At 37.2% G+C, this 262732-nt stretch overlaps 5 protein-coding genes across 6 annotated transcripts; 1 reads left to right on the forward strand and 4 right to left on the reverse strand.

The window, feature by feature from the left end:
• Positions 1 to 5057: 5057 nt before the first annotated feature.
• On the reverse strand, positions 5058 to 17132 carry LOC105386447. The gene is made up of 14 exons (XM_038111540.2): positions 16949 to 17132; positions 14804 to 14987; positions 14530 to 14692; positions 13598 to 13687; positions 13271 to 13447; positions 12918 to 13129; positions 10202 to 10424; positions 9043 to 9338; positions 8571 to 8702; positions 8164 to 8260; positions 7449 to 7616; positions 6827 to 6927; positions 6217 to 6281; positions 5058 to 5456 (listed from the first exon to the last, which is right to left on the reverse strand). Exons 1-14 carry the CDS (start codon positions 17095 to 17097, stop codon positions 5288 to 5290), a joined length of 2226 nt encoding a protein of 741 aa, XP_037967468.2. The 5' UTR covers positions 17098 to 17132; the 3' UTR covers positions 5058 to 5287.
• A 4457-nt stretch (positions 17133 to 21589) lies between these two features.
• LOC105386446 (octopamine receptor Oamb) lies at positions 21590 to 133897 on the reverse strand. Its single transcript, XM_048630516.1, has 11 exons — positions 133615 to 133897; positions 52276 to 52471; positions 31694 to 31836; positions 27546 to 27782; positions 27034 to 27250; positions 25783 to 25942; positions 23465 to 23635; positions 23170 to 23281; positions 22700 to 22917; positions 22430 to 22582; positions 21590 to 22097 (listed from the first exon to the last, which is right to left on the reverse strand). Exons 2-11 carry the CDS (start codon positions 52391 to 52393, stop codon positions 22094 to 22096), a joined length of 1533 nt encoding a protein of 510 aa, XP_048486473.1. The 5' UTR covers positions 52394 to 52471; positions 133615 to 133897; the 3' UTR covers positions 21590 to 22093.
• A 13937-nt stretch (positions 133898 to 147834) lies between these two features.
• LOC125490628 lies at positions 147835 to 153462 on the forward strand. The gene is made up of 2 exons (XM_048630456.1): positions 147835 to 148806; positions 149890 to 153462. Exons 1-2 carry the CDS (start codon positions 147835 to 147837, stop codon positions 153460 to 153462), a joined length of 4545 nt encoding a protein of 1514 aa, XP_048486413.1.
• Positions 153463 to 175989: 22527 nt separating this feature from the next.
• Positions 175990 to 176569, reverse strand: LOC119693386. The gene is made up of 2 exons (XM_038116715.2): positions 176472 to 176569; positions 175990 to 176373 (listed from the first exon to the last, which is right to left on the reverse strand). Exons 1-2 carry the CDS (start codon positions 176481 to 176483, stop codon positions 176005 to 176007), a joined length of 381 nt encoding a protein of 126 aa, XP_037972643.2. The 5' UTR covers positions 176484 to 176569; the 3' UTR covers positions 175990 to 176004.
• Positions 176570 to 215841: 39272 nt separating this feature from the next.
• Positions 215842 to 241164, reverse strand: LOC105387716 (facilitated trehalose transporter Tret1). Of its 2 annotated transcripts, XM_048630618.1 has the most exons (8): positions 241013 to 241164; positions 238206 to 238249; positions 237750 to 237855; positions 235481 to 235560; positions 220038 to 220094; positions 218678 to 218838; positions 218055 to 218230; positions 215842 to 217032 (listed from the first exon to the last, which is right to left on the reverse strand). In XM_048630618.1, coding segments are annotated over exons 1-8 (1560 nt in total). In that variant the 5' UTR covers positions 241014 to 241164; the 3' UTR covers positions 215842 to 216097. The 2 variants fall into 2 exon arrangements, with proteins under 2 accessions (XP_048486575.1, XP_048486574.1); XM_048630617.1 differs by lacking the exon at positions 237750 to 237855 and having other exon boundaries at positions 238100 to 238249.
• Between the last annotated feature and the right edge of the window lie 21568 nt (positions 241165 to 262732).

Consider the following 262732-nt stretch of genomic DNA (forward strand, 5'->3'; position numbering starts at 1 on the left):
AACGATTTTTTTTTTCGCGAATTTCCAAAACTCGTAAAACAAAAGTTGTTCAGAATGACCCCCTGAGTAGTGACACCATGTATACTGACCAAAAGCGAACGAACGAGAGCTGTCGTGCAATCGGCACGTTGAAAACAACGAGATAGAGTCGTGGCTCACGCAGCAACTTCGTTTTTCGTCGTATAAGTGACCCACCAAGTTTAACGTGGCTTAACGTAGTTTAGGGTTGAGGGTATGTAATGTATCGAAGTTAGGGTGCTGATGATTGGTGTGGTGATTAGAGAATGAGAGATGTTTTAAAGAACCAGTTCGCGTATTTCTTTAACATTCCATAAAAAATTTAGATTTAATAAAGCTTTGGACAAGTGTAGTTTCTGCTGAACTATCTTATTTTGGTAAAACATTCTCGATAGCGAGATTTCATTGATAGGCGAGTTGAGTGTTCTTGCTATGAAAATAATTTTATAAAGCTCTATAATAAACCAAACCATTAAAACGCTCAACGTGTTTTTGATGTCAAAAACAATAAAATATACGTAAAAACGTAAGAAGCATTTGATCCTACATCACACACCCTTTATTATACATATTTATGTATCACCTAACAGTACCTTACCTACCTTCCTATGTTTATGTGTTTTTCGTTTCGTAATTCGGTAAGCCACTATAAGTATTTATTAACTTTACGAGGTAATTTATTCCGAGGTGTAATTTTGTTCACTTGCTTCTCGGAACTTCACTCGGAATCTAATTGCGTTTAAAATTGTTTCCGGCTAAATTGTTTCGATTCATTTTCCGGCTTGATTACTAACCTGAGGCCCTGTCCGCACAGCGAATATTTCGCGGAGCGAATTATACTCGGCGCTTAAAATTCACCTGTTCACACCGCGAATAAAAAAATTCGCGAATTTTGCATTATGCAGATCCCGGCTGAGAAAATCCGCAAGTGCGGATACTCCTATAGTCACTATAGTATTCAATGTGTTACAGAATTGCGAAAAAATATTCGCGCGGCGAAATATTCGCGGTGCGGACACGGCCTGAGTACCTGGAGGGTCACTCCATGCTGACGAATAACGAACTAATGTAAGCTGTCGTGCAGTCGGCACGTTTAATACAACTAGATAGAGTCGTGGTTCGCGCAGCAGCGCTTCGAAACTTCGTTTTTCGACAGAGTGACCCCCGGAGCCACCGTCCTAATGAAAATTGAGGAGAAAAAGCTCTGTAAAGTGAAGGTGAAAACAAATTAGTTACCTACAACAGTTTCATTCAAAAATTAAAAAACTGGTTTAAATTACGTAACTACTATGAACTTAACTGACTTCACACATTTTCAAAATACATAAATTAGGTAGGTACTTACATCGTTTTTAACGGTTTCGTTGTTTGATGTACCTAGGTACTTATCTCAATAGTTAAAATAAGGACCTTCTTATATAGGAATACTTTGTTGTTCTTAGATTCGGTCCGCCTCGTCTGCCTGTTTGTCAAGACGCCTTATTTGAACCTTGTATCCATTGCTTGTGAAACTTAGAATATTTCTTTTCGGGAAATAAAATTCAAAGAACCTTTTAAGTTACGCATTGATTTAAGTCAAGCCGCCGACGTAGGAAAGGCGGAAAACGACAAATGGACTTTTAAATAATTAAAACGGAAATGAATCGTATTACAGACACCATGTATTATTGTTGTATTACTTACATTTATCATGAAGGCAGGTACACAGCCATTGGTGTAGAAATATATTTTGACGACCGAATATTTTGACGAACGAAGTACTGGTTAGTAACAGTGACTGCTACACCGAAGGTCCCGGGTTCGATTCCCAGCCGAGGCAGATATTTGTTTAGAAAACATATAGGTATTTGTACTCAGGTCTTGGATATTAATATGCACATGTAGGTATGTATGATATCTAACACCTTTGAAATACCCTTTACAATAAAAAGGGAGTTGGTATAATGTATATTATTTTAACTATGTACTGTAGGTATAGCCGGTAAGAAATTCGAGAATATTTTGCACCTGCTACAGCTTTTAGCAACAAGCTCTTAGCGGATAATACCAACATCGTTCATAATAACAGTTACTTCCCTATTCAAGGTAGGTATAGATATAGATAGCGTTCCAAAGCTACATTAAGTAAGTTTAATCATAGAACATCATGAAATAGATAGATAGAGCTATTCTTTATGTGTTACACACAAATTAATGGACATCTTAATCGTGTTTTGGAGTGTATCCACTCCAAAACGACGATTTGTCGAACGTAGTGTAGGACACCCTGCGCCTATATGGGGTGAAGACTTGCGAAAGGTGCTTGGTAATGATTGATCGCATCCAGTGGCGTGCTTTGGGACTTGGGAGAGACCTGCGTCCAGCAGTGGACTCTACAGGCTGATGATGATTATATTTTTTGATGAAAAATTCTTTCAGAAATGATGAGATGTTTTTAATATGAAGTACTAGCTTAAGACTTACCTTGCTGCTATGTACACTGCCTAATATTGTTCAATTTGTCTGTTATAGGTAAGTATAAAGTGTAGATTTTTTCTGTAAGCTTAGCCTTTCAGGCACACTATGCAAAGTATCATTTTATTTCATTACTTACTTCTTTATAAAAAAAATAAAAAAACACGCACTCACGCCTTGTACTAATGTACTCCCTTGCGGGGTAGGCGAAAAGTGGGTGCAGCATATCTTTATAGTAATAACAAATAACGGGAATAATAAAATTTCAAACTCTAAAGCCAAGATGAAAAGTGAAGCTTTGGATTCCCGTTTCATCGAAGTTTTATTATACTCCTAAAATGTTTAAGTCAGCTAATCCATGGGAGCACTAGAACCTAATGTCTAAGCCAGAAGTCCTAAGTGTTCTAGAGATTAACGAGTCTTGGATTTAGGTCATCAAGTCTTTGGTGGTTCAACATTAGCCCAGTCTCTGAGCTAGACTACCGAGGAATAATAGCCACTTACCTACTGTATTGTATTTCAGATATTACGAGTACTTACTCGGTACATTTTGTATGATTTAAAGTCATCTAAAAATGTATCTAGGTAACTAAACGAAGATTATTATTGGACTAGGTATAAAAGGTACCTACAATGTTCTGTCCGAACACAATTATGATGCTAATGAAATAGCAATGGAGTTTAATGAATATTTAGTATTTAGCCGATATTCCGCGTGCATTGTTACTTGGTTAGCTACCAGTAGTTTTACGATTAACCCCCGACAAAAAGAGGGGTGTTATAAGTTTAACGTGGGTTCTTACTTTTCCGCGTGTACCTACTTATATAAAAAAAAATACAATTTGTCCCAGGTTAAAGTACACATCCTAAAGATATTGACACAAACTAGTCATTCTTAAAAAATTATCTACGACTTTTAAAAAATCGTGAAAAAATATCTACTCCCCATAGCGAAAAATCATGTGACCGACCTTGGTAGGTACTTGTACCTAAGTAAAAAAATGCAATTAAGTAATCCAAAAGTTTTGAAGGGTTATTCGTCAACTGGCTACTGTGAAACAGGCGCGCCGCGCGCCAGTTGGCACCTTCCGTATTTACCTACTTTTTTGTCGTCAAGTCGACTGTGAAAATATGTAGAGTCAGCCGCAAAACACTAAAACGACACTAAGGGCGTCTTGCACAACAAAGTTAAACAAAATTATATCTATGACCTCTTGCTCTGACATTATACTGTCAGAGCAAGAGACAAACTATTTAATTTTATTTAACTTTGTTGTGCAAGACGCCCTAAGGTACATTCTGGGGGAATAAAACCTGACCGATCAATGCAAATCAACACACTAGTTACTAGGGCAATGGGTTATAATTATGTAATAGCTAAGTACCTACCTAAGTAGTAAATGTCATGGAAATGATAAAACCTTAATAGTATTTACAGTAACAGTTTATTTTACATTTACAACATTCTCTTAAACAAAGTACATTATTTATTACAAAAATAATAGTTCTATCAAGGCATTGCAAATACTTACCTATTATTTAATTTAAAATTTACAATATTAGATTCGTTTAAAATACCTAAATATGGACCAAAATATCGTTAAGAAACCTGTAAAACATAAAAATATGAAAGAGCGATTTAATAGTAAGTACAAATAAATACATAATTAAATAAGCAGGTAAGTACGTCATTTATTTTGTTATAAATTCACAACATTAGCTAAGGCAATTTATTGGCATTTCATTCTATTAAGAATAAGCACCTATTATTTTAATGCTTACCTACATCTTAGATAAACAATATACGAACAAGATGATGTGTCATATACAAAACCAAAGGAAAACCCGTTTTAAGTTCAACCTAATGACAACCAATGTATGAAGTTACAGATCTTCTAATCGAACTAATCCAAATAAGAGTTTAGTAGTAGAAGTGGGGTGTTATTTGTAAAGACATTCGTTATGCACTGACACTCCGTCTAGTACGTATTAATATTTTCCACTGCTGGACATAGGCCTCTCCCAAGGAGTGCCACAACACTCGGTCCTCGGCCTTCCTCATCGAAACACTACCGGCCACCCGCCTAAGGTCGTCAGTCCAGCGGGCAGGAGGGCGTCCCACGCTGCGTTTGTTCATGGTCTCCACTCAAGAATTCCATCGTCATACTTTATCGTTGACCTACATACAATATTACAAGTAAACAATGCATAATCTTCTGACTTCTCCCATGACTTTCATGGCTTTATCCATCGCTTGACACAAATCCCTATCGTATCACAAAACAATACTATAATATTTCACAAATTATATAATGTAAAGGTTCCTCAGGCGGTCACTTTTAGAACTAAATATTTAATACACGTTTGTCGTTAGTCCAATGTTTTTTATCGATTCATTGCATAGAAAGTGGCGCCCTTGGCCTACCATAAACTACAAAAAAGCAATTGATTGTTTATAAGTACGTAGCATTAGTCTATCTATCCTGCAATCTCAACATGCAAAAAATCATATTATTACACAGCAGTCCACGCCACGTGACCAATTGCGACGCATTATTCTCAATAGCAGCAACTGAGCAACTTAGTGAGTGTTACAGTCCACGTTAAGGTCTAAACTTCATTTTGAAATACTTTTTTCCCAAAACTGCCACGCCGTATTCAAGCTAATTACAATTTTTAGAACCTACCTCCCAATCTCCCAATACCCAGAACCTAGAATATGGAAACTAATCCGCCAGAAACTGCATTTTTTAACTTAATCTAGCTATTGGGTATTGGAACATGGTCGTAACGCCACTATACAATTGAACAACATCTAAGTGTGCACTTCAGGGGTGATAACCAGAGTGGTCCTAACTCGGCCCCGCAGTATCTCTAACTTCAAACTACCCGCAGTTTTCTCTAGCACTGCATATATGTCGGTGGCGGAGCGCGCCGGCTGACCGTTGATGCTGATCACGATGTCACCCGGCTGGAGACCGCCGCTGGAAATTTACAAAATAGCAACATTATAATACAAAACAATACAATAATGGACTTTATTTAAGAAAAAAAATCACAACATAATTATTACATTACAATGTAACAGTACGCTCAAAAGGCGGCCGTGAATGAAAGACTTATGGAATAAATGAGGATGGCGCACACGGATTGCATATAAATAAACATTAATAAACTTCAAAGTTTATTGGACTGTACCAGTGATGCTCTAATAAAAAACCTTGTGACAGTAATAAATTGGGAAATCTTTTCATTACGGTGAAAAACGTGTGTGTATCACCGAAATGCTAAGGGGAAGGTGTTAAATGAAAGGTTACTTAGATATACCTTTATTTATATAAATATCTATTACCACAAAATAGTTAATGGCATAGAAGTAGAAAAAAAGACGGAAGGAATCTCGCTAACTAAAAAGTGAAGCACCCAAAGTAAGTCGATTTCATTGTTGCGACGAGCCCGACACACACACATTCACGCTCAAAGTAAGTCAGTTTGCCGCCGCGCGCCAAACGCCAATCACGTCGCACCTACGCACCCACACACTCTCATGTCGCCGCCATTGCTGTGCTTCATTTTTTAGTTTGCGAGATTCCTTCCGTCTTTTTTTATACTTCCATGGTTAATGGCATAAATTCATTGTCAGCGCTAAATATTATGTTTAACACGTGTCTAGTTTAAGTGCCAACTTCATTAGGCATTTGTTTAATTTCAATATAAATATGTTTTTTATAACTAGGTACTTACTTGTAAGCCGGTGAGCCGACGATGACTTTCCACACCAGGATGCCGTGTTGAATGTCTGTGGGCAACTGAAAACAAATATAAATTAAGTTCTCCGTTTGCGTTTCATAAATGTAAATTTTTCAAGTGGAGGGGTGGAGACTACGTGGGACGTGATTTAGCTTACTGGAACTTTGATTTACAATACATACATACATGTCAATTACCAATTCGCAACATACACTTGTCCCTTGCGAATGATTTGTTTAACGGTCGGCGAGAAACTTTATTATCTATCTATGTGGATACCACTATTACATATCGATACCACTGTCCCCTGCCTAGCTTATAATAATATGTATTCTAGCTGTTCCCGCGAGCTCCGCTTCGCCTTAAAAATATTTCCCGTGGGAATTCCGCGATGAAAAGAAGCCTATGTGTTAATACAGGGTGTCGGCAAACTCCATACCAAATTTTATTTAAATCGGTTCAGCTATTTTACGTGAAGAAGTAACAAACATACACACATACTCACAAACTTTCGCCTTTATAATATTAGTAGGATAGGATTATAGAGCCTGCCTATCAGATGGCCGTGTGTCAGATGTCCCCACATATTATTATTATTAGTTACCTCCGGGTTCCGCATCCGCAGCTCCATGAGGATGGTGGGCGTCAGCGACAGCATGGTGATGCCGAGGTAGCGCTTCGACACTTCTGGTGGCTTCGTCTTACCTGGGAAACGTATGAATAAGACGTTACGATAGTTTTGTTATGTTTTTGGAGTGAGGAACTGTTGGCAGTTATCTACAGTCAAGTTAATATTTTAAAATACTATGGACTGCACTTTGAACAGTCGAGTTTAGGCTGCTCGAATGACTCGTGGACAGTCAGTGACATAACTAATCTGACTTAATAATCTTTTCACCACTATGATAAACCCTAGTCCAGCTTATAGTGTTGTTACCGAAACACTAAGGGCCAGTTTTTTGATCCCTAGTTAACTCAACCATTGGTCAAAACTGGCAACCATTAGTTATAAACCATCAAAATTCGTATGCAGCTGTCATGCTTGACACGTCCTTTAACTAATGGTTAAAGTTGACCACGGATCAAAAAACTGGCCCCCTAAGAACAATAACCACCATGATACTAGCTTATTAACACTAGTTTGATGTAAATAGAAAAAAAAACGCTAAGAACAATATAGTGGCCAGGGCATGACATTCCTCTTCATTAAAGCATCCTTTACTCACGTTTCTCCAGAAACTCCTTGACATAGTCAATCGGTATGGCGAAGGAGATGCCCGAGTCGAGCTTCATGCTGTTGATGCCGATGGCCTCCCCGTCCAAGTTCACGAGCGGGCCGCCGCTGTTGCCGAACGTGATGGGCGCGTCCGTCTGGATGTACACCATGTCTTTACCTGCAAGGGTAGGCAAGAGATGTAAATCATGTCTTTACCTGCAAGGGTAGGCAGATTTGAGAGAGTTGTAAGGAAAAAAAAACAACATGAGTGTAGCACAGCACAGGACCGTGCGACTTGGCATAACACGGACGAGGCCTATACCCTGCAGTGGTTTGACATAGGCTGATGATGATGATGATGATAATGACTTCAAAAATCTCTAAAAGTCCTGAGGTAAACCTGAGTGGTATACATCAAAAAAATAATTATGAAAATCGGTCCATAATTGGAGGAGTAATTGTACATTTTGTATTGAAACGTTTTGAAGCGGCAAGATGCCTGCGCTGCACCTTCGCCTTATGCCTTTTCTGTGTAGTTAAGTAAAACTCTTTATTTTAGGATCACACACAAGTTATTATCGAAAGTATAGGAAGTCTTATATGGTGGTCAGGAAACACAACCATACCGCGATGTAGAAATATTACACCAGCGCCATCTAGTGAGAATCACGGTAAACAAATTCTTTAAACACTGTGTGTTTCGCGCCTAAGGCAGCGCAGCATACCTGTCAGGCCAAGCTCCCTGCTGCCTCGTTGCGTGGTGCTCACCACCCCGGCGGTCACCGTGTTGCTGAGCGACAGTGGACTGCCCATGGCCACCACCTGGAATGTAGAAATGTTACAAATGTATTGTTAGGGACTTAATGTTATTGGATGTAAATAATGATTGGTAGGTTAGGTAAAGTGTTATTACCTGTAAGTAACTAACATAGAATAAGCAACATTCAAATATTGTTACTAAGCGGCAGGTATAGTGGATGATTAAACTAAGAAAGCTATTTTACTTGCTGCATGCAGCCTTGATTTGTATCATTAGATAATATCACTGATATTAGGTTCCATCAGAGCAAATGTAAATGGTCATCAATTCTGAGCACTAAAATGTGAGTATATAATAATTACAACTACAAACCCACTCTCCAGATCTGATATCGGAGGAGGTGCCAAGCTTCATGACGGGCAGCCCGGTGACGGGGATGCGCAGCGTGGCCAGGTCCGACCGCATGTCCACATCCTCCACAAAGCCCTGGTGGATGCTGCCATCCTGATGAGGTAAGATAATTCATGGTAAATAGGGTTAATTTATGTTACACCGCAATACAAGGCAGCTGGCATGTAGAAATATCCACTAGCTGCTCAAACAACAATGAAAGTCAGGTAAATGTGTGAATCACAAATATTGTTTACTTGAGTCCATAGGTTCCTAATTTGATTGCTTGTATGACATCTTCATCAGTGCCTCTGTTGGTAATGTTAGAAACTAATAAAACGCATAGATACTCCAGTGGGCTGACAAAGCCTTTCGAATGAATATCGACTCGAGTCTACAATATTCACACAAGGATCAACCTATGATAGTTACAGATAATGATACAGACACTCACCATCAACTTGACGTGGACTATCGAGTGCGGCTTGTTCACCACGACGTGGGCGTTGGTCAGTATCAACCCATCCTCCTTCACTATGAACCCTGAGCCATTAGACAGTGTCACTGGCTGTCCTGTAAACAGATCCAACCTCCTCGAGTCTTTGATCTCTATAAACACCACGGCCGGCGCCGACACCGCCACCACGTCGGCTATAAAGTTGTACTTCTGCCGTCTTCCCTTGAGACTATCAACCGTGGCTGTCGCGGCCGACACTCTTTCTCGTAAACTAACATAACCTATAACCCCCGCTGCGACAGCCAAAACACTAGGAACTAGGTAACTCCTGCCATGATCTGTTTGTCCAGTGTAGTTGTTGCTTGCGGCTAAACGACAAGAACATCTGTAATTTATATTTAGGGCAGTCCTTAGATTTACAAAACGGGAAAGTAATGTTTTTGTTGCTGACATCGCTGCGAATTGAGTGAATGAAAATGCTACTGAACTGAACGAACGAAATAATACGTCAATATGACGGGAGTAGTGATGGATTATAGCAATGATAAAGAAGTACCGTTTCTGGCAACGTTACTAACGCTACATAGCAGTTAAACTTATCGCAACCTTCAGAATCCTATCATTCTTATTTTAAAAATACCTTCGTTAATTAATTCACTCTGTGCTTCGTTATTCTATTATGGTTTTGTATAGGTAGGTGTATAACTTTTTTATTCATTTTTCATTTAACTTGCCTTTGTGCTGTTTTTAAGTGGACTCGGGATGTCCAAAAAATAGAAAAAAAAAATCTAATGTTTAAAAAAAATAGCCAATTTATTATAAAAATAGTTTATTCATTTATTTTTCTTTACATAGGTAATATATTTTTGTTAGATTTTAATATTAATCACTTATGATTATTATTTAAATGTGTGTGTATAAGTAACTAGTATAAAATATAATATTTAACGAGGAACTATTTACAAAAAAACTTAAATGAAAGTAGGTACATAACATTCATGTAGGTTACTTTAAAATCAGATCTTGTCCATTAATAATTTACAAATCTGCACCATATTTGATTCATCTACAATTAATTGACTCTGTAGTTACGATGTATTCATATTCATTTATGCCAACGTAACTCAGAGTATGATGTTATAACATTTGCATCAACTGGTACCATTTTTGATTCCCTCTCCGGCACCATTGGCTACGCCATTGTGTGGTTTGTGATCTCCGTTGCGTAGACTGTTCTCCTCCGGATGATATGTGTAGAATATGTCGCAGTACGCGGAGTCGTCGTGAGGCAGCTCGTAGTTGACCTCCTTGGCCGCCAGCCACGCGGCGCCGAGAGCGCTGGATACTCGTAGCCGAACCAGCTCTAGCTCCGCTTTTACCTTGAACGTGAAAAAGTGTTTATTAAATAAAAGCATGACTGTAAATTTACGCTTTTTTTTTAATTGGGATCAGCTGTCTTATTACCACGGTCACATTAGAAATCAAAAATCCCAGTGGAGTGCTCAGCTTTGACAAATCAGCAATCAGTTGATTGCTAAATTTGAGGCGATGAGCGCCAAAGTGGCCTATATTTTTGGAGGCGTTTTTTTAAATATGCATCAGCTGTACTGTTACCATGGACACATTAGAAATAAAAAATCCCATTGGGGTGCTTGCAGCATCATTTGTCTTAAATATGAAACTTCAAATCCGTACAAACGTAACGGCACCAGTAATGTACAAGGACCCAGTAATGGACACTTACAAACTTATTTCTGCTAAAATAAGAGTATGCATAGTTTTACGAAAATTTAAACACCTTAGTTTCAAAGCCTAGACATCCCTCCTTGTTATATAAACAAGTTATTTATAACATCCATTTAGATTCAAAATTGTGAGGCAAAAAAAATCATTTGACGGGGGTTCACAAATGAAATAGAGATTTGTTAAGGAAATCGTCAAGGAGGTAAGTGTAGAGTATTGTTGGTAATTTCGTTTTATTTTATTTTATTTTGAATAGCTTGATTTTATGGAAACTATACTGAATTACGCACATATTTTCAAAGGAATAGGACAGCTTACGTTTATGGAAATAATTTCAGAGGGGGGTGTTCATTACTGGTTTGCAAATTTTCAGTTAATCCAGTTATGGATACGTGTCGAAAATAATGTTTTAAGGTAATGTTGAGTTTTCTTATTTAATTGTCTTTAGAATTTCATAATTATATTGGTAGTTTTTGTAAAACATGAATAAAATGAAGGATACCAGTGTTGTACAGGTGTCCATAATTGGGTGTCCATCACTGGATTTTTCATATTGTCCATGAAAAACGTATATACGCCCAAGCAAATGGGAGATGCTATTATGGATGTACAAGATGGCCACTGCAGCCATGTTTATGGAGACACAAACATGTTCCCCCTAACATCTATTTCTAGTGTTCCAGAACAAGTATTGATCCAAGATGCACATGAAAATCCAAGTCTTCACGTGACCTGTTGTGGTTGTAGAAAAACAGGCTCACAGAAGCAGAATGAAATAAAATTAGTAATATGATAGTAGTAGTTAGACTTCTAAATATGTGAACCCACCAACCCGCAGTGAACCAGCATGGTGGGAAATGGTCCAAGCTTAGGATAGACCTAGGGGCACAAGCACAAAGGTTTCATTCGAGAGAGCCAGGTGCAGGTACTTACAGCCCCATAGAGAATAGAAATAGAGAAATAGACAGTGATCGTGTGACAAATAGACCAGTGAAGCTTGGTAAGAATACCACGAGAATTTCAAAAGAAGAGGCTTTAGGAGAAATTTTGGTAGAAAAAGGGCAGTGAGAGAAAAGATTCTGAAAAGAAAAGAAAGAATTAAAAACATTTTCTGGCTGGTGTAAATGCAAGACCTGGATAACCCAGATGATATGATATGACGAGAGGATTGTGGGAACGGAAGAAGTTGAGACGAGAGTGTTGTTGCAGGAGATGGTGGCATTGACTTAGATGTGGGTGCCCGTACTGGCAGTCAAAACAACTCTCCATTACAGTGAAAGATATTTATCACCAACGTTACTAAAGTCGGTACTGTTATACGCTTGCAACACCTGGTAGACCACAAAGACGCAAGCTGTCTCTGGCGGAACTTGAAGATTTTCTGGCCCGAGATGATCTCCAACATAGATCTGCCATGAAGATCCTGTTGGTTCACAGATAAAACGCCGCAAATGAAGTTGGAATAGCCATACGCTGCGTAGAGACTAAAACCAAATCCTGAGACAGGCTCTCGAATGGAATCCGCAGGGCAAGCGTAAGCAAGGCCACCCTAAATAGACCTGGCGGCGCTCGATCGGACGGAGATGCGGGAAGTTAGAAAAGTTGTATTATCCATCTTTGATGGTCCCCATAGTGTAACTGGCGACCAATCCTGTTTGTGTAAACGGTTATGATTACTCATCATCGTTACAATTATAATAATATAAGCATAAAATAATATTTTATACTTTTATTCAATAAAAAATCACTGTCCAACATTGGGTGTCCATAACTGGAGTTTGGGTGTCCATTACTGTGGTTTTAGGACATATTTTACAAATATGCAATTTACTGAAATGCCAATAGTTTAAATCGAGCTAGTGTACATTCATCTTAAACGGCAAGATATTCCTACGATTCATACCAACTTTCAATATTATAACTCAAAAATTGAGCGAGTTACAGCCAAATCATTTGTGAAAAATCCTTAAGGTGTCCATTACTGGTGCCGTTACGTAATATAGATTAGCTTTGGCAAATTTTAATTAGTAATCCTGTTTTTTTAAGAATAAAATTGTTGGTTTCTAATGTGCTGTGTTGGTACGGTAGTTATTTAATCTAAATTCATAGATCATATGAAATTTACTGACCCCTCTTGCAGCCAGCTCACTCAGCCAGCCAGGCTTCAGGTGCTCCCAGCTCTTCCACACCGAGCCGACACAGACCACGCGCAGTCGATCCATGTCGCACTTCTGTATGAGCGCCGCGGCGTGAGCGGCAAGCGCGCCGCCCGCTTCGGCGAATATGTGCCGCGATAGACTGTCGCCTTCGTTCGCTAGTTCCGACAGCTTTAGCGTGAAACCTGGAATATTGAATTTCACAATTAATTTACATGGTAGTTAGATAAACTATGAAAGCATTATAAATTATAAAATTATTTATAATTTGCACCTAATTATAAAATTAAATAGCCAGGGTTTTTGGTCTTACACAAGTAACTCACCTGAAAAAAAGGACTTATCAAAGTGTTTGTATACATGTGGCAGCAAATCAGCTTGGTTTTCCGCCGCAAAATATTCTTTAACTTTTTTCCATACTTTCTCAGTCGGGTGAGCGCATTTGTGCATTCCATCCATGTCATCAAATATGGCCTTGATCGCTCTATGTGCTATCCAGTAAGCTGCGAACAATAACATCGTCAAAACCACTCGCCAACATTATCATCTTGGAAAAGTACTAGAATGACGAAAAACCATGGAAAATGTCCTTCAAGTGAATATTTTCCATGCAAAAGTTTCCTTGCTGGGAAAAAGCAATGTTGTTTCCTCACCTCCACCTTCGTCGCCCAGTAAATATCCCCAACCGCCACAGCCGTGTTGTTTACCACTTGGCGTGCGAATAAAACAGTTTGATCCGGTCCCTGAAAGTAGAACATACGACTTATTTATGAAATATTCCATTTATGTTTAAGATACTATCTGTAAAATATCACATAGTTAATACCATTTTTATCTTTTCCTTTTTCTATAGGAGATAATAAACTAAGCACACGAAAACACATTAATGTTTATTAGCTCATTATGAATGTTTGTTTGAAGAGAAACATTGTGTAATTGAACTTTATAAACAAAACGCTTTTGTGTACCTACGATGCTTTGACATACATTTTTCTCGAGCCTTGTTTTGTATGACTCGCTGTCAAGGTAAAAGGGTATCTCTCGACCCAATTACTTCTTTGATTACAGCGCTGTTTTATAAACAGACATAGCTAAAGCTTGGTAAATAAGTAGCTTTACTTACATTTTTTTCAACTTTTTGATTGACCGTAAACAAATTCAAAACCTTAAAACATATTTAAAAAATATGATTAACATAGTTAGTCAAGTTCTTAAATTTACGTGCCATTAAACCTGAGGGATTTATCTTGAAACTGGATACAATAGTAATTATTACCTACTTATTATTTCTGTTACAAACTTTTATAAACATAACTGTTCAATCTACAAGTGTTCCGAGTACAATTCCATTGAATTAAAAGTACCGTCATCGTCGATTGGCATGCCAAGGATGGATGCTCGTTACTCATTTAATATGAATAATGCGGTTATTGGCCTTTTTAAAACGATACCAATTCTACCAATGAGATATTTGATTTTTTATGCATCAAATCTACTTCTTAATCATCATTATCATCTGCTAGTGTTGTGTCTACACTAACAACTCGTAAACTCCTAACTAAATAATGATATTTTAAATTCTCACCAGCAATGAGCACCATACCACCATTAGGTGCAGCAGTGGCCAGCGATCCAGCCGTATCTGACTGTACAATTACAGCGCGGGCTGAGTTTGCATCCTTTTCTATAACACGCGCAGCTAGCTCTTTATTGCTACTCTCTTGCTCACATCCCGAGAGCGCAAGACCCTGAAAAAAGTATCATGGCTCATTAGAATATCAGGTACTTACTATAAATTGTTGTTCATTTATTGTTAAATTTATGAAACTAAGAGAATTTGAACGAAAACAAGTCTTTACCAAAGCATCTAATGGTGTGTCTATCGGTATGCCAGCTTTGTTCTTAGCCTCGTGAAGCATCGCCAACACTCGCTCGGCGCATCCGTCCATGCCCACCATCCAGTGGTTGGTCTCTGGCCCTTGAGCTGTGCCCAACACATGGCCCTTCTCGTCGCATATCACAAGATTGGAGTGAGTTGCACCGCTAGGGGGACCAAATGTATTACGGTTAAAATAATTAGGTATTCTGGTTGTGTTTAAAACAGTGGAAAATGAATACAGAGAGTTAAGTACTTTTAAGGAAATGGCATAGAAGAAGGGAAAATGATGGGATATTACTATGCATCCAAATTTAGATCAATGCCTAGGTCATTGATAAGTCGTCTTTCTATTGAACTTGAAATAAACCTGAAGCGTATTTCATACGTAATAACTTATCTTTCTCTGCATCATAATAATGATGTCGATAGATAAGATAAAAAATGTATTAGCACTACAATCTACGGGCGTATGTTAATATCAAGTATTGGTATAATTTATGTACATCATGTAAATACTTCCGACTAGTGAATGTGCCGATAATTTTTTTATCGTTTGTATATTATCTACTCTATAATTAATATTTATTGATGATAATAATAATGAATTGTATTTTAGGAAAAGGTTATCTTGGAGAGATCACTTTTAGAAAATAAATTATATGTCGAGAATTATTTCTGATATGCATTAAGCATGACAATAAATACTTCTTAGGTTAAATCAAAATCAAATGTAGTTAAGTAGGTATACTAAAACATTGAATAGGTACATTATGAAAATATTAAGATGTCTTTACAATTTACAAGGAAAGTACCTCTCTAATCGCACTTTTCAGGAGTCATTAAATAACAATTATTATGTCTAGCTATAAGTATATAAATGTATTGATAATGATAACGTTTTACGAAGAAAAAACATGCAACATTGTGCACATAAACAGAATGAATGATAACTTAAACGTAACCCTAGTAGTACCCACATTTTTCCTAGTTACATACCTATACCAATGTGAACTTGAAGCGACTAAAATAGAATTTTATTTCGCTTACATAGGTACCAACCTAGGTACCCTTACCTACTGGGCGTAGCTCTTACTCATAAACTGAGTTGCAGTTTGCATTGAAAAATGAGTGCCCTCTAACCACTGAACCACTATAAAGCATTTAGAATGTTTACTCAAATTCCAATATAACCGCCTAAGGAAGAATAATTATAGACAATGGAATGTTAGGAATTTTTATCTTGTCAACCTTGAATTCAGCTCAAAATTAACAATTTACTAAACATAAAATGACATGTAGGTAAGTTAAATTTTTTTCAAGGACTGAGTATTTAAATTGACTGTAGAATTTCCAAGTCTGTATCTTTTGCAGATGTTTATCACCCGCACATGGAAACAAAGATTGCTAGGTTTGATAAAAACTAAATAATTGGCATCCATTTAGTTTGCACATTGAACCTAAATTAACTATGTTACTTAACTACTAAGTAAAAGACTAAATTAATAAATTAAATAATAATAAAGAAAAAAAAATAGGTACTTACTAGGTAAAAAACATAAGTAAAAAAATATATAAGTAGTTCGGTAATCCTATCAGTAAAGGTACTTACCTATGAAAGTCAACAATTTTATTTTAACTGTAGTGGATAGTATCTAATAATTTGGTAAGTTATTTCTGCATTTAAGAGTGTTTAAAATTCCAAATGCACTGTAAACCATAATATCATAATGCAATGTTAGTCATAAAATATGAATGAAAAATATTTATGTAAGTAAATTGGTAACTTTGTAATAATTTCTTAGTTAATAAAAATAATTAAATTATTTTTTAAGTAAGTTAATACCTAATAACTGTGATAACATTTGTTTACCTTTAGTTCAGCAGTAGGTAGGTTTAACATTTAAAGTATATTTAATAAATAAAAAACTGCATAAAATAGGAGAAATATTGGTGGGATTCTCGAAAGGAAAATGTTAGAAGAAAGTAGTTACACTCACAGAAAACTAAGTAGGTAAGTAATACTAAATTAAAATGAATTTAAAAGTTTCGCAACTAGGTGGAATGTTCAAGGTAGTACAATACACCTTTCTACTTTCAACGTAGACAATAAATCAACAAAACATACCCCTCCACTCCGCCAAAATACATCGTATTTGCCTTGTTCGACTTGAAGTATGAAATAACAAAGCAGGAGGTTCCTCCTCCTGATAATAGAATTACGCTTTCAAAATATTGATAACAGAAAAAAGGAAAATAAGACACGTATTCACGCATCCAACCCCACTTTACCACTAAAACATGCCTAGTGTTTTTTTTATCAGCTGTACGAAGTTGGTACATACATACTCGTGACAGTGACAACTGACACTGACAGATAAACGCTTTATTGAACGAATGAAATTGAAGTGATGGGTTATGTAACGAAATAATTATAACGTTATAACGTTTTTCGTTATTTTGAAATATCGTTGACTTTATAAACTATTTTTCTTCTCAATATACCTAGTACAGTGAAACTATAAAGTCCTGAAATTAAATGAGGGCACTGCTATCTTTCATGTAGCAACCCTATATAGCGAAACATAACTGACTTTGATACTTTAAATTTTGCCTGTTAACTTCCTACCTATATTTATGTATTTTAAAAACAACTTACCATCCACAAAAAAGCTCTTATACAAGCTAGAAGGTGTTAATATGAAGGCTAATAGTGAAACCAATAAATATTTATTTAGATAACGTTATTACAACTGTATAAAAAAACTGTTGAAACAGGATCTGTTGACGAATGCCGTTACACAATGCCCCCCAAATTCACACAATGTGAATTTAGTAAGTAAACAAACATATATCTTCAAGTATCAAAATGTTAAGGTTTGACTCAACTGAAACCAGATGAAACCTACAATCAGTGGTATGTAAACAATGTTCGACTTGGGCTCTAAACCTAGGTTTATCGATAAATGAAGCGTTGGTACTAATAAAAAATGAGTTATTACAATTTGTACAATGCTACATACCCCTCATAGACGCTGTACGAGCGTAAACATCCTCCAAATTCGACAAAATGTGTCCAGCTTGATGTTCCGCTAAACATTGTATTAAAACTCGATAAATAACTTCACTAGCTTGACTACGAATATTTTTCTTCATCTTCCTAATTGCAACCAAGCGTAAATTGTTGCTTTTATCTAGATTATCCTTATAATTAATAAGAAAATTCAAAAAAACAGCCAACCGCCTATTGACATAAACAATTGTTATGACTTTTATGTTTCTTTTCTAATGGTGCCAGGCTCCTGAAAATTTTAGTTCCTCAAACATTAATTTCAGGACTTTATCCTACAGTGAAACTATAAGTATTGGCTGTTTTTTTGAATTTTCTTATTAATTATAAGGATAATCTAGATAAAAGCAACAATTTACGCTTGGTTGCAATTAGGAAGATGAAGAAAAATATTCGTAGTCAAGCTAGTGAAGTTATTTATCGAGTTTTAATACAATGTTTAGCGGAACATCAAGCTGGACACATTTTGTCGAATTTGGAGGATGTTTACGCTCGTACAGCGTCTATGAAGGGTATGTAGCATTGTACAAATTGTAATAACTCATTTTTTATTAGTACCAACGCTTCATTTATCGATAAACCTAGATTTAGAGCCCAAGTTGAACATTGTTTACATACCACTGATTGTAGGTTTCATCTGGTTTCAGTTGAGTCAAACCTTAACATTTTGATACTTGAAGATATATGTTTGTTTACTTACTAAATTCACATTGTGTGAATTTGGGGGGCATTGTGTAACTCAAAAAGATTTTTTTATTTTATTTTATAGTTATATCGGACCAGCGTGCCAAAGAGGGCAAAATATGGAATATTTCTAACTCCTGGAAGAAACAGAACTGGCCGTCCAAAAAGATAAATTGATGTCTTTACTATGTGTGCCCTTCGTCAACAGATCCAGTTTTTTTATACAGTTAAATAACGTTATCTAAATAAATATTTATTGGTTTCACTATTAGCCTTCATATTAACACCTTCTAGCTTTTATAAGAGCTTTTTTGTGGATGGTAAGTTGTTTTTGAATACATAAATAGGTAGGAAGTTAACAGGCAAAATTTCAAGTATTAAAGTCAGTTATGTTTCGCTATATAGGGCTGCTACATGAAAGATAGCAGTGCCCTCATTTAATTTCAGGACTTTATAGTTTCACTGTACCTATTTTAATAGCGTGTTTTTATAATTATGAATTTTGGACAGTAACAAGATAGGAATTTAAGTTAAAAAATGCGAAACATTCTGATCGCTCACAAAAAAAGAACTACTTACAATAAAAAATGCGTGTATATTTCCGGCTATATAATGTAGACACTAAACTCAATAACTCATAATAATAGCATCATTATAATCTCGATGTTGTCTTTCAGATTAGTCATTATAAATAAAATTATAATACTTAGGTACTTAACTTTCGTTTTATTCGACACACCTAATTTTGAATTTTATTATGTTTATTATTTGATTTTGATTGATGATCATATTATATTTTTTTAGGGTACTTACCTATGTCTTTAATGTAGGAGGGTTTATCATAAATCACAATCCCTAATAAGGTACCTATTAATTTAGGATGGAGCGAACGACAAGGATACATAAAACTACAGAGTTATGTAACATCTCATTATATTAAATTTATACATGAATTTATATATCGATTCTCACAAGTTTACATACAACACCCTCTAAATTATATATTACAACATCGACTACCTAGTTAGGTACATACAATCGCAAAAATTTAAAAAAACGGGAAGGGTTAACAATAGGGATAAGGTAAAAATTTAGAGGTAACTATAAAGAGCGGGATTGCATCAATGAGCTAGATATTATTATTATTATAGTTGTTGTTGGACGGTATCTACGCTCTGGTGAGATAAATTGTCCTTTTTAAATAAAAAGTATGTCAGTCAGTCAGTAACTACTAAGGGCCGGTTTTTTTATCTGTAGTTAACTCAACCATTGGTCAAAATGGCAACCATTGGTTCATCATCACGACCCATTACGTCCCCACTGCTGGGGCACGGGTCTCCTTCCAATGAAGGAAGGGTTTAGGCCTAGTCCACCACGCTGGCCAAGTGCGGGTTGACGGACCCCAACACAAGCAAGCTTGTGCTGAGAGAGTTGTCGGGTAAGTGGGCAACCCGACTGTCAGATGTTTTCAAGCCGCCCGAAGGCATCTGACTAGGCTGAACGACTGCTGCCGAAGCAGCAACCGGGACCCACGGCTTAACGTGCCGTCCGAAGCACGGAAGCGTCCAGAAAAGCACCACTTGAAATTGGTCACCCATCCAATGGCTGACCGTGTCAGTTGTTGCTTAACCTCAGCGATCAGTTACGATCACTGAGGCCCGCTCGACTACGAACGCTTCCAACCATTGGTTAAATACAACAAAATTCTTACGTAGCCTGTCATCCATGACGCGTGACTTGACTAATGGTTAAAGTTACCCCCGGATCAAGAAACCAGCCCTAAGTAAGTATTAAATTATATCATTCAAGTAACAAATAAACGCTCTCACTAAAACCGGGGTTATAGTTATACAAATTAAATTAAATGACGATAGGTACTTAACAATACAAAAAAAAGCTCAAAAATAGTATGGATTTTCTATACACAATAATAATTATAACAAACAATCTGTCGCGAATAAGTAGGTAGGTATAAGTCGTAAAACAAAATTTGTTCAGATTGAACCCATTTTAACACCCTGTATTGGGTCTAAATAAGATAAAAATAAATGTCATGCTCCTGAAAATTTAACCTCAAAATAGAAGTAGGTAATATTAACTTCTTAATGTACCTATTGCTTTTATTAATTACTATGGTTAGTTGTGTATGTGATAGTGATAGGGTATTAATATATTGGACATAATATAAGTTAAGGTAATTTTGGAAGGAATTGAACTATCAATATTTTAGGAAATGGAACAATCACGGAATTTTGGACTCAATATGAACAGTATATTAGAAAATTTGTATTATTAACGTTTCGAATGTTATTGCCGATCACAAGTAGGTAATTATTTGTTAAATAGTAGAAATATTTAATATACATAATTATGTCTGTACCTAATTACAATTTCCAAAACACACTTTATAGATAACTTTAAGTAGTTTGAGGCACCTGAAATAAAAAAACTATAGTATTGACTTAGAGGTACTTATTTACATGACACCTAATATTATACAATTTGATAAATTATAATTTTTCTACTTAAACATACAATAAATCTAACGTTTTATTTACATTACAGCCTTGAAAAGAGATAAATTAATGTTTTTTTTGTCACTAACTAATTTTAATACCAGATGGACACATGAATTTGAAAATACGTTAGTAGTTATTATTACTTTTTTCAGTACCGTAAAATGTTGTAGTACCCTGTCAGTATGTGAGGTAGCTATTCACTAACTAATGACAATAACAAAATCTATAATTCAATTTCACATGTCCCCCTGAGTATGAAAATGACCACGTCTACTCATTTGTGCCATAGCATCTAAACTTCTTTCTAATAATTGTCACCCCTTTGTTCACTTTAAAAGTAAACCGTACGGATTTTTTAAGTTACACAGCAATCTTTAGAAGATTGGCAACTCATACGAATTAATATATCAAATATTGATCACACAATCGTAATTTAAGTTCATATCGTAGGTATATTAAATTATAAAGATTTTCCCTTTTATTTTATTAAAAAAATATTTCAAATACGTAAGTCTATGCTTTTTCATCTCGTTTGTAATAGTTAGTAATAAAAAGAGCTAAGTACATATTTAAGTTTCGGATGCCACTATCAAATCATATTTAAGTACCTACTATATTTTTACCTACCAATTTCACACTCAATAAAGTTATTCTTTACACATTTTTAAACATTGTTTAAAATTAGATTCACATGATGAAAGCTAAGCCAATAAAAATACACATCAGAGTTTAATCTTTCTTGAAATGTACCTACCTATTTCCAATTAATTCAATGTTTTTTAGTCAGTCGACCATTTCCAACGCGCACTTTACACTGTTTCTTTCATTGATCAAAAAAAATTATTTAACTGTCATAGTTTCCTTATTAATGGGTGCACACTTCACTGAATGCGCATCGTCATAACCAGAATCCGTCCTCGTAGGGCCGGATGATGGTCGTGTGCTACACGCACGCGACGGTCGCCTGGAACGGCGGGTTGTGCCGCCGTGTTGCTTGACGTCACCTTTAATTACACATAAATTATTATAAGTCACAATCATAATGAAATATTTCTTATAAATCACTCAAATATGTACTATAGATTTCTTATAAATCACTCAAATATTTATTTTTGGCATCAAATGTAAAGGCTTTGTCAAACAGAAAGCGTTGCTAGCGCGTGTCAGAGCGCTAACTTGACGCCGCGCTTTGACGCTAAGATGCGTTGTAATACTATGGTAAAATACCGTCAAACAGAGCGCTAGCGCTAGCAGTACGCAACGCAACGCTAGCGCATTCTGTTTGACGAAGCCTTCATGAAATTAACTAAAAAATCATCGAGATAAACGACCCTACCTGTCAGTGACCGTAGTTGACTCGTGCTCCTCCAAGGAGTGTGAGTTCTGCTGCCTCGCACTTGGAGTCCGTTGCGGTCGCGCTGAGCCGTCAGAGTCTCGCCTCCCGCCACCATGGCAGAAGCACTTGCAGATTATACGCTTAAATGCGAACCTGAAAAGAGCCAGATGACAGATCCATATCAGTGTTTAGACTTTTAGGAAGGAGTTATTTCATGTATCCTTTTATCGTAAAATGTTGCAAGTTTAAGACAAAAATCAGTGATCATACCTAAAGTCCTTAGAGAACAAGGCGTAGATGAGAGGGTTGATGGCCGAGTTGCAGTATCCCAGCCAGAAGAGCACGGAGAAGACGATGGGTGTGACGCACTCGTTGCAGAAAGCGCGGACCACGTACACGCTGAAGAAGGGGAGCCAGCAGAACACGAACCCACCAACGATGATGCCGAGGGTTTTTGCAGCTTTGGTTTCCATTCTGAAGCGTTTCACCTGGAATTTTAATATAAAAGAGTCAGTTAAATTTAAGACGTCAAATTAAAATGATATTGGATAGAATAGAAAAAGCACAATAAAAACACTACATAGTCTAAACTCAACAAGTTAACTATCAATCCAAACTAAAAACAACATAGATTCTGCTAGGAAATTGTTGTCTTTTAAATAGTTTCCTAGTTATTGTAGATGTAGGTATCGGGTTAGGATGTCAAAATAAAAAAAATCTGTTACATTAGTGGAAGTTACCTGCGCTTTGATATTTCTTTTCCCCATTCTTCTGGTTGTTCGTGGTTTGTTGTCATCACATTCATCGTAAAATGGATTTGGAGTCAAGTGGTGGGATGATTTTACTCTCAATCTGAAATGTGAATAAAAGCAAATTGTTACAAGAAACGAATTAAGTTACTAAAGGATTTTAAATAAATATAAAAAAGGCATCTGATATATTTTTTATAAACTACCAACTTTATCATCTTTTGTTAGGTAATATAATGTCAGAACTGAAAAAGTCTGTGTCTACTTCTTTAGAAATACTACTCACCTGCTTTCAGTCAACTCGCGGCCATCTCTTTCATAATGAACGGCATAAAGAGACGGGCTTGGAGACCTGCTAGAAGACCTGGACAGGTCGTTGTTGGGGCAGATCTGTTCCGATGAAGGATACGACACCGATATCTTCACCTTTTCGTGGGCTCTTCTTGCGCTGGAGTGTCTGTGAAAATTAATGTTCAAATTGAATAAGACATAGAAATACTTAATATACATTGCAATAATTACAGTAAGTATTTATTCATATTTCTTAAGATACAACTACCGAAGCAAAGAACGCTGTTTATAAATAAAACACTATTTTCTAAAGTGTGAAATCACATAAATCACGCAGCTTATAAGTAGGAAAAAGTCGAAGTAATACTGAAATAGACCGAAGTAGCCACAAAAGCCAACTATGTATGCGGCATAAAAGTTAATTTTCTAAAGCTGTGTGTTCAAACTATGAGTAAGTATCCACTTGAAAAATACTTGAGAGTGCGGTATTTCCCACTACCGTGTTTCGCAATAGCTAATAAACTTTGCGCATTGCAGTATCGGAGTGTCATAATACTTAATGTGACTTATTTTTCTTATTTACCCCAAACACACCGCATGAATTTGGAAATTGGAAAGGGATTGGCTACAAGCCAGAATTTTTCGTACGCAATGGCGATAAAACATGAATAAATTAGGTATTAATATTCAAAAGATGCCTACTAGTGCTGATTAATGATTACCAGCCTTCGGAAGTGCTTTTGCATTTCGTATTGTAATTTTGCTTTATTCTGTATAAGTAAGATTTTAATACATAATAATGTAGGTATAGGTAAGTAGGTATACCATAAATATAAAAGTATGACTTAATAAATTGTTCATCAATAAGTATCAGAAATGCAGGTAGGTATGATAAGATTCAGTATAAATTCAGTAGTCAAAATAAACAAACCTTCTCTGAAAGAGTCCTGATGATATTTTTCAGTGAAAAATATCTCTTTATTGCTATTTAAATGAAATACCTAAGTTATATTTCAATAAGTAAACAACAACAGACCTATTCTTACGAAACGATTCAGAAAGTGGCCTATACCCACAGTATACATCACCATTTCAATCAATATCACTGAAACCGAATCACATACACTTGTTAAACAAGGGTCACTAAATAAACTACATAAATAGCAATGAGATACAGGTTGATTAAGTTTCTGTGGGTAGAGTTGTAATGTAAACCACGAGGAAGGGTAAATTCATCAGGCGTTACATTGTATGGGTTTGCATATTAGATTAGATTGACCTCTTTGATCCTTCCTTGTGCGATTATGGCCAAATTATTCACGGTGTTCTCATACAATACATTTAACACTATGAAACTCTATGAAATAGAGTAGTTTGTAAAAAATTACGTTCAATGTATAAAAGTATTTTTTATTGAGGATGGTAAAAATATTTCAAAATTCATATTATTATGAGTAAATTGTTTGTATAAATAAGATCTGATTAATATTCAATATTTTTTTGTTTTTATGCATGACCTATAACGGGTTATTTCTACCAAAACTGCAGCACTCTGTTTGCGCACAACTTTTGGCTGCATTTGCAGATTTAGAGGCACACTAGCGCCCTCTCTCACCGCAAACAACTTTAGTCGACCAAAACACAAGCACTAATTTGGCTTCGTGTTATTTGTTCCCGCTAACTGCCGCCCCGCTAGATTCGCTTCCGTCCAGCCACACATTGGATGCGGATGAAATAAATTGTTGGTTCAGGGCACACGGGTTATTGTCCCGGCTCGTTAGTCGGCCGCTTAAGCTTGTATCGCTCTGACACGCTAATTAAGGCAGGCTTGATTAAACAATGTGTAGGTGAAACCGGTCGTTAGGACATTAGATACTATGTACGACTGAAAGCCGGGTTGGGTGGATTATTTGAATGTGAGATGATTATTTGGAGACGGCAATCACACTACGAAATGAGACGTTCTAACCACAGACTGTAAGGAGTCTATTAATATAAATCTGTGACTTCGACTTATATTACTTTATTCTTAACGAAACGTATTTTAACTGTGCTTTGTTTATTGGGCTACTGGGCATTCTGGTTGAATAATCCTTGCACTACGGTGATAAACCAGCTCTAGTGTTTGTCACCAACACGATAAGAGAAAGATGCAATGAATAATATAAGACAACAGTTATACCTTTTGCTAATGTTCGCTGGTGGTAACCACACTGGTGTTGGTAAAAGTTATAACTGTTTCTTTGTTAGTACGGTAGCAGTAAGTCTTGTATACCACCTTAAGAGCAATCAATAATCTATCCTCAAACTCACCGTCGTAACCTCTCCGGCGAGGCGCTCAGTGACGTGCTAGTAGAATGGTTGCTGGCCGTGGAGAGAGGGGAGCCGTGCGGCCGCCCGCCTGAGCCGCGCCCGCGGTGGATGCGCAGCGTCAGCCGGTTGTCGTCGAACCTGCTGCCCATGCCTTTGCCAGCTAAAGGGTAAATGAAGCATTTTATCATCATCATCATCATCATCATCAGCCTTCTATCGCCCACTGTTGGGTATAGGCCTTCTTATTTGTACGCCAATTCTTACACCTTAACCATCTACATAAATGAAAAAAAAAAAGAAAATTTTGCCACGCATTTTGTTCTACGAGTTTTAAAAATTCACGAAAAGGTAAGGAATGGTACCTACTTTGAAAGTAGGACTTTCAGCTTAGTATACCCTTTTTGAAATTTTCTGTAAATAACTGAGTCTCAAAAAAAGTGTCTAAATATGTCATTGTAATACAATAAATATGTGTTAGTACGATATAGAAGAAAACGATATGGTTCATAATTATAGGTACTACATAATATTAAAATATTTGTTTCCAAATTCAAATCTCCCTCAAGAATACCTCAAAAGCCACCATAAATCAAAGTTATTGTAGATAAGTTCCCGCTGATAAGCTTTCAGAAAGTTGAAACGCGAAACTTTCGCAAAATAAATTTGAAACAATTTTCACGAACCCGAACGAAGTTTCAAGAAAGAAAATTCCTTGAAGAAGTCGTTAGTTCAATTATCTTTGGACCTTTTTCCAATTAAGGTTATAACGTTAAACGCTCCTAATAAATTGGTGGAATCTTTTATCAAAATTTAAGGTGCGTAGCAGATGCTGAATTGAAATTTCAAAGGAATCATAAAATAGCTCGGGTATTTTGGGCTAACGCGGTTATTTTGAAACCCGTTGTTATGATGGTGATTAGAGCCTTTACAAACTGTGGATTCTGAGCCTACTTTAATGGGTTCTATTAAAGAATTGGAAAACATATTTTTGTGCGGTTAAAGTTGTTTGTTTCTTTACATAAAAGGCTTCTGGGGATGATCTTAAAGATCTTTCTTCTTAAGAACATTTGTTTGTCTTAACTAGCTGAAACTCGTGAAATCAGATGCAAATAAAAATCTATAGGTAGTGTCTATCCCACAAAATTGACGCTGTATGCTAAAAATATTAAGAACCTAGTAAAAAAATACAAGACATGATCAATGAAGTATAATTAAAACACAAGACCAGAACCAAATTTCCAAAACCCTTACCTTTAGCCCCCTTAGTGGTCCTGAACCCCTGGTTAATTGCCTTCGTAGTCCTGACGGCGGCCTTGTAGATCCTCCAGTAGAAAAACAGCATAACGAACATGGGGATGAAGAAGGAGCCAAGTGCGGAGTAGATCACGTAGCCGGCGTCGTTGGTGAGCTCGCACGTCCACGGGCAGTGCGGGTTGGGCGTCCACCCATCTTGTGACGCTTCGGCCGGCTGTTTGGGGGCAGTCATGTGATTTGGTCAGTGTACCGGATGAGTGAAATAGGAATGGATTATGCAAACGCACAGTAATAATACTGGAAGATTATTGCCATAATTTCCACACAGTCATAGTACCTAAGGGGTTTGGAGATATCGCACTCCACAAACATAACATACAGAAACCCGATCAATCAGTCTTTAAAACAAATATCTGCTTCAACCGGGCCTCGAACTTGTACTCTGTACCTTCAGCATATCATATTAATCCTGATCAATAACCACTACACCATCCGTCCTCCAAACCCACCTTCTCATCCTTCCACCCAACAAGCGGGGGGAAACAAATGACGAACGACAGCACCCACAGCCCGCCAATGAGCGCCTTGGCCCGCTTCCGGCTCATGATGCTGGGGTAGCTGACGGGGCGAGTCACCGCCACGTAGCGATCCAGCGAGATGGCGCACAGGTTCAGGATGGACGCCGTGCACATCCACACGTCCACCGCCAGCCACACGGAGCACCACACGCCGCCGAATATCCATATCTGGAAGTGGAAGAGGATTGGTTGAGTTTGGGGATGTGATTGTTTGAACGCACAAAGTCTTATTTTTTTTAGACTGTGGTGTCCCATTGCTTGGCAAAGGCCTCCTTGTGAAGTGCCTACCGTTCCCGATCCTGTGGATGTCCAATCCAATCTTGTGTCCATTCAGGCAAAAATTTGGGACAATGTTAAATTGATAAAATTCAGATAATTGATAAAATTTTGCTAATTGTTCTTAGTGAAATTAAACAAGACCAAACGATACGTAAGGGCACGCAACAAAACGATACGAAACAATAATAAATAGGAACTTCAAAAGTACAAAGTCTTTCAATAATAACCTTAGTTTCCCAACCCTGTCCAGAAACCCAACCTATACTGCATCATCTCTAGCGGTCCTGAGCACCAACAGGTTTCAGCTCATTGATCCGCCATAATTTATTATTAAAAATACAAGCTTTTATTACTTTGAACGTAAGGATTAAATTTAATAACGTAGACAGTGTGCCTTATTTGAATATGAATAAAACACATTAAACATGGGAATTACTGTGAGGCGGGTTCTCGTGAGGGAATTTAATTAAATGCCGAATTTAATTTAACCGCAACACGGGGACATTAATATGACGGCTATAGAGTTCAACCTCGCGGTTAGAACTTGTGCTGAAACGTAAATGTACGCTAAATATTTGTTTTAAACTAAATTATTTATCGAATCACATACACAATCAGTGCACCAATTGTCGTGTTCATTAAATAAGCACGTCTCATCATCACAAATTACAACCCATCACGTCGTCACTGCTAGGGCACGAGTTGGGTACTAGGGAATGGTTCTGTCATTTGGTCTATTGTGGATTGGCGCACCGTAGTCCGTTAGTTCTATGTTCAATTAGGTACGTAAAATTTATTAAATCGATTATTTACATAATTAAGTACCTACATCTACTAAACATTTTGATTTTTATTTATTTAATCCTATTGCACAAATATACATACTTATTCCTGAAATTAATATAGTCTGCACATTCAGTCATAGCAAGAACGTTAAGGTTGTTGTTGTGAATATAATATAATATATTTGCATCAAGTTGTCCCAATTGTTGCATTGTTTGTGAACTCAGTAGCGTCTGTAAGGAACTTCACTGAGAGTGATGAACAATAATTAACTAGTGATAAGAAGTTGTTTGACCTTTTCACAAGAAAATACGTCAAAGTTTACTGTAGTGTTGAAGTGAAGATATTCTTTTCTATTGCAAGATTCTATTCTTAATTTACCTTTGTACCTAGGATCATTTGTCGCAACATGTAGATAAAATTCTTATTTTCATGTCTAATCATTACTATTATCACTGTAGAAAAGGGGGGTTAATTTATTTTCGAGGATTTTCCGTCTTAAACCGAAAGGTGTTTGTGACGATTTGTGTGACCTCTTTTCCATGTAGAAAGGTTTCTTATTCGTTAGTACGAGTGTCACGAACTCGAATAATCCTAAGTTTTAGGAGGTTTTAGGACGGCAATACCCGGGCGAATCTCCGCTGAATGTTGCAAAACGTTTTGGACTATTTCCAAAAGTTCCACACGAGGGAAATGTATTGTAAATGATACGCCACTCCAACTTCTGCAGCCGCACTGGCTGTACGCAAGGTGGCTTATTATTAAATTTAATATTACACTGGCGAGCTATGAAAATGTTCCAGAGACAATAGCACCAAATTTCCTAATATTAAACGGCAAATTATAAGCTAATGACGCCGTCTGCAATATTGAAGTAGCTAAGTATAATTAACAGCGCATCAGAATATTACAAAAATATTTATAGGTACCTGCTATTTTGATCATAGGTATATTAAATTAAATTTTTGTAGAGTTTTTGCTGTCGGAAATTTTGTGAGTAGAACTTTTATTGCTTATGAGTGTATTATCTTTAAATTATATAAATAAAAAGATAGTAAAATACATTTCAGCAGCAATGCACTTAAATATATCGTGAATTCGTGAGTGCTACGGAAACACCATAATGAATTAATATTACCTAAAACTGCGAAGGTGTACGTTTTAATTAGCTCCCATTTAAAATTATAAGTTAAGTGCATCATTTTATACGTCTTTAGATTAAACAAACCGTGCCCAGAGACCTGTTCGCGCACTACAACTCGTAATATCATACCTTTATCTCTTTATACTGAACCGAAATCCCCTCGAAAACCACTCTTAATTCCACAGACACAAACTTCACATTACAACGCCCTGTCTCCATTTCAATTTTCCATTCCGACGTTAGCTAAATTTCAACGGTAAAACCTGAAACCTAAGGTTGGGATTCGAGTGTGCGGATTAAAAATGAACCCTTTATATCGCTGGTAGCATCTGTTACTTGTGCCGATTGTTACTCGGCACTACGCTTCTGAAAGCATCTAATTACTGAAATTTCAGGATATCACTTATAATGAAATATAGGAGACATGGTTTGTAATTAATCTCCCCTGGCTGGGGTTTGCGGAGGTATAAACCCCGCTCGAGCGGATGATATCATATTTTGTGTTTCAACGAGGGATTCCCGTGAGCTTTCATGTTTTGTTCGCAATTTTACTTTGTAAAATTTATTCCGCTTGCTATTTATATCGTAGGTTTTATCTCGTTCTTTCGTTTACACATGAATAAAACGTTGTTATTTGGCTATTAAGGCTCTGATTTTACCACGAGAACGTTAACCGTTACGGTCCACGAATTCACGAGTAAAGAACAGCGCAAAAAAGCAAAAAGTTTGGACCGGATTTTTATTGTCTCGACTGTCACATGCACAGGTAGCCACTGTTTACATTAAGTGGGCCATAAACACGCAAGGATCAAGGGTCATGGGTTTTCCACCATGGTGAAGGGATTAGCCAGTCAAATTAACCAACTGGCTGTCAGTGAGGATGCGACAAATGTATGTAATCTACAGCTGTGTGAGATGTCCCCACATATAACAGCTGATACGTCACTCGGAGAGGTTTTTTTCATTCCTCTGCATCTCAACATGCTGCTACTTTCCTATTGAGGAGAAAACTCCGAAATTCGACCATATACCAACCGCAACAAATTAATACTTTATATATCTATCCTCCATCCCACAAATTCATAGTCCATATTGTAAATTTACAACAACAATAAAATTGTCTCACACGGAACACACGAGTTTCGACTCTTTACGTCAGACAAAAAGTTGAAAACGTCAATTTTAAACCTATAGCCCCATTTTCACCACTGTACCATCATAACAAGGGATTCATTGTTGACTTTCGACACATCTGTCAAGAATTTATTATGGAGATGACGTATAATTGATGACTTTACAATGTAAACAGGGCGTTAATGATCTATCTAACAGACTATGGTGTATGGTATGGTGTTGAAACTAGGCAATAAAGTGGTAAAAAGCTCTATGAATTCGGGACTATTTGGTCATGCTGTCCATATCCATACACCTTTCTTCATTGGAAGGAGGCTCGTGCCCTAGCAGAGGGGGCGTGATGGGTCGTGAAGTAATTCTGTCCGACCGGGGTCGATCACGGCGACTGTCGCGGCAGTGCCCTTATATAAATAAAATAATAAATAAATATGTGGGGACATCTCACACACGGCCATCCGACCCCAATAGGCAGAGCCTATGTTATGGGTATTCAGCAGTGGTCACTGGTTTGGACAGCTGATATATCTACACAAATATATAGATAGGTACATATTAAATATAAATATCAACACCCAAGACCCGAGTTCAAATATCTGTCTTTAAACAAATATCTGCCCCAGCCGGGAATCGAACTCGGGACCTTTGGCTCAGCAGTCAGGGTCACTAACCACTACACCAGTCGGTCGTCGTATATTACGTAGCAGTGGGGACGTGATGGGTCATGATGAAGCAGGCATACCTCGAAGACCTCCCTGGTGGCGGAGAAGGGCAGCACGGCGACTCCCACCAGCAGGTCGGCGACGGCCAGAGACACGATGAACAGGTTGGTGACCGAGCGCAGCTTCGACGAGCAGAGCACGGCTGCGATCACCAGGCAGTTACCTGCGGAGGGAGAGGTTAGGCTTAACAGCTGATTTTTCAATGAGATAAAAGTTTTCTGTGGAATAATTTTATCCTCATGCTGTTGCGTCAAATTTTTTGTATTAGATAGTGACAGCAACAATTTTATTCCTCAGATAACGTTAAACTAAGGGCTGATTTTCAATGGTCAGATAAGTGTTATCTGAAGAATAAAATTGTTGCGGTCACTGTCTAATACAAACATTCAGATGCGACAGCAACCATTTTATTCCTCAGATACCACTTATCTGACTATTGAAAAATCAGCCCTAAATATACGAACAACATGGTATGTCAGATACAAAAACAAAGCAATAAAATGTCCGCATTTTACTGTCAAACTGTTTTCAGTTCAACCATGGTTCAACCTAATGACAACATTGACTTCCAACCGAGCTAATTACTTGACATTCTCTGGAAATTAGTGCCAGTTTCTCCATTGTCGGTTATCTAACCAACCAGGTTCATCAATTATACGTCATCTCCATATAAAATTCTTGACAGATGTGTCAAAAGTCAACCACTAATACCTGGTTATGCTCTAAGCGACTATGGAGAAATTGGCTCTTTTCTACATTTACTGTCCACAAAAATATATATTTTGGTAGCTCAGAAAGGCCTAATTTTGATGAGAAACACAACACCGCGACTGATCACGTTATCAAGATGGGATATTGTTGTCAGGTGGAGGGAGGGGTTTGCTTTTTCCGGAAACAGAGCTATTTATAACCTTTTTTGTTTGTTTACAGGTAAGCTGAGGTGTTATTAGGTGTGTTGATAGAAATCTGTTTGTTTTTTTTCAAATTATCGAGTCTTTTACTCGGAATTTTGCTCAAGCATTTTGGGAACAACGAACGTAATAATTTTATTATGACCTCGAAAATATACATTTTGAACTCTTATGATTTGTATCTGCGTACAAAAAAAAATATCTTGTTTTTTTTTCATGTTTATTCATAGGTTTTTCAAGAGCTTCAAAAGATCTCTCTGTCCTCGGCCTACCTCATCCAGTCACTACCGCTACAAATCTGAACCTCCCTTGGTTGAGCAGTTTATTTAAGTACCAACGTTTTTCGCTTCGCACAAAATACAAAAGTTTAGAAAATATTACAAACCCCACAAATCAAATTAGTGTTCAGCCAAAAAATCTGCAAAAACATAATCTTGGAACAACTTCTTTTTATTAAATTACAACTTCTCCGGAACAAGGTTTAAAATTCCGTCGGAAAAGTTAAAAAGTTGGTCACGGGAGACAGCAATAATCAATTTATGTTATTTTTTATGTAAAATATTTCCTGTATTACCATAAAAGTTGAAAGCAAGTTTAACGGCTGCATTAAACAGCGATAGTTAAACATGTTTTCAACAAGTTTACCTCAGTAACCTGTTGTAAAAATAAGGGAAATCGAATGTTTTACTCTTTGACGGGAAAACAGCAGTACACATTGTTGGGGCCACAGGCATCTGGGGTCATGGTCCTTCGTAAAGTGGATATTCCCTATTTCAGTCCATCCTATTTTATTATGCTCCAACACACATTTTGGGTAAATTCGCATGTGGTGAGCTCAACATCCTGGATTAAAATAATATATAGGCTATGTTTTATCCCGGAATTCTATTTTAAGGGGAAGCCGTGCTCGAGAGAATATTCCGTAAACAAAAGATAGTGCGGCCGCGGGCTCCGTGTCTGGGGGTCACTCTATATAACTAGAAAAACTAAGTTTCGGAGTGAGCCACGACTCTATCTTATTCTCTATCCGATTGCGCGACAGCTCTCGTTTTTTCGTATCTCTTCAGTGTAGTGTAACCCTCCTGGCACTAGTTCAGAACTACACAATGAAATTCCACCACTAGTTTTGAATAAAACTGGCCATGTACGGTTCTAATTTTTATGGGATAAGGCTTTCATAATATATTTATGTACAAAACTATAGGTAGTTACTGCAATTAAACTATGTAACATAACGTCGGTTACGTTGCACATTGAACACCGTCACTCTGAAAGGAGTCTCGTTTTTATGCCATAGACTGTACTTACCTCACTTTTTTTATTGTATTAGGTAATATTTTTACATCACATTAAACTGGTCTTCCTATTTATGTCCCTATCCCGTTCACAGAAGGACCAGATGGTAAAATGGACAGTCGAGGCTTAGTTAAGGTTCCGCTAGTTACGGAACCCTAAAACCAAGAACACACGCCCGGAACAATGCAGGAAATACCGAACGCAGAATATTCTCCACATCTGAAGGGTTACTCTATACTGACGAAAAACTAACGAGCGAAGCTGTCGAGCAATCGGCACCTTTAATAACAACAACAAAAAACATTCACACCGTGTACTAATGTACTCCCTTGCGGGGTAGGTAGAAGTGCATTGCTGCACCCACTTTTCGCCAGTGTTATGTTAGTCCCAATGTAATAGGGGCGGGCTGATTGCCATTCTACGGGCACATCCAAGACCCGAGTACAAATATCTGTGTTTAAACAAATATCTGCCCCAGCCGGGAATCGATCCCGGGACCTTCGGCTCAGTAGTCAGGGTCACTAACCACTACGCCATTCGGTCGTCGTTTACTAAAACGAGATAGAGTCATACAATATGTAGAGTGACCCCCCTGATGTACTCGCAGGTATTCATGCTTTTACGACAAATAAAAATATTGGGTTAACAGAGTGCGCAAATACCTACCTCAATATTTTGATTTTCTGTGGGCGTTTCGGAATGTTCAGTTGAAGTAAAAATATAGCATGTTTCTTTCAGTATTTTTAAACAAGATTATATATTAATAAGTAGAATAATATGAGTTGTATTCATGTGGGTGTATTTAGTAATATACATAATTATATTATCTTATGAAAGGTACACAAGAGTGCTGAAATATAATAAATGATGTATAAGTTGTATTTTTCAACGGCGCGATGAGAGGAAACAAAATTATGATGACTTTGACTGTGAGCGTATTATTTACAAAATGCGTAGTGAGGTTAAGCAAAAATTCATGGGTAGTAAAAATCTTTAACAATCTTATTTGTTCACTGAAGATCAAAAACAAATGTCAACCAATCTCGCCATGATTCACGTACAAAATCACTTCAGTGAAGTTCGCAGTCACCTCAACGTTCGTATTCTACAATCTCCAAAGTTCTGAAGCAAATTTTACAAATTAATGTTTGAGATACTTACCTAACTAAATAATTGAAATGTATGTAATGTTAAAATTAAGTAGTGAAAAATTGGTAGGTATTTTAAATCCAAATCATAAAAATACAGCTATACCTTATTTTATTTGGAATTTGCTTACTCCAAACAAAATATTGTAGGTAAGTTATACCTCTGGGAATATTGATAAAAAAAAAAAAAGTCAAAAGTCAAAATTTTTTATTCATCGTACAAATATAAAATTTTCTGATGAACGTCAATTTTTACAAATTACTCTCCGTTCGGATAAGGGGGGGCTCTTTCTGTCTAAGGAGAAGAACGGAGGCAAGAAACTCCTGAGCCATCTTTTCAAAAAAAGACTTAAAACTAGTTGGTATACAATACATATAAGCTTAATTATTATTATTATAATAATATGAGCAGAGCTAACTACTTATCACAGCCATGCATTAACGTCCTCTAAGTAATCATCAATTCTATAATAAGCTTTTTTACTGAGTTTCTCTTTAATGTAACACTTAAACTTATTCTCTGGCATTTGAGCAACTTCTGCTGGAAGCTTATTATAAAATCTAATACAGTACCCTAAAAACGATTTATTAACTTTCGCCAGACGCATCGCTGGAAAAGCCAGCTTATGCTTGTTCCTAGTATTAATGTCATGATTACTGCCAATTGTATCAAAAGTTGAAATATTCTTTCGTACATACATTAAATTGGAAAAAATGAACTGACATGGAACTGTAAGGATGTTAATTTCTTTAAATAGTTCTCTCAATGAATCCCTGGAACCAAGTTTGTATATAGAGCGGATGGCTCTTTTCTGTAATACAAATATAGTCTCAATATCAGCGGCTCTACCCCAAAGCAAAATTCCATACGACAATAAGCTGTGGAAATAACTAAAGTAAACTAATCTGGCGGTTTCAACGTCGGTCAGTTGTCTAATTTTCCGTACAGCAAAAGCTGCCGAGCTCAACCTTCCAGCCAATTTGGCAATGTGAGGTCCCCATTGTAACTTTGAATCTATAGTCATACCAAGAAAGACAGTATCATTAACTAGGTCCAATTTATTCCCATCTAGAATAATGTTATTGATATGTAGTTGATAAATATTGAAAACCTCAGAATTGGGCCGACATCACTCAAAACCCAACTCTAAAAATGCCTCCACGCTATTAGGTCATTAACTCGAAAAACACCACAATTTGAAATCGTTCCTTCAATCCAGCTCAAGAATACGAGCCTAAGTTGGCAAGATGGATATTTTCCCCAAGTTTTTCAATAAGTCAGCGCGTGCCGGCGACACCTGTCGGCGCGTGGAAACAAACTGCCTCCGCTGCGCCTGTTTACTTCACCTCACCGGGGGCACCGGGGTCGACGACCCTGACGATGGTGATGAATTAGCGAGCGTCACAGATCCACTGAAGATCGTTGGTGAAACTATTTACTGCCAGTTTCAATAACTCACACACACACGCACTCACGCCTTGTACTAATGTACTCCCTTGCGGGGTAGGCAGAGGTGCATTGCTGCACCCACTTTTCGCCAGAGTGTTATGTTAGTCCCAATGTAATAGGGGGCGGGCCTATTGCCATTTTACGGGCACATCCAAGACCCGAGAACAAAATATCTGTGTTTAAACAAATATCTGCCCCAGCCGGGAATCGAACCCGGGACCATCGGCTCAGTAGTCAGGTCACTAACCACTACGCCATTCGGTCGTCTCAATAACTCATTTCAATAATCGATAGCTGACAGTTACTCTCATATAATTTATGTGTCAAAATTGTTTGAAAGTAACTGTGAGCTGTCGATAGATAGAGTTTTGAAACTGGCTGTTATACACTCGCGAGCGTTTAAAAAGTTCCTGTGATAAAAGTAACAATTTAATATTATTATAAATATGTTATCTATATTACAAATGTTGGCAGTGTCTCTCTTATATCTTTATTGCAAATTCAGAAATGAACATTCCTCCACTGATGCACAAAACACTTTTATCGGTAGAGAATAAAGCGGGACATAAATCCGTCGCTACAGATACCTCGCTACATGTTGCTTCACTAAATAAAAGAAAAATCCATTATACGCCGTGTCCCTCTATAAAACACTCCACAACGCCTAGAAAGAAGCTGAGTAAAACTGAAGCAGTTAATGGGTATAGTGTCTCCTTTTTAGCGTGTTATGTTACCGCTATTGGTCAGATTTGTCACTCGCCCTGGTAAAATGTTATTATTGATGTATACTCAATACAGTAACATGCATGGTTATAGTTTACAAATACTGCCAAACTCCTATGGCAGTTTGTCGGCAGGCTTTTGGTTGATATTGCAATCTTATACATAGGTACATATAGATAGCGTCACACGATGTAAGATAAGGATACAATGTAAGTAAGTACTGTGCATTCAAAATAAGCTAGAATCTATAGACTACCTATGTATTGAAATCTGGCAACCGCCCAGGACCAGGGCAGATTATTTAGACATCATGTGGAAAAAGTGGTATAGTTAGCCGAAATGAAATGATTTATATTGACATTATTATTATTAAGTCACCTCCTTACCGCTTACTATACATTTTTGTAATTGCCCGTAAAATTATTTTATTAGTATTTATTATAAAATATTTTAATTGATTACCTACCATTATATTAGTTTTACAAGTTACCACACTGTTAGAGTTTCACCTAGCGAGAGGTCTCCTTATTTATTACATCCATTAAGTATTGTAAGAGTTTTCACCTCTAGTGATGAGGGTAGGTCCGGAATTGAGGTAGGGTTTCAAAAGCCGCCGGAAAGTACCTTTTTATTCCTAATAATATATAATCATTCATGCCTTTAATCCCTTGTGGGGTAGGCAGATGGGCATGTGTGAAATTCGTGTCTGGTCAATGCTATTGTAATATTTAACTACGCACTATAGTAAAATCAGTAAAATACATAATTGTACCTAATTTGACCGACCATAGGAACAGTTTATATAAATCTGTACAGTAAAAGCAAACCGTGGAAGAAAATATATGAATAGAAACTCCATATGAATGAAAGAACGCTTAAAATAGCTTTAGAATGTGTCAAGAGTCAAGGGTAAAAATTTACCTACGGCTCGGCGTAGCAACAAAATTGCTTGCTACGGAATTGCTACGCAGGGGCTACGAAAGTCCGTAGCAAAGCAAGGCCGTACTTATTGAGAACTTTATAATTAAATAAATATTATTTTGCGATTTATAATTTATTTATTTTCACAATATTAAGGAAAGTTTAATGACAGTCTGTGTAAATTATCAATATTTACCTAACTAGTTTTCAACTTGAGGGAGCAGAAATAAAATATATTTACCTAGGTTTTTTTTTACTTACTCATGCACATTATAGTATTTTTTTATTATGTAGTCTGAGCCTATCTGAAACCTAGTTAAACATTGTGAGATATGGCGTTTCGACTTTCTCCGTGTTCGGCATCATAAGGGTCACAGTGACAGTTAAATAAAGTCCATTTTTCTCTCCACCTTTAGTTTGCAAGGTGCGGGTGCCTATATAAATAGAGTGAGTCGCCCGCGCGCCTCAGTTGGTTTTTGATTTTTGAAGTGAACACTTCGGCAAAATGGCTCAATGTAGCCACGGTTCTCGTCGGCTTCGCTCCGACGGGGAAAAATATAATATTATTGAATTTGCGGAGTCCTCGCTGCCGGGAGCTGTAGCGTGATGCGGACCAGACGGCGCGGGGCCTGCCGGCTGCTGCGCACGCAGCCATTGCTGAGGATTTCGCAACGAAGGTTTGAGTTGATAAGCCGTGAGTAAAATGCTATTATTTACTGCTTTTAAAAGCTCAGCCACTGGTCATAATGCTCCGGCGCTTGGGGTTTTTATCCCACGCAGTAGGGTCCGATTCAATAGTCGTGGTGATGATTGATCACATATTCCGGTCCTACTAGTGGCGCTTGAGCTAGATACTTACATTAATGACCGCTTTAAGTAAAGCATATGTTAATTTTATACAGGAAAAAATTATAAAAATATATTTTTCTACCCTCAATTTCTAATATTTTTAGAAAACAGTTGATAAAAACTTTGCTATTACAATAATGCACTTGATTATAGCTTATGTAAAGCTTTACAAACAGGAGCTTTCCAGGACCATCATAGGATTTTTTTACAGGAAGCACGTGGCTCCGAGTTTCAGTATGTTGGGACATTGTGGCATGTGCGGCGAGTAATGTGATCCGCCGGTACCTACCCGCTGAGGGTAGGCAGGCCGATTCGGTGAAATTGAAGTTTCGTGTAACCTGCACCCGGCCCTGTGCTCCCGCGCTGGCCGCCGTCTCGTGGCACCTGCATCGTAGCGTACACCCGGCCCTGCGCTCCTGCCCTGGCCACCGGTTCGTGCCACCTGCATCGCAGCATACACCCGGCCCTGTGCTCCTGCGCTGGCCGCCGTCTCGTGCCACCTGCATCGCAGCGTACACCCGGTCCTGGCCCTGGCCACCGGTTTGTGGTACCTGCATCGCTGCATAGACCCAGCCATGCACTCCTGCCCTGGCGGCTGTACACCCGGTCCTGGCCCTGGCCACCGTTTTGTGCCACCTGCATCGCAGTGTACACCCGGTCCTGGCCCTGGCCACCGGTTTGTGCTACCTGCATCGCTGCATAGACCCAGCCATGCACTCCTGCCCTGGCGGCTGTGTTGTTCCACCTGCATCGCTGCGCACACCTGGCACTCCTGTTCTGGTTGCCAGATCCAAACGCCCCCTGTCTGGGAAGAGATTTTATGCTCAGCGGAAACGCCTGCACTATTGCTAGCACGGTCATCATCGTCATCAGCCATCATTATGAGTGACTTATCTAGAAGGTATCGAGTAACGTGCGCTATTCATCAGTGATTTTGGCATATGCAGACGAACGTTTACTGCCAAGGTTGGTCATGTTAGCCATACAAGGGCACACCAACGAAGCCTGAGTAACCACCTGCAGTCGCCGTAGCCACATCGGCATGGAGGACGACAAATCGGGTAACGTGCACCGCTTCTAAAAGTGTTATAGCACTTCAATTTGATGCCTCCGCTGAGGTATCCTGTTAAAGCAGCTTTCTTCTGAACTGCCCAAAGTGACCTGTAGACTGCTCCTGGGGATAGTTGTGCAATCAATTATTTTTTTTTTTATTTTTTTTTTTATTTCGATGTCTCTTCTGAAGAAACTGTCTAATGCAGCTTTTGTTCTAAACTGCCTAAAGATCATTGGACTGCTCATGGGAATGGTGACGCACGGTAAGTACAGGAGCGTTACTCTATACTGATGAGAAACGAACGAACGAGAGCTGTCGTGCAATCGGCACGTTTAATACATACAAACAGATAGAGCGGCTCGCGCCGCAGTGCACTGAAAGTTCGTTTTTCGTCATATAAAGTGACCCCCCAGACACTTTAAGTGTCATGACACATCGGCAGATTCCAGCTTTGAGTCTTTTCTTTTCTCGGCTGTGAGCAAAGTGAATCCCACCGGCGAGTGTTCAACCTAAAAGCACTGAGCTAATTCCTGATTTCGTGAAAGTCGCTGTTGCTATACCATACCGCTTCTCAAGTTACCGAACTTATTATGATCCTACTGTCGGGTGATCAAGATCAGAGTGTCATCGCGGTTTCTGAGTGGCACCACATTAGCTGTCTTCCTTATGTCACAGTGGATTGTGAGTGTGTATCCGAGCTCTTTGTTGAACAATGCGTGAACCTCCTACGCAGCAGCTGTCTACTATATAGTTGTGTATCGAATAAATCGAGTAACGGTGCTCTTGCACGAGACGACTACCTTTTGGTAAAATTATAACTTCCACTATTCTGGGAACATGCATATACCTACTGTGTACTGTGTATCACATCACGTGTAGCCGCAGCCTTACTCAAATTACTGGGCTAGATAATAAACAATGGCAGTCGTCATTAAATTTCTATGAATTCATCATTTGGAGCACAATTCAAAGGATGAAAGTACCTATTCATGCCTAAACGGCTTCTCAATGAAAATGTATTTTTAATTCGATTCTGGCGCAAACGTTTCATAACTATTTTTCAACACTGTATCTGCTGAAACTTCTTAGACTGACTGGTGCAGACGTGCCGTTTTCACAATTCCATTTTGAGTAATCCTCAACTTTTTTATGGATCTTTCAGTTAGTTACGTAACTAGTTACCAAGTAAAATGTTTGTACTCGCATCTGATTGGAGCTCTCTGGTATCTGGTATCTACTAAGCTAGTACAGAGTTATAACCGGGCAGTGGTGACGTGGCGTCGTGGTAGCTGCTTGATTTATTAGAGTTTGCTGAAAACTTTCAAAATAAGTAATAATTATTAGTCATAACTCTTCGCAGTTCTTTCAGAATGCAATATCAGGTCGCTGAAGTAGGTAACCTTCCTTAGCTGGGTATCAACAACAAGCCTTTTTGTTTTGAAGAATGTCATAGTTATTCACCGTTCCACTGTCATATCGATGTCCAAGGACTTTTTCTTTGGTATAGCTTACTACCTAAGTTTACCTATAGATAGCCGCAAGCTATCTGCTGTTGGCGAACTGTCAGTTCTGATTGATAAGTCAGGCTCGAGGTGGCTCGTCCAACTGTCCATGTTCCCGCCACCATAATTGTTGCTTCCACAGATTAGAGAGTCTATGTTGGCTGTCGTTACATCAGGTCTGATCAGGTACAACTAACATCTTTACGTACCATCTTTATTTAATCGAGCTATTTTATTTTGTGTTGTCTTGGTTGACTTAATGGTTTTAAAATTTAACCTACAACAATGTAAGTAGGTACCTAGTGTACCTACTTACGTACCTTTGAAGTTGCAACAAGGCGAAGCCTAAATTAAGGTTTTGGCCGGGACCTACCCTTAGTGTTGACGAACATACCTAAAGGTGACCTTGTTAATGTTTTTCATATGAAGTACTGAACATTTTACTTATCCTGGTGGCATGACTGATCATTTACTTACCCAGTTAAGACATGTTAGCCGGGTTTCATTTATCAACTATTATAATTGTTATTGTTGTGTTAATCAATCTTTATTAATTGATGTCATCTACCAAGGAATGCTGCCAGAGCTCATAATATTCACACCATGATGATACAGAATGATAGTAGCCCACAAAATCGGTGCAAAGGCTTATAAAATAACTTTCCTTCCTAGTAGGACACAGGAACTCGTTAACCGCCGAGTTAGTTAGAATACAAAATTAGACTGTGTGTTACTTGTCAATCTAGAATATGAATATGGTAACCTGCATCGTGTTTTGAAAAACTGAATAATTAGTTATCCGCCAGTGTCACAGCCTTCATCTAATCTTTTCCAGTAGCTGATGAGGCTGAGATATTTAGTAAAATTATCTTCCCTTCAAGCACCACTCCTCGTTCCAAGGACTAGATGCCGCGCCAGGTGTTGCAGGTCGTGTTGTCGTACGGGGCTGACTGAGCAGGTCCACGAGGCTCCAGGGTCGGCTGCTGCATTTCTGAGGTCAGTCCAGAATTACATACCCTAGTCAGCATGTGCTGGCCTGAGCCCCAGCGGGCTGGATCGATATTCTACATTTTACAGCTTTTAAATATTGTTGCAAAGTATTTCACTGGTTCCATCCATTCGGCTAGTGTATGTTAAAAATATTGCCTTGACAATAACAAGATTTTGATTAATAATTACTTATAAGTATTGCTTTCGAAGAGGCACTGTGTGTATCCATATGTATAATACCTACCTATATGAATAGGTACATACCTTCCATAACTTTCTGACAAGTCAGGAATAATAAGGAAGTACTTAAGTCTTATGTATACTTATACCTTTCTTTTTAGTATATCTACTACCTAGAAATCTATGCATTATAAATTTATAGATTCAAATATTTATCTACTGATATACTCATCAGTAGCTTATGGGTCACAGTTGGTTTTCTCTCCACCATGCGATAATAAACACATCTCACAATGTTTAACTAGGTTTCAGATAGGCTCAGACTACATAATAGACGCATTTTTCCTGAAATAAAAATGACATATTATGTATCTAGCCTATCTGAAACCTAGTCATTTCTGCATGGTGATATTACAACTGAGGCGCGCGGGCGACTCACTCTATTTATATAGGCACCCGCACCTTGCAAACTAAAGGTGGAGAGAAAAATGGACTTTATTTAACTGTCACTGTGACCCTTATGATGCCGAACACGGAGAAAGTCGAAACGCCATATCTCACAATGTTTAACTAGGTTTCAGATAGGCTAGATACATAATATGTCATTTTTATTTCAGGAAAAATGCGTCTATTATATTAAGATGAATTCATGATCTTGTTGTATAGGTATCATGTATGTGAATAATTTAACCAATAATTAGATATGTAGGAAAGGAAAGCCGAAAACAGAATGTGCCAATATTTGGAAGAAGTCTTAGGATAATATATGTCCTGCAGTGGAAATGTAAATTTATCCATTTACAGTACATCCTTCTATTTAGCAGAAAACTACGTAGCAATGCAAATCGGTATAAATTCTGATGCTAATTTGATCAAAATGAGCAGTTCCAACATTCTTAATATGTAATTACAGCAATATCACCCGTATTGCAGAACCACTTTACAGGGACCCCTCGCCTTTCATGTATTAGGGCGCGTTCACACGACTAATACTGTTGTGTATGGACGCTTCGCCTTGTTAGTTATTTATTTGTTAAGGTTTCCTTCAGCTATTCAGATAAATAGCTACATCTAGGATCTAGGGCCTTATCACAAAAAGTGGCGCCTCTAGCGGAAACTATCATGAAACTTTTGACACATATTGTGTGTAGATCACAGAAGAAAACGCAAACTTTTATAGTTTTCAAAAATTGCAAAACCTGTACTAGACGGGCAGAAAAAACGTAAACTTTTTTATTTTTTGTAAATACCTAAACCCGTAATTGAGGCTCTGTGTTAATTGAGGATCGTGAATAACGTCTCCCGTGTGAATACGCCCTAAGTAGATTAGCAGAGCTCAGCGGACGGCGGTTTTGTTGAAACACTGAACTGTTATGAGTTTTTAATTGCTGGAACGTTTTAGGTTATCTCATTGAAAGTGTTGAGGTTAGAAATATGTTTGTTTGATTAGGTCACTTTTCTCTTTAGCCCTAAATGAAAATTCAGTGTTTAAACCTATGGATCCCTCCTTGTTTTCAACTTTAAACCCTTGGGTTAAGCGCGGTATCCAACCAATAATTTGAGTATTCATAGCTGATTAATCGATAAATACATTTAAAAGTTATGGAAATGCTTTTTCTTTTTAATGTAATATAATAACATTTTCAATCAAGGTTTTATTTTTTTCAAGTCATTACTTTCTTTATTAGGTCTCAGACTTCTAAGTCTCGTAAATGGTAATAAAAACACGGAGCGATGTTGTTAATAACATCAAGAGCCACTTACAATGTTTTTCTAGATCGTGGGTTTTAATATCAATAATACTCAAAGCTTAACATCAATCGTTACTTGAAAATGCAAGGTAAAAAGTATTCATAAAACTTGTAGGTAGTTAAAAAAAAAAATTAAGTACCTACAAAATATACTTTAGCTATTTGCTAAAGCTTTATATCAGGAATAAATGTAAGATAAATATGCATTTCCACTGGAAAAAAATTGAGGCAAATATACTCGCGAGCTAATGTAGCTCTTAGTAAATTGTAGTGACAATCATGTGGAAGATAAAGAACAACTAAATGAATACCAAAGCGATGATGATGATTTCCAATCATTGCTTCACCCATCCAATGCGTGACCACGTGAAGAGTCGCTTAACTCGATAATCGACCACGCTCTAACGTGGGCCACGTTACAGATCCATTAAAACCATTAATTACTCCTAAATGAGATCGTTAAACGTAATTATGCCGGAATACCATTTGGAGGATCTCACCGCGCATTTCTCTCGCGTTCGATTCCCGGCCGGCACAAACCAATCAGATTCAATCTTGTATTAATCCAGTAAGACAGACTACATTTGGCCACTATCAACTGCCTTACGTTTGAAATCAATGTTAAACTACACTAGATATATGATGAAAATAATATGGTTTGTCATGCTTTTCTGGCAGCATGAAATGTAACCTAACTTAAATTAACTACATAGGAACAAGATAATGTGTAACATACAAAATAAAACTGTCGGGTTTTTTTTACTGTCAAACTATTTTAATTTTAATTTAATGAGAACCATTGTACCAATGAATTGTCACAAATTTTCTAACCGAACTTATTCAAAATAACAGCTGTGGTGGAAGTGGGGTGTAACGGTCTTATTCATAAAAAAACCTTAAAGTAGGTTTACTGAGCTCATTAGCTACGGAACACTTTAAGCCTATTTGAGGTTTCATAAAAATCTCTATTCATAATCGTTCCGTAAACCTTCAATAACTGTAGTGATGCTAATAGATTTCACAGACCAAACATTTTGACATTTACCCTATTAAGTTGCCGGTCTGACGAAACCATAAACAAAAATAGCGAAAACTTTCATTCAATTATCAATCTCTATTATCTATGTTAGCCACGGCGCGGCACTTAAAAAAGTTTACGTTGGCTTAAAGGCGCAGTGGCCAAGCCAAAACCCACAAAAAAAAAAAAAAAATTACGTTACCTTGGCAACTTATTTTCAGCAAATATTAACTCACAACAAATGTCAAATCGTCAATAAAGCAGAACAGCTGTTGACCGGCCGCCATGTTTTTGTACAATAGGAGGTTTACGGAAGGTGTATAGTAGGGTCCAGCCAACTTTAGCATATCAAGGTTTTACGAATCAGTTGGAGAGTTCTTTAGCGCTATTGATCGTTTATGAATAAAGTTTTTTTGACATTTGCTTATAGCAGGCCCATAGGTCTCCCGTAACTTTTTATGAATAAGACCGTAAGTCTTTAACACTGACGTATATTCTTAATCGAAGACCTACCCGAGCATTTCATTACGGTGACAAACCATAGTCCAGTTTTTGTCACCAAAAATCCTAAATTGTCACCCACAAATTTCACGAGTACACCTCACGCAGCTCTCTCATCGCAGATCTGTTTCACTCGGATCCGATCTGAACGACTCTCGCCGCGAGTCAATCAATCGCGATGTATTCAGCGAATCAAGAGGGCAGTGCTCTCCAGATGAGACTAGAATAGGCCTCCAGACCTGTGGATACTGCGCATTAGGCTATCTCTAACTGTGACTGTATCGTGTGGTGGTAGAGTTGAATTTGGCATGGCAAAGGCTGGAAATCTGCATTCGTGAATTTGTTATTGGACTGTCAGACTGTGGGGTAACTTTGTTGGAAGTTTGATTTCGAAACTAACGTCGTAATATATCCTAGAACAAGTGAATAAAGGTTTAAGTAAATTGAAAATAACATCTCTGTAAAGTGGGTACGCCAATCCACCCAACGTACGGTGTGTAATATACTATGTAAGTACGTTTTATATGGATGCAATTCCAACCCTTACAATTTCAAAGAAGGCAATTGAACAAGGAGCTACTGCAACTACACACACACACGCACAACAATCCACACACAAACACACAAACACACACACACACACCCGCGAGGTACAGAAAGGAGCTAAAACAAAACTTAAGTATTTCTCTGAGGAAAAAGAGTGAAGTTAGAATTGTTCTTTATAGAACAAAGGCAAGTGTGAACGTGGCACAATGAGCCAGTGTGGATAACTGCCTCTGTAGACGACTAGGTAGGAGGTACTTCTGTGAGGGGGGGAGCCTAAAGATTATACACTTACGACAATGTTGTTAATAGGGTAAATGGTGGCCTGACTTTTTTTCCGTAATTCAGTTTCAATAATTACTGTATTCTATGGGCTGCAATGATTTTTGTACGTATTTTTTCTCAAATTGAAAGTTTATACAGGTTACTAACGGTTCAACTGTTATAATAATAATACAAGTAGATATAGAAACAGCAACGTACTGTACATAAAGTCTGAATATGTGTACCTAGGACTTGTACACCTACGTCATGTAAAAACTTTAAATTTTGTAAGAATAACAAGAAATACACAGCTGTTTAACGCTGTAAAATATCTTATTCATCTTTCAAATGTTCCATAAACATTGTTTTTTTTTTGTGGTAATACAAGTAGCTACTTGTAATGTAATGTAAAAATACCGAGTTACGCTGAGTGCCATTTCGATGGCCACAGAGCATCAGCTATATTTTTCTACGATAAAATTCATCGTTGACTCAACCATGTCCCGCAGAATCACCCTGTAATATGCAGTTGAGTTTGTTTCTCTCCTAGACGCGGCCTGGTTCTAAGAACCAGTTCGTGAATAATGTAAGAAAGTGAACAGTTTATGTAAGCCGGCAGAAGTTCCACGCGCAGTGAAGTTAGCCGGGCTTCGGCTCAATATAGCCAATCAGAGGCTGAAGACATACTAGACACAGCCAATCAGAGGGTTGGAGATACAAGATGTTCTATTTACTTACAGCATATTCTGTTTAAACTTAAAGATGTGGTCTGTGCTGTTGATGTTATTAGTCTTTAAGTAAACAGTAAGGTAACTGACTTACACGGTGACAAAAAGTTCAGCCTAGGGCGGTTCGTCACCGATACACCGACTATTTTTTTTATGGATAATGTCACTATATCGCGATACGCCATAAATACGGCGCTGTTATGCAATGAAAAATGTGTGGTTGTCGCGTTGAATAGAATAGAATAGAATAGAATAGAATAGAATAGAATAAAATTTTATTTCAGACCACGTCCATAAAACATTGTAACACATGAAACAAACAAATACAAACATACAAATACAGTAAATACTTAATACTAATAAATACTAATCTAATCTAATCTAATGTTGACAACACACATTACAAATAACTATACACTAACAATACACTGACACACATACACACTAATAAATGAAATAATAATAATACGAGTAGTTAAATCCGACCGCCACACCCCGCCTCACCGGCTGATGACGTGCAGCCTCATCCAGTGAGTCAGGATAGGGCCGTCGAACTTGCCAGCTATATCTTTCAGGAAGATGTTGGTACTGCCTTGGACTCTGTGCATCAGGGAAGCCACTCTTTTACGCATAATGGCGTGAAAGCCGTCCGTATTGGCATCAGCAAACATTCCTGAAGCACTGCAGAACCGCGGCAGCCCCAACATCATTCTGAAAGCATTATTATATTGTACTCGCAGGGCGCTGTAAGCCTTCTGCGTATAGTTGACCCACAGGCTGCACGTGTAGAACGACTGACAGAAGGCCTTAAACAGTGTTATCTTAACAGGTTCTGTGCACCGTGAGAACCTGCGGGCCAGCATGTTGCATCTAACTGCCAGCGCCCTGCGCTCCCTGTCGATGTCTAGGTCATCACTGAGGTTTTCGGTGACCCAATGACCCAAATACTTAAATTGGCTTACTCTCGGTAGAGGAGAGCCACAGAGTGAGACTGAAGGTATGGAGTCATATGACGTCCTTCCCGCCTTAAACAACATGAGCTCACTCTTTTTTGTGTTGTATTTAAGTCCATGGGTCGCCGCGTATGACTCGCAAATTGAGAGCAGCTTTCTAAGGGCACTAATCGAAGGACACAGCAGCACCATATCATCCGCGTAGCTGATGTTATTGATGAAATTTCCATCAATTGAGCATCCGACACCGGCGCTGCTGAGCTCCTCGATCAAGCCGTTCATGTACAGGTTGAAGAGCTTGGGTGACGTCAGCCCCCCCTGTCTTACCCCGCACTCCAACCTGTACATGTCAGATAATGTACCTGCCCATCTGACTGCATTCGTCTGATTCCCATACCAGAAGCGAAATAATGAACTTAGTTCTGAAGGAAGTTTTGTGTCCTTGGCTAACTTATCCCACAGTATGTCATATGACACTAAATCGAATGCCTTGGATAGGTCCAGGAAGCAGGCGAATACAGGCGTCTTTCGATCGGTATAGTAGCGGACGGTGTGCTTTAAACACAGAATAGCTGACTCCGTAGATAGACCCGGCCTGAACCCAAACTGACCATCATGTAGATTCATACATTTGCCAAGATATTTGTCCAGCACACTGTCCAGTACCTTTGCCATTGTGGTTGCCAATGATATAGGTCTATAATTACTTTTGTCTGAGGCATCTCCAGTTCGGTTTTTAATTATTGGAACCACAATAGTTTTCATTAGGTCCTCTGGTAGGTATGAATGTTTTATACAGCTGTTAAATAACAATGACAAGAGTCTTGTAATATGAACACCAGCGTACTGAAAATGCTCTATGCTGAGGCCATCGTGTCCCGGGGATTTTCCTCTAGACATCATCTTCAAGATTGAAGCTATATCATCAGGTCGCACTTGCACGGGCTCCACTATGGCATCAGCACTGAGCATTGACTGAGGCGCCCCATGTCCGGAAGGTCCTAATGGCGAATTTACCATAAAACTCTCTTTAAAAAGATTAGCAATATGCCTAGGCTCGCTTACACCGTCGACACTGACAGGTAGGCTAGACTTAGGGTTCAACTTGTTGGTTTCTTTCCAAAATTTACCAAAGTTTTTATTAAAATGTAGACTGGCCATTATATCCATTTTAATCTGTAGTTGGTTATTTTGGCACCATTTAAGTTTGGCTTTAAATGTGCTTCTTGTTCGACACATATTATCATAATAATAACCCGATGACGATTTACCATGTAGTACCCAAAGCTGAAAGTAAAGTCGAGCCTCCCTGTGAGCGCTGTGTACGTATTTATTCCACCCAGTAACAGTTTTGCCTCTGCGTAATTTTGGTACGCTATGACTATGACTAGAGGTAGCTGCATCACAAAGACTGTTTACAATACTATGATAAAAATTATCTATATATGTTCTATGCCCCGTATCTAAACACATATTGTTACCACAGTGGCACAGTTCTGATTCTAAATCTAATTTACTAAGTAATTTATCACAGATCTCACTATATTTTTCTATTTGTACGGTATCCCTCTCCCCCCATATAACCTTATTAGAAAACAATTTATTATCACAGATAATTTTAGGCTTTACTACATTAATATTACACTCTATTTCTAAAGGAAAGTGGTCTGACCAAAATGTACTATAGTGTACTTTAGCGTTTAATACAGTTTGTTGCGCAGCATTTGTCACAACACAATGGTCTAACCAGCGCTTGCACCCGTGGGCCTCACTTATAAATGTGTAAGTGTCAGATGGTAGTAGCGACATGTCCACACAATCCCATTTTTGGTCACAAGAAAAGTTTAACAGTTCATTACAAAATAACTCACCAGGATGAGCGTTAAAATCCCCGAGTATGAACACTGACTCTGTATTATTATTTTCGATTATTGCACTAATTTCACCCAAACAATCAACGAATTCTATCAAGTTGTCACTGCTATCTGTAGGCATGTATACACATAAAACTAAGAATGACCGGTCACACAAGTCCACTTTTATAGCAACCAGGCGCACACTTCTACAAGTGATGACAGACACACACGGAAAAACACTTTTTCTCCATAGAATGGCTACTCCGCCATAAGGACGCCCACGGAGGAGGATGCCGGGGTCCATTGCTGATTTACTCGTAGCACAGAAGTCATTGTCGAGGTTCCCAAGTGTAGGCAGCTCATGTGGCATAAGCCAAGTTTCTTGAAGTGCAATAATATCGGCCGATTTGCATAGATCAACAATGCACTCCGAGGATCTTTTCGCCGATTTACAATTAAAAGTTATGAATTTGCTAACGTAATTGCTGTCCATAAGCGTTTTGTTAGGGTTCCGTAGCCAAAATGGCAAAAACGGAACCCTTATAGTTTCGTCATGTCCGTCTGTCCGTCTGTCCGTCTGTCCGTCTGTCACAGCCGATTTACTCGGAAACTATAAGTACTACAGTGATGAAATTTGATGGGAATATGTGTTGTATGAACCGCTACAAAAATATGACACTAAATAGTAAAAAAAAGAATTGGGGGTGGGGCCCCCCATACATGTAACTGAGGGATGAAATTTTTTTTTTCGATGTACATACCCGTGTGGGGTATCAATGGAAAGGTCTTTTAAAATGATATAAAGTTTTCTAAAAAACATTTTTCTTAAAGTGAACGGTTTTTGAGATATCAGCTCTCAAAGTCGTAAAAAGTATGTCCCCCCCCCTCTATTTTTATAACTACGGGGTATAAAATTCTAAAAAAAATAGAGGTGATGCATGTTAATTAACTCTTTCAACGATTTTTGGTTTGATCAAAGTATCTCTTATAGTTTTTGAGATAGGTTGATTTAACTGTAATTTTGCTGCTACGGAACCCTTTGTGCGCGAGCCCGACTCGCACTTGGCCGGTTTTTTTTGTTATCTCGGTGTCAGAGTCTTTTTTTTGTCTAAAAATAAAATATTTCCTGAAGTAAATACCATCGGGCCAGAAATTATTATCATAAAACAACGCTATTTTTTGTCTCGGTACAAGTATCTTGTATGAGTCATAGTCCTTCGATACTTTCATGTGTATTTTCTCAGGTTGAACAGCAATTCGTTGAAGGAGCGCACGCTGTCTGTGTCTCTGTGTCTGTGCCTGTGCCTGTGCCTGTGCCTGTGCCTGTGCCTGTGCCTGTGCCTGTGCCTGTGTCTGTGTCTGTGTCTGTGTCTGTGTCTGTGTCTGTGTCTGTGTCTGTGTCTGTGTCTGTGTCTGTGTCTGTGTCTGTGTCTGTGTCTGTGTCTGTGTCTGTGTCTGTGTCTGTGTCTGTGTCTGTGTCTGTGTCTGTGTCTGTGTCTGTGTCTGTGTCTGTGTCTGTGTCTGTGTCTGTGTCTGTGTCTGTGTCTGTGTCTGTGTCTGTGTCTGTGTCTGTGTCTGTGTCTGTGTCTGTGTCTGTGTCTGTGTCTGTGTCTGTGTCTGTGTCTGTGTCTGTGTCTGTGTCTGTGTCTGTGTCTGTGTCTGTGTCTGTGTCTGTGTCTGTGTCTGTGTCTGTGTCTGTGTCTGTGTCTGTGTCTGTGTCTGTGTCTGTGTCTGTGTCTGTGTCTGTGTCTGTGTCTGTGTCTGTGTCTGTGTCTGTGTCTGTGTCTGTGTCTGTGTCTGTGTCTGTGTCTGTGTCTGTGTCTGTGTCTGTGTCTGTGTCTGTGTCTGTGTCTGTGTCTGTGTCTGTGTCTGTGTCTGTGTCTGTGTCTGTGTCTGTGTCTGTGTCTGTGTCTGTGTCTGTGTCTGTGTCTGTGTCTGTGTCTGTGTCTGTGTCTGTGTCTCACCCGCGACGACCAGCACGTCAATGAGCGCGAGCACGGCGAGGGACACGAGGCTGGCGGGCTCGTCCCACTGCACCTCGGCCAGCAGCGCGGCGCAGGCGGTCGCGTTGAGGGAGCGCATGCTCCGCGCGCGCGGCGCCCGCCCGGCGCATCGCTGGCCGCCGGTCAGGGGGGTGGGGGGGCGCCCTGCATTGTCGCGCTGGAAGGGAAACGAATGGTTAACTATTGGGCTGAAATACAGGCAATTTTACGAATAAAACAAATGTTTCGACAAATAACACTCGACTTTTACCACTGAGCTCTTATTTTAAGATATGTGACTTTATTCATTGGTGCAATGATTGTCATTTGGTTAGGCTACAGCTTAACGAGATAGGATTCGTAATGAAGAAATCCGCAGGAGAACTAAAGTTACCGACATAGCCAAAAGGATTAGCACGCTGAAATGGCAATGGGCTGGCCACGTAGCCCGCAGAGCCGACGACCGCTGGAGTAGAAAGGTTCTGGAGTGGAGACCCCGTGTCGGCAAACGGCGTGTCGGTCGCCCCCCAACCCGTTGGTCTGATGATCTGCGGAAGGTAGCGGGAAGCCGCTGGATGCAGATGGCGGGTGACCGTTTGGGGTGGCGATCGTTAGGAGAGGCCTATGTCCAACAGTGGACTACGGAAGGCTGAGAGAGAGAGAGAGAGAGAGACAGCTTAACGGTAAGTAATTAAAATGCGGGCGGTTTTATTTTTGCTGCTTTTTGTATAGTTGGACTGATTTGGGGATTTTTTGTTTGAATTATTTTCTTTATGCACTCTGCGTTCACTGGACGTCCATGCTTAGAAAATAAATCATACTTATCTAAGTAAGAAAAAATAAATAAAAAATAATTCATTTGTTGTTAGTAACTTCACGGGAAAACTATTTTTAAGTAAAAGCGAAGCGCGTGTAATAGAATGGGATGAATAAAGATGGATGATGGGGTGGACTCTTCCTCGTCCATCATTTAGCGTTGAAGAAGTTTATTTATTTATATTTTAGTTATAGGGAGGCCTCCCATATTTACATTGGTTATAAGTTTTCAGTGAGATGAGATAAGGCTATTAAAAACAGTAACATGAAACAATATTTCATGTCCTCAATTATAGTTTTTCTTTATACAGAGCCAGCCCTGAATATACGAGAGAAGACGAGTAAAATGTATATATATGAAGCAACTAAAAAGCAGGCATCTGTTCTAAAATACCAGTAATTAACAACAAAGAAAAGTAATGTTTTCTGTTAAACATTAAAGAAGAAATAACTGAAATAAATCATCATGTAAATAAGAGTGTAATTTCGAAACACACCGCAGCATATTGGTAGCATATTTACTTTTAATAAATCGTTTGCGAACTCCTGAAAACTTCAGTAAATATACGAGCCGGCGCGGTGGGTAAATTACTTGCCGGTAATTCATGAACTGAGTCGCAAATACAGAATAATAAAAAGGATATAATAAGCCGAAAGGTGATGATAATGACTCAGGAATCATCTTAACCACTTAAGTCTACTTTAGTTCTACGACTTTTCATGAAATCATATTTTAGTTTGTAGGTTTTTAAAAACTTTCTTGGTCACGTGTCTTTTTTCTTTATCATGAATTTTCAAAGGTTGTAGACATGAGTATACAGGGTGTTGCAAAATTGGTATACTAAGCCGAAACCTACATGTGCAGCATGTTATATCTAAGCCCGAAAATGAAATCAGAATTTGGAAATTCGCGAAAAAAAAAATTTTTTTCCATAGTAAAAGTCACGTGACCAACATAGTTTCTATGGAAAATGAATTGTTTTTTTCGCGAATTTTCAAATTCTGTTTTCAGTTTCGGGCTTAGATATAACATGCTGCACATGTAGGTTTCGGCTTAGTATACCCTTTTTGCAACACCCTGTAGAGTATAGAGTATATGTTCAATGAGTATGTATGAATGTGTATGAATCACTAGGTTTGAGGTGCATTATCGTTTGTGGAGCTTCACACCATCATTTTCATCATCATCTTCAGCCAATAATAATCCACTGCTGGACATAGGCCTCTCTCAAGGAACGCGACAATACTCGGTCCTCGGCCTTCCTCATCCAGCTACTACCGGCTATCCGCCTAAGGTCGTATGCGAAAACAACCATCTATAGCATATTAATTTAAGTTCTGTTCATCTTGGTAAACAAGCCTGGTAGCCTTGTGTCTTGGTTTCTTAATTACTTGATACATAAACAAGTCAAAAGTTAGAGACTTGGTCTATTGAGTTAAGAGTAATTTTGTGTTGATACTAAATAACATTTGTATTTGTGCCTGGCTTCTTCGGTAGGAAAAGCCTAATTAAAGTTTAAACTTCTTAAAATTAAGACTAATGGGTGCCAGTGCCACGCCTTGAACCGCGAAACAAGCAGATAGACACACGAGTGGGATAAAGGTAAAGAAACATTTTTTTTGACAAACTTATAACAACAAAAAATACAGAAAATGGTACAATACAAAACAAACAATAAAACAACAATTTTCAGGTCCAGTCCGTCAAAAAAGCATTAGCTCAGCATGTGCTGTAGATAATAAGGCCGCAGCGGTGGTTTTCAGTAGGACAACTAGGCGTATCGGTTTAGTTTGTCGAGTGCTTACAGTTTGTTACATTTGCGCTGAATCCAAGCAGTTTACGTACTGGCTACGCAGCCTAAAGTAACATCCCCTTGGTTAGTGTTTAGTTATGCCGAGATTCCCACCGCTGTTTTCCATCAGTGAGTTAGTGAAGTTTCCTCGTAAGCAAAGTGTAGAAACTCTATCATGTTCATGTATCCACTTAGCTCTCTGCACTTCCCGTGCTAAAAGCACGTAAGTACAAGTGCAGGTGTGTGTGTAAAGTAAACCACTTCCTGGGTAATTATGGAATGTAACAGGTACCAAATGAAATTTTAGATTAAGATTATTACACCAAATGTAGAACAAGAGTCCAACAAAGTTAACTTTGCATCATAAATAATAAATAGTTGGGGACATCTCACACACGGCCATCCGACCCCAAAATTTTAAGCAGAGCATGTGCTATCGGTATCAGATATAATCTTCACAGATACATTAATTATAGTTATACGCAAAAAACAAGTGCTAATTGAAATTAGTCATGTACCTATTTAGCCGTCATCGTGGATTAACACATACTTTAGGCTACTTTTTATCCCGGAATTCCCACAAGGGAATTCCGGGAATTATGTCGATTTTGTAATTGAAACTTTTTCGCTCAAAACTTATTTTTTGCTCGTGAGTGTGTATAAATCTGGGTTTGTAGTGTATTTCATAAATAAGTTATTAATCAATTATAACCCAAGAAAGATATTGCTTTTTTTCCGCGGCAAAAACATACAATGACTCTCCGTAGTTGCTACGAATATTCGTAGCCAGCCCACGTAGCAATTTCGTAGCAAGCTTGTAATGCTACGTCGCGCCGTAGCACAATCCAGACTGAGTCTTGACACTTCTGAAACTATTCAAAGCTCTTTTCATTGATAAAGAGAAACCACTCAAGAATAGTTCTTTCCACAACAGCAGAAGTGATACCTAGAATGATTAGATTCATGCGTAAATAAATAATTGCCCTTGTTAAAAAAAATAAAGGTATCTAAAACAATGATCGTATTCGTAACATCAAATGGTGCATTAAATTTGCCATCCACACTGTGGCTTAAACCATACCGATAGATGTAAAAGCTGTTGATTGTTTATCAACACTACAACCACAGAAGAATAAACATCGTTAAAAGCGAAGGTCCCACTGTGAATATTGTTTACACTGTTGCAACGTTGCATCAATAATATTATATTGACAACGTGCAATGGTTGCCAAGCGATAATGGCAATAACTCTGCCTATTATAATGGCTCAGCTTACCCATTTTTACAACTACAGGTTTGTATATCACTCTACAATACGGAACTAGGGATACACATGACAAAACAAAACAATAACTCATTTTTTTTCGAATCAGGCACAAGAAAACTTTTTTCACTTTAGATTTATATTCTTATGGCCGAGATCGATGCCCGGCAACGGTATTGAAACCCGGTGCTATGCGGATGACCAGTAATCTTTCATCCCTGGTATCTAATTCACTCATTCCGGCCAGGTGTGTGTTTATTTAAAGGTCTATTAAAGGGAAGGCCGGTACTTTGATAATAATTTATTTACACTCGATGTATGAGGGTCTGTTTGGGACTGGCCGGCGGTCGAAGCCCGCTAATACACTCACGAGCAATGAAAAAGTTCCAGTAAGAAAAGCGACAAATTGCTCCTAAACGGAAAAAGCATTTAGGAGCAGTACAGTAAGCAGTACATCAGAACATTGCCAACCAAAGACATAAAAGATTGTGTTCTAATTTTCACATGTAATTAAATATTGAGGCGATTTATTTGAAAACATGTTAGGTTCATTAACATTGTTGGAATAAGAATTGAATTTTAACTTCAAAATGTAGCGGAGGTTTTAAAAAAAAACAAGTGACGTTTGGGCAATTGGTCTATGGACTCGAGATGGATTGATTCTTGGATTTTGCGATTGATGTTAAAAATTGTAAAAGTGCAAAAAGTACGAATATAAGCGAATGGTCGAAAGTTATACGGTGTCTCATTTCACTCAAGGATAGAATACAAGCACACATAAGAAGGATTAGCGCCTTTATGCTACAAACAGTTATTTGCAAATTTTGAAACTGCAAGGACAGATAATTTAAACACACCAGTATTTTATCATCAGACCGTTTAGTACGGGTTTTGAAATTTTTGAAAACGAAAAATGTTTAGGTTTCCTTTGTCATCTGCATACATTATCTGTTAAAAGATTAATCATAGTTTCCGCTAGAGGCGCCACTTTGTATGCGGGAAAACGTAAACTTTTATAGTTTTCGATAAACTATCAAACCTGTACTAGACGGGCTGATGTTTCAATAACAACGCAAACGAGGACCGAGATCAGATTCCCATCGCCGGCTAACATCACACATCACATACAACGCGATGGCGCGATAAAAACCTGGCAGCATGCGTGATTGATTCCATACCCATACTACAGCCACCGTTCACTGTAGCCTGTCCTTTATGCAGTCATGAATCACGTCTTTTGTTCTCCAGCAATAAGGGTGGTTACTACGTGAGGCCCGTCGGTGTTGAAGGCCAATGCGAGTGAACACAGTCGCGTGTTCCGTCGGCTATTTCTTTATTTGAATTTAGTGCGATCGATTCCTAAGCTCTACTTTAGTAATAGGCGCGATGTTTTTATTAAATTGCCTATTTATGGCGTTGTTTTTGGCTTGTATTTAAACCTCCACCAGAAATTATATGATACTGCCGCCAATAAATTCGAAATCTCCGCCAAAACGGATAAATCATCACCAAATCATGCTTCCCAAAATATTTTTGAAATGAACCAAATTATTTTTTACTGCATACTGTAAAACTCTATTGACACCATTAAAATTTATTTCAAACCAAATAAAGTATATCATCGCTATATAGATGTAACCAATATATTATTTAATCAGTATCATTTTAATAATCCTTTCTAACCAAAAAAAGTAAAAGTAAATATTAAAAATTAAGTTTATACCAAATAATAAATAGCTTATCCCAAAACAAAGTCACTTGTTAAATTTCTTTATGAATTAATTAAATCATTAGTATGTGCCTAGTAAAATCTATCCGTTACGCCATCTCGACTCCCATTCGTGTGGCCGAGGGTTTGAATTTTGCCATGTACCAATAAATTCTATAGAAATAAGGAATTGAAATACAATTTATTATAGTTAAGTGTTTGGTGCTTGGGGTTTCTCTGATGGATCGTATCAGAAATGAGGTTATCTGTCAGAGGACTATGGTTATTGACATAGTTGTCAAAATATGCAAGCTGAAATGACAGTGGGCTGGTCATTTCTGCCGAAGAACCGATAACTGTTGGGGTAGACGAGTTCTCGAGTGGAGACCTCGAACAGGCAAACGCAGCGTGGGACGCCCTCCTGCCCGCTGGACTGACGACCTTAGGCGGGTTGTGGTTGGATGAGGAAGGCCGAGGACCGAGTGTTGTGGCGCTCCGTGGGAGAGGCCCATGTCCAGCAGTGGATGATTATTGGCTGATGATCATGATGATGATAGGTAAATGTATGTATATGAGTATGCGGGCGCGGGGGGATGGCGCCGCTCAAATTTGACCTTGTCCAGAATTGGTGAATTTTCCGCGATGTATTGAGGTCGAACCACTCTTAAAGCCGCAAATGCCTACATATTAAAATTAACAGGTAAATCGATTACCTTTATACTATATTTTATATTGTTTTTGGGTAGGATAATTTGGTGATATAAAAAAAAATTTAACACTTAGTTTTGGTGTCAATGTTTATATTTTAGTATAGCATAATTTGGTGATGATTTATCCGTTTTGGCGACGAAAAAGATTTTCTATTGTAAACTTGCAATTATTTGGAGGCGTGTTTATTTATTTTGGAACGTAAACGTTTTTTTTTGGGGTTTCGATTTTGGAGTTGATTTAATTAATTTGGTTTTAATTTTTTTTTTTGGTGCAATGTATTAGCGTACAATTTTTTTTTTGGTGATGATTTAAATTGTACCCGTTGTTTTTTACCTGAATGGCGTAAGCCGGAGTTTATTACTTTGGAAAAACGGAAGTTAGGTAAATGGTGGCCAGTAGTAACCGCAGTATTAACCATAATAACTTATATTATTAAATTTTTTCAGTGACTTTTAATTATTTTAACAACTCTCAATACTTAATTCGAAAAACATATTACTATAATTTGAAAAATATTGTGAATTACAGATACCTTCCGCTAATTACGTGTTAAATATAATTGAATTGCATTTACTTCGTAATTAAAATGCCTACTATTTACAAGTTGTTAATAAGTAAAAAAAAAGTGTTACATTCATGAAGTGACAATGTGTAGTGAGCGGCTGCCGGTGACAAAGCCATTCGCTTTCCAATTAGACGTGCTCTGAATAACGCAGATATCAACCAGCCGCCGCTGTGGACTCCACTTACTTTATTTTATTTATTTATTTATTAACCTGCGAACGAAAATACAATCCTCTTAATTTGCACCAAAAGGAAATAGTATAAAAAACAACTTAAACTACGAACAACGCAATCTATCAGAAAAGCTTTGGATGGAAGAGATAATAATGAACATATATTTTGAGGTAGCTATGGTGCAAGGCAAGAATAATAGTACTAACAATGCTGCAAGTGCGGTACATACAGATATAGGTATGATTGAGGTTTCGTTACTTCTTAACCACGATACGAATGTACCTAACTACTTAAGGCATAGCGATTTCATATTTTACATTTACATTGATAAAACTTATAATTATGTTTAGATTTATTAGATAAGTAGGTTCAAATATTTTTCAAAAATATTAAAATATGACAAAATCCTAACTAATATTATAAATGCGAAAGTAACTGTGTCTGTCTGTCTTTCTGTCTGTCTGTCTGTCTGTCTGTCTGTTACTCTTTCACGCCAAAACTACTGAACGGATTTGAATGAAATTTGGTATACATACGGTTTAGACCCTGGGAAAGAACATAGGCTACTTTTTATCCCGGAATTCCCACGGAAAAACTTTTTAAGGCGAAGCGAAGCGCGCGGGAACAGCTATATATAATAAAAGTACCTATATAAAATCTGTACTTAGTTCGCTTTCGCCGTTCAGTAGGTAGTTTTTCACTATTATCCTACCACTCTTCGCGTTATAATAATGTATGTTAAACTAAAACTTACACTTCCTTAGTTTAAAACTAAAGGGGTTCACTTAACTCCGCGTAATCTTAAACTTAAACTTGTACGGTTAAGTGGATAGACGATATTTGCGATGTTCGTGGGGCGGCATCGATCAAGCGATTAAAGGCCTTAAAGTTAGTTATCAGAGATTACGGCAAATATGGACGAGTCAGAATTATGCAGAAGAGTCACTTTTAAGGTTTTCTTATCGTGTTGGCTACGTTATTTAAATACGAAGTAGATGGAATGTCAGTGGAAAAGAAACGACTCCAAAATATAAGTTCACCAACCTGTAAAACCTATATTTAACAAATAAATGATTCTATTTCTAATAACACCCCACGTCTACCACTGCGTTACTCGGTTAGAAAATATTTTCGTTGGTACAATAGTTGTCGGTTTAATTTAACATTAAAACATTAAAACGGTTTGACCATTAAACACAGTGCGGATAGTTTGTTGCTTTGTTTTTGTATGTGCCACACATCTTTTTAGTACCTATATTTTTTTTAAATATAAGACTGTCAATTACACTCAAACTATAAAGTCCTGGCATCAAATAGTGCGATTTTGCTAAGACTTTTTATGATCATCAGTTATTTACTTACTTTTATATACATTTAAAAAATAAAATACCGATTGACTATGGTTTTTTTCGGATTTTTTAAGGCACCACGGAAGTTTTTACTCATAAAATTATGCCACAGCAGCTGTTGTAGTTTTCTGGAAGAACATAATTGCCAGTGTCTCTTCTGGGGTTATGTATTCGTTGTATAGCGAAGTTTCTCTGTTCAGGCGGTAGGTATGGGGAAGAGCTGGTAATCCTTTAAGGAGATTGGGTCAAGCGGAAAAGATTAAAATTTCTTAGAAATACACACATGAGATCTTTGAGCCAAAAATGTTAATGTTATCTCGCAAATAGTGTGTGATATTATTGTTTTTTCCTACACAAATTTTTTATTACATAGGTATGATGTCATAATTATTATTTTTATTGTTAAACCGGTTTAGCGGATAATTTTTACGTAATTTCGGTAAGTAAGTTTCTATTTAGGTTTCGGCTTAGTTATACCCTTTTTGCAACACCTTAATGAAAAGTAGTTAATTTATTGATTACCTACATACCTACATGATATTCATGTGGTGAAATGTGAATTCTAGTAATTTAATTTGATAGATTCCCGGATTTATTCCATACATTACTAACTAATTATTTCAAACAAAGGGAACATTGCGATTAAGTCTGACAACTATGTAGATGATATTTGTGTGAATAGGCGTATTCCCAATATTCAATACGGTATCATTTATTATAAATCCAAATTCTCAGTACAACCAAAATTGTGAAATAACAATAAAGTAAACATTATTTGCAAATAAGAAATCATATGAATTACCTACCTACTATAATAACCCAAAAATATCATAATTTTACTATTTATGAATCTTATCGCACGAAACAATCTCTTCAAAACAATCTTTTGATGGATGGAAATTAAAGTAGTACAGGGTATTTAGGTGCATTATTTTAAAAACTTATTGTATAAAACATAGGTAGGTAGTAGGTATTTATATATATTTTAATACTATTCTATTATATTCTATTCTCTGTGGGGGCGTAAGTACCTGCACCTGGCTCTCTCGAGTGGAACCTTTGTACATGTCCCCAAGGTCTAAACTGCCTTCCTAAGCTTGGACCAATTTCATTTGTATTTTAATACTAATAAATACAATGATGATAAAAGAGAGAGAGAGAAATATATAAGATAAATAGATAATTTTACATTATGACCTATTTTTTACTGTAAATAATCCTGCACAATTTTTTATATAAAGATTACAAATCCAAGGCACGAAACTGTAACAAAATAAAACAATTTATACACGAAAATCAGGCAAACCCAGGACTAGAATAAAGAGCCGACTGTGGTGTAATTATATCAAGGGTGTAAAAAGAAATTCCCTTTTTCACACAAAAGAGAGTTCGTCATTATAACGTAATTTTAAACCCTGAATTATACTCTCAGCTTTGTTTAGTTTTGTTGTTATATTTTTTACAGCAACAGTTGGCTCGTGTTATTATCGTTATCATATTTAAGTAGTACTTTCTAAGTACTGTCTACCTACTGATAATGGTACGGAACCTTCCATGCACGAGTCTGACTCACACTTGATCGGTTATTTCACCTAAAATAAGGGTATTATAGTATAAGTTTAAGGTGTCTATGTCTGTCTGTGGTAACGTAGCTCCCAAATCTATATCGTTTTGTTTTCTTAGGGTCGTAGGTAATGTTTTCCTGAGTGTTCTTAGCCATATTTCAAGAATTTCGGTTCAGCTCTTCAAAAGTTGTGCAACTTTTAGTTTTGAATGTCGAGGGTTTTTAGCCTTGGTTACGTTAACCTAACCTAACCAACGCATAAAAAGTATTAAAATGTTCTAGATTTTCAGAATGACATTGAGTTAACCCGTTACCACACCCTGTAGATAGGCGGATAATCAAATAGTGAACCCGTTTAAACACACCTCGTTTCAAAAGCAATAAACAAAGAAGCAATATTAAAGCTTTATAATGTCCCAAACTTTTGCTTTTCAGATATTATGTCTCATAAAACTGGCTGTTTCCAATCCCGGCTTACCAGGGATAATGTTATACAATGGATTTGATTGTTAACTTTTATGATCCTTTGTTTGATAATCTAAAGTATAAATTGGAAATTGGTGTAGGGTTTGTAGGGCACGCATTAGGTCACAGGTTAGGTAAACTACTTTTAGTCGAGTGGCTAATGTAGTCATAATGTGGTCAAACATTTATCCAGATTTACAATAGTCATAGAAGAGGAGATTTCATGACTATTGACGGTTCTTCGACAGATGTGAACTGCCCACTGTCACTTAGTGCCAAGTTCTCCATAGTCGGTTATCTAACCGACAGGGTTTGATTTATAAATTAAACGTCATCTCCATATAAAATTCATGACAGATGTGTCAAAAATCAACCACTACTCCCTGGTTATGCTCTAACCGACTATGGAGAAATTGGCACTAAAGCTTACTTTAGGTATACCTCGTATTAATAGATTTTTTTCTCTCAAATCTTTCTTTTTGGCGTGCCACAAAACATAAAACTCTCATTTCCACACGTTTACCTCACTTGGAAGTTCTTTTGAAGTTGTTATGATATCACGAAACTGATACGGAGGAGGCCTACATAATAATAATGTTATTTATTTATTTATTATAATAACAATAATGCTTAACAGCTACTGCCAACACGCGATTATTGCTAGGTAGTACAAAAATATGTAAGTACTTACAAAAATTATATACAAAATAGAATTTAACATTCACAACAAATACATGGTTATGTTATGGTCATATAAAGCTGAACCGCTTTCATAGGAAAACTTTTTGACAACGTGGCATTGCTGCTTACGATAATAATATCTATAGTCTTGAATTGAGTTTAATAATTTAGTTAGTTAGCACTGCATATTGAATTTTATCTCGTTATAAGTTTTGTGTTGAATTGGTTATGAAAACTAACTTGGGTATCTAACTCAAAACGCAAACCAATAGTTCAGGAAAAAAATATACCGATGAATTGAGAACTTCTTTCTTATTTCGAAGTCGGATACAAAACAAAAATGAATAAAGTTATTTATTTTTGATATGTATTTATTTTATTTATTTGCTTCTAATATAGGTAGGTAGCAGAAGAGGTGAGCAGCACAAATTTATGCAATTCTAAAATCGGAAATAAAGTGGATATCTATTACCAATCACTATAAGTTTCTTTTGAAGCAAATTGCTTGTCGTCCCGCCGAACACACGCCACAATGTCTGCAAATAACACGACACGTGTATTGTATAAATGTCCGTCATGTGGACTCCCCATACTGCCCTGTGGGCATGCTGCGCCTGTTCCTACCTCCATGTAAATCTTTTACTTTCAGTGGTTATCAAAGGTATGTATTCTCGATTGTTTTTAACCGCCGACGGAAAAAGAGGGGTGTTATAAATTTAAAGTGTCTTTGAATATTTGTAGGTATCGGTCTTTGGTAGAAGCCGTTTGGTATTGGCTTAACGATTTTGATTTTGTTTCATTAAGGTTATAGTTAGTAAGTAATGTTACTCCGACGGTTTTTAATACTACATACACTATAGTTCACTTATTAAATAATTAAAAATAGAATGATATATCAGTTGCATGAACAGATGTTTTAAATGAAAATGGAAAGTATGTCTTTGCTAGAATGAATTTGAAGTAGGTACTTATGTGGATAATGGATATTATAAGCATACCTCCCAATGGTTTCATATGGTAAACAAGTCAGTTGAAACACCTTTAATTTTGTTCTAATAGTAGGTAAAACAGTAGAATATGGTTCATTTATAAATGTCGAAGCAATGTGGACAGGTGGGGCAAACCGGCATTTCATACACTTACATAATAATAGACCCGCCGACTGCGGGTTACCTATCATTCCAACCACTTTATACATTACTGATAGTGGGACGGTCACAAGATTTGTCGTAAATACGTCCTAGTTTTGTCGTTTTTACACAGATATATAGCTACATGCAGCGATTTAAGTAGGTATCGTATTAGATTCAATGAATGAATGAAATGGTTAAGCAACAGTCAGCCATTGAATGGGTGGCCGAGTTCAAGTGGTTCTTTTCTGGACGCTTCCGTGCTTCAGACGGCACGTTAAGCCGTGGGTCCCGGTTGCTGCTTCGGCAGCAGTCGTTAAGCTTGAGGGCTCTGGCAGCTTGAAAACATCTGGCAGTCGGGTTGCCCACTTACCGGAAAATTCTCTCAGCACAAGCTTGCTTGTGTTGAGGTCCACCAACCCGCACTAGGCCAGCGTGGTGGACCAGGCCTAAACCCTTCCTTCATTGGAAGGAGACAGTGCGAACGTAATGAGTCGTGATGACGTGATGAATGATGACGAACTTGATATTGTTAGTAGCCGGGTTCTATTAGAAAGACGCCTTATCCTAGATTATTTCCATGAGCTGCCAACACGCGTTCAGCCGTCTATTCCTCTAGTATAATCCAGCACACTACGTGGTGAGCACAATTAGTAGGCAATAGCAAATGAATGCTAATTTTATACAAGAAGCCTCAGAATAACAAATGTGGATGTGCTTTACATTCCCGTGTGTGGAGGCGGCCTCACAAATCTCACAATTAGTGGAACATTCGCGGGGGAAATTTGACTCTTGGTTCAATTAATTAAGAATTTAACATGTAATGCGGTTGCAGTCTGACTAATGAAGTTAGTTGTGTAGGTTTTGCTGCTCAGATCGCATGAAATTGTTGCACTATCTTCTTATGTTTTTCTTTTATTATACAGTGTTTGTTTTTTTTTCGCGAATTTCCGAAACTCTTAAGAACAACAGTTGCTCAGAATGACCCCTTGAGTCACCCCCTTTCAGCTTAGTATACTTACTTACCCTTTTTGCAATATACCTGGCGATAAATAACTTACCTACGTTCTAACAATAAACAAGACAACCGTTATAATTTTATGTTTAAAATAAAATTTACACATAAGTACTTAATTCTACCACCTAATTCTAAAAACCCATTTTCCATGACGTGTCTCATCACTCAGTCACCTTTCTGCTGAACTCCGGTTAGATCCGGTTTGATCCGGCATAATCCGAATAATTTAATAATCACGTCGCGACACGCCGGGACATGGTTCCGTGAATGGCTCGGCTTATCTTCTGAAGATGAACGACTAAATTCCTCCTTTTCCGGGACACACGGGATGGTAGCGCTAATTCCGAAGCCGTAGTGTTATGTGTTATATTCTTTGACTACATAATTATGAACCGACTTATTTCGGTTGAATATGAATTGTTATTTATTACAATTACTTACTGTATAATTAAACTTTTTACTTATACGTAAATATTTTAATACGTTGGCAAACAGTGCTACAACAAGTACCAACTTGTATATTTAAAGTATTCTTTAAAAAGTTCATTAATTAATCATTTTCAGGAACATCTATACTTACTGAAAGATACAATATAAATTAAGGGCGTATGTTAAAAACATATAGCCTTCTACTTTTGTAAAAGTCCAAATCAAACCACTATTTGCTGACAGAAGTAACGTATATTAACAACAACCAGAAAGTCATTATAACCCAAGTAAACTTAATACCGCGATGTAGACGGTTGCATAGTGTCATCTGTTAGCGGGCATATGAACTACACTAAGATAATATATGACGATTCTACATACCGCCCACCAAGAACATATAGTTCTTAACTACCGCCCACCATGAGGTCAAGGGGTTATCACAAGATGCATTGATAGAAACAAAAGGTTGATAAAAATTGCATGGGTATGCATCTTGCGCGATCTTAAAACTATTTAGTAGAAAATACATGCCTTGGTTGAGACAGATTGGTACTCGGTTATAAGAAGAATTTGCATTAGAGCTGACATAAATAGGTACAAAATATATTAAATGATGAACGATAACAGTTGATGACAGGCGAAATTTTAACATAGTTAATTTGCAATACAATTTATTATCACGAAATACGATACTACGACCCAATTTTTTCGAAAATTTGCATAATAAATCTACCTAATAACTACCGACCTGGGAATGATTGTGATTATTAGAAATCCAAGTTCGTCTCCAACTGGACTGGACTTCAGATCTGTGACTGAATGGATCGGTAGGACATGCAGATGAGTGATTGATGGATGGGTCGTGAGCATGGGACTGTGTGCTGAATGCTTTCCACGAACGTTCTGATATTCGACTTCTTTTGAATGATGACCAATGGCTTGAGTGACGTGACCAAGCTGAATGTGTGTTGGCCTTGTCGATTCTCAATTTGTGGCCGCCTTCAGTATTTTGCTTACCGTTGTCACCTGATGTTATTTTTGTATGCATGCTGTTGATATGATTGGAACAGTGGAATGATGCTAGTTGATTAGGACGGTGGACTGTATTTGATGGTGAAGAAATGTGATTTGAACGGTGGACTGTATTCGATGGTAATGATACAGGGTTATCCGATGCTGCTTTGGCATTGGCACCTGTTGCCTTGACTTCTACGGCCAGTGATGATTTGGATCCACCCACATGCGACCCCGAAGCTGGCGTCGGATGAAGCAATGAGTGGTGATGATGATAACAGATGCGGCATGTGTTGATGGAGCGGCAGCTATTGGCAGAGTGATTACGGCCTATGCAATTATAGCATAGCCTGTTGGTTAAAACAAACTTGTGTCGCGCTTCATATTGTAGCTTACAGAACTCCTTGCAGTGGATGATTTTGTGGCCACGTTTATTGCAGTAGGCACACCCTATGGCTCCTGCATGGACACTGGTGGCAGTTGCGTGCATGACATGTGCATGTGCATGTGTTGGGTTTGGTTCGGTGTCTAAGAATTCAAGGGATCTGTATCGAACTTCTAGATACTTCATTAATTCATTCAAGGTTGGCAGTTCGTTTGAGGTACTTATTTTAACTTCCCAACTTTTTCGGGATTGAGAGTCCAACCTTGAGCAAACCACATGAATGATGAACACATCCCAAGACTCGGTTTGTACACCTAGATTCCTCAAACCGTTCAAAGTGTCATTAACTAAATCTAGCACGTTTTTTATTGCACCAGCTGTTTCATGTACAATGTTAGGTTGATCCATAAATCGTTGCATTAGACAATTGACCAAGTACTTCTTATTATTGTACCTATTATTTAACGTCATCCAGGCCTCGTCGTAAGTTGCAGCTGTGATTGGTACATGCCGTAAGAGCTGCTCAGCTTCCCAAGAGAGGTGCGCCTTTAAATAATGCATTTTTTGTACATTGTCTAATGCATCGTTGTTGTGGACCAATGATAAAAATAAGTCTCTAAATGATATCCATTCTACATATGTGCCAGAAAACACCGGAATTATAAGTTTAGGCAAGTGAACATGAGATCCCCCCTTGGTATTTGCTTGTTTGTTTATCTTATCAGAAGCAGCCGATGCAATAGACACGACGCGGGATAGAGCTTCCTTTAGGTCTGACTTGTACATAATGTACGTTTCTTCTACCTCCGAGTACATGTCGCTTGAGAAATATTCGTGGTTATCTAGTACTTCATCGGATGCTTCAGACAGTATCTTTGTATGAATATCAGTAACAATTTTGAATTGAGCCTCTAATGCCTCTAGTCTGGTTTGTAAGTATGATTCTTTAGTTAACCGGTCATTTGGTGCCCTTTTATAGTTTTCATACGCTCTTGCAATGTTAGAAATTAATCCGAGTTGACCTTTTACACAAACAGACATTTTGAAAGATGTAGACAATGTTTGGAACTTTGATAAGTCAAGGAAATTTTGGAAATCTTACAAGTTTTTAAATTAGTTTTTTTTGTACACACACATAAAATAAATTTAACTACTTAACTTATACTAAACTATCTATATATTTACAAATAAAAAAGATAATAATATAAAATACTTATAAAAACATCCTGGCCTGGAAATATTCTACCCTTAATAAACAGGAGTTTATCAAAGGTAGAATATTTCTTTTAGTTCGCTGCCGTCGCCCTGGATGGTTCCGAGGAGGCTGGCAGCGTTCCCTCTCTGTATAGCCAGGCTGATGCGCTGGCTGAGATAGCTGCCAGCCCTCTGGTCCCTTGATACCTCGACCAGGCGCGACGAAAGTTCTTTTACTAATCGTCGCGCTTCGGGTCCCCACGGCCCCAGGGTCTCAACCCCAAACGGCACAAATATGTAGCTGTCAGACAGACCGTTGTATTTGCGCCGTTTGAGGTTTTCTGCGGCAGCCGCCGCCGTGCCCGCCGCCGCGGCGCTACCCTGGATGTGGGAGGGGGCCACTGTGTCGGTGCAGGTGGCGTCCCAGACTAGGCATTTCCCGTACTTCCAGGGCATTACGGTCATACCGTCGGGCCTCTTCCCGTCGTCTCTCGCCAGGCCGGTTGGCTCCAGAATGGCGGGGATTCCGGCGCTCGCAAAGGCCCGACGTATGACATCGTTAAGGGCCGCGTGGCGGGGTAATCGGCCGGCACTCCGCTGACAGGAGAGGCCGTGGTGGCCTAGCTGGTCGACGGGGTCCCCGCAACGGCAGCGATGTGGCTCGTTTGTCTTACAGCCTAGTCTCAAACAGACAGAAAGGTTGAAGGTGTTGCGGTCCAGCAGTGTGCCCACACTCGCAGATGGAAGGGCCCTCAACCAATGTCCCGACTCCGGTTCGGCAGAAGCCATGAGGCGGGCGCGGTCTGCAGGGCTGGTGGCAGTTTCTAAGAGATTTTCCTGAACCTGCCTGCAGATCGGCTCGTCCCACAGCCTCTGGGATTCCGGTAGTCGAGGGACATCTTGTTGTGGGCCAGCGATATCTGACCAGGCGCTCCTGGCCTCGGCCAAGTAGGTGACCTCTTGACCGTTTTTTTTTACAGATTCAAAATCGGGCATAGGTTCCCCGTCTGACTAATGTTTGTAAAATTATTCTAAGTCTTAAATAATTATTCTAACTACCTACTGTCTACCAAAGAGAAGAGAGCGTTTCAACTACAGATAATATTTATATTTTCTTACTGTCCATACTGACACTGTCACTTCAATTAATTATTCTAAGGTTCACTGTTCACTGATGACACTGACACTTTTGAGGGACTCTCTGATCTGATAATGTCAAAATGTACTCACATTTGGTTCACTTTGTGGTTACCGGGTTTCTGTGATTCCTGTGATACACTTTCTCTCTTGCTCGTCCTTTTGCCGCTGCGTGGACCGACGTGGTGACGCTGCTTGCGGCGCCACTGCTGCCGTCAGTTGCTGGGCACTCAGGAACTCTGCCGATGCTGGAGCTGTCCGCGCTGCACTGGCTGCTCTCGCTGGCTGACGCTCTGGCCAACCACCCGAAGCACCTTCAGGGACTCCTTGTTCCCCAATACTTGCGTCGGATCAAAATTTTACTTTCTGATTCCGCAATCCGGCTCGAAGGACCATGTAAAAGTCCAAATCAAACCACTATTTGCTGACAGAAGTAACGTATATTAACAACAACCAGAAAGTCATTATAACCCAAGTAAACTTAATACCGCGATGTAGACGATTGCATAGTGTCATCTGTTAGCGGGCATATGAACTACACTAAGATAATATATGACGATTCTACAACTTTAAACAAATAAATGTAAGTATTTATTGTTTATTTATTTAATTTATAAGCTGTGTACCTACCTAATTTGTATTGTTATGTGATTTTCCATGTTGTGTATTCTTGAAGGCGAATAAACTATTTATTTCTTTCTTTCTTTCCATTATTATGTGAGATTTAATATTATCGTAAGTCGAGAATGGGACTCACAGCGTCTTGTGTGTCGTGCTCGTCGCACTGGTTTGCGATTCATCGCACCGCGCGCGACAACGCGGATGAATCCAAGCCGATAGCTGAATGTTGTAGAGACGATACAATATTTATAAACGCCCTGGTGCTCCGGTGGTGCAGTGGTTGACAGTTGGATGTAGAGTTCTGGATTCAATTATATATGTACATTGTACAAGCCTGTAATGTATTTTTCACACTTTATGCAAGACTTTGTAAATAAAAACAGTAATAAGTCCACTTTTTTTTTACTCTATTGAGATCGCGTGAATGAGCTCTATCAAAGTGTAAAAAAGAGTCTAAAAAACTGGACTTAACTGTTTACCTATGAGGTACAGAATTACATATATTTACAGAGGTAAGTACAGAGTTATATAGAGAACCTGAGTCTGAGTAACTACTCTGCCACTTGGATCAGTTAGAAAACTCAGCAGCTGTTTATTCTCAACAGTAAATAATCGTATATAAATAACGAGTCAAAGCAGTCGTTCTATGAAGCTCTTTTCAAACTTAGTTGTTTTTTATTTTTGTTCCATTTTACGCCAAGTATAACACAGTATCATAATATCGTATTAAACACAAATATTACAGACGCAATAAAACGTTCAGTGTAGCTATCACACACCAATCGAATGTTTGATTCCATATTATCAACAAACGTCAAAGTTATGAGATATAATTTAGTGTCGTTACATACCGCTAGGGGAGCTGGCATAGTTTTTTCGTACAAGTGAGAATCGAACTGCGTATCGCCAATTAACAAATAATGTTATTGTTTGATCGCTACAAAAACTAACGCCATTTGTGATATTTAAATTACTTGTGTTTTTTATAAGTAGCTAATCTCCAAACTGCCGTGTAAATCCCGTAAGAATTCACTAAACTCATGCCTCTTGTCGAGTAAGTGAAAGAGGAAGATGTTACGACTGTATCCTATTTATCTATCTGTACCCAGGGCATCCGGCCCGCTATCTAATAAACTCGGCATCGCTAGACAAATCTAAATCTGCCAACAAAGCTGAATCTTGTCCTTCACAAATCTGTTATAGATCACGAAATATCTCGCGTTTTTTTTTTCTACAAAAAATACGCCACTTTTTCTTTTCTTTTTAACTAAGTATACGACAATTTTTTTACTGTAAAGGCATTATGTGTTTTGAACTGCCTCTGTGGTCTAGTGGTAGAAGCTTCGCTTCATGGCCCAGAGGTCCCGGGTTCGATTCCCGGGTGGGACCATCAATTTGTGTTTCTAAATTGTGGTTCTAAGTTTGGTTAGGACATAGAAGGCTGATCACCTGATGTCCGAAACAGTGAAAACGATCCATGCTGTCGGATGGGCATGTAAAGCAGTCGGTCCTGCGCCTAGCTCTCTCCAGTCGTGTCGGTCAATCCGTCCCATTGGGTTATGAGAGTGATGGAACAGAGAGTGCTCCTGTGTACTGCGCACACACTTGGGCACTATAATCTACTCCTGCGTAGATGGCTGATCTCAAATGAGATTGGCCGCCGTAGTCGAAATTCGGCTAGGAGGACATTATATTATGTGTTTTGATATAATTTAATGATTAAAAAAACATTTATTAGGTATACATAATATACGAGTACTTATGCATTATAAATCTTTTAGTTTTCTTATTTTCTGTAACAAAGTACCTATGTAGCTACGTCATTCAATTCTTGTTTATTACACAACTTATGTTAAGACTTACTAATAATAGACATGCTTATACTTAAATCCAAGCGCTCCTCAATGTAAGCAAGCAAATAGAATCAGCGCCCCTCCGTAGGCCGCGGCCGGGGCGCCAGGGCGGGCGGCCGGGGCGGCCGGGGCGCCAGGGCGGGCGGGCAAGGTTGTCCGGGATCGATACTCGATACAGCATGCAGGTGTACCGCGAGCCCTCAATTATGCATGGCCCATGGAGGTAGGAGTAAGGTATGATAATGCCAGGTGTTTTAATAGGAGGTTGTTAGAATTTTGCATTATTTGAGTAGAAGATATGAGATGAGGAAGTAAAGTTTTTTTTATACAAATTATTATTATGTAAGTAAATGTTTTGGAGCGTTTCTGATGCAGAGGATAACACACCTTGGGGACCTTTGCGTCGGATGCGTTCCGGAGCGACGACACTTCGTTTTTGTTCTTATATTTTACCTATATTGTTTTAAGTTATTCTTAAGTTTAGAATAAGTTATTTAAATTATAATATTAGACTGCATTGTTGTAATTGTCGCTAGATTTTAGTAAGCCTTAATTTTATTATGTGATGTAATTTTATTAAATAAACTTGGGAGTAAATGTATAATTTTGGTAAGTAAGTAAATTAAAATAAAAGCACCAGCCGAGTACCGTTATTATTTAAACACAAAATCTACTTAAAGTACCATTTACAAGAATTATAATTATAATTCACCGTCAGAAAGCCATATTATGCCCTCTGAGTAAAATAGGCAATTTTTTTACACTATTTCAAGAAGCTAGCATCTAGTTTAGGGTAAGTTTCTAACTATCGGTATCGTACGTATCGCACCAAACGGATTTTCATAAATGTATGGAAAACGGGGTTGACAATGCCGATGAAGTGGACTATGGACGCACTTGTGTGAATTTCTATACAAAGAATACTAAATTCGATGCGTCCGTTGCGTACAATGCGAAAAGATGGACGCTTACCTTTAAAATAAAACAGCCCAATGAATCCGTAAGAAATTTCGCATGCACACTGCCGGCTCCTTTATTATTATTAGCCTCTCCCTCCGCCCAAATACGAGGGAGAAGGCAATAAGGCGAACATAATGAGAGGAAAAAGGACGATATTGTTATAAATGTTCAATCTTTAGTCAATGAGATTTTCCGGAGGATTGTAGGAACTATTCTTCTTGTGTTATCGACTTATCGGCTTAGCTCAGAGGTAATGTCCTTAGTGAAGTTAAAAACTCGGACAATGGGAAATAATAAATGAGATCGTGGATTTTGCATGGATTAACTGATATTGATTGAACAACGCAAATGGAGGATAAGATAGTGTCTACGCCGGTCTTTTAGTTTAACTTAAATTCAGAAATTTAATAATGTGTGCGTCTTGCATTATATAAAGTAAATAATAAATATTAATAATTAATAAAACTAGAATTGTATAAATAAATAATTTAAAGTAAATAAGTATAAAGCGTAAAGTATTCTAATAACTAATCTAACATAATTTCTAAACGCACACTCTTAGTCATCCGCACTGCGTATTAGACACGTATGCGGTTACCGATCCAACGTCACTTCCCTACTTACCGCGACGCAAGAACCATTGTCGGGTCTAATTGTACAAGTGCTAATTATTTGCTAATTTAAAATATAGCACTACAACTGAAGTCAACCCAAATCTTTTATTTTGTTCCCATCGTGAACAAAAAGTGGCGACCGTGACAGGACACGAACCTGCAATCTTCGGATTCTTATAGACTTTGTAAAAGATCCCAAATCTCAAAGAAAAGGTCCCCTACAATCTAACGAATTAGAAAATTCCCTAATGGCTTTGATAAAAATGGCTCAGCTAGAGTCCTTCCCAAACGAACTATCCCTATTAAAGAAAGGCAAACCTGTCCCTCAAGCTAATGTCGCATCCCTTAACCCATTTATCGATAGCGAAGGTGTTATGCGAGTTGGGGGTCGTATAGGCTCATCTAATTATCCCTACCACAAAAAACACCCCATTCTTCTAAAGTCAGATCACCATCTAACAAAACTTTTATTCGAATTAGAGCACGAACAACTAATGCATGCTGGACCTCAACATCTCCTCGCCTCTATGAGAGAGCGCTATTGGCCAATCGGAGGTAGAGCACTAGCACGACGCGTCACTCGTCATTGTTTCGTGTGTCGTCGATTCAAGGGTCAGACTTTAAACAATATCATGGGGAATCTGCCCTCTGACAGAGTGGAACCTGACTTTCCTTTCCACACTGTAGGCACTGATTTTGCTGGACCATTCCTAATAACAGACCGCAAGGGACGAGGCTGCAAAATAACCAAATGCTACCTATGCATTTTTGTATGCTTCCGCTACAAATGTGTCCATCTAGAAGCCGTAAGTGACCTAACGAAGGATTCCTTTATTCTCACTCTCTCTAGGTTTATAAGTCGTAGAGGCAAGCCAAAAACAATATGCTGTGACAACGGTCGAAACTTTGTTGCTGCAGCTAAAGAGATAAATAGCTTCCTAACGTCACAAGCTGACGCTATATCTGACTTTGCAGCTCGTCGGGGCATTGAATTTCGCTTCTCACCTGCGTACGCTCCTCACTTCGGCGGTCTCTGGGAGGCCGGTGTAAAGTCAGCCAAATTCCACATGTATCGAGTATTAAAAGACACTCATTTAACTTTCGAGGAACTGGCGTCTCTATTTGCTCAAATCGAAGCAATCCTAAATAGCCGTCCCCTATGTCCAATCAGTCCCTCACCAAATGATCTTTCCCCCCTTACCCCGGGCCACTTTTTGATAGGCAGGCCACTAACGGCCTCACCATCTCCGTGTCTACTGGAAGCTAATCCGAATCGCCTCGATCGTTTCCAGCGCCTCGAGCAGTACCGGCAACACTTCTGGAAGCGGTGGTCGAGCGAGTACGTCGCCGAACTCCAGCAGCGCACGAAGTGGAAGACGAGAGCCACGGACCTGCTCCTAGATGACCTGGTCCTCATCAAAGAAGACGCTGCTCCCCCCCTGTGCTGGCGGCTCGGCAGAGTCGACAAGCTGTACCCGGGCTCCGACGGCGTGCCTCGCGTCGCCGACGTGCGCACTACCCACGGCACAGTGCGGAGAGCGCTAAATCGTCTCTGCATCCTACCTACTCCTCAAGCCAATGAATCTTGAAAGCCGAAGCTTTCAAGGGCCGGGAAGATGTCTACGCCGGTCTTTTAGTTTAACTTAAATTCAGAAATTTAATAATGTGTGCGTCTTGCATTATATAAAGTAAATAATAAATATTAATAATTAATAAAACTAGAATTGTATAAATAAATAATTTAAAGTAAATAAGTATAAAGCGTAAAGTATTCTAATAACTAATCTAACATAATTTCTAAACGCACACTCTTAGTCATCCGCACTGCGTATTAGACACGTATGCGGTTACCGATCCAACGTCACTTCCCTACTTACCGCGACGCAAGAACCATTGTCGGGTCTAATTGTACAAGTGCTAATTATTTGCTAATTTAAAATATAGCACTACAACTGAAGTCAACCCAAATCTTTTATTTTGTTCCCATCGTGAACAAAAAGTATAGGGTAATGGTTAGTACAAGAGTGAGAAAATAATTTCAACTCCCCATGGTAAAAAGTGGCGTGGCCAACAAAGTTTCTATCGCATTATTTTTTCATGATTTAAATGTTGTACAAAAGAATTGGCCAAAAATGACCCTCTGAGTCACCCCCTTTTGACTGTATATTTTTGTTAAATGATATAATAATGAAATTTTAGCTATCTCAGTCCCCCTTTAGAATATTTTCCAAGTACATACAGCTGAAAGAAGTATTTATTGTAAACAAGATACTTAAACACGGAAGGAGAGCAAGGGAAATGTATCGGAACGGCACACAACTCGCCAGTAACCGAGTTATTTGTTGATCAAACTTCGCTCTACTAAACTTGCTCGGCACTCTTTTTTTATTACAAAGATAAACTTGCACAGCAGACCACAATAGAACGATACTATTATAATTATAACAGAGGTGGCCACGTCTATTTTGACAATGTTTTTTAATAAAAATAGGGGTGAAATCGTGAGATCCATAACCTAGTTACCTAATATAGTATATATTTTTTTAAATATTGGTTAGGTGTAACATTCCAACTCGTAAATTATCTCACGTCCTTATTACAACCGTAAATAACGAATGAACATTGAACAGTGAACACTCCAGGCAAACATATTATTAAAACCTCCCTGCTTTCGTTAATTCACTTCTGATGTTGACTGTACACGGGTTCAGAAGGTCATTCACTCCTGCTGTTGACTGTACCCGGGTTCAGAAGGTCAAGTGTCGTTAATGAGTGTAATGACGTTTGAACGCTTCGATTGCTGCTGCATATTGTTGTACGCACAGGGATGGATTCAGGAGGGTCACTTAATAAATGACTTAATACGAAGTATCGGAGCGCTACTGAGAGCCACGACTCAATCTTATATTAAACGTGCCATTTTCACGATAGCTCCGTTCGTTCGTTTTTCGTCAGTATATAAAGTAACCCTCCAGTCACCACCCTAAGTACAGAAAGCACACATAAAATATAGATAGGTTTGTTTTGGAAAAAATAAAAGCTAGTGTACGTTAATTGCAACAATCGTGGTTGAGCTCTCCAAAATTTCATTTTTCGTAAGCGAAAGTAACCCCTTGCGATGGCACTGAAATGCAGTACCTACACATGTTACTTTTGTTTGTTATTTTTTCATGCTTCAGTAATTTATCGCTAGATTTGTCGCCCCTAATATCTTGCCGCCCCAAGTCCGAGCCTAACAAGCCATACAGAGTCCGCCACTGTATACGCATATGCATGTAGTTATTGACGATCGTTCGCACTAAACACTCATGGAGACAAATGGGTATAGGCTAGTTCCAATACTGATGGCAACGAACTGATTGACCAAATACCCAATAAGCAATAACCATTGGCCATAGAAGCGTACTACATAGTGTTGTGGCGCTCCTTGGGAGAGGCATGTCTAATAGTGGATGATAACGTGCTGATGGTGATATTTATTATCCTAGGTCCTATTTCATGCTTAGATAGTAATGGAATAGATTGCACTGGAGTAGTTTATAAAATATTGACGTCCATAAAAAATATATTAAGTAAGAAGACCCACGACAAATATTTTTCGACTTTGATTTTGATGCCTAAAATAAGTTCGAAAACACAGTCATCTCTGATCACGCTGACGTTTAGCGTGAATCGAGGCGTTTGGCCGTCACAAAGTCAAAGTCATTAGAAATAGATTTTAGGTACATTAGGGCGGTCCACGGGTGGTCGGTTTCGGTGACGATATATTGATATAATGGCGTGTGATGTGTGTTTAGTGATCTCTTCTACCGATTTCGTTGTTCAATCATCCTGTTTATCGATACAGCTTTATAATCTTTATATCCTTAAGTACTAATATTATTTGTTTATATTATTATATATAATATTAGTTGTTGTATTTACTGCTTTACTCGAAATAAAGTTTTTTTTATTTTTTATTTATTTATTTATTGTAAATGCGAAAGTAACTGTATCTGTCTATTACTCTTTCACGCCAAAACTACTGAACGAATTTCAATAAAATTTGGTATACATACGGTCTAGACCCTGGGAAAGAACATAGGCTACTTTTGTTCCCGGGATTCCCACGGGAAAACTTTTTAAGGCGGAGCGAAGCTCGCGGGAACAGCCATTATAATATAAATATGAGAGCTTTTATGTATAGGAATAAATAATAATAATTGCATAGTTACGTACGGTACCAGAAGACATACATGTACTCAAGTAAGTACCTAGATATTTAAGTACATGAAAAAATATGTGTTTTAAAATGTTAGCGTTTTCATTTTGTATATAAACGTTACACATGAATTCAAATAGAACGTCTTTTATATTTACATCTGCTTAGTAACTAGTCCCTATAGACTTCAACTGTTCAAATGCCATCTAGAACATTACGCCTAACATTTCCCTCAAGTCAAGCCTAAATTAATGCTCTGGTTCCTAAACACAGCTTCACATCAACCGAGGCAGCTGTCTACTGGATATAATGAACACATGTCAGGTTACAGCCCATGTTAGATCAAACTGCAGCGTACCTGCATTGTGTGTGGGGAATCTAATCAATTTACTCAGTGGGGTGCCTCAAGGAAGCGTCTTGGGTCCACTCGCTTTCCCTTTCTGTTTTGATGGAGTGCATTGAGATTATGATGAGGGCTTCAGTGGTTGAAGTGGTTAGCCGTGATGATAAAGGATTTATAGGCGGGGTGAGTGCGTAGTGTCAGCAGGAGTAGGTATTAAATGCAAACACTTACAGTTCAGTCCAGGGTTTATATTGAACAAGCACACACAAAGTCTATAGTAATTTAGAAGGAGAATGCACAAGCCAATAATACAGCAGAGTTTATACTATTTAGCACTTAGGTATAAAGCGTAAGCTAGTAATTAAGCAAGCTAGGTATACAGCGGAAAGATCGCGTAAACATTAGCAGTAGCGGGCTAGCGTAAAGCGGCACAGGCTTCGCGTCGGAGGTGAGATTTCGACTGGCGGCGCACGGGCCGCGGAGGGCGCGCGAGGTTGCGCGGGCGCGCGGGGCAGGGAACCTGCCTCCGGACCGGTATCGGCGGCCGCTCGACTTGACCAACAAATAACCTACGGATAAAATATTTTGTGCGTTCTCGATGTATCACGACAATTTATCCGTCGGGCACGATACGTTTGGTGTTATATGATTGTGTGCTGTATATGAACTTAGAATTAATGTTAGTAGGTATTGTTAGTGTATTTAATAATAACAACTATACTAAATTAAACTTACATAAATATTAGCTAGTGTGTAAGATTTATATATTGTAAATATTATACGTAATACAACGTATGTATAAGTGTAGGTATATACGGTACAGTGTAAATAGATAAGAATAAGTGAAATACAATATGTACCTAAACAATGAAAAATACAATTCAGTTCAACTGAAATACACTGAATGTATAAAATGTAGGTAAGATACCTACAGATTAATCACGGTTAGGGCAGATATTGGTTTGTCTTAAATAATGAAATAATTTCAAAATACTTACATAAATAAGGTGTAACAGTCAACCCTATGAATAGGGACACAGTGTTTTATAGATAGAGCTTAATGAGTGAAGAATAAAGACAAAAAGCGTAAGTTTTATTTTTAGCTTTCCGCAGTAATCGAGTGAAAGTGTAATAAAAGTGTGCTTATTACAAGACGCTTCCATTCAACGGCTCCCATTGACCTTTAGACATTATTTCCATAACACTTAAATTGCAAGATTAGACCTTATTACCTTAGACACAGAGGTGAGAGTTGCACGGCATGCACATCGCACGGAAGGCCAAGCTTACAAAGAGTTTTCAAGCTGCGTTTGACGGTCAGCGCAAGTTTTATTTTTAGAGGTCATTTCGTGAAAAGTAAAGTGTCTTTGATGGTATTTTGACTTCTCCTCTGCCGTTTCAAAGCAAACTTTTTTTATTTAAATATAACTTTACTATTAAATGCAGTAGGTAACTTAGATTGCTGAATGTTATACAGGGTGATTGGAAAGTCGATGTATTCCTTCAAATGGGTTATAGACGAAGGCATTTCCAGTCGATTGAACCCCATAATGCATTATCCGAAACTCAACCATTTCTGAGTTATTTAAGTTTTAAGTTTTTTTTATAATTTTGCCAAAATTTATGTTTAAAAGCCAAATATTTAAAAAACTAACCATTTTATTAATATTTTGTTGTTTTGCATCAGTGACACCCTAGTTAACTAATTATAATCATTAAATTTGGAAAATTCAACTAAATTTAGACACAGTGCTTCAAATAATTGAAACATTAAGAAAATGTTTCAAAAGGTGAAAACAAAAATGGTCAATTAAAAAAGAATTTTACCTGAAAAATTTTCAGGCACTACAGCTTAAAAACATAGTCAGTTTATAAGCTTTAAAATGACATATTTCAATCTAAAATCGATTAAGGTATGGCCAAGATATAGTCAAAACAACCGCATAGGCGGACAAATCTCAGTAGGAAAACGAACAAGATTTTGTTCCAATTTTAAGGTAAAATGTCCTATAACTGGACTTTGTAGAGCTCCGAACCGTTTAATAATTATTGTTCTACTATAGAGCGGTTCCTCAAAAGCACAGATCGACGATAAGGTTGCTTGACCGAAATAATGCTTGTCCGATAGTGTGTTAAAGTACTTTCGGCTAACCGTGTGGTTAGCCGAAAGTACTTTTCGATGACGATAGGCTCAACGATAGAACGCTTTTTCGACTGCACAGCATGTGAAATTGTTTAACCGACAAATTGCAGCTCCTAATAACAGTATTCGGTGAAACTTTTCAGCAAAAACATTTGGCTCAGTGTTTGAACACGGTGAAGTTAAAACAATCAATGTCGAACAGTGCTATTGTCACGCGCTACTGGCAAATCATGTTTTCGGCGAATTAACCGTCGTCGAACAGTAGTTTTGGGGAACCGGGTTATGAAGAATTATTTTCTGTTACCAATCATAATTGAAAAGTACTTACGGCTAACGTGTTATCGGACAAGCATTATTTCGGTGAAGCTACCTTGTCGCCGATCTGTGCTCTGTGCTTTTGAGAAACCGCTCTATCGGAAAACAATAATTATTAAAGGATTCGGAGCTCTACAAAGTCCAGTCATAGGACATTTTACCTTAAAATTGGAACAAAATCTTGTTCGTTTCCCTACTGAGATTTGTCCGCCTATGTGGTTGTTTTTGCTATATCTTGGTCATACCTTAATCGATTTTAGATTGAAATATGTCATTTGAAAGCTTATAAATTGACTATGTTTTTAAGCTGTAGTGCCTGAAATTTTTTCAGATAAATTTATTTTTTAATTAAGCATTTTTGATTTCACCTTTTGAAACATTTTCTTAAGGGTCGGCAATAGGCAATCGAGGGTTGGCATTGTCATAGAATTATGTAGTAAATGATGCTCTACAGCCTTGAAAAAAATCACACAGGTAGCCGAAGAGTCTAGCTAGGTGCTGAATCATTCGAATTTAAGTAAATGCTTATGGATAACTGTAAATTAATTACGAAAAACCAGTAAATCACACTCCCGTATTGTAACAACTGTGTCGTAATTATCAAGAATTTTCATATGATTCTTATCAAATTATAAAGATAAATGCTTGGACTAGGCGCTAAATACCTTGTTTTTTAATAAACACACACCTATTTTGTGTAAATTAATCCCAAACTTGAGCAATTTTTTTCCCTCAAATCTTCATACAAATATCTATGGCGGCTTTCTGTGTTATAAAATCATAAACACAAGCGACGTTTGACTCAGTCGGCCGGTGGCCTCCAAAGAAGGGTCACGTCGGTTTAGGCGGCACTGACAGCTCGCGATCTAATTGTGTACAGACACAAAATCACTGCACATTGGTTGTCATTGCACTTTTTCAACTTTTATGACACCAACATAATTTGATTTGAAATTGAGGAAGCATAATTCTTATACTATATTCAATAAATTAAATGATAATATTTTTTATTAGTTAAGTCCATGGTACTTCTTCATTAAATTATAATTATTAATGCCTAACTAAAACTAACTAATATAAAATTAAAATTAAACTAAAAAGAAGATGCTGGCCAGATCGCCGCCACTGTCGGGTAGGGTACCCAAGACGCTGGCCGCGTTACCCCGCTATATAGCGATGCTTAGCCTTTGTGATAGGTAAGTGCCAGCCCTAGGGTCCCTTGAGACTTCTATTAGTCTGCTGCTGATGTTTTTAAAAAGCTGACGTGCCTCCGGTCCTCACGGCCCTGGGATGAGGAGCAGGAATATAGTGAATGGATCTAAGTGATGACAATACGTAGGAAGATTAGGTTAGGATTCAAAAACACAGTCTCATGGTGCTGGTTGAGGCATGGTCTCGTGAGGATCTGATGAGGGCAGTAACACGGAGGTGACTGAATTTTATTTCAAAGATTTAATAGCTAAAAGCATCGAGTTTGGGCGCGGTGGTAGCTCAGTCGGGTAAGCGCCCGCTTCTCACGCAAGAGATGCGGGTTCGAATCACGGCGCTGACATGTACCAATGAGTTCTTTTAACTTAAGTACAATGTATACCATCGCTCTAACGGTGAAGGAAAACATCGTGAGGAAACCTGCATATCTAGATTTAGCACATCTAGATATGTGAACCCACCAAACCGCAGTGGACCAGCGTGGTGGGAAATGGTTCAAGCTTAGGAAGGCAGTTTAGACCTTGGGGATATGCACAAAGGTTCCACTCGAGAGAGCCAGGTGCAGGTACTTACACCCCCACAGAGAATAGAATAGAATCGAGTTTGGGCTATTAAGTATGTTTTTCAAAGAGAGAGAGAAAGATATTTTAGGTTTCCTCTGGATTAGTTAGGTTTACTGGTTTTACTAAATTCATTCGTAACGTAAAATTGTCAATGACGGAATTTCTTCTATAGACAGTAGCCACTAATAAAAACAACGATATATGGCGTGATTTGCAAACATTCCTATCTAGTCAACCTGCCACGGGGTGACTTCGGTGGGTAACTCAGAATAATATGTTATTGCATCAATAATAAAAAAATCAAGAAAATATTCAAAGTTTCCATCCTCGCTTTTCACGCACACAAATCACAAACTCATGCCTTGTTCTAGGAGCAGGGTCTACCCTGGTGCATTTCCATGACCACTTTTCATTAGCGTCCCACCGTTTTCGATGCTCAGCGGAATAGCACCATTAACCATTATTATTCTGAGTTACTCAACATAAAATCACGCCATCTATTGAAATCATTTTTTAAATTAGGATTTGTCTATGGTGTGGTCCCCAAATTTAAGGGTAAAAGCCAAATAATTATATTTTAACCTTTTTTAGGGTTCCGTAGCCAAAATGGCAAAAACGGAACCCTTATAGTTTCGTCATGTCCGTCTGTCCGTCTGTCCGTCTGTCCGTCTGTCACAGCCGATTTACTCGGAAACTATAAGTACTACAGTGATGAAATTTGATGGGAATATGTGTTGTATGAACCGCTACAAAAATATGACACTAAATAGTAAAAAAAAGAATTGGGGGTGGGGCCCCCCATACATGTAACTGAGGGATGAAATTTTTTTTTTCGATGTACATACCCGTGTGGGGTATCAATGGAAAGGTCTTTTAAAATGATATAAAGTTTTTTAAAAAACATTTTTCTTAAAGTGAACGGTTTTTGAGATATCAGCTCTCAAAGTCGTAAAAAGTATGTCCCCCCCCCTCTATTTTTATAACTACGGGGTATAAAATTCTAAAAAAAATAGAGGTGATGCATGCTAATTAACTCTTTCAACGATTTTTGGTTTGATCAAAGTATCTCTTATAGTTTTTGAGATAGGTTGATTTAAGCTACGGAACCCTTTGTGCGCGAGCCCGACTCGCACTTGGCCGGTTTTTATACCTATTATATTAAAAGACCTATTCAACGATACCCTACCTACACCATCAAAATAACCGGAAAAAATATCAGCCCCAATTTACTTGTATGGGAGAGGGAGTACCCCAATTTTTTTTGGGTACTCCTCATATCTATGCGAAATATCAGCTTGATATCTTTACCCGTTTCTGAGAAAAAGGGCAGTGACAGACAGTCAGTCAGACAGACGGACAACAAAGAGATCTTATAACGGTTGCTTTTTTCCTTTTGAGGTACGAAACTCTAAAAATATGAAAAAATATTATTCTGCCACCAAAAAATATACTTACAAACATACATACATACAATCAAAAAACATTACTCTCCTCCTTCGGCAGTCGGGTTAAAACAAGTGATACTGATTCTGAACTTTTGTTCTACGAGTTTTAAAAATTAACCAAAAAAAACCTTTATCATAGAAACTTTGTTGACACGTGACTTTTTACCATGGAAAACGATTTTTTTTTTCGCGTTTTTGCAAAACTCGTAGAACTAAAGTTGTTCAGAATGACCCCTTGAGTCATCCCCTTTCGGCTTAGTATACCCTTAGTATAACTTATTATCTACACTTTAATAGCTGTAGTTACCTTTCTACAAGTAAATACCACATTTGTTTAGAAATCTAATCGGGTTCCGAGTATGGAGAAAAGTGGCACCCCTATTAATTTCTACTCTTTCCTGGTGCTTTGAGGGTAAGTTTAATTTTTAATTACACTGGTAAAGTGTAATTAAAAATTAAACTTACCCTCAAATCACTACTTGAAAATAATTGTCAATAAAGTTGGCGAGTAAAAGTTTATCGACCCACTGTGCAAACTTACATGTGTGCGTGTCACTGCGTGTGCTGTGTGAAGAGCATTGAAAACCCAAAATTGGCGCGGCACGTCACCCTGTACGGGCCCTTAATGTTTCAATTATTTTGAAGCACTGTGTCTAAATTAAGTTGAATATTGCGCATTTAATGACATAGAACAACGCGGACTCGGGTGTACCCTCGGGAAGCGTCATAGCGATGTTTCTTGATACTAAAAAGTCTGCCAATTTTTGCGGGGGGAAATTTTACCGTTTACCTTGATTATGTCTCATGGGACATGTCATTATGAATTTTAATTCCTAGCAATAAGGGTTATGTGAAGACACATTTAATAATGAACACAGTGTCGTCATACTTTCTTGCCATGGGTGTAACAATTATCGATACGCGTTATCGATGAATTAGAAAACATGACAATGTGTTGCAAAAAATAATTTTAAATTAATTAAATTATGAATGATTAACATTATGAAGCATTTATTTGTATAACTTATCTTTTAAAGTTTTTTCTTAAAATATAGAGTGTAGATGAAATGCTTCCAAAAAGTTAACTACAGTGAAACTATAAAGTCCTGAAATTAATGTTTGAGGAACTAAAATTTTCAGGAGCCTGGCACCATTAGAAAAGAAACATAAAAGTCATAACAATTGTTTATGTCAATAGGCGCTTGGCTGTTTTTTTTTGAATTTTCTTATTAATTATAAGGATAATCTAGATAAAAGCAACAATTTATGCTTGGTTGCAATTAGGAAGATGAAGAAAAATATTCGTAGTCAAGCTAGTGAAGTTATTTATCGAGTTTTAATACAATGTTTAGCGGAACATCAAGCTGGACACATTTTGTCGAATTTGGAGGATGTTTACGCTCGTACAGCGTCTATGACGGGTATGTAGAATTGTACAAATTGTAATAACTCATTTTTTATTAGTACCAACGCTTCATTTATCGATAAACCTAGGTTTAGAGCACAAGTCGAACATTGTTTACATATCACTGATTGTAGGTTTCATCTAGTTTCAGTTGAGTCAAACCTTAACATTTTGATACTTGAAGATATATTTTTTGTTTACTTACTAAATTCACATTGTGTGAATTTGGGGGGCATTGTGTAACTCAAAAAGATTTTTTTATTTTATTTTATAGTTATATCGGACCAGCGTGCCAAAGAGGGCTGGTCCGATGCCAAAGAGGGCAAAATATGGAATATTTCTAACTCCTGGAAGAAACAGAACTGGCCGTCCAAAATGAGAAATTGATGTCTTTACTATGTGTGCCCTTCGTCAACAGATCCAGTTTTTTTTATACAGTTGTAATAACATTATCTAAATAAATATTTATTGGTTTCACTATTAGCCTTCATATTAACACCTTCTAGCTTGTATAAGAGCTTATTTGTGGATGGTAAGTTGTTTTTAAAATACATAAATAAGTAGGTAATTTCAAGTATCAAAGTCAGTTATGTTTCGCTATATAGGGTTGCTACATGAAAGATAGCAGTGCCCTCATTTAATTTCAGGACTTTATAGTTTCACTGTATATGATTTACTTGTCAAACTAAAAAAAAAAATTCCTATACGACTAAAATGGTTATTCTGCTCCATAGAAACTTGGTTGGATTTTTAAATCTTGCATTTCCTGAAAGCGATGACCAAAAAATTTTCAGAATGACCCCCTAGTAAACCCAGTCGGCTTACGTTCACAACTTTAGTAATATCTCGTATACCATAGCGATTTTTGAAAAATAAAATAAACTATGTGTAACCTAGAACTGTGACCTTTTTGTGCCGAAAAGCACATATTTACATACCGGTACATCACTATGGCATTTTTCTGACATTGGTTGCTAGGCAACGGCTAATAACAATAAACCATGACCGAAGGCGATCAAATCTGTGAACAAATCCGGAAATGCGAATATTCTATGAAATGAAGCTGTCACTTTAGTATGTGAACAAATCATTTTACACGAAACGAACGCTTTGCCAACTCGATTGAGTCTAGTGAAAATTGAGACTGCAACTAGTTTTTATAAATCGGTGGGCCTTTCTGGCCTACCACCCCGGCAGAGGGGAACGTCTGCCTATTTCGTCTCTAGACCATTCATACTCAATGTTTAATGATTATAATTAGTTGACTAGGATGTCATTAATGCAAAACAATCAAAAAAGTATTAATAAAATGGTTAGTTTTTTAAATATTTGGCTTTTAAACATAATTTTTGGCAAAATTATAAAAAAAAAAGAAACTTAAATAACTCAGAAATGGTTGAGTTTCGGATGATGCATTATGGGGTTCAATCGACTGGAAATGCCTTCGACTATAACCCATTTAAAGGAATACATCGACTTACCAATCACCCTGTATATCCTACTAATATTATAAATGGGAAAGTTTATATAGTATTTCATTTATTTTGAATAATTAGCATTATATTTCTAAAATAAACTCAAAAAGCAAATATTTTACTATATTTTTAGAGATTTTTAGTAGCAATAGTTTATTTTAATTAATCATTATCCGTGAACGGTGTTTGACAGATGCAAAAAAACTAAAATTCCACTGAAAAAAAATATTTTCTTTCACAATAATTTTGTTTATGCACCTAATTCTGTTCCCATCAGTCTCTGGTTGACATTTTGCCGATATCTCATTGACTTATTTATAGGGCGTCCTCCCACAGACTACTTCTACCCAACCAACTGAAAACAAATCTTCAATAAACTTGTTTCATAAAAAATAAACCGATAACTCAATTTGTTTGCAACTAATGGGGGCGAGAAACGTTCAATTGATTCAATCTAGAAATTGATTTATTTGTGTAGCGCTTTTCAAAACGGATGCTCGTAAATAACTGTTGAAATGTTTCAAGTTGCTATGTGGTTTCATCATGATTCTTAAGAGTTTGAATATTCAGTATATTCACTGCGGAACTTACGCCCTTCCCAACCATCATCATCTTCATCATCAGCCTATAGCAGTCCACTGTTGGACGTAGGCCTCTCCTAAAGCACGCCACTGGATGCATGCGATCTACAGCTTTCCGCATCCAATCATTACCAGTCACCTATCGCAAGTCGTCACCCCATCAACTCGCTCTTTCATCATCTGCATCAGGCACCACCTTGTTATGCGAGAAAACGTAAATTTTTGCAGTTTATGACAAACTATCAAACCCGTACCAGACGTACAGGCAACACAATACTTCGAACCATTCGTCATTCCACTGATACGTCACGCCACCGCGTGTATCCTGAATATGATCCATTGAAAAAACTATATAAAAAAGAATAAAAACACTATGGTATTTTTATAACCGAACACCCTCGAGGCATGTATTTTAATAGGCAACAATAAAGGGACTAGAATAACCTTATTTCCCGACCTTTCCCATCGAGTGCACATATTGGTCGTGGGTTGTGGGTCGACACTTGGATTGTATCACTATGAACTGATACTGGTGCAATTGACTGCGGCTCCGGTTATAGAAATAAATAGATAGAAACAACGATTTTTGGATTAGCAGTATTGCCGTTAAACACACTCGCGATAAAAATATACAGTAATAGTGGCACCAAATTACTCCTAAAAGGAAAAGACTAGCTTAATGACGCCGCGCCGTCTGCAATATTGAAGTACATTTAACAGCGCATCAGAATATTACCGACTAATAACGTAGGTACCTACTGAAATATTTTAATCAAATTACTAATAAAATGTTTGAATAAATTGGGGTCAACATTTTGTAAGTGGTAAATTTTTCATTGCTCGCAAGTGTAATAAGAAGAAGGTAAGTACTATGTAAATAATTTCAAATCACCAGCGTCCCTGAACTATGTTATACTGAAACTGGTTCTAAATTCGGGAAGCGGCGCATCCGGACCCACTTGGAGAAGGAAATTAAACTAAGATTTGTCCCCCCGTGACCCGCGCAGGTGATAGCGGGAGAATACAGGGTGTTGCAAATCTGGTAGGTGTAGATTACAGGGTGTTGAATAAAAATACAGGTTGTCGCAATAGTGGTATGGTAAGCCGATGGCAGGAGACATTCTAATTTTTCAGGCTCACAATTTAGGTGATTCGGCACCCACGGAACATCTAAATAGGAGGTTACTGAACATCAGCAGTTTGCTGTTGGAGAAAACATCCACACTGAGTTACTTCACCCTTTCTAAACGTTTTATCAATTTATCTATCATTCTGAAAACCTTTTATTTATTTATTTTTTGTTCTACGATTTACGAAAATTCTATAAGTATTTTTAACTGAAATATCTTTACTCTCGGGTCGTTAATATCCCGAAAATATGTCACAACAAAGAACAATTTTCCCAACTTAACTCCGTAAGGGGTTAAAATTCTCGTTTACCGGAAAACCTTCACAGCGAAAACCTTCTCTCATGGGAAAGCGTAGTTTAGAAATACGCATAAGAAGCTCAACTTGTAACTTGATAAGAAACAATAAAGCGTCTCCAGAGTGTAATACGTTACTATTAACTGTAGTTACTTTCATCTGACAGCTTAGATTAACAATATGCCGACAAGATGGAGCGTCAGTGCAAAAGAAACAAATAACACACCACTGTTACCTCTGAGCTCTTCTTTTGAATTAGTTTGGTTAGAAGATTGTTAAATTGGCATAAGCATAAGGCAGAGAAATCTGACCGCTCTCAAAAGCATTGTAACTATGAGTGGGGGGTCAGGTTTCTCTGCACATGACCGTATAATGGTTGTCATTAGGTTCAATTTTAAACGGTTTGACAGTAAACAAATTTCGGCCAGTATTTTGCTTATTTTCTATGTGACACACCATCTGGTTCGTATATTGTTAATCTACGGCAGTTCCTCCATCTGACAGAGACGTACAGTGCCGCGGGAGCCATGCACTACGGTTATGGCTCAGTTGATTAGATTAGCCGTATTTATTTAAGCTAAATAGAGGTAGGTACCAAATTTATATAGCTTTTTGTACTTATAGTGACGAAAACTTTAACAGGTGTTATTATAAAAATTGGAACCCAGAAATTAAAATTGAAATGTTGTTATTTGTTTACAGCCATATTGAACCTTTGTGAATGCCACTATAGTAACTCACAACCCCTTCCGTACTATCTGTTCACTGTTCAATAAACATATACCCTACTGTACCGCCTCAATACACCACAACATTCACATTCACCCGACTGTACCGAGCACAAACTTCGCCATAGGCCGGACGCGCTACGTACCGGCATTATCATAGCCAGGAAGTACCCTCCCAGCCTCCCTGACCCCTGCCGGCCTAGGTAATGGAGGCTTCAGCAGCATGAGGACAGGTCAGCGTAGGCTGGCTGTTGGTATATCTCAGTCTTGGTTGGTGCTTGACCCGATTCGTCGTCGTTCGTTAGCTGCGCGTGCCCGAATGTGGTATTTTTAGGCCAGGTCTATCTATTAGGGCTCTTTTTGTGGTTTATTTTGTGTATTGTCTTATTCGTGTGCGGTTGCTGAAGTTATAGTGTTACTCAGGTACTAGAATTAAGGCAAATTTACAGAAGTCTGCATCTGCAAGCGACACATTATGTGTAGAGTTTTTAGTTGCCGTAGTAGAATTTGATCTTAAATCCGGATTCAGAACAGCGTTTTAAACGTGCGTTTAAGCTCGTTTTCGGAAGCGAGTATGCTGAAATGAAACAACACGTGCTGAAAAATTGCTAGTTAAAACCCGCTCTAAATGATATCCATCCAAACTGAACATCAAAAATACCGTGCCAGTATAAAGACCTAGTCACAAACTCATATCAAAAACATTACGGTCAGGTGCAGAGAAACCTGACCCCCCTCTCATACTAACAATGCTTCTGAGGGGGGGTCAGGTCTATCTGCACCTTATTGTACACTCGCGCGCAATGAAGAAGTTTCACTTACAAAATGAAGACACCATATGACCACAATTAAAAACAACAAAAAAAACGAATTTAATCCAAATATTTTTGTGTTAGTATGTAGGTAATATTCCGATGCACTATTAAGCTTGCCTTTTCCGTTAAGGAGCAATTTGGTATTATTTTACTGGAACTTTTTCATTGCCCGCGAGTGTAAGTATTATATATTATTCACTTTGTTTGTATTGGAAAAATCGAGCCATTTTGTCGTATCTCCATGAGAGGTTTTTGCCATAAATCACGCCGCTTGGTTCTGCAGTAGAATGATATTGCCCATCGTTGTCCGGTGTGATTTAGAGTACTAGCCATATACATGTATAATAATAAGAGGATCCGGCATATAAAAAAATGGTATTTTTTATGTCGCGTGACTTTATTTTATCACAAACATGTGCCTATATTGCCGGCGTTTAATATTTTGCATTTATGATAATTAGTATATCTAAAAGGAATCCTATTTGGAACTCAGTAAGAATAAATTAATATTTCCAAAAAAAAATACGTTGCAATACCTTTTTTTGACGACGACAGCAAATTTATATTAGATTATGATTAGGTTTCTTTCTTTATTAATGTATCAACATTGCTATGTGTGTTAAATAAAGTTATTTTTTATTTCTTCCTTCTTTCCAAAACTACACAACACATACAATAATCACGTTGACAATGACACAGCAGGCATTTCTCCACACAATAGCCATTGCTATGAAATCCACCCCATCACCCGATAATAGCGCGAGCCTGATTGGCTGAAATAAATGTTACGCGTCAAAGCCGCTGTAATTTGATTGGCTGTAATAAACAGGGTTTGCGCGTTCATTGGCCGCTGTGGCTGTCGCTTGTTAACTGTCAATATTGTCAATGGTTAATTTTTTTCGTTTCAGCAGATTATTTGTGCGGATTTTTTGCGGTAAAAATATAATGTTGAGGGCGTGAGATATCCGAATGTTATCAGAAAGTACCTATTCTTGTTTTGAGTGTGGGTCAATTTATAAAGTTCGAACGCTAACTTTGCAACGAGTCAAAAATAAAAGCGTTTTATAATTTAACTTGTGGCCCTAAGATTTATGTCAGTATCAGAATTTACATAAATATTGATAAACATGTTATTTTTTGTAACACTGACTTTTCCTTTCGGATTTGCCTGATGCATTATTAGTTATAAGCTCGGGCCTACCCTACAAAGGGAGTGAGTTAACCATGTTTCTAAGTGTTTATTACTTCCTAACGTACGAATAAACACTCAAGACTTTTCTATGAAGACGTTAGAAGATAACTCTACCCTTACATAATTTATTTATTTAAATAAGGAACACCACTAGTTAACTTAATCGTGCTAGGTATAAACAAAGACTTTAATTACATTGTAGAAAAGGTGTAAACTAACCCTGGAGACTTGAAGGTTACTTTTGCTTAACAAAATACGAAATTTCGAAATGTTGTCACGGAATAAGTACGTTTTATGCAAGGTTTTTTAGAACAGGAGGGCTCTGATTTTTTTCACTAGAGTTACCCCCTGGTCTGGGGCCGTAGTAAACTTCGTTAAAGGAGATAGGCCTTAGAAGACTGTAAATTTTTAGCATTAAAATTCCTTCAGGTCGTATAAATTGTTTGTTCGGACGAAGCGCCATCCGTCTTTGTATCTAGACTCTCCATCGCAATAGGAAATCCTATTACTCTGCGGGCTCACTTTAGTTACAACACTTTCACTTTGACTTTAGTAGGAGTTATCAACATCGGGTTATTGGCGCCGGGTAGTTAAAATTAGGTGCTGTGCATGTCAATAGGGATTGAATGGTGAGTAAATGAAATTACTGGATTGAATTATTAAGGATATCATAAATACATACTTACACCCATACCCGTACCCTTGCTCTGCATAGCCGCAGAATTACATTTTTTACTGCCTGTATAGGTAAAAATGTTTTTATTGTAATACGATTACACTGAATAAAAATAATGTAAGTACCTACTAATTAAAAGCTCACGTTTGGGTAATAAATAACCTAACCTAACCAACAAACAACACCCCGACCATAGTCTAATATTAGTCTATGCCCCGACATTCAACACTAAGCGCCAATTTCTCCGTAGTCGGTTATCTAACCGACAGGGATTGATTTATAAATTAAACCTCATCTCCATATAAAATGGACAACATTTCAAAAAACTAAAGCTGCTATAAATCGAAAACCATTTCGAGATTTAGCTCTCAAGGCCACAAAAAAAATGTTTTTGTATTTTTTGGATGTATCATTTTCGAGAAAATCATAAAATAGTAAAAAAGTGCTGATGACGTCATGCATCAGGTGCGATGCATTTTGATGATCAAAGCCTAAAGATTTATAAACAAAGTAACTGTCACTTTCATTTTTGATTGACGTTGACGTTTTATCGAGTCGTTGTTGTTTATTTGGGTCATTTTCATAAATTCTGTTCTGACACTTTCTGACAATTTTTTTGATGATGTTTAGTACTTATTAAGAGATGACCTCTATTTAATATGTGTCAGAGCATGCCACCGCCTACATGGTTGAAAAAAAGCTTCTGCTTATTTTTTTACATGATAAGTACCAACTTTGTATCATCAGAAATATCAATGTCATTTGAAAATGACCCATTTGTTGGTTGGCATGTAAACAAAGTTTAAATGTCACTTGTCAGTGTCATTTATGTTTTTTTTCGAGACTAAGGCAATAGACAAAAATAAAAATTGAGCCTAATATGTGATGTCACTTCCGGTTTTAAAATAATTAACTTTAAAGTGAAAAATAACATGCAAAAATTCATGTATATACAAAATAAAAAAATACGGGTCCTCAATTTTTTTATAACCTTTCCGAATAGCTAATAAAAATACAGGGTAAAGAAAATGAAATGTTGTCCATTCATGACAGATGTGTCAAAACTACTCCCTGGTTATGCTCTAACCGACTATGGATAAATTGGCACGAAAAGTAACATAACTTTAGAACGGCTAATCCGATTTCGATAAAGTATAGCTAAGAACACGTCTGGGGTTCTTTGTATCTTTCTACATACAAAGAACCATAGACCTATAGAAAAATTGCAATTCAAAGCCGCGTTCTGAAGTGACCCCAGCAGCTCGTTTAAATTTTAATCCCTCGTTTGACGCCGTCAATGGCCGAGCGATGCAGACGCGACGTGCGTCACGCCGACACCAGAGGTCGCTGTAGCTATTGGAAGTAAAATGTAAACTACAGCTATAGCTTGACAAAAATTATCAAACGAGAGCTATGCGCACATGCTGAGCTGGTGCCTTTTTAACGCTCTGGACTGCAACCTGTTGTGATATTGTTTGTTTTGTTGTGTATTATTTTCTGCATTTTTTGTTGTTGTTGTCAGTGTGACGAATTAATGTTTCTTTATCTTTATCATACGTAAGGCTGTTCTCGATAGGCAAATCGCTCAAAACTAGTAAACTGTTAACAAACGGCATATTGAACACTATACCGCTAACTCAGTCGACTGTGAACAGTTTTCCTACTGGTAATGCAGCCTTATACAGAAAAAGGCAGTCTTGGTTAGCGTTGCAGTGTTTCGAAGCTAGAAAAAGTTTTTCATAATCTAGAGCTTAGATTACTAAATAAATACCTATCATAATAAATACCTAAAACACTGCTAAAGAAACAATGCTAACTAAAATAATCTATCTATTGAGATCTTCAGTGAAAAACAAAAAAAGAGTTAGCAGTACCGTTCCCAAGTTCTTTCTTTCTCTGCAATAAAAAAACCAGTAAAAGACGCGACTACTGCACTTTTATCAGAGTGTGAAGCGGCGAGGCGGCGGCTGTATTGCAATTTTATGAGTCATAAATAGATACGGGAACATAGTGATGTCCACAACAGAGCCTGGAGGGTTAGTATCGATACTTCACGCAAGTTAGAAAGATGATAAAGTCATAAAAATAAAGAGTGCGATTTGGCAAAAACTTTTTGTAACTTTCAGTTAGGTATTTACTTAGGTATACAACTACATACTTACATGTTAAAAGTAAAACACCTTATTACCTGTACTTCCTGCTGCGGGTTGACTGGCAGTAAATGCTTTTAGCATTAAGCCCACCCTTTGTACTTTTATTTGTAATATTTGGACAATAAAGAAATAAATAAAACACCGATTGATAATATATTTTTACCGGATTTGTCTTTATAGGTATAAAAGTAATAATAGGTACATCGATTGAATACCGGCTTATATAATTAGTTAAGATCCATTTCCATTTTCATGACTTTATAGATGGGCTTTAGGATTTGTCATTTGGCTGTTAGAAGTTATCAGTTTGTTGCAGACTTATCGATATCGATAACACCACAGTTCCACCGTCGCGTGTCCCATCCCTAGCCCGGGGGCGGTCTCGGAATGCCGCAGATTGGATGTCTTTCACTTCACCTGATGATTCCACTCTTTGATTTGAGAACCTTTTATACGGAATGTTTATTTGTTTCATCCACTTCTATTTCCTAGGCGTTGTGGTATTGTGATTTGTTCAGTTGCAGGAACTAACATGAAATAGAATGCTCATACTTGGCGTGAAATAATCCGAAATCTGGATGTTTTCACAAAGGTCATCATCATCACCATTATCAGCCCGTATCTGCTGGGTATAAGCCTCTTCCCTATCACGCCATCTCTTCCGGTCCTGTGCGAGTCTAGTCCAGTGTCTACCGGCCACCTTAACAATGCATGTCATCAGACCATCGGGCCGGCGGTCTGCCTATTCCTCGTTTGCCAGTTCTTGGCCTCCACTCTGTGACTGCCCCAGTCCACCTGCCGTCGTCCCTCCTAACCAAGTGTCCTGCCCATCTCCACTTTAATCTTGTGATTCGGCTACCCACGTCATCCACACGAGTTTCACGTCGAATTTCGACATTGGGCACACGATCCACAAGAGAGATGCCGAGCATGGCGCGCTCCATAGCCCTTTGTGCGACTTTTATATTGTGCATGTTGGCTTTAGTGAGCGTCCATGTTTCGGCTCCGTAAGTGAGGATAGGCAGAACACACTGATTGAACACCTTAGTCTTCAGGCATTAAGGGATTTGGGACTTAAGGACATCTTCAAGTTTACTGAACTGTTGCACTTCTCCATCAGTTGTTTGACTGTGTGTATGTGGTCCAATGTTGAGTATCCACTCCGGAAGCCAGCTTGTTGGACATGTTAGTATTCACCTAGTAAACGAGAAAGTCTGTTGCACAAAACCTTTGCGAACAGCTTATAGACCTGAGAGAGGAGGCTTATTGGGCGATAATTTGGCAATTTAGTTTTATCACTTTTTTGTGGAGGATCGTTACCACAGCATTATTCCAGGCTTTAGGAGTAATACCTTTATTAAGAACTGTGTTAAAAAGCTTTGTAACTGCACTAAGAACGGGTGGACCACCTGCTTGAAACATCTAAACGTATACTCCATCTTCGCCAGACGCTTTGCCTCGCTTCATCCTACTAAGAGCAAACCCTACTTCATCCTCAAGAATAGGTGGAACTTCATCTTCGTATAGGCGCTCTGTAGGTATAGCTCTTGCATCATTTTCGTCTGGCGATCCTGGTTCTGCAGTTTTTGACGCATATAAGTCCGCGTAAAAATCTTCCACTTCTTGTAATATTTTCGCGATCTGTGATGTTTTCTCCGTTTTGTTTCGTTAGTTTTATGATTTCCGATTTTGATTTATGTAATTTTCTTCTAAAATGGTCTTTTTACATTAATTCACTTTCTTTTTAGAGGTTTAGAACTGGGCTAGGTTACATTTTCTGCAAGAACTTAGATATAATATGAAAGCTGAGACCAAGTCGCTGGCACCGCCTCGCCTTAAATGCCCTCATTTGGTCCAAATCGCAGAAAAAGGTAATATAGTTTTATTAGGGTTGGCAATATCTTTGATACACGGAGATACCTAATATTTTTTATTGGCTAATGGAATTGTGGCCTGTATGTGATGGTGTCGGACAATTCTTATCTGGTTTGCTTTTAATATGATTTTTATGGTTCTAATTTTAGCGTTAGTACATATTATACCTACTTTTTTAAAGAATGGCAGGGTATCTACCTACCTAAATGGTAAGTAACTATAATTTAGAAATCGCTAAATAATTATATTTTTAAGGAAAAATAAACGTATATCAACTATGTAGATATTTTTAGTAAGTACATCGAAGTAGTCGCTTTTGAAACTACATCGGCTAAGTAATATAGTAGTAGCATAGGTACTATATTAAATTTTGTTTGTGGCAGCCCTACGTGCAATGTGTCCCCTTTGGCTAGAGTCGTGCACATTTCTTGGCATCGCGCGATGAAATCAAAGATGGCCGCCAGGGGACACCGGCTTTAAAAGATACCATTTTAATTAAAAAGTTATGTAGCAGGTACAATACGCTGTGTAGTAGACGCAATGAGAACTCCGCTTATTAGAAATTACTCTCTCTACTTTTTAATTTTTTACAATTTGTAGGAGCGGAAAAGTTGGCTGAAAAAAGCATTTATAACCTTATTCGATGGCTAAGCGCGAAGATATGGTTTTAATACTTCTTTGGAATGACCTCATGACTAGTTGGAGAAAAGATTTCACGAGTAGATAACACGAATTGAATAAAGAAAGAAAGAAAGATACATGTGGGACGCCCTCCAGCCCGCTGACCGCTGGAAACCTTAGACATTTCATTGTGTATAAGTTTTTTAGTTTCTTTCATAGGGAGCACTAAAATCAGCAATTTAGTTGTTATTATTTAAATTTAAAATGTGACTATAAAATAAATGATGTCTGAAAATGGCCTCCAAAAGTTTCAGTATGGCGCTGGATTATTCGCTAAATCAGCTGCTGAAAACGAATTTAATAACAAATTGCCTATTAAAAGCACAAACCTCACTAATAGAGGTTTTGGTTGGAGCTATTTATTTCGGTTATTTTGTTAACGAGACGTCTGCTCTTGTCTGCATTTGTTTTTATGTTGAACTAGCAGCTAGCTCATCGAATATTTTGGGTAAGTATTGAAAATATACAAAAATCTTTGGGTTCACAGAAATAAGTCTTAAAGAAGAACATAAAAGTCATGATCTCTTCGACCTTAAAAAAAATTGTTGGCCTATGTGCCAAACACCCTGTGTATCATGAATCTAGGGTATGAGCTACCTGCTACCGAATTTCATCAAAAAACTTCTAGCTGAAAACCAGCGCTATGGCCTAGCATCAAGCTGAGCTAGAACCGTTTAATCCCGAGGAAGCTACACTCATGCTCATCTTTTATTACTCTAAACTATTTTTTTTGTTGTTTTTGTGCGTGTACAAAATAAATATTTATTTTCTTACAAAAAAGGGGGAAAAATATGTGTTTCGTATGAGGGGTCGGTTGGGAGCGTCCCGTGGCGGCTTCGGAAACCGAATATAGGTTTCCTATTAAACAGTGACTGATAACGGTGATGGAGCACAAATTGATCTAAAAGCTTTTTAGTGTAGGCTCAGCTTTCACCTGGTGTAATGTAACTCTTTGTACAGACACTGCTAGCGATTCTGAACGCACCAAAACTTACTTAAATTGAACATTTTCAAAATGTTGGATAAAATGCTTCTGTCGCATCACGGGTTCGTTATCGACGTATACAAACGTCACTATATCGCAATTAGATAAATATGGCGCTGTGATTGGTGGAACGGGCATTAAAAGAGTTTCGTGAATTCGATAACGAAACCCTAGTAGCGGCTGCTTTGTTTGGAATTCAACAAAATTTATTTTAATTATAATTATAATAGGTATGTGAGGACCGACCTTTTAAAAATTAAATATCGTATGGGTATGGCTTTTTAACGGATTTGTCCTTAAATAAATATAATACATCGATAAAATACGGTCTGTAACAATTAGTTAGAATCCACTTCCGTTTTCAGGACTTGATAGTTTTACTGTACAAGTAATTCAATTCATATTCAGAACTGGTCGTTCCAAGATGAAATGCCGATGGAATATTTTATCTATCACAACAATTAATTTATGATTTGCTTCCGATAAATTGATGCGCCAATTTAATAAACCGAAGCAATAACGATATTAAATAGATTTGTAAATCTGACAGGTTAGTTAGTGGATATAATAATTGACAGTTTAGAAAATATTTAATCTTATTCTCGGAATGTTATTTAAAAAGTCAGAGAGAAACTAACTTATAATATTATAAATGCGAAAGTAACTGTGTCTGTCTGTCTGTCTGTCTGTCTGTCTGTTACTCTTTCACGCCAAAACTACTGAACGGATTTGAATGAAATTTGGCATACATACGGTCTAGACCCTAAGAAAGAACATAGGCTACTATGCCCTAGACTTCCGGGAAAACTTTTTAAGGCGAAGCGCGCGGGAACAGCTAGTAGAAAATAAGTTATCACTTTTTGTATGATAATTAAATTGCATTCCAAAAACCAGAATTGAATTTTTAATTGTTAAATAATTATTGTTTATACTTATTACCATTTTTGCACCATCCTGTGTAAGCTGAGTTGTGCTTATATCGCACTACTGACTAATGGCGTCTCATATCATCGTGATGACCCTAATAATTCACAAACTACTGAGCTGAGCGCTAATAAGCTAACTAGCCTTGACCCTAGGGCTGTGCAAAAACGCTCGAAAACAATTCATTTGAATTAATACTGCTTTTTAGGGTAAAGTGGTGTTTGAATAGGAAAACTTTTAATGATTGAGTGGGGAGTTCCATTTTTGAGTAGTTATTGTGAGGATAACACATAATGATATTAATAGCGTTTTATGTACAGCCGTGGGCAAATGAAACTGACCACACTCAGAGTGGGATTGCTGCCTGAAAAGGGTCTAGTTTCTTTATATTTATTTATTAATCTTTTATTGCACAAATTCTTTACTGTACCTACTATAGCCTAGTAAATCCTTGGCAAGATTTCTTAATGTCCTACCCTTTAGACACAGCAGAGGGGAGGCGAGGGGAGGGGTGGAAGTGAGACCATATTTATTACTTTCCTTATCTCAGTAGTTCAGTGGGGTTTGTCTCCCTCGGACCAGTGAGTTGGCCTCATGTTGTTGTGCTTCTGTGACCATTACGCCGGAGGCTTCGTAATAAATAACATAGCCAACGTTAATAACCCCCGTCACTCAACACTAAAGGACGCATGCATATCTTTTTAAAGGCTTAAATAATATGATAGCAAAAAACACTTGTGATAGATAACATTGTCAATGATCCGAAAAAAACTAAACTAAATTCGATTCAGCCGTTTGGGAGCTACACGCTACCACAGACTGATACTCAAATACACATACATGTTAAACTTATAACACCCCTGTGTTTTATAGTGTCCTATATTTTTTGTTTAATTTCAAAAATGATTTTTATCTTTTTTAAGTGAAGGAGCAAAATATGCGTACCAATGGGGTCGATTCCTCATTCATTACCGTGTCATATAGAAAGGACGTGTGTAACAGTCCGGGCGGTTCGTTACTGGAATAGTTCTCAAGCCGTGTGAGTAGATTGTTGGAGGTGGTTGATACCGAGTAGTTTAGAGGAGGTAGGCCAGCTACCGTACCACCATCACATTACACTGCACTTAGATTAACAATATACGTACAAGATGTCAATGTCAAACCGTTTTAAGTTCAATCTAATGATAACCATAGTATCAATGAATAAAGTTATACAATTTTTCTAACCGAATTAATTCAAAATAAGGTGAGCCCCTATTACGTTAGAAGGGGGTACTATTTGTCGAGATGTTTCTTTTGCACTGACACTCCATCTTGTTCGTACCTATTTAAATATCGATGGTGATGGACATACTCGTAAGTGATGGTGCTTAACGATTGTTGAATTTGTTGACTGCTACTGTAAGGTGGTGGTTCAATGTGTGTTGGAGGTGCTAGCTAGTGAATCATGTTGACGAGTACATACAATGTAGGGTAGAAAGGGGATGAAAGGTCTAGAACATAAAACTGGGCTACTTGATGAAGGCAGCGTAAAATGAGTCATTAAATGCCGACAAAACATACATAGCAACGTTAATGCCTTGTCAGCTATTTCTCGAGGATATCAACGTTTTTTAAATATTCTCTTTGAATATTTAGTTGTGTAACTAGATACCTTTTTAAATAGAGAAATATACTTAAGTACTACTTTATATCGATCAAAATGATAAAAGGTTTCTTGCTCACAGATAGAAAAAAAACTGTAATACATAGGTACATATTATTAGATTTATACTACCTTTCCTAAGTTATATATACCTAATATCAGAAATTCAGGATGTACTATAGTGAAAGCCTTCCAAAGCCCACTTCAAAGTTCTCATGCGGGACTCAATACAAAGGAGTACCTTCCATTATAATATAATTGCGTGCAGTCTCGCAGGACCGTTTATCTACTTATACGAGAATACAGGCATAAAGAGTGTTTGCAGAAATTGTATACTAAGCTGAAAGGGGTTGACTTAGATGATTCATGTAAGTGTACACGACATTTGTTCTACAAATTTTGGAAATTGACAAAAAATTGCCCTCTAAAAACAAGAAAAACTACTGCTTGAGCACTATAGTAAAATGCATTAATTCTACCAGTGCTTAGTTAGAACTTATGTATACAGGCTATGGTACAGTAACCCAGCTCCTCATCCTGAAAATTTTATAATTATTATTTTTTGTACATTGGTGAAAAAAATATCTACCTACTACCCATATTAAAATTAGAGTATTTTTTATTAATCAAAGGTTTTTTATTTAAATACTTGTCACATTAAGGTCCACTTGCGTGGATCACAGGGTTAAAAATATAAACTCAGAGGTAACTAACTCAGGGTTAACTTTGTAAAATTTTAACCCGGACATTTGATTGCGCCAATGGAAAATAACCCTGAGTTAGCTAACCTGACGTTTCTTTTTGCACTCTGTGAATCTATGTCCCGTTCCAGGCTGAAAGGGACCAAGTTTCTATTGCCGTAAAAAAACATTGTCTTCTATCTCGTTTTCACCTCACGTCTTTGGATAAAACTATCCCTCTCTATTTCCATTTTCGCAATCTGTCAGTAATTTGTATTTTGTTTACAAAGACTAAGTGTCATATTTGTGATTTCCTTGTAGATATACATTACGAAAATTATAAAAAATTGAAAAGAAGCGGCGGTAGCTCAGTCGGGTAAGCGCTCGCTTCTCACACAAAAGATGCGTGTTTGGATCCTAGCGCAGACATACCAATGAGTTCTTTGGAATTTAAGTACAATGTGTGGCAACTTACTACCACACATTCTACTTACCACAAAGCGTTCAAGAACCTTATCATAAGCAGCTCTCTTCAACCTAACCGTACCAGCAAGCAATACGCAACCAATAACAACAGCAAGTATTGATTTTATTGAACACATCGCAGTTGCAAGTTGTGCTTTAGCAAAGATAGCCCTGAAAAGAGCTGTTTCTGGAAACAAAGAGGGAGTTCTGAAAATAACTGTTCAGCAAGCTCAAGCAAGCAGCCGCAGCGAAGCACGGTCACCGCGGCAGCTCGGAGAGGAGAGCCTCCGACAGCGCAGAAAAGGAATGAGTCCCAGCGCATTCCCCGCGCCACGAGTATTTAAGTTACGACCGCGCGTATAAGTAGGCTTATTTTCTGTACTTAATTAAATTATTATTATTCTGTCCACTCTGAGTATAATTTTCTCCCCAATATCTCAAAAAATGTATACCATAGCTCTTACGGTGAAGAAAACATCGTGATCTAGATGACTGTGTACCCTAAAGTGCATTGTACTCTTTCGAAAACAGCGATACGGCTCACGTCCTATCACGTGAGTACAAATTTACAGCGAAAAGTGTGTGAGTCACCTCTGACTACCCCTTCGGGGATTACAATCGTCGTCGTGAGCATATGTACGTAACCACAACATCGTGCTCTCAATTTGACAAGTGGGGACCACTTGCTACTTTCCTAGATAGTGGAAAAATATAAGATTTATGCGTTAATCATCATAATCAAACATTTCCAACGAATACAAGAATATTTATAAAAACCTTTTCTTTTGACGTAAGCTGGGTTAGCGTCTTAACCCTCCAATATTGGGGGGTTAAATATTTAACAGTTTATCCCAAGGTTAGCGCTTATATTTCAGCAGTGCAAGACAAATTCATAATTTAACCCTCCTAATGTCAAATATCTCCGAGTTTACTCGCTAACCCAGGTCTGCGCAAGTGGGGCTTAAACAGCAGAATAAAACAGAAACGTCAAAACCTTAAGTTCGTTAGCGAAATCTACAAATTCTACACAAAAAACGTATATTCTTGTATTATTTCAAGTCACGTTTGAATTTAGCAGCACACGCTCCAACCTTCACAAATAAAGAGCCGAGTAAACGAACAGCCGCCGCCGCCGGCCAACTGTGTAGCTTCACTCATGTCAATTCTGGTGTGTGTGTGCACTGAGGGACCACATGTTTTTTTGTAGGTTTGGTAACTAAAACGTTTAGTAAAAGTTGTAACTTAATTTGTAAAACGAAAGCTGGCATTTGTAAACATTTTTTTCAAAAGTTATTCGACATTAATGTGGTCCCTCAGAACAAAAAAAATATTTTCAAATTCTAGAAAAGTAATTACTTTAGAGGAATCCTTTGTTACTACATAATTAGTAAAAATCATTTAAAGCTGTACACCTCTATCAAAAACATAAATTTGCTTTGATTATATCAACGCAAACAAACGCTCACATCTTGTATTAATCCTCTGCCTACCCTTGCGGGGTAGGCAGAGGTGCATTTCTGCACCCACTTTTTGCCAGTGTTATGTTAGATCTATCTATCTTTCAAAGTTACATAATACGGCTGCGGGCGGCGGCGGCGGCGGCGGGGCGGGACAGATAACTCAATAAACCAATTTTGTATTTAGCTAAACGTCATGTGTCAACTTGGCGGGAAAAAAACAGAAGAATTTTCCACGGAAAATCGTCGGGACAATGTCATAGGGAAGTGAGAGTGGAAACAATCAAAACATTAGGTCAATGCCTTTGTTTCCGCTTGAAGCTGGTACTAGGGTTGCAGCTTGAGGGTGTCCCACGCTCTGTCTACGCTATTTATTTATGATCTAATCTGATCCAATGGCCATCAATTCCTCTGCCATTATGTGTTAACAAACCTCAAAATGTATGTTATTTTTTAAGTTTTGATTCTTGTGTCATACGAGTTATTTGGAAAAAGATAAGTTGTACCTAAATAAATGTTTTCGAAACTAAAAAAATATGATCGCAATTTCCATCGTAGATCCTCGCGTAGGAAAAATTGAAGAAGATGCGTTATAAAAACCAGCCGAGTGCAAAATAGATGTCACCTACACACACCTATCTACCTAGCGACACGGGATGGTTACTTCAGCTTGTCAAAAAAGAATATAATTAAGTCGTTATAAAAAAAATACGTAATACCCATTTACTTATTACAATCAATTGTTATTTATTGACTGATTCTTAGGTTGATTCGTAGGGTTGGTTTCTAAACGCGTTGGTGACAAAAACTGAAACGAATTAGAAAACTATGACTACGGACATAGTTTTTTAATTTGTTTCAGTTTTTGTCACCAACACGTTTAGAAAAACTTTCATGAAATCGTACACAGTCGCCATGAAATTGCTATCAGTCAGATCCCGACATACCTACATTTTCCATTCTAACAACACTAGCTTTGCAACGGGTAAAATTACTTTTGTTTATTACTAAGGCCTGAACCCTTCCTTCATTGGAAAGAAACCTTAGCCTCAACAGTGGGGATGTGATGTGTTGTGATGATGATGTCGATAATGAAAGTTATTTTAGTCTGCTCTACAATAAACACATCACTCAGTCTCTCAACACTTTCCGCACTCCTACATATTTTCTCGCGGTTATACACAGGTATAACCAAGTATAAAGGTTCTGCCCATAAGCGAAGTCAGTTGACAAATGTTTATTTCCCCCGAGCCGAGCTTGTTCGCTGAAAGAAAAATGTTTTCTTCCATATTTTCAGTTTCAGCAAGTACATACCTACCTCTGGTCCCGCTCTCACAAATTAAGTGTAAATAGAATTGAGTGACGCTGTTGAATTGTTGACACTTTGCCCCGCGACTAGTGCTGAATAGGTACATATCGACGGTGGAAAGGCAAAATGTATTATCCGCCACTTTTGGCGAATATGAGTTATATATACCGTTGGAATCGCCTGATTTTTCTCTTTCGAATGGTGCGGGTCTCGTTTCGATCTGAGCACTTTTTGGCGCTTAAGACAACGGTGATTTTGGAAATCTTAATACTTTTTTCTTGTATTAAGAGCCACTTTTTTAGTCATTTGTATGTTCAAACATACTTGATCAAAACTAAAGTTATATAAAACATTGTACCCTGACTAAAACAGTAAAACATTGTGACTTAATTCATTTTGAACTAATGTGAATTTGTATCATTAGTTACTTAAGCGACCTACCTGATTGCGTAATTGATATAAAACAAAATGCCTTCTGGTCAAAAATAACATAAAATCACTTAATACATTTTTCAATTTTGTAATTTGAAGCCATACTGGCACTTAAACCATTTTGCCAGTCAGCCTTAGTCGCGGCGTTTGGCGGTTAATACAACTTTACCTAAATCTGTTTAGTGGTACAATTGGCACTTAAGCAGCTTTTTGCGATTTGTAGATAATTGATATAAGTGATATAAAACAATTCAAAAGAATCGCAATGAAGCGGTCTATGGTGTTTAAGCTGTTATATCCAGAAGGATATTGTGTGAAAACGCCAATAATATAAATAGGACCGGTTGGAAAGGTGTCGCTTCAGCACCCCGCCGGCACGTTCATTGGGAGAGGACGTGCGTCTATGCGACAGTTGGCGCCGCGTGCGCAGCGTAATTACGTAGGTACAAACTCAGATTCGTTCGCCAGTATAAAACTGTAAATATTTTTTGATTATATCACCGATAACTACATTAAATTATGATATCTATTATATTACTCTTTACACAGGTTCTAAATAATAGTGTTGCTATAATTAATATTTATTGAGTTATAAATATGCACTTGGATCCTTTCGCCTAAATTGCTGTTTCTATGCAAGTAGGGAATTTTAACGTTTCTCTAAAAGGATCCAACCAAATATTTATTTTTTATAAAATATTTTTTCTATGACAATATGGTTCTTAATGTAAAATATTTGTATTGTATTAACATGACATTACTTTTTATACAAAATAATAATTATATATCATAAATAAACTTATTCATAAATAATTTATATCGAAATCTAGTCAGAAACAGGATTTCTTATCTATATAAAAATCTAACCGAAAATGTGTTCCCAAGCGCAAATCTCTGGATCAACTTAACCGATTTTGATAATTGTTAGGTAATTATACGAAATAGAAGACCAGTGACCACGAGTACCACGACCTGTTTGTATCCCATAATTTTCAGAATAAAGTATTTCAACGAAAAGCAAACCTTATAGGAAAAAGTTGGACATGAATTAAATTAACTTTTCTCTAACTTCACTTCATCATCCTCCATCGCTGAAGAGTGCAATATCTGGTATATTCCATCTATCCTGCTTTTTATGCCACCGTAGGAAATCCATCGTTCCCTGGTACTTTGCCACTCTTCAGCGATCGTATGGTCCGTATCAATTCGTCTTATTCGGGGGTTGGATATTTAAATTTCTGTCAAGATGCAGGATAGTCATAAATCTCATCACGAACCATTACGTCCCCACTCCTGGGGCACGGGTCTCCTTCCAATGAAGGAATGGTTTAGGCCTAGTCTACCACGTTGGCCTAGCGCGGGTTATTGGGCCCCAACACAAGCAATCTTGTGCTGAGAGAGTTTTCGGGTAAGTGGGCTACCCAACTGTCAGACGTTTTCAAGCCACCCGAAGGCCCCTGACTAGCCTGTAAGACCTGCCGATTTTATTAATCATAATGATTACGATTATGCATCAAGATACAAGATGCTCCTGGTATATTTGCATCTGCATCCAACTCCCCAGGTGGTGGTTAGGATCATTAAAAACTTCGGCAATGTGGCCATACCATCTTGAAAGTCAATCTTTCATAGTAACAAGGAGATATCCTGGGTTTTGTTGCAATGTTCTTCAAGATGCTTTGTATAGATCCTTCATGTTTCCTATGGCAGCCGATGAGACCATCGCTGGATATAGGGTTACCCCTAGCAGCGTTTGTCCTTTTATAAATTTCGTTTGATATTAAGTTCACAAAGAAAATACTCGTACGCAAGTGCTTCTTTAGAATGGTCGTCTAGTTCGACGTTAAGTCTTCCTTGATGGTTGATCATATCCCATGTTTCTTTAGACATCCATTCATTCTTTAAGTGTTCCTTGTGCCTTATTATTTCTTCGCAAATTTTTAACAACACGTCTTTGATGCCAGTTGTTGCCGATCTGGATACTATGTAAGTTTTCTTCTAACTTGTGGGTCCTGCAGCTTATTTACACGACACCTTTGGCAGATTTTGTGGCCTGCTCCTAAACTCCCGCTATCTTCAAGCACATTTTTCCATCGACTAAGTGGTGATCACTATTGACATCAGCAACCCTCTTATTCCTAACATCCAGAAGTGTCTCCATTTTCGACTAATCGTCGGTCGATTTGGTTCTCGGTCCGGCTGTCGGGTGAGACCCAACTCACATTGTGATAGTCCTTTGGGGTTACCACCACTAAAACTTAGCCATTAACAATCCTAAAGCATCGTCGCTTGCTTATCAAATCTAGCGTATCTTGTATGAATCTGACAGATAGTTTAAAGCGAGCGACGCTGCTTATGGATTGATAATTGCTTATGTGTCTTGCCCACACTAACATACGGTGCCGATACATGGACGCTGACCAAGGAAACTGTGCACCGAATCAGAGTTGCACAGAGAGCTATGGAGCGATCCATGTTAAGAATTTCGCTTACAGACCGTATTCCCAGCGTGGTAAATCACCAAAAGACAAAAGTCTTCGACGTCGGTATGCAGGTCACGGAACTGAAATGGGAGTAAACTTGGCTCGAAGGCAGGACGGAAGGTGGACAAAGGCGGTGACAGAATGGTGGCATAGAGACGGACGAAGAAATGTCGGTTGGATTATGATTATTAATTAATGAATAAGTAAACCTGCTGATCACTTGGATCTCAATCTCAAAGTGATTTCGCGGTGAACAATATGTTAATAAAGTTTATAATAAAATAATGCTTCGAGAAAAGGTACGGCCATGCCGCTTCTTTGCTCGACTTGGTGAGATATTATGAATTTTTTGTTTTCAATCTAGCTGGCCCGCAGGTACCGCTTCATACCCTACCCTACCCTATCCTACCCTACCCTACCCTACCCTACCCTACCCTACCCTACCCTACCCTACCCTACCCTACCCTACCCTACCCTTCTTACCTTTTATACCTTCCCTGGACTTCCACAAATGTTTCTAGACCAAAATCGGTTCAACCGTTCTCGAGTTCTGAGGTCCAATTATAAGTTCATTTATTCTTTAAGTCATTCATCTTAGATATAAATTGCCTTAGTCTGGCGGTTAATTCATTCTTATGGAATGTTTAAAGTAACATAAATTATTATAAAACATTATCCTGGTGTGATGGTTAAATCTCCTTGGTGTTTAAATTGTTTTTACTTGTATTTAATTAAAATGTTAATGTCGTTTAAGCCAATTTTACCTGACTGAGATTTCAGATGCCTATGTCTTATGTCCCTTATTTCAGTAAATAGAATATGTACATTCATTTTATATACAGAATAACATAGAAAACTATTTCAATTTAACGTATTTTAATTTTCAAAGCCATAGCTAGAATAATTACAGAGATATGATTTTTTTTCGAAAATTTCAAACTTTAAATCGCTCTGGTGAACATTTTATGTCATGGCGCTTAAACCATTTTGCCTTTCCACCGTCGATATATAGATGGATAAACCTTTATTATTTTTTACAGTATTTACTTTGAATCCTAAAAAAACCTGACACACTCAAGAGCAATGAAATAGTTCCACTTGCCATTGGCGTTCCATATATAACGTCACTGGAACTTAATTTTTTAATTGCCAAACAAAAAAATAAAATTATTAATTCACTTAAAAAACTAAAAGTGATTTAAGTTACTACAAAACGAATTAATTAACAATATCCGTGAAATTTTTGCTATTATAAAATAATAATATAAGTAATAATGGGGCGTTTATGGTCAATTCACACACATGCGTGAAGTCACCATTCCGGCACATTCTGTTGTTATTACTTATGTGAATCAACCTTTACTCGGGTGTCTAATGTTAAAGATTTGACGCTAATAAGATTATAATTGTTATATCGGTTTTAAAGTTTAACTTACTGAACAATACCTGATGTAAGCAACATTTACCATGCGAGTTTTCAGGATTATTCAAAAACTATTTCTGGGTTTCCAACGAAGCATGCATATACTGTTTATAAACTAAATTTATAACGACCTGTCCGCGTCGTATTATTCCGAAAAAGTTGCGACATAATAATAATGTACCGCACCGCTACTGCAATGTAGGGATAAAGGTGCCAACAGGCGGCCGACGACAATTCTTCATTACACAGAGACTAGGGGCCACTTGCACAAACATTTAAATCAATATTTAGTGTCTCGATTTAATAAACGTCAATCCATATAAAATTTGACACTAAATCGAGATTTAATATGTTTGTGCTAGTGGGGCTAGGAGTAAAAGACTCCATTTATGAGGGCCATTATCACAATGCACAACTACCGTAAACACGAAACGGCATTTTCAATATCAACTGAAACCAGAATACTTAGGTACATGTATTATGCTAATATCTGTCAGCAGATTTTATACATAAAAAGTTACTAATTTGAACTAGTAAAGTAGAACAGAACTGAAACCTTGCTTGTCCGCCAAATGGGAGTGCTCACACTCACAATGCTCTGACAACTATTTAGCGGAACAATTTGGCACATGTAATGAGAGAGTCCGTTTTAATTCTAATACCATTCTAAAATGAGACTGTAATTATATAAGAGTCTTGACTATACAGAGTGTTGCAAAAAGGGTATACTAAGCCGAAACCAGCATGTGCAGCATGTTATATCTAAGCCCGAAACTGGTCTCTCCCCAGGTGTCCATGTGGATTTTCCCCCAGCAGTGAAAAAAAAAAAGAAAAAGAAAAAAAGAACAATATACCTATGTATATATAAAACACACACACACACACACACGCACTCACGCCTTGTACTAATGTACTCCCTTGCGGGGTAGGCAGAGGTGCATTGCTGCACCCACTTTTCGCCAGAGTGTTATGTTAGTCCCAATGTAATAGGGAGCGGGCCTATTGCCATTTTACGGGCACATCCAAGACCCGAGAACAAATATCTGTGTTTAAACAAATATCTGCCCCAGCCGGGAATCGAACCCGGGACCATCGGCTCAGTAGTCAGGGTCACTAACCACTACGCCATTCGGTCGTCGTGGTATATATAAAAAATAGAATATATAAACTAAAGACATAATAAATATATATATAAACATAATATATATAAATATATATATAAACTAAACTTCCTTACCGAGTAGAAAGTAGATAAAAGAATTAAAAACTATCTCATAAAAATTACCACTCTTCAAAAGGCACGGACATAAAGTCTGTGAAGTGATAATAATTTAAAAAAAAAAAAAACCTGAAACTGAATTCAGAATTTCACAATTCGCGAAAAAAATTATAAACCATAGAAACTTAGTTGGTCACGTGACTTTTTACTATGCCTTTTTGCAACTTACTTAGGAGAAAATAACTGAGTGAGGTAGGTATAATATTTTAATCTTTTACCGCCTTCATAATGAATCAATTAATTTCGTGTAAATATACACGTTTATTAAACTTCAGACATAATTAAAATCAAGAAAGCTTTCAAAGCCACAAAGCGTCAATATTCTCAATACCCAAAAAATAACACTGCTTGAAGCAATACAAGTTTACTTACAAACAGTTAACCTATCGGTATCTTAAGTATCGGCCTAAACGGATTTTCATAAATGTATGGGGAAAAGGCGTAGACAATGCCGATGAAGTGGACGCAACTGTGTGAATTTCTATACAAAGAATACTGAATGAGTCTGAATTCCCGTTGCATACGATGCCGATGCCCAAAGGTGGATGTGAACCTGAATCCTCTATTTCAAATTACAAAAGACAAAATAAAAGGTCAAATTAAGAAATCCGGGCAAAAATGAAATAGTCACAGTTCATTTTGAATATTCCACGATAGAGATACACCTACACTAGATCAAGAGTTGGTTGATATACCTAATAAATCAGTTCTGTTAATAATAACCTTTTGTAAAAAAAAAAAACATTCACCTAGTTCAACTTAAACGGTTTTTAAAACGAACCTTTTGACAATGTTTGATAGGCAGTTAGTGAGTTTTACAAGGTACAAAAATGTACAGCTACTTATAAATGCAGCTGACTGTATGTAGCTTGCTTGTGTGCCACCAACCCGCACTAGGCCAGCGTAGTGGGCTAGGCCTAAACATTGATTGGAAGGAGACCCGTGCCTCAGCAGTGGGAACGTGATGGGATTGTGATAATAATACTCTAAGAGCTGATTTTTCAATGGTCAGATGATAAATGCTATCTGAGGAATAAAATTGTTGCTGTCACTGTCTAATACTAAACTTCACATGGGACAGAATCAGAAATTATTTCTCAGATAAATTTCATCTGACCTTTGAAAAAAAAAAAACAGCCCTAAGTGTAGTTTTGTGTAGAGCAGGGTAGTATGTTACTCGGATAGCTAATTAAGGTGGAAGCGGTCACATATTTTCGTAGCGCACATTTTATATCTTCGTAACTGCATAGCTTATCGTTGGTGGAAAGGCACCCCAAAGTCTGTACTTCTTTAATAATATAACACAATAATCACTTGAGACAAGACGTCAAGTGGATAAACGCCGCTTATCTCGAAACGAGCCGAGTCGAAGGAAAGTGGTTTTCTGCTACGATAAACCAATAATAATAATAATAAGTACAAAAGAAGAAACAAGATCTGTATAGTATGTACATAGATTATAAAAAAGCATATGATTCAGTTCCGCACTCTTGGTTACTCAAAGTCTTAATAATTTATAAAATACATCCAGAAATAATTTCATTTTTAAATTTCATCATGAACCGCTGGACCACTAAATTAAAATTAAATAATGACACATCAGAACCAATAAAAATACAACGTGGAATTTTTCAAGGAGATGGCCTCAGCCCTCTGTGGTTCTGCCTTGCATTAAACCCACTATCTAATGTATTAAATGATACCCGGACTGGATTTCACTTTCAAAACTGCGACACTAAACTTAACCACCTCATGTACATGGATGATATAAAACTGTATGCTAACAATGAATCTAATCTAAATATATTAGGGGAAACTACGGACCGACTATCAAAAGATATGTGTATGGATTTTGGAATTGATAAATGCCGGATTAATTCTGTAAAAGAAGGTAAAAGTTTTGAACACCACTTTGAAACCATGTCAGGGGATATTATCACACCACTTACTGAAAATGAAACCTATAAATATTTAGGCTATAGTCAAAATAAACAGATACAGTACAAAGAAACCAAAACCAAACTTATTCAACAATTCAAACACAGACTAAACTCAATTTTAAAAACTCAACTTAATTCAGCAAATACAGTCAAAGCAATTAACACCTATGCTATACCTATTTTAACTTACTCTTTTGGAATAATTAACTGGTCCAAAACAGAATTAAAGAACCTACAACGCATTGTAAACACAACTATGACTAAATTTAGGAAACATCACCCCAGAGCCTGCATACAACGACAAACATTACCGCGAAGTGAAGGTGGACGAGGTATTATAGACATCAGGAACCTACATAACAAGCAAATCCAATCGCTCCGACACTACTTCCATGAAAAAGCCAAAACATCCACAATTTACAAAGAAATAATAAATACTGATAGTAAATTAACTCCCCTAAACCTTAAAGACTACGAATCACAACCTAATGAAGAACAACTAGAAAAAGACGACAAATTACGTGAGTGGAGCGGAAAATCTCTTCATGGAAGACACCCCCACGACCTGAGCCAACCCAACGTCGACAAGCTAGCGTCGCACGAGTGGCTCCGTCGCGGGGAACTCTTCCCGGAGACTGAAGGATTCATCATCGCAATACAAGACCAAGTCATTGAAACCAAGAACTATCAGAAGCACATCATGAAACTACCAGGCTCCCAGAATGATAAATGCCGCAAATGCAACTCAGCACCAGAAACAATCCAACATATTACAGGCGCATGTAAATCTATAGTCCAAACTGAGTATAAACATCGTCATGACCAAGTAGCAAATATAATTCATCAACAGCTCGCAATAAAGTACAGTCTCCTACCGCAACCAGCCATACCGTACTACAATTAATATGTTCCAGAAGTTGTCCTAGAAAGCAATACACACAAACTTTACTACGATAGAGCTATTTTAACAGACCGAACCACTCACTTCAATAGACCCGACATTACCATAATACACAAGCAACAAAAAACTGCCCAGATTATAGACATTGCAATTCCTAATACTCACAATCTACAAAGCACAATCTCAGAAAAACTAAGCAAATATACCGACCTTAAAGACGAAGTAACCCGCATGTGGCGTTTAAAATCAGCGTCTATAGTACCCATAGTATTATCAACAACAGGAGTCATACCGAAACAGTTAGACCAATCATTAAAAGCTTTAGATCTTCCTACACATACCTACACCATCTTACAAAAAGCAGCCATATTGAATACATGCAGAATTGTTCGCAAGTTCTTGCAAACCGACCAGCCATCTCAAAGACAAACATCTACAACTTTAGAAAATGATGCTCACTTGGCCTAGGCCCGTGTGCATCATCAATCACCGGTTCTTATAGAAGAAACCGAGCTGACATAATTCAGAAACCAAAATAATAATAATGGTATTTGCCAAATTTTCTGAATTGATGGAATAGAAACCGGGGCACTTCTAGCCAAAGGGGCATTTTTTTATAAAAAGAGGTTGCAGTTTTTGGCCATAGCTTTAAAACTCAAATTGAAAATGCAAAAGCCATACACAAACATGCATAGGGCGCGGTCTACTTATTTAAAGTACCTAGTTAAATAGTCAACCCAATGAATCTTATCTCTATGTCTCGATATATGTAATTTTGTTTATTACTTTATTTACATAAATCGATGATAAAGTTGTCTCTATATCAATTTAAAAACTAGAATTATGTGTATGTGTAACAAATGATCAGCTGTTCTCAGCCACCCCTAGCATCCTGGCCTAGACCTAGAATGAATCATCACGCCATAATTCTCCAGCTTTCTACAGATAAATGTTTTATCGACAATCGATTGTAACAGAAGCTAGTATTGGTTACAATATAAGCGGCTGAAAAGGATGCTATATTTTATTTTGTAAAATACGATTTCAGAACACGGGCGTTCAGGCTTAGTGAGTTATGTCCTGAATCCTGAAAAATGTTAGGTATAGGTAGATAAAAATGTTTGTGTTTTTCTATTTTTATTTGGGCTAGAAAATAGAGGTGAGTTTCAACGTTATGTACATGTCGCAGGTATCTGGTTTAAGATCCTTTTTAGGGTTCCGTAGCCAAAATGGCAAAAACGGAACCCTTATAGTTTCGTCATGTCCGTCTGTCCGTCTGTCCGTCTGTCCGTCTGTCACAGCCGATTTACTCGGAAACTATAAGTACTACAGTGATGAAATTTGATGGGAATATGTGTTGTATGAACCGCTACAAAAATATGACACTAAATAGTAAAAAAAAGAATTGGGGGTGGGGCCCCCCATACATGTAACTGAGGGATGAAATTTTTTTTTTCGATGTACATACCCGTGTGGGGTATCAATGGAAAGGTCTTTTAAAATGATATAAAGTTTTCTAAAAAACATTTTTCTTAAAGTGAACGGTTTTTGAGATATCAGCTCTCAAAGTCGTAAAAAGTATGTCCCCCCCCCTCTATTTTTATAACTACGGGGTATAAAATTCTAAAAAAAATAGAGGTGATGCATGCTAATTAACTCTTTCAACGATTTTTGGTTTGATCAAAGTATCTCTTATAGTTTTTGAGATAGGTTGATTTAACTGTAATTTTGGTTAAGTTATTGTGCTTACTACGGAACCCTTTGTGCGCGAGCCCGACTCGCACTTGGCCGGTTTTTATTGATTGAACCACTAGCCCGTTCATTGGATGGCGCTATTCAGTTGTATGACTAAAGGACAACTCGTCAAGTCGTTGATTGTAACGTTTGACATCTTGACTGAACGTCATTCAGCGAAGTCGTTGAATGGGAAATAGTACCTATAGCAACTTTGTAATGTCTGGTTAGGGTGAACATGACCAGACAAGAGTCAACAAAATGACTATACTACAAAGCTCTTATCTCACAAATTAACTAAACAATGACAATAAACGTAGGTACCTTCATATTGTTGTTCATAATTATCCAGTTTCGCCACAATTTTTTCTTTGAAACTATCCGCCCTCGGCGTAATAATAGGTAAATCCATGTTGTCACACTATTTTAACACAAATAACGCACTTTAAAGCTAATTTATTTGCAAAAAACTAACAATATAGGTGCTTTTTGTGTCAGCTGTTAGCTGTTAGACGCCATATTTGTTTTATTCACCACATGACTGATTTTAAGTCAGCTAACTAGTTGGACGTTTTGTGACGCTTGTACATATCAACGTTCGGCCTAGTCATACAACTGAATAGCGCCATCCAATGAACGGACTAGTGGTTCAATCAAAAAGGAGATTAAACCAGATGCCTGCGACATACATACATTAATTTATGTAAACACCTATTCATGTATGTTTCCATGATTTTAAAATTCATATATCATTATTTTTATAAAGAATGACCAAATGCTCCGGTGACAAATCTACCAACTTTACAGATAAAATTAAAATATATCGTATTCTTAAATCGATACTCATTTTTACACCTCTTATTGACGTTGGCACTGTTTCAGACTTTTCCCAATAAGTCTATTAATAATCTCATTAAAAAATTATTACATAAACAAAACAGTCATCGTACGGCCGTCTCAGATCAAATACCTAGCGATTGCTCAACTTTGTCTTTGAATATTCGCTTTTAACCAATAATTAGTCATCATTAAATTTCCATTAATTAATTGAGTTTCATTACTATTTAAATTTCAACAAACCTTCATTCCTTGTCTATTCATGTAAGTATTACATATTATATTCTATACATAGAACATGTACAAAGCAACTTAATTTAGTGGACTAAATAGATAATCACCGTAGCCCATTTATGCTCGCTAATGCTGTGATGTCGTCGTAAACTGTGCTCTATTACGACACAATAAAGGTGATGTCAGCTTCACCGGTCGCGTGAATCGATGGTTTAGGGCCACTTGCATCAACATACTAAATCTAGATTAAGTGTTAAATTTTATATGGATTGACGTTTCTTAAATCGAGATTTGACACTAAATCTAGATTTAAATGTTTGTGCAAGTGGCCCTTAGTGTACAATATCCATTCACAGATGTTCCCACACGATTAAGTAATGCAATAAAATATGTTGTTTACTTACTACGTGAATAATTTATGAAGACTTACAGAGTTATAAAAAGCTTTCAGAGAACTTATTTGCCCGATTAACCGTCTCCATCTTAGAAGCAATTTAATTTATAGCGCTCATGTTTTTCCATTATGTTCTCAATAGATTGTAGCTTTAAAATGCTCGTTCCAAGCTTGTTGATAATAAATGCTGAGTTAGAAACCTTTTGCTTACAATAAGGTAAGGGTTCATGTATTTACCAACTACTAGTTTTTGAAGCTAAGCGGGACTGTATACGCTTGAATTATAACGCTGATTATATATTTTACTGCACTTTTATTGATTAATATTAGGCTATTTAACAAATGCACATACGTCGGTAGGTGGGTAAAGAGAAGGAGTGAGAGAGTTGCCAGACGACAATACAAAAATACATAAATTAAAATTATACATTTATTTATTTACATAAATATAACATAAGTGTACAAAAGGTAGAATGCTAAAAGCATTTTCTACCAGCCAACCTGCAGGAGGTACAAGAAAACAAGTAGAAAGGAGCAAAAATCAATAAAATTGAAACACAAGAACTAAATATAGTCACTAGATAATTAAATTAATTAATTTATGTTGGTGTTGCCAACAGTGTTCATACTAAACTTACAGCTAGTTTGTCAGCGGTAATATCATCTGTTAAGTTTAAGTGGTAATAGGCCCCTAGACTTCATAATTTTGGAGCGTTGTGACATACAAACTGACTGATAAGCATGAGAAAACCATACAAATTTCTCTTAAGACATTCGGCTACGGAACCCAAAAAATATAACATCAACAAGCCTCATGAATGTTTCAGCAGCTAGCTCTATTCTAGTGCGTCGCGTTGACCTAGACACGCTAGGGTCCACCTTTTGTTAGTGGAGATATCTGCCCCGGCACAATATCATCTTCAACTTAATTGGAGGGCCCTTGGGGTCACTCTATATGACGAAAAACTAAGTCTAAGCTCTGCTGCACGAGCCTCGACTCTAACTCGTTGTTTTAAACTTGCCGATTGCACGATTGTTCTGGTTCGTTCGTTTTTCGTTAGTAGAATAACCCTCCTGGTTTTATTAGTCTTCGCTGTTGTCACACGTCCGTGTATGAAGATGAGATGGCTTCATAGATTGTATAAGTTTAGGTTCTATGAGTGGCTTGTAGGAGATTGTTCTCAGCGATAAGACTGCCTGAGGGCCTTGTAGTTTTGTTTAGAAAGTTTATGTTATGTAGTCCTAGAAAAGTTGTTTAGAATGACGAGCACCGATATTTCTTCGTTCTTACTGAATAAGTATTAAAATGTGTGTTTCTTACACTATGCAAGTCCACGGTAGGTACCCTGTGTAACAAAGGGGCACAACTTAAAAAACAGATATTTTGAAGAAGTTTATTTTTGTGGCCGTTTATCATAAAACACTAGAGCTCATATAAAATATATATTAAAACTTATACACATTATAATAAGTAGCGACAAGTTCTCAGCTACTTCTCAATATTTAGCCGCTATAAGTTTATATCTTAGTGTAGTAACCTCACTCTCAATAGGTTTAACCTAAGGTTACGTGAGTTACCTAACACAATCGCTTATTTCCATGATCTGAGCCGTTTCGTGGCTATCGTGACGATAAACGGCTAGTGCGACCTCGACCTTACAATCTCCAGTTAATATTAGTCGGGAGTCTTGTGCATGCATGGAACTACACTCACGGGCAATGAAAAGGTTCCACAAAGAAAAGCACCAAATTAGTTCTGAACAGAAAAGGCAAGCTTAATGACGAGTTCTGCAACATTGAAGTACATTTAACAGAGCATCAGGATATTTCCAACTAAAATCGGTAATATATTTGTTCCAATTTTAAATTTAAATATTTGAAAAAATGGGATCGTTTATATTGTGAGTGGAACTTTTTCATTGCCCGGCAGTGTATAAGCATAGACTAATACACTAATGTGTAATACACTAATGTGTAATTAGTGTATTAGTCTATGGTGTAAGCAATGCGAACTTCTTGTTTCTTATTGCTGGAAGGTTCGTGAGGACTAGCCCAAAATTGGGGAGTATTAGAGAATGCAATCTCGTACGAGATTTCCACCTAGCGAGATCTCGCGAGACTCAAAACGCAGTCTCGCGAGATCTCGCAAATTACGAGATCTCGCGAGATTGGGAGAATGTCAATAAAAACGTTATGCAAATGCTTGTATTAGGAACTAGTAACTGACATGATTTGTAATTAAATAGAAACTTCGTTGTTAGTTATTAAAATAATGAAAGTTTCTTTTAAAAATCAACAGCAGAGTACTTATTATTTTGTCTCTAACTCTCATAACATTTGTTTATACCTAATTATTATAAGTCCCTACTGTAGCTAATAAGTTCAAATTCATACAATATTGGTAACAAAATAATGATCTATATTAAGTATTGCTTTAGTTTCAATAATTAAGAGTAATACAACATTACTGTTTATAAATAAAAACAAAAATTTTACTTCACAAGTTTGAAATAAATGTTGTGAGATCGTATTAATCAAATACAATAAGTTTAAAGTAGAAGATGAAGTTATCAAGGTACGGAAAGGCAAGTTAGTTTGTCTGAAAATGGCTTGTCAAAAAACACATATTTTGCATGAAAAACACGTCGTCGTCACGCTGCATTCGCTCGTTATCTCGCGAGATCTCGTACAAAATTTGACGAGATTCAATCTCGTAAAATATCTGAGATCTCGCGAGATCGAGATCTCGGCGAGACGAGATTGCATTCCCTAGGGAGTATGGGAGGATGGTGTTAAAAATAGCACTCTCTATCGTAAAGGATTTGACAACAATTTTCGCATTCAAAATGTATTGAATTTAGGTACGTACTCTATAGTTAGGTACTTCGTTTTGATTCCGTGATATTCAGGTGCGTAATTGAAAGAAAGTCAAAATATCTTAAATACAATATACCTAATAGAAAAATATATTTAAGATGGTAAAAGACATGTACCTATAATGAAATATGCATACAAAAACACACTGAGAACGGCACCAAAATACAGGTTGTTGCAAAAAGGGTATGTACAGGGTGTTGCAAAAAGGCTTAGTATACCCTTTTTGCAACACCCTGTATACTAAGCCGAAAGGTGGTGACTCAGGGGGTCCTTCTGAACATCTTTTGTTCTACGAAATACAAAACAGAAATAGAAGTAGAACAAAATTGTTAAGAATGATTCTCTGAGTCACCCCCTTTCGGTTTAATATACCTTCTTGTTAATATTTAATTTAATTAAAACCCATGCCGGTGATCGAACCCGGGACCTTCGGCATGGCAGTCAGGGTCTCTAACCACAACACCATACGGTCGTCAAACAAGACTGTTTCACTAACATTAATAACAAACAAGTGGCTTCAAATCCGAAAGCCATAAAACAGAGTTATGAGTTCATTTACGGCAACCAATGTCACCCTAAAACACTCACAAAGTAATAATAATAATTCAGGCATTTGCAACGCTACAGACAATTTGCTTGTACATTTAGCTACATAAGTAGCTAAGTATACAATATATTACAGAAAAATCTATGTTGTTATTTGTATAATGACGAAGCATGTTGTGGATTATTTATTGTTTGAATTTTCATATATACCTAAATAATAATAAATCACAATAAAAATCAACCTTGCAATATATAGAAACTTTGTCGGTCACGTGACTTTTTACTATAGAGAATGATACATTTTTTTCGCGAATTTTGAAATTCTGATTTCAGTTTCGGGCTTAGATATACCATGCTGCACATGTATGTTTCGGCTTAGTATACCCTTTTTGCAACACCCTGTATATATATTGCAAGGTTGATTTATTATTGTGATTTATTATTATTTAAATAAATATATTTTCACACTCTATCTTTATCTGCGCAAGTTATACCGAAAATGTGTCCACCGTTTACATCCATGGCATACAAAGTCATTGTCGTAAAGGGGGCAATATTCGGACGAAAAACGATGAAAATCATTGTTTAGTGCGCTGTTTTGCGCTTCGGCTCAATAAAACGGTCAGTTAATAGGCGCGGATGGGGTCGGCGTCCCATTCGCCGGCCATCGCCGTCGTTATTAGTGTTGCCGAGAAATCGATATTTTAGTAATCGATTGTTGAATGCTAAAACATCTGGTGACAAGACAAATTGATTCTACTCTAATACTATCATCATTATCATCAGTCTATAGCAGTCCAATGCTGGACGTAGCTTTCCCACAGTAGGCCACTCGTTCGCCACGCATCCCATCATTGCCACCTTTTGCAATACTATCGGTAAACTGCAATACTATAGCTACATTGCTGTATAATAGTTACCAAAAGAGAGAAAGAATATTTCAAAATATTGTCATTAAAAAAACTATTTTAAGATGGATACAACTGCTGCGGGTTGCCGGTAGTGGTTGGATGAGGAAGGCCGAGGACCGAGTGTTGTGGCGCTCCTTGGGAGAGGCCTATGTCCAGCAGTGGATGATTATTGGCTGGTGATGATGATGATGATGATGAAAATTGCTGACTCTGAAAAGTATCGATACTTGCTGAGGAATCCTGATCCTCCAACTATCGATAGACAGTCGATACTGGCACCACTAGTGCCGTCATAATCACCGACTCACCATTCGCCGCGGTTGGACACTGGACTATCATTAGGGTGTCCCTTTATTCATTTTCCTTCTTTTTAGGATTCCGTAGGCAAATCGCAAAAACGGAACCCTATTAATTCTAAGTAGATACCTACTTACTATTTTTTTTAAATTTCGCCATGTTTAACGCGACTGGCGATATAGTGGCTTTTATCTACGTCGATAAAGATGGTATGCCACCGCGTCTGTGGAACTGCTGCATGGCTTTTTTATCGATGCCGATAAACTTGTTTATATTTATTACCTACGATGTGATTTGTGGGGCGTGCATATGTTGAACATCGATAAAGATCCCACGCAATTTGGTCACCTATCATATTTTCGTATTTTGATAATTTTATCGTTATAATACCTACCTGAGATTTATGAAAATATGAATAAGTCAAAGTACTTGTTAAAACCTACCTCGTTTTTGTTGTTTACTAAAATATGATAAACAATAATTTAGCGTGAAAAGTTTGGAAAGTGTTAATGTATTCTCATAAAATATTCAGTAAGGCGACACTGTGGTTTTGAATACAATCTAAATATGTCCCAACATTGAGGTTGAGCATAATATCGTTTATAAGAATAAATATTTTCTCACTCGACCATAACTTTATTTTTATACCTTACACTTACGTTTCAGTTATTTTTCAACAAACACTAATAAATAAATAAATAATAAATAAAATCTTTATTTCAAAAAAAGGGTACATATTGTCTTAAGATTAATTTTTACACTAGTAATTTTTGTAAATACATTTTAGATTATAATGGCCGCTTCCGTCACCTATACTAGGATAACCTGTGTTATAGGCGACGGTCCTTTCCATTAAAAACAATTGTAACTTGGAACTATTGTTAATGTTATATGAGTGTGTACACACCTAAATCTAGACAAAGACAAATATGGAAATTAAAATAAACAACTAAAGTATAATTTGCAATAGTTACTTACTAACTGTTTAACTTTATTTAACAATTGCAAGCAGTTTTTCAGTTTCAACATAAGACAGTGATTTTAGGTAATGACTTAACAATATTTTACATTTATGAGTAGTGGTTGAATACATGCTAATTTTTTTATTTATCCTATTATATAAAAAACTTCCCAAAAAACAGAAAAACCTCTGAGCAAACTGAGTCCTAAATCCTGAGATAGTAAATATGTTATAATTTCGGCGTACTAGTTGGCCTACACTTCGATCAGATGGACACTTGTGTTTGCGAAGTATTACCTGAACAATAAAAAGCTGTCGAACAGTTAACACATCCGCAACCTGATACAGATCTACTGTAGGAAAACGATATGGCTTACATAAGCTTACTTTAAGCACAGCACGTTGTGCTCGTTCTAGCTCAAGAAGATCTGTCTTCGCGGCACCACCCCAGACCAGAACACAATAAGAAATTATCGATTGACATAATGTATAATAGAGCATTTTTAATATATTTGAACTAGCTACATGCCGAATATTTTTGAAGACCGAAATGAGTTTTCTTACTCTTGATGTCATCATAGTGATATGTTCTTTAAAATTAAGTTGGTTATCTATAATGACACCCAGATACTTTATACTATTTGCTCTAAGTAATTCTTCACAGTTGCACTCTAAAGGGTCTGTACTACTAAGGCATAGCGAACTATGTGCCTTTAGACTTAGAGCATCGGTAACCGGGTTTGGTTGGGTTGAGGATCTTATAGAAAAAGTGAGGTATTTGGTTTTGCTCGTGTTTAAGCTCAATAGATTAGAGCTCAGCCATTTAAAGATCTTATTTAGTCCCAATTGGGCAAAACCATACACCTGATTCCAACTTTTTCCTCTGAAGACTATCGCAGTATCATCAGCGAAGGTAAATATTTGACCATTACTTACGGTAGTGTCACATAGGTCATTAATATAAATTAAAAACAGTGTTGGGCCAAGTATACTACCCTGTGGCACACCGAAAGTTACAGGCAGTGGTTCGCTAATGATATCTCCGACTCTGATAGATTGGTATCTATTGGAAAGGTAGTCTTTAATAAGTTGGTGAGGTAGTCCCCGAATGCCAATATTATTGAGTTTTATGAGTAGCAACGGTATTGATATGGTATCAAATGCTTTACGTAAGTCCAAAAATACAGCCATGGCTCTGTCAGAATCATCAAGACATTTAACAATCCATTCGGTTAGATTATTTACTGCGTCTGTAGTGGATATTCCTTTACGGAAACCGTACTGGTTATTTGATAGGAGTCCAAATGATTCTAGGTAATTAACCAGCTGTTTGTTTAGGATACGCTCTAAGATTTTCGAAAGTGTAGGTAGTATAGAAATGGGTCTATAATTTTCTTCATTAAATTTGTCCCCTCCTTTGTGAATAGGAGTGATCATTGATCTTTTAAATGAACTAGGAAAAACACCAGATTTAATTGAAAGATTACAAATGTGAGTGATGATACCAGCTAAAACTTTAATATTTCCTTTTATAATTTTACCAGATATTTTATCCCATCCTGAGGAACAAGTGTTTTTTAGGGAATTTATGGCGGTTATTATATCTGTTAGATTGACTTCAACGAGTCCAAACGAATGAGGATTATGTTTTAAATTGAAATTGACTCTATTGTGAGGCCCATCATGTAAACTTTTTTGTTCTATTTCTCGTGCAAATTTTTCACCTACCTGAGAAAAATATTTATTAAGATTATTACAAGCATCAGTTTCATTACAAGATGATTGAATAATTTCGCATGTATTATTTTTGGGTTTATGGTTCAGAATATTTTTAATAACTTGCCATGTATTTTTTAGACTAGTTTTACTAGCTTGTTCAAGTTCTGATTGTTGATATTGTCTTTTTAACTGTTTAAGGAGATCATTACAAAAGTTTCTATAACGTTTGTAGGTCATCGATAAAATTATATTTTGAGGATTAGATTTTGCTTTTAAATGAAGTTTATCCCTATTTCTCATACAGCGTAATAAACCTTGAGATATCCAAGGCTTCAGAGGTATCTGACGCCTAGGTACATAAACAACTGTCGTATTTTGTTCAATAATATTTGTCAATTTACCTAAGAAAATATCAGTAGCAGAATTTACATCATCTAATGCAATAACGGGTTGAAAGTCTGTTTCCGAAATGTCTTTACTAATTCCTGCATAATTAATACGCGAAAAAAAATTTGGCTTATGGATACTGTGACGCCTCAGCTCTAAGGAAATTAATGTGGAATAGTGATCAGTGAGACTGTTTTTAATAACAAGGGTCTTTGAATCATAGCCTGATTTAGATAACAATAAGATGTGATCAAGGCAGTTTTTATCTCTAGTCGGAAGATAATGGGCGGGAAGCAATCCATGTGAGGCAGCGAGATTTAGATACAAGGGTGCTCTATTATCTTCCGATCCATGCTTGATATCGATATTTATATCCCCTACAAGAATTATATCTTTATGGCTATGAAGTGAATCAAGAACCTTATTTAAAGATTCAAAAAATATATCAATATTCTTGAATGAAGGAGAGCGGTGTATTGAAATGATAGCTATGTTATTTTCTAATATAGAGACAAGGCAGTTAGCTTCTAAAAAATCCGGTTCGTACGTTTTAACTTTTAATGTATTTTTTATATACAAAACGACACCATCGTTTTGATTTGAGTTGTTTGTTGTAGAAATCACATAATAGTCAGCAAAAGAAGGTAGAGTATGATTAGTAGGGCTATTTAACCAGCATTCAGTCAAAGCGATGATGTCTGGATCGCAGTTGCATCTTTGTAATAGTGTACTGAAACCAGATATATTACATGATATACTTCTTATATTCTGTGTAAACAGTTTCAGACAATTCGGAGTGTTGAATTTATGTTCACTATTTAATAAATTAAAGCAATCTTCCGGGTCACAGCTGATTGCGTTTGATACTACAAGGTTATCTAAGGTATTCGTGAAGTTAGTTATATCGTTATCCATAAATCAATTGTATAGTCAGTGTAGTACGGTTTTGTGAACCATAAGCAGAAGCAATTTCTTTTTCATTTTTTAACAACCAAAATGCTTGCATATATGAATGACAATTAATAGTGGTCAAATTTTTATATACTGTATTTAAGTTTATACGTATGAATGGGCGTGTAAATAAGTATAGTGACAATATGTTTATATTTTTAAACATCTCATAGCATGCAAATATGAAATATAGACTTATTAATGAAATTAAATAGGAACTGAAATAAAATCCTACAACTAGTCAGATCATTAAATTTTCCGATTGTTTTTTCTTCAAATCATTTAGATGGCTTTCGTTTTTGACTAAGATGTGAGGTTTCCCTTCCTCTTTTCTTAAGTAGATTCTACCATTAGAAGTCCAAACGAACTTAAAACCCGAACTTTTAGAAAAATCGCGTGTCAGAAATAGTAACCGTTTCATTTTAGGAGTCAGTTGCTCAGAGATATAGATTGGTTGTTTAGTTGATAGCATTCCTAAATGGGAGGCGTTCAATTTTTCAGAATTATTCTTGTTGTAGTTTTTAATCCCATCCAGAAAAGCTGTTTTTATGAGGGTGTTGTTGAAATCAATGGAAATAGATGAGCTTAACTTTTCTTTCTTTGATGGTAGGCGGGAGACATTACGTAGATCGTGGCTTTGAAGATTTATATTTAACACTTTGGATAGTTTTATAACGTATGTCCACAAGTCATCTTTTGATTCTTTGCTTGATTTTGGTACATTTCTTATCTCTGCTGACGTAACAATCGAGTTCATTTCGAATGTATCAAGTTTTTCTTCTAGTGAAAGAATTTCAATATGTATGTTCTTGCGTTCTTGATCCAAATAGTCGATTTTTTTCTCTATTGCTTTAATATCGTCTGAGAGATGGCTCATAGCTTTTTCAATGTCCTTGTTTGTTGACTGTATAGTTTTGTTTTGCTCCTGTACCGATTTTAGAAGTTTCTCTAAGGCCTCGAGTCGTCCACTTTGAGTTTCCATAAAGTTATTTATGATAGACATAAGTTCAGACTTGAAGGAACTGAGTTCGTCACTGATATTATCATCTTGAATGCGTGGACGCTTTGCTTTTTGTGTTACATTCGAAGGTGAGACAGTTTCTTCAACAACATTGCTCTGTTCAGATTTCGATTTCGTAGATTTGCTAGATGATGGAGGCGGGGATCGCTTGGTTTTCATCATGATATTTTATTATTATAGTATTTTCCAAGGTATATTTAAGATCAATTTATTATTTTATTCTAAATTATTTGATAGGCCTACGACACGCTTCGTAGCATCGATGAAACGTAGCAAGCAGTCGTAGCAGATTCGTAGTATTCAGCCAGCAAGCAATGCGGTAATTTGGCGCCCGCCGCTACGCTCAACTTAGCTCAGTGGTATTTGCTCCGACTTCTAAGCAGCGGGTCGCTGGTTCGATCCCAGTCGCAGCCAAAAAATATAAAAAGTCTTTTTCAAAGACTTACCACTCGGCTGTACTTCGGCGCTGGTGGCAAGGTCGGTGCAACGAGTGAGAGGTCCGACACACCGCAAGATGGCCGCTGCAGTATATGTCCAGTTTCGCAAGATAGACAAGGAGGTACCGATAAAATTGGAGACCTCGTAGGCAAGCCGACTGTCGGAATCAAATTAAATTCGAGCAACACGTCCTCACGAAACAACTGCTTGGAATGGAATGACAACTGCTTGGAATGGAATGACATAAGTTAAGTTGATAGTCCATAGTATTATAGTAAATATAGTATCACCTCTACAGTTCGGTTCAAACAACTTGGTAGTTTAGCCGGTGGCAGAGAATGCATCTTGTCAAACTAACGAGCCTTTAATGTTTAAATGAATGATTAGGCGGTTTGTGAGTTCGACAAAGTAAAAGAGTGTAAAGTTTCTTATTGAAACTGGCTGTAGTGTCTTCAAAAACGGCAAATAAACTAGTTTTTCGTGTAGTTTATTATTAATTATTAGTCCTGTCAGTGAAACAGCTGTCTTCAGTGGTGGTTCGACTCCAGCTACTTACGAAGCGGACCGCACTTCTCTCAACCTCCATTGTGCCAAGTTCGAGTACGCCACCTGAATATTTATGGAGTAAATTACACTATTGTTGGAAAATGCCGGTTTTATTGATCAGTTAAATTTTCGGAGGCATTTATATTAACTGTTTACGGTTCACTCTTTTGTTTGTGTGTATTTTTTTTATTATCGACTATATTTTAGGTTATCTGGTAGAAATACTAATTATTATTACGTATCAAAGATTGTCAGAAATCACTTTTAGTGATAAGACCGCCTTTGTATATATGTTACAATAAGATCATAATAACGCCGACAACGGCCGTGTTGCATCATTAATTAGCGGGAGGCAGGTAGTAGTTATATATAAAATAAAATAAATAAATAAATATGTGGGGACATCTCACACACGGCCATCTCACCCCAAGCTAGGCAGAGCCTGTGTTATGGGTATCGGACAGCTGATATATCTACACAAATACATAGATAGATACATATTAAATATAAATATCAACACCTAAGACCCGAGTACAAATATCTGTCTATAAATAAATATCTGCCTCAGCCGGGAATCGAACCCGGGACCTTCGGCTTAGCAGTCAGGGTCACTAACCACTACACCATTCAGCCGTCTAAGATCCATATGTCAAGTGTCATTAACTAGTGGGAGGCAGTAGAGTAGAGGGCGGTTGCCTGGAAGAGATCGCTTTTAGCGATAAGGCCGCCTATTTGCGTTGTATCCACTGTATTATAAATTGTTATTTGTGTCCTGTTAAGTCAATAAAGTAGTATTCTATTCTATTCTAGAGGAAGGCTGAGGACGAGGAGGCGGTTTTAAAGGAATATTCCTGAAGCAAAAGCTAGTCTAGTTTTGATAATGATGATTATGACTGCTGATATACATAAAAAACTTTTATTATTCTTGTAGATAGCTTCTCTTATTATGTTTGTGTAGCAAACTCTGGGATTTTATTTAAGTACTTACATAGTTTTTGGACTATTATTAGTGCCAATTTCACCATTCTCTGTTAGAGCAACCAGGGAGTAATGGTTAACTTTTGACACATCTGTCATGAATTTTATATGGAGATGACGTTTAATTTATAAATCAATCCCTGTCGGTTAGATAACCGAGAATGGTGAAATTGGCACTTAATATTAAGATCCACATAGTTTCTATCACATTAATTTATAAGAATGTGTTAATAACAATCGGTTTTTGTAACTTTCAAATAAAAATAAATATACCTAATATTTACTTACATTCATTAAACCCTCAGCTTTCAGAAGCAAAAAGTTTGTTGTAGTACCGAATAACTTGGCAGGAACTCACTAAGTAAGTTTCAATGAAGAAATTTACTTAACAGGCAAGAGCCTTTTAAGTCTATTAACAAAATAACTGGTTAAGACTCTTCAGCGAAAACCACTAATAAAATGTTCTTTGCCTACTTGTTACTTGTGTCGACGAACTTATCATCTTGACTCGCACTTAGTGTTCAAATAGGCGGTATAAAATCTTTGATGTGGGGTTGAAGATATTTGGCGTTATAATACTACTAGCGTTCCCGCGAGCTTCGCTTCGCCTTAAAAAGTTTTCCCGTGGGAATTCCAGGATAAAAAGTAGCCTATGTTCTTTCTCAGGGTCTAGATCATATCATATTTATACCAAATTTCATTCAAATCCGTTCAGTAGTTTTGGTGTGAAAGAGTAACAGACAGACAGACACAGTTACTTTCGCATTTATAATATTAGTTAGGATTCTTCCGTTAAATTAAGGTAGGTTGTAAATTTTTATAAATCGTTTCTTGTTTGGTATTCATTCTTAGCTTATACTACCTAGAGGCAATATTCATTCGTAACATTTACAAAAACACGGTCAGTTTTTGAACTCGGAACAATTTTACAGATTGTTTATGAACGATTTCATTGTATTAATTAATATATTTAATATGTTATGTTATAACGAACAGAAGTTACAGTACTACGCAACAATGTACCCACAACTACCTACTATGCTGAAGATGTGAAGAACATTGAAATTTGGCACAGCCCAATATAGTTTCATAGCATTATCTTAGGCCATACTCTACCGCGAATTGCAATAGGATCACCATAACATGCAATGCGCATCGTGAAACGGGCCGTTAGTTTCAGTGGGGTCACTTTATCTTAAGAAAAACAGGTTTTAGTGCCAATTTCTCAATAGCATAAGGATTATTGCTTGACTTTTGACACATCTGTCAAGAATTTAATATGGAGATGACGTATGATAAACCTTTCCCTATTTACGATCTAACCGACGATGGAGAAATTGAAGCTAAGAGCACTGCTGTGCTAATCACGAATCTATTTCTTTTAATTAAACGTCGTATGGCGCTATTAATAGTTTTTTGGAACTAGAGTAACCCTTCAGATACGTTTGGATGTAATGTTTGTTCTATAAATTGGTCTGAGATATTCGATATTGGGATTGGACTCACGAATGCAATTTGCAACGAGATCGAAGATCAAACAAACACTCCGATGTGATACGATGGTTGAGATGTTTATTAAGGAAGGGGTGAATATTTTACGCTCAGTAAGTTCATAGCAAAGGATTAATTTGTGAAATCGATATTTTTTTTACTAGGTAACACGTAGGTTATGAACTGTGTTATAGTGTATATCTGTTCCGTCGTAAGCCAAAGCACGTGAAAAATAGCTACATTAAGCGAACTACTTATGTAAATTTTGGTTCTACTATAAATGATGTACGAGCTGACACATATTAAAGTGTTTTTTTTATATACCTAATAGTTTTGGTACAATGTAATTTAGTATCAAATCTTATAGGTACTATGTGCGGCTGTACTGTACTGTAATACTACTTCAATAACGTAATTCATTTCATACCAACGCGGACGTATTTGGACGATACAATCACTTACTGAAATGATAATTATGAACACGTGTACAGACAGCAATAGCAACACAAACATAACTAACAGCTATGCAATAAACTATGTCGTACTACTGAAATACAGAGTGTTGCAAAGTTACTATAGTTATAGTTAGGTAACTCAAAGCCTCATTGTTTTCGATTCGATTTTTGGAATCCGTAAAAAATAGTTGCTAGTATGGGCTATGACGGGACGGTCAATCGTTCTACATAGTAAGTATACTCGTCATTTTACGAGGTGGGGATGTAAGTAAACACCCAGGTATCGCATTGCTCATGGGGCATGCCCGCAGTAAGCATTAAAATCCTGCTCACCTGGAGTGATTCACGTGGGTTGATTCATCTGGGATGATTCATCTGGAAATCATTGTGTTGCGATGACGCAGTGCAGCTTCCAATAAGCCCTTTATGGCGTGAAATGTTAAATTAGAGCCCATGAGTATAAAAGACTACAAAACTGGTAAAAAAAATCATAATTTTACTTGATGTTTTACTCGTAAAATTCTGCGTGAAATTGATTAATTTTCACCGTTTAGAAACTGTAAGGAATCTTATACTATACCTTTTTACACAGCCAATAACAAGAAACTCTTATTTTTTTGATAAAAAAATGCTCTGAAATTGGAGCAAGGTTGCTCAGTGGATTAACTAGGTTACTCTTCCCCCAAAAGATGGCAAGTTTATGGGGTGATCTTGAGTGCAAATGATACTATAAATTCAGTACCATGATAGCAGTCTATTGATTAAAGCTTTTCACCGTCTTTCAGTGGCTGTAAAATCCCTACGTTTTTTGATTAAACTGTTTCGATTCGTTTAATCGTAACGGATCTCTTCAACTCTATAGGTGATGGCAAAAGTAATTATGGTATAAAAACTAATTTTCCGAATTTTAATGGATTTCTATTCTTTATCCTTGCTTTCTAAATTACTTCTTTTTCCCTTAATATTCTGCTATTAAGATAAAAGCCCCGTACAATACATCTTCACATATTCACGGTGAGCTCGTGATATTATTCGGAATCCTATGTGAGCTATTCTTACGGAAATTTTCCCCATTCACATCCATTTCCGAGGCAGGGGGTCACTCTCTCAATACACGAACGAACGAACGAGAACTGTCACACTATCGGCACTCTTTTTACAACTACATAGAGTCGTGGTTCGCTCCACAGTTTTAATAAAAATAATAAATAAATATGTGGGGACATCTCACACACGGCCATCCGACCCCAAGCTAGGTAGAACCTGTGTTATGGGTGTCGGACAGCTGATATATGTACACAAATACATAGATAGATAGATACTAAATATAAATATCAACACCCAAGACCCGAGAACAAATATCTGTGTTTAAACAAATATATGCCCCAGCCGGGAATCGAACCCGGGACCTTCGGCTCAGTAGTCGTCGTCACTAACCACTACGCCATTCGGTCGTCTTCAGTTTTGCTTTTTGGAAGCTTCGGAGCACTGCGGGAACCACGGATCTATCTCGTTGTATCTCGCGTGCCGATTGCGTGAGAATTTCAGTTCGTTCGTTCGTCTATTCATAGAGTGACCCCCCCAACTCTCGGCGCTATCGCATTCATACACTTGATCGATTTTTAATGAGCAGGACTCGGTTCGCGGATTTCTCCGTAGAAATGGCTGATCTAAGAGATTAGCTTCTGAATTATATCTAAAGGTGTAATTACCAAACCATTTAACCGATTGTCAGGACGTTTTAGGGCAGAAGTTGCCGCTTGTAAAAGGAACGGAGTTAAAATCATTGAATTTTGTTATAATGATAGGAAGATTACATAGGTACTCTTATTTTATGGAAATGATATGGTTTTGGAAATATTTAAAAGTTCAAATTTGTATTTTGATCTATCTGCTTTAATAGTACTAACATTGCCTAACGCGTAGAGAACAAATTAGGTATTAATATTATGTACAGTTAGGTACTTAATTTTAGTAGGTATACAAATTATGTATGTATGTACAAATATGTATTAACAATTTAATAACTAAATAAATAAGAATATAATGTTACGGTGTTCAATTAAAATATGGGAACAATGATACAATTTCATATGCGTCGGCCTTTGTAAAATAATACCTTTTTGGCATATCGTCGATAAAAAATGATTCTTTATAAATATAGCACTCGGTGAAATATGTTTTTGTGTGTCACCGAAGACGTATTTTAATTAATTTCACTGACAGAAACAAGAGAACGATGACAAAGGTACTCGTGTGCAATTTTTTATTATTTCTAGGTACAATTATTTATTTGGGGTTCAACCTCCATTTTTATAATTATTCGATTATTTTGATTTGGCTCCACAAGCCAACACCAGAAAATCAAGGAAATTACGATTTGATAAAGGTTTAAGGGCCACTTGCACCAACATATTAAATGTAGATTTAGTGTTAAATCTCGATTTATGGCATAAATTTATATGGATTAGGCACTGAATCTAGATTTAAAATTTGGGTGCATGTCACCATATGACTCTAAGGACGACATGGACCAAAGATTTAAATCTAGATTTAATCTAGGACTAGTCCACCACGCTGGCCTAGTGCGGGTCGGCGGGCCCCAACAATACAATCGTGTACTGAGGGAGTTGTCAGGTATATCAGTGGTCTGACAGTACTTCAAGAATGACAATGAAACGGATGGAAACTGATATTCTACACTGGAGCGTTTTTTTACTACTACGAGACGTGGAGATCAAAAAGATTACCACGATCAAAGAGGTTTCATGGCAGTTCTAAATAAGGTGCAAATACAATGAACAGATGTTTATCTATGAGTAATTAACTTAGGTTTACAATATATGGGGTGTTATTTGTCGAGACGTTTCTTTTGCTCTGACACTCCATTTTGTTATGAATGAAGTCATCCAGGTAATGTATTGTTTGTATCAGACATCCATGTCGTGGCCTAAACGAGTATCATGATCTGTAGTTTGATGTAATACCTACATAAAAATAAATGTAATGAATCATTCATATGGAAATAAGATTAAAATTTCAATAAGCACGTTGGTAGATAATTTGTATAAAGCGCTTAGCAAAAATATCTGTCATCCTGGGCCTTTTGATTCGCTCCAGTCATGTAAAAATCAGATTCGGTTCGGTATCAATACATAATACTGCTAAATTGAATGTACAATATTTTTACATTATCAACTTCAGAGGTACCTATATATTTTTTTATGTATTTTGATTATTTTGCCATAATGTAGGTCTTTTGATATTATAATGTAAGCTGAGGTTATTTAAGAAAATAAGCGTTTTGCTAAGTAAGTAGAGTACCTACCTTAAAATACATTAAGTACGGATAATTGAAATTTAATGCTACTTCTTTAGAAATAATACTTACTGAATTTTGTTTTCGTAATAAATATTAGTGAGGTACCTACTTAGGTACCTATTTAAAAAAGTTTAGATGAAAACTCAGGTACCTAATTAGGGTCAAAAATGTGGTAGCTTAAAGAGGTAGGGTATGTATGCCAATGGTACGTACCTATATTTTAAATTAAAATAAATAAAATTCCCGAAGTAAACGAAATGTAACGTGGTGGAAAATCATAATTTTTCATTCATGCGTGTTAATGATAAGTAATTATGCAAATTTTATTGATAAAGGTCCAGTTTCCTACATGAATGCCTCCTGAATTGTTTATTTTTTATTTTTTTCCTTAAAACAACCGCCGTAACCCGCAAATCAGTGTTTTGGAAAATGATCGTCAGTTATCTAGTAATTTTAGAATATAAAAACACGCAGAATTTATCAAATTTCACGGGAGGAAGCTCAAAAACCATTAGGCAAAATTAATTTTTCCCCGCGGGCGTACATCAATCTATGCAAATGTCTGTACTTAGGAATCAAATTAAAATCAAGACTCGCCATAAAACTGTTAGAAATAAACATAAAAATTACCTCTTTAACGATCCAGTTGTAGTTTGACGCTTGAACTCCACAAAACCACTTTTAATTATACTTTAATTTGTTATTAACTTTAAACAAAAACCACTCACTCCATTTCACTCACAGATCAAAAACTTCTTTCAACAATAAAAAGCAAACCGGCGTAAGTTTAAAAATCCACAGAACGTTCGATTTTTAAAATTCTTGGCGCGCGAATAATTTCAAATGCGTTCGAAAAGTTTGTCGCTGTTTGTTTTTTTTCTGATCGTCGCGTGCCGCGGCGGAGCTCCGTTCAGCCACTGAAGTGGCCGGTACGTTCAGTGGGTGAACATGCGCACTACGCAGTAGGTACTATTAGTTTTCAATGGGTGCAATGAATATCTTTAGCACTGGCTGGTTTTAGTTTTGGCGCCAATTCTACACAGATTATTTGAGTTGCTTGACTCTATGGTGTGCCATCCCTTTTTGATTCAATGATAGCAACCTTCTTTTTGTATGTTGACACCATGTTGTTCGTATATTGTTAATCTAAGCTAACAAATAAGAGTCGAAAACTGAAATTGAATGTCAATTATTTTAGTTAGTGTTTAATTATGCGTCCGTAGACGAGCGGGCCTCAGTGATCGTAACTGATCGCTGAGGTTAAGCAACAACTGACACGGTCAGCTATTGGATGGGTGACCAATTTCAAGTGGTGCTTTTCTGGACGCTTCCGTGCTTCGGACGGCACGTTAAGCTGTGGGTCCCAGTTGCTGCTTCGGTAGCAGTCGTTAAGCCTAGTCAGAGGCCTTCGGGCGGCTTGAAAACATCTGGCAGTCGGGTTGCCCACTTACCCGACAACTCTCTCAACACAAGCTTGCTTGTGTTGGGGTCCACCAACCCGCACTAGGCCAGCGTGATGGACTAGGCCTAAACCCTTCCTTCATTGGAAGGAGACCCGTGCCCCAGCAGTGGGGACGTAATGGGTCGTGATGATGATGATAATAGTAATTAGAGATTATGAATCGGTAAGTATGTAATTTTACATTATTCTACACTACACCATAGGTAATAAATGTCAGACTATAAATAAAGAGTCTTTGCAATATTGCCAAATAGGTCCTTTATATTTTCCACTCTTATTTGCCAGGCTGTTATCGTTATTTCAGCAGCCCTGAAAGGCTTACATCAATATCACATACAATATACGATTGGTCGATTACATAGAACGGCGTCGTAGTAAAGAAACCTTTCAGATATTGAAAGAGGTGATATATGCCTCCGATGTATGTGCACTCCAGTAAACGAGTTTTTTTTTTCGTTTTGTTTTTTTTTATGACTGCATGGGAAACGGAGCATGAATGCCAGTATTACAGTTTTGTGTTGAATCGAATATGACGGGCTTTGTTGTTTCAGCATTTGTAGCGGGGTAGCGGGGGGACATTTTAGCCTTTATATCATTTTCGGGAAGTAACTTGCTTAGCTTTTAAATAACTTTTTTGGATTTACTTAGAAGTTTTTTTTATTTATTTCAGCACAAACCATAACCTGAAAGAGGTAGGTACTTATTATTATTCACATTCCTTGCCGCAAAAGTTTTTTTGGCTGAAATACTGGTATTTTCAGAATGATGTGAAGAAAAACTTGTGTTCATTCATTTTCATTTAGACAGAAGGAACAGCATTGTATAGGCCGTGAAATGATAGGATAGGATTCGGACGGATTTCTTCTCCTCAGTGACTGAGCATTTTGAAATGGAGCTATAAAGTAATATTATGACTATCGATAAATGAAATGGATATACCTACTTAAGTAAAATTGTACTAGAGATAAGTAAAAAATTGTACTAGATATAAGAAAAAAGTTGACAAGATGCTCGAGGAATTTCTTTCCCCATTGGGGCCTTTGTGAAATGGTGGTAGAGTAATATTATGAACAAGTAATTGTAAAATTAATAATAATAATAATGTCCTCCTAGCCGAATTTCGACCACGGCGGCCAATCTCAATTGAGATCAGCCATCTACGCAGGAGTAGATTATAGTGCCCAAGTGTGTGCGCAGTACACAGGAGCACTCTCTGTTCCATCACTCTCGTAACCCAATGGGACGGATTGACCGACACGACTGGAGAGAGCTAGGCGCAGGACCGACTGCTTTACATGCCCATCCGACAGCATGGATCGTTTCACTGTTTCGGACATCAGGTGATCAGCCTTCTATGTCCTAACCAAACTTAGAACCACAATTTAGAAACACAAATTGATGGTCCCACCCGGGAATCGAACCCAGGACCTCTGGGTCATGAAGCGAAGCTTCTACCACTAGACCACAGAGGCAATTGTAAAATTATACGTCAAATAAACCATATTTCATTTAATTTCAAGATTGAAAAATTTTACGCTGACTAAACTGATAATTATTCTTTTCTTGGTACTTATTACGTTTTTCGTAGGTATTTTATGTAACTACTAAGTTTTATAAATGTAAGTTTTTTTTTATCAGATAGTTCATTACTTAATACACTCACGGGCAATGAAAAGGTTCCACTGAGAAAAACACCATATTTCTCCTAAACGGAAAAGGGTATCTTCATGACGCTTTCTGCAACATTGAAGTACATCTAACAGAGCATCAGGATATTGCCAACTATGAACGGTAATACTTTTATTCAAAATTGTAATTAAATGTTTGAAAAAATGGGATTGTTTGGTGTCGGTATTTTGTGAGTGGAACTTTTCATTGCCCGTGAGTGTACAATACGGTACATAATTAAAATCAACTATTTTATAATAAATACAGATTCTAACTCAATTAGTAAATTAGCACAAACCGTAAGTGAAAAAATATGCTGTCACAATTATAAGGTTATTTTTATCAAAAAAAACAAAATCATATTCTGTGCGCCAACGTTCTGTACCAAAAAGAATAACACAGTGCGAAAAGTAACGCAGTGAGGTAGGCGGTATATAATAATATATATTCTAGCACACATACATAATTCAGGATAATATTTCACTCTGAGGTAGGCATTATGGTTGCGAAGCTATTCTACATATATGGTAAGTGAACATTCCTAATTCAAGATTTCTGTTTCATACTTTGGTATGGTTAAATTACATAAAAAGTAAAAAGTTTGCCACGATGATTTTTAAAAATAAACTTTCAAGACTGTTTTTAAAGTACCCTAGACTTTGTATAGGTTAGCATGAGCCGATAATACTATTTAATTCATTTATTAAGTAAGTAGGTATATGTATACCTACCTTCATAATTATTTTTAATTACATAATTTTATAAACCGGAACATTTTGCTTCCTGTGGTTGCTAAACACGGCAACATTTCTTGCTGGCTTGAGCATTTTCTATTTTTACTGGAATATGTGAACCTGCTCGCCATTGGTCCGTTTGAATACACGGATCTCTCCTCGACCAATCAGCGGCGCCGAAACCGGATAAATACGAAGAAGTGACCTGATCAATGGCGCCGACGCTGGCGCAGCGCGTTGTGTGTGAATATTATAGTTCCGCATTTATTTTCTGCTTACTAGTAGTTACTAGACAATATTGGATAAATATTGAATTGTGAATCTTGTGATCAATACCCTGGATGCGTTGTGTTCTGTGGAGAGTGTATACCTACAGAGTGACAGAAGCACACGCCTTCGAGTTTTAGAGAGACAGGTATGTTCAAACCTATTTATATACCAATTCCGTACTGCAGAAATTTAAGTTCTATGTTTAAACTTATGGCTAAAGTTTCTTAATTATTAAGTATTTAACTATCAACCTTTAGAATAATACTAATCACGGTGTTCAAATCAAATTAAAACAACTCAAAACTCTTTCAAACAAACAGAGAAGACCCGTCTTCACTAGTAATTCGACTCCACGTCGAGAGCTCGCATTGGTTCTCGCTGAGGAAACTAATCTTTCTCGGACATAGACATTTAGGTGGAATTTCACCAAACGCTGAACTTATTTAGTAGTTGAGATCATTGAATAACAAATGTTACGGAAATCGGTAAGCGTATAAATTAATTCACATAATATATGGTATACATAATTATAATGCTCATGACTGTAATCCCCGAATTCAGAGGTGACCCCCAAGCGAACCACCCGCTTTTCGCTGTACAAATCTACTCAATTGACAGGTCCATATATCTTTGTTTTGGAATGATTACAAATTCACTTATATCTACATAAACATGATTTATACCTAAATAATAAAAAAACCTGAGCAACGTTGTTACAAATCAAATGACATACCTACACTGTACCACGTACAAAGGCGAACTAATTTCAAAAAGCTATATATATCCCAGCCAAGCTTCGATTGATGGAGAAATATAGTGCTTCAACATAAAACAAACAGTCGTAAAACTATAAACTTAGGTACTCTTCATATTCCTTGGCACTTCTCTAGTAATAATTATTCTAAGCATGCGCTATTGACTTTGTTATCCAAGTTGGGACTTTAGGCGCAGATCTCTTCGTGAATCCTGGCACGTCTGTAGCCAGGACTTGTCAACTTCGTTACGAATCGACCAAATCACAGCTAAACTACATTTTTCTACAGACACTTATACAGAGCCTCGCCTAGTGACGTCAAATGTACATTATTTGTATGATCATCACAACCCGTGCAGTGAGTGGAGGTGATGCCACTCACTGCTGGGGCGTCTCCTTCCAATGAAGGAAGGGTTTAGGCCTAGTCCACCACGTGGTAGTGAGGGTTGGTGGACCCCATCACAAGCAAGCTTGTGCTGAGAGAGTTGTCGGGTAAGTCAACTGACTGTCAGATGTTTTCAAGCCGCCCGAAGGCATCTGACTATGTCATACGACTGCTACTAAATGCCTTTATATTTTGATGTAAGTAGACATTATATTTCTTCAACGAGCGTTGTGGTACAAAGGCTTTTCTTTCGGTCTTCCTCGAGGTTCCTCTACCTATCTACGTATAAATTCTCGAACCGGTGGGCGTCCCACGCTTGCTCCCAGTCTGACGTCACCGAACATCTTCTAAACTTCGCGACCTCTTTTAAAACTTGTTCCGAGGGAGGAAAAACCTAAGCGGAAACCAATTTCAAAATATAAAAACAAAAAGTATCGGATTTAACTTCTCACCGCCAATACAAGTTGAAGATAAAAGAAAGTCACTGATACCTATTCACGGCAACTTCGCTATATCCATATGCATATCAAGATTTCACCTAATTATGTTTAAGGTTGCCTGTAAGAGATCGCTATTAGCGATAAGGCCGCCTATTGTTCATTGTTCCTAGTTTATAATTTTTATTTGTATGTTTTAATTTGAGGTAACCAATGAAGATATTTATATTCTATTCTAATTAAGAAAAACGCATTTATCAGTAGCACAACATTTCAACGGGCGAAACGATAAATGTTGTATTAATAATGTTATCACATAATTTAAAAAAATATCGATGTCATTAACAAATCCGTTCTGCGGAGTCCGACATAACTAAAATTTTAAAAAACTTATTTTACAGCGTAGTGTTTGAATTAGTGTTTAATGTTAGCTGAAAGTACAGAATACCACCGCAGCCCCGGCCACAGATTAGTGAATAGTTCCCCGAGGCGGGGGTATGAAAGAAACGCTAAAACCATTTATTTCCTTCTTACTTGCACCTTCAGTTGAGAATGTTTAGCGCACTGTATTCAGGAGGTCAAGTACCTAATTCTTTACTTGATTAACTCACAACTTACTTTAATTATGGTAGTAACTACCTCATTGTATATTAATTATATACCTTTTTATGTATAAAAAGAAAGTACACTTCCCTACAACTAAATCGGTTTTATGGACCGGCGTTTAAATTTAACTTTTTTTTTCAAATTTGTCACTCCTCTTTTATTGGAATTGGTTAAAAATACACTTTTCCATATCACAGTATATTTATTTATTTAATGTTTTCGAGGTTTTGGAATAATCTAAACGCTGGACATTCTTTACACTATTCCTGTGAATCAAGATAAATGCTTCTTATGTGTTTTGTGAGCCGGTTATGGGTGATTAATGATCTTGTGGTCTAGTGTCTGTAAGTCTCTAGGTACTACACTGAATAATAAACTAATATACAGAGCTCAAGAGAGAATACCTACTTGAGATTACTAGTTACTTACTAGCTCAATTCTTAGCGAGTATTTATTTATATATTTTTATCTTAAGATGCACCACCATAGCCGCTTAATATACACAGCATTTCGGTATTAAATGTAAACAGCATTATGCGTCTCTTATTAATTTAGTTTATTTAAAAACTAAGTTTAAAATAAAACAATGCTAAATAATGGTTTAAAAAGTGACTAAAACTATTGCGAAATCGGAGCGGTGGTAGCTCAGTCGGGTGAGCGCCCGCTTCTCAATCAAGAGATGCGGGTTCGAATCCCGGCGCTGACATGTACCAATGAGTTCTTTTAACTTAAGTACAATGTATACCATCGCTCTTACGGTTAAGGAAAACATCGTGAGGAAACCTGCATATCTAGATCTAGCACATCTAGATATTATGTGAACCCACCAACCCGCAGTGGACCAGCGTGGTGGGAAATGGTCCAAGCGTAGGAAGGCAATTTAGACCTTGGGGATATGCACAACGGTTCCACTCGAGAGAGCCAGGTACAGGTACTTACACCCCCACAGAGAATAGAATAGAATAGAATATTGCGAAATCTCGTCTCCCGTGCCGTGTATATATTTTTTACTAAAACGCCTTAGGATTGTTTAATGAAAGCAGAAACGCTGTATGGTACTGTTATTTATACAATTAACTTATAAACACTTTGAACAGCACTAAAATCGTCGATTTATTGCTAAAACTTGAGGCGAGTGTAGTGTTTGTCGAACAAGTTTTTAGCAGTGGAAGTTTGAGTGTTGGTGTTGTAAAATTAGCATCGCTTTGCTGTCTGATGTACTACAAGCCGCGGCACAGAATGATCCCCTCAAAGGATATCCAAGACAAACTTTTAATAGAATTTGTACGATAATCTAAAACTTCACGTTTCGTGATGTACTTTGCTTTAGTCCCTGTTCTTTTTTATTGCTTGTGTCTTCAGTCTTCAGGCAGATTGGTTTGCAAACTTGCCGGTAGGTAGACCATTAGTTTTCTGATAAATACAAGGCACACAGTCTTTTAACCTTTACTGAAATTGAGGGCTGCTATAATTTTTTGATGTATCAGTAGAGTTTTATTTATGCAGAATATTCTTTTCCATGTATTTGAGATACATTAATTTATTACTTGTGGTATTTCAATTATGATTTTGTGACAGATTTTAAATATTTTACTCTGACACGAGCGCGGAACGAAACTAAAGGATCCCATATAACACGCAGTCAATAAATGATCAGAAATAATAGTCAACCCTCTATCGTTCCCATACAGAACCCCTTATTAGCCGGTATTGAAGGTAATAGTGGCTCAATCAGGGTTCTCATTGAACCGCATAGAATGAGCCGTAATGAGTAATGACTGATTACACTTCTCGTTTTCTCCTGGCTTTCAGTGCCTTCATACTTCAGCATACAGGTTCGATTTGAAACGAGTGCTTTATAAAATAAAATAGGATGTGGCGTAATTCAATTAACTTATTTATTTCAGACATAGAAAGGTATATTAAAATCTGTCTCTTAATGAGCACTCGTTCAAATTGCTACTCATTAGCACTGCAATGCACGGCCGAGGATAGTCTCGAAAAATAAATAAAAAAAACTCTACATTGTAGGTGTAATCAGGGTCTAAGCAAGTGGCACGCAAGATATTGTTAAGTATTGAATTGGGCCCCTATGGGCAATTCCACCGATCTACAAATAAATAAACCTATATTTTCAAACAAAAAACATTTTACAACTATGGCGTGTCTTCAAACGATAAATTACTTTAGAAATTAACTGTCGAGACGTGTAATTTAACACCAAATATGTACAATTATTATTTTGATTCATAGGTTTCAATTCAATCGATGGGGTAAACTTGGAGTGGAGACCGCGACTAGGCAAGCGTAGTGTGGGACGCCGTCCGGCTAAATAGGATGACGACTTGCAAAGGGGGGCTGGTAATGATTGGATGCGGAATGCAATCGCAACCATGCTTTGGGATGTTCATTCTACCTGTTTTTCATAATAAATTTAAAAAAGTTTAATTAATTATTAAGTAAATAATTACTTAGAACCTTCAGGTGACTCCCCCACGAAAACAACAAGTGAGTTCTCGAGTGGAGACCACAAACAGGCAAACGCAGCGTGGGACGCCCTTCTGTCCGCTGGGCTGAAGACCTTAGGCGGGTAGCCGGTAGTAGTTGGATGAGGAAGGGGAGTATTTTGGCGCTCCTTGAGAGAGGCCTATGTTCAGCAGTGGATGATTATTGGCTGATGATGATGACGATGATGACGAGTAGTAATGTGATTCAACTGATAAAGAAAGTTTATTTATTTGAGCAATAAACATTATATTTATAACTTCTATGTTACGGACTGAAAACTCTGATTTAAAATCTCCTTGAATGAGAAAGTCCTCCGTAAGAATTTGAAACCAGTCAGTCCGGTGACAATTCATTACAGAAAATACTAAAGAAGGAAAAACCAGACGCACAAAATAAATTAGAGACACTTCACCACGCGATGGAAATTCCCATGGAGTAAATGGCCAACGCTATTTTATTTCAGTTGGTGTACGAAAATATTTTACCAAGTAAAATCTGGGGTCGATTTTTATCTCATTTTGTGAGTGGAACTTTTTCATTGTTCGAGAGTCAATAGGCCCTACCCCACCGTTCGAACTCGACTGCTGGAGCCTCCAAATGTAACTTTATAGCTATGATATATAGCTATAGAAGGAAGCTATAATCCTCACCGTATTGTACAATCGGTCTTAGATGCTATCTCAGTAACCTGATTCTTACCAGATGACAAGATATTTACCAGCAGGATATCGGGCATGCGTGGCGTCCTGCTGCACGTGCATCCCGCGGCAAAGGTCGCGGGTTCAAGACCGGCCGGGATTTCGGAAAGGTCACCAGCGTGCCCAATACTCGATGACGCGATCTAAGAAGTGGGCGTCTTGAGTAACCTTTGGCAATGTACACGGTTTAAAAAGTTATTTGAGCGAAAGAGCTAAGTAAAGGTACTTTATTTAAATTGATTTTGAGGTTATTTTGGTGTGGACAAGTACTGAAAAAATTATCATTTTATAACAGTTTGTTTTTTATACTTTTCCTAAAATGAAATTAAAAACTGAAAAAGTTCAGCTATGTCTTGTTCACGGAAACTTTTTTTTACTAAAATGCTGCTATTAAGTTACCTGAAATAGAAATTGTAAAATTAAACTTGAAGCCACCAGCTTTTGGAACAAGGAAGTAATATATGAAGAGACAAAATTTTATTATTGTTTAAACAGGCAGAGCTGATATTACATGAAACTTAATTATATAGATGAGGGAGGTCGAGGACAGATCCTCTGTACAATAAAAACGTCTAGTTCCTTTGTGAAGAAATTCACGCAAGTGCGTCCACTTCATCGGCATTGCCGACGCCGCCGTTTCTCCATACATTTAGGAAAATCCGTTTGGTCCGATATCTACGATGGCGATAGGTGGTGGAGGTCATATCTCTTCTTGTTCTTTCAGTGTTCCCTCCTCCCTGGAGAGTAGGAAGCAATTACAGCGGTATTACTCACCTGCTTACAGCTTACAAATGTCCAGGAAGTATCATTTTATTTCGTTGCACAAGAGTCGTGGGGGATTTAAGTATTTAACGCCATTTTATATTTTGAAGTAGGTATAGTGCTGATGAATAAACAAAATTATAATTTAGAATGTTTATTTAATTAAGTATCAATAAATTTAAATTATAATTAATAATTTCATGTGAAAAAAAATTGAAAAACTAACCTATGTTTCGTTTTGTAATCATTTTGGGTAATGCTTAAACAAAGCCGTCGGAAAAAATACCTAAATCTTTCATTAGATAATTAGTTTGCCTAGTATTTTGTAAGCCGACAATCAACAAAAGTCCAATAGGCAAACAAGTACCTATAAACTGCTGCACATTGCATTCTACATGTTAAATAAAGCTAACGTGCACATAAACTCGATAGCTAATGTTAATTCAGTAAATGCACAAATGCTAGCCGTAATCAAGATAGCCCGGATTTGCACATTACTGCGACCAAGTTCGGAGTTTATTTCTATTTAATTGTTCTAATGTTGCAGTTAGGGCGGAATTATGGTCCGTGCTATGGTTTTCGCTTTTACCTACATACATTATACTACTGTTTGCGCATGGTAATGTGGTGTGGGTGGACCATATGGTATGCATTTTTATAATAATTAGTTGCGTTCAGTTTTATGATGTTATACCTATAGTAGGTGGTACAGGAGGTTGAAATTAGGACCTTATCGGTTTCAATAATTGAGTATGAATGGTCTGGAGACGAAATAGGCAGACGTTCCCCTCTGGCGGGGTGGTAGGCCAGAAAGGCCCACTGATTTATAAAAACTAGTTGCAGTCTCAATTTTCACTAGACTGAATCTACTCGGCAAAGCGTTCGTTTCGTGTAAAATGATTTGTTTACATACTAAATGACAGCTTCATTCCATAGAATATTCGGATTTCCGGATTTGACCACAGATTTGATCGCCTTCGGTCATGGTTTATTGTTATTAGCTGTTGCCTAGCAACCAATGTGAGAAAAATGCCATAGTGATGTACCGGTATGTAAATTATGTGCTTATCGACAAAAAGGTCACAGTTAAAGGAGGTTACACATAGTTGAGATATTACAAAAGTGGTGAACAGAAGCCGACAGGGTTGACATTCTGAACATTTTTTGGTCATCGCTTTCAGGAAATTCAAGATGTAAAAATCCAACCAAGTTTCTATGGAGCAGAAAAACCATTTAGTCGTATAGCAAAAAATTGTTTAGTTTGACAAGTAAATCACACAATACGGATAACTTTTTGGAAGCCTTTCATCTACACTCTATATTTTAATAAAAAACTGATAATCATTCATAATTTAATTAATTTAAAATTATTATTTCCAACACATGATCTCGAATTTATCGATAACTCTTATCGATAATTGTTACATCCATGGCAAGAAAGAATGACGACGCTGTGTTCATAATTAAATGTATCTTTACATAACCCTTAGTGCTAGGAATTAAAACTCATAATGACATGTCCCATGAGACAGAATCAAGGTAAACGGTAAAATTTACCCCGCAAAAATTGGCAGACTTTTTTGTATCAAGAAAGATCGCTATGACGCTTCTCGAGGGTACACCCGAGTCCGCGTTGTTCTATGGTTTCAATAGATACCTAATTGATATTTTTAGCCCCCGACGACACCGAAATTCGACCAACCAGCAGAGGCGCGAGCATAGGATTCGATTCTATTTTCGAATCTACAGGAAGGGTCACTTTTACCAAACGCTAAACGTATTTAAATCAAATTTTAAATACATTTTGTACTAACTGACAGACGTATGACAGGCTACTAAATACGTTTAGCGTTTGGTGAAATTCCACCTAACATATGGAAAAAACAAATGTCACTTTTGGAACTAAGTTTGCCTTACATTTTGACAGTGACAGTTGACGATACGCAACGTTAACGGAGGATCGAAACTTGTCCTCACGACTCAGACTAATACAGTTTCTATGGAAAACATTATTTATCGCGAATATTTTTTTTTAGAATGTCTCTCTGAATCATCCCCATTCGACTTAGTATTCTACTTTTCCAACACCCTGTATATCCAATAATAAGTATTTTCCCGCCCATTCATTACATATAACGCTAGAAAGTCGCGAATACTTGAGTATGCAAATAAGTGATTACTATGTGTGTTTGTACGTGGAATGGGACCGGCGGAAACATATGAATTTTACGTGAAATGTAAAACAAGCTCTCCGGCTTTATGACGAAGTGCGACCGAGCGACGTTATTTATAGAAACGACAACGTTACTTACTTCTTTCGTTTTCAGGTTTGCTGCTTTGTGGTTGTTTAAACCTAAGCGTGTATTGTTCACATAAATAATAATAATAATAGTTTGATTCAGGTAGTGTATAAGTAACAGTATAATTATACCTAAATACCTAATATGAACATTTATTTCAGTATTTATTTTAGTTGTAAACTTACAGCATATTTTTACATCAAAATATAATTATCATTTCAGCGGATCATCAACTTTTTTATGTTCACGCCAGATTTAAGCCATTTTCGAAGTTTTTTTTACGATTAAAATAGCATACACAAGTAGAACTTATAAACATAACCCTTACAACCCCACATACACAGCCTACGTGGCTGTAGTGCCGATCCATCAAAGCCTATCTTAATAGCCGCGAGCCGACTCACTGCAGATAGCATCGCGGGTCATTGGGTGTGTGCTTTTGTATTAGCATGCCTGCAGCTCACTTGTATCTGATGTTATATGCTTATATTTATATACATATGTAGGTAGTAACCTATATAATATTTAGTATACATAATTAAAAATGTGGGCAAAAAATGCCACCAAATGGATACCCAACAACGGCCGCCGGCGCAGAGGCAGACCAAGAAGGAGATGGCGGGACGACTTGGACAATTTTAACACGGAATGGTGTGAGCAGGCCCAAGAAAGGGATAAGTGGAATGTTCAGGGAGAGACCTTTGCCCAGCAGTGGGACACGAGAGGTTAAGAAAAAAAAAAAATTAGTATGGTGGATATTCTATTCTATTATAATAATAATAATAATAATATGTGGGGACATCTCACACACGGCCATCCGACCCCAAGCTAGGCAGAACCTGTGTTATGGGTGTCGGACAGCTGATATATCTACACAAATACATAGATAGATAGATACTAAATATAAATATCAACACCCAAGACCCGAGTACAAATATCTGTCTTTAAACAAATATCTGCCCCAGCCGGGAATCGAACCCGGGACCTTCGGCTCAGTAGTCAGGGTCACTAACCACTACGCCATTCGGTCGTCTATTATATTCTATTCTCTGTGGGGGTGTAAGTACCTGCACCTGGCTCTCTCGAGTGGAACCGTTGTGCATATCCACAAGGTCTAAACTGCCTTCCTAAGCTTGGACCATTTCCCACCGCGCTGGTCCACTGCGGGTTGGTGGGTTCACATATCTAGATGTGTTTAATCTAGAAATGCAGGTTTCCTCACGATGTTTTCCTTCACCGTAAGAGCGATGGTAAACAATGTACTTAAATTCAAAGAACTCATTGGTACATGTCAGCGCCGGGATTCGAACCCGCATCTCTGGCGTGAGCTACCACCGCTCTAGTGGATAGATATAGAGTAGCTATAATAACAAAATGATTTACAACTTAATTAGGGTACAAAAGGTGGTCAACAATGGATGGATGAACTAAAAAGATAGAAATATACGCCTCGCATTCATTCATCGTAGAAAATCACACAAGTGTGTCCACTTCTCCAGCATTGCCGACGCCGTTTCTCCATACATTTATGACAATCCGTTCGGTGCGATAGGGTGCTTACATAGAGAATCGGGTTCTCTGCATCTACCAGTACCGGTAACCTGATTATGCGAAAGCTCTCACTCACGGAGCATTTCCCGGATTTTTTTATGTGATCAGCGCTTTCGCATAATCAGGTTACCGGTACAGGTGGATACAGGGAACGCGTTTCTCTATGTAAGCACCCTTACCCACGATAGCGATAGGTAGACGCTTGCCTTTAGTATGCCTGTCCATTACAGGTGCTTTAGTAGTGTTAGCGACGCGTTACAATATATACCTACCAACCAGTCACCCCACACACACACACGCATTGTTTAGTTGTAGTCAAATAAATTACTTAAATACCTAGTTAATTAAACCTAAGTAGAATCGTTAGGTACTGTTTCATATAAATATGGATGTCTTACCTACTTACTGATACCTACTGTATGCATTTTGTATGTATATTTAACCGTGCATTATTTTAATAAACATACGTTTTTTCATAAGGCGTGCGACCGGTAACCGGTACGTCACAAGGGTCCCGCGCGGTGCGGGGGGATGGCACCGAGTCTATATAAGGCCAAATTTCTAATCACACATGTGCTCACTTACATAGCGGCCACTGGACGCACGCCTTCGTCAACCTTAAATAGTTGTTTTACTCCATCCTGCAAGTTAGAACCCCTACAAGCTGGTCTTCAAGCCGGATTACTGGAGAACCACTGCTGGAGAACGACCTGGAATGTTCACCACGCCACCGCCGCTGCGCAAGATGGTACAAACTCGCAGCGCGCACGAACGGGAGAAGATGGCGCTTCTAGAACAATCCACCCGGGATGGACCATCTGGTCTCGACGTCAACGTGGCGACGTCTGAGAAAATAACTACCAAGAACGAGCTGAAGGCATGCGAGCCGCCCGTACGAAAAGTGGGTAGCTGCATGAAGATGGAAATTGGCTGCCACAAATCTTCCACCTCCAAGAAGATGTCCATGGCATCAAGCAAGCGGTCCATTGAGGCGAGGAAGAAACAGCTGGAGCTGGAAGCAGCAGAAGCGATCGCCAATATCAATAAAAAGCTGATCGAAAAGAAACTGGAAGCGGACATCGCCGCACTAGAAGACTGTTCTAAAAATAGTGCCGCGTCATACTCATCAGTGAACGTGTCACAAAAGGTGGAACAGTGGTTAGAACATAGCCATCACGACGCTAACGATCCGCCGCGGCCATCAACCATACCGCCGCCGCCCGGTGAACCACGCCACGACGCGGCCGCCCTACCCTCAACCGTGCGCGATATCGCGCAGTCGCCGCCGCCGCCGCCGCCGCCGCCAGCGCAGCCGCCCTCGGACATGCAGCAGCTGGTCCAGGCCATGAAGGACATCGCCGTCGCCGCAGCTACGAGTACTCCGCACTCCCAGATGCTGAGCCGTCTGTCCACGCCGAGAGATCTACCTACCTTCGCCGGCGATCCACTGGAATGGCTGAACTTCGTGCAGGCCTATGAAGAATCTACAGAGGTCTGTCACTTCACCCCCAAGGAAAACATGTGGAGGCTGAGGAAGTGTCTCCGTGGTCCTGCTCGGGACTCCGTCACGGCGCTGCTGGTGACGGCCGCCGCGCCCGAGACGGTGATGGGCGCCCTGCAGCTGCAGTATGGAAACCCTGACGTCATCCTGCCCAGGATCATACAGGATCTAAATCGGCTACACGCAGTAAGTGACGATTATCAAAAAGACATTATTAGCTTCTCAGTTAAAGTTCAGAACTATGTTGCAGCTGTGCTAGCATTAGGCCGTGACGAATATTTGCAGGGTATGAGCATTGCATCTGTTATCCTATCAAAGTTACCACCTGTATTAATTTCTAAGTGGAGTGACTACGGATATTCACGAATAAACGAAGGTACGAAATCTAGATTACAAATATTGTCTGATTTTTTGAGTGAGGAAGCACTAAAAATAACTAAAACAGCTGTTACTTTGACCGTACCTAAGTTTCGTAAACATAATGATCATAATTACTCTCAGTCTGTATTATTGCAAAGTGTTAACTCTAATAATAAATGTCGTTATTGTCGTACATCTAAACATGATTTGCCAGAATGTAAAAGGTTTAAAAAGGCTTTGCGCAAAGATAGGTGGAGTTACATTAAACGTAATGGTTTATGTTATAAATGTTTAATTTCGCGGCACAGTAAGGAACAATGCTCCGCACCTGTTTGTGATATAGATGACTGTGGACAGTCGCACCATAAGTTGCTACATTATAACATGAATATCTCATCTCAAAATAGTGTAAACATTTCACAACTTTCACCCTCTGAGCCCTTAGTGTCTGAGCCTATTGTAGAAACTGTTACAAATGTTAACGTAATGTCTAAAGTATTGCTAAAGGTTGTGTCTGTAAGTATTAATGGTCCAAATGGTATTATTAACAATGTTATTGCTTTGTTAGATGACGGTTCTACCGTTACAATGATAAGCGCAGGGCTAGCTAATAAGTTGGGCTTACAGGGACACAAACAAACAATGCGCGTGTGTGGTGCGTGGAACGACACAGAAATGGTATGCGATAGTCAGATAGTTCAGTTGGATTTATGTAATAATAATGGGGACTTGTTTACCATCAAGGCGCGTAGTGTAAATAAATTAAATTTACCCGTACAAAACACATTGTCTGTTGATACCTCTAAATATTTACACTTAGCTAAAATAAAAGATCAATTAATTAAAGGGATACTTAAACCGGAATTACTGATAGGACAGGATAATTATCATCTTTTGCAACCTATGCAGGTCATTAAGGGTAAGGTTAATGAACCGTATGCTACACTCACACCGCTGGGGTGGTGCCTCCACGGCTGCGTGCCACACTCACCCGCCGGGGCCGCCTGCCACTCCTCACTGCTCGTCTGCTGCCGGGAACCGGAGGAAGAGTCGGAGTGCCAGCGCATCCTGCGTGACATGCACGACGAGGTGCGACGCTCCTTCACCATCGAGTCCATGGGTGTCTCGCAGAAACCGCGGCAAAACTCGCTGGACGTTCAAGCAGTGGACCATCTGGACCGGAATTCTGTGTTGCTGAATGGAAGGTGGTACGTCGGCTTACCGTGGAAAACAGCTGATGTTAACCTGCCTAACTCGAAACCTAACGCTATGAAACGTCTGGAGAACGTGGAGAAGAAGATGAAGGCCAACGAAGGTTTTTCCCTCAGGTACAGGGAACGGGTGCAACACCTACTGGACAATGACTTCGCCGAGGAGCTGACGTGTACACGTACTTCGCCTAGAATTTGGTACCTACCTCACTTCGGGGTCGACAACCCGAATAAGAAAAAACTGAGATTAGTATACGACGCCGCCGCTAAAACTGATGGATTTTGTCTCAATGACTATCTACTAACGGGTCCTGACCTACTTATGTCGCTGTATGGAATTATGTTACGCTTCAGGGAAAAAAGAATAGCCGTGACAGGAGACATAAAGGACATGTTTCTTAGGATTAAAATTAATCCTGAGGATCAAGATGCATTGAGATTTCTATGGCGCGACCAACCGGAAGTACCTGTGAAAACCTACGTGATGACGTCACTAATATTTGGCGCCAGCTGTTCACCATTCATCGCACAGTATGTGAAGAATAAAAATGCACTCAGGTACGAGTCTTCGATGCCGGCCGCCGTCCACGCGATATGTAAACAACACTACGCAGATGACTATATAGATAGTATAGACGACGAAAATACCGCTATACAGCTTGTGAAGGATATTGTTTACATTCACAGTCAGGGTGGTTTCGAGATAAGAAATTGGACAAGCAACTGCTCAGCTGTTTTGGATGGGTTGCCTCAAGAATCTCTGGGCAATACAGCTGTTAATTTGAATATGGACCAACATAATCAAGGTGAACGAACTCTTGGCCTTATCTGGTATCCGAAGAATGACTGCCTTAGCTTCGACGTCTCGCTGAAGAAAATTCCTGAAAATATAAGGGACGGTTCTAAGAAACCCACGAAAAGGGAAATGCTGCGGGTTATAATGTCCATCTTCGATATACTGGGGTTTCTTTCACCATTTACGATAAAAGGAAAGATTATGTTACAATGTACCTGGAAAAATGGATTACAATGGGATGACGTCATCACTGATAGCATTCATGAAAAATGGTCTGAATGGATAACTTTATTACAGCGCGTGGGCTCATTAAGCGTGCCCCGTTATTATCAAATTCCAATGGGTGCGAGCGAGAAAGAAGATGTACTGAATGTACTGAATAACATCGGGCCGGTCTCGCCTAGCAACAGTGACGCGCCGCCTCCAGCTGGCTATACAAACTTACAGCTACATATATTTTGCGATGCGTCGACTCAAGCTATGTGTGCTGTGGCTTACTGGCGCTGGGAAACTAATGTTATTCGAACAGCATTCGTATCGAGTAAATGCAGGGTTGCTCCTGTGAAACACATGTCGGTGCCGCGATTGGAGCTACAGGCAGCACTTCTAGGAGCTCGGCTCGCTGATAACATTGAAAGGGAACACACAATGAAGCCTATCAAAAGGATATTTTGGAGCGATTCTAGTACTGTTCTACACTGGATAAAAAATGATGCAAGAAATTATAAATCATTTATTGCGCATCGGCTAGGGGAGATTGATGAACTCACGCACACCAGCGAATGGAGATATGTACCTACGAGTGTGAATGTCGCCGATGTTGCTACGCGGGAAACTTGCGAGTTTTCGGTGTTCGAGAACGAGTGGTTTCATGGCCCGGCGTTCCTCCTCGACGATGAGTCATCATGGCCGCGGGGAATACTTACTCCTCAAGTGAACGAGTTGGACCTGGAATGCATAACGATTGTACAAACGAACCCGTTGGACACACGATTCGTTCCTGACCCGCTGAAATTTTCATCATGGTTGCGGCTACTCAGATCTACGTGCGTTATGATATCATTTATTGATATAAAAATTAAGAAACTTACCGGTGCCATTAACGGAGATATGATGATAAGAGCTGAAAGGTTATTAATTAAATATGCGCAGATGCAGAGCTTCGCCGATGACCTGAAGGACCTGAAAAAGAAAAACACATTAAGTAAATCAAGTAAATTACTTACCTTGTCACCTTACCTGGACGACTTCGGAATCCTGCGTGTTGGAGGTCGCATCGAAGCTGCGCGCGACGTGCCCGCAGACATGAAGCACCCCGTCATCCTCGATGGCCGCCATCACATCGCTCGCCTTATAGTCAAGCACTTACACATCCGTGCTGCTCATGGGAATCATGAAACTGTCGTCAACAAGCTGAAACAAAAATACTGGGTGCTGAAAATTCGACCAACTGTGAAGCGAGTAGCCATGGAATGTATGGTCTGCAGAATAAGAAAGGCTGAACCTAGACCACCTAGAATGGGCGACTTACCGGAAGCACGCATGGCCCACCATCAACGCCCCTTCACCTTCTGTGGGCTTGACCTGTTCGGCCCAATGGAAGTCACTGTGGGAAGAAGGAGGGAAAAAAGATACGGCGTCCTCTTCACGTGTCTGACTGTGCGAGCCATACACATAGAACTGGTGGCTACACTGACCACAGACTCCTTAATAATGGCGCTACGCAGACAAGCCTGTCGTCGTGGGTGGGCACAGCAGCTGTTCTCAGACAACGGAACTAATCTACGCGGCGCAGACACTGAACTGAGGAGATCAATACAGGACTTGGATCAACAAGTTTTAAAGTCAGCTGCTATCAACTACGGAACCACTTGGACATTTATTCCACCTACAAGCCCACACTGGGGTGGGGCGTGGGAGAGACTTATTCGTTCAGTCAAGGCGTCACTAAAGATAATCCTGAGGGAACGCGCCCCTAGAGAAGAAGTCCTACTCACTCTGATGGCCGAAGTGGAACAAATTGTCAACAGTCGTCCGCTGACGCATGTCAGTGTTGAGCCTGGATCGAGCGAAGCGCTCACACCTAATTATTTTCTGCTGGGGTCATCGTCGAACCTACCTGTCCTCGGAGAATTCTGTGAATCAGACCTGTACCTGCGAAAACAATGGAGGATTTCGCAACGGCTGGCAGATATGTACTGGTCTCGCTGGGTAAAAGAATTTCTGCCGGAACTGATACCTAGAAGAAAATGGACGGATGAAGTACCACCTATAAAAGTTGGTGATCTGGTGGTGATAGTGGACGGGAACGCCCCGAGGAACATGTGGCTGCGAGGCGTCGTGGAGGCGGTGCTGCCGGGCAAGGACGAGCGAGTGAGGGTGGTGGACGTGCGCCACCCGCGCCGGGCTGGTGAGGCGCCCCGCGACCCGCGTCGCAACTATACCTGTAGGTTAGGAGTGCTGCCTCAGCACTAGGGTGGGGAATGTTAGCGACGCGTTACAATATATACCTACCAACCAGTCACCCCACACACACACACGCATTGTTTAGTTGTAGTCAAATAAATTACTTAAATACCTAGTTAATTAAACCTAAGTAGAATCGTTAGGTACTGTTTCATATAAATATGGATGTCTTACCTACTTACTGATACCTACTGTATGCATTTTGTATGTATATTTAACCGTGCATTATTTTAATAAACATACGTTTTTTCATAAGGCGTGCGACCGGTAACCGGTACGTCACAAGGGTCCCGCGCGGTGCGGGGGGATGGCACCGAGTCTATATAAGGCCAAATTTCTAATCACACATGTGCTCACTTACATAGCGGCCACTGGACGCACGCCTTCGTCAACCTTAAATAGTTGTTTTACTCCATCCTGCAAGTTAGAACCCCTACAAGTAGCATGTTTATAGCATCTTTGAAGCGTCCGTAGTCGAGCGCGCCTCAGTGATCATAACTGATCGCTGAGGTTAAGCAACAACTGACACGGTCAGCCATTGGATGGGTGACCAATTTCAAGTGGTGCTTTTCTGGACGCTTCCGTGCTTCGGACGGCACGTTAAGCCGTGGGTCCCGGTTGCTGCTTCGGTAGCAGTCGTTAAGCCTAGTCAGAGGCCTTCGGGCGGCTTGAAAACATCTGACAGTCGGGTTGCCCACTTACCCGACAACTCTCTCAGCACAAGCTTGCTTGTGTTGGGGTCCACCAACCCGCACTTGGCCAGCGTGGTGGACTAGGCCTAAACCCTTCCTTCATTGGAAGGAGACCCGTGCCCCAGCAGTGGGGACGTAATGGGTCGTGATTATAGTTTACAGCCTTACGTCTTGTTTAATTTTATATAAGAACATACTTTTATCTATGATCCCATTGTAAACACACTGAATACCTACTTGACTTCAGAAAAAAATACGAAAAAATACGCTTTCTAACAATTGTTTTTCTTCCATCTTGCTCCGTTCGGTATTTCTGGACGAAAAGAAATGGCACATCGAGGAATCCAATTAAAATGCTAAACAAGGACTTACATTAAAAAAATACATCCATTTATAGGTACAGTTGATTTATCTCTCGCGTAAAAAAACGCGTTATTACAGCTGCAAGGTGGTGATTCTGTTAGCAGATGTCTAAAGCCATTGTTCACTTGGTTTGTATGTAATCTTAGAATCATAATTGTTACAAGAAGTGCAGACGCGAGTTGCAAGAAGATGGGTTCCGTACATACATAGGTACTATCGTAAAAAACCGGAATGTCATAAGTACAATAGATTGTAATATACAATTAAATTGCACCCTTGTTACTAGGTATGTATGTATATAGTTTATGAAGAAAAATTTGTAATTTGCCTTACCAGTTTTGTAAATTTTATAAATAGATAAATAAATTATTCCCATGGTGAATTTGTTAAAATAACCACACAAAATGGGGGATGTTATGATAATGATAGAATGGAAGCGTTTCATCAAAATTTATGATATCATCACTTTTAATTGACAGCAGTTTTAAAATTTGATTAAGTTATTCATCAGGTTATTAAAACTTTTTCATTCAGCGCCATGCAAACAAAATGATGGAGATAAATTGAGGCATTTGCTCATATTTTATTATTATACTGATTTTTTTTAATGGTAAGTAAACTTATGGCTAACTTGGGTATAAATACAGGGTGTTGCAAAATGGTATGGTAAGACAAAGCTCCCCGTACTGTTCCGGGCTTCCTCTATTTAAGTAATACACTTTTTTGCACAAAAAAACAAATTTTACACAAAATCATTTGAAAAACATACGTAAGTCCATAATTTGCGCACAAAGGCAGAGTTATGGCCCAACAGCTATTTCTACCAGCCAAACTTTGATTGATAGTGATCGCTAATTTAATAATAATTATGATGCTTACAGCTTACACAAGGTGCAACCGCGCACGGCAAACAGTAACATTACATTACATCGCACAAATTGCCACAAATTAATAAGGAAAAAATCAAATCAAAAGTCAACGACGGGGCGGGCCGCCAATTTATGTCATAATTTCATGTTACTGTACGTACAGTGGCCACCACAACCACCCTCGTAGTTCCAATGTAACTCTTACCATGCATGAATTAAGAACTTTGCCAAGCCACGAATCACGGTAGCCAGTCCCCCACTTTACCTAAATAAAGGTGTTTAGACGATTTCGCCACGCAGGCCGGACGGGAGGCGGCAAAATGTCATTTGCGCCTCGAAATAGGTCAGAGCTATTAAGAAATAAGGCCTCTTTGCTACAGCCGCGTTTTGAGTGAAAAAAAAAACTTTTTACTTTTTTATTGCGGTGGTTGGAGGCACGTTCAGATTATAGTATTTTAAATTACACTTGTATGACCTTTGTAGGCCAGAAGATGGCTACTTACAATACGATATACAAGCTTCACTATGGCATAAATAATGTTTATTAGGTACTTTAAATTCGCTCCAGCTCGCTAGTTCTGCAACAATATTGCTCGGTTGCTTTCCGAAGGAAATTATCTACGAATCGATGTTAAAAACTTGCTGAAAGATTTATTGCACAGTTCAGTGCTTCTCAAACTTTGTAGCAATAAATCTTGTGGACTTCAACTTTAATTTTGTATCGTAGGTACCAAAAGCAAATTTGAACTGCTTGGTTCGCACAGTATTCATTCCAGATTTATGGTAAGACTAGCTGTGCTGTGGCCCCGCGGTGTTACCCGCGGTTTATTAGGGAAAGGGAAATAAATTTGTGTATTAACAGGTAATATAATAACTAGGTATTCACATTTTTTAGAAGTCAAATAATTTAAATTTGCGCATCGGAAATATCAATTGAAAAATTTGATAACTGTCTGACTACATACTGTACATCGTAGTCTATGAGTTAATACAGGGGGTCAGCTAACTCCATACCAAATTTTATTAAAATCGGTTCATCCGTTTTGAAGTGAAGAAGTAACAAACATACACACTCACAAACTTTCGTCTTTATAATTCCAAGGACAAGGCTAGGAAGAAGGAGAATATTAGTGGAATGGAAAGTTGTATAAAGGGAGTTGAATAAACTGTAGAGCAATTTATTAGGTATACTGACTTAAGTAATAATACTTAACTTTTGTATTAGCATTACCTAAGCCCACCTTTAGTGCATTTATTTTTTATATGTACCTATTTATACAGTAAATAATTAATCAGCTATAAGTAGGTAGGTATATTCATATAGGTGGAAACTTGTTAAACGTATTTTATAATTTAGTCTTAATTAATGTATTCTTTTTTTTTCAATCTATTTTATTTAAGGAACTTTAATTGTATTCTTGTTATATAGTTAAGTTTTCCTATAAAAATAAAATAAAATAAAAATACCGGCTCTGCCTAAATAACTTATGGAGGTGCACGTGATATCCCCACATATTATTACTATCCTCACAAATACAGATAGAATAAAATGTAAGTTTCAGAACCACCGGCCGTCTCCGCTGCGGTTCTCAGACTGCGGCTCACGATGTGCAAACGTAAACATTAAACGAGTTCAGGATATGAACATGTTCTGTGAAGGACGGTTTAACCAATACTGAAGATATTTGCTCGTGTTTTTCTCTTCTAGAGTGTTGCTGGCCATTGATCGTAAAAAAGAGGTGGAGAACTTTATTTTGTGCTTTTTGTAAGTAGATAATATAATATACTGTAGTTCCGTAAAGCAGATATTGTTATCTTTGTTATAGTTTGTGAAATTAGTCATAAATTACGTTGGATTGTGATATTGAGGGATCCGCGCTTCAGCCTGAGATCGAACCCGGGACCTTCGGTATAGCAACCAGGTACAGGTGTTAATTATTACCTACCTATAATTCATAAAATAAAAAAGTAACCACTACACCATTCGATCGTAATTAATATAACGCAGCTCGTCGCCGTATAATTCGAAAAAAAGAGCTATAATACACTCACGGGCAATGAAAAGGTTCCACTGAGAAAAGCAATAAATTACTCCTAAAAGGTAAAGGCTAGCTTAATGACGCTTTCTGCAACACTGAAGTATATTTATCAGTGCATCAGGATGTTACCAAAGTAAACACGGTAATATTTCGTTTAAATTTTGAATAAAATGTTTGAAAAAAAATGGGGTCATTTGGAGTCGGCATTTTGTGAGTGGAACTTTTTCATTGCCCCACTATCGTTATACCAAGTTCATTAGTAGGTACTAAAGTGTGAATTGGCGTTCTGTACGTGAAGTTTCAAAGCTATATTTAGTGTTTTTATCTCAAGTCTAGGCACAAAGACTAGCTCTCCGCTGCAGCGACGTTGCACTTGACTTTATTATGCTACAGTTGGGTAGATTATTGGCGCAAGTTTCTATGAATTTCCAAAACATGAAATTTAAAGTTTGTGAAAGAATGCCTTTTCGAATTCCTACGCTAGAAGAAACGTTATTATTATTATATTAGTCACAATTTCATCAACTTAGTTATCAGACAAGATCTACTTTTAACTCAAATCAAAGTCGTCTGAAAAAAAAACTACGCTCATATAAAACCATCTACAGCTTCGTACCTATGTACACAGGTGTACATAGGTACGAAGCAAAAGTACGTTAAAACCGGCTTTGAAGTTATGAGAGAACATCCGAATCTAAATAGGTACATAATTATACATTCGAACGCGCATAAGTCAAACCACCTTTGCACTTTTGCAATGTCTATGGGTCCCTGTTGCCTGAGAATAAGTGATTTTATTATTAAATATCACGACAGTTTTAATAAGATATCTCTGGCAACACGAGGGAGCTCGCCACACTTTTAAGCGTGAATGAAACACTTAGCTTAATTGATGGTTTCAGCAGTAATTTCAGACATAAGACGCGAAATTAGGTCGCATTTTCAGCGGACGCGAGAGAACTATCACTTTGGCAGCTGAAAAAGTATTTTTTTTTAACTACGGGTATAAAATTGGGTGTTGTAAGGTTGATGTAATTGAGGTACGTATTTGTTTGTGCCTTACGAACTGATGATGCAGCGGTTAGTTATCCTGCCTCAGGTTAAAGGTTTGAATCCTGGATGGGACAAATATGGTTTTTCAAACAGATTTAAAATTTGTTCTCATAGTCTTTACAAAAATGTCTGCCGCGGTTGGGCAGCGAACTCGGGCTTCTGGCACAGTCGTCGGCTAACTACTACCCGCTATCTTATAATATTGTTTCTACCTTTTTAGGCCTAAGATTTATTAACCTAATCTTGTATCGCATAGTAACGTTTGGTCAAAGTCTCGTTTCGCCGAAAATCGTATGGCATAAATCTCGATTAGTAAAAAGTTATTTCGCATAATCTTGTTTAGCGTAATAATGGTATGGCCAAATCTTGGATAGACCAATAATGCTATGGCATAGGTTTATACAAAGTAATAATATTCGTTTGGCTTTAACTTTGACGGAGCGTCTCCATATATAGCGCAAACTGGTGCCTTGTATTGTTTCCGCTGTTTAGAAAACGCTCCGCTCCGCTACGCTGCGCTCCGCTTTGGTTTTGACGAACATATGCACCTAACACGCTCCTCCTCGCTTTGCTCGTCATCGCACCTATCTTTAGGTTTCGATCCCATGGGGTTTGTAATAACATAATACTCGTTAACTTTCAATTTTTTTATCATTTAATATCGTGTTTTCGAGATGTAGGAGAAAAATACCACAATTTGTATATTTAAGTACTACATATAATTTAATATATTATTTATTAAGATAACATTAGGGGAATCAAGATTATACATAGGTATAGACAAACATAAATTTGAGAAAACGAGACTTAAGTGTTTCAAGATTGTGCCTAAAGAGCTTTAGACGAAACGAGCCTTATGCCATATAAGTCTTGGCAAAGTAATGATTCGACCAAAAAAGCTTAGACCATACGAGTTATGCGAAACGAGTTTTGGGAAATAAAGTTTAGGCGAGATGAGGGGAACCCTATACATACAAACTATCCCCGAAACTCTATCCACTCTAGTCCCTTAGCAGATGTGAGGAATTCCACTCCTAGTAGTAGACATATTCTTTCAGTGACCAACAAAAAATACTACACGTAGGTATAAAATATACGATGAGTACCTAGAACACACACCCAAAAGCATATTCTACCAGGCAACCTGCGATGAAATCACTAACATATCCCCGCTTAGAGCTACTCTCAGTCCAAGTAGGAATAGACAAATGGCGTCATAGATTTGACTTTCAAATCCCTGGCGGTTAAATGTCGCCAAATAAGTGACTGCTGCATTATGTATGGGGCCGCGACAAGTAGGTACCGCGTGTGGGAAAAAACACGCTTGAAAGCAATCTCCCTTTAGGAAGGTAATGAGTATTTTGCAGAGCAAAATTATGGAGGGTATGTTCGCTGAATATGAGAGGTCAATTTAGGCCAAGGCAAAGAAAAGTAGTTAGCTAGGTACTTACCTAATTATTATTTAAATTACAGGTCGCTTATCTTAACACATATTGCTTTGTAATCTGCTGTTCGGCTTAGCACTTTCGCAACACCCTGTATAACAATGGAATAGTGAGTAGTGAATAAAAACAACATAATATATTTTTACTAGGCAGCTTGTACAGAACCAATCCCGACCTGTCTGGAGAAACGTCCCGCTTTTACTCTAAAGTACAGCTTTTGTGAGCTCCGAAGCTCAGCATATAGACTGAAGAAAAGGCGTTCAGTGCTAAAAATTTATTTTAGCCATAAGTCTGCGTTTTCACCAGATTTTTGCGAGGATTCATCAGTTAAATAATATTTTTTAATTATTGAACACGCCTTTACAAAACAATTAAAGTGAGGATTATTACTTGCTATTTAAAAAAATAATTCGTTGTTATACTACCTTAGTGGCGTAACTTACTAAGCTTAGTACTACTACTACTTATTTATTTCACTTTCTAGTACCTATTTATACTTATTTATTTCACTATCTATAACATTAAGATATTCTAGTGGAGTCCTTTTCCGCTACGCTTTAATGCGTCACTGTCTTTTCCTCAGTATTCCCAGTTCACGAGCGAAGTGAAAGAAAACAGTGCAGTGGCATGCCTTTGCCACGCCCACCGCTGGTGTTGCGAGTCTCTAGTCAAAGTTAAGTACTCACTATAAATAGTTGAGTCTGAAACATAAAACTTATTTGAAAGAAAAATTGTAGAGACTATATTTTTTAGCTCCCTGAAAGATACTTTTAGCAGCTTGAAATATAAATAGTTGCTACGTTCATGACGACCGAATGGTGTAGTAGTTAGTAACTCCGACTGCTATGCCGAAGGTCCCGGGTACGATCCCCGGCTGGGGCAAATATTTGTTTGAAGACAAATATTTGTACTTGGGTTTTGGGTGAAAATATTATGTATCTGTGTTGATAATTATTATTATACCAGCTGTTTGTTACATTACAGGTTGTGCTAAGCTTGAGCTCAGATGGCCGTGAGTTAGATGTTCCCACATATTTATTTATACACGTTTGCAAACATCCTGTAGGTATAAAGGTAGTTTCTTCTTAGCTTTAATCAATTAACATTAAAAAATAACATTTATCAGGAGCTATTTATTAGCTCTGCTGAATTTATAACGGCAATGATAATCCCAGTAAGAGCCTTTACAAGATTAATGCTCCAACTTCTTAAGAGAGAAAAGAACAATCCAGTTCAATTTATACAGTAGTTTTTTTTACTGGCAACTAATTAGATATTTTCTACCTTATTCTTGGTAGGTAACTGACCGATTCACAGGTCTATATTATTATAACAAAAACAAAAATTAAAGTTTTGCAGACCAGGTTTTAGGCGCGGCGTTAATTTATTTTTTTATAAGAAAAGCGAAAAACTCAAGAAATCTATAGGTAACTGGTACCTGATAAGTGATAATGATAAAAACGTGAACCCGCCTATAGTCATTTTCCGATCACTCACCCCTTCTAAATTACAATTCTGACAGCTCTATATTTAATTTGCTTTCAAACCACCTCCTATGTTTACCCGAACCACACAATCAGTCATCGTATAACCACCCTTCTATTTACGTCTCGGCCGTGACCGCTGCCCGCTAATCGGAGTAATCGGGCGGAGTGGATTTTATCGTGTTTCGTTTCTCATTTATAACATGGTTTAATCTGATTTTGATTGCATGTAACACTGCTACCTGGTATCTACGCCGCCCATCGACTACGCACGCGGTCAGCTGGTAATTAAGGTCGGGCTACACGCACGCATTCTGTGTTTAATGAGGAGAAAAGTAATCGATGCTAGAAACCGGCAGTGATGACCAGAGAGAGTATTGTACAGTCTCGAGCTATGAAAAGTTACCAGTGACAATAGCACCAAATTACTCCTAAACGGAAAGGCTAGATCAATGACGACTGCAAAATTGAAGCTAAGGCCTGGGTCTCCTATTTTCGCTGTAGGTCGCGTCCAGCGTCGCGCCGTGGGCCGCGTCACGATGCTCACTATAGAAATGTACTGATGCGGTCTCCCTCACACGCCGACGTTGGCGCGTAGATGTAGTGAGCATCGTGACGCGGCCTACGGCGTGACGCTGGACGCGACCTACGGCGCGTAATAGGAGACCCGGGCCTTACATTTAACAGCGCATTAGAATATTAGGTAGGTACCTACTAAAAACGTTAATAGTATACAGTATTCAAGTTTTAAATTAAATGTTTTATAAAATTGGGGACATTTGGTTTCGCCATTTTGTAAGTGGAACATTTTCGTTGCTGTCGAGTATATTTTATAGCGTTGGAACGGTAAATCCGTTTGTGTGAAACTAAACTTCCGCGGAGTACTTATGCATTGTGTACACTAGATAATATACGAACTTACATGAGGTTTATTGAACTTATTTCTGTCCTAAACTGATTAATTAACTATTAATAGAATTTAATTGAGGATAAATGAAAAGGCACGACTTTGCTTACTAGGTTGTATTGGCAAGAAGAAAAATTTTGACAGGTGACATTTGACATAACATAATGACATTGACACATAGATGATAGATGAAGGTTGCGTTTCGTTTATCGAAGTTTGTGTTCACTTCCAATATCCTCCCTTGAACGCAAACGCAAACGAAGGCCCATGTCTCTTGTGTGACCCTCGTGCTTCGGTCTTGGCAGCGGCTTCGTCAAGCAGTCCGCTGTCATGGAGTCAGTTCCCACATGCTCCACGTAGATGTCACCACATGCGACTTTCTCCCTTACATAGTGATGACGGACGTCTATGTGCTTGCTGCGGGCAGAATAACTGTTAGTACCTGTAAGTTTAATAGCACTTGTATTATCACAAAACAAAGTTATAGGTCCAGTCTTTGTCGGTTGCAATTCTTGTTGCAATTGCTTCAACCACAGAGCCTCTTGAGCTGCGGCTGACAGTGCCATATATTCTGCTTCTGTTGTTGATAGGGCCACTGTATGTTGTCTTTTTGAACTCCATGATATTGCCCCATCTTGATGTTTCAACACATAACCTGTGCATGATCTTCTATCTTCAGAACAAGATGCCCAATCTGAGTCAGAGTATCCAATGAGATCTGAGTTCGTTCTCCTGAAAAATAATTCCAAATCTTTGGTACCTTTAAGGTATCTAAACAACCTTTTGACTGCATTCCAATGTTCTGTTTGAGGGCACTTGTTGTATCTACTCAAAGTATGAACTGTGTATGTAATATAAGGACGAGTTGCTTGGGAAATATACAACAAGCATCCAATGGCTTCTTGATAAGGTATCCCCAGTTCCTGACCTTCATCTGTTGAGTTGCTGAATGTAACGCTGCGCTCCATTGGGGTGCCAACAGGATTACATTGATTCATACCAAAACGTTTCAGGGTATCTTCAATATAATTGGTTTGATCCAGTGCAATACCATCATTGTAATAAGTTATTCTCAAACCAATGTAGTAATTAGCTCTTCCAATCTCTCTCATTCTGAAGTTTTGTTTCATGTTCATCTTGAATTCATCTGCCATTGATTGACAGTAGTTATGTAGCAGCAATATATCATCGACGAATACTGCTATATACATAATATTTTTATCTTCAAGTTTATAGTACACACAAGCATCCATCTTGGACTTAGAAAAGCCATTTTCTATGAAGTAACTGTCCAACTTTTTATTCCAGGTTCTGCTCGCCTGCTTAAGGCCATATATTGATTTATTTAATCTGCAGACTTGCTGTGTACCATTTTCATACTGTGATGGTTGTTCCATGTACAATTCGACATCTATATCACCCTGCAAAAACGCAGTCATTGCATCTAGCTGCTCTATGTCCAGTTTCAATTTAGCTGCAAGCCCAATCATGTATCTGAGGGAAGTTGATCTTACAACTGGAGCATAAACTTCTGTATAGTCTATTCCTTCTCTTTGCTCATATCCCTTGATGACTAATCTTGCTTTGTGTCTTGAAATATTTCCTTTATCATCCATTTTTGTTTTAAAAACCCATTTGCAAGGGATAGTTTTACATCCAGATGGTAGATCACATAATGTCCAGGTATTATTCTCTGCTAATGAATTATATTCACAGTCCATTGCCTCCTTCCACTTTAGCGCATTGTTACTGGCCAAGGCTTCTTGTGCGGTGTGTGGATCAGACACAATATCTTCAGATTCACACAAATATGTTGGCATTACATTTTTCCTTGGCCTTAAATTTCTCTGCGTAGGCGGCATAGTGATTTGCACAGGACCATCGGGGACATAGTCTTCATCGTCATCTTGGATGCTTTTATCTATGCTATTATCCTTTACTGAACTGACTTTTCTTGTGCAGTTGTTGTTATCTTTATTCTCTTCATTGTCTTGTGTGCTCATATCACTCAGCGTGATTGTAAAATCCTTTTTTACACTGTCTTCTATGAATACTACATCTCTTCCTTTTACAACTTTCTTTTGCTTCATGTCATACAATCTATAGCCCTTGGACTCCGAGCAGTATCCAAGAAAAATCACTTCCTTCGATTTACTATCCCATTTCAGTCGCCGTTCCTTTGGGACGTGCATCATTGCCTTGCACCCAAACACTTTCATATTGCTGACATCAGGTCGCTTGCCGGTCCATATTTCTTCAGGTGTCTTGTAATCTAGGGATTTAGTGGGTGACCGATTAGTGACATATGCAGCAGTAGAAATGGCTTCAGCCCAAAACTTCTTTGGCAAGTTGACATTTATTATCATACACTTAGCACGTTCAGTTAATGTGCGATTCATTCGCTCACTCATTCCATTTTGCTCCGGAGTGTATGGGATAGTATGCTGTTGTATGATACCTGCATCTCTACAAAACTTATCAAAGGCTTCATTTACATACTCGCCACCATTATCTGATCGTAGCACTTTGATTTTTCTATCCAATTGATTCTCAACCATATTCTTAAATTCTTTAAACTTGCTGAGAACTTCTGATTTTGCTTGAATAAAATAGACGAATACCTTTCTTGAGTAGTCGTCAATGAATGTGACATAGTACCTCGCACCTCCTATAGATTGGCAAGTTGCTTGGCGACCCTCCTTGCGGGGTGAAAGACGCGGAGGGGACGAGGTACCCAAGACGACAGCGGGTAGCGGGAGGGTAGCGGGGAAGGGCAACGCGTCCACTGCATGTCCTTGTTACGGCAGTCTCGGCCGCGCAGCCGAGGCGGCCACATGTCTTATATAGTCTGTCATAATTTGAGTGCGACCCACATGAGATCATTGATCCTGAGACCATTAGTCTTAGGATGAGTGTTGAGGCCTTTTTAATATTATCATTATATTATTATTAGGTATCTATTATTCGTCAACAAAATAACGTTAAAAACAACAAATCGAATAATGTCTCAATATAGGGGCTTCTTGTAGAACAGCGTACCGGATCAGTCATGCTACGCGGCTAAAGGTTGGTACTGCGCAGTCAGATACGAAAAAGTAAACAACAAAGACGAAGAGTCCATATGACAGTGCGTCAGTTGTCAGTTCTTGTAACTAGGAAAGCAACCATAATTTATGTGATTTAATGAAAGTAATTAATGAGCAAAACACAGAGAAAAATTACAAAATTGATGAAATTTTGAAAGAAAATGGTCATATCGTGCTTCGCCTACCCCCATACCACCCGGAATTAAATCCTATTGAACTTGTATGGCGGTACGTGAAAGGCGAGCTCGCAAGAACGTCGATTGACTCTTACTTAGATAAAGAGATAAAAGACTTAGAGTTGCTTTTCTCTAATTATTCGCCTAAAAAGTGGAGAAATTGTGACGACCATGTCATAAAAAATTAAGACGAATATTATAAATCTGATAGAGTATTTGACGATGTATTGGACAGGTATGTTATTGTTTATTTATAATTTATTGTAAATTAAACATAAATTGGTTTTTGTCTTAGATTTATAATTGAAGTTAATGAAAACGATGATGAAGATGAGGATGACGACGACGATGAACAAGTTCAAACAGAGAGTGAACATGAAAGTGACATGGAAATTGATTTATAAAATAAAACACTTTTACATAAATAAATTCAAATTGGTAGATATTCTGAAGGTAAACATCCAAATTTTAATGCTGTCAAACTATAAATTTTAAGCTAAATATGACATTTACGGGAACAGTCATAGAATAAAATTTTACTTACGTTAGAAATAGTTACAAGCTATCGCGAGATTAATCCGGGCACACTTTTCTACGTGTGTAGCATGTCGTGCTACCTCGCCCCCGCCACTTCTTTCACCCCGCAAGGAGGGTCGCCAAGTAACTTGCCGCATTATAATGACTGTTCCTCCATAGGGCCACATACATCTGAATGTATTACTTCAAGGAGTGCGGAAGCCCTTGTACCAGTGTGCTTGAAAGGCTGTCTAGTTTGCTTCCCCGCTAGACATGTAGTGCATAGTATAGCATTTTCAGTCTTGTGGTCCATCTGTACTCCTTCTGTGCAGTCTTCAAGTTTCATCAGATCCTTGTAGTTGAGATGGCCCATCCTTTGGTGCCAGAGATGAGCTGAAGTGAGAAGTGCATAAGAGTCATTATTTACCACAAAGAGATTGTTCTGAGCATGGCCAGTTAAGACCAGCTTTTTATTCTGGTATACTTTACAACAGTCCTTTTCAAATTCAACGTGACAGTTATTTTGTGTCATTTGTCGGACAGATAACAAATTTACTGAGAGATCGGGGACATATAAAACATTTTTCAACTGTACTACGCCATCATTAACATTTAAGTCCACATTTCCACAGCTTTTAACTGTAAGAGTCTTATTGTCTGCCACTCTAATACTGGGTACGGTAGAAGGGCCTGTGTTATGCATCCACTCATTGTTGTTTGTCATATGCATCGCTGCCCCTGAGTCAATATACCAGCAACCATTCTCAACACTTGATGCTGAAGCAGAGAATGCAGCTACATAACCTGAAGTCTTTTCATCATCCTTAGACTTTGTTCTTTGACTTGAGCCTGTACCAGTGTAACAATTCCTTGCAATATGACCATACTTGTTACATTTAAAACAACGGGGACCCTTTCTAAAACCAGAACTCTTATGCTCATTCCTTTTGTGATGATTAGAATAGAAAGCCTCGGAGTCATTTTCATTTTTAACTTCTTGTAGTATTTTAGTCTTTAACTAAATCGGTACTAATTTTCACACCTGAGCTCTCCATTGCCATGATCATAGGCCTGTACAGTAAAGGGCAGAAAGACCTGACCCCTCTCAGAAACATTGTTACTATGAGAGGGGGGTCAGGTCTCTCTGCACTTGACCGTACGTCTCCGGTAACCCTGCCAGCAGCAGCGTACCCAGCCACTCATCATCAACGAGGAAACCTATGTTCCTTAGCTTGTGTGCACATGAAATGACTTTGTTCACATAACTCTCCACATTCCCTGAGCTTTCTAAATCCGTAGTAATTAATTCACGTAACAGTCCAACCTTTCTAGTTAAGCCGGAGTCGTCAAACGCCTTTCGCAGGTTAGCCCATACTTCTTTAGCAGTCTTAGCCTCTTGCACATGGATGTAATTAATGGGATCTACTAGTAATATAATTTTTGACTTAGCTTTTGTGTCCTCGGCTGCGCTGATCACTGGTTTTTCCTCGGGTTCTATACATTTCCATAGGTCCTCGTGCTCGAGGTACGTCTTCATGGTAAAACTCCAAGTTGTGAAATTCTCGCGGCCTTTCAAACGCTCCATTTGAGCCATTGAATTCATGTTTATTAGTGTAAGATATCCGATAGCTGAAATAAAGGCTGAAAAGAAAGATGCCGGTGTCGAACGGAGGTTATGCCGGTAACCTAATCAACTTGCATCTCACTAATTTTTGCACTTTTACTGTTTTCTATTCTCCCTACACTAATAAGGCGTCTGGGCCCATAACCTATTGAACTTATTTCTGTCCTAAACTGATTAATTAACTATTAATAGAATTTAATTGAGGATAAATGAAAAGGCACGACTTTGCTTACTAGGTTGTATTGGCAAGAAGAAAAATTTTGACAGGTGACATTTGACATAACATAATGACATTAACACATAGATGATAGATGAAGGTTGCGTTTCGTTTATCGAAGTTTGTGTTCACTTCCAATAAGGTTAACTTATATGTAAGTTACACTTATGTAACCGTAGTGCGTATATGTAAGTAGATATTCGTGAAACTCGACATCAGCGTCCACTCCGTAATGAAATGGAGTTTTAATTAAAATGAATTGACACTGACCGACGTGGGTGCTGGTCCATGGCAATCAATGGGGTGTTTCTTTATATACCTACTAGCTGTTCCCGCGCGCTTCGCTTCGCATTAAAAAGCTTTTCCCGTGGGAATTCCGGGATAAAAAGTAGCCTATGTTCTTTTCCAGGGTCCAGACCACATGCATACCAAATTTCATTCAAATCCGTTCAGTAGTTTTGGCGTGAAAGAGTAACAGACAGACAGACAGACAGACAGACAGACTGATAGACACAGTTACTTTCGCATTTATAATATTAGTTAGGATACTGTACATTTACCCCGTATTACTAACTCACGAGCAATGAAACAGTTCCAGTGACAATGACACTACCTATTACTTTCTCCATACCACCCAAGGCTAACTGGAAGTGAATTAAGAAAGAAGTGCATTAAGTTCGCCGATGTACAAATTAAATTTTATGTGCAATAAAGAATTTAATAATAATAATAATGACATTAGGTGCTATTGAAGTAACTTCTAAACGGAAAAAATTGGTTAATTACGCCTTCTGCAATATTGAAGTAAAAATACATATATATTTAAAAGCGCATCAGAATTTTACCAACTAAAATCAAAAATATTGTAATCAAATTCTAAATGAAATGTTCAAAAAAATTGGGGTCATTAATAGTAGGATATTATTGGGCATTCTATTCCACCTTGCATTCGTTTGAGCTCACTTCTCACCGCGCCGACGGCGGCGCGTCTCGTCGTTCGCCCAATCGAATGCAAGGTGTAATAGAACACCCAATAATATCGGAGTGTAACCGTCTTGGTCAAACCGATGAACGAAAATGGTTTTCAGCAAGGAGAATAAATAGGTGGCGGGTTTTATAGCCAACCTTATACATCAGAACCGTGAGTACATAAATAGCGAAGGTGGGATACGTTTCCAACATTTTACCATTGGAAACTTTGCTGTTAGGTTACACATTCTGCATAATGAAATTTGTTAAACAACCTACTTCATTACACCTTGAAAAAATCAATTTCGGTTCGGACAAATTACCACTCCGTCATGGTAAACTTTTACCAAAGACTATTCGCTGTATAGTTTGTGGACCGTCTAATTGTGGCAAAACAAATTTAGTTATTGGACTACTTTTACACCCTAAAGGATTACATTTTCGTAACGTTTACGTGTATTCAAAAACGCTGTATCAACCAAAATACATATTTTTAGAAAAGGTTATGAGTCTTGTCCCTGGAGTAAGTTATTTTAAATATCATGATAACGAAGAAGTTGTAAGTCCTGATAATGCCTCTCAGAATTCTGTCATAATTTTTGATGATGTAGCATGTGAGAATCAAAATAATATTCGTGATTATTTTGCAATGGGAAGACATAAAAATATAGATTGTTTTTACTTAAACCAAACTTATAGTAAAGTTCCAAAACAGTTGATTCGTGACAATGCAAACCTTATCATCTTATTTAAGCAGGATGATATAAATCTCCATCATGTGTATGATGAACATGTGAACACTGATATGACCTGGCTACAATTTCGAGAAATGTGTTCCAGTGTTTGGAAAGATTCATTTAGCTACTTGGTCATAAATAAAGACTGTCAGAAAAATAATGGTTGCTACAGAAAAAAATTCGATACTTTTATTATGGTGGATGATTGAATTGAATAAATAACGCTTCTTGGTAATAAACAAAACAGTTTCACATTTTCCTCTTAAGTGATAAGTAACAAAATCTGTAAAAATGAATGACGAAAAAACATTAAAACAGCAAATAATTAAATCTGCTGATGCAGTCAAAAAGAAGATGCAAAGCTTGAAAAATAGTAAACTAGATTCTGATATGGCATTAGAATCTATGTTCAAACCAGTGACGGATCCATTAAAGCAGCTGACAAGGAACTATATAAGTGCTGGAGGAAATGATGAAATTCATCAAGAAAGTGAAAGTGAAGATGTAATGCCAAAAATAACTTTTCCAAGAAAAAGAAAATTGTCTGAAAATGAACCTATTAGTAATTTGTCACCTAATAAAATCGAAGTCTGTTTCATCGTGGTCTTTGTCATCAGAAGTTTTCAATGATGTACCTTATGGAATCAGGTTAGAAAAGGGAAAACCTATGATTGGATCGGAACGTGTTACCATAACCGATCATTCAATTAAAATAGCGGGACAGTCATACAGTAAAACAAGAGGTTTGGTTGAATTACTCTACCAAAAGAAACCTGATTTGAGTATAGTTACTGAAGAAGATAAACAAAATTACAAATCCATGTTATTATCCACGAATGCACATAAACGTAAATATGATCTAAGTCAACCAACAAATAGCAACCGAGGATTCAAGTATTTACAAATTATAAAACCATTATTAGCATCACCCACAGTCACTAAATCCACACATCTAGACAAAAGCACTCCTAAAGGGAAAGGCATACCATTATTTAAAAAAGTTGGTAAAAATGTGGATTACATTTTTTGGAACGATCCAAATGACTTAGTTGAAACATTAAAATTACTAATAGCTTCGAGAGACGCTGGTAACACTGGATTAGATGATGAAATATTATCAATCATTAAACAATTAAAAAAATGTGGTGATATCAATTGAATAAATACTTATACAAATTATTTTATGTTTTATTATAACGCTAACCTTCACTTCATTTGCATGATGAACATCGATAAATTTGGACATCATGTCCATAAAAGAATGCGTGTATTAGACCCTTTGGAATGTATATCCTTTAATAAAGCGCTTTTTCAAAATGAATCAGGTGATTATGATTTGAAACAAAGAAGATTAAAAGGATTGAAATTAGCTGTTGATGCCGATGAAGCTGTCAATAAAGCGTATGTTGACCAAAACAATAACATTTATTGTAAAAGAGAAGATTTTCTTGCAGAGCTTAAAAGTATAAAAACTCAAATAAGTCTCATGCAGCAACAGTTGAGTCAAAAGTGTTCCAAGGTAGACGCGAGTAATATTATAAAAGATCAAATAGTAACCCTAAGAGATCTTATGACCAAACCAATATGAGTAAACAAGGTGTTGTTAATGAAATTCATAAAGGAGCCAGAAAAAATTTTCCACGTCGATCAGTTATTCTAAAAGGAATTGATGATTTATGGCAAGCGGACTTGATTGACATTAAAAGTTATCACAAAGATAACAAAGGTTTTAAATTCGTATTAGTTGTTATTGACGCCTTTTCTAAATATGCGTGGGCAGCTCCATTAAAGACCAAAACAAAAACTGAAGTGTCTCTAGCTTTTGAAAAAGTTTTAAAAGAAGGACGTACACCTACAAATTTACAAACAGATATGGGTACAGAGTTTTACAACGACATCTTTCAACGGCTTATGAAAAGATGCAATATAAATCATTATTCAACATACTCCTCTAAAAAAGCATCCATAGTAGAAAGACTCATACGAACTTTAAAATGCAAGCTGTTTAAACATTTTAGTCTTACTGGAAACTATAAATGGGTAGGGAAGCCTTTATGTGATGTAGTAAATAATTATAATAATACCGTTCATCGTACTACAAAACATAAACCATCTGAAATTAATAAGTTAAACGAATCAGTTGTTGCAAAGAATATACAAAAATGTAAAAAAATATTACCTGTAAAAAAAAATAAGTTTAATATAGGTGATGTCGTTCGTATTAGTAAGTACAAAGGAGAGTTTCAAAAGGGCTATACGCCAAACTGGTCTACCGAATTGTTTAAGATTTTCAAAGTAATAAAATCTCAGCCGCCTACTTATTACATACAAGACCTACATGAAGTTCCCATAAAAGGTTGTTTTTATGAATATGAACTTCAAAAAACCTATCACCCTAATATTTATTTGGTTGAAAAGGTTATTAAAAGGAGTGGGAATAAGGTTCTTGTCAAATGGCTCGGTCTCAACCCAAATGAAAACAGCTGGATCGATAAAAATAATATCATAAATAACTGAGGTACTAGGTAGGTATACCTATATTATATATTATGGATTCAAACATATTTTTTTCATTATCTACCTAGTTATGAAAGGGAAAGGACTTATAAATTCGTTTATTAATAACTTGCCTGTAGAGTTACACTTACCAGGCTATCAATACTGCGGACCGGGTACACGCTTGCAAGAACGTTTGAAAAGAGGTGATAAAGGAATTAACCCTTTAGACAACGCGTGCATGCAACACGATATTGCTTACACAAAATATTCGAATTTGAGAGATCGTCATAAGGCCGACTTACTGTTAAAAAATATGGCAAAACAACGACTAAAATCAAAAGATGCTAGCAGAGGCGAAAAAAGTGCATCTTGGTTGGTAAATAAAATTATGAAAGCAAAAATTAGAACAGGTGCTGGAATTAAGTCATTCCAATCTTCGGTGTCTAAATTGAAAACGCTTCTGAAGAAACTCAAACCAAAAACTAACAAACACGCTATAGAACTAGCATATTCTGCAGCAAAAAAAATATTTCATAAAAATAATCACATTAAATTACCTAGAATTATACCCATTCCTAAAACAGGAGGAATTCTTCCTCTAATTCCTATTTTTGCTGGACTATCCGCATTGGGTTCATTAGCTGGTGGTGTGGGTGGAATAGCTAAAGCAGTAAATGATTACAAGTCAGCTCAAAAAAGTATTGTCGAATCCGAACGCCACAATAAGATGATGGAATCAATCGCCTTGGGTAAAGGTTTATTCATCAAACCTTACAAAAAGGGTAAAGGATTATGTGTACAATCTTCAAAAAACTAGTTTTAAGGTTACCCAGGCGAGCTCTTAGTAACATTGATATATTAAATTACACTCGTGATATACCATATTTTCGCGGTGTTTATATGAGAGATACTTTGCCGAGTAAGCCTAATTATATAGAATGTGCCATTCTAAATTTAGATATTTCGCTTAATGAGGGAACTCACTGGGTAGCCTATGTTAAAGTAAATAATTATGCAGAGTATTTCGATAGTTATGGTTTAAAACCACCTTTAGAATTACTGAACTATTTAACAAAGAAAACTGTTGTATTTTATAATTATGAAAACTGCCAAAAAAGTCACCTTTATAATTGCGGGCACTTATGTATTAAGTTTCTTAGAAAATTCTGGAAAAACGTTTAAAATAAGGTTTTGCTTATAAATATTCTCATTAACACGATGTCATTCACACTATCAATTACTGGTCGCGAATCAGCTTTGTCCACATATTATTCTCCAGCTTTACAACTTGGAGGTGAATATGAGTGCGGACTAGTTTTTTTTTCAACCTTCAATTCAATACCTAACATAGATAAAAACAATAACAATTTTTATTATGGTGATAACGAAGTCATTAAAATTCCGGAAGGATCTTACGAACTGTTGGATATTAGTGACTTTTTGAAAACCAATTTACCTGGTTGTACGTTTGAGTTATTATGCAACAATAATACTTTGAGTACGAAGATATTTTGTTCTAAAGACATTCATTTTGAGAAAGCTGGTTCAATTGGGAGGATATTGGGGTTTAGAAATGAATTACTTAAAGCCAATATATTACATGAATCTATCTTTCCGGTGAGCATTCTCTCTACAACCATCGTTCGAATCGAATGTGATATCGTGAGCGGTTCTTATATAAACGGAAAACCTAGTCATATTATTTACGAATTTGCTCCCAGTGTACCACCAGGATACAGGATCATAGAAATTCCGAAAAACTTGATATATTTTCCGGTTAATCAAGACACTGTTAGTGAAATCAATATAAGGATTTTAGATGCAAATAATAATGTTATTAATTTTCGACAAGAAGAATTACAGCTCTATTTGCATTTGAGACGAAAATGATTGATTTTATAAATATAAGGTTTGAACCTAGATGTAAAGCTCCCATTGCATTACATACAGTGCAAGAGCAACCACCTACCAAAAGGAAAAAGCTAACCAAGGAAAACAAACAGTTTCTAAAAGCCATCAAACTTATAAAATGACTATTTTAAACATATTGGATCCCATCGCTCATGATAATAGCATTGAAAGCTATGAAGTTCATTCGTATAAGCCTTACATAAACAGTTTTAACAAAAATGATGAGATTCGCATTCCTATTAATCAGCAAGACTTATACGTTTTACCATCAGCGAGTACACTATACATAGAAGGTTCGGTTAATGTACATCGTCCAAACGGAGATAAAAGAGAAAGAGTAAGTAGTGTGGAGTTTGTGAACAATTCAATACTCTTTCTTTTTCAAGATATTCGTTATGAACTAAATGGTGTTGAAATTGATAGAATAAAAAATGTTGGTGTTACAACTACTATGAAATCGTTGATATCTATGAATGAAAATGAATCCAAAATGTCGCGTTTGTGGGGGTGGGACACTAATGGTGTAAAAAATACAACAGGCCATTTTTCCGTTTGTATACCATTAAACAAAGTTCTTGGTTTTGCAGAGGATTATAATAAAATAATAATGAATTGTAAGCATGAGTTGATACTTCTGCGTAGTAATACAAACCTAAATGCTATAAAATTAAGCACAAATGAAGTTTTAGACGATATAAAAATTAACAAAATAGTATGGAGAGTTCCACATATAAAAGTTTCAGATCGTGAGAGAGTTAACTTGCTGAGATATTTAGAAAAAGATAGACCTATATGTTTAGGATTTAGGAATTGGGATCTCTATGAATACCCTCTGTTACCCAGAACTACAAAACACACTTGGTCAATAAAAACTTCATCGCAAATAGAAAAGCCACGCTTTGTTATAATAGGTCTGCAAACAGAAAGAAAAAACATTGGAACTGGAAATATGTCACAGTTTGATCACTGTTATTTACGTGACGTTAAAGTTTTTTTAAATTCTACTTACTTTCCCTATGAAAGCCTCAACGTAAACTTTTCAGACGACAGATATTTGTTATTATACGAGATGTATGCTAAATTCCAGCAGTCTTATTACGGACACCGTTGTGAACCGTTGTTGAGTTTAAAAGAATTCAAGGATATATGTCCTTTATTTGTAATTGATTGTTGTAGACAAAACGAAACCTTGAAAACTGGTCCTGTAGACGTTCGTATAGAACTAGAAAGTGACTTAGAAATTCCTGATCATACTTCTGCCTACTGCCTCATTCTAAACGATTGTATAATCGAGTATAAGCCACTTTCAAATATTGTGAAAAAAATAACATGAATCCTGAATACAGTTTCGTTGACTTACAAGGATTTTATAATTATAAAAACGACTTCATTGTTAAAGAGTTTGCAATAGCTACTAAAGATTTTACGCAAATATATTTAGTAAAGCCTCCATATAATTTTTCAACTTTAACTGATAGTGAAAAAAGACAAGTAAGATGGTTGGAAAGAAATAGAGGAATTTACTGGCGTGAAGGATTCGTAGATTACCTTGAATTTAAAAGGTTGATTAAACCTGTATTGCTCGATAAAACATTATTTGTCAAAGGTTATGAAAAGATTAATTGGGTAAAAAAACTATCACCATCTTGTTCAGTCATAGATATAGAAGAACAAGGATGTCCTAATCTTGAAACTCTATGTAAAAAATATGATAAAGATAAAAAATTCAATTGCTTTAACCACAAAAATGTCTGTGCCTTAAAAAATGTGCTTTGTGTTAAGCGATGGTATTACGATAATTTATTAGGTATTTCTACTTTAAGTTAGTTTAATTAATAAAATGACTATGTTTAATAATTAAGTAGGTATTGATTTTTTATGTAATAAATGTTAATAAAATAAAAAAATGCCTTTATTTTTATAAAACCAAACTATATTTATTATCACATACACTTAAAAATAGACTAATAATTATTACCCATCTTTTTTGAAATTTTGTTGACAATATTCTCTGCCATGTCCATTACTTCATCTACGGGATCTACAACCACGTATTGAGCACTTAACACTGCATTTTCACTATTTGTGTCCTGACACTCATTTAGATCAAACACTTCTATTTTCACTAAGCGATGACCTCTCTTTACTGCCTTGCTAACCACATATGATTTCAATGTGGATTCTTTTGCAGTCCGTTTTCTCGTAGGTTTGCTCTTCCGCTTCCCGCCGTCTGCAGGACCTGGATTCCGTATTTCCTCGACATCGCTCTCGAGCCCTTCCAACATGTTCTGTGCATAGTAGTAGGGGTCAGTCAGATCAGCCTCATCTAAGATCTATGGACAATAAAAATAATTATTATAATTAAATAAATTATACTTAGGAAGCTGACACTAAGACAAAAACTGTTTTAAAACGTAAAATTAAAACTTACCGAAATAGACATGTTCTCGCCAAAATGGTATTCTCCTTTACTCGATCAAAATAAGCATGAGTCCTATTGTAAAAAATGCTTCACTTAATATACGTATCGGTAAATGAAGTAGTCATTTTCTATCTCTATGAAATCGTATAGGAGTGAGTAGCTTACAACTTAACCAAGTTGTTGTCATTATTTTTTGCTGACTGTTTAAACTGCGGTCATGCCCCCGCGCACGCGCACATTAAGTAACCTACATTAGCGTTCATAAAAAATGCTGACGTTCAACCTAGTCCCGCGCATTCTAATGGTTTCTTATTTTCCTAATGAAAAAAGCAGAGAAATAAAACAGAACTAATAATAATAACTAAAATTTATTCATTATAACATACACATACACTTAATACCTAATTATAATTATAATAATAAGTACCTAAAACTAAACTTAACCTAAGGTTCGCTTGCACGATAAAGTTAAACGTACGGTCAGGTGCAGAGAAACCTGACCCCCCGCTCATAGTAACAATGCTTCTGAGGGGGTCAGGTGTCTCTGCCCCTTACTGTACTCATCATTTGGGTAAACAACATTTAACTTCCTCGTGCAGGCTAGGCTTAAAACTATTATTAATTATTTTTCTAAACCATTTATTTCAGTTAACAAGAGCCATAATTTATTAGTAACAATGTTGCTTATTCTATGTTAGTTTCTTACAGCTAATACTTATATCCTATAAAACATTATTAACATATTTAATTATACTTAATGACCTTATTAATAAAAACCTAATCGAACTCTCAAAACTGTTTTGCCTATAGTGCGCGCAGGGCTAGCTGGCCGCGCCCCGCCTCCCCGTCCGTCCCACCGTGCACCGCTCACATACCTAAGGCGCGGGCAGCTAGTTCCGCGCGCACTATAATACACTGTTTAATGGAAAGGGACAAAACAATTAGTTGGAGATGGTTTGAAGGATCGATTCGCTTTTTATTAATAAGGTCGTAGGTGTATAAGTTAATGGTCAATTTCAATCTTTTTTATTTTCCTAATATTGAGGTATGACCCCACGCTATAGTTGATATTTGATTACGATTAATTAAACGTTTGTCATCATTTCTGGATAATGCGACTTTGTTTACGCTTTGAGTGAAAATTTCGTGTTTTATTGATTTAAAAAGAATATTTTTCTTTCGCAGCACTTTACCTTCAAATAAGGTCTGCTCATAATTACTAAAATCTAGATTACGGATAACACTCATTTTTACTCCTTTAGCTTTTTTGATGGTTTTATTCAAAGTTCTGAAGCAATATAGTTTCGATCGCAATCCTACAAACTCCGTGATAATTTTTCCTCCCATCTCATCCTTAAATAGTCCAGGAATCTTTTTGTTTCTCAGAGGAATAAGATATTTATTATTAATATCGTAATTACTCGTATCAAAGTGAGTTAGAAGACGGTATTTCAAATCTTGAAAGAAATTATCTGTCCATAAAAGGTAGATAAAGCTATCTGTGTCAGTGTAGCACAACTCGACTCGTTTTCCGTACATAGGTTTAATGATGGAATAGTGGAAGTCATACATGTGACTTTTTGACAACTCTAGAACGGCGAACCCGATGTAAATAGGTTTATCTAAAACCACTCGCTCAGGTTTCATTTGGATTGCAACCAAATTTTCTGAAAAAATAGATGCACTATGAAAATTTGGTCGGGCAACTAATTTTTCAGCTGATTTGAATTTTTTTGTTTTATTTTGACTGTCGTTCCATTGATTTACTAAATGAACGTTTACTCTTCGTTCAGTGTTTTCAATAGTCTTTCCAAATATACTGTTGTTTAACAGCTTAAAAAAGTCTTGTTCGAACGTTGATTGCGCTTGCTGCCTCAGTTGTGTATTAAGTTCAATATATTGTTTTAGATATGCACTTTGACGAAAAGTAATGGCTCTATGAATTTTCCTCAATTTTAAACCGTGTTTTAAGCACGTTTTTAGGTGCACATAGTGAATGACATATCTATATTTATCGTACAAATTTGGTATTAGTTTTGCGCTCTTTCCACCGGGAGCTGTGCACCGATCGGGACAAAATGGAAAATCGTTGTGGTCATCATGTAAATTTTCTGGATAAATAATGTCAACTTCAAGAATGAAACCAAAAGTTGCATTATCGGGAACTGATGCGATGTCTATAGTATCCACCTCTGACTGCTCTAAAAATCTGAAATCCGATAGAGGTAATAATGCCGACATGCTGAAGCCATACAAATTGTTGGCATCAATGTAGATAATGAAAGAGTCGGGCAGTGATGGCTCGTAATCAGGCATGTATTTATTGTTTGCTTTAGCATATCGCTTGGAGCACATACATACACCACCTCGTATTCCATCCTGAATCATACGGACGATTGCCAAATCACTAAGTAACTCTAATCGAACTTTTGTTTTTAAAAGCATCGCGTCAAAAGATAAGCTAGGAGCTGTGAGGTAAAATGCTGGGTCTAATTGGTAATATCGTTTGCATGTCTTGCGGAAATTTTCAAAAATGTCGGCTAATAGCAATACATCGGTTTTTACGTAGAGATCGGTATATTCACCCAAATCATTTATAGAGAAGGTTTCCCATACTGTTTTCGCGTGCTCATAATCTTGATCGGAAATATCTTGATCACTGATTGAATTATAGAAATATGATTTTTGGGGAAGATCTTTCTCTTCATAACGTTCCCACTGTGACATGTAGTCATATGGATAAACGCCTTTGCGAGTAAGTAAATTGAACTCATTCTCAATAGGAAAAAATGATTTTAACAGGGAGAATTCCTCTACTTTCATAGTTTTCGTGAGTTTATCCAAACTAGTACCCAAAAATTTATATGAATCGATAAAACGAAGTTGGATACCTTCATTTTTCGATAGCGGTATATATTTTGTAAAAGAAATATAGTTCTCTTTGGTTTTGGGTATTATTTTTATTGCACCCGGCGCTGCGCCTAGCTCTTTAATAAACAAATGACAATCGTAACCTGATAAATTATGAAAAACTATAGGAACGAAGTTTGGTAATTTAAATTGTAAATTGCAATGACTGTGAGCCGCCCCCCGATAAAGACCTGTGATATGGCAATGATCTCGAACTTTATCGAATAATAAAAGATGATCACAAATATGACAGCGGATAGCAGTTTCAAAACTTTTAAGATTATCTTCTGTAAATATAATTTTTACATTCTTTTTTAAAACAGCATATATTTGCTTTGTGTCTCGATAAAGCCATTCAACAAACTTTGACACGCAGTCTGTACCGCGATAGCTAACATACCGATTATACTTTTCATCCATAGTGCAAACAATATAGTAACCAAATGCTGACGGGACATGTTGTTGCAATGTGCTAGTGCTCGCAATGTTGGGATCGGCTTCACAACCTTGATGACGTTGAAGCATTGTTTCAAAGTCGGCGTAAATAATAAAGGGCATATTTTGTTTTCGTTCATAATTCTTAAATGCAAGAAATGAACCTTGTTTAGGGAGGACTGTTGCAATACCTCCACACAAATGATTTTCTACTTCATTCAATGTGTTGAAAAAAAGGAGGCAAGAGTCACAAAAATGTAACTGCTGATGATGTTTTGTTATTTGACTTCTGACCAGGCGGGGAAGATTTTTAATTAAGCAAAAGTGAGATCCCTCATCATTCTCTAGAAACAGTAAATGAACTATATTTTTTGCAGTAGAAGAGTCTGACCTGTACAATGGACCTATAACAGTTTTCTTACCCTGCAGACCATATATAAAAATAGCTATATCTGGATTATTTTTTTCGAACACTGCAATGTCTGAAAAATTTGTTGGAAATGACATACCCTGTATGTTAAAAATATTACGAAAGTCTGGATAAGACGAAACCCTGTCGGGATGGCTTTTTGAAGGAAATAGAGCAGCTGTAACACACCAAAGAAAACAGTAAGGATCATCATTTTTAATATTGACACACGCTTTTTTGTTTTTTATAAATTTTGGTAATTCTATGAAAGATGACCCACTTAATGGTTGATATTTATTGATGTTGATTTCAAGATGAGAGTTACTCAAAAAGGTCCAGCCGCTATCTTGCTCGGAAAACTCTTCAATCTTTTTTTTCAAAGTGCTTTTAATTTCTGAGAAAAAAGAATCGAAATTGTAATTCATGTGTAGAGTTACGTTTTTCGTTCCAAACGACTTTAGTTCTTGCGAATCATTTTTGTACATTAGGAAAAATGAGAATAGCTCAACATTTACTTTTATGCAAAAGTGGGTTTTCAATGACTGATTTATTAGAGATTTTATTTTATCATGAATAGACTGAAAAAATGAATCCAATGAACGCTGTGCATCATCATTAGCCTTTATCTTATAAGTCGCAATGCGATTACGGAATGCAGAGGCAAGAATCTCAACATCATCTGACAAGCGATAAGTTACAGCCCTGCTTTTGTGGTCACTGCTACGCAAGTGCCCTACCCAGCTTTTCGGGTTGATAAGAGTTTTACAAGTATTACAGTAAGGCATTGTAGCTATAAAATGAAATTGACCAGAACTTTAAATGAAAATTCTATAAGTGTAACTAACTATGATTAGTAGGTAAAACAAAAAAACCTAATAACTAAAACGAGAAAATATTATTATTTTATATTTATTTTAACGTTATAAAATTTTACTTGAACAAAAAAAACCTAATATTATAGAAACATAAAATATTATTTATTATAATAAATAATAATATTATTATTTGATATAAAAAAATAAACATAAAATATTATTTATTATAATAATATTATTATAATATAATATTATTATTTTATGTTTATTTTTTCGCCATAAAATGTTGGCTCAGTGTCTTCGAAGAGTGTGTATACACTCTTCATGAATTTTTGTAAGGCCTCCCAGTGAGGCGTGTCTTGATCGGCTTGCAACCGAACAGTCACCAGAGCCTTCTTCCACCTTTCTTGTAAAGTGGTGCTGGCAGCATCGACGGTGTTATACACCTTGAGCTCCACATAAAACTCCCCTTCCGTGGGAGCGGCGCGACGAACGTGACCGCTGGCAACTCGCGTCACGATACTGGAGCCCAGCTGATGCTGCTCTGGGCAGGTTTTTGCGACCTTCTCGGCGTCGCGAATAATTGCGAAGAGATCTCCAGCCGGCTTCTTCTTAGTGGTAGATCTGTGAAAAAGAAATAAAAGATAAGATGACTATTTAACTAAAAAATAAGAATATTATTACTGGTCTGTGTATTTATTTATCTAGTCAGAAAGTAGGTCTACAATAGAGCGAAGTGGTGATGAATCGAGCTAGCAAACGTAACGCATTCACGTGACACAAACAGTTAAGAAACTAACCAAAATTTTACAAATTAACTACAATGGGACCTTTTTGTAATACAGTTAGGTATAGGCTTTGTGCGGATTTAAAATTCTCGCGCTAAATTGTTCAATTAAATTAGTTGTTATTTTATAAAATTATAGTAGGTAATTTATGTATATATTATTTATTAATGTAGATAATATTTCTTTGTAAAAGTGGTTCAATTGCAATTTCCTTAGTAAAATGATGATTAAAGAAATTTCATTCTGAATTTAATGATTTATTATACAGGGTGTTGCAAAAAGGATATGCGAAGCTGAAGTTTGTGACCCAGGGGGTCAAACTAAACTAGAATAGGGAGTTTCGTCAATTAAAGAATTCGTTAAAGTACTTTGTCAGAATATTAAATATGAAAGTATTGATTGCTTACCTAGCCGCTTCCTCGTTGGAACTCGACGCCTTGCGCTTGGAGCCCGCTGGAGACTTCGGCTTCCTGCTCAGCTGCACAGGATATTCTAACTCTGAGTCCGACCTGGAATAAATAAATAAAAAAAATTGGTTTTAATAATGATTAGAAAAGCCTACAGTGGAACGGAAAAAAATATAATTATAATTAAATAACCTAACGAAGCCAAGGTTAAAAACCCTCGATATTAAAACAAATGAGTGTATAAATTAAGTATGGAACCCAAATCGGTTCACCCGTTTAGGATCTAGGAAAGACATACAGACAAGTCAAACTAATTAGTCGTACAGAGGAACACAGAAACATAAGGATGAAAGTTACATTATTGATTGCTTACCTAGCCTCGTTGGAACTCGTCGTAGCCTTGCGCTTGGAGCCTGCTGGAGACTTCTGCTTCTTGCTTAGCTGCACAGGCACTGGCACACCAGGATATTCAAACTCTGAGTCCGACCTGGAAGAATTATTAAAAAAAAAAAACAACTTTAGTTTACATAATGATAAGGATTAAGACGTACAGTCTCGGTGAGAAAAACTGACTGTCTCCGAAAGTACAGTTGAATAGAGAAAATAACGACATAAAAATTTAATACAAGAAAAAAATATTAGTTGTAGTTATACTCACTAACATTTCGATATCAGGAACTTGGATACGACGAGAAGCTAGCGACAAGTAGCGAGGTGATCGCAGAGAGTAACACGCACAGAGTAACGAGATGGTACTGAAGACGATTTCGGCACTGAAGAGTTTTAGGGAAATCGTTAAATATACAGGTTTATATATATTTTTTTGTGTTTAAATTTAAGTATCAAGTACTGATTTAAAACAAAAATGAAAATGAGCTTTGTTCGTAGGATTAATTATGTTTATAAATCGGAAGCAAAAACAATAGTTATTACATTTTGGTTTCAAACACCTTAAATTTTTGCACCACCTCCAAAAAGCATATGCCTAACCACTCATGTTGGCCTCCGGCGAGGTCACGGCAGTACGCAATAGCCATAGAGTCAGCATATTTCGGAGACCAATTGATGCGGTCGCGCAACTTGCGTCATTCAGTGAAAACAATAATATCGTATTACTTGTCAGGAAGTTGTGCAATCTGAAGTAAGTGCAGGGCTTAACATAGGTATGAAATGAAAATAGTCCAAGAGCCGTGTATTGTAATTTGGTTGATTCAAATATTTATTGTTTAAATAGCTTGATCGTTTCAAGTTTTTTTTTTGTTTTTTGTGATACCTACTGAAAGCGATCACTATAACGTATGCTTCTACTATAGGTACATATATAAAAATAAAAAATGATTGTATTTATGTATGGCTACTTATAACGTAGATTACGTGGATATAAACATTGATACTTGCATAGGTAACAAGCAAGATACCGAATGAAAAAAGAAAAAAACTTCTAAGTAGTAGTACAACTTTAATAAGTACTAATAATACTTAAGACAAATTATTTTAGTATTTAAAGATAATATAATTTAGAAGTTTATCGCATATTATTGTAAGAATGTTTTTTTTCTGTCTTGCTCCTGGTCTACTATTTAGGTATGACATAGATAGTAAACCTTTTTTAGGATTAGAACTATAAATGTTTTTATATTTTTTAAGGATTATTGAAATTCATTACTTATCCATTTTTTTTATACTGACACATACATATTATCTGAGATTACAAAAAACTGAGAAGTTTTGTCTGCGTCAGGTCTGGGTCACAGATAATTACTTTGAGCAATAAATAAATGAAAACCAAATATAAAGTCAGGAACGAGACAGTACAATTTATACTATTTGGTGTGTGCAGGGTATAATTATGCTTGGAATAAATTAATAATAACTCCTTGAAGTTGCAATTATGAACCACTGATTACTAACCCCTGTCGGTTACCTACACCGCATACATAGTCAGTCATAATACTGTTCTAATCAAAGTGTCAGTGAAGTTGTTATTATGCAGTAAATTAAATTAAAATAATCCTAATAAAGGATACCCAAAGAGGATGTAGTTAAAGTTTCATCATTCTGTAAAATGTTCTGTATTTGCTGTAATAAAAGATATACAGGAGACGTCAATCTGATCACATATTTTTTGCGGGAACATAAGGTGTTCTCAGTGTTTCTACTACTAGGCATGAAATATAATACAGGTAAAAATACGAGTATTTCTTAGTTTTGCCAATAAAATAACTCATTGTAAATTTTGTGTCACTCTAACGAGTTTGCAAATTAAATTTGGGGTGTTGAATCTTTCTTACAATGGGAGACGTTAATCTGACCACAAAATTGAATTGAGACGAACTGTAATTTTTTGTGTCACTGTTAACATGAGAGACCAACACGAGACGTCAATCTGATCGCAAAGATATTTGTGGTGTTGAATCTTTCTAACAGTGGGAGACGTCAATCTGATCGCAAAATATTATAAAGTCGAAAATTCTATGTTTTGTGTCATTGTCTGAAAAATCATCACGAGAAGTCAAACTGACACCAGATTTATTTGTAAGACTGAAACATGTTAGAGTGGGAGACGCCAATCTGGTCACGAAATATAATGTAATTGGACAAAATATAAATAATACAAGTATACTTTACCCTAAAAAATATTTTATGTCATCGAAGAAGCGAAAAAGACATCTCAATAATACCGTGAATAATAATATGTGCTGTTGTATCTTTAATTATGGTTATTCAATCTATCTTTTTGATATACAAGAGTCGGTATAACTTGGGAATCCTTTAACTAATGTTATGGTGTGTTGTGCTTAAATGTTTTTGCTCGTTGGTTTTTTTGGTGAGTACCTAGCATTTAACCTGTTTTTTTATTTCTTTGTAAAACCATATCATCGTTGTTTAAGTGCAAGTAATTTTCGTTCATCGGTTGGACCAAGACGGTTACACTCCGATATTATTGAGCTCACTTCTCACCGCGCCGACGGCGGCGCGTCTCGTCGTTCGCCCAATCGAATGCAAGGTGTAATAGAATGCCCAATAATATCCTACTATTAATTATTGTTGTCGACATTTTGTAAGTGGAACTATTGATGGGGCCTAGGGTCCTGACTATGAAGATTGGATAAGCCCTAAGCTAATAAATGAGTGGACTGTATTTCTGGTATGAATATTTTAATGTCTGGTTTACAATGGTTGTATGACAAAATATGTATGTATAAAAAGATCGTGCGTCCGAAAGGTAAGAGGGTAAGAGAGTCCGGACAACCGAAGATGACGCATTTATACGTGGTGTCGCCGCTCCCCGCGCTCCTCCTCTTGCACCGATGTTGCCAGCTTCAATAGCCGCAACAACTATTTCATTGCTCGTGAGTGTATAATTCTCGAAAGCAGAAAATTATTCGAGTGAGGGAGGCACCATAAAGGCCGACACATGCGATGATACACAAGCGAGTGCGGAGTAACTTGCTGGAAACAGATATTTTGCGAAATTACTACCACGTTCCAATAGATATGTACATTGTACCTTCCTATGTTAGTAAACATAAAGAAATATTTATTTGATCACACACTGACAACAACGAAAAACACAGGAAATATAAATACAGAACTAAGATAAATATATAGGTTGATCTGGAGTAATCTGGACAGCGGAGCTAGGTACCGAAAATTAATCTTTTTGTCCCCTTGTAAAGAATATGATACTTTACACATAATAAATATTGCATAGTGAATATGCGTCCCCTATATGGAATCCTAATTACCAAGTGCACAGTGACAGAATTGAACGAATCCAACGGAAATTCACAAAATAATAATAATAAATAATAATAATGTCCTCCTAGCCGAATTTCGACTACGGCGGCCAATCTCAATTGAGATCAGCCATCTACGCAGGAGTAGATTATAGTGCCCAAGTGTGTGCGCAGTACACAGGAGCACTCTCTGTTCCATCACTCTCATAGCCCAATGGGACGGATTGACCGACACGACTGGAGAGAGCTAGGCGCAGGACCGACTGCTTTACATGCCCATCCGACAGCATGGATCGTTTCACTGTTTCGGACATCAGGTGATCAGCCTTTTATGTCCTAACCAAACTTAGAACCACAATTTAGAAACACAAATTGATGGTCCCACCCGGGAATCGAACCCGGGACCTCTGGGTCATGAAGCGAAGCTTCTACCACTAGACCACAGAGGCAGTTCACAGAATACCTGGCTTACAAAGATAGAGAATGCCCTTATAGAAGCCATTATAGTGAAAGATTGAGGCACTTTAAGGTCCAGTCACTAACAGATCGTAAGAATAATATGGACCTTGCAACTCTCCATAAAATTATCCACGACAAGATTTCATCTCCAGACCTACTAGCATTAGTCAACTTCACAATCCCACGAAGCGGTTTTAGACTTGGTAATAGAAAAATATTTAACCCTCCACCAAATAAAACAAATCTCGGTCGCAACTCACCACTTACACGTATTATGAACAACTATAATCAAATTTACTCTTCCAACCAAAGCATTGACATTTTTAAAAACTCAAATTATAGGATATTTCTGCAATTTGTAAATAAATTATAATATATTTTTTATTTTTATAATGCATGCTGCATGAATATTATTAATTGATAATTGGGCAGTTCTTCTTTTTAACCTACATAACTTAGTCTCCATCAGTTGTGAAGAAAAAATCATGAGTTTTTCAAATATTTATTTATTTATTTATATTTCAGCGTGCATTGTACTAAAAACACAACGGCTGTGCACGTTTACAAAAATATAAATTTATATTTTTGTATTTAAAATTACGTTACAGAGTGGTAAAGCCGCGTGACAGAGGTGTATTTCATACTGATCTTGGCTGTCTCCCGCCACTTCATCCTGCGCATATTCGATAATGTTACAAAAAATATATATGACGACATAAAATATAAAAATTTATTTAAACTCCAGAAGATATTACCTATTTAGTAAAACAAAATATATATTTTTAAATGATTTCAGAAATATTTTAAAAAAATGTTGAAAATTTGTCTCTTACTACCTAATGTTTTAGTAGTTACATTCTGTCACGTAGGTTGCCATTTAAAATATTTGTTTGAGCCACTCGTCCTTATTGCCATCGATCAGAGTTTAAGGTCTCCTTTTCCCCTTGGTAAGATTTCCCCTTTGAGATCCAGACACCGCGTATCGGCCACCCGCAAAGTGTGACAGGAGGTGCGTGTGTTTATTCGGCGACAGCTTCGTCACGTAGGTAATTGTTAAAATAAAATACAATTAAATTATTATTTTGTTATTTACTCATTGGTAATAACAATTACTTTGCAATCAACATGTGAATATTACACTTTATGTTACTGTTTAAATGCTAATCGACTTTGCAACACATTTTACCCCTCTGTCACACGACAAATCTGTCACATTCTTACGAAACACTCCAACCTGAGAAAATTCATCAAAGAAAAATTGAAGAGAAACTACACGTTTTGGTTAAAGTAAGAAGCGAAAGGAACGTCCAATACACTTGCGCTGCATTAATAAAAAGTTTCGTTTGTGAAAAAGGTAATTTCGTGCTATTGTTCTCAAGAACAGACGATGAATGTGGTAGACTGTTTAATATGGTGGAGAATGATTTATCGGATGTTTGATGATAATATTAAAGTCCTTCCAGCTTCTAAGGCAATTAAAAAAGGAAAGAGTATTTTTTTCAAGTTCTCAGAGCCACTGCTGTATTTTCGAAATATGGCTGGTTAAAACTTTAACAAAATACGTAATTTTCCATTATGTTACTTAAATTTTAGGTTGCCGAAAATATTATTTGTGCAGATAAACACTATTTTATGTAGTTGGAACAAATTTGTCCTTTAAGTTCCTGAAATACGGATATTTCACTCTCCAGAGGTTCTCAAGTGTGATTTCATTAGTTATACTAATAATAAAGATATCTCCAGTAATTTTTTTGACTAACTTGAAACCATAATGATTTATAAGTAAGTTACTTAATTATTATTTTTAAATAAAACTGTTTTATTCCAAAACGCTGCCGCATATTTAATAGAATAACAACTATGTCACATCGTTTACCACTCTGTAACGATTGGTGTCTCCTGGTAGTCAACTTATTTTTGGTCGTTTATATGTTCTGTTATAAATAGTGCAACTTTGGAAAAATCATATTAAATTTAGTCATTGATGTTAACGTCTATGCTGTTAATTTTTGACTGTAATTAGTAGCGAAAAAATATTTATAGCAAAAACAAGCTTCATTTTAGCTGAAATTGTGACAGAGTGGTAATAACTACTTAATAAATATTTTGTTATTACTAAAAATCCATTCCTTCATATGTTTTCTAAAATGGTATTTTGTTTATTAACGTATCAAAAAAGTTTCATTTTAATCGACGAAGACTATTTCGTTTAAATAAAATAAAAGATTCTGTGACGAAGGTGTAATTTTCTTTGCCTTATCCACGTATTATGTTCTGAAAATCTTGAAAAAATACTTAAACTTCGCGGCCAACCACCTTTTTCGATAGAATAGAAATGTAGCTATCATAAAAATTATTAGAGTTCACCAAAAAGCTAAAGTTATTTTTTTCAAATTCGGTATAATTTTTTATCCATTATGTAGGTTAAAAAGAAGAACTGCCCAATTATATTATTAGATAATTATATTAATTGATAATTATATTGTAATTTAATTCTGTAATTTATTTCTATAATCTATTTCTCTAATTTTATTTCTGTAATTTAACTTGGATAATTTAATCTTGGAATGTAGGTATATTATTTAGGAAACTGATTTAAAATTATGAATGTTGTGTGTGCCTGTAATTGATAAATTTACACAGAACAATTAGTATATTTAATTAATAATTTTATAATGATATTGTAAATTTATTGTTGGTGTACCATTTTTTAATAAATAAATAAATAAATATTAATGATTTGATAGGTTTTGTATGTAATGAAAATTATTTACAAAAAGATCACCCCGTTTTAAGAAAGACTTTGCATCACCCTTTAGCTAGATAAATATATCCCTACAACACCCTGTATATGATGTAGATCTTCCTCTTCCCCGCACTATCCGATCAGCCCTGTGATCTGTCTGTATTAATTTGCCAACTTTGTGTAGGAGTATCATTGATTACACGGAGGCCACTTTAGCTTATCATTAGCAGAATCCATTATAAGTTACGGCATAAGCAGTTATGGTCGAACCTATAAAACCTATTTAGACAACATATATAGACTTCAAATTAGAATATTGAAACATATAGTTCCCAAATCAGCCAGAAAGAATCACATAAAAATCGAAAGCGACTTATTTAATTACTGTAAAATTTTAAATGTATTTAATTTGTTTAAGATGTCTATTATCTGTGAAGGATGTGATAAGATGGATTCACTGGTGAGACGGGAGCGACCAAAGCGTTGCGTTATTTGTCATACTTGTCTACATACAATTTACCAAGGTATATGAATGTATACGGTTCTAGAACATGGGAATACCTACTACCAATGATATTAAATGAACTACCTACTGATACACTTGAAAGTCTACTAATAAACAGGAATAAATGTAAAACTATAATGAAACAGTACTTTCTCTCAAATTGTAATTGTAATACCTAATTAGCTATTAGTACCTAACATTTATCAACATTAATTTTATATAGTCAACCATTATTAGTGTTTAATGCACAACTTCTGACTGCACTTGCCACACATAAACCCTGCGTGGTTTAAGCGGCAGGTTTTTGTTGTAAACTTTTATGTACCTATTATAAAATGTTTTTGGAAAATAAACGAAATAAAATAAAAATAAACACATGTTTGTGGAAAAAAAAAAAAAAAAAAAAAAAGCTTAAGAAAAACGAACGAACCAGTAGGGTCAGACTGTATATCGACGAAGGGACGAACGACGAGATACAGTCGTGGATTGCGCAGATAAGCGCTGACAAATATGTGTATAAGGCCACGTTCAGATGATAAGCGCTCAACGCGCGTTTTGTTAACGCGCGTTTACAACTACATACATTTTATTCAGGCTGTGCACATGCTAACGCGCGTCACGCGGTTTAAAATGTATGTAGTTGTAAACGCGCGTCATCAAAACGCGCGTTGAGCGCTTGTCATCTGAACGTGGCCTAAGTCAACTAGCTGTTCCCGCGAGCTTCTCTTCGCCTTGAAAAGTTTTTCCGTGGGAATTCCGCGATAAAAAGTAGCCTATGTTCTTTCTCACGGTCGAGACCATCTGTATACCAAATGTCATTGAAATCCGTTCTGTAGTTTTGGCGTGAAAGAGTAACAGACAGACACAGTTACTATCGCATTTTATAATATTAGTTAGGATGGGTGTTATACTTCGTTTTTCACAAACAACGGAACCCTGAGTCAATCCAGACTTTTTAAGCCATGTATTACATGATAAACTGCTTATGACTAGTGTGCGATTGCGTGACAACCCTTGTTCGATTGTTTTCTGTAAGCTAGACTGACCGCCCTGTCTGTAGCCGTAGCCTTTGTGTTTCGCTTCTAGATTATAGAGCAATTAGCTGTTAGTTAGAAGGGACGTAGGTAACGTATTTGAATGTGTAATTAACGATTATCGCCATGTTGGATGTACGGTTGGTAGTTCATAAGATCTTGGATTAAGGCGAATAAATTCATTCAAATATTGGCATTTCAAGTAATAGGCATGTTAAACTCTTATCGCTGGCCCTAATTCAAACAAATGATGTCATATATATGAGATTTTGGGGCTAGCGCAAGGGTGATGTTTTCTTGAGCGGTTGGCCCTGTGTGAATTACGTATAGTTTATCTACGTCGATAACAAATCCTGAATTAAACCTGATATAATACCTATATATTCCACAGTTTTACGCATATTGTTAACGTTTAAAACTGTATTATTTGGTCCAAGAAAATGTTTTAACGCTAGTTTTCTACCACAAATAATTCAAAAATGCAACCGTAAATAACATCGCATCCTCGGAAGAATGGCCTCCTGCAACAACACAGAATACTTTTCAATCCGAGGCGGATGCCATTCCAGCCTGGAAGGGCCGAGTCTGCTAATAAATATGTAGGTACGATTATTTCACAGAAAAAAATAGCAAAAAAAGCATGATTGAGCCTCGTAAAAGTCAAAATAATATGAACAAATCATGTGTCACTAACTTTCGTCGGCGATGTTTTTTTTTCAGAATTATATAAGTGACGGCACACCTCTGTAATGTCATTTCTTAGCAGAATCTCACAGGATTCCAAATTCAAACGGGGACTTGACTCCGTCGTGGTATGTTTTCAGCAAAGAGGTTTAAAAGCTTTTCGCGTTGCGACCTCATTCTTCGACCTCCGTTGAAGCGCCGCCCTAGAACTGATTAGAATTCTGATTGGCTGATTAGGTGCCTCCACTTTCTGGTACGATTTAAATACTTTTATTTACCTTGATTTGATTAAAATGCATTTTTATTAAATAATCATTAAACAGAGGTAGGTAGAAGGGCAGAACTGATCATTGAAGCAACACATGGCACGGTCACTCATTGTATGGGTGATCGATTTCAATTGCGTGGTTGTTTTCTGGTCGCTTTCATGCTTCGGACTTTAAGCCGTGAGTCCCGGTTGCTTTTTCGGTAGCAGTCATAAAGCTTAGTCAGAGGCCTTCGGGAACATTGAAAACCCTTGACAGTCAGGTTGACCACCTTTGCCACAATTTTTGTGGCAAAAAATATTTTTAATATTTCCTCTGTTAAGGAAAATTTACAAGATATTTTGCATTCGTTTTATATGGCCATTTAAGACAGCCCACCCTATCTGGTCAGCGTATCTTAGCTACAGTTGAAGTTAAGTCGTTCTAACTTTTTATCACCGGCTTCGGAGTTAATGTTTTAGAAATTTAAAGGCAGCGAGTTTCTGCCGATAGCAACGCTTTAGAGGAAACAGGAAATAACCTTACCTTGACTGTTATTTACTGACTAGAAATTGACTTAAAACTAAAAGCTACAAATAAAAAAAATGCCCCACTAGATTACATGACATAACATCACTATACCTAAAGGCTAGAATCTTAATGACTGGCCACTTCTGCTCGGTCATTAATAAAATGTCACTCTGTTGTTTTCTGTTGCTGGTTTCAGTAAAGCTGCGTACAGACCGGCCCAACGAACGCCCAACGAACAGGGCAGATTGCAGCAACGAAAGTCAACAAAATCCGTTCGTTGGCGTTCGTTTGGCCGGTCTGTACGCAGCTTAAGAAAAATAATAATTGTTTCTCTTTATTCGTTTAAGTTCGGACAGGACTCTCAATGGGATTATTCGGCAACGGATTAAACCTTTTGTGTTCTTCCCTTTATAAGAGTGTTTTGTATAAATAAGCTTGTTTTTATCACCAATAAAATCTTCAAGTCTACGAGAAATATGTTTAGAATACTAAAACTGTAATCGCTTTTTAAAAGTCGTAAACTTAGATTGAATACAAAATTAGTTTGAGTTTATTCTGGTAGGGTTTTATGTGAATTTCGTACAGCTAGCGAAAATACAATCTTTATCTGTTCATCACCCCGTTATTGTCCGAAAAACCAGGTTCGAGTCTTAGTCGGGTCTTTTAAATCTGGAAAAAATGGAGTGCAACAATTATTTATTATACACTATACATATACAATACAGGGTGTTTGGCACGGAATACTCCTTTGACCTCTCCTATCACCGAAAAATTATGTCGTCTACACTGTAAACAGGATTTCTGTGAGAGCGGGTGTCAAATGAAAGGCTAGTAAGGGTTAGTTTAAGTTATAATGAAAAAATCTTTAGAAAATCCTTATTTTAAATTTTGATTGTAAAAATGATATTACCTCATCATCAGTTTTTATACCTCCTTTCCCACAACAAGGGTGCTCTAAATAGTAGTATTTACGTTGCTACGAACAAGGGCACTTCTACACTGTTCCAAGTGCTACAATAAACTCCGGGCTTTTATCGTCGCTGGCACTTCTACTCACAGCAACTTTAAAATGGTGTGTTCGGGAGAATATAATATTTTTATTGCTCTTAAGCTGGCTAAGTTATATACCTTATCATTCGATATTATTCAGAAAGAAGGTTATGTTATCTATTCTTTTGGAGATGCGTGGCTATCTATCCTTGTATACATATATTATGTACGGTAGTGTGTGAGTAATATTTGTCTGTATTTGCAGCACAATGTACTTACTTAGTAGATATCCAGCTAGTCCATCCATATACTTACTACCATTTCGCATTCATTTGAAAAAAAAAGACATTGTAGTTACAAGATTATGTAAAAATATGTAGTTTTTTCAGACTTCGTAAACCTGAAAGAATTTAACTCTGGTTTTGTAAAGCACTTGTACTGAAACCTGAAAGAAATTAATTCATAGAACTGACAGCTGACAAGCTCAAATAACATTGTTGTCTTTTACCGCACTCGTAGCGAATGCCAAGTCAGTGTAGCGATCATAAGATTCGATACTATTTTCGAAACTACACAAACATATGGAAAGAACAAATGTCACTTTTGGAAAAAACAAATTTGCCTTACATTTTGACAGTGACAGTTGACGATACTGTTCTTTTTCCATATGTTTGTGTAATTTCGAAAATAGTATCGAATCCTGTGATCGCTGCACAGGTCTAGCAGCTACGTAATAAACCAAAAACTTCCGAAAACTTGCTCGAAAGATGAGGAAATACTTCACAGTAGAGTAGGTTATAAATTGTACGATAACAGTCGCCTCCACTGATATTTAGAATTCAGTGGCCAATTCTGGCAACTCAATCTCGACTACAAAATGGCAATATAAAGTTGTGCTGTGGCTATATCCATTATTGTATATTATCTCACCACTCAACTCAAAAGAAAACCATAAAACCGTCTTATCAAAACACGTTTAGTTGTAAATTCTGCAGGTTACAATCTAGGTGCTCTAGTTCTAGATCTAGGCACACAGCGAGCAGCATTTCAAGACATATCTTGTAGCGTTCTTATTACCTGTTTCGTAAGAGTTAATATACGACGGTCAGTTATGCATTTAGGGTGGAAGCTTAGATTAACAATGTACGAAAAAGATGGTGTATCACATACAAAGCCAAAGCAAAAAACTGTCCACACATTGCTTACTGTCAAATAATTTTAAGTTCAACCCAATGCCAACTATTGTACCAATTAATAACGTCTCAATTTTTCTAACCAAACTATTTCAAACTAAGATCAGTGGTAGAAGTGGGTGATATTTTTCGAAACATTATTTTTTTACTGACCGTCCATCTTATTCGTATATTGTTAATCTAAGGGTGGAAGCCATTATCCGTATACGCTAGGCACAGCTGAAATATGCCGACGCTATGTCGTGTGGTTTGTAAGAAAAACGCTTAAACTAGAGCAGTGGAGAGGGTTGCTAAGTGGTAAGAATGGAGGCGCTATTTTTGCCTGCTGAACCTGCCACTTCAAGTTGTGACTATACCTGGATCTTTTATTCGACGGAATTCTGACAGTTATCTACTTTTGACATGTCAGAGATCACAAACCTTTTTTGGCTGAGCCCTTTTTTCAATACGAGTCTGGAGGGCCACTACCAAAATCAAACGAACGAACGAACAAGAGCTCGGCTCTATCTCGTTGTATTAAGCGTGCCGATTGCGTGACAATTCTTGTTCGTTCGTTCGTCGATTTAGAGAGTGACCCCCCTGAACATCTAAGTCTAAACTACTCTATACATTTTACTTGTTAGTGAATGTACCTATCCATTTTATTAAGTGCGGCGCTCCAAATTAAAAGGGGATATACCTACGGTGAGTAATAATTACGTCCATTTACATCACAAAAATAATATAGGTACTTAATCCTAATCCTAACTTCCTAACTTATATTATAAATGCGAAAGTAACTGTGTCTGTCTGTCTGTCTGTCTGTTACTCTTTCACGCCAAAACTACTGAACGGATTTGAATGAAATTTGGTATACATATGGTCTAGACCCTGAGAAAGAACATAGGCTACTTTTTATCCCGGAATTCCCACGGGAAAACTTTTTAAGGCGAAGCGAAGCTCGCGGGAACAGCTAGTTAAAATATAAATTAATAAAAAAAGAAAAAATATAATTGATTATTAAAATATCTAATCGATCATTAAATAATAATAAGAGCTGTGGTAGCTCTGTCGGGTAAGCGCCCGCTTCTCACGCAAGAGATGCGGGTTCGAATCCCGGCGCAGACATGTACCAATGAGTTCTTTTAACTTAAGTACAATGTATACCATCGCTCTTACGGTGAAGGAAAACATCGTGAGGAAACCTGCATATCTAGATTTAGCACATCTAGATATGTGAACCCACCAACCCGCAGTGGACCAGCGTGGTGGGAAATCGTCCAAGCTTAGGAAGGCAGTTTAGACCTTGGGGATTCCACTCGAGAGAGCCAGGTGCAGGTACTTACATCCCCAAAGAGAATAGAATAGAATATCTAATCATTATTAATACTAACCGATTATGATTACATTAAAAAAATTAATAGTGGCAATTGGTTCAATCGTTTCGGAGATATGCGTGGACAAACATTATAAACATACATACATCTATAAAATTTTGCAAGTAAGTATATTTGTTTGTTGTGCAGTCCCAATAATCTTACATAAGTACATACGAGTATATACCGAATAAAGAATCTTTTTTTGAAATCGATTAAAAAGGTTTACTATCCCTGAATTTAGTAGGAAGTGATGCCAGCTAAAGAATAAAATAAAGTAATTAATATGAATTCCATACATTATCTGTCATTTTATTTTTTTGTTGCCCAGAAATGGATCCAAATTTTTCCTTTTTTCGGTTAAGAGCTTTTTAAGTAGCATCACTTTTGAAATGTCAGAATTCCGTCGAATAAAAGATCCAGGTATACAGTCGTCGAAATATAATAGGCCCATTTGGACAGCTCCAAAATGTATGGGATGACAGCTGGTGTCAAACCTAAATCATAGAAAATCTAAACAATACTTAAGTAACTCGGCTGTCCCATTTTAAAACACAGTAACAGCCATGAGACAAAATGTTCAGGAGAGCCAAAAAACGTTTTTGTACCTTCATTTCAATGCCCTGGTAAAACTATGATAGATATCTGAACAAATGTAAGCTTAAAAGAAGCGGCAGAACCTAGGCTTTATATACAATACTATTTCATTTAAATATGACTAAAATTGTTGCTGTAATGCACAAAAGAAAACACTTACTAGGTTTTATATGGTTTTCTCACCCTAAAACCGCCCTCACTGACCATTTCATAACCTAGTAAGGGCCATTATTGTATCATTTAAGACAAGTTAAGTATATTGAAATTGCAATAATTGCGTAATAATTTCATTTTTTATATGTTTGGGATCCTTCACATATTATAAATCCAATTTTGCAGCACTTTTACACGACGGCACTATAAGTTATAGCTGAAATACGGGCATATTTTTATGTTTGTTTTTTTGTTTTATGTAAATGAATTAAATAGCCATATTCAGAAGGCTCTAACATGAAAATTATTTATGGCTGCCTTCAATTAGACAATATTTCCTAAATTTCTATCTAAAAATCAGTTTTATAACTTGTTTTTTTTTGTTTATGCAAAATAGGGCTAGTAGAAAGGTTCTAACGAGAAAGGTCTCTATAGCTTTTATAAAGAAGACAAAATTTACTTATGTTCTACTTTTAATTCAACTCTCTAGGTTTCATTGGTGCAAAGATACAGGTTCTGAAATGTCTGATATTTTGTTCGAAAAAAGTGTTAGTAATAATGTATGCCATTTGTGACTTACTAAAATTAACGGACGAAAATTGTCCTTTGCTGACCATTTCAAAACCTAGTAAGCGCCATTGACCATTTTAAAACCTAGTAAGTCATTTTCACTTACTGTGTTTTAAAATGGTTGGTGGCTCTTACTATGTTTTGAAATGGTTTTCGTGGCATTTTTGATTTCGCAGGGTGGAGTTACTAGGTTTTTAGAAATTTTATTTTCGTTTCTAAGCGGTTTTTTGATATTCTGACAATGCAGTTTTGTGCGGAATCGCCTAAAATAATGTATAAATCAAAGACCCGTTTTTTTTTAAAGTTGGCGGTTACTGTGTTTTGAAATGGGACAGCCGAACTTTTGGTGCTTTAAAAGTCCTTTTTTTCATTCGGCAGTTAAATAATAAGCCAGATTATGTGTCTTTTTATGTATTTCATCAAGTAAATCAAGAGTAAATATCAAATTTGTGTAGCTGTCCAAACGGGCCTATTATTATTATTATTATTAAATTCTTTATTGCACATAAATTAATTTTGTACATAGGCGAACTTAATGCTAAAAGCATTCTCTTCCAGTTAACCTTGGGCGTTGTGGAGAAAGTGATAGGTAGTGCGAAAGACAATGAGGACAGTTTAATTTTGTTTAATATCTATATTGTTAAACACTAGAATATATACTTACTTATACATAATATTATAAAATAAACGTATACCTACATACATAATTTAAATATATAGTTACTATAACAAAAAATAACATACTACAACAAAAACAGATAAACTATTTATTAGATCTGCTGCTGATTGTTCTGCTTCTGGAGGTAGTGCAGACGGGCCTATGATATTTCGACGACTGTAACGCCTCAAGCGTTAGTCTTAACTTGTCACCGTGGTGAAAATATTAGTCAGAGTTTTTAAAAGTCATAGAACACAGTTTGTTCAGATTGACCCCCGAGTCGCCTACCTTTCCGTTGTTCCACAATTCAGGTACACCTTTCATATTTGTATATTTCGTTGTTTGTGCATTAGAACAGTAAAATCTGCTTTAAGAAAATGCGAAAAAAATTATTATCTGCACCCTTTTGCATATAAAAGGGCGCCTCTAGCGGAAAAATCATGAAACTTTTGACAGATAATATACAACCGAAACAAGAAAACCAAAACTTTTCATTGACGTAAATTACAAAACCCGCACTAGAGGCCCAGGTATCTTAGTAGCTCCTTGTCCAGTGATGTATGTGCCAACGTTTTGGGGCCGCCGGAACACAGAGAGACAAATGTCTTCTGCTGACGGTACTCCGCCGGTTTGTTCTGTTGACGGTACTTAGCCGGCGTGTACAGTACCTACATACAGTTTTTGTTCAATCTAAGTAAACGGCTTGTTGGTCTAGAATGGCGCATTATTGTGTTAGATTTAACATCTTGAATTATTCGTGTCCAAAACCTATCGCGAAGCCAAAACGAAGTAACATTTGCAAAGTAACTGGTGTCAAATTCAAGATACGGTCAGCTGCATAAGTAGCTATACACTTCTGTACCTTGTCAAACTGACGAACCGTTAAGCCTCGTATTCACTAGGCGACAAATTGTCGCAGAACCTGTCTAGGCACATGTCGTCTACGTGTCGCCGCGACGTCGCGCTCTGTTCTGCGACGTCGCACGCGATTATACAGCGACATCTACGTGTCGCAGAACAGGTTCCGTGTTTTGGCTCGCGAGACAGAACTTCCTGCGACATCAGTCTAGCGCATAGAGTATATTTTTTTACTAGGTCTAGCGACCGCTGTTGCAGAGTGTGGACGCGTGCGCGACTTCTGTATCACGACATGTTACCAAAATGTTCTGAGAACACGCACCGTAGATGTTCTGTAACAGTCTCAGAACTTGTGCCCTAGTGAATTCGAGGCTTTAATGTTTCAATGAATGGATAGGCGGTGTCAGATTGACAAGGTAGGTACATAAGTGTATAGCTACTTATGCAGCTGACTGTACATTTTGAATCCATAAAATTATTGTCAAAACAAGTTTGCGAGTTTCTACATATCTTGTCGTTTTTCAACTGAAAGCCATAAATATTGCCAGCAATGTATGTGATAGTGACCCTAAAAGTTTCGGCAGCCTGCCAGCGGCGGAGGCTCCCATGGCGTCCTTGATCGGCGCCTGAAAGTATAGCCACTGAAACTATGAACGTCTCTACTCGTATACTCGTAAAACAAGATGCTTATGGATTGAAAAAAGTTTTAATTTTTAGATGCACCTACTGAATAGGACTTTTGTTCATAATTTTATTCTGAATATAAATAGGTATATGTCCTCTCCATTCGTAATCTTAGGAGCGTACCTATCCTATGTCTTTTCTTTTGTGTTCTTCACGAACCAAATAGGTACTTGTTTATTATAATATGAAAAAGGGCTTCGTTTGGTCACGACATCACGCGTAACTTTTTGTTGTTTCAACAAAAGGCTAATATTATTTAGGGCTGATTTTTCAATAGTCAGAAGTGTTATCTGAGGAATAAAATTGTTTCTGTCACATCTGCATTGCAATCTGTGGATTATGTTGTTTTATCAGTAGCATCACTTTTATACCATTTTTAATCGATTTAAAAAAAGGGAATTTCTTAATTCGTCTGTATAATATGTAGGTATGCTCATGTAGGTATAACCGCTAAACTAGGCCGCCGTCTTCAATGAACCTCGCTATATCTCAGGCCGGCGCTGAAATAAAAGCAACGAGGTTGCAAGCCAGTGCGACCTTCACGGCGGCAACTGTGGACCGGGGTCCAACGCCGTCACTCTATATTGACGAAAAACAAACGAAAGCTATCGTGCAATCGGCACGTTGAATACAACGAGGAAAATTTTGGTTCGTGCAGCAACGCTTTTAAACTTAGTTTTTCATCATATAGAGTAACCCCACAGGCGCCATGATGTCGCGCGTCTTTGGGGTTCAGAAAAACGAAGATGTGGGGAGCTGCTGTGCTAACCACGTCTTTATGTCGTTGTATTAATAAACGTACCTTCTCTTAGGCCGAGTTTTTTGATCCGTGGTCAACTTTAACCATTAGTCAAGTCACTTGTCAAACATGACAGCTGCATACGAATTTTCTTGGTTTTTAACTAATGGTAGCCATTTTTTACCAATGGTTGAGTTAACTAGGCATCAAAAACTGGCCCTTAGATTAATAGATAAGATGGAGTGTCAGTTCAAAAGAAACGTCTCGACTATAATAACACCCTACTTCTACCACTGCGCTCTTATTTTGAATTAGTTTGGTTAGAAGATTTGCGATGGAGTCACAGTACACGGATACGGAAAAAAACACCCGAAAACCATGAAATAAAAGTCACATACGGCACGAACCGCTCCGCAACATCATTAATCTTGACATCTCTGTCGCACCCCTCACTAATCACATTCAAAGTGCGTGTGAAGGAGACAGGAGACGAATCAAGCCGATCCGAGGTGACTGGTGACTTGAGGAAATGATTGATGATGGATGTGAGCTAAGTATGTGGTCGGCTCACTTTACGTCGTCACTTATACCCTTGTTACACTACCGACTGAAGTCTGTTTTTCTCAGATAGACTAAATTGACAGATTCTGAACTGTTTATCAACAGTCGATTGTCCCGCGTTTTAGTTCATTAATCGCGGGACAATCGACTGTTGATGAACCGTTCAGGATCTATCAATTCAGTAACTATCTGAGATTAAAAACAGACTTTAGAATGGCTAGACAGTATCCTCGGCCGAGCACTCGGTCAATTACTAGCCGTTCATTTGTCGAGGAACGGCCGAGGATACTGTCTCGCCATTCTACTCGGTAGGTGTAATCAGTGTATTACATCCGTAGAATAAAATTGAATATATTTTTTTCAATGTCAAATGTTACAACAATTTATTGATTATCACGATTATGAATCTGCCAACATTTCACAAAGGCTCGGTCACCGAGGAGAAAAAATTGCGAAAGAAAGCTGATTTTGACAAGGCTTTGACACGTGAAAATGATTGTGCTGTAGTCATTCAGGGTGAAAGGGGTACGGTAGTAAACATTGACCCAGTTCTCATCTTCATTACGTTTGTCACGGTGTTATCATGACTTTGTTAGTCTCAATGACTTGGTAAAAATTTACAGTAATGTGTAACCCTTATCTTTTAACCCCCGACAGGAAAAGAGGGGTGTTTGAAGTTTATTGTGTATATTTATACCACTGTGTAGTTATTTATGTGTGTCTGTGGTATCATATAGGGTTTAAGCCATATTTTATCCAAATCGGTTTAGCCGATCAAAAGTTATAAGATTTTTAGTGTTGCATGTCGGTGCTTTTGAACGTTTATTAGTGATGGGACCAAAATATTTTTTTACGAATTTCCAGCTGAGTACATAATCCATTTTCGGCACTTTGCAACATCCTGTATATGTAGGTATAATGTAATTTTATTTAGCGTGTCAGTGACCATCCCTTGATGAGGGTTTATCACCATGACGAAATGAGCTTCCCAGATTAGCGTCAGTTGCTGACGGCCAGCCATAACTTAAGCCCGCTCCACACTCCGACGATTTGCTCAATTCCGCAGGTTTTATGCCTTGTATAGTAACATAGCGTATTACCCCTTTCTTTATACCATCGATTTCCTTTCAATGTGGTTGTCTGGAAGAGATAACTTTTAGTAATAAGGCCGCCTATTGTACTATTTATTTTCTTGTCTATGTTTATGAAACTGTTTCTGTTTGTGTGCAATAAAGAGTATGATTTTATCTTTATCATTATAGCGTGTCATTATTTTCCCAATACAACATGCTCTTGCCGTGTTTAAGCAAATCTAAAGCTGTACAAAAAGAAAGCTATCAATTCTATCGTCTAAGCCTATCGCACTACCAATTTTAACATCGCTAAAAGTTAACTGGTAGTGAATGCTACTAACATTCAGTTTGCCTTTGTACCAATTTGGTTTGTGCAACAAATAATTTAATAATAATAAAGCTCAAAACTTATAATAAGTAATATTTTGAACTCTAAGAAGGACAACTGTGATATTTTTGACTGTGTAAATAATTTTTATGATAATTTTATAAGTATTTTACAGACTGCATCAATGTTATCATCTAAACCTAAGGCTGGTGCAGGCAAACGTAAACGTCAGGTGACTGGCTGGAACTACCACGTCAAAACCCATCATGAGCAGGCAAGGCTGCACTTCATGATATGGCTTCAACATGGCAAACCTAGTACAGGTAGGATATACCAAGATATGCACGACAGTCGAAAAGTATTTAAAAGTAAATTAAGATGGTGCCAACATAATGAGGAACTAATTAAAATGAATATATTGGCTACACATAACCAAAATAATAATTTTAGTAAATTTTGGAAAAACACAAAATCCATGACTTTTAAACCGGGCTTACCTGTCACTGTGCAAAATTTAAAAAATGAAAAAGACATTGCGAATATGTTTGCCGGACACTTTAGAGCTGAGCCTCTGCCTGTGGTGGGTATGGGAGACGTTGAGGCTGCTGACGCACCCCGGCCACCCCCCGCGCCCCCCGCCGCTGCCCCGCAGTGCACAGCGGCCCTGCGGGTCACGCCGGCGGACGTAGCGAGGATCGTGCGGGGGATGACCAGGGGCAAGTCCCCAGGACATGACTCACTTAGCGTCGAACATATACACTACGGCAGTGATCAGGTTTTTAGTGTCTTAGCAGAATTATTCAACATATGTCTAGAGCTAAATTATTTGCCTCCAGCCATGATGAAGACTGTGGTGGTTCCAGTGGTTAAGAACAAAACTGGCGATCTTTCTAGCGCCGCGAATTATAGACCTATTTCCCTAGGTACTATAGCTGGTAAGGTACTTGAGCGGCTTCTTCAGCCTGAATTGATGAAAAATGTCAAAATTAGTGACGCGCAGTTTGGTTTTCGTCCCGGCCTCTCAACAGACTCAGCAATACTATCTCTTAAACATGCAATTAACTATTATAAAGGCAGAGAAACATCCGTGTATGCATGTTTTTTGGACCTAAGTCGTGCCTTCGACTTAGTCAACTACAACATAATGTGGTCAAAAATGCTGAACTCAGTACCACCCAGCTTGGTGGGTCTGTTGAGATACTGGTACGAGAATCAAACCAACACGGTTAGATGGGGCGACGCACATTCTAGTGAATATAGACTAGAGTGTGGCGTTCGTCAGGGAGGGCTGACCTCTCCGGACCTCTTCAACATTTATGTGAACGACCTGATCGAGGAGCTGAGGAGCACCGGCATCGGATGCCACGTAGGTAACGTGTGTTTTAACAACCTGAGTTATGCAGATGACATGGTGCTGCTCAGTCCCTCGATTGGCGGATTACGAAAACTGTTGTACATCTGTGAGAACTTTGCACATAGGAACGGCATGATGTACAATGTAAAGAAATGCGAAATGATGGTGTTCCGGTTTAGGGGAGGTCCGGAGAGGGTACCCCCGGTTTATATGTACGGCTCAGCAATTCGGGTTGTCGAGCAGTTCAAGTACCTGGGGCACATCCTAACGGAGAGTCTCAGTGACGACGCGGACATGGAACGCGAGCGGCGCGCCCTGGCAGTTCGGTGCAACATGCTCGCGCGTAGGTTTAGTAAGTGCTCTAGGGATGTCAAGATTGTGCTCTTCAAGGCGTATTGTCAAAGTTTTTATACATGCCAACTGTGGACTAACTACACAAGAAGAGCATATAGCATCCTTAGAGTGCAGTATAACGATGCGTTGCGAATCCTGTTGAGGCTGCCGCGGTACTGCAGTGCGAAGGCCATGTTCGCCGACGCCAGGGTGCCCGACTTCTTCGCCGTGATGCGGCAGCGCGCCGCGGGGTGCTGGGACAGAGTGCGCAGCTCCAGTAACGAGCTCATTGCTGCTATAAACCAGGATATCTATGGAAATAGGTTTATGATACATTGGTCGTGCCTGCACCAGTCTGCCAATAAGAAGTAGAATAATGATATTTTTTACAATGTGTTTGACTATGTGCCCCTTTACAGCATTTTAATATTTTAGCATTTTATTATTATATATAATTGTGTATTTTAACTATATTTGTAATTACTTTGACTGTATATGGGTTGTGATATTGCCTGAAATAAATGATTATTATTATTATTATAAACGCCATAGTAAAGTAAGCGTTTATAAGTTTCCAGCTATCTTTCTTTAGTCTGTGCGATGCCGGGACTTATGTAAAGCTGGGTCCACATTTGTAACATTTCCATGTACCGCTATCGTTAGGTAGCGTCGGAGCGTATCATGACGATAGTTTTGACGTCTTTACTCTGTGCGTACAAACTATAAATCGTGACATACTGGCCAACAGTAAAAGGATTCATGGAAATGCTTAACATGTGGACCCGGCTTTACGTAGTTGATACATCGCGAGAGTGTAAAAAAAATATTACGCCCTGTTTCACAATGTGTGGTTAGTGGCTACCTGTGTGGTAAAATACATGTTGACACTGCTGTCAAAAAAATAATAACAAAGAGTGACAGCATGTATTTTATCTCACAAGTAGCCACTAACCAGACATTGTGAAACAGGGTCTCAATAATATTACAAATATTGCCTCTGCCATCACCATTGAGTCTTATTTAATCATAGTGGTTAAAAAGCAATGCATCATACACCATATTCACCAAGCATTCATAACTCAGAGTTACTTCGTAATAACTTCAGCTGATTCAGTTATAAATTCAGTGAAAGAAACAGTACTGAAGTTTCCATTGCTCGGAATAGGTACCAGGGTACTAGGGAGAGTAGGAGTTAAATCTTCTCATTAAAATCTTGTCCGTGCGGAGTAGATAGTAAATTCAAAGTTTTTCTGACTTTCTTTAATTCAACTGCTTGAAGGAAAGTTTATTTTCTCTGCGCGTAGTAAGGTTTTCGTAGCGTGCTATGGCGTAGCCTGCTACGGCGTAACCTACTAAGAAGGCAAATATGATTATGAAATCAGTTGTTTCAGAAAAAAAACCGGCCAAGTGCGAGTCGGGCTCGCGCACAAAGGGTTCCGTAGTAGCAAATCAAAATTACAGTTAAATCAACCTATCTCAAAAACTATAAGAGATACTTTGATCAAACCAAAAATCGTTGAAAGAGTTAATTAGCATGCATCACCTCTATTTTTTTTAGAATTTTATACCCCGTAGTTATAAAAATAGAGGGGGGGGGACATACTTTTTACGACTTTGAGAGCTGATATCTCAAAAACCGTTCACTTTAAGAAAAATGTTTTTTAGAAAACTTTATATCATTTTAAAAGACCTTTCCATTGATACCCCACACGGGTATGTACATCGAAAAAAAAAAATTCATCCCTCAGTTACATGTATGGGGGGCCCCACCCCCAATTCTTTTTTTTACTATTTAGTGTCATATTTTTGTAGCGGTTCATACAACACATATTCCCATCAAATTTCATCACTGTAGTACTTATAGTTTCCGAGTAAATCGGCTGTGACAGACGGACAGACGGACAGACGGACATGACGAAACTATAAGGGTTCCGTTTTTGCCATTTTGGCTACGGAACCCTAAAAAACATAAATTCAAACAGAATATGTTAAAGTTGTTTATTATTTCCACGCGGAAATTAGCACTCATGAAGAAGAATAATAAAACTGTTCAAAATTTGTAATAAACTGTCAGCTTTACTAGTGAAACATTTAAGTGTGAAGTAAGATCTATCCGGGAACAAATAGATAGTTGTCCAGGGATCGTGGAGACTCGTGATGTCTCATGATTTAGCTCATTAGAGCGTCGAGTAGACGAGCGAATGTGTGCTGTGACCCGCTGATGGTCACAGCACACATTCGCTCGAAAACAACGTGCTATAAGTTTTTGTATCTGTGTCTTCTGTTTCTGTTTAGCTTGTCAGTGACAAACAGCTGGATCTGGTCTAGGGTCGGCCATGCTGAAAGGGTTATGTACTGACCAGGTTGCGCCAGAAGTATGTTTATAAGGAACAGTTGGTATTTCACAACCTTCTCGATATAATTAAGAGCAAGTAGGCTGTTATAAGATTGACTTCGGTAACAGTGTATCGGACAGTTGGAAACGAAACTCTGTAGTTTATTAGATGATGAGCAAATCGGCTGTTGATTAATCGTTTCGGATTAGAGTTGTTAATAAAGTATTTTACGCAGAGTGTTGCAAAACCTCAATTTTAAATTTCCATTCGGGTTATTTAAAGGTCTAATATAAAACAATAACCGACAACGGTGGCCAATATTAAATGGTTGAAAATTATTCTGTGTCTGTGAAATGTTAATTAATTGCCATTGATGTCCGATTTCTTTAATTTGGTTTAAAGTTAATTCATCATTAAGCTAGATCAGGGTGTATCTCCGGTAATAATCCCTGGTTAATCGTTCTGAAAAGAAGAATACACTTTTATATTGGATTCAAATTTAAATTATAGTACAAAGGTATTCTGGCATAGTATACAAATTAATAAAATGTATAATTTTCATTATAAATAAAGCTTCATACTCGTTTTATTGTATTAGGACACAGACACACTTAGACTTTATAAAAAAATTACAACACTTGAATATTGAATGTTAATCGACAGTCAACAACTTTGGTCGCGCGTCGGAAACTGGGCGGGAGGCAAATGGCTCTTTTTGACACCGGCGCATAATTTGTGGCCCACTCCGCGCCGACTGGTTCAAGAGGATATCTTGGCGGCCATTGTTAAATATTTTACTTTGAAGGCTTATTTTACTTTTATCATTGTATAGCTGTTCCCGCGAGCTTCGCTTCACCTTATAAAGTTTTCCCGTGGGAATTCCGGGATAAAAAGTAGCCTATGTTCTTTCTCAGGGTCAGGACCATATGTATACCAAATTTCATTCAAATCCAGTTCAGTAGTGTTGGCGTGAAAGAGTAACAGACAGACAGACAGGCACAGTTACTTTTGCATTTATAATATTAGTTAGGATAATAAAGTGCAATGAAGAATTAATAAATAAATGCGGGGTCACCACCACCACCGAATCGTTAAGCAGCGTCGGTCGCTCGTCAAATCTGACGTAACTGACAGATGTTTACAGGTCGGTGGTGGTACGGTAGCTGGTCAATATGTTGAAACTTCGGGTTAGTAATTATAATATTAACTTACAGTCCCCTTAGGGCTCTTACGTACACAGGGTATACGTACATTTATCTTCTACTTGTAGTTCCTCTCCATCATTGGAGGTTGGCAGTCAGCTCTTTGCAACGTGGTAGGTATACATATACTTAATTTCATACAGTGTCAGCAGATTTTTTATCACAGATAAACTCTATATAGACATTCGAAATAAGATAATATAACTAAGTAATTTACGGATTTTGCATGACATAATAGGTATATAAATTGAGCATCTTATTAAAAAGTAAACCTAATTTGAGTAAATTTCTTTTTTTGGCGGGTATTGCTCTTAAATTAAGTCTACCATTGGGTCTAGTGCCTTTAAAATTATCTGATCATATACAGTGTGACTTGTTTGGATGGGAAATTTATGAGTATCACAACTTTTATCCCTAACCTTAAAAAATATATAATATGTTACTTTACTATTTATTACAGCAACATGAAAAATATGAAAGTAAAGATGAAAAAACCTTGTACATTAAAAAAAATAGTTATGTAATAAAACTGTTTGTAACAAGCACTTGAATGTAAAATGAAAAATATTATCAGTAAGATAAAATCATGACCTCTGCAAAGGAAATTTTATTTTATTTAAATTTAAGGATTTGATCATTTCAATTTAAGGATTTAATCATTTCAATTTAAGGATTTATAAAGCTTACTTATAAAGTTACAAATTATCATTTTTTTTTTAAATCGCCAGAAAGTGTATGTACAGCAATATCAAAATTTACCGCTGTAAACAAATAATGTAACCAAATTTAAACTAATTCCAAAATAATAGTAAGTACGTGATTTTTTTTAAAGCATCGTATTTAAATGAGCACCCTGTATAATTATATCGATACCGCCCTGTGTAGTGGACTGTAATGCGATTTTCGTACTTCAATAGAAACCAATTTACTTCGATAGCACCTTTATTAATTTAATATTTATCAGATTGATCACATTGTCTATTACTAGAATATTTTAGAAGCCATTTTTTATAAATAAATACTTGTATTTACAATATTTAAGTAACTAAAGTTCATCAATCCATAATTATGATCTTCGGGCAGATGAAGAAGTAATAGTACTGTACAGGGTGCCCATGAAAATATGGAACCAACGAAAAAGGATGACTTTATTTACTTTTAAACCAACGTATCGTTTCCCATATATACTTGTCATATGAAATCGAAAGTTTTTAGTGGATATTATGCATACTTATTTGAAATTATTTCATTTTAATGAAAAAAAAACCGTCGGGCTTAAAAAATCATTTCTTACGCAACAAGTCATCTTCCCACAAAGATCTTCAGATGCGTGTGTCAAAAGGATTCCGTTAAATCTACAACCATGATTACATGATTAGCTACAACCAACGACACATTCAAGTAAACAGTTCATTCGAACATAACTCTTGTCCCTTGGGAATAAGAGCTGTAAATCTTCCACTGTACATAGCCGGGTGTTTTCTGGATTGTACCTGTTCGTATTGAATTGAAATGGATTTTGACTGAGTGAAATATTGCGAAGTAAACAAATTGCTATTCCTACTTTCGCGAGAGTTCCTGAGTCTTTGCTTTTGGATTACTTGGCGTATAGAATAATGTTTTATTACTAAGGGCAACTTGCACAAACATATTAAATCTAGATTTAGTGTCGAATCTCGATTTAAGAAACGTCAATCCATATATTCTTAAGTGCAAGTCGACCTAAGCCACAAACATAATAAACCTAGATTTAGTGTTTAATCTCGATGTAAGCCATAATTTTATATGGATTGACTAACTTAACCGATGTTTAAAACTCCCGACATAAAACACTAAAAATAGCATAACTTTTGAGCGGCTAAACCGTTTTTGACAAAATACCTCTAAGAACACTCGGGCTAACATTAAAAAACAACAAATCAAAAATCGGTTCATACATTTCGGAGCTACACTGTCACAGATACACACACGCATTAACAATATAACTCCACTCTTTTTCCGTAGGGGTAATATCTTTCTAAAAGGCCATCACAACGACACACAGTGTTAGCGAAGTCAATACGGTGTCCATTACTGCCGGGACTCGGCTAGTTGAAAACTTGTAACTTGTTGCTCCTAATGAACAAGCAATGGAATTAATTAGTTCCGCACTCGGTGTAGAGCCGGGGACAGTACAGTTATTGATTAGTAACTATAAATACAGGGTGTACAAAGTGCACATCCGAAGGAAAGTGACACAACTCGTTATTCTAAACAACTTTAATTCTACGACTTTTGGAAAAAACATTGTAGGTACTTCCAATAGTAAGAAAAAGCGTGCGTGACCAACAAAGTTTTTTTTTATTATTTGGCAAACAGCGTTCAAAACTCTCGTCTTCTCCACGTTTAAAATTTGCTGTGGTCTATGGAACTGAGGAAAACACTATAACTATAGAAAATTCCTACATAGAGTAGAATAGAATATTTTTTTTATACAAAGAATAAACTTTCCCTTTCATAGATCATCTCTCATCTACGCAGAAGCGACACTGTCCGCGCCGGTCCTACGAACATCTTGTCTTTGTACAAAGTGTGGCTAACTAAATACAGAGGGGACACTGCTGCGCTACTATTAGATAAGTACCTACTGTGAGGAGCTGTCTGTGGCCCGAGCATATCAACTCAACTTTATCGGGTAGCAATGACAAATATTTTATTAAATAAAATAAGTAATTGTTCGTTATATTCGTCCGGCACACACTGGGCAGTCATCGACAGACGCTAAACCTTAAACCCTAGTGAAAAAAAAAAAAAAAAACACGCACTCACGCCTTGTACTAATGTACTCCCTTGCGGGGTAGGCAGAGGTGCATTGCTGCACCCACTTTTCGCCAGAGTGTTATGTTAGTCCCAATGTAATAGGGGGCGGGCCTATTGCCATTTTACGGGCACATCCAAGACCCGAGAACAAATATCTGTGTTTGAGACAAATATGGGAATAATATAAAAATGGATGAAAAATTACCTGATCTGAATTTATTATTATATCTACTACCCGTTTAAAATTAATAACCCCCCCCTTTAATAACCCTTTGAACTCACAAAAGGGTGAAATATCTGTGCTAGGTATACAGTTCACCGGCAGACTAACTTGCTACCACTTTGTACTGTCCAAGTTGAGGTCCATTCTTGGAACTTGGTCGGTTCCTTTGAAGACTAAATGCAGCGGATAGGACCTATTATTAAGTACAATAATAAACTAACCAACGTTAGAAACGCTCGACATTGAACACTTAAAGTCGCATAACTTTAGAACGGGTGAACCGATTTTCATAAAATACGGTTAAGAACACTCGGGATAACATTACCTATGACCTGATTTTTTTTAAACCAAAATTCGCTCCAGCAGTTTAGGAGCTACGCTTTCACAGACAGATACACAGACTCGTTAAACTTAACCCACCTCTTTTTCCGGCAGGGGTTAATAATCCTAAGTATGTGAAAGATAATTTACTTTCGATATGACCAAATTGACTTTATGGAAATTTGAGGGCTTTTACATCATTCACATTCGCAGCAGCTTTAGTTGGATTCAATCGCTGGATTATAGAGAGCGATGCCAACCAAACTTGAATCCAACCTGGTTATTAACAAACGCTAAATGACATACTGACATCTTGAGTGTTGACCCGTCAGTCTGAATGGGCAGACCCGTAGATTAACAATATACGAACAAGATGGGTTGTCACTTTCAGAAACATATCAAAAATCTGTCCGCATTTGGTTTACTGTCAAACCGTTTTAAGATCAACCTAATGACAACCATATCACGGGCTTCATGGTAAAGGGGCGTAAGCGCAAAAAATCGATTTTGCGTTTTTCATGCCAATCGATTCCTATACTAGTAATACACGTTCTGTAATTTTTTTGAAATTTTCAGTAAACTAGATTTTGAGATATTCATAAATAACATAAAGGCGTATACGATGTATCAATAATTTTGTGTCGTGTCAAAAAGGCGTATAGACGGCGTATAAACATCAGTAGGACGCACTTCAATAATTTCGCCATGTCAGAGAGGCGTATAGACGGCGTATAAGAATCAGTGGGGCGCATTCAAATAATTATCGCCATGTCATATAGACGTATGTGCATTTTTTTAACAAAATAAAATGACAATATGCTTTCACTGTTGATATTGATGCCTAGTCCTTTCCAGTCCAGAGTTTTAATACATCTTCCAATGCATCACGGAACAGTATCGGAGAAATTACGTCCTCTTCCCTCACGCCCCTTTGCCTATGGATAGATCTTGTGGCTGGTTCTATACTTGGACAGTAATCGTTTCAGTGTCATTAGGCACTTCAGCACCTCGATGTATCGTCAATCTATTGGACATATCTGCAAGGATGCCAGAACAGCCCAGATCTCGACAGAGTAAAAATTTTCGTAGTCTACGAAAGCTAGGCACAGAGGCCGATTATATTCTTCCTTCTTCTGTATAATCTGCCGAACTGTGTGTATGTGGTCTACGGTGCTATAACCCCCACGAAATTCGGCATGCTCCAGCGGCTGAAATTCATCAAATCAAGTCTCGTGATGACTGTTATAAATGTACATAAACATCTTATTCACGTGGTCAAGAGTGTGATCAGTCTATAGGTTTTTAAGAGCAAATTTGTCTCCTTTCTTGAAAAACAATAGACCTACACATCTGGGGTTCTGGCTGTTGCGCATGTGAAGCGTACAATCGTGCATTCCGGCTCAGATTCGACGATTCTGCTATGGCTGGTTGTCAATTTTTTCATTAGGGTCCCTTCAAGTCGCCTGGCAAAGACATTCGATCCCCGGTTTTGTTTAATAGCTTCTTCAATCCGGAGTGTGTTAAACCACTGGAGGTCACGATGAAAATAGCCTTGCGTATCATTTTGTTGAGAGCCTCTAGTTCTGACGGAATGGTCCAGCACATGCCGTTTGGTCTCCGTAAGTCCAAGAGTCCCCCCTGAAAGCTTAGACTTCCTTCCCGTGTTTTACATTGCACAGAACCTAGTGCCATCTTTCTGTATTGCATTGATCACGTCGTTGCAGTGGTCTGGCGCAGAGTTGGTCAGAGGGTGGACTTCATCAGACGCCGTTCTTCAAGCTTTAGGTCGATATTCAGAGTTCCTCTGAGTATACGGTGATTAAACCGACCTGAGATATCTGAATATGTGCCTCTTAATCAGTCATGATGATGAAATCGATTTCATTTTTCGTGACAGAGTCCGACTTGTACCAGGTCCACCTTCTTTGGGGCTTCTTTTTGAAGAAAGAGTTCATCAAGGAAAGCCCCTGCATTCTGCGAAGTTCCAGCCTCAGCCCTCTGTCATTTCTTTAAGGAGTTTTTTGAGTTTATGTTCACTTAATTAAGAGTAAATTTGGTTTTAACAGTAATTCTTGTTTTATTTTGTACTCTTATTGTTTCTAATAAATTATTCTGTGTTTTTTACAGCTTTACTATGTACGAGTATTAAATAGTTACTTAAATAGATTGTTATTTTTTTATAGGCGTATCATCTCTCTTAAATTGAGAACATCCGTTAAATTACGCCATGGCAAAGGGGCGTATGAAATTCGAAAAAAATAGAAGCAGTTACATTTTTGGTTATATTTTGCTATCAGTATATTAAATGATTTAAGTGTAAAACAAATAAAATATATATAATATAATTGGATAACAAATAAAAAAGTTTGTTTATACGCCCATTATTCCTATACATAATATGATAAAAAAAGGATAGCAATACAATAATTTCCGTCAAGGCAGATAGACGTATACGCCATAAAGTGTACTTAAAGCATAGATATTATAAAAATTTAGTTTTAATTAAAACAAAAAATAATTAACTATGGTATATGCAAAATTATAGCAAGCTAGATTACTTATTTAAAAAGTTATGATGTTTTTTTGCTCTCCTGAAAAGTAGGGTCGATGCGCATACGCCCCTTTGCCATGAAGCCCGCGATATCATCATCGTCATCACAATCAGCCTTCTATCGCCCACTGTTGGGTATAGGCCTCCTTATTTGTACGCCAATTCTTCCGGTCCTATGCCGCTCTGGTCCACTGCTTCCCTGCAACCTTGCAGATGTCATCGGACCATCTAGCAGGTGGTCTGCCAACCGCTCTTCGTCCGAAAACCATATTGTACCTATGCATTTATATTTATACAGTCGGAAATCGTTTACCGAATTAATCCAATCAAAGAGTTCAGTGGTAGGTGGGGGTGTTATTTGCCGAGACGTTTCTTTTGCACTGACACTCCATCTAGTACCTACGTATTAAAATATCTTTGAGCGGGCCTCACTTTGCGGTGTCCATATTACAAAAGTTTAGGGTTCCATTACAGTTTTCAGGCATTCTCTGCGGCTACGGACCCCGCTGCCACTGAAATATTTGTGAACACGACGTGTGGTGCTATACGTTTGTAATTAATCTATCTGTCAGTATATCATTTGTTACATCTGACATGTCTTTAACTGTAATACTTACCACCAAAAAAAGCTTGCCTAATCATAAAAATCTAATTCTAAATCCAATAACAGTCTACCGAGACACTCATCAAACAAACACATTATACACCTTTCACTACTTTTACATCTACATACATCAGTGGGGTGTTCAAAAACACAAGGAGGCACATTCTCAATATACAGGGTGATATATTCGTCCGTCACAAACCTAATTTCCTGACGCATTATGGCTGCGCCTCGTCACAAGTAATGGCAGCTTTGATGTGGAGTGGAACGATCCGTGGTCCGCCCACACTCGCGCGAACTCACAGGGGTAGCACTATAATGAATAATTACCATCTGCCAATGCTGTTCCATATGTGATATAATGTGGTACCACATCCAGATCGTGGCTAGCGCAGCACTCTGAAGCTCAGTTAAAATAAATCTGCAGCTGCAACCATAACTCTTTTTCGTAATAATTAATGCCAATTCTCGTTCGTTCGTTCGTCAATTTGGAGAGTGAATCGCAGGTGAAAAATTAAGAAGGCTTTGCCTCGTGCACTCTCAAATCAAATCGCAATCAATATTTTTCATCACAATTACCTACAACTTCAAAGTAGTCCTAAGTCTTTTTCATATAAGTAAATCTTACCTTTTTAATTTAAGTAAATCTTAAATTGAAGTCTTTTTCATATAAGTAAGTAAATCTTAAATTTTATGTGATGATATTTTCGCCCAAGTGTGTGACAACCATTTTATAACACTCATGGCTAGGCGGTGGCTAGCGTGATTTGAAGGTCCACTTTGTTTTCATGTTACATTTAGGAGTTTTATAGGACAAGGCAATTGCCCGTTTTGATGGATAACGTTGGATGTAATTTTATTACAGGTACATTTTAAACTCTGACCGAAAAGGTGAAGTTTTATAAGTTTGGGTTGTGTATGTAGACTTGTAGAGGTTGTATAAACGCAAGACCTGAGTACAAATATAGGTATTTATTAAAAATATATATATTATTTATTGAATTATAGGTAATAATACATAAGAAAAAAAATTAAACACATATCTGCCCCGGTTTATGGTCAGTCCTGATGTTCGCCTTGTTATTTTGATCCAACCGAAGGATCAAATACATTCAACTCGATCAACATTTTCAATATCAAGGGTTCAAATTTAATTCATGTTAAGTGAGATCTAATCCAATATAATTCCATGACGAGCAAAAAAAGTGTTCTTGTTAAGTGCGTGACTGAACAATTTGTGAAAAAAGCACTTAAGTAGCTAGTATCTATACATAATAATACACTCGCGAGCTATGAAAAAGTTCCATTTGCTATTACCGTCCCATATGTCACTGGAACTGACACTGATTTATTGCTTGCGAGTATAGGTACCTACTTTAGATAAAAAACATAGTGTTATCCTGAGTAAGTCGTGTAAATGTTATGTTTATAAGTAAGACAGAAATCCGTAATTTCCGCCTACCCAGCCGGGCCGCGAGCGTGTTATGATCTGAACTTGTACTCCTCTCCCAATATTGAGGCAAACACATCAATGCGTGTGTACTTGTGTAGTGTCTTAACTGATACTCACTTTATGATCAATGAATACTAATCAGTTAATTTATAGTAATTTATTGGCATAAGTAGTACTTACTCGGTCAAGTCGGTATTTAAAGTATCAATTTCAGAAGTCTAGTTATTTTTATTGCAAGTATAAGCCCCGCATTGATCATAATGAGAAAGAGCCATATGCTTACTGAAAAGGTCCCATAGCGTATCCAGGGAGTTCTTAGACAACAGGTAAACAATCGTGCTGTACGTATATAAAAACCTGACAAATAATATTAACAAACAACTTTTCCGTTTCCTCGTGATCAGTTAGGAACTTACCCATGATCGGATTAAACTCAAACAGTGATCATTTGGGATTCCACCGTGACCCGGGTCCCAAGCAGCTACTCGCTATTCCCTCGAGGCAACAGTACTGTCGGTGTGTTATCTCGTTTTATTGAACTCCCATATTTTTTTTTCTATTCTCGCGTCCGGAAAATCGGCATGATGGATTAGAGCTTCAAATATTAACATTTTCTTTTTGATACATCCATTTATCGTACCATTTTCTGAGCCCCCAGGTTTTTGTCTACTTCGGAATATTTAAGTAACCTTTGATTTGTTAGGCCTATTTGTTTCCCGAAAAAGAAAGCGAGCGATAGAATTGAGCATTGTTTTATTATTATAATAAATATCTTTGTCATCTTGTAAATTTTTATAAGTAACTGCCCTTAATTTAAACACTTGTCGTCTTATTCTTAACTAACCACTACCTTATATAAATAAAATCACAAACACACAAATACAAATTTCAGTTTTTCAGCCTAAACATATTTTGGAACCTCATTCTTTTTGTAACGCACTCAAAATAAAATTAGTAACCAACTTATCCTACTACATCCATTGATTTCTGTTTCACGTTTCCGAGATACTCTCCACCTCTATCACATGTTTATGTTTCTTTCCCTTGTGGATTCCCTCGAACTCATCCTGAATTTCCTTTAGAGTCCTATTCTTGGTTTCTGGCACGAAGAAGTAGACGAAAAGTGCCCCAAAGATGCAGTTGACTGCGAAATGCCACAGCGTCCATCCAGGCTTGATCATAGACAATAAATTCTGGAATAGTTTGGTGACTCCGAACGCTAGCAGCCAATGGAATCCAGCCGTGATGGCCGTGGCTCGTCTTGTGACATTTGCTGGGAATATTTCTCGCAGCATCAGCCAGGGTATCGGCCCCACGCCAGACGCGTATGCCGTCACGTACATGCACAGAGTCAACAGAGGCACCCAGATGTGGTTGGCCGACTGAGAAGCCGGTATCTTCAGATGGTAGTAAATAGCCAGGAAGCCCGCAGTGACGCACATTGTCGCGAAAGAGAAAAGCAACAAAATACGCCTTCTGATCTTCTTCAAGAGCATAGTAGAGAAGTACGTAGAAGATACTAAGAAGAACCCAACGATGATCGGCGCAGTTTTGTTCATGGAATCGGAGAACTTATTGAATATCGTCTCGGCGTAGAAAAGGATAGGGTATATGCCGCTCATCTGTTGGAAGACCATGAGTCCGAAAGAGACAATGAGAGCTTTGACAGTTGCGCGTGTGTTGAACAGCTCTTTGAACGTGGCTTTGTTTCTGGCGTAGTTCCTCATCTGTTCCTTCAACACCTTGAGTTCTCCGTCCACGTCGTTGTCGATTCCTCTGAAGTACCTCAAGGCAGCTTTGGCTTCGTTGAATTTCCCTTGTGACATGAGGTACGTGGGAGACTCAGGGAGGAAGATGAAGGCTACGAAGAAGGAGATGGGGATGCTGGCGCAGAGGAATGACATCCAGGATGTTTCATGGACGAGACCTGAAAGAGAACATTCATACAGTTATTTATACATCCCACACGGCGGAACCGAGGCCGACATCGACGCCCGCATCAACAAGGCCCGGTCAGCCTTTGCGCAGCTCAAGCCCGTCTGGGACTCCTCCGTCATCGCTCGCCGCACTAAAGTTCGGATTTTCGAGTCAAACGTCAAGTCAGTACTCTTATATGGTTGCGAAACGTGGTTCGTAAGAGATGACCTAACAAGAAGGCTACAAGTGTTTGTCAACAAATGCCTTAGACAGATACTAAAGGTATTCTGGCCGCGAACCATCTCGAATACGGAGTTATGGAGACTGACCAACCAGAGGAGAATTGACTCGGAAATCCGGCTTAAGAAGTGGAGCTGGATTGGCCATACGCTGCGGAGATCCGAAGACCATCCACCCAAAATCGCCCTGACAAAGTGGGCTGCATCTGGCAAGCGAAAGAGGGGACGGCCAAAAACCACGTGGCGTCGCACTGTCGTGCAGGAGGCAGCCGCCCTCGGCATGAGCTGGCACGAAGTCGAAGGCGTGGCACAGGACCGGTCAAAGTGGAAATCTACACTTCGAGCCCTATGTCCCTGATTAGGGATCCCAGGACCTGATGATGATGATCGTAGCTCAGTTTTCTTAACAGACACTTCAAATAACCGATGTGTAGGAAGATTGCTTGTTATGCCAGGAGGCTTGGAGGGGCAGACGGCATAAACGAGGTTGTGGCATTTGCCAAACACTGACCATTGGTAAGCCAAAACTGACATGCACAAAGTTATTTTGAAAAAACAACAAGCCATTGCTTGCACAGAGTACCTATCTATACTGACTGAGTTAATAAAACATAGGCTAACCTAAGTTAAAACCAGACATTAAACACTAAAAGTTGCCTAGCTTTTGAATGACTGAGTAGGTTTCTAACAATTCGAAAAACCTATGATTCAAAAAACCAATTCGAAAATCGAGCTATTACAAACAGATACATAGACAAACAGACATAACTTAAAAACAAAGTCCACCACATACCAATAATATACCCGAACAGCACCCCACTAGTGAACAGCACATGGTAGAAGTTGACCAGCGACGGGAGTAGAACAGTCTCCGCGATGTCGGCCACGTAGGGTGGGATGGCCACGCTGATCGCGCCCACCGCCACGCCCGCCACGAAGCGGCCTACGTACAGGCCGTACACGTTTGGGCTGGAATCAACATGACAGTCAAAATACAAAGAAGAAAGTAGGTTTTTTAAAAATGCAGCTGCTACAGCACGAGCTTATTGACAACGTCGATAAACTCGTTTAATTTGTGTTCGTCTAATCACAGCGCCGTATTTATGACGTTTATCTACGTCGATTACAAACGCGTTAAGCGGCAGCTGGGACTTCATAGTCACACAGCCTAGACACAACGGTTTTTTTTTTACACCAAAGACCAGATATAACAAATATTGAACATATTAAACAAATTTCTGCCCTAGCTGAAGATTGAACCCGGGCCCAATAGTCAGAGTTACTAACAACTGGACCATCCGGTCACCGGACCGTTCTTTGGGTTAGGCTCTTCTAGTCATTTTCATGTCACTGAAAAGCTTTTCATTGATCATCACCGTGAGAAATACAACCATCACATAACATAAACCTCCTCACCTAGAAGCGACCAAGATCCAGGAGACCAACAGTGGCAGCGCCAGGTACAGCAAGGTCTTCTTCCGGCCGAAGTGCTCAGAGATGAGGCCGGCCGGGACCGCGCCCCAGAACGCGCCGAGACACAGCAGGGACGCCACCCATGACGCTTCGGACTCTGATATCTGGAGATGAAGAGTGGTTATTGGATGAGGGGATGATAAGGTAGGAAACCCCTCGTCGTCCCACTTGTCCAGTTTCTGCTAGCATTATCATGCAATCTATTGTTCCCACTACCGTACCACCACTGAACATTAGCATTTCACAATCCATAATCATAAGCAGCGTCGCTCGCCTTAAATCTCATGGAACTTGTAATCTGACAGATGTTTGATAGGCAAGAGACGATGCTTATAGGTTTTTAATTGCCAATGTGTCGGTGGTGGTACGGTAGCAGGAGTTATGAGTGGATTGGATAATAAGGCTAGGAGAAACTGGACAAGTGAGATGACTGTGGTACAATCGGTTTAGTATTGGGAGTGTTCACAGTTTATACTAGTTTTGCTCCTGTGGCTTTAAGCGCGCCTAGTAACGAGTGAGCAGTTGGCCTACTGGGAACTCAGCCTTATTGAAACATCTAATAATCCCCAAGGTCAAGAATTTCACTTTCATTCCCTAAACTAGCCTGCTGCTAATCCATTTCATTGAGCAGGAAAGAGTAAAAGTTACACGCGTCTTAAGATCCTTAAAAGTTCCACCCTTTCCTCTCACTTGATTGGCTTGTAACTTGAACAAAGTCGTGGTTCGCAGTTTAAATATACATACATACATATTATTTATACTCACGACTGTAATCCCCGAAAGGGTAGTCATAGCTTTTCGATGTACGGTGGCCTGCGCCTAAAAGTATACAGCCGGAGTTTTTAAAATAGCGATCCCTGATTATGAAGGGACCAGCTACATCTGTTATAAATCCGGGGACGTGTTGTGTGTAATGTGTGTAGCAGTGGTGTTTATGTGGATGTGCTTGAGCAGCATGTGAGCTTGAGATCGCTATTTTAAAAACTCCGCCTGTATACTTTTAGGCGCAGGCCACCGTACATATGTTGTACTCACATGATAGAGGTCGCCAGCCGTATCGCCGTTTTAACATGAGCACAATGCACTTAGGGTACACACACATCCTAGAATCTAGAAGATGTGCAGGTTTCCTCACGGTGTTTTCCTTCACCGTAAGAGCGATGGTATACATTGTACTTAAATTCCAAAGAACTCATTGGTACAAATCAGCGCCGGGGTTCGAACCCGCATCTCTGGTGTGAGAAGCGGGCGCTTACCCGACTGAGCTACCACCGCTGTAAACAGTTCAAATATTGATACTTACAACGAGGTTGAGGCTCTCCCGCGTCGCCGTGTCGTTACCCGGGACCTCGTCACCCACCTGTTGGGAATATGCTTCGTTTTAAAATAATATTAGATAAGTATATTAGTTCCAGCCAGTTACTCGAGCATTCGAGCCTTTGGCTGGGAAAATTGTAGCGGGACGAAAAAGGTTTTAAAATAGAGATGACTGGCACACTTGTGAGATTACATCTGGTAGAAATGGGATGAATTCACTCAGAAGACAAGATAATGATAATATTATTATATTAATAATAATATATATTCTAGGGTATATAACTGATAATTCTAGCTACTCCACAATAAACTATATATATATGTCGCAGTAAGATAGTTATAGCCGTAATATAGTTATGCCCCTAGGGATATGATTATACACCGGGACATACTTATACGAAAGCGATTCATTAGTATCTCACTAGGAATATAATTATAAAACGGACCAAGTTTAGTGATATAGTTATATTACTAGATTAAGTTTAGTGAAATAGCTAATAGTAATGACATAGTTATGTTCCGGTATATAATCATATCCCTAGGGATATAACTACGAGTATATTACGGCTATAACTATCTTACTGCGACATATAGGGTAACGTAACGTACCTTGGGACGCTTGTACCTCGGGACATTGATTGTATTTTAAAAACCGGCTAAATAAACACATTAAAATTCTACCCTAGGCATAGTATTTTACTCGCTTGGCAAAACTAGTGAGTCTCGTGATCATACCAGCATCGAGTGTGTGGTGAAGACAATATGAAGTTTTTTGGAGTCAAAAGTAGCTTTTGTATAGTTTTTTGTGTTGCTTTATCTCATTGAGGCATGCTCAAAATAAAGACATGGATGTCACGTATAACTTTTCAGTTATTTAATTTTATGACATGGCAATTATCTGAAAGATTCCTAAATTAAAAATAAAGATATTTAAATTTTGGTTAAATATTGCTTTTTTGTACCTTGGGACACGATTAAATTTGTACCTTGGGACACTGTTTCCTATGGCTTTGTACTATGGAAAATGCAAACATCTAAATAACGCCTTATATCTCTGTTCATAATTGTGCCAGAGTGAAACTAGACAGAAGAGAGATGCAGTAAATCAATAAGAACAGAGATATAAGGCGTTATTTAGAAGTTTGCATTTTCCATAGTACAAAGCTATAGGAAACAGTGTCCCAAGGTACAAACGTGTAACGTACCTTGGGTCAAAACAAGCATTTTTACTTTTATCTTAATTTAATAAAATCTGGCCACACTAACCCCCTTATTCATAGAAAAGTTACAAGACGTTTTAACTAATAAACTGTTTTGTCCCTCTCTGTCAAAGAACAAATTGTTCTTTGTTGGAGAGGGACAAAACAGTTTATTAGTTAAAACGTTTTGTAACTTCTCTATGAATAAGGGGGTAAAGCTTTAGCACAAATACTAGTGATAATAGATTATATATCCTACCGAATAAAGAAAATTTCACATTAATATCTTAGTTGTACGCTGCGATAGCTTCATTCAAAGTTGGGTTAGTCGAAAATGTCCCTAGGTACGTTACGTTACCCTACATATATTTGTACCTATTAATATTGTACAATTAGCAACACCCAAAAATATTATAAGATTAAGACGCTTCCTATACGAGAGTAGGTGATAACATATTGATAATTTTCATGAAAAATCTCAATAATAAACCACAATTCCGCCAAATGTTCGGTTCGTTTGCTTGAACCACAAAACCTTGTCCTACGCGAGGGTTTTCCAAAATAAACTCAATATATCTACTTTAGTCACGTGAAAGGAAAGTGCGTGCCGGCGGTTTCCTCCGGCCTTTCAATCAGAATTCATGCGATTACTTCACAAGTTCTTTTGAGGCGGTTGCGGGTAGAATAGAAATTCACATCGCCCTTTTATCGGTCAGCCACCTATTGCCGTGTCCGATTGGTAGTCCCCAGGGATTGAACCTTGAAACTCTTGTTCAGTTGAGTTAGAGTCTTGTTTGCGTTGGCACAAGGTGTTTACAGAGGACTACTGTAGGATGTGGTGAATATAAAATCGGTTGTAGGCCAAAGAGTAGACAAGACCGTTGGGAGTGATTGTGGTAATAGCGGTCAATTTAGTGCCGTGGGTTGTTGGGGTGAATTCTAGACCAACCAAGGCTTCAGATTTTCAAAATCGGTTTTCGTTTTAGTTTATTTTAATTTTAAACTAGCAGCTACCCACGAGTTACGGATTTCCCGTGGAGATTTGGGGATAAAAGAAACAGATGTCTAATTAATCCAATGTGTCAGCTTACTACATTCCAAATTCCATTAGAAATAGTCAAGCTGTTTTCCCGTGAAAGTCAGACACCCATCCATAATTACAAACTAACGGTCTTATTCATAAAAAGTTACGGGAGACCTATAGGCCTGCTATAAGCAAATGTCAAAAAAACTTTATTCATAAACGATCAATAGCGCTAAAGAACTCTCCAACTGATTCGTAAAACCTTGATATGCTAAAGTTGGCTGGACCCTACTATACACCTTCCGTAAACCTCCTATTGTACAAAAACATGGCGGCCGGTCAACAGCTGTTCTGCTTTATTGACGATTTGACATTTGTTGTGAGTTAATATTTGCTGAAAATAAGTTGCATGGTAACGTAAAAATTTAATTATTTTTTTGTGTGTTTTGGCTTGGCCACTGCGCCTTTAAGCCAACGTAAACTTTTTTAAGTGCCGCGCCGTGGCTAACATAGATAATAGAGATTGATAAATGAATGAAAGTTTTCGCTATTTTTGTTTATGGTTTCGTCAGACCGGCAACTTAATAGGGTAAATGTCAAAATGTTTGGTCTGTGAAATCTATTAGCATCACTATAGTTATTGAAGGTTTACGGAACGATTATGAGTAGAGATTTTTATGAAACCTCAAATAGGCTTAAAGTGTTCCGTAGCTATTGAGCTTAGTAAACCTACTTTAAGGTTTTTTTATGAATAAGACCGTAAGCATATTATGTAATAGATTTGATTTTCAAGAGAATTCAAAATGGCAGCCCGATTCAATAATTGCTTATGACTATGTTTATTAATTAAAGAACACGTTCAGCGTTCAACAGATGTTTAGGCGTTTGATAATGTTTAGGCCTGCTACATACCTTAAGACTGTGAATTGCCATGCAAAATACACCTATTTAGAAGTGTAAATGTGTTGTATGATAAAAAAGATACACAACTTTTCTTTTATTTGCCTAAGTACGTTGCTATTCTAATATATCATAGGCTTACACGTTTTCATGAGTAAGAAATACAGCAAAATTGAATATTTTCCCCATAAAACCAGTTATGACATCCTGTTTTTACTCTACACCTTACTATACTATGCATTCAAAATAAAACGTCCCCCAAATTACGTGCGCAACTTTTTATATCAATCAAAATTCAGCTTTATGTCTGTAAGAAAAAAGCAGATCTATCTAGAAAAATACAGATTTGTGGGGACTAGTCGTCAAAACGAAATGTAAAAGGCACTTTGGTATGAGCGCTGTTCAAACATATCTTTGTTTGGCTCAAATATTTTCTGGTACGGAATATAAAACGTTTTGAAACGGGAAGCTTTTTAAATTATTTTATTGTGTTCTATCACAAACGCACATGCACAGACACGTTATCTCAATAATAATTTATAATATAACCTACTGGTTATGGCAAAATATTATAGTAAAAGGTCATTTTGAATATTTGAAAGATAAAAGAAAAGAAAGATAAAACTTTATTTGACAATGACAGCATAGTACAGAAGTTACGTATAAATTTGCTGTCCGCCAAAAAGGCGTCCACTCAGCTATTGCAGCGACCTTGGCCACAGCCAAGGACACCGCGCTGGTGTTTCAGGGGAGGCCTCTTTAGTAGTGACGCACAATAACATTAAATATTAAATAAATATTTTTTGTTCTGCTTACGACTTTGGAAAACTCTTTAATAAAAAAGGATTTTTCACAGAAGTTATGTTGGTCAAGATATTTTTACCTTTTTTTTGTGAATTTCAAAAAGTCGTAAGTACCTATAACAAAATGGTTTAGGGCGGCCCCTTTTAGCTTACTATACCAACCACTTTTTGCAACATCCTGTATATTCCAACATCTGTAACCGCACTACTCTCGCTCCTTTGCGGTAGAGAGGTAAAAACTCCACCACTTGAGGGTTACTCTATACTGACAAAAAACGAACGGTTCATGACGTGCAATCAGCACGTTTAATACAAAGAGATAGAGCCGTGGCACGCGCAGCGCTCCGAAACTTTTTTTGTCATATACAGGGTGTTGCAAAAAATGTATACTAAGCCGATAAGGGGGTCATTCTGAACTTTTGTTCTACGAGTTTTGGAAATACGCGAAAAAAAATATTCGTTCTCCATAGTAAAAAGTCACGTGACCAACAAAGTTTCTATGAGAATGGTTTTTTTTGTGAATTTTCAAAACTCGTAGAACAAAAGTTCTTCAGAATAGCCCCCTGAGTTACCCCCTTTCAGCTTAGTATACCCTTTTTGCAACACCCTGTAGAGTGACCCGCTGTGCCTATGCCAAAGCCAATGCGGGTGCGAAGTTGCGCCGTAAATAATGTTTTCATTAACGGCGCGCGATAAATCATGGCGCGGGGGGCGGCTGACGCGCGGCAGCACGCGCGGTTCAGACGCCGCGGTCCGAACGCTAGTTTGAATTGTTTCTCTGTTGGTAACCCGTTTTCTAAACTACTTGATATACTTTGTTGTGAGTACTGTGACTATACGCTGCAGTGGCTAGATCCACTGCTCCATGGATCCCTGATGTCAGACTGCCATCTGACTGAAGCTATAGTGCCTGTAGTTTATGACCAAGTCGTCAGTTACGGGTCACTATAATTATATCAAGTAGTTTAGAAAATGGGTTACGTGTTTCTCTGTTGGTGGAGCTGGTGATTTTAGTTGGTCGTGGCGCACATTTGTGGAAATTACTTTTTGTCATGGCGCACATTTAATTTTGTGAAAATAACTTTGTATTCCTGTAATAAATTTAACTACCCCTTTTGTAAGTTTTCTATTTCCGTAAAATTTTAGTCAAAATCTTAAGCCATGATCAATTCTAATGCTAATAAAATTTCGCTATCAACATAAAGTGAGATTAAAGTACAGATATACTTAATAACTATTCATAACAAGTGAATATAAATGCCTGATTAAATCTACACTCAACATGTGAGATATTATAGAATCTTTAACCTAAAAGCCACGGATTAGTATAGAACAGTGGACTTTGCTACAACGATAATTATTATTTATATATTTAAACACGTTATTGTATAAATATATACACAAATTACACAGTGTAAAGTACAAGTTATGAAAAACAATACAAGTATATATATACAAAGGCGGACTTATCGCCTAAACGCGATTATTATTATTCTATTAGCGTTCTTTTAGCGCGACAAACGCAAGTCTGCAGGAAAATATTCTTCGCAAAGAAAACTGCCAACTCAAAGATTAGAAGAAAGAGGCAAAGTTGATGAATTTTAATTATGTACTTAGCAATATTGGCCAAGTCCAGGTAAGTTTTTGTCAAGTTCATCAAATTTACATTCAATTTCCTCAGAAGTTCAATGAGCTGTTTCACAATTTTCAGATATTATATTCACTACTTTTCAGATATCAAAAGCAGTTTTAAGTTTGTAGCTATTACACTCGCGAGTAATGAAAAAGTTCCATCTGCCATTGCCTTATAATGTCACTGGAACCTTTTCTTTGCTTGTGAGTGTATTTATTTTTTATTTTTATTTTATTTATTTGGTACACAAAACAGAATAAAATCATTACAAATTAAGAATATAAGCATTGAAGAACATATATCTAGATTTCATTCCAAAGCATGAATACACTAATCATATTAATATAAGGAACATGCTACATAATTAATTTATCATAATATCTATCAAGTGTTCATAATTTCATTCAATAGGTAAAAACAATTTTACATAATAATTTACAAACATATTTCAATAATTATAACTTACGATACAATTTAAATTTAATTAAAAATTTAAATCGATATAAAATTTAAAATGTAATAATACTGACAATATTCTATTCTATTCTATTAAATTAAAAGTAATTTTGAAAAATAAATAATCAAATTGACAAAATTAAATTTATAATGGCGTGCTATTTTGAAAGATTTACTTCGTTGTAAATTGGGTCTGTATTATTATTGAATTACTATTTCGTTTCCATATTTCTTATGATTTCGAGACCGGAAAACAGAATATCTACCATGTTATGTTCTAATCTATGAATAAAAAGATATTTGTTTCATATTTATGACTGACTCAGATGATTGCTTTGCCAATGGTATTTTTCAATACCTATAGACATAACTAACAATGTGTACGTATGGTACATAATATGCTCACGCTTACGACAGTAATCTCCAAAAGTCTATTCGAAGGTGACTCACATGCGTCTCACCCAATTTCGACAAGTTGCGACTTTGCTAAACAGCATCGCAGAATGAATCCTTTACTTATCCCTAAACTATAAGCACCTTTTCTAAGAAGTAGTAAAACGCCCGAAACGCGAAGGAAACGATGTATCTCTTATCTGAGACCTCAAAACGACCCTAAAAGCCTTATTTCTACGCACGAGCCGTAGGGGAAAGTGAAAAATAATGGGTAGTTAGCGCCTCGAAGTAACACATGTTCGCCCATTTCTTATACGTCACGCAGTAGCAAGTAAACGTGTGGTGGTATTTACTCACTACCTATTGTATGTTGTTTTTAACACCCGAAGGAAGAAGAGGGGTTTGTACATTTAACAAATTTCATTGAAATTGATTCAGCCGTTTTAACGCGAAGAGGTAACAAAACATACACTCACACACACACACACACATACTCAAAAACAATCACCTTCATAATATTAAGTAGGATTACCTTCTTTAAGATTACGATAAAGGCACATAGCAAACTGAAATGAGAGAAAGATATACTTTTGACGACCGAATGGTGTAGTGGTTAGTGACCCTGACTGCTATGCCGAAGGTCCCGGGTTCGATTCCCGGCTGGGCAGATATTTGTTTAAAGACAGATATTTGTACTCGGGTCATGGGTGTTGATATTTTTATTTAGGGTGTATCTATCTATTTATTTATTTATTTATTTATTCATCATCACACTACATAGCATTATAGTTTAAAAGAAAAACCTTAGCGCTACATAGAGGCACTATCTATGTATCTGTGTATCAGTTGTCCGACACCCATAACACAGGTTCTGCCTACCTTGGGTTCGTATGGCCGTGTGTGAGATGTCCCACATATTATTTATTTAATTTATATACTATAATAGTACAGTCCGTCTATAAAGTCCTGATAACGGAATTCATAAGTAATATAAAAAAACATAGAGACAAATTGAGAACCTCCTCCATTTTTCGAAGTCGGTTAAAAATTTATATAAAGACCGTATTTTAGTTTATCTATTAGGCGTAGGTATTTATTTAAGCACAAATCTGTTAAAAAGAGAGTATCAATCGGTATTTTATTTTTAAAAGGTATTTATTTGTAGGTAAATAACTGATAAACTCAAAACTCAAACTCAAACTCAAAATTTTTTATTCATCGTACAAATATAAAATTTTCTGATGAACGTCAATTTTTACAAATTACTCTCCGTTCGGATAAGGGGGGGCTCTTTCTGTCTAAGGAGAAGAACGGAGGCAAGAAACTCCTGAGCCATCTTTTCAAAAAAAAGACTTAAAACTAGTTGGTATACAATACATATAAGCTTAATAATTATTATTATAATAATATGAGCAGAGCTAACTACTTATCACAGCCATGCATTAACGTCCTCTAAGTAATCATCAATTTTATAATAAGCTTTTTTACTGAGTTTCTCTTTAATGTAACACTTAAACTTATTCTCTGGCATTTGAGCAACTTCTGCTGGAAGCTTATTATAAAATCTAATACAGTACCCTAAAAACGATTTATTAACTTTCGCCAGACGCATCGCTGGAAAAGCCAGCTTATGCTTGTTCCTAGTATTAATGTCATGATTACTGCCAATTGTATCAAAAGTTGAAATATTCTTTCGTACATACATTAAATTGGAAAAAATGAACTGACATGGAACTGTAAGGATGTTAATTTCTTTAAATAGTTCTCTCAATGAATCCCTGGAACCAAGTTTGTATATAGAGCGGATGGCTCTTTTCTGTAATACAAATATAGTTTCAATATCAGCTGCTCTACCCCAAAGCAAAATGCCATACGATAATAAGCTGTGGAAATAACTAAAGTAAACTAATCTGGCGGTTTCAACGTCGGTCAGCTGTCTAATTTTCCGTACAGCAAAAGCTGCGGAGCTCAACCTTCCAGACAATTTTTCAATGTGAGGTCCCCACTGTAACTTTGAATCTATAGTCATCCCAAGAAAGACAGTATCATTAACTAGGTCCAATTTATTCCCATCTAGAATAATGTTAGTATCGCATTGTCTAACATTCGGCAGTGTAAATTTAATACATTTCGTTTTCTTAGAATTCAATAGAAGATTATTAACGGTAAACCAATCGTGTATGTCAGATAGAATTGAATTAATTTCATTAAAATTATTTTCTCTTCTTTTAACTTTAAAAAGCAAAGAAGTATCGTCAGCAAATAAAACTATATTAGTCAATTTTTCAACCATAAAAGGCAAGTCATTAATATAAATGAGGAATAAAAATGGTCCTAGAATAGATCCTTGAGGGACGCCTATTTTTACATGAGCCCCCTGTGATTTAGTATTGTTAATATCGACCCTTTGTTGTCTCTTGTCTAAATATGAAGATATCAAATCTAAAGCCTTTCCTCCTATTCCATAGTATCTAAGTTTCGAAATTAAAGTCTGATGGTCTACACAATCAAACGCCTTCGACAGATCACAGAAGACTCCAATAGCATCGTGATGGTCTTCCCAGGCGTCAAATATGTGCTTAATCAACGCAGTACCGGCATCGGCTGTTGATTTGCCTTTTGTAAAACCATACTGCTGGCTATGAAACAATCGAGCATCATTGAAATGCAAAAGCATCTGACTGAGTATGACCCTCTCAAATATTTTACTCAAAACTGGAAGAACCGAGACAGGCCTGAAATTTGCAGGGTCCTCCATATCCCCACTTTTGAACAGAGGTATAATTTTACTAAATTTCATAAGATCTGGGAACACACCTTCAGCGATACATTTATTAAAGATGTTAGCTAAAATTGGGGCGATTTTATTAATAATAGAAAGAACAAATTTAACTGACATTCCCCACAAGTCTTCAGTTTTCTTCATATTTAATGACTTAAATGTTTTTATAATAGTTAATGTATTAATATATCTGAATTTAAATTCCTTATCGGTTGAAGGTGCGTTCTCCTTCGTCAGGGTTTCAGCTGCTGCAGCCGAAGAATCCAGGTTACACGTAGTCTCTAAAGGAATGTTCGTAAAAAACTCTTCAAAGACCCTCGCCACCGCATCATTCGATGTTATAATGTCATTGCCTACCTTCAAAGATAAATTTGTCTCGCGTGTTCGATTCTTCCCCGTTTCGTTATTAATAATAGTCCAAACGGCCTTAGATTTGTTAGCAGAGTCTTTAATCTTGTTATTAATAAAAATTGTCTTCGCACAGTGACAGACACATTTATACATCTTGCTATATTTCTTCACATAAGATTGAAAGTCAGGTCGGAGTATGAATGTTTTCATCTCATACAGATCATATAATGTCGCCCTGCTTTTGCGAATACCCTCTGTAGCCCAGTCACAAAATTTAATTTTATTGTCAATCAAAACTTCCTTCGTTTCAAAATTACTCTCAAACTCATCAGCTATTATCTTAAACAAGTTACTATACATCTCATTAGAATTGCAATCTAATTTAACATTCGGAAGTTTTTCGTCTAGTTTCTTCAAGTAATTGTCAATTTTCTTTGTAGTAATCGGTCTGCATCTCACCTTAGTTTTATTTGTCTTGTCAGTGTTTACTAAGGTAATGGTCTGCCCACTGTGGTCTGACCTCAGACAATTAATCACACTACTGTCTTTAAACTCACAGTTACAGAATATGTTATCTAGACAAGTGGCTGACGTGGGTGTAATTCTAGTTGGTTCCAGAAAAACATTAAAAAGATTAAATGATTTAAAAAGTAACAACAATTTCGACCTATTAGGAGAGTCACCTAATAGGTCAACATTAAAGTCACCACACACTATTACTTCCTTTTTACTATTGGAAGCTAACCTTAGAACATCCTCCATGACAGTCTCAAAGGTAATAAAATCACCAGTAGGTGGCCTGTAGGTACATACTATTATATACTTATTAAGCTCTGCACATGAAATTTCTATATGGTGTTTAACAGAAAGAGCAACTATATCCTTTCGTTCTTTACATTTACAATTTTCTTTAAGAAATATAAGTGACCCACCATGCTCGTTGATATTTCTGTTAAAACAGCTTATAAGTTTGTAATTTTTTAATTGGAACATCATTTTATTCTCGTCTAACCAATGTTCTGTGATACATAAACAATCAATGTTAAATTTTTCCGAAAATAGTTCTATTTCTAACAATTTAGAAGAAATACTCTGAATATTCTGATGTACCAATTTAAATTCATTCTTAAATGTCTTGTCCTTCGATAGTTTTGAGCCGAGAGAGCAGTGAACTGAATCAATCTTTATATCAACGCTATGATGCTCTCCCGTTGTCTGAAAATCTAATTTAAATCTACTGTACTATTTTCAGTATTACTACTGACGGTGTCAATAGGGACACAAGTTTTCTTCGTTATAATGCTTATAACTGAGTTAATAAGAGGAGCTACTTCTGTAGCTAAACGTCGTTTCTGATTTAAGGACAGAAATAAACTGTCCCAGGTCAACTTAAAATTATCTACATACAAATTAGTATCAAAGAAATTGATACAGTCAGATTTATAACACGCATTGTACATATTTTTATTTAGGCTACATGTCATATAATTGTATTTGTCAGGCAGTGTGCAAGAATAAGGAAATGCACAAACAAATATATGTTTTGCAGGAATGCTTTCTAATATAGCAAAACTTCTATTTATATCAGAATTTGACACACCTAAACGAACTGAACTTACGGTGAACTTAGAAACAAGTGTTAGCGACGGATTCCTGACTCTCTGAACTTTGTACCGTTCTTAATATCTAAGAAGTAAAGGTTACATTTGAACAGCAACTTTTGTTTCATCATCCACCGTAGGGTTTCGAGAGATGTAGAGTCTTTGATTAATAATATACGAGCATTATGGTGTGTCACATACAAAAAATATAAAAACCGAAATATTGTTTGCATTTTGTTTTAGTACTTACTCCGCATTTTGTTTTCTGTCAAACCGTTTTAAGTCTAACCTAATGACAACCATTGCACCAATGAAAGGTCTTCGCACATTATAACAACTCAACGGCGACTCGACTATATGCTAGACATTGATATTTAAGCCCTGTGACATATCTTCAAGGTTTAATTTCAAAAGATGACATTAAGCCCCTGTTCCACAATGTCTGGTTAGTGGCTACCTGTGAGATAAAATACATGCTGTCACTTTCTGTTATTATTTTTTTGACAGTGACAGCATGTATTTTATCTCACAGGTAGCCACTAACCAGACATTGTGGAACAAGGCCTTAGGGTCCAGCCACAGCTTTCAGCGGTGCGGGATGAGGTGCGGCGTGAGGGGCGGCGGGCGGTGCGGATTGCGGTGGTATGCCACAGCTCGACATTTGTTTTGGTCGCGCGTTGGCTAGTCCGTCCACTTGATGCCGCCGCGCGCGCCGCTTTGAGCTGTGGCCGCCTCGATACTCTCTAGTACATTTGTTTCGCTCGCACACCGCGCCGCCCGCCGCCGCGCGCACCGCGCCAGTCAACCCGCGCCGCTAGCCGCGCCGCATTTCGCGCCGCGGCTAGCTGTGGCATACTTCGTACGTTGTCTAGCGTTTGTTTTCGGCGCTCACCGCTAGCCGCGCCGCTCGCCGCGCCGCACGCCGCGCCGCAATTGGCTGTGGCCAGGGGGTTAGTGTATGATGCGTAGGCCACTCCTTGTACACTACTTTATAATCATTTTTGAAATTAAACGTTGAAGATATGACACAGGGCTTAAATATCAATGTCTAGCATAGAGTCGAGTCGCCGTTGAGTTGTTATAATGTGCGAAGACCTGAATTAAGTCACAAATCTTTTAACCAGACTATTTCAAAATAAGACCTTAGTAGTGGAAGATAGGTGTTAATTGTCGAGACGTTTGTACTGGCACTCCATCTCGTCCGTACATCGTTAATCTAAGTAGACAGTCCTCGAAGTAATTACCTTCCTTTGTCCATTGACACGATTTCAACTGCCTTTTTCTTTCTTCTTCAGTTGAAGTAGACCCGTTATACGAGTATGCAACAGTTACAGTTGAAAATTAGCTCCTACGCCGAAAAACTTAAGAGTTGTTAAAATGCAAAAATGTTTTCCTTTAGAGAGTCTGTTATGGCAGCTTTGTATGGAAATAGCTTTGTATAGGAAGTTTGTAGGGTCTCTTAGGGCTGCTTCTTTGAGATAATACCTATTTAGAACAAATCCCGTCAGGTATGCTCAAGGACTGCATAATTTGACGATTATTTTGGTTTTTTTTTCATAAACTCATGGAAGTTTGTAAACGTTAAAGTTAAGCGTCTTCCTGTTGGCATCGCACGCAACGGACGCATCGCATTCAGTATTCTTTGTATAGAAGATCACACAAGTGCGTCCACTTCATCGGCATTGCCTACAATACCTAAACTGTCTAAATTTAATTAGATTACATTTAATTTTAAGTATAGTTGTCTTATGTTTTTTCTCTTTTACATTTGGTAAGCTACATAGTTAAGTAAGTACCTAAATGCTGTTTAATTGCTTATTTGCACTAACTGTAAGCTAAGGAAGAGCGGTGCTTCCTGTCACCTTCCTTCCTGAGGCACCAATCACGTTTAATGTATACATGTTCGTATTTATCGCAAATAAACATTTTTAAATTTTGTTTTTTTATTGAATTGCCGACGCTGCGCTGTTTCTCCATACATTTATGACAATCCGTTTGGTTCGATACGTACGATACCAATAGTTGGACGCTTACCTTAAGGACTTAGCTGACACCCTTGATTGACACATAGGCTACTTTTTATCACTGAATTCCCACGGGAAAACTTTTTGAGTCAAAGCAAAGCTCGCGGAACAGCTAGTAATTAAATAAGTACTTAATAATGTTTGCACCAAAAGTGGTGATTACCGCGGACTTATGTCTCGAAGTAATTGCCTTCAGTCGTCGTAACGTAAGAATATAACCGCCAGCCGTATATCACGGGGCGAGTGAACCGTCGTTACAGGACCTTCGCCTAATGAGGACCCACAGTATACAGGGCTGATCATTTTTACAGAAATATACCAGGTACCAGTAGGTACTTGCTTGGTGAATTTTGTTTTAGAATATCGAGCTAAATGAATGATTATTTAGTGCCACTAAACTCTTGTGACACATATGGCCCTACCAGCAAAACTTAGACACATGATAAACGCTGTGAGTTCGCTGTCAAACGAATTATAAATGTGTATTTTTTTCTCTTTAAACAACATTTTTTTATAATTTTTCTCTCATTTTATAATTTTAAAAATAGCAGTCTAAACTCGAATTGAAACTTGATATCCTGTCACAAACACAAAGATTCGCGAAAAACTTACAACCTCTCTCCTTCGACAGTGGATGCAAGGAAAATAGTAAGAGACACCGAACAGTACATACATCTCAAAGGTGGCTGAAGCTGCAAATAGAATCACCCTGTGCATACAAAGGTTTAATATAAAGGCAGTTGTGTAGAGTTGAGAATGTATTGCGGGTGGGTTCTGTAGTTATGTACAGGGTGCTGTGCAAGTTTACTTGCGTATAGCAAAGCTTCTCAAGAGTTGAAGCCTTAGGTGTTTACTTTGCCATTGTTGTAAAAGAGTTAAGTTACTGTTTATACAGGATGGGATTTTATAAGTGCCACGTGCCTAATTATTATTTATATGGAGCTTTAGGTTTAGTAGGTGACATGGTTGACAAGGATGGTGCATTGGTTAGTAACTCTGAATTTTGTGAAGATGGTCCCGTGTTCGATCTTTACCTGGGACAGATATTTACCCTTGTATATCTAATAATGATGATGTATATACTTGCTTACATTGGATGTGACACACTCTTAGGAGAGCAGAATAATTTCAAAAATATCAACGTAAAAATACTTCGATCGGAATCCGAAAAAGCATTTTATAAAATATTCATTCCTGTTGTACAGTTTTGGGCCAAGTATCAAAACTGTTCACAGCGATGACAACCAAACTTATGACAGTAGCGGCTTAAAACTATTTACAAATTTACATATTCACACAGAACGATCGAATATAACTCTTGTTGCCAACAGTGTAAAGCTTAAACTGAATATATGATTCATTTTGCACGACTCTACTTCAGAATGCTAAATTTTCGCTGTATACTGCAGATATTTTGATAGTTTATTTGGCCATGTTTCAGGTTTTTACAAACTAAAATGATCGCTAGAACTGGCTACTGGTATTGAAATAAAGGTATAAAAACTGCAAAATATTTGCACTTATTCTTTTTACATCACTAGTTTGCATATTAAAAGAAGCATTAAAGTTTTTCCACTTCGCTCCGGTTGTCAAGGATGTTAATTTAAAAAAGTAAAAAACTGCTGTTTTTCCTTAAAATCGGTTCGATTTGTTTCGTGTCTAGCGACATGACGCTCGACAACAAGTCCATAGAAACACATAGAAACCAGGAGTGCCGTTGGGACACGTTTGTCGCTGCAACGACATTTCGTCGGCCGCCTGTTGGCACCTTTATTCCTACATTGCAGTGGCGGTGCGGTACATTATTATTATGTCGCAACTTTTTCGGAATAATACGACGCGGACAGGTCGTTATAAATTTAGTTTATAAACAGTATATTTCTGCTTCGTTGGGAATTTTGACATAGTTTCTGAATAATCCTGAAAACCTGCTTGGTGGACGTCGCTTACGCGTGTGTTGTTAACATTTAATATTGTTTCAGGTATTTAATATAACATAGGTGCCTTCAAATAAGTCAGTAAGTTCAACTTTAAAAACCGTTATAAGTAATATTTTTAAATAATGAGCTAGGTTTGGAACTAATTTGGATCATCATCTACATTGTGTAACTTCGATCATAAACCCGACGACCCGACGTCGAATAAAGCTGCTCGCATATTTTGGATCAAATTCAGGTAAGTTCGTTTGTTCATAAATTACTACCCAATATAGATAGTAATTTTTTGGGTACCCTATGTTGCTCCAAATGTATCGTTCACTCACCCTGTCTCGCTGGATAAGGATTGGCAGAGCTGATGAGGACCACGCCACGCAGGCCCCAGCCGCCAGCGCGCCCAGGTTCACTGGAAATAGATGACTACTTGTAATTATAATAATAGGTATATTTGGGGACGTCTCACATACGGCCATCCGATGCCAAGCAAGGCAGAGAGTAATATGGGTATCGGACAGCTACATACATTTTAACACAGATACATACTAACTAAGACACGACGGACATCGAAATTTTACATTTATGGTACCAAAAGTATACGAAACAAAAGAGTATGATTTTAATGCAGGGTGTTAAAAGCGGTATGGTAAGGCGATGTAGCCTGATTTTCGTTTGAACAAAATGACTCCCAATAGTAATTTAGATTGTATTGTGTACATAGATATTTACAGTTTCATTAAATGATAGTTCAATAGTAATAATAAAGTGTCAAAATTTCAATGGTAAAGCGGTTTTTTATAACAGTTTCTAACGCTAGTCTTGTAGTGTTTGTTATCGACACGCTAAAAATACCTAATAATTTCCAAATAATACTAGGTATGATCTGTTGATTCAATTTATGCTATACTTACGATGCCGATGCCGAACGGTATCGTTTAACCTAGATACCTACAATTTGTTATTTTCATTAACATAAACAAACTAAAAATATCAGATGTTGATTTGCAAAGTAATTGTTTATCAATGGTCGTAAAACTTAATGGTATGTTTTAAATTAAACAACAGCCGATAACGCATCTTGTAAATGTTACATCTTTCTTTAGGTAAATACATAAGATTGGGCGAAATTAATGTTATTTGACCTTACTGATTTATATTTTATTTTTGATAATGTTAGTGAAAAATTACAACTGCATAATAATATGACCTTCGTGTAGATTTAATCCGTTTAGATTTAATTTAGATGATAATCCGACTGGCTAATCCTTTCACCACGGTGACTAAACTCTTGTCTAGCACTAGATTTTTATCACTGACACGATAAAAAGAAGAATATTACCTTTCATCTAGAGGTAAACTAAATTTAGCTTGTATCATTTTTCGTTAAAAGCTGACTGCTCGGTATAAGTATTTCGTTATTTCAAACGCACAACTTGTCAGATAGTAACAAGGATAACATATTTCAAAGCCAGGATAGGACCAATAGGACCCACGTAATGGAACGAAAGATTTAACAAAGTAGAAATGTCAAAGAAAACGAAGATCTCAATAAAAGTTTTCCAATCGCTTCAAACACTGCGATCAGCAATAAAAATCCCAAGTTTTATGCTGCCCTTGACATAAAGAATGAACCTAGGTGCTTCGTGTAAAACTAGCCCAGCAAGGAATCTCTGTCTGTACTCATGAGTAATGAAAAAAATCAGTGACAATAGCACCAAATTACTCCTAAACGAAAAATAGTAGCTTGACGAAAAATGACGCCGTCTGCAATATTGAAGTATAATTAACAGCGCATCAGAATATAACCAACAAACACCATCAAAACATTTTGATCATACTCTAATTGAAATGTTGTAAATACTTGGGATCATTTTTGGTGTCGACATTTTCTAAGTGTAACTTTTTCATTGCTCGTTAGTCGGTTTCGGTGCCATTCCTGTCCTGATTTCTATGCAGAAGTTAAGGGTAAAAATGCTTTATGGCCTATATAATTACGTTTTACTACTGTTCAGTCAATTATATTTTTATTGATTTAAGTCGAGGTCGTTAGCTTTATTGGGGGTTGAGCTAATATTTTTGTATCAAGCACCTTTTGTAATATTTGAACGATTTTGTTACTTTATGAAAGTTATAAGTTAGCAAAACTATTTTTAACTGGATTTATGGTCAATGTAGATGCTACAGATCGTATTTACACATTTAAAACCATTGAGTTTAATGATATTTACGCAACCTAACCTACATAGGTAACCTAACCTAACCTGAACCCTTATAGCAAAGCCACTAACCGATCCCATCATAGTGGCTATATACAACATTGGTAAGTATAGGTATACAGCTTCGGTCACTATATACTGCTTCGGTCGCTATATACATATACTGATTCGGTCACCTTATAACAAAGCTACTAACCGGTCCCGGTGGCTATATACTGCTTCCGTTGCTATATAATACTTCGGTTACCATATAGCAACGCCAATTGGCTCTATACTTCGGTCGCTATATGTATGTATACTGCTTCGATCGCCCTATAGCAATGCTTCGGTCGCTCCCGGTGTCTATATACTCCTTCGGTCACCTAATAGTAAAGCTACTAACCGATCCCCGTGGCGATGTACTGCGTGGTGATGCCCGAGGTGTCGCGCTTGATGTCGGGCACGGTCTCCAGCCTCTTCAGCAGCTTCCCGTTAACGCGCTCCGGCGCCTCGCACTGCGAGTCAAACCCTGGACTTTCTGCATAGCAGTGAAGGTCACTAACCACTAGGCCATTCTGTCACCTAAAAGCTAAGCTATCCTTCGATCTACTATGAACAGATTCTACTTTGGGCAGATTCTACTTTAGGCACATTCTACTTTGGGCAGATTCTACTTTGGGCAGAATCTACTTTGGGCAGATTCTACTTTGGGCAAATTCTACTTTCTTGACATTTGTCTTGTCATCTACTCACCGATCCCCGTAGCTATGTACTGCGTGGTGATGCCCGAGGTGTCCCGCTTGATGTCGGGCACGGTCTCCAGCCTCTTCAGCAGCTTCCCGTTGACGCGCTCCGGCGCCTCGCGCGGGGAGCCGCCCGCCTCCGCGTCGGTGCACGCCGCCACTGGGGGGAGAATGGGAGGCTTTTTAGTTTGTGCCTTGAAGAATATATCAAAAAATAAATAAATATGTGGGGACATCTCACACATGGCCATCCGACCCCAAGCTAGGCAGAACCTGTGTTATGGGTGTCGGACTACAGATACATAGATAGATACCTAGGTACATATTAAATAGATAAACAACAACCAGACACAAGGCAAACACAAATGGTCACTACACGAATGTTCACCCTCGGCGGGATTCGAACCCGCGGCCCCAAGCTTCGGAAGTAGCTTCACTACCGCCTAGGCTACGGTGCCGTCGCACTATGGCACTATTATACGCAGAACTAGCGCTGACAGTTATTTAAAAATCATAGCTTTCGTTTGAACTTTCGTTGCAGTAACATGATTATAATGGAACGTCAATCAACATGATTGGTGGAACTTTTTCATTTCTCGTGAGTTTAGTACAAAAATATATTTTTTTATAATTTAGTTCCATTGCATATAATTTATAAGTAACATGAATATAATCCCCACTAATTACAGCTACTCGCCATTATAATACACTCACGGGCAATGAAAAGGTTCCACAGAGAAAAAATGCCAAATTACTCCTAAGCGGAAAAGGCTAGCTTAATGACGGACGCCTTCTGCAATATTGAATTGCATTTAACGGAGCATCAGGATATTACTAACAAAAAACGGTAATATTTTGTTCAAGTTTTAAATTAAAAGTTTGAAAAAAATTGTTTTGTTTGGTGTTGAAATTTTGTGAGTGGAACGTTTTCATTGCCCGTGAGTGTAGGAACCTATAAATTTGTCAAGTGCCAAATCTTTTTAAATTTATAGCTGTAAGGCTGAAAGAAATCTTTGAAACTTGCATACAGCTACTTGGATTCGGTACATCAGTTCCCCCATTACCAAAGAACTTAGGTAAGTACTTGTACTTACAAAATTAAATTGCAATATTTAGATCAAACCAGTCGCTTCTCATTCAAAGCTCAAGCTCATACAGAAGGTACATTCGCGTACAAAAACTGCAACACAGTAGCGAGTACAATCACAACAAAATATTCAATGTCCGCGTTCCGAGCGAACTCGCACAAGACGCCGCAAATTGCAAGCTTTGCCGGTGGACGCAGAGATAGGAATGCGGATAGAAGTGGCAGGTTAAATTGGCAAAAGATAACCTACCGCGCGGTATTGTTACAATTTAAAATATGGTCTATGGTATGGTCTTAAATATTCTTCTTTGCCTGTTTCATTTGATGCTTCTTTGTCGATGGCAAGCATTATTACGACCAGTAGATAAGGAATTTGATTCAAGCAGTTTTGTGGTTTTTAAAAGATTTCCCTTGTTAATTCAAAGATGCGATAATAAGTACATTTAACTAGAACTTTACTACACATGAATAAGTAAGCTTACAATAAAAAACCTTGGTCATTTACGCTACAAAAATACAACAGTATCGATTACAAAGTCAACGCTCTAATAAATATTTTACGACGTTGACCTATTTTGGGCATTCGATAATGTGGATCATGCGACGACAGCGATATGTTTTGGTATTTAGAAACAAAATTGACCTTGAGTTTATTTTAAATAATACAGCCCTGAGGAAAACCGGATTATTAAGGATTATGTACAATTGTACACATTATTATTATTTATTAATTATTTTATTGCACAATTTACAGATGTAAAAATTTGCAGTCAGATGGACTTAATGTTAAAAGCTTTTTTTGTCAGTCAATCTGCAGGAGGTACAGAGAGAGAGGAAAGTGCATAATATGAAAAAAATGCAATTTAATATTAATATGATTGCATTTTGGCAATTATTATGATATTGACGTAACTATACCTACAATATTTTGGAATTCAAAGTACGTAGATATGCACTTATTGTGATATAATAAACAATCATCATTGGCCACAGCATCTATCTAGATCTAGATGATTGTTGCAGCGCTCTTGGGTTATGAAGTTATGAATTACGACGGCCGCACCGTCGTTGATGGCTGTACAGTCCAATCAATAGCAGCACGATAAACTATAGTATGTGAAAAACATAGTAGTGTGTCAATTCTGTCGTGTTCCTAGCTCTACCCGCAGGTGCTAAGCTCGCTGCGGAATACGCGATGTAGAGTTCTTACTTAGAGCCACCTACATACATTTTATCTGTGATTCTCTTCTCTGTGTTTTGGTACACATTTTGTAACATTTCTTTAATATATATTAAATTAGGTATACTTAAATAAAATTAAACGAGATAAAAATAAAGTAACATAGGAATTGTTGTATCATTCCTTGTTGGATAACTTTAAACTATGTAATTTAGGAACACGTAAGTACATGTCATTATTTCTATACACAATAAACTTACACATTTCTGATTTGGCAACTGTCTTAATTTCAAATAACATAAAACATAATAAAAATTGAAAATATTTTTTATCTATTAAGGTAGGTAGTTAGGGAGTTTTATAACATCTTGATATTTAAAGGTACTATTTTAGTTTAGGTTTATTAGTCGTAGATCACATTTTATTCTGTTTTATTTAATAAACACACGTACATTTCTTTAAAAAACATAATAAACGAGCTATCATCGATATAAAAGTGCCCTATTTTATTAGTTCTACTACTAGCAAACAATAATTCTATGAAATCACATATCACGCCATCCTATTTGTAGGTCACAGCTCAGAGCAATCGCAATCTTAATACCTACGAAACAAAGTCCAAAGTCACTGCACACAAGAAACAAATGGAAACTCACTGTCAAAACTCCCTTTTTAAGTACAGCCACCGCCAAAAGTACACTTGAGTTTAAAATATATATTTTTGCATAAATAAAAAATAAATAAAGTAATTAGTCAACGCATCACACATCTAGTGTTGACACACTCGGTAACTTGAGTAAGTTTATCTTGATTAGAGCAAACGCTACAAAAATAAGATGACAGGGGTTATCAAGTTTACAGTGTAAGGAGCCGCGGTCCACATCGAAGTAAAAAATCTTGGCAATTTATAAGTTTTCAGCAAACTTTGGACAAGAAAGCAAGTCAAATAAGCAATTTTCTATGTGTATCTGTCTGTGGTAGTGTATCTTCAAACGGCTGAACCTATTTTCGTTTTATTTTATTTAGGATCGCAGTCATCGCTACACTAAGTGTTCTAAGCCATGTTTCATGAAAATTGGTTCTGCCGGTCAAAAGTTATGCTTCTTTTAGTATAGGAAGTCGGGGATTTTTTACGTTGGTTCGGTTATAGCATTTGATATCTTGCCGTTCCACTCCTTATCATGAACATCCCACTGACGCCATTCACTTTTTTTAACAAACCCTGTTTTGTCACTTTACAATTTCGTTAACAGACGGTTAACTATAAACATCCAGTCAGAATCCCCCGCATGCAAGTCACTTGAACTCTCGTGTAACCCACTTCCAAGTAGTTTAATCGTCAGATTCAAACTCGACTCAAGTCCGATCAAACTAACCGAGTTCCTAACTAAAGAACAGCAACAGCCATTAAAGAGTCAATAAAAATAAGCACTAGCACAAGTCAGTTATAAAAAAATAATAGTTGTTGTTTTGTTGTTGGTTAGTGGGTAGGTATTCTGGATGTTGCAAATATGTATGTAATAGCGATATTAAGTTAAAGGCACTACATTCAGATAAACAACGCCCCTAGGATTTTTGATTGCTAATTTGTTGGTGGTGACTGTTGTTGGTTTGCAAATCGTTTTTTTACCCTTGACCAAAAAGAAAGGTGTGTTACGTACCTGTGTATCTGTGTGTATGTCTATAAGTAATAGCTTAGCTCCAAAAGGGCTGAACCGATTGTCGATTTGTTATTTTGGTACACCCGAGTGCGTTGTTTTATGTTTTTAGCCATAGGTAATGTTAGCCCGCGTGTTTTTAGCTATATTTATCAAAATCAAAATCGGCTTTTAGTGTTGATGTGAGGTAGGTTATTCGATAACAGCATTATTGTTTCAACATTGCAACAGCGTCGCTTCACCGCCATAATACGTAGGTTCCTTTGAGCTTAGTTCAAATCGCTTTACGAGCGGCGGCGGCGGTGGTGGCGGCAGCAGGGAGTGGATTACTCCAGCAACTTGTAATAAGGCCAATTAATGAACTACTGATCGTTTGACTAATGCCGAGTTGCAGAAAGGAACTTAAAGCTAATTCAAATTCAAATATATTTATTTGTGAACACAGGTAGACATTATACATACATTCACAGAACATGATATAATATAATAGATGTTTTAGACAATTCTTGTGAACGCTATGTTCTGTCCAACTAGAGTGGGACATACAAATAAGTACATAATTAATTAGCACATGCACATGCATTCAATTGTAAGTGAGAATAAAATAAAAATATAACAGGCAACAAGATTTAAAGAAAAGGTCGATAAGTACATATAGGTCATAGGTTAAATAAGTTTTATGTCAAAGTTCATCATTTAAATAATCATTAATTGAATAATAGCATTTTTCTATTAACAGTTTATGTAGTCTATTTTTGAACATTTGAAGATTGAGAATTTGTATGTCATTGGGAATTTTATTATATACTTTTGGTCCCATATATACTATGCTTTTTCTGACAAGTGCCTTTTTTGCCATCGGTAAACACAGAGTATTAGCATACTGTGATCTCATGGTAACTTCTCTTTTGCGTATTTCAGAGACTTTTAGAAAGAGTTTAGGGTTTTGTTTAACGAAAATTGCTACTTCAAGTATATACAGAGATGGAAATGTTAAAATCTTGAGTGATTTAAATAGTGGTTTACAGCTTTCATCACTCTTTATTCCACATATAGAACGTAAGCACCTCTTTTGAGCCCTGAAAATAGCTTCTCTCTCCGTGCAATTGCCATAGAATATGATGCCATAGCGGAGCGTAGATGCAACGAAGCCGTGGTATGCCGATAGGACTGTTTTACGGTTCACTATGTGAGACAGTTTATAGAGCAAATATGCTAATTTGCTCAGTTTTTTGCATACCTCTGAGGCTTGCTCTTTCCATGTCAGTTTATAGTCAATTTTTAATCCCAGAAATTTTGTAACTGTGACGTTTTCAATAGGATGTCCATCATAATTTATATTTAAAAAGTCAGTAGTATTAGTATTTTGATAAAATGTCATAAATTTAGTTTTGTCAATATTTACTATTAATTTATTATTATTCATCCAATTGATAATGTCTTTTAAAGCCTGATTAATGGAAGATTCGTATATGTCAATATCTATACATTTAATAGTCACTGTGCTGTCATCAGCGAATAAGACCATTGGGTGAGGTATGTCTTTGGGTAGATCATTAATGTATATCAGGAACAATAATGGACCCAATACACTACCTTGAGGTACACCGCTCGTAATTTCTCTAGAGTCAGACATATATTTTATTTCTTTTTTGGCTGTTGGGCAGACTCTTGTTATTTCCGTTGTCTGTTTCCGGTTGCTCAGGTAAGATTCTAAGAGACTGAGAACATTGCCTCGGATACCGTAGGAATTTAATTTATTCAATAGAATTTTATGATCTACAAAGTCGAACGCTTTTGTCATGTCCATGTATATAGCACATATTGGCCTATTTTCATCCATGCATGTCAATATATCCTTGAGTAGGTCATACACTGCAGAGTTTATAGTTTTTTCTTTTCGGAATCCCTTTTGTTCTTCTATTAGGATACTATATTTGTTGAGGTAGGATAATAGCGCCCTGTAGATAATTGTTTCAAAAACTTTAGAGAAAATAGATATTTTAGCTATTGGTCGGTAATATTTCATGCTATGACTATCCTCTTTCTTAAAAATTGGCTTAACAATTACAGGTTTAAGCTTTTCTGGGTATATGCCGTTGTCGATACATAAATTCATAATGTGGCTAAGATGGCCTGAAATTTCTGTGGAAACTAACTTGATTGCTTTTGTATGAATGTCATCGTATCCTACACTATTTTTATTTTTTAGGGACTGAATAGCCTTGTGGATTTCCTCTGGTGTTGTTGGCAACATGAACATTGAATGTAGGCAGTTATCAACTACTGAGCCTGTTCTTGGAGGAATATTGTTAGTTGGACTTTCAGTTTCTTGAATCTGGTCGATAAAATAATTATTAAACGCATTTGCGATTTCTGAAGGATCGGTGATAGTACAATTATTTGTATTAATTTTAGTAATTGATTCGTTTGGACAGGTATTTTTAGCACTTTTTATAATATTCCAGCTGGCTTTGGTTTTGTTATCCGAATTATTAATATAGTTATTGTTTTGTGCTCTTTGTGTCAATTTCGTAATTTTTTTAAATCTCTTCGAGTATTGTTTAAAAAGTGCTTTATTGTCAGTGGTTGGATTTTTCCTATAATTCCATAATGATTCACGTTGCCTTCGGCTGCATACTTTTATTCCTTTGGATACCCATTTGGGTTTGTGTTCAGATTTTATAGTCTTGTTGAGTAGCGGAAAGCAGAGATTATATATTAATGTGAATGTCTCAAGGAAGCGGTTGTAAGCATCATTGACGTCATCAGTTTCATAAACGTCTGAGAAACTTAAACTACTTATGCTAGATTTAAATTTGAGTAGGTTTTCTCCACTGAAATCCCTTTTTTCTACGGTCCATGATTGTATAGTACAGGTTTTTTTTACAGGTACTCTAAGTATTTGGGCTGTATGGTCAGACAAACCGTACTCTACTACCTTACCCTTGCATTTTTTCCCAGCGTTATGGGCGAAATTATCGATGCACGTTTTACTTTTCAGTCTAGTGGGTTCTCTTATTTCTAGGACAAGGTTGAAGCTGTGTAGTAGGTTTTGAAATTGCTGAGTTAGGCGATTGTTTTTTAGGATGTCGATATTGAAGTCTCCGCATAAGATTGTGTTTTTCTTATTTATACGCATACAAATTCTCAGTAAATCCTCAATTTTTTCAAAAAACGTTGCAAGATGTTTTGCAACATTTTTTGTTTTTGGTACTCTATAAATACATATAATTATAGTATCTAAATTAATTAGGTCTATGGCACAACATTCAAATATTCCAGTGATAGACAGTTTGGAAATATCCTTTATTTCTTTATATTGGTGTCCAGTCCGGACCAAAATACATGATCCACCTCGTTTTTGGGTATCTCGAGAATAGTGTGTTGCTAATTGGTAGTTGGGTATTGTCAGTAGATCCTCATGTCCTGCAGTCATAAAGTGTTCTGTGACACATAGTATATCTATTGTTTGTTGTTGTGATGTTAGATCTTCCAAGTGAACTGTTAAGCTATCAGTTTTTTTAAGGAGGCCAGCGATATTTTGATGGAGTATATTGATATGGTTAAACACGAAAAAGATTAGAATTATTATTTACTGATTGCGTGGGCTTTTGGTTATCTTCTTTGCTTGAATTGTTCTGTATATTTTTTGTTACGCTGTTGTTTTGTATAACATTTTGTTTCTTCAATGAGTTAAGTTCTTGATTTAGCGTCGACAGTACAGTTCTCATGCCTCTGTTATTTAGATATCCTCCATACTTAGAAAACATGTAGTTGTCATACGTAAGATTAGCATTTGAGTCGAAGAAATACGCATATCCATGACTCTCCACATCAGAGTAAAGTAGGTTATTGAATATTTCAACCCTCCAATTGTACATGGTTTGATGTCTTCCGCAATTATATGTCGGTGTACATAGTATAACATTTGTATGACTTATATTTTGTATCGTAGCTCTTAAGTACCTAATTAATTCATGATAGTTATTTGTTTTGGTGAAGTCTTCCTCACCTACATTGCTCCCGCATCGCCAAGATGAAGAATAGCTCGTCCAGACCACGTTCAATTGTGGTGCAGTTCGCGCGTCCCAAGGCTCGAGACGGTCTTCTGGCTTCAAGTTTGCAATACAACAAAACCCACCCAAACGAAAAGCTGAACTCGGGCCATCTGGGTATCGCCGGAGAGAAGATGCCTGTTTACGTAGTGGAACATCTCTCGTCGACTAATAAGGCGCTTCACGCAGCGGCACGAGCAAAAACAAGAGAACTGCAGTACAAATTTGTCTGGGTAAAGCATGGTAGAGTTCTCGTTAGGAAAAATGAATCTAGTGAACACATTATCATTCGTAACATGGAATGTCTTAATAATTTAAAGTAATTGTACACTATCTAAGCTTTTAAAAATGATTAATGCATGTATTTCTGTTCCTAACCTAATTCCAATTCGATTCAACAAAGTTAGATATATTAAATGAAATAGATTTAGAAGAGGAAATTCCTTGTTTGGTATTTGAGGATCTCTCCTGCTGCAAAACACTAATAAGCTCGAATATTTCCGCAAAACCTCAGTTCAATATACTTACATTTAATACTCGCAGTATATACTGCAACCTCGATAAGCTCCTAGTATTTTTGGAATTGTTGGATATTGAAATGGACATGCTTGTTCTTACCGAATGCTACACTAATAACGATAACACTTTAGAGCCACCTAAAATAAACAACTATAACATGCACTATACGAAAAATAGGATAAACAAAAATGACGGAGTGGTAGTTTACCTAAAAAATTGTATCGAGGCAACAGTGGAAGAGCCAAATTTGGCAGAGGGTAATTTCTTAATAGTTAGGATAGGCAACGAGTATAGTGTGATTTGTTCCTATAGACCACCTTGTTTTTCAGATACATCAACTTACCTAAATTCTTTAAACGAACTCTTATCTAATATAAACTCTAAAACTGTAATATTGACCGGCGATATTAATATCAATACTCTGCACTCGGGCACAAAGCAGAACTCTGATGAATACCAAAATCTAATAGCATCACACGGGTATAGGCAAGGCATAAACAAAGTTACACGACCAGTATCTCAAACATGTCTTGATCATTTCATGATAAAATCTAAAGATAAAGCTACAACTGCAGTTTTTGAACCTATAACAGACCATTGCCCAATCCTTCTTTGCATGGAAAAATCTCCCATTAAAAAGTTTTCTAAGATGTATGAAAAAACCACAATGAACATGAGAAGTATAGGAGACGCTCTGTCGGCAATATCCTGGCATGACTACTATCAAAATACGGATGTTAACATAACTACAAATACCTTGATTTCAACTCTAAACGATGTAATCGAAAAAAACACTATCACTGTTAAAGTTGCCAAGAGAAAACTGCCACTGAAACCATGGATTACAATAGGAGTTATTAAATGCCTCAGAAATAGAGATAAATATCACCAAAACTCAAAAAAGTGTCCAAACGAACTAACCTATAAAGAACACTTTCTAAAATATCGTAACGCTTGTAATAAACTAATAAAAAATCTAAAAAAACAGTACTACAAGTCACAACTACAAAAACACTCTGGAAACATAAAAGAAACGTGGAATATAATAAAAGACATCTGCAATCTCACCAAATCAAAACCTCCATCGACCACATTGCTGGATATAAAAAGCAATCCGAAACATTCCCTCAATCTAGTCAATGAATACTTCACATCCATAGGAGCTGACCTAGCTAAAGTCACTCTCGATAAGCTTGCAACGTCAGAAACATCCCTTGCACAGATGAGTCAGTCCCGTAGTTCCCCTGTAGGATCAATGGCGCTCCAACTGACGGATTCCGTTGAAGTGTGCAAAACGATTCTCCAGCTAAAACCTAGCAAAGCCAGAGGATGCGATAATATACCTACATCGATATTGAAAGCGTTCAGAGCCACACTTTGTGAGCCCATAGCATACTTGTGCAACTTAAGCCTACAGACTGGTGAATTTCCGACACGTTTCAAGGACGCTATCGTAATTCCTATCTACAAGTCTGGGGACAAAAAGTTACCAACAAATTATAGACCAATCTCGCTGTTATGTATCCTGGCAAAGATATTAGAAAAGCTGGTAAATAAAAGGCTCATTTCATACCTTGAAACACAAAACCTACTAGCTGTGAATCAGTTTGGCTTCAGATCTAACAGGTCCACCGAAGATGCCGTCCTCAAATTAACATCAAACATCACAACATATCTCGACCACGGCGAAAAGTGTGTAGGAATATTCTTGGATTTACAAAAAGCTTTTGACACGGTGTCAATTCCAATTCTCCTCTGTCGGTTAGAAAAGCTCGGAATCAGGGGGACAGCTCTTAACTGGTTTTCAAGTTATCTTTCAAACAGAAAGCAGTCAGTCCGTATTGATCAGTACACTAGTGATAATGCTGCGTGCACCTACGGCGTGCCACAAGGAAGTTCCCTTGGCCCTTCCCTGTTTTTGGCTTATATTAATGAGCTCTGCACAATTCGCGTGCCCCATGCCGAATTACTAATGTTCGCGGACGATACTGTTATTTTGTTTCATGAAAGCACTTGGCAAAGAGTTTCGGAAACAGCTGAATCGGGCTTGGCTAGAGTCTCAAGCTGGCTGGAGGATAATCTCCTAACGCTAAACACAGCAAAAACTAAATACATATGTTTTTCTATGACGGACTCTACCAATCCAGCCGAAACATTTAAAATTCGTCTACACACACATCCATGCAACCGCCAGATTATTCCCGGGGGCCAGCACTGCAGCTGCACAGCATTGACCAGAACAGACGCAATCAAATACCTCGGTGTGATAATAGACAAGCATTTAAAATGGGACTCGCACATAACAACAGTGGCCAAGAGGACTAGAAAGATGATTTACGCATTTAAAAATTTGCGTACCGTTGCAAGTAAAAGACTGCTAATTCAAACCTACAAAGCATTATGTGAATGTATCATCGGGTACTGTATTTGTGCATGGGGTGGAGCCGCGAAAACGCACATGATTGTTCTCGAACGAGCTCAAAGAGCGGTGCTTAAAGTGATGCTGTATCTTCCCAAGCTGCACCCAACAGATGCACTATATAAAGAAGATACAAAAGTATTATCAGTTAGGAAAATGTTTATACATCAGACCATACGCAGATACCACCAACTTACTGATCCACACCCCAAAGCTAACACGCGTAGGCAACCACAACAAGCAGTACCCCGAACGCGCACGGCATTTGCGGATCGGCATTTCAATATCCAAGCTCCGAGACTGTACAATTTATTAAATAAAAATACTAATACTAGAATTCTCAATAGGATTAAGATCAAAAGCGCTGTGGTAGATTGGTTACGTGGTTTTGACTACGACTCCACGGAACGTTTAGTGTGCCCTTTGAGCTAAAACCAATATATAGATTAAAAGGACAAACTACTATGAGGTACTTTTGCTTTGTAGACCACTTCACTTCACATTACTTAATTTTTTTTTTTATCACAACAACTTAGGCCTATGAAATGATACACGCGTATCAACCGACAAAGCTCCTGTAACTGGAAAACTGTCTTCTAAGATACAGGACTCTGTCCTAGTTTAGAAGACAGAGTACCAGATCCAATGAAGGCAAAGTGTATTTAGATGTAATGAATAGATATAAGATCTGTATAATGTTACATGTTTTTAAATAAATATATTTTGATTTTGATTTTGATTTTGACCTATCATTATGATACAGTAGTCCTGGTATGTAAAATCAGTCAGTTTCTCATTTATGCATTTTAGTTGTTCTCTTATTCCAGCATTTGGTGTTAGGTAGTGCATGATCTGATAATCGCCTCCGTTGAAAATAGTCTCAGCGATATCCAGTACCGCATTTCTCTTATAACAACTCATAATACATAGCTTATTCCGAGGTTTTACTGTATTTCCGTGCTGTAGTGTATTCATGATTTTTTTACTGTTATCTTGTACAATATGTGCAGGTTGTTCTGAATCACTGTGTGAAATATAATTTGTATTATTGGAGCTATTGGGTATATTTTCTAGCTGTGACTTTCTTCCCTTTCCTTTCTTCTTTTTCGGCGTCACGCAATTATTTTTAAGGCTTTCTGTTACCTTTCTACATATAATATTTTTTCTGCTCATATCATTCATTTGACTCTTCATCTGTTCTATTTCTAAGTTAAGATTAGCGATCTCGTTATGGGCCACTTTAAGTTCATTTTTCAGTTTTATTACTTCAGATTTTAGGTCTTTCATTTCCTCATTTTCTTCATCCGATAGTTCTGGCATGCTATTAATTGACGCATACGTATTATTTTTTGAAGGGTTACTTTCCTCATCAGTTTCATGGGACTCAGACTGTGTTCTATTCTTCTTTCTAAAGGTGATATTTCCGAAAAAACTCATTTTGTATAAGGTGTCTATTATTAATCATATAACATCAGCAATATTTTTCCAGCAGTTATATTTTTTCGTATAACGTAACGTTTCAGTCGGAAATATTTATTTCATATGGCAACACTGATTGGAAATTGTCATATTCTGTGATTATATTTGCGCGTCAACTTGACTTATGTCGTTCAAGTGTCAATGTTGTTGTGATTTGCGCTTGCGCACGATGTTTATTGGTCCTTATTTTGGAAAAACTATTATGAACTAATGTCGGCATTATAACTATGTCTGTCTCTTTCTTTCCGTATGAGAAAGAATCTTCTACCAGGCATCTCACAGGAGGTACCTATAAGAATGACCTGTATTTTATTTCTTTGATATTTCGTAATACCTTGAAAAGGCAGGTGGTAGATAAATTAGGTATTATTCTGCTAATGTTTGTAATCGATACCACGTACAACCTTTTGACGTCTTTGTGAGTTTATTTCTAAACGAACTCACTTAAAGAATTATGTAGGTACCTACTATTAATAAAAAAAATAGTTTGCTAAGTACTTATTAACATTCGTCTAGAAAATCACACTCTTCGATGAATAATATTTTACTAATTAGCAATTACCCACCTCAGTTAATTTAATCGTCTAGTCTAGTGATTAAACTGAAGCTTACCGAAACTTCAGCAATGTCAAGATCAATGTACTTTAATAAGCTTGTGTCATTAAACTCTATTTAATACTATTAAGGGCCAAATTCACCGAAGTAATTAAACGTCGTTAGAAGGATCGAAAACGCAGTTTATGCTTTAAACGAGCTTATACGCTCATTTCGATTTTCACCGACCAATATTAACCAAGATTAGAGCAAAACGCAGTTACAGCTGTAACTGCTATAAATTGGCCAGTTAGCGTTGCTAAACGCAGTTATAGAAAGCTGTCATTGTCAAACGTCATAAACAAACCACTGAGCAAATAACAACGCTTTGACAACGACATATATTATTTTTTTGTTTTATAATGTGTCAAAACGTTTTGTTACTCCATTGCTCGAAATCAAAATACGCAAAAAAGCATGTACGGCGCGACGCAATAACTAAACGCATTTCAGTGTTGCTGGCTCGTCTGTAGCTGAAACACCGGTGACGTAAACGAGATTAAAATAGCACCGATGAATTACAGGTTACTCTAAACGCAGTTAGACGAAATCGGCAATCGTGATTAATGAAATCGTAGTTTAATAAAACTTAGATTTCTATGCAACCCGTGAATTTTGCCCCAAGATGTTTATTAGTAGGTGTGATTCGATAGTTCTCAATTTGTAGTTATTAAAATTTTTGTAGTAGTTCATTATAAAATATATTTGTACAGTTAGCTTTATCCCGGACTAGACCTTCGTAATGGTGGCAGTAAGCGCAGAAAAAAACAGGGTAAAAGCATGATTTAAAAAAATATATATCAAATGTGTAGGGCCTAATTTAGCAGAAGAAAGAAACAAAAAAAACATAAAAGCATTACCTGATCAAAGTGCTGCAAATTTTATTGTTTAAACAAAAACAGTCAGCCATCACAATAACAAAACGAATACTTCGAATGTAAGGTTTCTTAGCAAAAATAAACCTAATATTATTATTGCCCCGGGGTGTCTTGAATCCTATTACTCGATACTTCAGGCGACCTAGGGCACCTAGGCCGCGGGCAACAAACCAACTAAGTGCTTGTGCTATTTATTTTTCTTTGACTTTTGATTTGCGATGCGGTGATAATATTCTTTGGCAGCCTTTTTTAAAAATTCGTAGAATTTCTAATAAGTTAGATTTTTCTTTTTGAGGTTCATAAGCATATTATTTGTTGTTGGTACCTAAATTAAATGTAATGATGGTGTATAAATTATAAATAATTGTATTCTGGTGCGCTGTTAAATATAGGTAAGTACTTCAATATTGCAGACGGCCTCATGAAGCTAGTTTTTTTTTTTTTAATTTATGAAGAAATTTTGTTTCTTTGTCAGTTTAACGTTTTTGTAGCTCGTTAAGTGTATATTCAAATAGGCCATGTACTAGTGTAGCTGTACTAGAGGGGCAAGTACTTAATAACTAACCTTATTTTATAAATATTATTTTTAAACTTCATAGAATAAAGACCCTTCATATTTTAACATTGACAACCCATGTCTGTGATAACCTCTTCACCCTCTGTCTCGGCGCTAACCACCGCCACACACACATTGGACAACACTAGTGTGTGTGTGTGTGTGTGTGTGTGTGTGTGTGTGTGTATGTGTGTATGTGTGTTTACTCTGTCTGTGAATGAAGTAGTATCTGTGTGCGGGAGGAAATTAGGAAGAATATTTTGTGCACTGCAAAATATAGATTAGTAAAAGACAACGTTTATGAGCGGCCAAATGTAACGAAAATATTTAAGTTGTGGTAAAATTACTTATTTATAACGAAAGTCAAATAAACTGTCCGGTTACCATGGAAAGGGACTGATAACTCTAAAAAAGTCAAAAAGTTTAAAATTATATTGACTTAAAGATATTTGTATGTGTAGTGAAAATGCTTCCGGTCGGTAAAAAAAACATTATTAAACGGTACTTTACCTACCAAGATTTACATGAAAGACTAACAATATCTATAGTTACTTCCATCCCATGAAATCCCATCCCAGACGCAAGCAAACTAGCTATTTACAATTCTAATTTGTATACTCAATACTCGTATGCATCTACTAATAAGATTGAAGACTGGCAATAACATTATTGGGCAAATATACTCTGATATAATTAAGCTATGAATGATGATTTTGATGAAATTATTATTACCCACAGATTCTTCAATAGTATTTTGCAAGTAATGATATATTTGAAGTTATGATACGAATATTTAGTGTTTAAGTAACTCGGGGGAGGAGTATGCAGACTTTCAGGTAGATAGGAGGTCATAAGGAGAAAAGATTGTAAAAAATAATCACGATCGTCGGAAAAAATATTAGCCGATGAATAAAACCCTTTTGACTTTGACAAGCAGAACTTCATCATCATCATCAGCCAATAATCATCCACTGCTGGACATAGGCCTCTACCAAGGAGCGCCACAACACTCGGTCCTCGGCCTTCCTCATCTAACCACTACCCGCCACCCGCCTAAGGTCGTCAGTCCAGCGGGCAGGAGGGCGTCCCACGCTGCGTTTGCCTGTTCGTGGTCTCCACTCGAGAACTCGTCTACCCCAACGGTTATCGGTTCTTCGGCAGATATTACCAGCCCACTGCCACTTCAGCTTGCATATTTTGACAGCTATGTCGGTAACCTTAGTCCTCTGACTAGAAGCAGAACTTGGGTTCAGAATATTGTCGGAGGTCAAAGCCCTCCCAGTGCAGATGTCCCCTGCTTGTGAAGGAAGCCTGGAGGCTAGACTTTCCTTCGATTTCATTTGCATTATTCAGGCTTTTTCGCCGGACAGCTGTTCCTTATGTTGTATGCGGTCGATTACTGGTTCAATTTACTGAAGAGTTACATGTACATGTTTTCATAATATGTGTGGGATTCAATTTAAAATACTGGTGACTCGATATGTTTTTTGATATAGAGCAAGGATTAGAGTTTTTAAGTAAAATGCTTGAAATTTTCTAACAAAGTACCTTAATAAGAAATTAGTTCAAATTCTTATACACTCACAAGCCCCGAGAAAGTTCCAGTGACATAATATAAATATGCACCTATTTGAAATACCTAACTATATTCAGAAAACAAAAAAGAGCGATTGTAACATAAAATATGTGCTTTCAATATACTTACTTAACTTTTTTCTTTAGTAACAAGTTATAACTGCAATTTTTGCATGGTATAATAATGATATTTTGGAAGATTTAAGTAATGAAACCTAATCATTTCATTTAATTTAGCCATTGGATGTAATTTTGTAAGTGAAACTATTTCGTTGCTCGTGAGTGTATTATGGTATACTGTATACTTTACAGTCTTTAGACCAGCGTTTTATAAGATAAGCATTTTAACTTACTATCATAAGAAAATTATTGAGATAAAGTTTATTAGTGTAATAAAATTTGTATATGTTATTCCATATCATCTCGTTACAGATACAAACAGGAAATGAAAATATTAAAGTGTTTTATTGAGGTGCAACTGTCAAGTGTACTTATCGGAATAATTCAGTGTGCCTTTTTATTTGAATATATTTAAAAATTTGGTTTTAAACTAGAACATAATATTATGAACACAGTACTAGCTACACTAGCAAAAATTGATAAGTACTTTCGCAATTAAACCATTTTATAGGTGTATTTTATTTGTTTAATAATAATATTTTGATTAAAAACGTACACAATTTGTTTACTTTCTATGCCAAGTTGGAAAAAATGCAGTTTATGGAAACTGTGCAATAAAAGTATCAATAGGTAACTAAAAGACAACAACACTGATAACAAATACCTACTTTATATTTATTTGGCTACGTGACTTTGGACATGAGTACACTTCAGTGCACAATAACAAAAAAAAGTATATTTTTTTAAAGAAATCTTTACTCTCGTTGACTTTGTCTACATTATTATGTTCATTATTTTGTATGAAACAAAGCCGTTTTTCTTCTTAGTGTGTTGGGCTGTAGGGGTGAAAGGAAAAGCCAGTTAGATGAGCGTTATACCCGTACGCAAAAGAATGGATTTCAGATCCAATCCAAGCTATTTAATAATCACATTTCAGCAGCCATTTATCTAAATAAAGCAGATTTCATGCAATTAATAATTGAAATAACCGTACGTCTCTACGAATATGCTAATGTTATGAATATGATCCACCTTTGCTTTACTATACATATGCTATATTATTAGCATAGACTAATTTACCACAGCGCGGGTGTACCTCGGTAAAGCGTGTCTATAGTAGTAGGTACCTACGATATGCTCGCTCGCGCTTGTCACGCTTGTGTATGCTAAAAGGAAGAAAGTAATAAAATAAAATAAAAATTATTAATGAAAATATTATTGATTTGATCGAATGTTATTTAATTATTTTTGCAATGTTTCCATAGAATAAACGAAAGTATTCGAAATATACTGTAGAATAGATTTACCGGTGCACTTCAGACTCCGATTGTATAGGTGTCATCAATTTGATATTTTAATTAAAAGGTACTTACCTAAGTATAAATAAGTGAATACCAATGCACTTACGTGGTTGACCTTAGATAAACAGGTGTTCCACATTAATATTTATTGAATTTCAGATAGTATGTTTGAAATTAATTTTGTTGATACCTTTACCTTTATAATAAACGTAAACAATCACCATGATCTGGACATTGCTACGCCTCTCACAACACTCTGTCCTCGGCCTTCCTCATCCAGCCAAAAATAAAATAAAATACTTACCTACTTAGGTAATGTTATGTACCTACATACTTAGCCTGAACGAAACGTATATTCATTTTAACAGTTTTGAGTTTACCCTAAGTACACGAAAGATGCCTGGCTACCCATAGCACAGGGTATCCTAGTTTGGGAGCCAGGAACCAAAATGTAAAACTACTTATGGCAAATAAACGTTTTTCATTTTCAGCCACTACCAGCAATGGTGGTCGATCCAGGGGGGCAGATGGTGTCCCACGCTATGCTTTCCTGTTCGTGGTTTCTATTCGGGAACTTATTAACTGGTCATCACTGGTTAGTAACAGCTAGCTACCGTACGACCACCGACACATTAGCAATTAACAATCAACAAAGATACTGCTCAGAGCCATACAAGTTTCTTCAGATTTGACCAGCCATTGACGACGACGACGTTGCTTTTGCTAATGTTCGGTGATGGTAACCCCACAGTATATAAGTATATAGTCTTTCGATCCGTCTCATGAATCTCTCGTCTATCTCAACGTTTATAAATCAGTCCTTCAGATACCATACAAACTTCTAAGAAAGAAATGATACATAAGTGCATTGTTGCACGGGCATCGGGCAGCACGTTCTTTTTACCCGACTTGAGTGAAGCCAAAGAAAGGCTATGTGTGTGTCCTTATGTAATCTTGTCATCACCCTCGTGAGACACAAATTGAATAGAAATAAAGAATAATATTTACATTCAAATCAAAAGAACTTGTTGCACTCTGCAAGCCACGTCGCGGCGCCTCTCATAAATAAATATACATAAACTATAAATATATATATAAATCTAACATCAATGAATATATTCAACTTGCTGACCTTTCATATATTATTTCCTGCATATCACAACACATATCATCATGTTTTGATATGATTCCTCGTAGGTATTTTGTACCTCTAAATAGGGGAAATTTACATGTGATCGGTTTGAAAGGGATGGCCAGTGAATGAATGAATACGGTGCGCCAAACATACAGTTTAATATTCTGCAAATGAGAATTACCAAGTATGGAGAATAATATTCCCTATATAGCATGCAAATGTTAGATTAAATTGATTTAAGCAATAACCTCACCTTTCTGTAGGTACAACTTTTGTTTCACAGTATTTTTGTTTTGATTCAAATGAATAATATTGCATTGCGTATAAAAATGTTTGTAAAATTATTAGTAAGTGACTGTTTGTTTCCTGAATACAATAAATAAAAAATAATAAAAGAAAAAATAAAAATAGTGGAATTATAGTACTTATTAAATATAAGTCCGAAAAACACTGCATTCGTCTCGTCCACTGTTCAAATTGTACCTTCCATAAACTTACTATAATCTTCTACAGTCAATTAAGTTAAACACCTTTCAGTTCTGGTAAAATCGCGCTTTCTAAACATCCAATGTGCACTTGTTCAAAGCATGAAGAAAAATGGTCGTAAGCGCCGTTACTTTGCAAAGGTCATCTTGAATCCAGAAGATAAGTGGTGTGAGATGTTTAGTCTTATTCGAATGCTCATCCCTTGACCTACAGTTCTTATCAATTTAGCTGTTACAAAACTTCTGTAAGTACTATTTATAATGTCTTAATTATGATTGGCTAACGAGGAAAATACGGTTTTATGCTTATCTGTCTGGACTTGTAATAGTTAACTGAAACTAGGTACCTATACTTTGATGTACATACCAGGGTACTTACATACATAGTTGACGAAGTTGTCACTGCAAACAAGAGGATGTGTCACATACTGCTGGTATGGGTCATTCTACCAAACATCGATTTTTATGTTCGCGTGAAATAACTCTTAAAATATAATACCTAGACGTTAATAATGTACTATCACAATCAAGCCGGGATCGTGTTCTATGTGTTCTCCATAAAATATAATGAAAATTTTCATTATTTATTGAAAAAACCATATCGACACTATGTGATTTGTCACGTCGTGTCGATTGTTCGCGAGCGTGGTAGCACGGTTTGAGCAGCTATAAAAAAATATTTTGTAGAGATAGGATTATATTTCACATAATAAAATAAATAACAATACTTTTACTTATTCATAGTTAAATATTATATTTTTCCAACAATTAATTAAAAAAATACAGACCATTCTACAACCGTTATAAAAAAATAGTCACAAATGTCGACGTTCATAAATCACGATTTTATGAAGGTAAATATTTTACTCTGTGAACATATTTTTTTATTAATGGCAACTCTAAACCACACCTGTCATTGCCAAGTCTAAAATTTTCGTGGGGAATGAATAGTTTTTTTGTAATTCAAAATTCAATATACGTTCTACACCTGTGTCAAAGTTGACCTGTCACAAATGAGGAGGCTATAAAAAATAAATGGATCATTCAATTACAATTTTTGTTACTTGACTTAGTGAGTATGAGAGTACTTAGCACATTTTTAAAACATGCACAAGTTTAACATCATATTGAAGCTGATATGGCGTATTTTGTCGATGTTCTCACTAATGTCGATGTCACGCGTGATGAAAAATTGTTCGACAATTGTGATTTTGTTCGACACGAGGTGACAGATGCTTCTAGGACTTTGGTCAAATATCTATTAACTGTGTATTTTTTTTTCTGTTGCTTATTGCATTCACTAATATAATTGTTTACCGAGATAAATATGTCAAAAAAGTTAACAGATGTATCAAACATGCGATGCAGGCGTTATTATATGTCTTGTCGACACTTGTGATTTTATTTGATCGACACAAGTGACTGTAGCTTGTAGTGTGTTGTGAAATTTCTGTTAATTATACTATATAATGTACCGATCTTTTTACCTAGGTTTAGGGTTTTTACCAAAATAGGGGTAAAACGAAGTTAAAGCACAAGAAATACACGGTTTAAGTAATAAATATTAAAAATGAGTAAATTAATGCTAGAATAAGAAATTTGACAAAAACAATACAGTAATTATGGAAAATACTTTAAAAAAATAAAGTTTTTAAAAAAAAGGAGGCACCAGCATTAATGCAGATTATTTTAGACCATTAAAGGTTTACGATTATCAAATCAAACTTATTACAAAATGTGCTAAGGAAAAGACAAGGATGAAAAAAGCGATTCTGAGATTATTGATCTAAATAAAAATAAAATATTTGGAATAATAGTCCCAAATAATGTATTATTTTCATTTAATATGATTCCGATGACCTTGATTCATATTTATTTTGTGGTCACCTAATAAAACCTAAATTTCCACCATCAAAAAATTTCGACATTTGTGAAGACACTTTTGTCGAAATTTTTAATATATTTTTTAAACTTTTTTCAAAATATAATTTCAATAGACAAAAACATATTATGGTTTATATGTAATGAGAATAATATTATAGAATAAAGTTGAGAACCTTAAATGATTATTTTATGATAAAAAACATGGATTGTATCACCCATGTCGACTTCATAGTCACTCGTGTCTATTTAATAAAACAAAAAGTTCATATTTTTTCCTAAAATAATTCTACTATATCTCTGATTTTTTTATTTAATGTTCCCATCATTATGTAAAAGTTAAAAATCTACTTCAATATGCGTAAAAGTTGATTTTGTTTTTATTTATTTTTTTAATCCGTACGGTAGAATTACCCGTATGGCTGAATGAAAATCTAAAAACCTTGTTCCGTTGCCTACAAAATCACAGGGCGTAACCTAGACAGATTTTATATTTACAGTGAATTGCCAGATTTATTGTTTTCAGAGAAAGCAATAATACAGTTGTAGGAAGCTCCACTAACCCCCTAGGGGATTAAAGACCGCAATTTTGTCTACGGTTTCCGAAACTTTCACCTTCTACAATAATACTTTTTTTACGAAAAGCAGAATGTTTTCAAATTGAGAAAGAGCTCGGCCCAATGAGATTAGGAAAATGAAAGAAAAACTCTGGTAACTGGGCTATTCCCGTTGCTGACTAGTGGTGTAAACTCTTGGATATGTTATTGATATGGGGTGATTACACTATGTCCAAACCCGCCTGCCAAATGTGGAGATGATAATAATAAAAAATCAAAGCTAAATACATTTTGTACCAGCCAGCCTACAACAGGCACAAATTCTAATTTAGGTGCTATCTATAGGTCTGTACATTTTGCCAGCGAAAAATGAGATTTACGGAAACACTCAAAGAGACGAATTTTCAATAAAGAATTTAAGGTTTTAACAACATTTAAATTTGATTTTGAGCCTTTAGAATCGACATCATTGAATACTAATATGAATTAAGATGTTTAAAGTTATATCAACCAATCTAAAAGTTTCGTTTACTACAGAGTTTAATATACTAACACAAATATTAGAGGTGAAATAACTGAAATAACTCAGTGGGGTGTATAGTTCCATAGACACGATGGGAGCGGACCGACCGACAGTTGTAAAAAGGTCGAAATATATAATCCTTTTCTTTTGTTAGGCAAAAAGGGCCGCGTTGCTTTTCGTTGCGTACTTTTTGCTGCTTACAAATGTCCAGCGCGTGTCGCTTGTAGGATTCACGAGGAAATAATACACGAATTATTTACCGTGAAATCAGACACAATACAAAATATATTGTGTTTCGCCTCAATATCGCGACTGGAGGACGCAAAAGGTAAAAAATACACTTGCGGGTACAACTAGTGTAATAGAATGGTAGCACCAAATTACTCCTAAACGGAAAAGGCTAGCTCAATGACGCCGTCTCGTCTGCAGTATTGAAGTGTCAGCTGCATAAATAGCTATACACTTTAATTTTTGTACCTTGTGAAACTCACAAACTATCAATTCATTCATTCAAACACTGACGGTTTTTTAATAAGGTAGATTGACATGGTACAAAAGTAAATAGTAGTCTAAGTATAGCTACTAATGCAGCTGACCGTATATTTAACAGCGCATCATGTTACCAACTAAAATGTGTTCAAATTGTACACACCAAATAAAAAGATCAAAGTACCAACCTACTTATTTTTATGTCACTATATAAATTGTAAGATGTACCTACTTAGGTCCCCTCTGTGACCCAATATCATTGTCTTACCGAATCTCTATTCCATACATAATCCATACAAATGTTCGGATCAGCGTAAAAACTTCACTTTATTCTCATAGTTTATTGAGCTCTCAAATAGCTACGTAAAAATGTAGCTATACGAATATAGTATATAGGTGAACCGACAAGTACGAGTATTTTGAATAACAAAGTCGAGCCTAGAATGCGTAAATTGAAAATATGATATAAGTTATTTCATATTGAACTTCCCATAACAGTACTGTGTTCTAGTGGGATTGGGTGATATGTTTTCTGAACTAGGAATAATTAAAAAATAATGTCGCACCTCTAGGTATTCGGTTCCTCCTCCTATTCAAAAGTTGTCGATAATTATGACTATATACTTATTTTCTGGGCGCTTCCGTGGTTTGGAAAACATTTGACAGTCGGGTTTTCTGCTTACCAGACAATTAACTCTCTCAGCACTCGCTTGCTTCTGTTGGGGTCCACCAACCCGCACTAGGATAGCGTGGTGGACTAAGACTAAAACCCTTCCATATATGGAAGGGGACCCGTGCCCCAGCCATGGGAACGTGATAGGTAGGCATGGTGTGCTTTTTTTTAGCGTCACGTTTCACTATTTCAACAACTTGTGGATTGTCACTACGCCTCCTAACTATGTAGAACAAGCTCAAATTTTTTATGTCTCGTAAAATATTGGCTCACTGGAGCGTCCTAGTCGCATATTCTATCAAAGCCTACTTCTCTTTGCATGGTTTTATATTCTAGCGAGGATTTCGTTAAAGTTGATTCTAAAATATAATATATATATAGGTACCTAGGTACTTTAGTATGTTTTTCTGTAAAGCCAGTATTATCACGTATAATATGAAATCATTTAAGTAAGTGCTTAAAATTTGCCACATTAATCCTGACAGCGTTTAGCATTGTGTCTATGTTTTTATCGTAAGACGTGTGGAGGTTACCACCACCGAACATTAGCCATTAATAATCCTTAAGCACCTTTGCTCGCTTGTGAAATCTGACGTAACTTGCACGGATCCGACAGATGGTCGACGGCGTCGCTGCTTATTGATTGTACATTGCTAATGTAACGACTGTCGGTGTTGGCACGGTAGCGGATACAGGTGGCAGAACTTTTAGTTCATCATTGCATTTGTATGAGGAATTTAAACAAAAAATACTACTATAGCAATAAGCACGTCTAGTAAAGGTTTTGCAATCTTTGAAAACTATAAAGTTTACGTTTTCTTCTGTCATCTGCATACATTATCTGTCAAAAGTTGCACGATAGTTTCCGCTAGAGGCGCCACTTTGTATGCGAGAAAACGTAACGTTTTATAGTTTCCGACAATCTAACAAACCTGTATACTAGACCCTAAGAAGTTAATTGCAAATGCTCATGCAATTTTCATGACTGTGACCAACATCTACGTGCTTTGATAAACAACCAACATTTCTCTACGAGTATGTTACCAACAAATAGACAAGTATAAACTATCCCGATCCTCTTTTTCAGTCAAGGGTTAAAAATATACAAACACACATCCAAAGCAAATCAATTTCACAAACCATTGAGCACAATAGATAGAGTCCTCTTGAACTCGTCAGTACACAGGGGTCACTCTATATCAACAAAAACTAAGTTTGGGAGCGCTGCTACGCGAGCCCCGACTCTATCTCGTTGTATTAAACGTGCCACTTGTACGACACGACAGCTCTTGTTCGTTAGTTTTCGTCATTATAGAGTAACCCCTCTGTACACAACACATACATCGGCGGTCATTGACCTTTTCTACTGAACCGACTTTTTATGCTGATTCCTATCCTTTCCGTCCGAAATCTGAATAAACGACCCTTCGCCCTTTCGCCTGCCTATTTTCATTTCATTTTTATTGTGCACACCAT

The sequence above is a fragment of the Plutella xylostella genome, chromosome 26, assembly GCF_932276165.1.
Source record: "Plutella xylostella chromosome 26, ilPluXylo3.1, whole genome shotgun sequence".
Lineage (NCBI taxonomy): Eukaryota > Metazoa > Arthropoda > Insecta > Lepidoptera > Plutellidae > Plutella > Plutella xylostella.

Coding starts and splice junctions, on each gene's coding strand:
- LOC105386447 (XM_038111540.2), bottom strand. CDS start 17,097: ATGCGTGAATACGTGTCTTATTTTCCTTTTTTCTGTTATCAATATTTT. Junction 14,988..16,948: donor TATTTTGGCGGAGTGGAGGG/GTATGTTTTGTT, acceptor TGGTCCCCCTAG/CGGTGCAACTCACTCCAATC. Junction 9,339..10,201: donor GGGAATCAAAAATGGTACCA/GTTGATGCAAAT, acceptor TGGCTGTCGCAG/CGGGGGTTATAGGTTATGTT.
- LOC105386446 (XM_048630516.1), bottom strand. CDS start 52,393: ATGCGCTCCCTCAACGCGACCGCCTGCGCCGCGCTGCTGGCCGAGGTG. Junction 27,251..27,545: donor TTGGGTGGAAGGATGAGAAG/GTGGGTTTGGAG, acceptor GCCCCCAAACAG/CCGGCCGAAGCGTCACAAGA. Junction 23,282..23,464: donor CGCGAGTTGACTGAAAGCAG/GTGAGTAGTATT, acceptor TTCACATTTCAG/ATTGAGAGTAAAATCATCCC.
- LOC125490628 (XM_048630456.1), top strand. CDS start 147,835: ATGTTCACCACGCCACCGCCGCTGCGCAAGATGGTACAAACTCGCAGC. Junction 148,807..149,889: donor ATCTAAATCGGCTACACGCA/GTAAGTGACGAT, acceptor CAACCTATGCAG/GTCATTAAGGGTAAGGTTAA.
- LOC105387716 (XM_048630618.1), bottom strand. Junction 235,561..237,749: donor GTACATCGCCACGGGGATCG/GTTAGTAGCTTT, acceptor ATCTATTTCCAG/TGAACCTGGGCGCGCTGGCG. Junction 218,231..218,677: donor TGGATCTTGGTCGCTTCTAG/GTGAGGAGGTTT, acceptor TGTTGATTCCAG/CCCAAACGTGTACGGCCTGT.